At 41.2% G+C, this 256,779-nt stretch overlaps 1 protein-coding gene, 1 long non-coding RNA gene, 1 other non-coding gene and 1 pseudogene across 6 annotated transcripts; 3 read left to right on the top strand and 1 right to left on the bottom strand.

Annotated features, from left to right (window-relative positions):
* Nucleotides 1–30,300: 30,300 nt before the first annotated feature.
* Nucleotides 30,301–38,531, bottom strand: LOC114102560 (uncharacterized). 2 transcript variants are annotated; one of them, XR_011709240.1, is made up of 6 exons: nucleotides 38,471–38,531; nucleotides 37,828–38,002; nucleotides 37,511–37,578; nucleotides 35,444–35,707; nucleotides 34,591–34,744; nucleotides 30,301–30,499 (listed from the first exon to the last, which is right to left on the bottom strand). It is a non-coding gene; the product is annotated as an uncharacterized lncRNA (long non-coding RNA). The 2 variants fall into 2 exon arrangements; XR_003584529.2 differs by having other exon boundaries at nucleotides 38,422–38,521.
* Nucleotides 38,532–43,541: 5,010 nt separating this feature from the next.
* On the top strand, nucleotides 43,542–46,787 carry LOC114102524 (serine--tRNA ligase, cytoplasmic-like; annotated as a pseudogene).
* A 15,886-nt stretch (nucleotides 46,788–62,673) lies between these two features.
* Nucleotides 62,674–223,906, top strand: Lyst (lysosomal trafficking regulator). 3 transcript variants are annotated; one of them, XM_027947958.2, is made up of 53 exons: nucleotides 62,674–62,713; nucleotides 87,410–87,495; nucleotides 93,494–93,692; nucleotides 100,857–100,947; nucleotides 102,700–104,776; nucleotides 107,049–108,078; nucleotides 110,210–110,371; nucleotides 112,104–112,260; nucleotides 113,782–114,008; nucleotides 114,667–114,733; nucleotides 121,000–121,109; nucleotides 122,591–123,017; nucleotides 125,976–126,120; nucleotides 126,727–126,900; nucleotides 130,274–130,434; nucleotides 131,106–131,296; nucleotides 133,627–133,872; nucleotides 134,597–134,770; nucleotides 135,613–135,762; nucleotides 138,903–139,040; nucleotides 143,611–143,809; nucleotides 146,173–146,304; nucleotides 148,222–148,846; nucleotides 149,549–149,726; nucleotides 151,539–151,708; nucleotides 152,912–153,142; nucleotides 154,925–155,091; nucleotides 156,327–156,479; nucleotides 160,244–160,435; nucleotides 161,551–161,729; nucleotides 163,519–163,725; nucleotides 170,018–170,194; nucleotides 170,737–170,813; nucleotides 171,102–171,290; nucleotides 173,668–173,813; nucleotides 173,892–173,988; nucleotides 174,932–174,993; nucleotides 177,291–177,346; nucleotides 180,613–180,765; nucleotides 183,019–183,263; nucleotides 186,436–186,502; nucleotides 187,773–187,929; nucleotides 190,004–190,144; nucleotides 191,440–191,657; nucleotides 195,393–195,623; nucleotides 199,276–199,465; nucleotides 202,294–202,430; nucleotides 207,733–207,831; nucleotides 213,355–213,494; nucleotides 214,450–214,547; nucleotides 220,276–220,432; nucleotides 220,843–220,914; nucleotides 221,891–223,906. In XM_027947958.2, exons 3-53 carry the CDS (start codon nucleotides 93,501–93,503, stop codon nucleotides 222,027–222,029), a joined length of 11,400 nt encoding a protein of 3,799 aa, XP_027803759.2. In that variant the 5' UTR covers nucleotides 62,674–62,713; nucleotides 87,410–87,495; nucleotides 93,494–93,500; the 3' UTR covers nucleotides 222,030–223,906. The 3 variants fall into 3 exon arrangements, with proteins under 3 accessions (XP_027803759.2, XP_071475944.1, XP_071475943.1); XM_071619842.1 differs by lacking the exons at nucleotides 62,674–62,713; nucleotides 87,410–87,495; nucleotides 93,494–93,692 and adding an exon at nucleotides 99,041–100,316; XM_071619843.1 differs by lacking the exons at nucleotides 207,733–207,831; nucleotides 213,355–213,494; nucleotides 214,450–214,547; ... (1 more) ...; nucleotides 220,843–220,914; nucleotides 221,891–223,906 and adding an exon at nucleotides 204,536–205,889.
* Nucleotides 172,037–172,139, top strand: LOC114102583 (U6 spliceosomal RNA). The gene has a single exon (XR_003584535.1). It is a non-coding gene; the product is annotated as a U6 spliceosomal RNA (small nuclear RNA).
* Nucleotides 223,907–256,779: the final 32,873 nt, after the last annotated feature.

Here is a 256,779-nt window from a genome sequence, read left to right as displayed (position 1 = left end):
AGTCAGAGCTCTGCCATTGGGATCCCATGTCTGTATTCTTTTTGTGGCTCCCCACAATGATTCCAATGTGATTGAGGTTGAGAGCCATGGAAAAACATCTGGGAAACAGAAAGGCCTTCTGGTGTTTGAAGGGATTGTGCTGTGTCCATAGATCACATGGGGTGTGGGGTGGGAGGTGGTCACCATCTTAATAACACTGAGGTTTCCAATCCATAAACATGGAATGTCTCTCCGTTTATTTAGAAGGGCAAACCTTCTTGAGCACCTGTTACACTGATGCATTAACCTAAATCGAGGATCATCTGCATTTTACTGATGCTGAGTCTGAGCCCAGAGTCATCCAGAAACCTATGACGATGCCGTAGCTGGAGGCTGCAATTCCAGGCTGGTCTGTTTGACTCTCTTTGAGCTTCCTTCTGTTGGCTCTGCTCACTGAAGTAGCTGACAGCCCCCAGCCAGCTACACCTTAGTGGACTGATGGAAAATAACAACTCTGCTTTGAGGAAATAAGAAAATAGTTTATTCTGAGCCAAAAATGATGACCGTGGCCTGGGAACACAAATTCAAGTGACCCGAAGCAACACAGTTTCTTCCTGGAAGGAGTTACGTGAGGAGGTGGGTCATGAGCAGTGGACCAGAAAGAAGAGAGGGAATCTCTTCTGTGAGATTCAGATGTTATCACATTCTTAGCTTTTGGGTCTGTGGAGGCCAGAGATCTTTCAAGCTTACCACACACTCCAAGGGTTTTATCTAGTAGTCACAAGAATGCTGGATCTGATACAGGGGTTGATATTAAGTGGCTGTGAAGAGGGACTCAAGCTAGTGCAAGATGACTTGGGCTCTTGCTCTGTACCATTCCCCTCCACAGCCATCAGTCCTGGGCCAGCCTCAGCCTGCTGCCTCTTGAATGCACGAGCATCTTCTTTGGAGATCTTTAGTTCACAAGGGTGTTTCATGAGCACAAACACCTGCCTTCAAAAACAGCTGAGAAACTGAGTGAGACAAACGAAAAGGAGATGAGTTATCTGTAGTGACATGGAAACGTGTCCAAGACACAGAGATAAGCGAATAAGGAAATCACCAAACTTTGTACATCCTATGACCTGTGTATTTTTTTTACAACCGAGATACTTTTGTGTATGCATGTAGGGAAGTCCTGGAAGGAGACCCAAGAAATCCTGAGTAGTGTTTCTTTCTGAGGCGGGAAATGCTAGTGGAGGTGGGGTCAGTGAAAAGGACTATGACTTTTTTTTCCTTTTTAAAATTTTTAATTTTTTTTTTAATTTTTAAAATTTGTTTTAATTAATTGACTTTTGATCTTCTACTGTCCTGTCTTATCAGTGGAAGTTTCTACTATAAATAGGTGTTATCCTTGCAATGAAAAGAAAGTCTGTTTGAGAGAGTTGGGAAAGATCTCCCCTGTAGTGCTGATTGTAGAACCTTGAAAATGGGAAGTTGCCGCCTCCCCCTCCCAGCGTGGTGACCTGGTGACCATGGGGTGATGGGTCTCACCCTCCAGAGGGTGCGCCTTGCAAGGGAGCCACCCAGGCACACACACACCTGAGGGGACAAACCAGCACTTGCCCCTCCCCATGGTCCTCCCCCAGGCCGACCGTGAGCCCAGCCACAGCTGCTGCCCTGAGATTGGTTGCTGGTTGTGTCTGGGCGCCCAGGCCACTCATCCCCCTCCAGGGCTGCTGCGACCTTGCAGCAGTTCCTGTTTGGGGATTAAGGAACCCTGTGGGGTGACAAAGAGGAAGTTGCGGCTATGACAGGGAGAGTGGCGCAGGGAGGGCCTCTTGCCTTGGCCTCTGGGCACCATGCAAATGGCTCAGCAGGACAAGAACCGCCCTCTAGTGCCCCACGAGCCACAGGACAACCTGGTGGCCCCTTGGTTTCCGACCTGTGCTGTCCAGCTCAGGATCTGCTCTGGGTCCTTGCGTGGCTGTATGACGCCAGTTGCATTCGGAAGCAGTTCCTGCTTCCCCTGAGCAGGCCCCCCTCGCCCCAGCTCTGCTTTGCTTGCTCTGCGAAGCTGGCCTCAGCTCAGACTGGCCAGTCCCAGAGCCTCAGGGTTGGAACAACAGAAGCCCTTTGCCTGCGGGCTGAGGGACCCCACAGGGAATGGAAGAGGCCAGAAATGGCTGCCTTTTTAATATAGACCTTCCTATATGAAGTGACTGTTAAAAGTGTGCACGACGTATCTATTCTCACAGACCAAAAAAGGGACTGGGGGCTAAGCTCAGTGGTGTGGCACGTGCCTGGTATGCACAAGGACCCTGGTCCTCCCCAGCGAGCGCGCGCACGCGCGTGCACACACACACACACACACACACACACACACGAGCCTAAAACAAAATCAAATTTTTTTGTTTGCTTGTTTTTTTTTTTTGCAGGATGGGGGCGCATGGAGATAAAAATTCTGGATTGGTGGCTGAGGATGCAGAATTATGGTGGTCTAGGGGGCAGCTGGCCTAGCAGACGGCCACACTGATATATTAGTCTTCTTTGGCTGCCATAAGCAAGCATTACAAACTAGATGACTTAAATCACGAAACTTTGTTCTCTCACAGTCCTGGAAGTCTGGAACTAAGGGGTTGGCAGGGCTGGTTCCTTGTGAGGGTGTTATTTATTATTTATTTGGTACTGGGGATTGAACCTGGGGGTGCTTTACCACTGAGCTATGGCCCAGGCCTTTTTAAAATTATTGTTTTATTTTGAGACAGGATCTCACTAAATTGTTTAGGGTCTTGCCAAGTTGCTAAGGCTGGACTCCAACTTGCAATCCTCTTGCCTTAGCCTCCCGAGTCGCTGAGATTATAGGCAGGTGTCATTGCATCTGGCTTACTCTTTTAAAATAAGGACACCCGTCACATTGCAGTAGGGCCCACCCTAATGACCTCATTCTACCTTGGTTTCCTCTATAAAGACTGTCTCTCCTGACAAGGTCATATTCTGAGGGAACTGAGGGTTAGGACTTCCACATATTAATTCAGGGGACACAATTCAACTATAACACCAGAGCTTCCACCAGCCCCCGGAGATGTTCCTACAGTGAAGCAAAAGCCAAGTGGCCACACTCCTGGGAGGTGCAAGAAACAGGGACTCCCCAGTCACCTCAGGAGAGGGTGACCCGTGCCCAGGAGCACAAGCAGAGCTAAGGTTCAGACTCAGTGCTGGTGAGCTCAGAGAGCTCCTGGCTCTGCTGGGCTAATGCCGTCTCTCGTGGTTCAGTGGTCCCTGCCTCCCTTCCAGCTCCCCCTTGGGAGAACACACCTGGTTTCTGCCCTAAGACTGTCTTGCTTCCTCGGTTAGCCACTCACCGCTGTGCTGATCAGCAATGGCTGAGGTTGGGGATGAGTCAAGAGGAGAGGTATGTGACAGATGCAGCCCCCACCATGGTGGGGGCCATGGTGGGCAGCACATGGCAGCTGGACAATGGACAGCATGGTCAGTGTCCCTGAAAGTATATTTTCAAAAGCTTCTCCTAGTGGTGGCTCCTAGGGGGGCTGGTAGCTGGTTGGCTGCTGTAAATAATTTGTTTTGGAGGGATCCATTGAATGATGCGTCAGCTGGAACTGCTGAGTCAATTGGTCATGAAGCGGACAGGTATGAGTTGACTCTGGAGCAACACCTGCCCCCAAAGTCCTGGAACCGCCCACAGGATGGATGCAGGGATGGATGTGGGTCTTACAGAAGACCCCATCCCTGCCCCAGGCTAATGCAGGGGAGGCCAGCCTGCCAGAGCCCAGGCTGCCCCAACACAGCCGGAGTGGGGTCAGCAGTCCTGCCAGGGGCTGATTTGGGGACCCAGGTGTGGTGGCAGGACTGCTGCCAATGAGCACAATTGGCCACTATTTATAGGGCATCACTGAATGAAAAACAGGTCAGCAACTGAGTTAGCCATCCAGGGCAATGGGTGGCTGCAGGCCCCGGGGGACCCAGCCAGCACAGTGGGCCACATGCAGAACCAGCAGGCCCCCGAATCGTGGGATGATCCACAGGGTCTAAAAGAAAGTCCCTGATCCTTGAGAATTGTGTCCCCAAGGCTCAAGGAATTGGTGTCTGGCCCTAGATGAAAGAGGGTGGCCCTGATTGTCTTCCCAGAGGGCTAACTGACTGGCAGCTGTGGTGGCCCTAAGTAACAACAGGTGGGTATGCTCATCTGCCAATGAGACATGCCACCCAGGCAGGTCAATGGATGGAGCTGTAGGATGAATGACTTTATTTAGTGAATATAAATGCCACGGCTTTCCTCTTTCTCAGAGGCATTTGCGATGCAGCCAGATGTTAAGGGAAATGGTGTTCTGCATGATGGGGCTCTGCACTTGGAACACTCCATCCTGGGCTCTGCAAACAGGTCCCCTCTCTGTGGCTGGAAGGGAAAGTGGGAATTGAAAGGGAACAGCCCTGAACAACGCCGCCTGCCTCAGAGAGGACTTGGGGCGCTGGAGGCCATTGGGGGTGTTAGAGTCCATCTTTCAGCCTGCTCTTATCTGGGGTTTGTGATCATCCCAGGCACAGCTTGATATTTAGTGTTCTGAGTTCTTATGCTCTTTGCATACTGCTGCACTGGAGTGGTACAGCTGCAGAACAGCTCTTCTGCTTTGAGACGCATTTCTTTTTTTCTTTTTTTGGTATTGAAGATTGAACTCAGAGGCACTCGACCACTGAGCCCCATCCCCAGCCCTGTTTTGCATTTGCATTTTATTTAGAGACAGGGTCTCACTGAGTTGCTTAGCACCTTGCAGTTGCTGAGGCTGGTTTTGAACTCATGATCCTCCTGTCTCAGCCTTGAGAGCTGCTGGGATTACAGATGTGCGCCACTGTGCCCGGCTGACACATTTCATTTTTATACAACAGACATTGGCACTACAGGCTTAAATGAAAAAGACACCAACTACCGCCCCCAACCCCCAGGGCCAGGTATTTTTAGCTCACTGTTAAACAAGAGCTTCATAGGAGGAAGACCACCTTCTCAGGAACTGCAGCTTCAGCATGGCATAACTAATGCTTAGACTCCCCTTCCTTTACCACTCCATGACCCCCCTGGGGCTTCCACAGGACTGTCGAGCCTGCAGAACTGTTAAATACCCAATAAAATGTATTGTTAGCTTTGCAAAATACAAGAAGGCACCCACAGGCCACTGTGCTGAGCAGGAGGAGCCCCGCACATGTGGTTCCCCTGGATGGGTTTACAATTGCCACCTCGTGGAGAGCCTCGGCCAGCCTGGCACATGCCCCTCTGCAGTGAGCCCAGCACCGTGGGGAAGGCTGCTCATTCAGAGGGCTCCTGCTGATCCCGGGCTCTCCAACCCTGAGAAAAACCCATCATGGGACCATTTCACTCTGTGACAGAATTCCAGTGAGGAGGTTTGTGCTGCGCTGCGTTGGTGTCTACAGCAGTCTTTCTGGAATGGGGAGAGCAGGCAAGTCAACCCTGGCTTTTGGTCCTGAGCCTTTCTGAGTGCCAGCCTCCGGCTCTGTTCAGGGGCACCAACCCTGACAGCGGTTCCCCCAAACACTTGGCATGGAGCACAGTTTAGCCCTTAGCAGCCTGTGTCTGCACATGTGCACACACGTGTATGGTTTGGGGGTCTGTGCGGTGGGATGGGGAGCTGGAAAGGGGTGCTTTACAGAAAGCCAGCAGGTCTGGGGACACAAGGGAGAGTTGTAGCATGTAAGAAATGTGACCTTCCTCTGGCCTTACCCTGGGTTTGAGTCTGTGAAGAGGCCAAGCAGCTGCTTCATCTCACAGATGACGGTCGCCGTTTGGGCTCCAGGATTTGGGATGAATTCCTCCTAAATCCCTGCAGTGGCTGGCCCCCACGTGAGCAGCCCTTCCTCAAAGCCCTGGCACATGACTGCGCTGTGCTCACTGCCCCATCTTGAGTGACAGTTCCTGCAGCAGCAGCAGAGCCGAGGACCCTGGCTGCCCTCCAAGGGCCACAGCGGCGCGCTCAGCCCTGACTGCGCTCACCTGGGCTCTCCTCTTGCATCCTGAGGCCAGAGTTCTCATTTTTTCAAAGCTTAGAAAGGCATTTTTGAGACTCCTAGTTAATTTGGCTCATCTTTCATAGTGAGAGAACTGTTTGTGGGCTTGAGGGGGATGTGGCAATAGGTTATTTCAGGCCTTTCGAAAGGCTTGTTTTCCATCTGGATGGATGCGTTACCTAACAGGCTGTCCTTCACAGGAAGGGAGCAAAGTCTGTCTGGCACCGGCTTGACCGCCGGCTGCTCCTGGGACAGTGGATGATGCTTTGCTTCTGGGTGCAGCAGATTCAAAAGAGGGGGGCTGGGGCACCCGCAGACTGAGCTAGAGAAGGCCCAGGGGATGTGCTGTCAGGGGGGTGCCAGGGCCTCCCCAGGGCTCTGGGGCTGTGCAGTTTGCCCCAGTGGTTGCACCAGGCCCCCTGACAGGAGCACAGGGCCAGGGCAGGGACAGCCCAGGACCCACTTTATAGTTTCTCAGTAAATGTTTGTTGACTGAATGACTGATTGAAGGAATGAAAACCAATGCAACTTAAAGGAAGGCAAACATGTTCCCAACAGAAGAGAGGGACTGAAATGACAGAGAGAGGAGGCTACTGGCTTCCTTCTAGGAGCCTGCTGCGGTGGCCATAGGGCCTTTGAGGCTCTGTCACAGGAGAGGGGACTCCCCTTCTGCAGCTGCAGCCAGGCCCTTCTAGCCTTTGCCCTCAACGTGCCCTAGTGAGACACACCCCACCTCGGTGGGTGCAACGAATGGAAGCAAAGCTGCTGAGAATCCAGCGCTGCCATAGACTCAGAGAAACTGTGAACAGCCCCAGGCCGGGGGATCCCCAAATCCCACAGCTCCCTCCACTGTTCTGAATGGTGGGCATGATGGTTCAGGATGGAGCCCTGCCACGTCCACGTGGCCTTTGCCTCAGTCAAGGCACCGGTAGCTGAGCTCCGGTTCAGGGCTTACAGAGAAGTTGCTGCAACATTTCCCAAGGAAACAGAGGTGAGGATTTCGTTTCTGCTAAGATTGAGCAACTTCCTCGGGGCACTTGGCCCGGTCAGCTAAACATGCTTTCTTTCTTTTCTTTTTCGGTGCTGGGGATTAACTCAGGGATACTCAACCACTGAGCCACATCCCCAGCTCTATTTAGAGACAGGGTCTCCCTGAGTTGCTCAGCACCTCACCGCTGCTGAGGTTGGCTCTGAACCCACAATCCTCCTTTCTCAGTCTCCCAAGCCGCTGGGATTGCAGGCGTGTGCCACCACGCCAGGCCCAAATGTGCTTTCTTAACATAGGCTGGACCAACAGCACAAGGGACGTAACTACACGTCCAGCATAAATGTACAAAAGCACCTGTGGGAGGAAGCTGGCCTGAGCCGTTCACCCTGGTGGGGCTGTTTCTGTTGGTCTGGTTGTCCCTGTTAATAATTTAAGAATCTCTGAGAGGCTGAGGCCACTGTTCGTGGGCCATGCAGGCTAGGGACGGCTGAGCCTGCACTCTGGGTTTACCCCATGCAGTGCACCTCAAGTCCCAGAGGACATGCCCCAGGTCTTCGGGAACCACCTAAAAGTATTTAACCCACACAAAAGCTTTGAAGCCTCCTTTCCAAAGCTCCATCTCCTCTGCGGCCCCTGGGCCCCTGTCCATCCCCAGCCACGGCCCAGCTTTCCCGCGCCCAGCAGGCCTGGCAGGAAGGGCAGCCCTGAAGCCCAGCCAGTCTGCAGAGCTCTGGGGGAAACTTCCCCTTCACCAAGCCATCGCCTGAGGGCCCCAGGTGCGGGGGTCACCTTCCTCTGACCCTTAGTTAGTCATGTCTGCACTAGTGTGGGTGGGTGGGCTGCCAGAGCTGTTTTTAGACCCCTAGATCTAGGTCGTAAACATAGAGACCAAATTTACCGCCCTTTGCTTGACAGTGACTTCCAGACTTTTCTGCCCTTGAAAGCATAGCCACAGTCGAGGACAGTCTGCTGACCCCGTCTGCCTGTAAACAGGAGGCTTCTGTTCCCTCCTTGGGGCTGGTTGGAAAAGGAACTTGTGCAAATGGATCTGCCCCCACGGAACAGCACCAGGGCTCACGGGGGCCAGGCCAGCACCAGGTTGTTCTAGACAGTGATGCTGAGGGTGATCAGACCTGAGGAGCCTGGATAATGTGGAGATGAATTTTGCTTTGGGAATTTCATGTGCATGGCCATTTGGGCAATGGAATTTGTTTACACGATTCAGGAAAGAATAGAACTTGCAGAACCCCATAATGTGTTGTGGAGGTTTGTCTTCTCATGAAATGCCCATCCTGCTATTCATTAGGTTTGTGAGAAATTTCTCCCCTGTCTCAACCCTGATTTCACTTCTGTAGTCCTTCATTTCTCTGCAATTGCTCTCATTTACCTACACAGTGAGATTTAAGAGCTACTACATCTATGGGAATCCAGAAGATTCTGGATGATAATATGCTGATTTTACATAAAACACTGTCTTAAGCCCTTAGCAGGCTTTGCCTCATTTAACCCCCCAAAAAGCCTATAAAGTAAGTGCAGTTGTCACTCTCAGTCTTGGTTTGTTTTCTGTTGCTATAACAGAATACCTGAGAGTGGGTAACTTATAAAGAGCACAGGTTAATTTGACTCATGGTTCTGAAGACTATGAAGTCCAAGATGGAGTGGCTGCTTCTGGTGAATGCCATGTGCTGCTTCAGTGAATGATGGGAAGCAAAGGACATGCTGGCTTATCAGGAGGAGAGAATAATGCTCTCTAGATAACTAACCCAGTCCCAGGAGAGCACAGCTCAATTCATGAGGGTTCTATTCATGAGGCTCTGACCCTAGAACCTAAGGCCTTGAGGCCCCTCTGCAGTGCTGTGCCAGCAATCAGGTCTCAGCATGCATTTCAGAGGGACAACCCAAGTTCAAACTGTGGCAGCCTCGCTCACTGAAACTGAGGGAGGCGGCCGAGGCTACCAGCTTGCCCAAGTTCATGCGGCCAGTTTTGCGATGAGTGAAGGTGGGCCCAGGCGTGGCTCCTGCATCTGGTGTTGGTGCCCATGCTACAGTGAAGAGGGGCTCCGGGAGACAGCCTTCCTGGGTGGAATCCAGCCTGCGCCTCCCTGCAGTGAGATCGCGGTGAGAGTACCAGGGTTTCCACATCTGTAAAATGGGCGCCCGTGGTCAAGTGGCAATGACCTAACCTCACAGAACATTTGCAAGAGTAATTCTATAATTCACGAATGGTTGGTATCTCCACATTTGCTTTATCTCTATTTTTTCCTTTCTGACAATCTATAAATACCACCATTATTGTTATCTTTGCATTTGAGCATTAAGTTGCAGATGTTTTGATCCTTGACCTCTAACAAAGATATCTTCTATTGTAACCACAGTGTAAATCTATTCAGAAAATTTAGCATGAATACAATACTGTCATCTAACACACCATCCACACCCAGGTCTCAACAAGTGATCCAACAGTCCCACTATAAAGAAATTGCTTTCTCCTGCTCCTGGATCCAATCCAGAAACACATCGCTCTCAGTTGCCGGCTCACGCAAGTCTCCTTTAACCTGGGATGGCTCCTGGGTCTGCTGGATCTCACGTGGTGTTGCTTCTGAAGATGCCGATTGTAGGATGCCCCTCCCACAGGCCTGATTTGTCCCTCGTGATTAGGTTCAGATTAGGTGCCTAGGGCACCGATGCCATGGAACTGCCGTCCTCTCAGTGATCCCACTAAGAGGCACATGACACGTGTTCTAATCTCTGGGAGAGGCTTTGAGACTATAAATATCCATTCCTCTCAGACTCACACCCAGGGGATTCTAGAACAGAGTGGAAGGCCCCAGGCATGTGCACAGGTGCCCGCCTGCACCTGGAGGCTCCTCGCCCACCTCCTGTCCTTCCCCCTGCTGCCATGTCCTTCCCCTGCCGTCAGGACCCTGTGCTTCTGCCTGCCCAGCACAGAGGTTTGCAGAGCAGGATTCCACAAGTGCTTGTCAGACCAAAATAAATGAAAAGCCCAGATCTGAGGTCTTGTCCCCGGGTTGAGGGCAGCAACAGTGGTGCCTTTCACAAAGGCCTCCTCTACAGACCCCGAGTACAAAGGGGCCTTTCATCTGCCTGAGGGGGCTGAGGCTGACGGAGCCCTGAGTGGACGTGTATGTTAAAAGGAAGGAAGGAAAGGAGGGAAGACAGACCACGAGGGGGGTGGAGAGCCATGGGGTCGTGGGGTCTGTGGGGGGGGGGCAGGAGGAGGAGCACACCTCCCAAGCTAGCCACTCTCCTCCTCCTTGGGACACTATGGTTTGAACAAGCCCTCAAAGCCTCTGTGTTAGGAGCTGTCCCCAGTACAACAGTACTGAGAGGTGGGACCTTCCAGGGGAATCAGGTCAGCAGCTCGGCCTTCCAGAGTGGCTTGGAGTCAGTTTCTGGGAGGATGAATGGTCCCCCTTCCATACTCCCTGTCTATGTGTGGTCTGACCCTTCTGCCCTCCTGCCTCTGCCCAGCAGGAAGGCCCTTGCCAGGTGTGGTCCTTCCAACTTGGACTCCCAGCCTCCAGCACTGTGAGAAATTAGCCTCTGTTCTTTATAGCTCACGAGGTCTCAGGTCTCCTGTTACAGCAGCCTCCAGAGGACTAAGACGTGGTACCAAGGAGTAAAGGCCACCGAGGTTCCTCGTCAGAGCTGTGAGCAATGCCAAGCCTTCATTCATTCAGGACTGACAGGGGCCTACTGCAGGCTGGCGCTGTGGGAGAGCTGGGGTGGGAGCCATGAGCAGAAGAGCCGCTGTCACGGAGCATGCGTTAGTGATGGGAAGACAATGGGCACATGTGGCCTACTTCCGTGCTCGTGTGCACATATGGGGAGTGACAAGGGTCTGCTGTAGGGGAGGGCCAGGATGGGAACACTTTGCACAGTCAGAAACAATAAACTAGATTTACAAACAGGCTGGGAATGGATCTTAAAAACATTGTCAGCTGTAAGAAAGGCTGGATGTCATCTGTGGGACAAGCACATACAATCACGCCCTAGGTGCACACATGTGAGCACATGTGTGTGCATGTATGTCTCAGGGCATGTGCAGACTTGGCAGGAGGGAGGTGAGGAGACAGGCTGGAAAGGGATTAAGGGGCACCACAAGTAAGAGGCGCTCTGTTTGGAGGGACAGCACGGGGCTAGGAGCTGCGCTCTGTGGTTGGCCCAGGGTGGCTGCTGGGGTCCTCAGGTACAGGTGCTTGTGATTCTTCCAGAAAGAGTTTGAGCGAAACTGAGCAGTGGGCCAAAGTTCAGAGGAGGGGGTGAGAAGTGGGGGTTCTCACAGCACAGCAATGCACGGGACCGCTGGGAGGACGGCTTGGAGGTTGCTCTCGGAGGACAGTGCGTGCTTGCAGAGCTGAGCTTTTAAAGAAATGGAGCCCCTGTTCTTGCCTCCATTTACCTTTCCCCGGAGCCAGTTTATTACCCTTTAGATAGCCCTCGGCAAGCTTCTTGTGTGGGGCCTTGATGTCCTGGTTGCCAGGGTGACAGGGCGGTTGTGACAGTGATAAGAGAGGGTCCTAGTGGCCAGGTTATGAGACAGAATGACAACATGCTCTGGAAAGATGGGTTTTAATTAATTATTGCTGCGGGAGGTTTTGACATACCAGACCCCACTTTGTTGAAGCTTGTCTGCTTCGATTGGGCCCCCCAGGACTTTAATAGTTGCCTCAAGGGATTCTAATTCTCTACAGCTTGGGGAAGGTGGGACGGACCGATTCTTGTTCCCAGATGCTTGCCTCTTTCAGTAAGTTTTCCTGTGGTCTCCGTTTTGACTTCTGGAGCTTCCCCCTCCAGCCCACAGCTGATGGCACAGTCTGGTTCACATTCCAGCTCCATCACCTGCAGATCACTTGTGGGCGGGCTGCAGTATGGCTCTAACGTTCAGGTTTTCCATCTGTGAAATGGGAATAGTTACAGGATGTCACAGAGTGGTCATGAGAAATCTGTGAGCCAGTGCCTGCTGAGCCTTGTCATGGGGCCAGGACCACAGTGCACTCCTGGAAATTCTTAGGTATTAACATCCTTCTCCTTTGCTGCCTAAGAGGTTTGGCAAGCTAGCGGAGTCCCCGAATGTCTCCCTGTGTGCTCAGGACACTGAAGTCCAGCTACTGGCACCTGTGGCTTTCACTTTCTAAACACAGCAAGCTGGCCATCCACAGCCAGCTCCAGGATTGGCTGGCACAGGCCGGCTCAGACTCCAGCTGGGCCTCTTCTTATTCAAGAACAGGAGGAAACTGGACTCTGCTGATCTCTCCTCTGGGAAGCTCTTCCATTGCCTGTGTTTACTCTGCAGGGCACCTAAGTTCAGGACAGCTTCCTTTTTCTAGAAATTTGACATAAAATCTCATAAGTGATTGGGTCAAAGCAGGAGGAAGAGCGTGTGAGTTCACCTGAGCACATGTGTGTGGACATGTCTGTGTGTGCGTGTTCATGTTCTAGGTGGCCGCTGAGTCCACCTCCAGCTTTCGTCTTGTGTGCCCTTTATTCAACCCTCAGCCCAGACACGATTTGTGCCTCTGATGTTGGCGGACCACGCTGGCAGGAATTACGAGCACAGTTTTGAAACCTCTACTTTATCAGATGGCACCAGGTTTCAGTGTGACAATAATGACAGGACAAGCCAGAGTTTCTCTGGGACAAAGGGTGGAGCAGCTTTCTGTGGCTGAGTTTACAGAGCCACCAGAACTGCTCCACCCTGCATGGTGGGAATGAGGGGAGAAGGGCCCTGGGAGGAGCAGGCACACAGCTGTGAGCACCAGCCAGCCAAGGTCCTACCCTCAAAAGCACCAGGGACAAGGGTGACACTTGGGCTTCCCACGCAGGATGCCACATTGCAAGCCCCTTGCACTCGGTGACTGGCAGATTCCTCTTGTCCTCCCAGCAGCTGTCCCAGGGCCTGCCCAAAGAAGATGTTCAGTAAGTATTTATAAAACAGAATCAAGGACGGAGACAATAATTTAGGATAAAAAGTCCTCCCTGGATGTCACCACAGGAGCACTCTTGCTGGCTCTGCACTGTTCCTGCTCCCAGAAGGGCACCTGCAAAGATGCCCATGATTTGCTCTCTGCTCACTCTTCAGAGAAGCAACCCCAGACGGCTTTGGTCTGCCCAGCAGGCTCTGGGGGCGGAAGCGTGATCTGCCCAAGAGTAGAGTCCATCTCTCTCTTGCCACCTGGGGGGCCAGTCTCTCCTCAACCCCCCAACACTTGGAGAAACAAGAAACACAGGTTCCTTCCTGTGCTTGCTTCAGCCTTTGCGTCTGGTATCCGAATCGCAGCTGTGATGAGCAGTGAAGTTCTCAGGCAGACGCCGGTCGTGTGAACCCAGACTGCTGAGCCTCATGTCCCTGGTGAACACGTTAAACTGCACCTGAGGCTGACTCCTGTTTTCAGAATGTGCGTGTCTTTATTGTGAAGGAGAAGGCAAACTGTCAGTCCCTCTACTCACATTCACACATGCAACTCCTACGACAAGACCTGTGGGATTTCTCCTGACACTGAGCTGTTTGCCAGTGGACCCCAGCAGGGGTCTTCGAGTTCCATTTGATCCCGACACCATCCATTTGGAGATGGCGTCTGATCCCACGGGTTGAGGGCTTAGTCTCTGGGAACCTCAGCCACGGTGAGGTGCCAATCACAAGCAGTAGGCTGGCATCTGTACTTCTGACCAGCGGGCTATACATGGGTTCCCAGGACCTCTCTCCTCACCTTATTAATTTGCTAGGGCAGCTCACAGAACTCAGGGAAACACTGGTGCTCACCAGTGCTATGGTGTGGATAGAAATGCCCTTAGAGGCTTGTGTGTTGAAGGCTTGGCCCCTAGCCTCTAGCGCTAGTGGGAGGTGGGGCCCCTTTAAGAGGTGGGGCCTAATGGGAGGAAGTAGGTCACTGGGGGTATGCCCTTGTGGGGGGGGGATATTGGGACCTGAGCCCCTTCCTCAGTCTCTTTGCTTCCTGGCTGCCATGACATGTGCAGCTCTCTCTGTTACACATTCCTGCCATGATGCGCTGCCTTACCCCAGGCCCAAAGGCTCAGAGCCAAGCAACCATGGGCCAAACCCTCTGAAACCATGAGCTGAAACAAACCTTCTGTCTTTTTAAAGTGGCTTATCTCAGATATTTGTTGCTGTAATAGAAAGCTGACTGACACAACTGGCTTATTATAAAAGATAGGACAGGGGCTGGGGCTGGGGCTGGGGCTCAGCGGTAGAGTGCTTGCCCAGCATGTTGAGGCACTGGGTTCGATCTTCAGCATCACATAAAAATAAATAAAATAAAGGTATTGTGTCCAACTACTATATATATAAAAATTTTAAAAAATAACAGATGGGACAAAGGTTACAGATGAACAGCCAGATAGAAGAGAATTGAGGGACCTGTAGGGGGCCGTGCGGAGCTTCACGCCTTCTATGGACGCCACCTTCCCAGCACATGCACATGTTCAACAGCATGGAAGTCCACCAAGTATTATTGCTCCAGAGCTTTTATAGAAGTACAACCTTCAGTGCCCTGTCCTTCCGAGAGGCCAGTCAGTGGACTAAAATTTCCCATTTCCCAATTGCTTGGTCTTTCTGGTAACAAGTCTCACCCTAAGGCTATCGAGGGTCACCAACCTGGGTTATCTCAACAGCAAGAGCTCAGTGTGATCCACAGCAGAGGGAGCTTTTTTGAAACATGGCCTATTTCTAAGTCCATGTTCTTTCCACTGCTCCTTGACTGATTATCCTTTAAGGCTCTGGATCCAGCACACAGAGACCCAATCAATTTCAATTTCACCTTCTGATACCCAGCAAGGAGGACAGCAGTCTTTGCTCTTCTCTAAGTGAAGAAGAGCCTTCTCTAGGCTCACTGAGCATAGCAAAAGGCACCACTACCACTCAGGGAGTTCCTGGGGTGACAGTAATCACAATGCCTTTACCTGCATCACCTATCATCACCAGTATGTTGTCACACCTGGGTCATTTCTCAGAGCTTCCCCAACTTTCTTATCTAGGTTAGAACCAGAGAAGTCCCCTTTGTCTAAATGAACATGTCAACTTATCCTCTTAGATACAGACTTGCATACAGTGGTAGCTGTGCTAGTATTCCTTCTTTTTCTCCTTCAGCAAACCCATGTCAGTTCCTCTCATTCTGTATTCCAGCTCAGATCTGGAAGCACAGCCTCACCATGCAGGTGCACACACGTGTACACACACACATGCATGGCAGATCTCAGGGCTTGCTAGGAAGAATTTCTCTGGTGTCAATCAAAGAAGCCCGAAGGTCTCATTTTATTAGCAGTCAAGGTCGCTTAGAGAAGAGCAAAGACTGCTGTCCTCCTTGCTAGGATTCAGAAGGTGAAATTGAAATTGATTGGGTTTCTGTGTGCTGGATCCAGAGCCTTGAAGGATCATCAGTCAAGGAGCAGTGGAAAGAACATGGACTTAGAAATAGGCCATGTTTCAAAAAAGCTCCCTCTGCTGTATAGCTATGTGTCACAGAATAGCATTTGGGTCAATGGCAGACCACGTCTACTCTGGGGGGTCCCACAAGATTATAAAGGAGCTGAAAATTTCCTACTGCCTAATGGTTCGTAGTCATCCTAGAAGTCTGCACAATGTGTGTTGATGCTGGTATGAACTGACCTACTATGTGGCAGTTGTGTAAAAGTGCAGCACAGTTATGTAATTGATGATGTATTGATTTATGTGTTTATCATTCTTTCCTTCTTGTGGTAATTTTAGAGGTAATATTTTCTTGTACTTATAAAAAGCAAAACATGCGCCAGGTCACTCTGGCAGTAGACTCCTGCATCCTGTGTTTCCTGTGGCTCTTGATTGACTGAGGCCATGTTAGAGAGTGACCTCCAACAGCTGGGTTTGCGGGTGTGACCTCTCTCTGTAAGGTTCACACAATGAAACCACTTAAGCGTGTTTCTCACAGTGTATCCCTTCAACAAGTGACGCGTGGCTGTATTTCTTAGTAAAATCCCAGGCTCTTTGTACTTTAGTGGGAGGGGGGTCTAGCTGAAAGCTTAAAACTCTTGTTCCAGACCAAAGCACCTGAGTTTGAAGCCTGGCCCTGAGTTTTCTTTTGAGCGGCGACAGATGACCCCTGAGTGACCAGGTGTGGGTGTGTTCTGTGAAAGCTCTCGTGGGAGTGCCGAAATTTCTCTTAATACACCTTGGCCTCGATTACTTTGCTTACAAAATGAGACTAGTAATTGTACCTACCTATAGAATTGTAAGGGTCAAATGACTTCATCTGTATGAAGTTCCTAGAATAATGCCAGGGACCGTGGCAATCATCGGGTGAGGGGGGCATATAGCTAATATCATTTGCAAAGCGGGGCTCTGGTGCCCAGGTGATCAGGAAGTTGTAGGAAGATTAAAAGTGCTAACATTGAAATGTCTGGTGGCACCAGTGACCCAGAGGCAGGGCTTCCACTCTCCTCTTCTAAAGCTGGCATACCCGGGACATTCACTTATCATGAGCAGCAATAGAAGCTTTGAAAGGGGAAAAGGCAGGAAGCAGATGGTGTGGGCAAAGGGACCTTAGAGCAGGGGAAGTGGTGCTGCCGGCAGCAGCTGTGGCCCAGGAGGTCTCTGTCCTTGTCCTCTCTGCCTTCCCCAGTGGCCCGCCTCTTGGACTCATAGCTCAGAGAGTCAGGTGCCTCTGGTGGCTGGAGCAGATTCGCTGGGCTCTGTAGAGTGGCTCTATCAAGAACCTGGCCCTGGCTTGGATCCCACTGCTCTGGGCCACACCACCTTCCCCTGGAAGTGAGCAGAGCTCAGCAAAGTCCTTCTTAGAGTCCCCCGGTGGATACTGGTGGCTTTGCAGGCTACGTCTGGGTGTGTGTGTGTGGGGGGGTACTGAGTGCTGGAGCAGTGACAGATGACCCCTGAGTGTCCAGGTGTGGGTGTGTCCCGTGAAAGCTCAGGTAGGAGTGCTGAAATTTCAGGAAGCAGCATTTTTCTCTTGATTTTTTTCAACCAGTTGAGAGTGTGAGAATGATCCTTGGCTCACAGGCCGTGTGGAAACAGCATGGGGCTTGGTTTGGCCCACAGGCTGCCCATCCCTCGCAGACTCAGGCCCCAGGATCAACTCTGGAATGAGTAAATGTGTTTTTCTCATTATTTCTCTACATGCACAGACAACTTTCACATATTGTTAAAGTAAAATACGTATGATCCTAAGTATTCCTAATATTATGTTTATGTAAATCATTATCAGCACTGTATGTGAAGTACCCCTTTATTTAATACAAGGCAAAGACCTAGCTGACCTCTCTTTGTCCGTTTGTCCCAATGCCTAATTTACCTCTCCCAGGCAGCATCCGACTCATGTCGAAAATGAACTTTAAAGACACTCTCATCCTTATTTCACAGTCAGAATCCAACAGGATTATGTATGTAACTGGATTGTAGCTCTGTTGATGCAGGGCTTCAAGACAGTGTGGCCTTGGAAATCCTAGGTGGCTTCACACAGTGGAGGCTTTCAGCTGCTGATTTGAACTTGACAGGGACAAGGACTAGAAGGTACTAGTGACCCAGATGGCAGGCTTCTTCCTTACCTTCCAGCTCCTCTACATGTTTGAATGAAGGGGACATGAGGCAAATATAGGGGAAGGAGTGAGCTTGAGGCAGGCGCACCGGTGGCTTAGATCTGGGTCCCAAGGGCAGCCAGCAGATCATCTCTCCCGACATAGGTCACAACTTTCTCAGAAGTGGATTTGCAGCTTGCCTTTAATACATTATCTCCCCTGCCAAGTATTTACTAACTGAGGTTGTGCTCTTAGACATGGCAACTCTGATCAGTGTCCCTTGGTAACCATGGGGGACTGTGGTTCTAGGACCCTTGCAGGTACCCAAATCTTCAGATGCTCAAATCCCTTATAGATAACCTGTATACTCCTCCCTCACCTTCAATCATCTCTAGATTGCTTATAGTACCTAATAAAATGTGCATGCTGTATAAATCGCTGTTATACTGCATTGTTTATGGAATAATGACAGGAAAGCATTTATAGATGCAATTTTTTCTGAATGTTTTCAATCCCTGGTTGGTTGAGCAAGTGGATGCAGAAATCACAGTTGTGGAAGGCTGACTATTAACTGATATACACGCACACATGGTTTTATATATATATAAAAAACACGTAAACATGCACTCAAAAATACACATAACCTAAAGATTGATGTGCAGCTCCCTAACCTATACTTATGGGCTGCTAACTTCAACATTTCAAATAATCTTATTTTTTTCTCCGGAAGGAAAAAGAAGAGCAAACTTTTTGCTTAGATTCTTGGGTGTGATTGAAGATCATATTTCCCACCTGTCACCTATTTTCAGGCAGAAGTGTCACCCCATCAAGCATGAATCCATTTCCAAAGCTGTCACTCTTCTTGTTCTCACCTGTTGGCATCACTGTATGTGACAGAAATGAAATAGACTCCTGCAGACAGATGAGAGATTTGTGATTTCTGGCACCAAGAATGTACTGGAAACTAGAAAAGCCATCCCATATGGCTCCTCCTGCTCAGAGAACCACGTCCCCTGCACCTGTCCTGGGCTATTTATGAAATTTGTTGACACTGTACTTGCTCCCTTGTTTAAATTACAGAAGAGAGTCTCTGGGGTGGCTACGGAATTTGATATGGGAGACAGGGGAGGTAGGCACATCTCCATGATCTGGCTGTTGTTTGACATGAGCCTTGGGGACCTCTGCTCTGGCTCTTTTGGCCTGCTTTGTCTGGATCATGTTATACCATCTACAAAATCTTGGGATGTTTTTAGCTGCTAAAATTAAAGAACCTTAGCATCACATGGCTTCAGTAGCCTCTGCTCCATTTTCCTTCTCCTGAGCCTTCTTCTAGTGGGTGAACTACACAGGACACATGCTCAGAAGAACTCACGCTTGGCTTACTGTTCTGCTGTTGCTTCTTGAAATTCTAAATAATTCTTGAGCAAGGGAACCCACATTTTTATTTTGTACTGTGCCCCACTAATTATGCAGCCAGTCCTGCCAGAACGTGTAAGCTCCTTGCCACACAGAGAACATTTGTACAAATGTCTGACAATTATCTATGCCTCAGATCCTGCCCTTGCCCCTGCTGCCTGCTCTGCTTCAGGCACTAACTGGCTTCCAACCCTGGGCTTTCCCACCTGGTTCCAGCCTGACTTAGCCTGCCTTGCCCCTGAGGGTCTGGAGTCTAACTGACTCTCCTAGGTTCCCTTTCACACAGGACTACTCATGGCTCTTTATCAGACCCTCTTCTCTGTGCCCACAACGCTTCCGTGTGGCCAGCAGCCTGGGCTATCATTTCACAGTGACAAAAGTCTTCCTACACATTTGTCTCTGGCTTCTGCTTTCATGCTCCTCCCACTGCCAGCCTCCCAGTGCCCAGGGCCCCAGTTCTGTGGGCTTCTGCACGTGGATGTTTGTTTTTAAACACACTCTGGCTGCAACCAGCAGGTACTGGCCCACCAGACAGAACTGTGGCCCCCTCCAGCAATGCCCCAGGCTCCTGGATCCTCTTTCCTGGCGTTTGTCTATGCTAATTTCCAGACTCCTTGGTAGTACGACTTTTTGGTTTTGTTAGTAATGTGCATGTGTGTTTGTGTTATGGGCACATGTGTACGTGAGACAAAAAAAAAAAAATAAATAAATAAAGACAGGCACAATGCTCGCCAAGTGGTCCTTCTCATTCTTCCATCTTCGACATCTGTGGCTGCCCCACTATGCCTCCCAGTTGGCAATGACTACATTGGATGCCCCAGGCAGAGTCAGCTTTAGTGGTGGGTCCATCCTAGATGGCTCCTCCTGCAGCCTCTCTAGATGACCTGCCTCTTTGCTGCTCTTCCACAGTGCTGACTGGGGTCAAGTCTGCAAGGGTCCCTCCTCCTCGTGACTAGGCAGAAAGTCTGTTAGCCTAAGGACACCACGCATGCATGAGCCCACCTTTTTGTCCATACAAGCAGCCACTTTCCCTTATATGGACAGTGTGCAGGCTGTTTCTCCTGTGCTGCAGCAGAGCTGCTCTCAGGTGGCTGTTATTTTACCTACTGGTGACATCTATCTTGGGTAGAGCAGGCCAAGTACGTTGAACTGAGAGCTGATGATACTCAAGGATGTTGGCACTTGCAGTGGCACAGTCAACAGCCAGGGGTGGTGATGCTGAGGGCAACTAGCAGCCACAGTGGTGGGAAGCCATGAAGAGCTACCAGGACCTGCTGGCTTTAGCTTCGAGAGAGTTTTGCCATGCTGAGAGCTGCCAGCCACTAAAGCTCAGAGCTGCTAATGTGCAGGGAGCTGCACTTGCCTATTCATGGTTTCTATCCAGATCCAGCAAAAGGACCCTTCACTGGACCCCAGTCCAGTGATGGTACATGCCTGTGATCACAGCAACTTGGAAGGCTGAGGCAGGAGGATCACAAGTTCAAGGCCAACCTGGGCAACTTACTGAGACTCTGACTCAAAATTTTAAAAATAAAATAAAAAGGGCTGGGGATGTAGCTCAGTGATAGAGTAACTTCAATGTCTGAAAGGACATGCAAAAAACAAAACAAAGAAACATTTATCAATGCCTCAGATCCTGCCCTTGCACATGTAAGTGTGTGCCTATGTGTGTACACACATATTTACACAAGGGTCATTTTGCTCATACAAGAGTATTAGTTGTGAGGAGTAAGCCTCTGCATGGCCACATGCCTAAAACCTGCCTCTGATGTCAACTCTAGCTCGGTACCTTACAAGTTAAGTAACAGCACCTCCAGATTTCTTTGGGCTGGTTTTGAACACAAGCAGTCAGCTATCCAACCTGGCAGCCCTTCAGAATCTTGGAGAGCATTTTTTCCCAGTCTATTTCCTGTGCCAGCACACAGACCTACTGAAGCAATCTCTGAGAGAGGGACCCTGAAATCTGCACAAGTCAAAAGCTTCCTGCACTGAAACTGGTTTGGAAACCACTGCCTTAACATCAAGCCACCCCACCCCGGGGATATATAAACCTGATAAGTGTACCTTGCCACATCGGGGTCACCTTCCTGTGCTCTTCTTCCTGAGTGCACGTCTGTGCTCAAACTTCCCCTTTAAATAAGGACACTGGTCATATTGATTAGGAGCCACTCGATGACTGAATTTTAACTAGATTACCTCTGTAAAGACCTTTTCCCTAAATAAGATCATGTTCTGAGCTCCTGGAGGTTAGGAGACCAATATATCTTTTTGGGAACACAATTAAAACCATGGCAGCAAGTACTGGTTCTATGACCTTGAGCAAGTAAGTGAAGCTTGCAGAATCTCAATTTCTTCTACCATGAAATAGGGATTAAAAAAATACCTACTGGGGCTGGGGTTGTGGCTCAGCAGTAGAGCACTCACCAAGTACATGGGAGGCACTGGGTTCAATCCTTAGCATCACATAAAAATAAATAAATAAAATGAAAGTATTGTGTCCATCTACAACTAAAAAAAAAAAAAAAAAACTAAAATAAAAAATACCTCCTGTGCAAGTTTTTCTCTTAGTGATTATTATCAGATTAGATAAATCACGCAACAACAACGAGATTAGTTGCTACAAACTAGATTAAAAGAGGTGGAGCACTCTCCACCCCGTGTGTGGGGGAGTTGTGCGTAGTGTGTATGTGTGTGCACCATAAATTGTGACTGTCCAAATCATCAGTGTCAGAGCCTAAGGCAGACTGTTAACAGCAACCGTGACTGGATGCATATGATTCTGCTTGAATGCTGCCTTCAAGTTGCCATAAAATCCAGAACTGGCTGCTTTGGCTAGTGGTCAAGCTCATGACCTGTTTCCCCAGCTTGCCTGCTGAGAGAGTCCAAAGTACAGATTCTCACCACAGAGATCCAGGTTTGCTGGATCCAGGTGGGGACGAGGGTCTGCAGGTCATAAGCCCCTCAGGTGTTACTGGTTGAGTCTGGAAGAGCACGGTTCTGGTGGCAGAGGGATTGATTTCTCACCTTGGCCTCCCCTGCAGCTGACCAGCTGCTGTAAACCACTGAAAGGGGATGGGGAGGCTGTTTTCCCAGCTTAGCCCTTTGTGCTTGACTTTGAGTCTTGAGATCTCCAAGTCTTTTGCAGCCCTCAAGGGCCACCCCTTGTTTGTGAGCTCAGAATAGTCTGCATTGTAATCAGCTCTTCAACTACCTTGACATCTTTTTCTGCATCTTCCCACCAGCTGGAGAGCTAGGGCCTCTGCACTTAGTGAATGTCCAGCTGTGAGGACCTGCTGAGCAGCCAGAATAAGACATGCAGGAGACAGCTGTCCAGGAAGTGAGTGGGGACCAGCGCACCTTTCACCCTTCTGATAAGGAGAGTCACAAGACATGGTCCCAGCCTTGTCAGACTGACTGGGTGAACGCCTCTAGCTTGCTCTGCTCTGAGTTTGGGCCTCACAAGCTTCTTTCAGTTGTGGGGTCTGGCCAACCACCTTGGGGCATGTGGGATACCCAGGGGGAGAATATGACTCTTCTGAGCTGCAGATTCACTAGCCCACGTGGATGGACTTCCTTTTATAAGCTCTTAAGTATGCAAATTGAGTTTTTCTTAGAGCTTAGCAGGAAACACACACACACACACACACACCATGGATGGAGATTAGAGTCAGAAGCAGAAAAGACATGGTTGGCCACCCACTCTGGAGAATACATTTGGAAGGGTTTCTGGAAAGTCCTTTGCTGATGGGTCCCTTCTGGACAAGTCTAGACAAAGAGCTCAGGTAGAGCTGACCACTTAACAGGACGAGGTCAGAATGAGAACGGGGCTCTGCAGGGAACGTCTGAGGTCAGACCCACTCAGGCCGGGCTCTCTGTAGGACTGCTCTTGGCCTCTTGCCCAGACCTTCACCTCTGGGACCACCTGCTTGTGGTTTGATGTCTATTTTTAGCTCCCGCCAGCAGCCACATCCTCACTCTTCCGCTCCACAGATCTCTGGTTAAATCTGTGTCCTGCTCATGAGCATGCGGCAATAACGCTGACTGTTCCTAGACACGGAGTCCAGATGGCCAGTCACCGAAGAGTCTCAGAGGGGGACTATTGGAACAAAGGCAGAGCGAACCCCAACAGAAGCTTGCCGTGGTCAAGTGAGGGCCTTATGGTCACCTGTGTGCCCCATCTGACAGTTGAAATTAAATGAATCTTTTAACTTTCACTAAAAAATTTAAATATTATTTAAAATTAAGTAAAACCCCAAATAGTATTTATTTATTTATTGCATATTTATGTGCAGCTGGACCCACTCCCTGGCCTGCCGGGAATGGCCATTCTGGTGGAATCCTGCCTGCCATCCAGAGGAATCTGTGCCCGAGATGGCTGCTAAGCTGGAGCTGCCAGTCCCATCACATGGCCTCCAGCTCATGACTCTTCATCAGAGCATCAAGTGACTTGGTCACTGTGGCTGTGATGTTATTTGCAGAGCTCTGCCCCAGGAGGCCAGCTCTGAGCTTGGGCCTTTCCTTGGCTCCTTTCCAAAAATGTGACTGATTTCCTGTGCTGAGAGTCAAGACTGCTGATCCTAAGAGCCATTAGGAGAGTCCTGAACCTGTTCTCAGTACATGACGGGTGCTCCGCAGGAAGGGCCAACCCACAGGTGGCTCAAGTGCTGTGAGGAAAGGGCTGCGAGATAGGAGCCCAAAGTCCCCATTGGAATTCTGGCTTTGATATCTGAGTAGCTGTGTGACTATACAAGTTAGTTAATGTCTCTGGGCTTCCGTCGGTAAAACAAGATTCACAAAGAGGATGCCAATAGAGGAATGAGCTCAGTCAAGCCTCAAAGTTAGACAGAGTTGCATTCAGGTCCTAGCTCTGCCACCTACTGCCTTTGGCCATTGCCACCCTTCCAGAGCCTCTGTGGCTGGGAGAGATGGTATCTGCCTTCTGCCATTCTAGTGGAAATTAAGAGATGATTTATGCACTGTGCCTGGCCCATGGTTAGGCACGGAAGAAGTGTTTTTGCTGACAATAAAATAAAAATAAAACATAGTTTCTTTCTACTCCCATAGATTTTTGAAAGGATCAAATTAATATATGTGAAAATATATATGGTAAACTATAAAGTAATATAGAACATCTTTTTCATTATTGGAATCTGATTCTTTTTCCTCTCCAACAAATTTACTCTGTTTTCCTCCCCCAGGATTTGTTTTAACAATTTTTTGTAGTTGTAAATGGAAAGCACGCCTTTATTTTATTTTTTATGTGGTGCTAAGGATGGAATCCAGAGGCTCATATATGCTAGGCAAGCGCTCTGCCACTGATCCAGAGCACCAGCTGTATCCTCCCCCAAGTTTTTATTTAAAAATTTTCCACTTTGGAAAAAATAGGAAACATTATTCTATTATGTAAACACATCTGAACATGCTTTCCCGAGATGCAGCAATTATTAACACTGGCTTCGTGAGCTCCATCTCTCTGTATCTCTGTTTCTCTTTACTACCTCTCATCTCCTTCCCTGTAATGTGCCAAGCCATTGGAAAGTCAGACGTCACGACCATCCCTCTAAGTGCTTTCGTGAGTGGAGGATGGCCCAAGAGTCCTGGCAACACTCTTGCTGGTAAGATCTGCTCTGTCATTCTCTGTCAGCCTGTGCGGGATGCCACGTGGGATAGCTGTGAACTGGTGGCCTTATAGATCTGGAAGCCCAACATCCAGGTGTTAGGTGATGGGTTCCTGACGAGGCCTCTTCCTGGTGTGCAGGTGACCCGTCCTGCTGTGTCCTCACATGGTGGGGAGACAGCCAGTGGGAGAGGCTCCCGTGTCTCTTCCTCTTGTAAGAACGCAATCAGGGCCACCCTCGTGACCTCCTCTGGACCTCCCATAGGCTTCGTCTCCAAATGCCATCACCCGGGGAGGCAGGATTTGAATATGTGGCTTACAAGCCTTTGATTCCTGTCATCAAGGACCCTAACACTGATGCTACAATCTCTAAAGGACGGTCGGAATTCAGAACCACCCCCATTCACCCCCAAAGCCTTGCTTACAGGTACTGTTTCCAAAACAGGATCCTACATTTTGTTTAGTCATCAAGTCTCTATAGTCCTATTTAATCTGGAACTGTGTGGCCTGACTCCATCCATCTTTGGCTACTGAGCCCTTGGAATGTGACCAGTTCAAACTGATTGCATTAAAGACTGAGGGGAAAAAAATGAAAAAGAATGTAAGTGATCTTATTTATATGAATTCTTTATATTGGTTTCACAATATAAAGATAATATGTTGGAAGTATTGGGCTAAAATGCATTATTAAAATTAATTTCACCTGTCTCACAGCTTTGTGATTTTATTTCTTACATTATATCTCTACTAGACAGCACTGTTCTAGAATATTCTGTCCCGCCTTCGTGTATGTGTATATGTGTCTTTTGTAATACAGACATTTTTTAAAAGTCCAAGCCAATTATCTTATGGAGTGCCCCACAATCTGAATTTGTTTCTTTTTTACTGTATTCTGGTGAAATCTCTGACAATAATACAATCTACGTGATTGTTATGGTCGGAATGTGAAGTGTCCCCCAAAAGCTCACATGTGAGACAATGCAAGAAGTTTCAGAGGAGAAGTGATTGGGTTGTGAGAGCCTCAACCCAATCAGTGAATCAATCACCTGATAGGATTAACTGGTGGTGACGAAAGCAGGTGGGGTATGGCAGCAGAAGGTGGGCATTGGGGGCCTGGCATTGGGGTGCATATTTGTATCTGGTGAGTGGAGTTGCTCTTTCTGCTTCCTGATCATCACGTGAGGCACTTCCTCCTGCCACCTTCTTCTGATGTTCTGCCTCATCTGGACACTGGAGGAATAAAGCCAGCTGTCAGTGGACTGAGAACTCTGAAACCGTGAACCCTCAAATAAACTTCTCCTCCTCTAAAGTTGTTCCAGTTTGGTCTTTCAGTCACAGCAGGGAAAAAGCTGACTAAAACAGTGATGTTGGCCTTTTGCATGAGGAGGCTCATTGTGTGCTCATCCCACTGTTGGGGAGGCGAAGCATGCTCTCTGTGAAAGTGGCATCTGCTGGATTCCTCCTGAAGGCCCCTCTCCACCCTCGGGAATCCTGAGACCATGTGAATGAACATCCTGTGCCTACAGCCTTTCACCACATGGTCTTCTCATCTAGGGACAATCGTGCTTCTCTCAATTATAAGTTAGTGGTTACAAAAATCACAGGCACCTTAGTCTTTCATTTTAACTCAGCTGCATGACTCATTTCCTATATGGGTCTTTTGTGCTAAAACATGGTGAACAATTCGCCACTGCCTAGGTCTCATTATTTTACTAGTTGTGTAGCATTCCATTATATACAATTTAAAACCATACGTGGTTTACTTAATCCTTTTTGCTAGCTATTTAGGTTGATTCTAAATTTTTGCTATTAAAGTATTGATTCCATGAATGCCTGTGTACACTGTCCACCCCGTCATCTCTTGCTGAGATACATGCCTAGAAGTGACATTTCATTTCCAAGTACGTTTGGTTCAATTTGTGATACATGCACTCAGATTGCTCTCCAGAAATATCACCCAGTTCACACTCCTCGTGAGTCAGCCAGGACGCTTTCAGCTGCAAAGGAACAAAAATCCCAGCACAGCTGAGCTTGAATAATGAAGACATTCTCTCACACAAAAATCAGAACTCCAAGTGAAAGTTCAAATACTCTGTCTTCTCTTAGATTTTTATTTTACTTTTTTTTTAGCAAAACACCAACAGAGACCTACTAAGTAGACTTCCTGACTTGCTAGTGGATCATGACAGCAGTTTGAACAGCACATGTTTGAAATATTCAAATTCCTCTCTGGATCTGGGACAGGTGAACCAATGACATCCAGAAGAATGGATGTCATCATCATACTTCTGCGGAGTGGCAGGGTACTTTCCCCAGCCCTCCTCATTCTGGACGTCACTGGGCTTTCCAGTGTTTGCCAATCTAATAAGTCAGTAGGCCATCTCCCTCTCTAAAGTTCCCTCTGTATCCCGGTGAGATTACACAGGACAGCAGTGTGATCCAGCACAGAAGGCCCACCTGCATTCCTAATCTGGAGCCTCTACTTAGCAGCTGAATGACTTAGGTCAAGCTCCTGCACCTCTCTGAGCCTCTGGCTCCTCCTCTCTGGAATGAGCATAATATCTGTTGCACAGATTTGTTATGAAAATTAAAAGAGATCAGGTCATGGGGCACATTGTGCACAGAGCCCTGGGGCTCTAAGAGATCAGGAGAGAGGCTGATGTGTATGTGAGAGAAGCTTCCAGAAGCTTGATTAAAGAAAAGGAGGCGAATGAACTTTAAAACAGGAAATGCACCCAGCAGACACATGTTTACACCTGGTACCAGTGGGGAACACACACATACCCTTTCTCTGGGCTTGCACTGCTGGTGGGGTCTCCTTTGATGGGGACAGGCAGACAGAAGTGGTGGGAAAATATGAGGTTAAGGGAATAATTCTAAAAACTGGGCCCACTGTGCTGACCTTCACATGCTTTTTCTTTTAAAAAGCAACTTACCTGTGGCCCTGTCTGGTTTAAGCAAACTACCTGTTATCTACCAGAGAAATGCAGGTCTGAAATGATCCTGAAAAGAGGAACCCAAGTTACCCTGAAGGCAGACTTTTGTGCTCCTTACATGGATCACATCCCAGAATTCAGGGAGATAAGAATAACTTCCCCATCATGAAAACTATAAGAAGAGGTTCCAATTAGAACCAATCAGCATGAGCCAAAGTGACCTAGAGTTGCCATGGCAGTGGGGACTTGAAAGTCTGATGTCAGCCTACTGTCAGTTAAAAGCCAAGAGATGAACCTGGGCAGGACTCTCTGGAAACTTCCCTGGAACCCCCAATAAAACATGTTCACCATGTTTTAGCACAAAAGACTCAAATAGGAAATGAGTCATGCAAAGAGGCACATAGTCCTCTCCTGAGAGGACCCACTCTCTCCCTTCAGAGTGTCCCCTTGTCCCCTTTCCTATTCCTTCTAATAAACTCATGCCTGTTAGTCTGAGTGACATGTCTGAAATCTTTCTGACTTGATTGCAAGAATCAGAGTTGAAGGGGGTGGGGGTCTTTGTGCTGTCGCAGTTTCCTGGAAGGTCCATCCCTGGAACACCTTAGGTCCTCAAGAGGAGGTCCCTGTCTCCCACCTCTGGGAGCAGCCAGCATCTTGCCTGCTACCTTTCCCATGCTGCCTGCACAGGGAATGCCTGACTGGCTCACGGAAGCTGAAGCCATCCTGGGAGGTGCTGGAGGCACTCAGTGTAGGTTCCTGGGACCATCAGTTTCCCTCCGCACCCTGTGGTTTGTGTATGAATCTCACGGCCAATGTCTCCTGGAGTGGAGGAGGGAAGCCTAAGTATTTACGGCAAATAGAAAGTGGTTCAAGAATGAAGAGGAAGAAAAAGAAGTGTTCCGTCTTTTTACAAAAGAACAGACTCCGTGGAGAGAAAGTCTGCAGATTGTGATGGGCAAACTGCAAAGAGGTCCCAGGGTCTGAGTGTTCACAGCCAGCGCCAGGCTGCCAGGGTTGGCTGAGCTCTAAACGTGGTCTTGCTGTCCTGTGAATGTGGACAGAGTGATTTCAGTTGAAGGTAGCTAGCCCCTAATTAAAGAGGACACATAGCAAGAGCAGGTCAGTCGAAGAGGCACAAATGTCCCCAGAAGAGGTAAAAATTAGGTGACGTCAGAACCAACACCGTCTGTTTTTTGACAAATGAGGAGACTGTTTGAAATTGTGGGTGGACTTGCTTCAACATTGTAACAACAATGCTAACATTTATAGTGTCACTGTTCCCGTTGACTTCTTTTCCCTGACTTTATCCCAATAGAGCAACAGAAATCTATAAAAACAGTCTCCTGGAATGTATTTACTGTGCTGAGCACCTTACATGAAGTATTTCTTATAGTCCTCATATTAAGTCTATAAGATGGTTATAACCATCCTCACTTTAGAAACATGGAGCCAGATGCACAGAGAGGGTAAGTAACTTGCTCAAAAGCCCACAGCTAAGTAGTGGTTGCGGAATATGAATTCACGAGAGATACCTCTGTACAATATTGCTAGCCCATGAAATCTCACTATTATACAAATGAAATAAAAAAAATAGTTGATTTCTGAAATGCAGATGCACTCTATGGTGTTAACTCAAAGCCTGAAAATATCCCTGGGATTGGTACGTTGTAAGATAGTGGTGGTGCTAAAACTTCCAGGGAACTTGGAAAGACACAAGGATTGAGGGAAGGGTCACTTCAGCCTCATCGTGGGGAATAATCAAGTCCGTATGGACTCCAGTCCATGGCTGAGGCCCACTTCCAGGACTGGCTCATTAGACCACAGCAGTCAGTGTAATGACCCAGCCATCAGGACGGGTTTCTCCCTAAGGATACACACTGCTAGGACGGAATTCTATTAAGCCAGCCTGGACCTGGAGGGAGACTGTATTTCTGTCTTTCAAAACTGGACTAAAAGGGGCAGCAGCTGTAATATGGAGGCCTGCATTTCCCTCCTGCTGGGTGCTTGTGCCTCTAGCCCCTGTCCTGTCTCCTCAGGGAGCCCACTACAGTCCAGTTGAGCTCTCTAGACCTGCTCCCTGCCCCAGTGAGGTGCTGGGCGGGGCGAGCCCAGCTCCCCGCTCCAGGCACCAAGCCTTACCACGATTATTACAGTCTTGCCAGCTCTCAGTTTAACCAGCTCAGCCCTGGGTCCTTGGCTTCATTTGAGACACAAATCACAGAGAGGCAAGCCAGCAGTACTTGAACCAGGCTTTGTTGGGTTTATGCTCAAGCACACAGGTAGGGCCCCTCAGCTGCTCCCTCTGGACTTGAGGAGTAAAGCTTCTGTGGATGAAAACGATGGGTGTACCCTACCCCAGGATTTCTGCACACATAATTATCAGTTTTGTTTTGTTTTTCCCCCTCTGGGCACTGGGATTTGTACTTGTCCTGGAGATCTGCTGATGTTAGATTCCTGCCACTGGGCTCAAATGATGGCAGAGGTGACCCTGCCCCACCCCAGGAGGTCCCCTGCTGGTCAAGTCCAGGGTGGCAGGAAAGCTTAGGGGAGGACCAGCAGTCCCCCGGGTCTGTCCTTGGGGAAGCACACTTTGAAATCAGCTTGTGTTAAGCGGGGGCCTTGGTGGGGGAAACCAGGGCCCTCACTGCTCTGTTTCCGTTATTTCTCAGTTACTCAGAGGCCACAGAGGCGGAGAGTGCCAAATTAAGACAGCAAACAGAAAAAGGCAAGGACCCACCCATCAGCACACCAGCACTTTAAAAGAAAGCAGACGTGGAGGTCATTTCCGACTCTGGCATCCTGTATCATGATCATAAGAAACGTTTATTCAGATACAGCACACAAATTAGTTGATGACTTCCCTTGTTGCTATAAACTGTCAGGGCCAGAGACAGAGAGCCAAGAACAATGAAGTATCTTGCCACTAAATGAAACTGCTCCTGGTTCTAGTCATTGGTGCAGGGAGCCTCTTCACAACCCAAGTCCTGACCTATTTCTCAGCTTCTGAAAAGAAAGAAAATCTGATGAGCTCAATCCATGCCTAAAACTCAAGGGGGCTTCTCCCCGACCCTGAGCTAAACTCCAGCTCTTCCCTCCTGGTAAAGAGAGTCTTCACAATCTGTCCCCTGCCTGCCTCTTGGGTCTCAGCTTTTATTATGATGATTATTATTTTAAATTGGCAGATAGGATTGTACGCACAGCCCTCTACAGCAGGATGTCCCGCAGAGCGCTGTAGCTGTCAGCACCTGGGCTCCCAGGCCCCGTCTCAGCCAACAGCACCAACAGGCCAAGCCTGTGTCTGGTGGCCCTGCAACCCTCCCCTTGCCTCTCCACCCTGGTCTTCACGCTTCCTCTCAGCTAAGACGTCACTTCCTGCTTTTCCCCAGGCACATCATGGCCCCTGCAGTTACCCTCCTCCCCCAGCTGCCAACCCTCGAGAGCAAGCAAGCTCCACTGTCACTGCTCTAGTCTCAGAGCCCTGCCTGCCACGTTGTCTGGCACATCACAGACACTTGACAAATATTTATGGTTGAATGTTCTTCATGCTCATATGATTTTTGATGTTTTTTTTGCTGTTTAGAATATAGTTAACTGTTTTCTTTTAATACTCTCTACTGTGTACTGAAAATAACCAAGTGACTCATAGCTTCTCCGGCTCTAAGCTGACGCCTACTGATGCCATGCCTAGGGCAGGACCTCCCCACCTCCACCCACAGCACTCGCCTCAATCACACGGTGTAGGACCTGGATGCTGCATTGAGAAACTGGCTTCTACCCAACACCAGGGAGGGTCAGTGGACATTTGCTTAGGACCAGGGAGTGTGCAATTATAGCTCTGTCCCAAAATGGATGTTTCTGGGAGGTGGAGGATGAATTGGCGGAAAGAAAGCCTTGAGCTTGAGCTTAAGGGAAACTGGCTGGAGACCATGGCACTAATCAATGGACCAGGCTGCGGGGGTCTGTGCAGAGGAGGGCCAGAGTCCAACTGAGAGGCAGGACTTGGCAATCAAGCAGATGTCGGGGCAAAAGGAAGAGGATCAAGTAGATTTCAAACTCCTGGGTCTGGAAAACGGGAAGGCCGGTGAAGCCACCAGCAGAAATAGGGGTCATTAGAGGGATCACGGAAGTATCTCACTTTGTTTGGGGAGGAGTGTGTGTTGGATGTGCTTGCAGAGAATGGAGTTCTAAAGCTTAAATAGTCAAATAAAATTAGAGATAAATTTATTGAGTAATTACTCCATAGTAATCGATCACTTTACAAAATTTACTTCTTGAATGCTGATGACACCGATTCCACTATTCTCTCCTTTAGATGAGGGAACACAACAGAGTCACTTTTTTGGGTTCACCCAGTTGCTCCGAATGGCAGAGACAGAATTCCACCCACACTGTGGGACTTGGCGCCCTCAGTGTGTGGGAAAGAGAGCTTAGAGAGAGGGTTCAGAGCTCTCTGCAGACGTCAGAGGGGTCCACCCAGGATGTTTTTGGCAGCTCTGAGCTCAGACAAGGTTGTCCAGGGAGATGACATGCAGAGGCAAGAGCTGGCCACCAAGTACAGAAATGGAAGGCTGAGAGTGGGGAAGAAAAGGCCGAGGTAGAGAGGAAGCAGGGGTGGCCAGAGGGCAGGGGGTGGAGGAAAGGATTCTAGAAGGCAGAAATGTCCCTGAAGAGAGGTGAGGTCATGTGCTGTGTAGGGGTCAAGAGGAAGTCATTTAAGGCCATGTAATCGCCTATTATTTATTCTTCTTTGATGGTTGGGCTGATAATCAGTGTTCTTCTGAGTGCATGTGGGCATTTACGGTGCAGAAGGAAAGGCCCAGGAAGCAAGCTGTGCAACAACAGCAGCATCTGTAGAATGACACCAAGGACCAGCAGAGAGGGCTGGAGGGAGATTGGTGCTGCAGTCTCCTTGCCACAAAGAGGCAAAGTGACCAGCCAAGTATGATCCTGAGGCTGCTCAAATCCCACAGGGCACCATCAGCATAACGAGAGCCTCAGTGGGGTTCCATGTGGACACATGATCTGTGACAGCCTTAGCTCTGGCAACCTGAGACCCCTGGATCACTTGATCTGACATCAAGCTCTCTTTTCAGCTTCAGCACCAGATGGCAGGGAGGTGGCCATTCCCAGAACAAGTTAGAACTCTTTTTCATCCAACACCATTCAGATAAGACCTGGCTGCAAGGACGGAATTTAGAGGCAGATGGTTCTCTCTAGCTTGGTCAGCGATGAGGTGATCTTTTGGTTTGAGGCACAGAGGTTCTAAGCCCTGGGGAATTTGACTGGCCCCTTCAGAAGAGGAGAGATTCCTTTCCTTTTCCTTGGTTCAATAATTGATGAACTGGCATCCAAACTGCTTTGACTGAGTTCCTGTTGGAGGCTTAAATGGCCTCAAAGCGTCTGTGCTGGAGGAGGGGCAGGGCTCCCTGGCCATCAGCAGGGACCTGATAAGGGTTTGACTAAAAGGACAGGCCCTCCATCAGGGCATGGGACAGAGAGGTTGGAGGGGCAGAGCTCCAGCCCTTATTGTGCTTGTTGGCATGTAGGTTTTCTCAGACCTCGGATCTGGAAGGGACAGTACTGAGTCCTAGGAGCCGGGCCCAGGTGTCTCGACTTACAGTCCAGATCTCTTTCCACTCGAGCATTCAGAAAGCAATCGATCCCTCTGTCCTTGGATGTTTGTCCTATATCAGCATTCCAGCATCTAATGCTACTTACCATCCCCCAAAGCATATCTTTGTGCCTCAGGCAACACGGAAGTGAGAGGGATAGACAAGCTTTTATAAAGCCCTGAGCAGATGCCCAAGGAGTCTCTTCAGAGGGAATGTGAGCTTTGGGGAAAGGCCGCTCAGGCTTCGGGCCAGTTCACTCCTGGTTCTAACCCAGGCTCGATCACTGTGGCATTGGGCAAGTCATTGTTTGAACTCTGTTAGCTTCCCATTGCCAACCTCGCAGCTCACCACCAGACTCACTCTCACCGTTCTGGAAGAAGTCCACGGCTTGTCACCTGGGACGAGCCTCGTGAGGGGCTCTCCAGCAGAATTTCCTTCCTTTCCAGTTTTTAGAGGCCACCCACACTACTTGGCTGATGCCCCTCCCTCCTCTCATCTCCCCAGCCTAGGGCTTTTGCCATCTCCTCTCCCACACTGACCCTGACCTTCCCGATCCCCTTACACAATAGATGACATTAGTCCCTCCCAGACAACACGGAAAATCTCCTGTCTCAAGATTTTTAACTTAATCACATTGGCAAAGTCCCTTGGGCCATTATTCTGTCTTTCATGAGCTCCAGGAGGTTCACAGATAATTCTTAAAACAATAATTTCCATGTAACTGTGTTTAGATATCATTTCTCATAAGACTTCTTTGAAACCCCAAAACTAACTTAGAGCTTCCTCCTATGTGCTCCAGTAGCCTTCTGGGCTCCCCCCTATGTGAACCCTTCTGCCCACATTATAGTTATGAGAAACTGATGTGACTCCATTTTTGAGAAACCAGCCTCTACCTCAGAGCAAAGCCTGTCCAAGGAAGCGGGTGTGACACTTGTCCTTGGAAAAACCCACAGAGCACTCCTAAGCACATGCCCACCCTGCTGAGTTGTTTGTCTACAAATAACAAGAGAGATCTCCGGAGCCAGGTGTCCCTGACTCAAGTCAGGCTAGGTGAGGACCCATAGCAACCCCCTAGCAACCACCAATCAGCATGAGACAGGAAAAATACCTGGGATGCCAGATGACCCCCCAGTAGTTATAGTGGTTGATAACATGTTGGGAAACCATGTAGTTCAGCACGTACACCTCTCATGGTTTAAACCAATCATTTATAAGTGCGTCAACCCCTTGAACTAACCAATAATCCTTTCCAGATTCTTTCCTGCCACATGATGTGCTAATCATGTTTTAGAGTTGTTTTATGATTTTCCCGCGGTGTGTGATGATTTGCTAAGAGATGCTATGATGTATGTGAAGTCCCTGTCTTCCCCAAAGAGTGTATAAAGAGGTGCAAACCCTGGGCTTAGGGCCTCTCAGCCTCACCAGTTGCTGTGTGTGCAGAGGACCGAGCTAGCTCGCAATAAACGCCTCTTTGCTGCTTACATGGATCTTGTTCTCTGGCGGTCTTTTGGGGGTCCAGAACTCGAGCTTATCAGTTACTTGATCACAACTTTATCCTGAAGATTAGACTGTAAAACTCTGTGGAGGGGCTGGGGTTGTGGCAGCAGTAGAGCGCTTGACTAGCACGAGCGAGTCCCTGGGTTCGATCCACAGCACCACATAAAAAAATAAAATAAAGATATTGTGTCCATCTACAACTAAAATATAAAATATTTCAAAAAAAAACACCTCTGGGGAGCAGAGACTGTGTCCTGTTTATTTTTGTATCTCTTGACCCCCAACACAGAATCTGGTGCTTGCAGTTGCTTAATTAATATATGCTGTTATGAAGATCAAATGAGATCGTATAAAATACTCAGTGGTACCTGACTCAAATAGGTATTCAAGAGATGGTAGAGGGCTGGGGATACAACTCTATCGGTAGAGTGCTTGCCTCATATGCACAAAGCTCTGGGTTCAATCCTCAGCACCACAAAGAGAGAGGGGGGTGGAGAGAGAAGATCCTGTTGCTAACACCCATTATGTCCAAAAAAGGGGGAGATATCTGTGAAGGTAAATGTCTTCATCCCTTCATGGGAAACTATGAGACTGCACATCTTCTAACTTAGAAGCAAAAATCCTGTCGGCAGTCTAAGCTAATGCTGTGGTTCAACTTTTCTGTTTTTATGGTAACACAGTTTTGCCCAGAACCCACTACATATTTGCTGAAGAAAAGTTGCTGTAGGCCTTTTGGAAGCAAGAGGGACAGGAGAAAGTGCAAAGAAAAAAAAATCAATTACCTGTATTTCTCTTTCCCACCTGGACAGAATAGAGATGCAGCCCACGTCTGCCTTACCTTTAGAGGTAAGATCCAGCTTTTGGCTTCAATCACATTTCCTCTCAAGGGGTCATCACTGCTCTCTGCTACTAATGTTTATACCTGGTACAGTGAGGGAGGAGAGAAAGGCAGCAGGCCAGGAGGTTCTGGCAGCCTCCAGGTGCTGGATTCGTGGTATTTCTGAGCTTGCTTTCTGGCCTCATGCAACTCAACCATCTTGCAATTTCTATAAAATGCATGACTCATCTCAGAGATGCCAAGAAATTCAAAGACTCTGTGTTCCTGTCATTAAAGGAGAAGAGTTAAATACAAAAAAGCTGCTGCAGACATACCTATGAAACTATTACTAGATCAAAGCCAAGGCCTGAGCAAGCTTTGATTTCATTTCAAAGCCAGAAGCAGGGGACCTACTGTCACCCTGCCATTTGGATTGAGATTCAAACCCCTCCATGGTGGGGACTCTGATTCTGCTGTAGGTTCACACAGTAGGACTTGCACTAGTAACCTTGCCTTTCTTGCCAAGTAGCAGCATGGACTGACTGCATACACAGCCAGAGCCTGATTGCTGTATGTCTTGGGCCATTTTCTGTTGCTAATAACAAAACCCCACAGACTGGGTAAATTAAAAAGAAACAAGATTTATTTGGGATCCTAGTGCTGGTCCAATGTTGAGAGCTGACTCTGTTGATGACCTTTTTGCTTGCAGAGTCCCATGGTGGCACAGGGCATCAGCTGGTCTGAGACAAAGTGTGTGTGTGTGTGTGTATGTGTGTGTGTGTGTGTGTGTTTATGTGCAGCCTGGTATCTCCCCACCCTGCCTCTGAACAACATAGTTGGATTGTTTCTACCCTCTTAGGACCTAGTGATGGGGGCTACATCTCAACCTGAATTGCAGAGGGGTCAAACCACATTGGAACCAAAGCTGGAGTGAGGACGTGGTCCCTGCTGGAGGCTAGCTTCAAGCTGATTCCACATGGGCGCCCCACCCCTGCTGCAAGGGCTGAACCTTTACACCTCAGGGCTGGGCTGCTCCTCCGGAGCCACAACCTTGGTGGAAGAGATGAATGCTGGGCTGAACCTTCAGGGTCACCTTGGAGAGGGCACTTCCCAGAATACAAGTGAGCTGCCGTCATCTTTATGCACAATCTCCATAAGCCCCACCTTGATATGTGGGGTGACGTCTTCTAAGGTGGGGATGGGGGCAAAGCGTTGTGGATGGTGAGGGCAGGACAGAGAGAAAGCACCTATCAGGTTTCCAGGTGGAGCTGTGAAGATAGAGACTTGGCTTTGTGCTGGGCCCCACAGAGATGCGATGGGGTTGGAGTGGGCCCTGAAAATTTGCATCTTTGACAAGACCCCAGGTGATGCTGATGCTGCTGGTTGGGGACCACATTTTGACATCTGATCTAGATTTCTAGGGGCAGGTTGGGGCCAGATATAGAATTAGGAGACAATGGCATGGCTGTAATTTAGATCTAACATGTCCCACAAAAGCCCACGTGGCAAAGGCTTCCTGCCTAGCTTTGCACAATTAGGAAGTGGTGGAACCTGTACAAGGTGGGACTAGTAGGAGGTCTTCTGGGTCACTATGGCCTGTGCACAGCCACCTGTGTTTGTAAATGAAGTTGTAATTTCTATTTTAAAACAGGATACCTGGCTATACATTCATTTATACAATAATTCTTGAATATTTCATACATCCATTAACACGACAATGAAACATTGGCATTGCCTGAATGCTTTGTAACATGAAATAATTATCTGATTTTGGATATAACTTCAGAAAATGTAACAACACCCAAAATGTACAGAAATGCATAGCCAAGAAAGCAAGTCTTGGATCCATCCCCCAAAGCTACATATGAAGCTATATAGTAAAGTTATACAAAGATATTCTTTTATATGAGGTGTGTTGTAATATACTATTCAAACCCAGAAATCTTGGAGTCAGTGTGGGGAAGGCTCTTGGAGAACTGCTTTGCAGTTTTCTTAGAGCATCTGTGCACATGTCAGAGCCTCCTCGATATTCCCACAATTTGCTCCTCTTCTCACTAGCACCCACATCCTAAAATAAAGTACACTTACAGGCATGATGTGCACAGTGGAGTGATAATACCCTGGCGTCCTCAGCAATATTTATTCAGTTTTGAGCCCTTAAGAGGGAAACCAAAATTAATTCATGATAAAGCTAGAAATCTAGACTTGGTTAAAAAGTTATTTCTCTGTTTAATAATTTGTCAGATCCTAGCAAAGTTAATGAACAGTATTGTGGCTGCCTTTTGATCTTAAGACAAAGATGGGATAGTTTAAGGAGGTGCTTTGCCACTGACTCAGGAAGGACAAGTAGCTGCCCATCCCCCATGGCTCCCTGCACTTGTTTATGGCCTGGGTTAGTTATTCACCTGTGTATCAAGCCACCATCTCAAAGACAGGGAGCACTTCCTCCTGGGGCTCTCGTGAAGATGAAAGGATTCCACACAGGCAAGGAGCTTAGACTATGCTCAGCACACAGTGAGTGCTCCGCAGATGAGAGCCATTGTTGACTATTAGAGATTGGCCACCTGAGCCGAGGGAGGTCTGAAGATATCAGGAATAACACAAACAGGTAACTAGAAGGGTAACTCTCTCTGTCTCTCTCACCCTATCGAAGGACCCCATCCCTGGCCCAGCTCATTGCAGTCCATATATCCCCTGGGGCAGACTTACTCTCCATGGTTTCCTCTACCACTGCTAGGTCAGTGATCCTGACCTAGAGCTCCCGCCCTGACCTCAAGGCTAGCTTCTTCTGGGCTCCGATAAGCACCGCACATTCAACACACCCCAACCCTAACATCACCCCACTCCCCCAGCCTCACCCAGCCTGCTTGCCAGGAGTCTCCAGGCCATCCTCTCTCTCTTTCCAACCTGCCCCATGCTTACTCAGTAACCGGGTCCTTCCAGTTTTACCTCTCCAAGTGCCTCAACCTGTCTCTCCCCACCCCTCTGCCACCGTGGACCTGGGTCTTCCTGATGTCCAGCACCTCCCTGCTTAAAACTTCCAGTGACCTCTTGCTTCTGCAGCGTCCAAGCTTCTGAGCGTCTCTTCAGTACCCTCCCTGATCAGGCCCAGCCCCTCTCTCTGACTTGTTTTTCTGCACCTTCTGACTTGCACTTTTTCTAGCAACACTGAATTGCTGACTATCCCCTTGTCCACAAAAGGCTGCATTCTAGTTCTGTGTCTCGGCTGACACGGCCCCCTCTGCTTGCAATGCCTTTCTCCCCTTTATCTGGCTAACTCAGATGGAGGACATCGCCTCCAGGAAGTTTTCCCTGATCCTCCTCTCTCTCCAACTAGGTTTCACATCCTTCCCTGGTGGCTGTCTTGTCCTTGATGTGGCAGGCCTTTGCACTTGCTATTCCACATCCTTCCCTGGTGGCTATCTTGTCCTGATGTGGCAGGTCTTTGCACTTACTATATACGCCTCCCTCCCTAGACCATGAATTCCTTGCAGTCAGGAAATGCTGCTTCTTGTTCACTTGTGTTTCCTGTGTGACTGATATGGTGCCTGGCATGTCTTGGGCACTTACTAAATGAATACAGAATGAATAGACAGTGTGTCTCTTGGAGAAACTAGATGATAGAGACTAATGTGTGTCCCCAAGGTGGGAAAGGACATCCCTGGCAACATGGATTTCACTCCAGGGCTCAGAAGGTGAAACAGCCCACGGGGCTCAGGGATGGGGGAGAGGAGAGAGCAGAAATGGCCTGGGAGAAGCCTAGAGTCAGAGGACAGGTTATAGAGAATCTGTATCCCCTGCACCTCGACACTCTGCCTTGGGTTTTCACATGGCCAAAGCAGAGGGGAAATGAAAAGGCTATTTGCTCACTCAACAAACCCGCGTGAGCATCTACTCACGAGGCAGGTAGAGCCAGGTGTGGGAGGACACAGCAGTGAACAACAAAGTCCTGTCTCAGCTCTCTTTGGGCTAACCAGCTGGAGGGGAGACGGAAAACATGAGAGCAAGCACGGAAATCTCTCCTGACAAGTGGCAGTAAGAACCATGACGCAAGGAGCAGGATGCAGAGAGAGAAAATAGCAGGCGGGAAGGGAAGGTCTCTCCGAGGATGTGGTTTTGAGCTGAAGTTGAGCAGGACAGGAAGGAGAGGGAGGAGGAGCAGCCCAGGACACAGCATGGAGGGACCAGCACTTCCAGAAACTTAGGAGCCCGATTCAGACTCAAAACTGGTACTGGAGGCATCACAAAACCCAATTTCACAGCGTACTACAGAGGCCTAGCAACAAAACCAGCAGGCTGATGGCATCAAAACAGACACACCGACCATGGGATAGAAGACAGAGAAACAAACCCACACAGCTACAGTCATCTGATTCTGAACGAAGTGCTAAAAACACACGTTAGAGAAAAGCAGCCTCTTTTGCAAATGATGCTGGGAAAACTAGGCATCCATATGTAGAAGAAAGAAATGAGATCCCTGTCTCTCACCTGCATAAAACTCAATCCAAAAGGGATCAAAGACCTCAGTATAAGACCCCAAACTTTGAAACCACTAGAAGAAAAACTAGGGGAAACAATTTAAGATACAAGCACAGGCAACTGCTTCCTGAATAGGACCCTATGGCTCAGGAAATAATAGCAAGAACTGATAAATGGGACAGCATCCATTTCTGCACAGCAAAGGAAATAATTAACAGGGTGAAGAGAGAACCTATGGAGTAGAGAAAATCATTGCCTGTTACTCTTCCAACAGAAGATTAAAACCCAGAACATATAAAGAACACACACAAGGGCTGGGATTGTGGCTCAGTGGTGGAGAGCTGGCCTAGTACATGCAAGGCCCTGAGTTCAACCCTCAGCACCACATAAAAACAAATAAATAAAATAAAGGTATTGTGTCCATCTACAACTAAAAAAATAAATATTAAAGAAAGAACACACACAAAACAACCCAAAACCCCAACCCATTCCATAAATGAGCAAATGAAATGAAAAGACAAAGTGGCAAATAATTATATGAAAAAAATGTTCAACAATTTCAGGCATCAGGGAAATATAAATCAAAACAACAGTGGGCTTCTGTCTCATCCTGGTCAGAACAGAGAGCAAGAATACAATTAACAAGCTGGGCATGGTGGCACTCGTCTGTAATCCCAATGACTCAAGAGTCTGAGGCAGGAAGATCATAAATTGGAGACCAGCCTCAGCAACTTAGTGAGACCCTTTTCAACTCAGCAAGGCCCTATCTCAAACTAAAATGTAAAAAGGGCCAGGGATGTTGTTCAGTGGTGAAGTGCCCCTAGGTTCAATCCCTGGTATAAATAAATGAATGAATGAATGAATGAATAAATAAATATTGCTGGGGAGAACATAGGCAGGGAAGTGTTGAGAGCCACAGCCGAAGGGGCCCCAGCAAACTTTCAGACTGCCAGCTGATGATTGGCTCACAGCGGCCCCAGCAACATCTAGCTGATTGGCTCCTCTGCGGTGATGCTCATTGGGCTGTTTCCCTGCCCTTTCAGACCACGGAGCTGCTCACTGGGGGACTTTTTTGGCTCTGCCCATGCGACCCAGCCAATCGGCCTCAAGAGCAGGAGGATTGTGAGAGAGAGAGGCTTGTGGGAAGCCGGTGGTGGCAGTTGGGCTCTGAGGGTTTTTCCTGAGGAGCTGTTTTGTTTGGCGTGTGTGGTTCTAAAAATAAAGTTCGTTTCTTTTGACAAGTGGCTCCTGAATCGTGCCCAGCCAGACTGCGGCAGGGAAGGAACTCATACTCTTCACGGGAATGTAAATTAAAACAACTAGTATGGAAATCAATATGGAGGTTCCTCAAAAGACTAGGAATGGAACCACCATATGACTCAGCTGTACCACTCCTCAGTATTTATCCAAAAGAATTCTAGACAGGGTACTTCAGAGGTATCTGCATTCCCACATTTTTCATGGTATGATTCACAATAGCCAAGTTATGGAGTCAGCTTAAGTGCTCATCCATGGATGAATGGATAAAGAAAATGTGTCATTTATACACAGTGGCATTTTATTCCATCCTAAAGATGAAAGAAACTATGTCATTTGCAGGAAAATAGGTAGAACTAGAGATCATCATGTTAAGTGAAATAAGTCAGACTCAGGTATTTCAAATTTTTTTCTCATATATGGAAGTTAGAGGAAGAAAAAACAGACACCATTAAGATAGATCAAGGGAGAATATAGTGTAGGGGAAGGGGAGAGGGGAGTGGGGAGGTAGGGTGAGGAAAACCAATGGGTTTATATTGTATGTATGTGTGATATGCCTCAAAGAAAGCCCTGATGCTGTGTAATTAGTCTGTACCAATAAAAAATAAATCACATACTTAAAAACAAAACAAAAAACAGGCTTAGGTCAGGGACTAGGCTTAGATTCTGCTCCAAGTTCCACATCCAGGAAGAGTTTTATGGAGGGGAGCCATGTGGTGTGGTGCCCATAAGCTGCTGGGGTCAGGGTCAGGACAAGCCTGGGAAGGAGCTGGAGAAGAAAGGGGAACAGCCAGGGTTGTCTGGGGGTAGTGGTAAGCTGTTCAACCTTAGGAAATATTTTCATTTACCCCATTTTACAGCAGAGGAAATGTCATCAGAGCTGGAAGACCCACATCTGCCCCTTTCCTCAGTGGGAACTTAAACCTCTTTTGCTGCTTCCAAAGCTCCTAGGCTCCCATGGCAAAGATTAAAGAGGAAGATAATATCCTTTCATCTTTGGAGGGTGGGAATTCCCACCCTCTGCAAACGGGGAATCTTTCCAAAGGAAAACCCAGTGCCTTAGAGATGCATCTCCTCCCAGAGTCCCTAGTTTTAACTTCAGGAATTGTGAAAAATACATCATCTACCAAGCAAAGATGTTTAACCAAGTCTTGATTATTGGTGTTTGTAAAAGTGAAATAGGGCATTGGTAGAATAGACTTCAGTCCTTTGCAGTTAATACAGTGATGATAATCTGTCCGCATGGAAAGTTTCTGCACTATAATTTCTATAAAGTATTTATCCATATAGAAAAAATTCTAGAAGAATCTCTGCCAAAATATCAAGAGTGGCTACCTATGAAAAATGGCACATCTGGAGCTTTTTGTGGCTGCTTTTTTTTTTTTTTTTAAATCTATAGCATCTAATTTGTTAAATTCAAAATGTGAATTTTTTTAATTGGCGTATAACACAAATATGAAATGGGCACTCACCTGTTCATGACTTGATGAGTGATCGCAAATTGAACACACCCAGGAAACTAACAAATGGATCAAGAACCGGGACACTATCAGGCTTCTAAAAGCCTTCTTCATAGAATCATTTAGAACCTACTGTATTTTCTTACTTCCTTCACTAAAGACTATGTTTGCATGATTTTTTTTTAAATGGTTGCATTTAATTGTAGTGAATTGATCAATTGTTCTAAGAATGTTTATACCTTATCTTTTATAAACATGACTCCATGTGGAATCTGTGATGATCATTAGTAATCTGGTCACTTTACAGAGCACTATAATCCAGGACACTTCTTGGAAATTTCAAAAGAAATTAAGCAAGTTGGTAGAGAAAACACACCACCTCAAGTATTTCCTGAAGCCCTCGTACAAGTCTCCTTGTCTTACGGATGAGAGTCAAGAGAGGATGGAGTGTAAGAGCAGTGTCGAGAACTTAGTACCAACTCTCTTTCCCCACACCTGCTTCCCCTCTGGGGAGAGTCCTTTTCTGTTAACTTTAGAAAAAACACACAATGATTCACAAGATGAGACTCCATTCTGGTGGGTCTCAGCAGCCAAGAAGTGCAGGTTTCTTGTCTTGTAAATTTGAAGGACAAAATCCACAGACCAGGCAGACCAAGACATGTGAGCATAATGATAAAATTTATTGAAAAGCAGGAGCATAACTTTTGCAATGCAAGTGAGAATAAGGAAATTTCACCCTCAGAAAATCCTAGTCTAGGGGATGATATAGCACTTGGGTCACTCCCATCGGTTCAAACTTATGCTAGTTAGGGTTTGGAAACGCACTAATACTGTGGATCAACTCTGGAGTCCCGACTTCCACTCAACTCTGCCCGCATCCATTTCCTCAGGGCAGGTCAGAGGGGGAGGGGGAGGGGGAGGTCATGGATGTGGCTGCTGCACTGTGTGGAGCTGGCTTCTACAGCAGGCATGGGTACCAGGCCCAGGCCTGGCTGTGGCAGGGTGAGGTGGGTGCCTTGGCTGGCCTGGGCACTGGCTTGTGATGCCTGCATGGTGGGCTCCACATGGCTGCAGATCATGCCTGCCTCTACTGCTTTGACCTCTCCAGGTTGCCACTCCACACTCCACTAGTCTGAAGCTGCTTCTCGGCGGGGACCAGTGGGCCCCGGAGCCTTGTCATTCTGACCTGTGAATCTGTCACCACACAGAGGAGGTCAGGGGAGGTCAGGCTCTGCTTTTCCTGATCACCTTTCGGGGTGCCTCAAATGGAGGGTCTATTTTGCCCTTTCGAGAACAGTATTTGCCCATCAAACATCAGCAGACAGGCCTGTTTATTTTCCCAGAGACGTGGGGCAGACACTTCCTGTTCTCACCTGCCCTGCTTACTGGGCCAGCCGCGGGAACAGGTCAGACTTTTGCCCAGGTCCCAGGCCTTCCTTCCCTAATGGGCTTCTAGGCCTCCTCTCTGAGAGCCTCTGTATCTTTATACTCACAGTGACCTTTAAAAGACAACTTGGGGAAAGACAAACCTTTAAATAAATAGGTGAATATGGTCTTAGAGCTGTCACCCTTCTCGTGACCTTTGGACATTGAGAAATACTTTGGCCTTGGACAGCTCTGGACTGTCCTATGTCTCAAACTTGGTCCCAGGGGGTGGGGCTGAGATCTGGGAACACAACTTGAGTGCTGAGTAAATATAGAGCTTTCTGGGCTTCCGGTGGGAATTCCAGCACATAGAACATGTCGATTATCCTCCTTACAAAAGCTAGCTGAACCCAGGGACTCCTGCTCTGCCCTAGGCTATGACAGACTAGCCATAGGCAGAGGTCTTCATATGGTCATAGGCTCAGAGAACCCTGAAGCCAGCGGCTCATGGATAGGTGGATGATGCACAATTCATGGAGGGTCCAGTGAAAGGGGCAGTATGGAGGGCTCCAAGCACAGAGCAGAGGACAGGGATGTGCCAGCCAAAATGCAACCAGAAAACTCTGTGTCCAGCTCTGCCTGGGAGCAAGTGCACTACAGGGCTCAACTGCAAGTCCACTGCACTTACTGTCTGGAGCACCACTGGGACAGTGGTGGACAGAGGTGGACAGTGGTGGACAGTGGTGGACAGTGGCTGGAGTCTGCTTTCATTCTTGGACATTCAGTACGGATCAGTCACACTCCCCTCCCTGCACACATTCCTTTTGTAAAACTTCGGTATTAAAAGCGTTCACATTGTTGTGAAACTATCACCACTATCTGACTCTGGAGTTTTTCATCTTCCCAAGCAGAAACTCTGCCCCTAGAAGATTACAACTCCTGGTTCCCCATCCTCCACCCCTGGATATGACTGTTCTACTTTCTGTCTCTTGTCTTGACTGCCCTGGGTATCTCCCCTAAGTGGGATCATACAGTATTTGGCTTTGTGACTGACTTTGTGTTACTTCACTGGGTCTAAATGTCTTCAAGACGCATCCCTGTTGTAGTGCCTGCCAGAATTTCTTTCCTATTAAAGTTAATATTCCATCGTATGGTTTATCACATTTTGTTTACCTATTCACACATCAATGGACACTTGGATGCCTCCGCCTCTCAACTATTGTGAATAATGCTGGTAGAAACATTAGCATTCAAGAAGCTGTTTGAGACCTTGCTGTCAATTCTCTGGATTCTATAACCAGAAGTGTAATTACTGGCTCGTATGGTAATTTGGTTTCATTTTAAGGGTCCTTCCTTTTGTAGCAAAAAAAGGGTTCTGGGAGGTGAGACTAGGTGAAGAGAGATGGTAAGAATCAAGGGTCCTTAACGCAGGAGAAGCACTTCAAGGACCCGGAACAAGTAGACCAGCTGGTGAAGGTGGACCGAGACAATGCAGATTTGGGCAGACAACTTGAGTAAGCTGAAGAACTTATGTAGCAAGAGAGATAGAGAGAGAGAGAGAGAGAGAGAGAGAGAAGACAGCCAGAATGATGACTCTGTTTCAGAGAACATGTTGAATTTTCATGAACTCCCTGAAGACACTTTAGCTAGCCTGAAAGTCTTACAAATCAAAAAAGTCCGACTCCTCATCGACAAAATCATCAGAGAGAATGGGAACCTTGTGCACCCCTCTGTGCCCATCAGTAGTGACGAGAATACAGACATCAAAGTAGAGAGGTGTCGGGGTGATTGTGCCATCAGGAAGAAATACCCTCATGTGGACCTGGTGGTGATGGTAGATGGCTTTGAAGGAGGAAAGGGGGCCGTGGTGGCTGGGAGTTGAGCTACTTCCTGAAGGTCCTGGTTTTCCTGGACCAGGCACTCACCTAGTGTGTTCTCCATACGTTGGGAAGTCGGAGCCACACTCCTTTTTACACCCCCCTTTCTGGTGAGGGAGGAAGTCATGCAGGGGGTGGCACAGCTCAGCCAGTTTGACGAAGAACTTCATAAGGCAATGGGAAAGGTACCGAGAAGTCTATGACCGACGACTCCTATGATGAGAAATCCCTGATTACCACCTCAGAGAAGCCCATCGTGCTCTCCACCAGGGTGAGTGACTGGCCTGTCCACCTGCTTTCACCAGGAGGGGCTCCCATGGCTGTGACACCCGCAGGATCTTTTGAGTCCATCAGTTTGAGAAGACTGGATAGTTTGTGTACCTGCCACCCCATCGTAACAAGTCATGGAAGATGTCTGAAGAGATGATTGCCATGGCAGAAGAGGTCTACAGTCTCTGGGGGACTCCTTATGTGAATATCGTCTCAGAGTCTTGGAAACAAGCTGCCAGGAAGATGCTTGACCTGGAGCCTGTTTCCAGGCTCCAGAGCCTTCTAAGGGTTAGTCTCTTGTATTAATTAGATCATCAAGCTCACCAGCTCCAAATCAGATACAGGCTGACCAAGAAGATGATGGATAAGGTGAAGTTTGTCCACAGGCTCAACATTATGATGTGCGCCACCACCCATACCCTCTGCGCCATCCTGGAGAGCCACCAGACAGAGCAGGGCATTGTCATGCCAGAGAAATGGAAGGAGTTCATGCCTCCAGGACTCCTGAGAACTGATCCCTTTGGGAAGCCTGCACCCATTACCAGGAACCTTCAAAGAAGCAGAAGAAGCAACACCAGAAGACAGCAAAAAGAAAATGGCAGCAAGAGATGTCACCCTGGAAAGCTGCTGCAGAACCCGGAAGTCACTGATGCCTGAACACTCCTTCCTCCCAGCTCTCTGGGCTCCATTGCTGTCAGCTGGGACCTCAGAGCTTGTGCAGGAGCGGGGAGGCCAAGCATCCACTCATGGCGCAGTCCCAGCTGACTGCACAGCTACACGGCAAACTGTCTGCTATATACAGTGCAGGCACCCTGTCACCCTGTCCCCTCGCCTGGGCTCAGGGTCTATCACTGATGACTGGTAAAACTTGCTGCAGAGGGGGAGAAAGGAATCCTTAGACACTCTTTAGAACCTCAAGGTTGGCAGGGCCAAGATGGGAAACCTATTCTTGCATGGCTACCCTCTGGCACCTGCAGCCCCCTCTCTGTGCTGGCACCATGGGCTTTCCTCCCAGGGCTGGAGCACCCCACAGGGAAGTCTCTGGGTGCTGGTGCCATTGCTGTGGTCACACGGAAACCAGACTCCCACTGTCAGGTGGCAGCCCTCTGATCTTACTTGATCACTGCCATCTTTTTATCTTCTGGAGAAAGTTTCATGCTTTTTAAAAGTCTTTCCTCTTGTGGCAGTTTGAAGACTCCTTGTCCTGGGCACTCCTTCCCTGAATGAGAGTATTTCAGTATAGTTCTTAGACTGGGACCCAAGCTGCGTGAAGTGTCCCACGAAGTCCAAGCATCATGGCTGAGAGAGTCCTTCACCTCCTTTATTCCAGACAGTGCTAGCAGCCATTTGGGCCGGGGAGGGGACAGACAGGTATGAGTCAAGTCTCCATGACACAGCTGGACTTGGTAATGCTGGATAAGTGGACAGCGAGCAGCTTAGGAGTTCTCAGGAATAACCACTGTTGGCAGTGGCAGTGGCAGCCCCAAGTAAACCAAGGGTTTGTCCTAAGGTCAGACCAGTCAGCCCAGGTGGCTTTTATTTTTTGACAGGCAGCAGAACGATGGACGAAAAGCCTTCAATCTATGAACTATCCCTTCTTATCAAGCTTGCTTTTGACTGAAACCATGGATATTTCTTCCCACAGGTGTTGTCTCTATTCTTTACTCAACTATTGATGTTTTGGACTCAGTTGGAAGGCCTGCCATGTTTCTCTACTAAATGTCATGCTTTTAGAACCATCCAAGATTTTTTTAGAGCCAACTATAACAATCAGCTCATTTCAGGCAATGGGTGATAGTCACCCATTTATGTAGGCCCCACTATATTTTTTTAATCTTAAATTACCCTATTTTTGGAATCTGGATTCACTTTTATGATACCTTGTATCACAAAAATGATACTATGCATCAGAAGAATGTTTAAATGCTGGAAACCTGTAAAAGCATGCAGTCTTTCACATGCATCATTTGCATGGTATTTACAAACAAGGGCCACTGAGTTCATAATAGGGCCAATAAATATTTTCCTCCAAAAAGCCTTCAAGAAGGAAATATCGATTCAGTCCATTAGGCTGTGGCAGGTGACCTGACAGCGGGTGGAATTAAGTGAGGCAGGAAGCACCACCCAAGATGCAAATAACACTTAGAGGTGTGAAGTCACAGGGATTCAAACTGCTTCAGGGCTGTGTGTGTGTGCACATGTGTGTGTGTTATAACCTGAAACAGAGCTAACAAACATCTCAAAGTAAAAATGTTTCTTTTCACTCTCTTTCCTAGAGGCATACATTGACGGATTTTATTACCCACAACAGTCAGCCAGTTTTCATGTTGGAAAGACAAACAGTTCTCTTTCAGTTCCTTCGACTCCTAGCTCTCTGTTGGATGTGTGTCCCTGAGTTAAACTGGAGCTGGTGCAAGGATGATAAATACAGTCAAACCCACATTCGTCTCACTGACAGCACGTGGAGGAATCCACATACCCAGCTCAAATGGCAATAACTATTTATTGAAAATTATCTGTTGAGGGCCTAACACCTACATGGCATGCAGTATGCTAGAATACATTTAAAAGTATTATTGAGGAACTAATTAAAAAGACTCTGCCAGATGCTTTAGGGTTGAGCCAGGAGTGGAAATTGAGTACTGTACGTAATGTGGTTGTATCTATTATAAGCATCTACTTTAATAGCTCTTGTTCTAGTCTCCAATGTGATGGTATAATGTGAATCTTTTTAGATATAATCTGTATCCATAAAATAAAGTGATTAGTATCAATCTCTAGTGAAGTAGTACCATGGAAGTTCTGAGCAAATACAAATAATACATCATAGTCACTCAACAAATATTTATTGCACATCTATTATGTGGTCTTTATATGCATACATGTTACACACCCCCACAGACATTGGTCGAGTTAGCAGCTAAGAGGATGGACTCAGGAATCAAAGGCCATATGCCACCATTCAAAAGCAGAGCAACATGGGGAAGATCTTGGATTCCTTATTTGTGAAATTTGAAAAAAAAAAATCCACCTGGCAGAATTGTTGTGAGGATTAAATGTGAAAATGTTCATAAAGTACTAGCCCAGGATTTGGCATAATTTCTCAATAAAAAGTAGAAATGTATTGTTTTATACATGCATGTATGTATATAAGAATTTGTTAATAAAATACTAATACAGACATTCATACCATGCATGGGATTAAAAAGATGACAGTAATTTATAATTGACATTTTTAAAAGGTGAGGGAAGGGGGGACAGATGTCAGCACAAAGGGAAGGAAAAACAGCAACATTACAGGTTTGTTGAGTTTGTAAGCAGAGGCAAGTGGCCCTGCTGGGACTAGACTCAGGCCTCATTCTGGTGGCAGTTCAGTTCTCCTTCCCCCAAGGACTGCAGAATTATCAAGCAAGAGTAAGGATGATCCTCTCAGGGACAGACATAGGATAGGACAGCCCCCTCTGCATAAGTCAAGGAGCCATGACTCACAGGAGCCACCACCACGAAATCACTAACTGGAAATCCTTGCTGCAGCCGCACTGCAAAGGAATTGGACTTGATTTGCCAAATTCCCCATGTGATACAAGGTGGCCACCTGCCAATGAGCCAGAGGGAGAGAGGGCCATTTGCCTTCCTGGAAACAGATTTCTGAGCCCCATCACCTCGTGAAAAAGCAGTGTAAGGGTTTAGAGAACGCTGTCCCAGGGACTCTTGGCATCGAGGACAGCAGGTGTCCTGCCAGAGGGTTTGGTGCATTGGGATTTCGCAGCTGGGCCCTCCTGAGGTGGGCATTGTGCTCTTGAGGTTCATGAAGACACTGCCTTCACCACTGTGGCTTCCTCTGGTGACATCAGAGAGCACAGCAGCATTTTATTGTGACAGCTCAGGCTGCCTCCGTTTTCCATGCCCCTGTAATGCCAGGAGAATGATGCTACCCTAAGCCAGCTGAACAGAGGCCAGGATTTAACTGCAAACAAGAGACCCAGCTGGCTACCAGCGTGGAGGACACCAATTCCACTGCGGCTGAGTGGGAGGCTGTTGATGGGCCTCCAGTGGAGATGCCCACGGAGTGACCACCGAAGGCAAGGGTTCTTTGCTCAACTGAAGAACATAATCACCGAGCAGGTAGGATTGCCTGTTTCTGAGACTTCCTAGTGCCAGCAGAGAACATGGGCAGCCCAGGTGGCAGGCGAGGTGCTGTCTGAGAGCTTGGGTACCACGGGGAAAGGTGATTACTGATGGATTCCAGGTTGGTGCCCTTGGATGCTGGCTCCTGCAGACTCCTTGTTCGGAGGGGGCGGGCAGCTCTGCAGAGAAACCTGAGGGGAGGGTATCTGAGGAAGGAGAATAAGGGTCCAAGTAGGGTGAGCTGGAGACTTCATTGGAGAGATTTCAGTACCTATTCTTGGGCAAAGAAATTGAGATTTTTTTTTTTTTGTCTGATGCTTGATGTAGTTATAAGAACTCACTCAATAAAGGGATGCAGATGGGCTCATTGGGATATTAGGACACAAGGCACATCACACTGAGCATATCCAAATGCACTTTATTTCCCACCTTCTAACTCCTCACTGCTAGCCCTCCTGTAATCCTTTGGGCCCCATGGCATTCCTGACCTGAGGACTTCTCAAGACCATCTCTACCCCCTGGGCTGGCACAGATTGGAATGGAGAATTATGAAGGGCTAGTGAAGCCCATGAATGAGATCAGAGGGAGCCAGGACCATGCCCAATTGGGAGGGGTGGAGGATAATCTGGAAGTCAGGAGGTGAGCCATTACAGTAGAAGTGCTGAGGTTCAGGGGTTCTGAGCAATCATTCTGCAAGTGGGGCACCTGGAGACTGGGTCAGCTTAGCTGGTGGAGAGGGGACAGGAGTGAACACAAAGACAACTCCATTTGCTCTGAAGCCAAGACAGCAGCTGAGGGCTCTCTGCCATTCCATAAGCTTGCTCGCAAGGACTCTTGTGTCCTCTGAACACCCCTCTCCATCCCCACATCCCCTTGGCTTGGGCCCTTGTTATGTCCGTCAGGGCTGGTGCAGGAGTCCCCCTGCCACCGTCTGTGCCTCTAGTCCCTTTCCCTCTGACCCACTCTTCACTCCTCACCAGCATGATCTTTCCAAAATGCAAGCATGGTCATCTCTCCAGTTTCAAGGACTCCAGTGGCTTCTCAGTTCCTACAGAATAAAGCCCAAACTTCTAGCCTCCAAGATCTGCCCCTTGGCCACTACGGGGTCATTTGTGACTTGCCTGCTAGGATCCAGTGCTGGAGTATTGGTGGTTCCCTAACAGGCCCTTGGGGCAGGCTTCTTACTGCCCATGCTCTTCCCTCAGACCGTAATACTCAGTCTTCCCCATCTTCCCCATCTTCCCAAAGCCTCCTCTTCTGTGAAGCCTTCCCAAGTTCCCTCCACAGCAGGGTTCATTGTTCTGCCTCCTAATCTTGTGTGTGTGTTTAAATATGCATAACATAAAGGTTACTCTTTTAACCATTTTTAAGTGTACAACCTAGCAATATTAACTACTTTCACGTGGTTGTGTGACCGTCCCCAACATTCATCTCCAGAACTTTTTATTTTCCTCACTGAAACTATCCCCAGATGCTACCCGCTTACTCCCCTTGTCCCTCAGTCACTAGAATCACCCTGCTATTTTCCATCTCTGTGGCTGTGACTACTCTGAATGAGATTTCATCTACGGGGACTCTTACAGTACTTGTCCCTTTGTGACTGGCTTGTGTCACTCAGCACGGTATCTTCAAGGTTCATCTGTTAATAGCATGTGTCAGGACTTCCTCCCTTCTTAAGGCTGAATAATATCTCATTTATGGATGGGCCCCATCTTTCTTATCCACTCAACCATCAGCAGACACCTGGGTTGCTTCCATTCCTGGCTGTCGTGAATAGTGCTATTATGAACATGGGGGACAGGTGTCTCTTTGAGAGCCTGCTTTCTTTTCTGTTGGTATGCACCCAGACATGGAGTTGCTGGGCCATGTGGAAATTCTAACTCCTGTTCTCCATCCTCAAAGATAGTCATGTGTGTTGCGTGTACATCCTCATTGTGGTTCTGTAGCCTTGCACGAATTCCCTCCGAGGAATTTTGGATAACTAAAGCACAAAGAATGCTCAGCAGAGAATATTTGATTTTTCTCTGCAGTGAAAGTAGGTTTTCCACAGAAGTCGCAAACTGGTTGAAACCTGACGGTGCAAATAGCACTCGAAATCTAAAATTAGACTCTAAGAAGAAAATCTTGAGAAATACAGTTAGTGAGTTTCATAGTCACTACTTTGTTGTGAGCTGCTTGGGAATTTGGAGACAGGAAACCTCATTTGGGGCCCTGCCCTTACTTACAGTAAGTTTCTTAATTCTCTAGGCTGATTTCATCATCAGTAAAACACGAAATACCCATTTACATTCATGGTAACGAAGGAATCCAAATGAAAGCATTCTGGTAACCTCAAGAAAGGGAATCATCTGAAATGGCGGAAGGACTGGCACCCCGTGAGGTGCTTGGGGACACTTTTAGCTGAGCTGCAAGGCAGCAAACTGGACTCAAGGTTTTCTCTTAAAGGAAGCTACTTGGAATTCCTTGGGATGAAGTGTAATAACAATACTTGGTCATTACCATAGGGAAAAGAAAAACCCTGAGGAGGAAGCAGAAGTCCAGGGACCCATTAAAGCCATAAAGGAAGGTGCTGTGGAATTGGAAAACAACATCTGAGGGGTCAGTTTTCTAAAAATAAGGCACAGAAAATAAAAAAGTTGTTAGTAAAAATGGATAGCAAGTCCTGCGTGGAGTGTGTGCACCCTGGGCGGGCAGTCTTGGTTAACTTTTAGGATAAGTACTCTAATGTATTTTGCATGGTTCCTTCTGGCTCTGTGTATGCATTAGGTGTGGCAAAGACGTAGTTATAGTCACTATTATGATGTTGGTGACACTTTTACTGAGTAATAAATAAACATGGCTTTCTTGCCTTAAAAGAACTGACCAGTCAACTTATTTTTAGATCTTCCAACCTCCATGTTTGTCTCCCACGTGTTAAGATGCTGTGCTAATTGGGGCTCCACCAGGGAAGGCAGTGGGCAGCAGGCAAGACTACTGATTTTTTGTTTTCTTCACATACGGATAAAGTAATACCAAAGGGTATATATTCTCTCCCCTTCATTCCTCTGTCTTTACTCCCTGAACTGAGAAAGTGGTCAGCAAAAAGAAACATGTTTGGAAACAATTACAGAATTCAGGAGACGTCACCCATTGCTGGGAAATCTGAGACAGGGAAGGCTTATGCTATCCGGGGGTGGTGGTAGTTGAGTCTGAGAAAAACAAGACTGCAGTTTCTTCAGAAAAATTCAGAGCCATTTTCAGGACTGTCCGTTTATGGCTCTGTATTCCTCTGTTCTGGAGAGATCAGAAAGAGAAAAGCAATCAGGATGTAACCAGGGTGGTGTTTCTAACGAGAGGGGGAATGGTGAGTGTGATGGTGTGGAAGGGCTGAGTATGTACTTGGAGGGAAATGCTTTTTCCTTCTTCTTTTTCCCTTCAGACTATGTCTTCCACACTGTGTTCTCAGGCATCTGGTCGGGGAGTCAGTAAACACAGGTGGTGCCTGTGTGCCCCTGGGCTGTGCTGGAGGTGAATGCAGTCTGGCACTCGGCCACTCTTACCATGTATCCTCCTCTCTTTGCAAAACCAGTCCCCAGTGTCTAAGCAATTTGTCTTATTTTGGAGAGCTAGTGTGTGTCGGCCTTGATGTGTTCCTATTTCAGGAAAACCCCTCAGACCTGCAAAGGTCTATGTGTTGACTGTTCCCAGACCACTTCTCAGTATTAAAACACTGTTACAGGTGGATAGGACGCTCACCTAGGTGCTGCCTGCAATTCATGAGGACCTCAGTCCTCTGGACAGCCTGAGTCCGGGTGGTAGATGGCAAGGCCAGGGTTAAAAGCCAGGTTTCCAACAATTAGCAGAAGCACTGCTGCCAACAAGTGCTGCTCTGTATCCCATCAGGAAACAATTGCTCTCCTATTAGAACTAATGACCAGTCACAGCGGAATTGCAGAAATGGAGCTATAGGTTCTGCCGGAAACAAGCCAGGGGAGGTTATCCTGCAGGGTATGAGGTCCTGGGATGGAGCCTTGCAGTGCATTTCCTGGTCATCTATTGCTTTGATTTGGTGGCCTCAGATTCCTGGTTGATGCTTTGAATGTCTGGAGCTCGTGCAGTCTGAGCAGCAGAATGAAAACTACCATGATTTTCATTCCACTTTTGAGCATGTTTTTACCAGGGACAGCAGGTCTGCTGAGTCAATGGCCAGGGAGTGTGGGAGAGCAGAAATCAAATAGAACCCAGGAAAAGCCAGATCAAATAGCAGCTTGCACATGGGCCACAAAATCCAACGCCAGAGCCAGAGCTACTCTGTCACAAGCCCCTCCCTCCCTGTCTAGAGAGCTAGTGGAGTCTGCATTCAGCTGGAGGCTGAGGCCACCTGCTCCTGCACCTGCCTCTGGGAATCATTCTTGGAGCTTGCTGCTTGAAACACCCTACCTCACTAACCTGTGGGAAATGACATGTAATTGTTTTTAAATATGGATAAAAATCAGAAGCTTATGTTATTAAATAGGCCTACAAATTTTGGAGTGCCTTGCTTATTTAAGGCCTTTTGCAATCTGCAAGCATGATTTAATATATCTAAACAGAATCAACCATTTCCCTCAGTTAGATTGCTAGGATCTAGTGACACCCTGTTCCCTTGTCTTCTCTTGTTAACATTTTGGTGATTGGTTTTCCAACCTAATGTCTGCATTGGTTCCAGAATCACTGTGTATTTCAAACCTCCTTTCTGGGTAGGATCATTGCACTTCCAGAAGGATTATGCAGTTTGTTTTCAATAAGATGATATATTTAATGGTACAAAATCAGAATTTAAATAAAATCTGCCAAAGCATGAGAGGACACATAACCTTAGTTGGCCATGTGACTATAGGTCATAGAGATTCCTTTGGCTATTTGTGTACATCTGTATTGCTATATTCTTCATTTATTTAATTTTTTTTATTGAGCAGTTAGTCTCTGGGGCACTTGGGAGCCCAAAAAGTCAAAACATGGCACCTACAACTTAATAAATTCAAAGTGTATTTGAGAAGAGAAACAAATTTTGAAAACACACAATAGTGATGTTGTGGGAAGCTGGGGAGATTGGGAGGACACCATGAGGTTGTCTGCCACAGTTACAGGAGATGTTCTTTCCCTTTTAATTGATAAAGGAGAAAAAGCACATTTTAATTTAAATACTAACTTATAACACTGAAAGGGAAAGACGGTGCCTTTTGAACATTCAGTGTAAGTCTCATGTAAGTATGGGTTGAGATATGAAAGCAGTTGTGTGGAACAAGACTCCTGGCAGTGACAGCACACCCTGACTTAGGGTACCCTTTAATTCTTGAAAATTAAAGCAGACTCTCCATCAGCCCCTCTGGAGCGTGAGTAACACTGGTTATAGTTATGAAATGCCTAATCAGCATCCTACTAGTTGCCCCACAATAGGTCCGAGATCTCTGTCCCTTATCAGTTTGACCTATGCTTTGAGGTTTTTCAATAAGTGATTGACATTTTAAGCAAGATGGAACAAAACTTGGTTAGAAACGACCAGGATGACACCCGGGGCAAGGGCAGACAGGGGTCATCTTCACTACCCTCCTTCCAGACTTTGAACATTCTCCACCCTGCCTGGAACCTGGTCTTGACCCTTTCTCCACCACAAAGGGTGCTTCTTGCCAGTCTTTACATGCTGCTCCCTCTCCTAGAAAAGTGCTTCTGAATCTTGAATAACATAAACAACACAAATAACATAGGGATCTTGTTAAAATGCCCAGTCTAACTCAGTGAGTCTGGGGAGTGGCCTGACACTGTTTCTCACAAACTTCCAGGTAATGCTGCCACTGCTGGCCAAGGAGCAGCTGGGCCTGAACACCCTTCCTGCCTGTCCTGGCCAAACTGCCAGTGATTGGTGACTAGTGAATTCTTTTGGTGTTGTTGTTGTTGTTCGAATTAGTTATACATGACAAGAGAATGCATTTTGACACATCCTACATAAATGGAACATAACTTCTCATTCTTCTGATTGTACATGATGACACTCGTTGTGTAGTCACATATGCACATAGGGTAGTAATATCCAATTCATTCTTGACACATGGACTTTATACATCTAGGCACATGCACAGACACACACACAGCAATACAGCAACCATATCAACAATACCAACCAAGCAACAAACCTTAGGAGATGTTGACCTGCCCAAAGCCTTCTGAGTCTTTGGTGTCAAGTCTAGAGTCAGCCCTTCAAAGAAGACTTCTGTGACCTGAGATGAACTTGGATGTCCATCCATGGCACTGCAGAGAATCCTAAGCATGTCACTGCCATCCCCTTCTCTCCCATGGTGATTGCTTAAGCAAGTAAGCCTGTGTGGAGTCCCAGCAGACCTGGAATATCTTGCAACTACCTTTGGATCCCAATGCCTTGAATGTTGCAAGTACACAGGAGGTATTCAAATAATTAAAAGAAGGCCTAAAATAATGGATTGATCTTGCAAACTTACTAGTGGATTCTGTGTATTAGGAAAAGTTAGAGACATTTTTAAAATGGTCCCAAAGTGTGTCATACATAAACTGATAGAGAAAATGTAATTGAGCATCTTTTTTGTTGTTATTGTGTTTGGTACCGGGGATTGAACTCAGGGGCACTCAACCATTGAGCCACACATCCCCAGCCCTATTTTGTATCTTATTTAGCGACAGGGTCTCACTGCATTGCTTAGCACCTCACTTTTGCTGAGGCTGGCTTTGGTGATCCTCCTGCCTCAGCCTCCTGAGAAGCTGGGATTAAAGACATGCGCCACCAGGCTGGGCCATAGTGAGAATCTTTTGTGTAACAGTTTTTGAGTAGGCAAGGGAACACATACATCACCTGTTCCTTACCCTGAACCTCTTAGCCCTGCCTGATTCTTTCCAACTGCCACTTTTTTTTATTAGTTGTTCAAAACATTACAAAGCTCCTGACATATCATATTTCATACATTAGATTCAAGTGGGTTATGAACTCCCATTTTTACCCCGTATACAGATTGCAGAATCACACCGGTTATACATCCATGTTTTTACATACTGCCATACTAGTGTCTGTTGTATTCTGTTGCCCTTCCTATCCTCTACTATCCTCCTTCTCCTCCTCTCCCCTCCCATCTTCTCTCTCTACCCCATCTACTGTAATTCATTTCTCTCCCTTGTTTTTTTTTCCCTTTCCCCTCACTTCCTCTTATATGTAATTTTGTATAACAATGAGGGTCTCCTTCCATTTCCATGCAATTTCCCTACCAACTGCCACTTTGAACTAGTCAGGAGATATGCTGTTATATAACTCTGTGAAAACTTGGACTGTGTTTTCCTAGTTTCCTTCTGCATGAGCTACATGAGCTTTAGAGAATCCTGATGATCTGTGATCTGCTCTGATCACCTGGGCGTTGGCTTTATAAACAGGACTGGAGAGGAAACCTGCTTTTTTCATGGCAGTGTTTCTTCATTTCTCTTTACTTCTTAGCCTGACTACTGTGTATGACAGACTTCGTTTGCTCTTCCAAAATGAACAGTTCGTGTAGGTTATAACTGCAAGTTAATCAGAAACGTGTTGACCACAGGAATATATCAGGAATTAGGACAGACAAATATTTGCTATTCAAATAAGAAATGCCAAGTAAATACCTAGGCCAAGAATTAAGCTCAACAAAGGACCTACCTCCTTTTTATTCATGACAGTGATGGTGATAGTAATAACGTCAAGAATAACGATTGTGTGTGTGTACTGAAACATCTGTGGGCATGTGTGTAAATTACTAGTGATTCACTTTGCAATGAGATCACAGAACACTTTTTTTTTCACTTTTTTAATTATATATTTTTATTTGTTCTTAATAGAATACTTTTCATCTTCTACATCGTATGTATTTCTAATGTTTAAAATTATTACTATAGCACATATTTCCTATAAGCAGATAAGCAAGTCAGAAATTTAAAAATAAGCAGAAAAACAAGTCAGAAATTTAAAAAGAAAGAAATGCTTTTATGAGAATCTGTGACATGTTGCCCACAGCAGGTCTTTCCCACACGTGAAAAGAGAATACCGAGTCATTTCGCAGAAGTTTCTGCAGCAAAGTAGGAAATTCAGGCTGTTTTTTGACACCTCTAGCTGGTTGAAAAGGTCATCTCATACACTATTTTTTTTTTTTAATTTACAAATCTTTTAATGCAATGGCATGAGTTTTTGAGTACAGTATAGATGTTTGGGAGGATTTAAAATGCTATTGGTGATTTAGTAATGACGCAAAAGAAGCTTACTAAAATCCAGTCTGATAATGTTTACAAAAAGTTGCTATCAACTAAACGTTGCTATCAACTAAATGAAGACACGAATCATTAATTCACCACTTCAATAAAATTTTGAGGTACCTACTAAAATAGCATATAAAAAGATTTACATACATCCTAATAAAATAAAGCACTCTAAATTTTGGGGGGGCAGGTCCCAAGGATTGAACTCAGGGGCACTTGACCACTGAGCCACATCCCCAGTCTTTTTTTGTATTTTATTTAGAGACACAGTCTGAGTTGCTTAGCACTTTGCTAAGTTGCTGAGGCTGGCTTTGAACTCATGATCCTCCTGCCTTAGCCTTCCAAGCTGCTGGGATTACAGGCATGCACCACTGCTCCCAGCTATCTATAATTTTTTAAATGTAAAAATTCCTTGGTCTTTAGTTAAATGTATGATTTTAGCTATCTGTATAATTTTTTAAAATATTTTTTTAGTTGTCAATGGACCTTTATTTATTAATGTGCGGTGCTGAGAATAGAACCCAGTGCCTCACACATGCTAGGCAAGCGCTTTACCACTGAGCCATGACCCTAGGCCCTATCTGTACAATTTTGACCATGTGATTGTTACAGAAATTGCAGTCCTGTATTCTTTCTACCACTACCCAAATCTATTTCCCTTTCAGTACATGGAAGTAGGCATTTAAGCAGCAGAACTTTATCTCAAGATTATGATTAATTTTACTCTTTGAATATTTATTTTAATTGTAAACAAAATTTTCTAAATGAATCAAAGCATTCATCCAAATATTTACTGATTGACTACAAAATCTCAGGCACTGTTCTGGTGCTTGGGGTACAGCCTAAATAGAACTAAGATTGCTGCCTTGGGAATTCTACAGTCTAAATGGGGTTGACAATAAAAATTAGCATAATGAATAGGTAAATTATGTAATATGTTATAAACTGGTAGGTGCTATGAGAGAGATGGTGTTTAGAGTTTTAAGCTACAGGACACCAACTCAGTACCAGATCCCAAGTGATAGGTAGCCTATGTTTTTTAATAAAATTATTTTAGGGGAATTTTTCTTCTGAGGGAAATTCAAGTCCCAGGGCAGAGGCCTGTCCTGTCTATGTTCAAGGGCAGTCCTGAGTGTGGGCCTCCTTGAGAGAGAAAGTAAGAACACAGATAGCAAGGAGACAAGAGAGCTCTCCCCATGCCATCTGGAGAAAATGCACCTCATATGGAGGGACCAGGCAATGCAGAGGCCTAAAAGTGGGGACCTGTTTGGCATGTTTGTTAATAGCACAAAGCCCAGTGCATCTGCAGTGCCTAGAGAGTAGGAAGTGATGAGGGTGTGGGGGCCAGACACTTTGAGCTCTTGAAGATCATTGTGAGGACTTTGGTTTTTACCTACAGGAAATGGGGAGCAACTGCAGGTTTATGAGCAGAGATGTGACATGATCTGATTTACATATCTGTCCATGGAAAATTTTTAAGAAATTGTAGGGAATAATAAAATGTGAAACTGTGCATATTTACATTAACTGCACATTTTAAGCCTTGATATTACAAGATCATTTTAGAGTCAAATTATAGATAATGTACCTTTTTAAATTTTTTTTCCAGTATGTTATATATATGTAGGCGGACTTCCTTCTATATACTTATGACTTTTTCTTTATTTTCCTTCTTTTGCATATTCTCAATTACGCCTTTTTTTTGTGCTCATTTAAAACTTTTAACTAAGGGCATTTCCTTTTTGTCTTCTCCTTCTTGTTGCAGCATGGGGGATTGAACCCAAAATTTGTGCATGCTGGGCAAGTGACCTACCATCGAGCTATATCCTCAGCCCTTTTTACTTTTTGTCTTGCTAAGTTGCCCAGGATGGATTCAAACTTGCAATCCTCCTTCCTTAGCCTCCTAAATTGTTGGGATTACAAACATGTACTAACATGCCCAGCCTAAACTAAGTTTTATCTAATATGTATACTTAATATTCTAAGGTGCTCCTGAACAAAACCAGTACTGTAGTCATTTGGTTAAAATGCTTTATGACTCTGCTATACAGGGGAAAGAATAATCACAAATGATTTTACTTTGTATTTTTTACAAATAAAAACACTTCATGGGCCAAATGTCATTTTCATATAAAAATCTGTCTCACTCTCTTTTGCTTTAATAGAATTGTGATTCCAATCAAGAGAAACAGAAAGTTACTTGACACTTCTGTAACTTCTGTTCATTATTAAAAAGGTGTTTTAAGATTAGCTAATGAAAAGTTGATATATAAATGAGAGTAGATTCAGCCTTGGGTTAAATTGTGAAACAGGTCAAGTTTGGCTTCCTCTTCCTCTTTGAGTTTACAGGCACCAAAATATCTGCAGTGCCTGGTACAGTACCTAGCACACAGTAGGTTCTTTTATATATTTGTTAAATGAGTGCCCATTCCTTGGAGGTGTCCCTTTTATTAAATTGTTAAAGACTTTGTATGTTGTCCATTTTTGGAGTATTTGCACTTTAAAAGACTGCGGGCTGGGAAGTGGGTAACCTCTACCTAAAGATATGAACTGCTAATGGTTAAACATCAGAGTCACAGCGGAGATTTTTTTTTTAAAGTGGGGAAATTTCTGGAGAGCCCCTTTAAACCACATCAATGGACAACTATTTACTTTGCTTGTCACTGGGCCAGCTGTGAGCTGAGGAATTCAGAGTTGCCTTTGCTTTGTAGCCTTGATTTATTTCTATTTCCTGATTCCTGTGCAAAAAAAGTTATCAGAATTGTTGATTCTACAGCAATTTCTACCAATTTGTAGACTTTTTGCTTTCATATTGTATTATTCAGTAGAACTTGAAAACTACTGAATGATACAAACTGTATCTTTATAGTTCAAGCTCTTTTTCACCTCTGACATTCTCAAGGCTTGTAAACAGTGGCTGCAAGGTGAGGAGGGGTGTCCCTGAAATGGAGAACTGCCCATAGCAGCAGTCTGTCAAGTTCATGCTGAACCCTGCAGTCAGCAATGCAGCTGAAACATCCTGCATTTAACCTGTGGCTTCCATGCTCTGGAGAGACTCCATTAAGGCATATTCCGCTGATGGTTATCAAAACAAAACATAAGAGCTGGACAAAAATTAAAGTGGTGAAGACAAATGCATTGCAGTAGGGGAAGAGAGACCCCAGTATAGAACTGGGCTCCATTCTGAATACACCAGGAATAAGTGGGAACTTACAGGCAAGGAGCAAGGGGTCCATGGTCAGAAAATTGCTAAGAGGAGAGATCAAGTTGATGAATTCTAGTTGAACCAACCTAACAGGATTCTAGCTGTAGGCAGGCCAGCATGAACAAGGTGGAGATGAATAATTTTAATTAGATATCAATTAGATTCATGCTAAGCTGCCTTGGCAGGGCTATGTGCTACAGTTGGAGTTTACAAGGAAGAGCACACATGGATCAAGGAGAAGGTTCAAAAGCCTGACTAAAGTTTGGGAAGCAAAGAATCCCTGTCACAGGGTGCACATTGGTGCTGGAACACAAGGGCTGAATTGGCAAATACACTTCTGCTCTGAATTAATGCTACTGTGACTTTGCAAGCCTCCCTGCATTTCTTGAACAAAGCCTAAGGTAACCCCACTACACGGTTTTCCCGCCCCAGAAGAGGCTCGAGATCCCTCGTGGGTAACCCTGCCATCTGTCCGGGCCCCTTCCCCTATTCCCTCTAGACCTGCACCCACGAGCCAGGATAGCAGTCCGCTAGACCGAAAAACTGGACGCTGCGAAGGTGCCCAAAGCTGCCCTAGCCCAGCCGGCTCTCTTGTGTTCTGAAACAGCCGCCACTCAAGTGCGAGGAAGTGCGGCGCGGGCCACTGCCCCGCCCCGTAGCCAAGCAGCTAGCCCAGGAGCCCGGGAGCCCCGACAGCAGGCCACTCCCCGCGCCTCCAAGCCCCGTCCTCTTGGCCCACTCTCCTCCCTCCCATTGGCTCGGAGGTTCAGCGCGTCAGGCTGGCGACCCCGGCGTGCCCTCCCAGCGGGGGCGGGGCTCGGGGAGGGCGAGGCGGGACCGAGCGCGCAGACGCAGACGAGCGGGTCTGGCCCGGGAGGGCGGGGGAGGAAGGGGTGGTGTGCCCGGTTTCCTGGGTTACCTGCGGGGCGGGGGCGGGGGCGGGGAGTTTGCGGCGGCCAGGCGGCGGCGGCAGCGACTGGGGATTCTCCGGGTAAGGGAGCGCGCGCGGCGGCCCCGGAGCAGGTAAAGGCGGCCGCCGGGCGCCCGGCGCCGGCCACGCCGCGGAAGGCTGGGTCGGACCCCAGCTTGGTCTGGAGGGAAGGCGGCGCTCAGCCCAGGCGGGGGTCGCGGACGGGGTGCCGAGGACGCTGGGGACTCGGCCCGCGCGCCGGCCCGGGCTCCTGGGTCCCGGGATGCTCCTTGCTCGGGCCCCGGGACGTACCCGCAGCCCCGGACACTAACTTTACTTCCCGCAGGCTGGCGGCGGGCCGGCCTCTCGCCGGGCCGCGGCACCCCCGGGCGCGGACGCGCAGTAGTGCCGGGGGCTGACAGCTCCCGCGCGCCGCCCCGCCGCGCCCCGTCCCGCGGCCGGCCCACCTGTCAGTCCCCGAGCTCCTCAGTCCGCGCGTGCCTGACATCCGCTCCAGGCCACAGCCCTGGTCCGGGGCATCACCGGAGCCGTGGCCGAGCGCCGCTTCGCCCTGCCGGGCTGAGCTGTGAGGGAGACGACCCAGGGAGACTCGGTGCCCGAGTGCAGGCCGGCGGGGCAGCGGGGCGGAGGGCAGGAGCCGGAGCTAGGAAAAGCCGCCTCGGCCCCGGTCCTTACCGGGTTAAACAAAACAAAACATCCCCATATGCTCAGCAGACCGTGCACACACCCAATGACAGCGCCTGGTAGTTGATGGGGTTTGTTTTAAGCGGATAGAAAATTTTAAGGTGTTAAATCTTGTGTTGAATATGCTAGTGTTGAATTTGGGCCAGTGTTTCCTTGAAAATCGAATTCAGCTTGCCTTTTCTTTGGGGTTTGTTTAACCGATTGATAGGACAAACTGAATTGAGTTTTTCTTCCTGAATATTATTGGCTTTTCTGCTCTACTACTTTAAACTTCCACACCCAGAAACCTTATGCTAATAAAGATGTTGACTCTGAGCTTTCATTTTATAGATGTAGTTGATTAATATGGGCAGTCTTTTTTTTTTTTAATTTTTTATTGTTGGCTGTTCAAAACATTACATAGTTCTTGATATGGGCAGTCTTAAAGAGCTTTGCAAGTAGCTAGCAACTTGCTTTCTGGTAGCTGTTTGCTATCATCCATATCAATACTGCAAAGATGGGAGGATTTGGAGAAAAGAAGGCTTAAGGAAAAATGAGTTATTGTAATTTAATTTGCATTAAATACTTAAATAATATATAGTATGTATGTATTTAGTAAATATTGTTGAACAGTACAGTGTGCCAGACACTTTTCTAAATGGAGCTTACATTCTAGCCAGGGGACCTCAGATAATAAAGGAAGAGTATTTCTGTCAGTTGGTGTTAGGAACTATAGGGAAAAAGCAAGGAAGAGGAAAGACAGGAAACGGATTGGGTTGCAATTAGAGGTAGCAAGGAAAGGCCTCCTGGAGAAGATGACTTTTGAATTGGAAGAAAGTGAGAGGTAATTCTTGCCTTCTTTGGGGGAAATGGTGTGAAAACAGGGAAAGGCACTTGCAAAAGCCCTGAGGCAGGAGTGGATTTGTTTGTGATTAGAGGGAGCAAAACTAGGAGTCTTAGAATAATGCCAGAGAGGTTAGTCTTAGAATAATGCCAGAGAGGGATGGGAGATCACACTGAGTAAAGCCCGGTAGATTTTTTTTTTTTTTTTTTGTAAGGAGGGGAGTCATTCCTTGAATAAAAAAGTGTGCAATCATATTTACCCTTAAAAAGGGTCACTCTAGGGCAGGGTTGGGCAGAAGCAGGCTCAGGGATACCAGACCTGGGACTTGCCATAATCCAGGCCAAAGATGCTGGAGCTTGGATCAGAAGAGAATTAGTGGCAATGGGGAGAAGTTGTTAATTTCTGCATAAATTGAGGGTAGAATGTAAAGGACACTAGAATTTTTTCCTTAGAAAGTAGAAAAGTAGGGTAGATACATATTGAGATGAGGGCTACCAGATATGGAGAAAGTGAGTTTGAGGACAATACAATTAGACCCAAGTGGAGATTATTAGTAGTATACTCTAGTGACTTTGTATTACAGGAATTTTAATGTTACCTTGACTATTCTAAGGGCATAATATTTTTCACCCACAAATTGCCAGCTTTTATTTCATGCTCATTTTCTTTTTGGTTCTTTTGAAGCAACCTAGTCATTCTTTCCCTTAGTGTAGTTTTGTTTTTGTTTGCGTAAACTCAGGCCATGTGTTTTTAGTTTTAGTAGTAGAGAAAACCGTATAATCCAGAATTTTAGAGTACCCTTTTAATGTGTTGCTGTATTTAATCTGAATGCCTTCATTTGATTAATCTTTTTCTAGATTATCTTAAGATACATAGCTTAGGTTAAAAAAATTAAGCTCTAGAAATGTTATCAAATGTGGCTTCATTTTGCCATTTGTGAAATTAAGTGGAAATTATCTGGATTTAAAAAAATTTTAATGTATTTTTTTTGTTGTAGGTGGACACAGTACCTTTATTTTATTTTTATGTGGTGTTGAGGATTGAACCCTGTGCTTCATGCGTGCCAGGTGAGCTGCACTCTACCAATGAGCCACAGCTCCAGCCCCAATTACCTGGATTTTTAATACTTTACTAATAAATCAATAATATACAGAGATTATCCTAATTCTTTTGTTTCATTAAAGATGTCTATAATGGGACATTACATGTTAAATGGAGATTTTTTTAACATCAGATTACACAGTATTGGATCAGTAGAACTCAATTTGTAAAACTTAAGTAAAAATGTATAACTCCTGGAATTTAACGTCTGCCCCTTTCATGAAGAAGCAGAAAATAAGCTAGCATTTGGATTTTCAACCCAAGTATATCTTGAAAATATATAAAATGTGTCTGATTAGTAACTAGTTATAAGTTGGTCTTGGAGTCAAGGGGGATACTATGTTCTTTTTGATGTTACTTTCTTTTGCTACTGTTTCTCACCTGTGTTTGTCCTTGTACCTCTTAACTCCCCTGGTCTTGTTTTTAATAATTGAGAGAGGTCTGATAAACTTTGAATGCTTATCAAGTCTAACTGCTGGGAAAAAATAAAACACAACAAAGAAACCTAATATCATGGAAGAATAAGACTTAAAATAAATAATATTAATTAATCAAGAAAGGAATCAAATAATTTTCTATAATGCTAGTCATTATTTAATTCAAATGTGATTATTTGAAACTAAAACCCAAAATTGATGAGGAAATGAGAGCTTCTAGCTATTTTAAATAAGTGGAAGATACAGATGAACAGTAGAGTTCTATGCATACTTAGAAATGTTTATGAAACTGCCACTAACTTTTAAGAAATACACAGGTGCTCATAAAATGGATTATTACTTGGCAATTAAGGAAGGCTCTACAGATCATAATGCAACATGGATAAATCTTAAAATAATTATATTATATGGATAAAGACAGGCCAAAAAGGAAAGTACTATATACTCTGTGGTTCCGTCTATAAAATGCTAGAAAATTCAAACTGATCTTCAGTGATAGAGAACATATCAATGGTGACTTGGGTATGGGGTGAGGAGATGTGAGGCAGAAGGGAGGGGGACAGTAGTGCTCCAGGAAGCTTAATGGAGTGCTAGATATGCTCACTAATTTGATTATGATGACAGTTTCATGGGTATGCATGTATGTTGAACTTACCAAATGATATACTTTGAATATATTAATTTTGTTCTGTGCCAATGATACCTTAATAAAGTGGTATTTAAAAGTAGCTCAACCATGAAAAGACACAGAGGAATCTTAAATGATACCACTAAGTGAAAGAAGCCAACCTGAAAAGGCAGCATGCTTTATGATTTCAACTATATGACATTCTGGAAAAGCAAGACTCTGGAGACAGTGAAAGATCATTGGTTGCCAGGGGTTGAGGGGAGGGAAGAATAATGTGCAAAAAGAGTACAGAGGATTTTAGGGGAGTGAAACTGTCCTGTGAGATGTTAGAATAGTGGACATCTGCCACTGAATGCTTGCCAACTCTTGCTGCATATACGCAGGAAAAGTGACACTTAATGTAGACTGTGGACTTGGGATCAGAATGACCTCTCAGTGTAAGCTTATCAATTGTAACAAATCTACTTCTGTAGTGTGGGACTTCCAAAACCAGGGAGACCATGTGCAGGGACAGGTATATGGGAACTCTACTTTCCACTCAGCTGTGGACCTAAAACAGGTCTAAAAAATAGAGAAGATTTTTGTCAGAAAACTGAAGAATGGCAGATTTTACATTTAAAAATTGAGGAAGATGGAGTTGAAACCGAGAAATTATACATTGAAAATCTTGACAGTGACTGATTCCTAGAAAGATAATGGACAAGATTGCCACATGCTTCATAATTACAAAAGAAAACACTGATTTCTAAGACTTGGAATTCTTTTTTTTTTTTTTTTTTTTGGTACCAAGGGACACTCAACCACTGAGCCACATCCCCAGACCTATTTTGTATTTTATTTAGAGACAGGATCTCACTAAGCTGCTTAGCACCTCACTTTTGCTGAGGCTGGCTTTGAACTCGCTATCCTCCTGTCTCAGCCTCCCAAGCCGCTGGGATTATAGGCGTGTGCCATCGTGCCGGGTCTGGAATTCATTTTTAAAGAACAAATCATATTAAACTAACCTCAAGCTCAATTTGCCAAAGGTATAATATCTGATTCTTTGATTCTAGACTGGGTGAATAGTGATGCTGATTATTGTTAATTTTAAAATTACAGATGGAAGAGTGGGGTTGAAGATGTGAAGTTCATCAGTTTTCTTCAGTTTGGTGGAATTAACTTTTGTACTTCCTTTGTTGGAACCAATTAGATAGAATTAAAGTGGGTGGGGGGATTCTGAGCCAAATAAAAACATCTTCATTTAATAAGTACATTTTTAAAAATACTTTTGGTAATGGAGGACAATGGATGGAAGCTTGAACAGGGAGATGTGATTGGTGGAAATTTTTTTCCTAAGGATGGATAAGTCAGGGATACTTTCATGGGTTGAGGCAAGAGGATATTGAAGAGGAACAAAGTTGTAGTCAAACGAGAAGGAAAATAATTAACAAAACATAATCCCAAAGGAAATGGGAGGGATGGGACCCAGGGGAAAGGGTTGCTCTAGAGAACAGTGGTGCCCCTTCCTAGTTAAGAAGGCAAAGGAAGTAGGGAGTGGATGTAGATAGAGTCAAATGTCCAGGATGTGTCTCCTTTCTCTGTGAAACATGATTATCTCCTGAAACTGAGAAGGAAAACATGGGCTGAGGTATACTTTGGGGAAAAGAAAAGTTACTGTTGTGACTGGGAAGGGGACAGGTTTGAAATGACAAATGTACAAAGAGGCTGTTCAGAATGGTCGAGTTATTGCCTCCACCACTTACCTGCAACAGTGTAGAACCTGAACCTCAACGGGAGCGGAGGGGAAGGTGTGAAGGAGAACTTGGGTGGAGGGGCAGTAACAAGGTTGCCAATTGAAGGGCTGAACCCTGGGCATCCTACTGATTGGGGAAGAAAAAAGCCAAACCAAGCTGGAGCTGATAAATGTGGTGAATAAAGAGGGTAAAGAATCTCGGTGAGTAAGGAACAGGATTGATGGCAGTATTGGAGTACTAGAGATGAAAAACAGATGTGATGTGAGAGTCCTAATAAGATTCTAGACTTGGAGGTGTTTCAGGTGATAAGTGCCAAAGTACAACTTGGTGATGGTGGGTAGCCAAATTAATGGTGCTAATTACAACAGTTGTGCTGTCATAAAAAGCTGCAATTTATTGGACACTGTGTACTGGTCACTACACTAAATGTTTTTCATATGTTGTCAAACTTAGTTTCATGACAATTCTTTAGGACCATATTAGTATCAGTATTTTACATCTGAGGAAACTGGGTCTTGGTGAGATTAAGGAACTTTCTCCAAAGCACACAACAAGGAGGTACCTGAGTCTATCTCCAAAGCTCTTGTGGCCAGCTAATAAACCATGTTGGCCTTCTGCAAAGAAGGGATTATTGAGGAAGAGGAAGGTGAAGCACTTTAAGTCTACTGTGTTGGGATTAATTGTTCTTAAGGATCATGAAACCCCTGGAATATCAGTTCTTGTGGGGAAAGACATGACAAAATTCATAATAAACAGAGATGATTGACTCAAAGGTCATAGGTGCCAATTATAAATATAGCTCTACTATAATATTAATGTTGGATCAAATGGAGTACAATGATTTGTGAGTCACCTTGGAGACCAGGAGAATACTAACTTGTCTTCCTGACTTGGGATCTGGGTGGTATAGTGGTTTATTAAGAAGCAGTAAGGTGATCTTCCTGTGTGAAGGTAGAGGCTATAGGGAAGCTTCTTAGCAACAGGGTGAGGGTTCTGAGGGGTAGAGAGTAACAAAATTGGAGGCAGGATGACTCACCTAGTTGTACTTGAAAAATCAGAAAGAATGGATGGGTACATAGAGAAATCATGTAATTTATTGGCCAAACAGGTGCTATTTTGTGAATGAAAGAGTGTCACTAATAGTTGCTCTGGGAGAGCAGGTGTAAACCAGGACTGTCCTGGGCAAATAGAAATGTTTGGTTGTAGTAATGGTCAGTATCCAGAGAGAGAGAGTACATTGGAAAGGGGCTGTAGATGTTGAGAATGAATAATTGAACCTAAGCTAGAAAGGCATGTATTGCAGCATACTAGCTTAAGATGATCTTCTCTACCACCATGATATTGTCCTGAAATGGTCTGGGTACATCTTTATAAATATCTGGGGATTTCGAGAAATTTCTTAGTTTCATCTGGAGTTGAACATTTGGAAGTGCATCTTGAAACAATAGGAGTGGTAGAGATAGTCAATGGAGAACGCAAAGAAAGAGAATATAGGTGAGGGAGAGAATTGGGAGCCCAGTCCAGCCAGGAAGACAGAGGAAGTGGTCCGAGGAAAACCAAGAAAAGCAGATAAATGTGTATGCACATGGGTTTTGTCATCTCACAAGTCAGGAGAGGAGAGAGTTAAGAAATGGATGGTTAATCATCTCATGCTTCATGTTCCTCAGAGAGGTCAAATCAGATAAGTACTGGAACGTGTCTATTGGAACGAATTTGGCAATCAAAAGGTTATTGTTGATCTTGGCCTGAGTAGTTTCAGTAGAGAAGTGTGGGCAAAAGCCAGGCCACAGTGCGTGGAGGGGTGAGGTGAATTGAGAAGACAGTTCCTTTACGGACTGCCCTTGAGTAATTTTGAAAGAGGAGGTATCAGCAGGATTTTTTTTTTTTTTCTTTTAAAAGGTTGATAGTAAAGAAGCCAGTGGAGATGAAGGGTTAAAAACTAGGAAGGAGCTGGGAATAAAACCAGTAATGTCTAGCCAGTAAATCTGTTATTAAAGAATGAAAGATCAAGATACATTTTAAATTAAGTAAGATAGACTATATAATAGCTAAAATTTATCAAAAACTAGAACCAGCAGGCAGTGTTTTGAAGAAACAGATTCCCAATTGGAAGGGAATATTGGAAAATTTATGTATAGAGTGTGGACCACCTCTAGGGCTCTATTTTTCTGCACTGTTTTTTCATATAGGCTAGTCATAGCCCACCGGCAAGATTATTGTTGCAATAGATTTGTGATTTTCTAGCTAAGTATAATTAAATATTTTGTTATAACATTTGATTTTTTGCTGGATTCAGCATTTAGTAATTTCTGTTTATTTGGCATTAGTGAAGTTAAATCTGTATGCTGTGTCAGTATTATGAACTTTTTCCCCCGATGGTACTGAGGATTAAATCCAGACTTTTATTTTGAGACAAGATCTCACTAATTATTGAGGCTGATATCAAACTTGCAATCAACCTGCCTCAGTCTCTGAAGTAGCTGAGGTCATAGGCATGCTCCACAGTACCCGGCTAAGTATTATAAACTTTTAAAAAGCAATATGGTATACAATTTTTTTCCCGTTCTCCTCTCCTTAAAATTCATCTGGCCAAAATGTAACTTGCCATAATTTTTATTATTTCTGTAGTTCACTTGTCTTTATCCCTTGGACAGAAGAATAACAATTGCAATTTCATAAATATCATTTCGACAGCATAATTATTACACTGAGCTTGGATGAGTGTGAAATTAAAACAGTGATGAGAACGATTTCCTCATTTATCATACGAATGTGGCCTGTTTGAAAGGGCAACATCTATCAGTTCAGAAAATGCATTCATTGTTATTGCTTCTGGTTGTTCATTCATTGAAGTGCAAAATTCAGTGTATTCTGGCCAATGGCAAAAGGAAGTTTTACTGGTGTAACTTGAAGAACAGCTGCTTATCTTCACAGCTCTTATCCTGCTTTTGATATTTACTTGTCTAGACTTTATTAAACTTCACTGCATTTTGACTTAGAGTTTGTTAAAGATTAAAACCCTTTGCCATTTTCTGAATTTGCTCTTAGTGATGTGTCTGAGGACAGTAATGGTGATAATTATTCTTGAATTATTTTCTTTTTATACTTTTAGAGAATATTTCTAATGTCGTTGGTTCCTCATTACTAAAATATATTTATTTTCCCAATATCTTATTTAAAAAAGTAGACTACCAGTTTTGACAAAACCTAGTTATGTACACCTTAAGGAAATGTTTAAAGTATGTCGTCATGATCTTGAATAGATCTTCATGCTTACTACAGTTTCTGAATGTTGTACTGTCATGAAAGTTCACAACCCAAAGAGACATTGGAAGATCATCTAGTTTTTGTTTTTTAAAATTATATATAAGAACAATGGAGGGTCAGAAAGGTTAAGCAACTTGTGTGACATCCTAAAGAGTTTGAGGTAAAACAAAACCAGAAAATCTCTTGATTGTTTTTAGTCTGGTACTTTTTCTACTGTACTACTAATTTCTTAATCATTTTAATCATTCTAATAAAGTAATTCTATAGCCAATGATGCCTGTGCACCATAGAACCCCAGATCCAATGTAGGATCCCTTATGATTCTACCTTGTGTTCTTATGTGTGTCTTCATCTAGATCACAGTGTCAGCGACTACTGTGATGATGCTCACTGTGGTGGGGGGAAGACGAGGGTTGGATTTTAAATGGCTTTACTCAGAAAATGTCATTGATGTCCCTGTCTTTTCTCTGCTCTCCAGAGCCTGTGCTCTTATCCCCTGTCTATTGATCTTCCTGGACAACGAGGAGGCAGTGGGTACCACAGCTGGATCTCAGTTTCACCTTGTTCTTGCCTTTCTCCCTATGAAATGTTTTATAACAATAAATACTTTTCCATGATTGACTACATCAGCTACTTTTTTCTTTCTTTAAAAGGAAACTTATGTATTGTTTCTATGTGATCACAGAAGAATGGGAGAAAACTAGAGTTGTCTATCCTTGCAGATTATACTGAAAGTTATGTGTCTGTGTTCGGTATTTCTAAAACCTACTTTGCAGAGTTTTTCACTGTTAGTAAAATATATCTGAAAAATAATTCATCCTTATAGTGTTGCTATATAAATGATTTTGATTGTTTTCATTTCATGTTTAGGATAAGACTCCATACTGTTCTTTAGAGGGTATGGAAATGTATCATGTCTATAGTAGATTTTAAAGAACTTTAAAACCATATCTATGAATAATAATCTTTAGCATAGTATGAATAAACATCCAAAAATTTATTGTTGAAGGTTTTTTTAATATAAACAATTGTGATAAGGTGTTTAGATGTTTGTGTAGCACTTTACTTCATTAATACCTTCAGTACTTGCTGTGGAATGCAGAAAGTCTTTTGTGAATGTGCCTATTTATTTCTCAGAGTCTTAGTTGGGGGAAGATTTCCTAAAGATACTTGAACAGTAAAATGTTTCCTAATGAATTTAGTATTAAATAAATTGTTTGTTGAATTCTTACTGTTTGTGGCCCTAATTTTTTTAAAGTAAAATAAGACCTTATTTCCATAGCAAAAGCAACATGATTAAAATAGTGGAATAGTGTAGAGGATACCCTATGGGGAATTGTAGGGTAATGCAGTGTGTTAAGATGTGGTAGAAGATTTGGAGAGACTTGATGGTGGCACATATTGCATACTCTGATTTTAAGGAATTGAGATCTTATTCCCTACAAATTGGAATGTTATTCGTAATCTCCAGAAATCTGAATTACTTTTTTAGCAATTGTAAGATTTGATTAGATGGAAAACAGAACATAGGTAGGGTGACCAATTAGGAAGTTGTTGGTATTGCAAGTGAAAAGAGGAGGCGAGGGCCTAAGAATGCGTAAGCATAGTTAGAGGAGAAGGGCCGGTTTCAAGGTAATGCTGATAATATCTAATAATTACTAATTTTTCTCCAGTCTCCCAGGCACTGTTATGCATTCTGCATGAGTTCTCTCATTGAATTTTAACATTTATGACAAATGCAGGTATTCTGGGGAACCCAGTTGTACAAATAAGAAACTGAGGCTTAGAAAGAGGAAGTCAAGTACCCAAGAACATAAAGTAGTTGATGCAGACATGAACCAGCAAGGTGTCAAGAGGGAGAATTGTCTAGGCCCCAGATGAAGTGCTATCCTGGTTTCTCATCTGAGTGGGTAAAGGCTATAAACTGAAATAGAAGTGAGGAAGGAAGAGTCAATATATAGCATACCAAGAGATTGCTCTAGACTGAATCCTGCTCTGAGACTAAGTAACTCAACGACCTTGGGCAATTGCCTAACCTTTCTGTGCTTCAGTTTCTCAAATGTGAAACAAAAAATAATAGCATTTATGAGATTATTAGAGGATTAAACCAACTATGTATATATAGTGCTTTCAGCAGCACCAGGTGTGTATGCAGTCACTGTGGCTGTTAATTAGATCCTCACCATCATTGTCATTCTGTTAAAATCCAAAGGTCTGCCTTGAGGATGGATGAGCTAGTTAGCATGAAACTTCTATATATTTCTTGCAACTAGGGTGGAAAGCCAGAGGAGGTGTTCTGTGTGGATGGGCCTTCATGATTCCTTTTAGTGAAGACTCACTAAAACTGCAGTATCTCAGAATTTCTGCCTTTTTGTGGTACTCAGGGTCAACACAAGCTTTCTGAGGTATCTATCTGGTTGCCTGCTTTGTTTTAGGGAAAATGAACCACTTGTTGAAGGGCTTCAGTTTGGTAGATGCTGGTGTGTCTTCCTCTGAATTTCTGTTAAAATTCTGTCTTGCTACCCTGTGCCTGGATTTCCTTTATTTCGTGGCCAGCTTTGTCATACAAGGAGCCAGAGTGGCCTCTTCTTTCCAGACTTTCAAGGCAGCTGGACTGGATAGCTGGGCTTGCGGAAAGGGGAATGGGTACAGGTAGTATTGTTTATTGACTCCCTAAAATATGAAAAAAAAAAATGGTAGGGACTTTTATGAGGGTCACCCTCTCCTGAAATACTTTTAATACATTTAATTTTTAGTGTTCTTTATTTGAACAGTCCACAGTTCTACAGACATTGAAAGTATTTCATTAAACACATTGGAAAAAGGGAAAATATATTCCACTATTTTTGAGAAGCTTACTTAGGTAAGAAATAATTGTTTTGCTTATAATAAACTAATGTCAGCTTAAATAGCTGTCTTTAGAAAGTAATATCTGGAAAAGAGATCACAGCTGAAAGTGTCACTTTTGCCAGCTATTAAGAGGTTGCAGTATTTACTGAGCTACTGTTGAGCCAAAAGATAAAATTGACTCTATGCCTTTATGAAAATATCTGATTTTAAATTATTCATGTTCATTCCTTTATTCATGTCACTTGTGACATGGTGTAAATGATGTTACTTCTAATTTTTGTTTTTTGATTGTTAGTGATGTGTTGTAAAGAACATAAGAGATCTTTGGGAAGGTTGCTCCCTAAGTTTATTATCAATATATATTGAACTCCAGAGAGATGAGATTTAGCATATTTAAGTCCATATCAACCTCCTTTATTTTTAAGAAGACTGATTCAATTGTGGCTTATTCTGATTCAACAGAATTTATTGAGCACTTATTATTCTGTACAGTATTTTGTTTAATTCTCCAAATAACCCTGTAATTTGTAACAGTTTCCATCTTTTTGGCATATAGTATTTCTGAAAAATATTATATCCAGTGGTAATTTTTGAATACTATTGCAATTAAGGAACTGGGAAAACATATGATATTATTTTTAAAAGGAAGTTTAAAAGAATTTTTGTCATTTGGTGAGATTAAGACTTGAGTCTTTGGGCATTACCTTTTGATGAGGAAAAATTATACTTTCTTGTTCATTATTATAAAATTTTTCTTGTCTTTTTCTTATTTTCTGTGGAAGCCACAAGGCAGGGTAAAGTGGAAAATACAAGTACTCCCTTGCTCTTATTTTCATTACTGCCTTGGAGACTGAATCATAAAGCTGATGACTGAATCATGAATCCACTGTTCTGAGGGAAGGTTGTTGCAGTGACCCTTTCCTTCCTCCAGGTGGCACTCTCACAGCATGTTCAGCTAGCATTAGCTTTAAATAGAACCATGGAATTGGCCAGTCATGTTATTGGTGTTATATAACCACCTAGGAGCCACACAGGAACCCTGTGGCTAAACAGTTTATGGAAGAGGAAGCCAAACTTCACACAGCTCTGCGTAACTGGCTGGGAAGGGCCGGATTCCCATCTGCTGCCTCTGGGTCCTTTACTGCTGTCCGATGCTGGTTATGTGCATATTTGTTCAGAAGAGATTCTTAAACTAATGAAGACAGAACGAATAAGCAGATTAATATATATTTGTTGAAATATTTAATAAATAATAAACATTGATTGAATTAATGAATATGTGAAAAATGAAGCTGTAAAAGCCCTTTCCCTTGACACTGGTATTCTTCAGGAGAAAGCTCAGTGACCTAGGGATCACTTCTTGCCTATTGTTTAGCTTGAGGTTTTTATGTTTGATGTTTCGGTGGATAGTAGATTATGGAAATTAATCACAGAACCAGAACAGAGCTAAGTCTTCAAAGTCAACTATCCAGATGTCTGGAGGAAGTTTCACTCAAAAGCAAAGACATTGGTGATGATTTTATTGACAATTTCATTTCTAGAAAGTAAAGGAAATGGTCAGCAGACCTGATACTCTGAACCTAACTTTGACCGACAGTGAGGACTTAATCAGACAAGGGAACATAATGGGAATCCTGAAAGGCCATGCCATTCATTCAGTGAGTGAGTTGAATTGCATGCTTTCTGTTTGCCAGGTGCTGTTCTAGATGCTGGGGATCTGGTAGTAAACACAACAGACAAAATCCCTGTCATTTTGGAGCTTTCATTTTAAGAGCTTGTGAAGATGTCCAAACACCTAGCCTTGTGGTTACCTACCTTTCATTTCACTGTAGATACCTACCTGCACAGTTCCACTCAGGATGTAATTATCATCTGGAACTGCTTGTATCTAAAACCCCAACACCCTTCATTTGCATGTTGTCTCTCCTTCATCTCACAGAGATCCAGACTTTCTGGATTACCTGTAGTTTCTCCTTGTCTATCAACATTTGCCTGATCTTGTGTTTGACCATGGGGACTGTTCTGACACCCATCCCTTTGTTCCCTTTCATCCTGCTTCTGCTTCCTCCCCTAGTCTGCCACCTTTGTTGGTAGGCCCAGGCTGCTGAATCCTGCTGAATAACTTAAAGTATCTGAGAAAACTGATACCATCAGAAACTCATGGTTTTCAGCCTCTGGTGAGCATTCATGCTGTCAGGCAATCATAGAGTCTTTACCAAACAATTAAAAATAATATGTGGAAGAAAGGGAGAAGTCGAATGGCCAGATGAACTGATTTTAAAATAGTACATGCAGACCAAAGAATGAAGGATATGAAACCAAAATATGTTTGTACAAAACATAAGAAAGGAATACAATCCTAGTCAGATAATAAGTTTTGAAAAAAGGCTTACCTTTATATTTTATATATAGAGAATGAAAATGACAAATAAATAGTATATTCTTATTAACAAACTGACCCTTTAATCAGATATAGAGCCTGAACTCTCAGCTTCTGTTTTCTGTCTTTGACACAAGAGAGTGATCCACACCCAGGCTAATAAAGGCAGAAGTAAGAAAAACAGGTTCACATCTTATGGTCAGATTCTGAGAAGATTTGCTAATGTCTTTGCTGAACTGGTAATCCTTGAGTCCTGGTGCATGTGAAAACTTTTAGAAGTCTGTGGAGGAATAAAGTCCTCAAATTAAAAGGAATGTAAATTCTGTAGATTCTAGTGTATTGATGATGCCTCCACAAAAGACTCGAGAGAGCATTGAAAAGATTTGCAAGTATATACAGAAGGAAAAGATGAGCAGTACAGGTTATGTGGGTATTAGACAACGAGTTCACCCAGGTAGTCCTGTTTCTAGTTTTGACTGGAGTGCTACCCGTACAGGCAGGAGTCTGCTGCAACTGTAGTAGGTACAGATTTCCATGGGGTATTTGACAGTCATTCTATCATTCTGTCCTTGGAGACACACAGGAGAATTAGATCATGGTATGGGCACAGTTATTGAACAGTGAAATTCAGTCTTAGCTTGAACTCATTGCCAGTCCAGTGGGAAATCTCTCACGGGCTGCTGTTTTTGACCCTGTTATACCCATCAGTTTAACACCTCCTCCCCACTTCTCTCTCTCAGCTCGTGACCTTGCTGTTGATTTCACAAAGAAAACTGGAAGTTCCTGCAAAGAACTTCTTGGTCTTCCCACTGTTAAATATACTCTCCTTGCTACATCTGTACCCATGTATGACATCCTTCTTATTCAGTTAGGTGGACTGTCCCTTCACTTAAATATTGGGTTTTCTTAACTTTGCCTTCATTGTCCTACAATTATCTTTCCTTCTAGTTTTTTATATTTCATTTCTCTGTTGAAACAACAGGCTATAACTCGGCTTATAATCATGCTCTTGAATCAGTTTTTAAGCAAAAATCCCCTGCCCTCTACCCTCCCTCAAGTTGCCACCCATTTCTTTGCATACTTTATGGCACAACTTCCCAAAAGGGTTGTCTTTGTCTTTATTTCCCGCTCCCCAGAAACCATTCTTTGACAAGATTGTCAGGATTTCCGTTTTCCCATTTTCATCTTCCATAGTGTCTCAGCAATATTTTTTATTCTTGCTCACATCTTCCTGTTCCAAACTTTCTTTATCTGGTTTTCTGGAAGACAGCACTCTCCTGGTTTTTTTTTCCCGGTCTCTCTTGTTGTTACTTCTCTTTCTCCTGTGCTGGATGGTCCTCTTCTCCCTGACTCAGTCTTGCTCAGCCCAGGCAGGACTCAGTTCTAGAACCAACACTCATCTTCAAGGTTCCTACCGTTCATTACAGCATCAGTAGCCACAAAATTCTAGCACAAGAATACTGTCTGCCATGTTAGATGTAGAACAGGCCCATCATCTCAGCAAGTTCTCTTGTATTCTTAAGGAGAAGGGTTTCCAGGAGAACACTGCTTTACTCTTTTCGTATCTTCTGTTCCTGAAAAGTAGGACAGAGTGACTTTTCTCACTCTTTCAAGTCCCTTTTGACTTTTCTTTTTAAATCTTGCATTCAATATCCAGTGCATTAAGCATGCATCTCAGCACCTTAAAACACACATTTCTCAAATACTCATAGAACCCATTTTCTTATTCCACTTAGGGTTTTGCTTAAGTTTCTCCTCTTCAGATCTTCTGAAGCAGCATTCCTCCTACCACTCACTCTGTACCTTACTTTGTTTCACCTTTTCCATAGCACTTAGCACTGCCTGACATTACAATATGTGATGGTGGGTTTTTTTTTTTTCTTCCTATCTCTACCCCACTAGAATCCATGAGGATAGGGTTTTTTGTTTTTGTTCTGTACCTAGTGCCTGAAATAATACCTGGCATATAGTAGGTAATCACTAAATATTGCTTGAATTAAATGATTTTTTTTATGGTACTGAGTATTGATCCCAGGTCCTTTTCCATGGTAGGCAAGCATGCCACCACTGAGCTGTATCTCCAGCCCTAAATGACACATTGAAGAATTATCTGATGATATAAAACTAGACGTTGTAACTAATACATTAAGTCAGGGTTTTTTTTTTTTTTATTGTTTTATCTGTTCGTATTTTACTAATCATAATATGAAAGAAAGCAAAACTTATCATTTTTCTGAGGTCATTTATATGATTATAGGCATTTGTTACTATATCCTTCATTTATGGTAAATGTTAAGAATATAACCATTATAGGAATATTGTTGGGGCAAGTTGTATTAGAAGTGGAAAATTATAGTAATAATGTTTAATTTAAAATTTGGCATTATAACTGTAAAAGGCAAAAAGTTATAAAACAGGGTCTTGGCCTTAAGGAGCTTATGACCTAGTAGTCAGAAAGTTGTATAGATAAGTAACTACAGGGTATCTGTGTCGTTTGGAGACAGGCAAATAGATTTAATGTCCTAAGGACAGCTTTAGTCTATTAAAAATATATGCTTCCCAACTTCCTTAGTATAATATCAGGTGATAAAAACAAGAATGCAGTTGTATGTAAGGAGTGATGGCAGAGCCAAGGAGGCTGTTGCCAACTGCTGGCAGTTAGAATTATGGTCTTGGAAAAAATGAGAAATCCAGGGATGCCCAGGCTGGGCTTTACAAAACAGAGATAGGTAAGCCAGGCCAGTTTAAGAGCAGTAGCAAAACTCTTCAACGTTGCCTAGAATATGTCTCTCAATAAGAGAGAAAGTCAGTTCTAGATGGCTATCAGCTTTCCTTTCTAATGGCCACACTGAGGTGGAATCGTTTTAGCATTGCAAGATATATGGCTCTACCTTGTAATAGTCCAGCTGAGAGGGTGTTAGTAGTCAGAGCAATTAAGGGACTACCATTTTTAGACTCATAATTTGATAATTTCCTCCCCCATGATTTTAGAGTTTATTCCTGATTCAATTAGCTCAGGAAGCAGTGGGAGCAGGCATGGGAAGGGTATTGACTCCATTCCAGAGCTGTCCCATCTGGGCAGTGGAGTGAGAGGCCTGTGCTTTGGTGTCTGTGCTGACGTGGGCTGCACCCACTAGGAAAAGGTGTTTTTCCTAATTCACATTAAAGCCCTGTGCATTCTAACATAGCTCTGTTCCATTTCCTGCCTGCTTCCTTCTCATTTGCCTAGAACAGTGTGTGGTACAGGAGCTCAAGACAGTGCTCCAGAGTTGAGCATTTTAAAACAATTTACAATCACTCTTACCAAAAAAAGAAAAAAAAAAAAAAACCCTTGTGATTTAAAATAAACCTGCACAACTATAATAAGTAAACGTTTTTCATATTTCTTCCTAGTAAAAATTATAGAGAAGGGGAGAACAGGCAACCAAAAAGAAGCATCTTTTCGCTATTCCAGAAGTAGGAATTTTTCTTTAGTAGTCCAAAAGTAGTTTTTTCTGTACTGTACATGACAAATTAATCCATTTAAGGAATTCAAGGATATGAAATTTGGTGGCAATTAATGTTTGTTTGGTTTTAGTTTTTGGAGTTCTCTTATGTCCTCAAACACCTTTCACCCTGAGAAAGAATAATACTGTGGCTATCCATAGGAACATTGAGATGAAGGGGCGAAGACATCTTTCTCAGTAGTATGAAGGTGATAGTCCAGTGTCTTCTAGGTTGTGTGTCAAGAAGACGGCGACTCGTCTGATTATCCTTTATAATCAACTTGTGACTTGCCTGGAGGCTGCAAGGAGTTGGAAGAAGAAGAGGTAGTGAGAGCTATGGTTAAGTTCCTAGCACTGTGTTCTAGGACTCTCTCTTTCAAGATTCAGTACTTGAAGTTAGTTAGGCATTTCTTCCCCCCCCCACCCCACCCCCCACTGGGTGCACTCTTGAAATTATAAAAAATTCATTGACTATTTTATTTTATTTTATTTTTTTTAATTTTTTATTGTTGGCTGTTCAAAACATTACATAGTTCTTGATATATCATATTTCACAATTTGATTCAAGTGGGTTATGAGCTCCCATTTTTACCCCATATACAGATTGCAGAATCACATCAGTTACACATCCATTGATTTACATATTGCCATACTAGTGTCTGTTGTATTCTGCTGTCTTTCCTATCCTCTACTATCCCCCCTCCCCTCCCCTCCCCTCCCCTCTTCTCTCTCTGCCCCCTCTACTGACATTCGTTTGTCCCCCTTGTATTATTTTTCCCCTTCCCCTCACTTCCTCTTGTATGTACTTTTGTATAACTCTGAGGGTCTCCTTCCATTTCCATGCATTTTCCCTTCTCTCTCCCTTTCCCTCCCACCTCTCATCCCTGTTTAATGTTAATCTTCTTCTCGTGCTTTTCGACCCTACTCTGTTCTTAGTTACTCTCCTTATATCAAAGAAGACATTTGGCATTTGTTTTTTAGGGATTGGCTAGCTTCACTTAGCATAATCTGCTCTAATGCCATCCATTTCCCTGTAAATTCTATGATTTTGTCATTTTTTAATGCAGAGTAATACTCCATTGTGTATAAATGCCACATTTTTTTTATCCATTCATCCATTGAAGGGCATCTAGGTTGGTTCCACAGTCTAGCTATTGTGAATTGTGCTGCTATGAACATCGATGTAGCAGTGTCCCTGTAGCATGCTCTTTTTAGGTCTTTAGGGAATAGACCGAGAAGGGGAATAGCTGGGTCAAATGGTGGCTCCATTCCCAGCTTTCCAAGAAATCTCCATACTGCTTTCCAAATTGGCTGCACCAATTTGCAGTCCCACCAGCAATGTACAAGTGTACCCTTTTCCCCACATCCTCGCCAGCACTTGTTGTTGTTTGACTTCATAATGGCTGCCAATCTAACTGGAGTGAGATGGTATCTTAGGGTGGTTTTGATTTGCATTTCTCTGACTGCTAGAGATGGTGAGCATTTTTTCATGTACTTGTTGATTGACTGTATGTCCTCCTCTGAGAAGTGTCTGTTCAGGTCCTTGGCCCATTTGTTGATTGGGTTGTTTGTTCTCTTATTGTCTAATTTTTTGAGCTCTTTGTATACTCTGGATATTAGGGCTCTCTCTGAAGTGTGAGGAGTAAAGATTTGTTCCCAGGATGTAGGCTCTCTATTTACCTCTCTTATTGTATCTTTTGCTGAGAAAAAACTTTTTAGTTTGAGTAAGTCCCATTTGTTGATTCTAGTTATTAACTTTTGTGCTATGGGTGTCCTATTGAGGAATTTGGAGCCCGACCCCACCGACTGTAGATCGTAGCCAACTTTTTCTTCTATCAGACGGCGCGTCTCTGATTTGATATCAAGCTCCTTGATCCATTTTGAATTAACTTTTGTGCATGGCGAGAGAAAGGGATTCAGTTTCATTTTGTTGCATATGGATTTCCAGTTTTCCCAGCACCATTTGTTGAAGATGCTATCCTTCCTCCATTGCATGCTTTTAGCCCCTTTATCAAATATAAGATAGTTGTAGTTTTGTGGATTGGTTTCTGTGTCCTCTATTCTGTACCATTGGTCCACCAGCCTGTTTTGGTACCAGTACCATGCTGTTTTTGTTACTATTGCTCTGTAATATAGTTTGAAGTCTGGTATCGCTATACCGCCTGATTCACACTTCCTGCTTAGCATTGTTTTTGCTATTCTGGGTCTTTTATTTTTCCATATGAATTTCATGATTGCTTTCTCTATTTCTACAAGAAATGCCGTTGGGATTTTGATTGGCATTTCATTAAACCTATAGAGAACTTTTGGTAATATCGCCATTTTGATGATGTTAGTTCTGCCTATCCATGAACAGGGTATATTTTTCCATCTTCTAAGATCTTCTTCTATTTCTCTCTTTAGGGTTCTGTAGTTTTCATTGTATAAGTCTTTCACCTCTTTTGTTAGGTTGATTCCCAAGTATTTTATTTTTTTTGAAGATATTGTGAATGGAGTGGTTGTCCTCATTTCCATTTCAGAGGATTTGTCGCTGATATACAGGAATGCCTTTGATTTATGCGTGTTGATTTTATATCCTGCCACTTTGCTGAATTCATTTATTAGCTCTAATAGTTTCTTTGTAGACCCTTTTGGGTCTGCTAGGTATAGAATCATGTCATCTGCAAATAGTGATAATTTAAGTTCTTCTTTTCCTATTTTGATGCCTTTAATTTCTTTCGTCTGTCTAATTGCTCTGGCCAGTGTTTCGAGAACTATGTTGAACAGAAGTGGTGAGAGAGGGCATCCCTGTCTTGTTCCAGATTTTAGAGGGAATTCCTTCAATTTTTCTCCATTCAGAATGATGCTAGCCTGAGGCTTAGCATAGATTGCTTTTACAATATTGAGGTATGTTCCTGTTATCCCTAGTTTTTCTAGAGTTTTGAACATAAAGGGATGCTGTACTTTGTCGAATGCTTTTTCCGCATCTATCGAGATGATCATATGGTTCTTATTTTTAAGTCTATTGATGTGGTGAATAACATTTATTGATTTCCTTATATTGAACCAGCCTTGCATCCCAGGGATGAATCCTACTTGATCATGGTGCACAATTTTTTTGATATGTTTTTGTATCCGAGTGGCCAGAATTTTATTGAGGATTTTTGCATCTAGGTTCATTAGAGATATTGGTCTGTAGTTTTCTTTCTTTGAAGTGTCTTTGTCTGGTTTAGGTATCAGGGTGATGTTGGCCTCGTAGAATGAATTTGGAAGTTCTCCCTCTTTTTCTATTTCCCGAAGTAGCTTGAAAAGTATTGGTATTAGTTCCTCTTTAAAGGTTTTGTAAAACTCTGCTGTATACCCATCCGGTCCTGGGCTTTTCTTAGTTGGTAGTCTTTTGATGGTTTCTTCTATTTCCTCAATTGATATTGGTCTGTTTAGGTTGTCTATATCCTCCTGACTCAATCTGGGCAGATCATATGACTTAAGAAATTTATCTATGCCTTCACTATCTTCTAATTTATTGGAGTATAAGGATTCAAAATAATTTTTGATTATCTTCTGTATTTCTGAAGTGTCTGTTGTGATATTGCCTCTTTCATCCCGTATGTTAGTGATTTGAGTTCTCTCTCTTCTTCTCTTCGCTAGCATGGCTAAGGGTCTGTCGATTTTGTTTATTTTTTCAAAGAACCAACTTTTAGTTTTGTCAATTTTTTCAATTGTTTCTTTTGTTTCGATTTCATTGATTTCAGCTCTGATTTTAATTATTTCTTGCCTTCTACTTCTTTTGCTGTTGTTTTGCTCTTCTTTTTCTAGGATTTTGAGATGAAGTATGAGATCATTTATTTGTTGGTTTTTTCTTTTTTTAAGGAATGAACTCCAAGCAATGAATTTTCCTCTTAGAACTGCTTTCAATGTGTCCCATAGATTCCGATATGTTGTGTCTGTGTTTTCATTAATCTCTAAGAATTTTTTAATTTCCTCCTTGATGTCTTCTATAACCCATTGATCATTCAGTAACCTATTGTTCATTCTCCAAGTGATATATTCTTTTTCCTTCCTTCGTTTATCGTTGATTTTCAGTTCCATTCCATTATGATCAGATAGGATGCATGGTATTATCTCTACTCCTTTGTATTGTCTAAGAGTTTCCCTGTGACATAATATATGATCTATTTTTGAGAAGGATCCATGTGCTGCTGAGAAAAAAGTGTAACTGCTTGATGTTGGGTGGTATATTCTATATATGTCAATTAAGTCTAGGTTATTAATTGTGTTATTGAGTTCTATAGTTTCCTTATTCAACTTTTGTTTGGAAGATCTGTCCAGTGGTGATAGAGGTGTGTTGAAGTCTCCCATGATTATTGTATGGTGGTCTATTAGACTCTTGAACTTGAGAAGAGTTTGTTTGATGAACATAGCTGCACCATTGTTTGGGGCATATATATTTATGATTGTTATGTCTTGTTGGTGTATGGTTCCCTTGAGCAGTATGTAGTGTCCCTCTTTATCCCTTTTGATTAACTTGGGCTTAAAATCTATTTTATTTGATATGAGTATGGATACTCCTGCTTGTTTCCGAAGTCCATATGAGTGATATGATTTTTCCCAACCTTTCACCTTCAGCCTATGTATGTCTTTTCCTATCAAATGCGTCTCCTGTAGGCAGCATATTGTTGGGTCTTGTTTTGTGATCCATTCTACTAGCCTGTGTCTCTTGATTGGTGAGTTTAAGCCATTAACATTTAGGGTTATTATTGAGATATGGGTTGTTCTTCCAGCCATATTTGTTTATTTATGTTACTAAACATGGTTTGTTTTCCACTTTGATTATTTTCCCCCCTTTAGTGTCCTACCTCCCACTGTTGGTTTTCATTGTTATTTTCCATTTCCTCTTCCTGTAATGTTTTGCCAAGGATGTTTTGAAGAGATGGTTTTCTAGCTGCAAATTCTTTTAACTTTTGTTTATCGTGGAAGGTTTTAATTTCATCTTCCATCCTGAAGCTTAATTTCGCTGGAAACACAATTCTTGGTTGGAACCCATTTTCTTTCAGTGTTTGAAATATGTTATTCCAGGATCTTCTAGCTTTCAGAGTCTGTGTTGAAAGATCAGCTGTTATCCTGATTGGCTTACCCCTAAATGTGATCTGCTTCCTTTCTCTTGTAGCTTTTAAAATTCTCTCCTTATTCTGTATGTTGGGCATCTTCATTATAATGTGTCTAGGTGTGGGTCTCTTATGATTTTGCACATTCGGCGTCCTCTAGGCTTCTAGGATTTGGGGTTCTGTCTCATTCTTCAAGTCTGGGAAGTTTTCGCGTATTATTTCATTGAATAGATTGCTCATTCCTTTGGTTTGAAACTCTGTTCCTTCCTGTATCCCAATGACTCTTAAATTTGGTCTCTTGATGTTATCCCATATTTCTTGGATGTTCTGCTCATGGTTTCTTAACAGTCTTGCTGAGCTGTCTATGTTCTTTTCAAGTTGAAATACTTTATCTTCATTGTCTGATGTTCTGTCTTCTAAGTGTTCTACTCTGCTGGTAGTATTCTCAATTGAGTTTTTAAGTTGGCTTATTGCTTCCTGCATTTCTAGGATTTCTGTTTGTTTGTTTTTTATAACCTCTATTTCCCTGTATAGTTGATCTTTTGCTTCTTGGATTTGTTTATGTAATTCATTGTTGAAGTGATCTTTCATTGTCTGATTTTGCTGTCTGATGTCTTCCTTGAGACTCTAGATCATCTGAAGCATGTATATCCTGAATTCTTTATCTGACATTCCATCAGCTGCAGCTATTACCTCTTCTAAAGTTGAGTTGACCTGCAATGCTTGTGGTCCTTTCTTTCCTTGTCTCTTCATACTGTTCGCGTTCCTTTCTTCTTGGTGAAACTGTTGTGCTATTGAATTTTCCCCCTATATATTTATATTGGTCTTGTATAGTTGCAAAGTCTCCCTCGCAGGCGCGGGCGGCGGCTCTGCCCCTCCGCCAATTGGGGCAATGTGCCTACCACGCCGGCAGGCCGCTGGGCCTGCTCTGCCAGTCGGTAGCAGGTCCGCCGTCCTTGCAGGCGCGGGCGGCGGCTCTGTCCCTCTGCGGGCCGCTAGGCTTGTTCTGTCGGTGGTCGCAGTTCTGCCTACTTTGCAGGCGCAGGCAGCGGCACTGCCCCTCTGCAGGCCTCTGGGGCTGTACTGCCAGTGGGTCGCAGGTCCGCCTACTTTGCAAGCGTGGGGGGGGGGCGGCTCTACCCTTCCTCAGGCCACTGGGCCTGTTCTGTCTCTCGGTTGCAGGTCTGACCTGTTCTGATGGTGGTCTCAGTTCCGACTACCTTGCAGGCGCGGGGGGGAGGGGGCGGCTCTGCCTCTCAGCAGGCCGCTGCTCCTCTTCTGCCGGTGGGTCGCAGGCCCGCCTACCTTGCAGGAGTGATTGGAAGCTCTGTCCCGCCGCGGGCCACTGGGCCTTTTCTGTCGGTGGTCACCCTTCCCCTACCTGGCAGGCGAGGGGGTTGGGGGGCGGCTCTGCCCCTCAGCAGGCCGCTGGGCCTGCTCTGTGTTTGGTCCCAGTTCCCTCTACTATGCCGGCGCAGGGGGAGGGGGCGGCTCAGCCTCTCAGCAGGCGGCTGCTCCTCTTTTGCCGGTGGGTCGCAGGCCCGCCTACCTTGCAGGAGTGATTGGAAGCTCTGTCCCGCCGCGGGCCACTGGGCCTTTTCTGTCGGTGGTCGCCCTTCCCCTACCTGGCAGGCGAGGGGGGTGGGGGGCGGCTCTGCCCCTCAGCAGGCCGCTGGGCCTGCTCTGTGTTTGGTCCCAGTTCCCTCTACTATGCCGGCGCAGGGGGAGGGGGCGGCTCAGCCTCTCAGCAGGCGGCTGCTCCTCTTCTGCCGGTGGGTCGCAGGCCCGCCTACCTTGCAGGAGTGATTGGAAGCTCTGTCCCGCCGCGGGCCACTGGGCCTTTTCTGTCGGTGGTCGCCCTTCCCCTACCTGGCAGGCGAGGGGGGTGGGGGGCGGCTCTGCCCCTCAGCAGGCTGCTGGGCCTGCTCTGTGTTTGGTCCCAGTTCCCTCTACTATGCCGGCGCAGGGGGAGGGGGCGGCTCAGCCTCTCAGCAGGCGGCTGCTCCTCTTCTGCCGGTGGGTCGCAGGCCCGCCTACCTTGCAGGAGTGATTGGAAGCTCTGTCCCGCCGCGGGCCACTGGGCCTTTTCTGTCGGTGGTCACCCTTCCCCTACCTGGCAGGCGAGGGGGGTGGGGGGCGGCTCTGCCCCTCAGCCTCATTGACTATTTTAAACAACATATATAAAGAGGAGCCATTAGTTTTTTTATGTGAGAACTTTATTTGTTAAAATTATTTCTAATTTTCTATTGCCAATAATATGTTTGTCCTATTTTTTCCCCCATAGGTGAAGCTTTATTCTAAGACTATTTCATCTAGTTTGTGAAGTCAAATTACATTGACTCTAAATGTTAACAAAGTGTTAAAAGACTGGTAAGTAATAAAATAAATATTAGCAGTCAGAAAGACTTGATTCAATCTAAATCTTTGAAATTATGTACTTACATGAATATTAATGAAACCCAAAGTAAAAGCAGCTAAACTTGCCCTTCGTGGAAATGGAGGTATAAATTGTAGTTTTCGTACTGTGGCATGTTATAGGTTGGTGTAAAGGAAGAACATAATGTTGAGAGGGAAAGCCAAAGTACAGACACATATAGTACATATAGGACTTTTTGTATACACTTGTTAAATGGTAAAAGCAATACCGAATACTTTCATAGCTGTAAACATGCAAGAAATATAAAAACATGCCATGCAGTGATAAACACTAGCTATAGGGAGGTAGAAGTGTGGGCGCACTTTCCCGTACTAGATTTGACTCTTTTACACACACACACATCCACACCCACACCCACACACACACACAAATTGGTGCGTGCACACACATACCTGAATTTGATGTAATGCTTGATAGATGTGGATGTTGCCTATATCTTCATGTACATATTCTTTGTACTTTTATGAGTATTTGAAATATTAGAAAAAGTTCAAAGAAAATGCAGTGTTTAACTTTTCAGTTGGTGTTCAGAATAGCTGACTGGCTTTCAGTTAAATTTAGCATGGCTTTTAGGAAGAAACGAATATTCATGTGCAAAGTAGAAGTGCCCCTGTCCACCTGCCAGTGTTCTGTTAGTGCTAGCTGACATAGTCAGACTCAAGGGAAAGTTTGTAAATACATTGCTTAGAAGAATTCAGAATTTTTGTAATTTGTAGATAATAGGGATTTATTGTGACAGTGTGGTGACTATAGTTAATGATGGTACATAATCTGGAACAATGTAAAGAGGGTGGATATCAGTGTTCTCACAACATGAAGTAGTACATTTGTTAATTAGCTAGTTTTAACCATTTCTTAGTGTGTATATACTTCAAAATATGCTGTATATGCTAAGTATGATTTTATTTGTCAAATTAAAAAGTAAAATAATAGAGAAAAGGGTAAAAATGTCTTGTGTAAAGTTTTTCAAAATGTCTAAATAAGAGGGAGAGAGAAGATGGTGGATTAGAGGAAGGACACACTTCTTAGCACCAGACCTTGGGTGTGGAAGGACTGCATGTCAGTGAAGTGGTTATGGAGGGAGCTCACTGGAACTTAATACTGGACAGCCAAAGAAACCAGAGAGACCCAGAAAGTCAGAAACTTCAAACCTAATGGAAAAACTAATACGTTAGGGATGTACCAGCTTGGCTGCTGAGGAGCATGGGGAGCACAGGGAGAGAGGGAAGCGCAGCAGAAGAAGTGGACCTGGAGTGGAGTAGAGAGAGGGGCCCATCTTAATGGACCCAGAGTTGGTGGGGGAATCACCTGGCCCACATGCTGATAGTCTGGCAGGAGCCAGGGTGGCTGGCATGGGAACCATTTATAAGCACCGTGCAGTAGTGAGCACAGACAGGAGATCAGGAACTCATAAAAGAAGTTGCCAGCATCCCTAGCAGTTGCCTGTTATGATCCCCAGAGTGTGCCTGAGCCAGACTGACTGAAACAGGTGCAAATCATTGTGCCTGGAACATCCAAGCTCCAGATATCAAAGAAAGAGAGTGCTCCCTTTGTTGCTGGTGCCCCATGAGAGCTATTGGGAAGACACCTGTAGTGGCACTCCAGGGAAGACGCATGGTAACTCACATTCATCACAGTGAAGGTGAAACCTGTGGAGGGTTAGTCCCAATGCCCTAAAAGTGTATTTTACTAGAGGGCCTAATGATCCAGACACCCAGCAGAGCAGGCATCTTCACAGCAATTTAGGGAGCAAATCTCAGATCCCCACCAACAGAGTTCCAAAGTTCAGCCAGGACTAAACCCCAACTATTGGAACTTCCAATTTAAACTCTGTAGCACCCCACTGTAGGAATACAGAGTTCATCAGCACTCCCTAGTCTGTCCCACTCTACACAGGGAGACAGGAAGCTGAGAGATGCTACAACCAGCTTTGCTTCCTAGTCTTTATAGCTGGAAGCTAGGTGAAGAACACAAATACATTGGACTTGCCATCCCCCAGCCTGTGACCCCAGAGTCAGAACCCAAAGATAAATATAAAGAATGGAAATCCATCTCTGCCAATAGTTTTGACCACTTTAATAGAAATAAGCCCTTTATTTATCATTAAGATTTTTCTTCTTTTTTTCTTATCTTTTTTCCAAATTCCCATTTTTTTACTTTTTAAAAAGTTTTCACTTTAAATTTTTTTTCAAATATCATTTCATTGTATTTTATTATTTTTTAATTTTTTCCATTCTGTGAGATTTTGTGTGTATATATTTGTATAGGGGGGTAAGTGTGTTCTTACTGCACATAGGTTTGAAAATATATATATGGAATTTTACTTTAATTGCTTTCTTCTGCACCTGTTTATCATTAAACCTTGATTTGACTTAGGTGAGGTATAATTATATGTGGATTTGAGTTGTTTTTATCTTACATTTGCTTATTTGTTTATGACTTGATTTTTTTGTCCCTCTTATTTCCCCTTTGTCTCTTCCCCCACTAATAGCCAAAATTTCCTTTTCCTTTCTATTTTTTATTCATTTAGTTAATAGTTTATTTCTTTTTCTTCATAGCCAACCTCTGCTATCTCCTGCCTCTCCTTTGTTCACTTTTCAAAATATGTCATACTTTCTCTTGCCTTTCTACCATATTTTCACTTAAGAAGCTATAATCCCACTATTAGAATTATATAATTTGTTGTAATTCCTACCCCATTCACATTGTGATGATTAATATAATTGATGACAGTAGACACCTGTTATTTAATGCCTGATCTAGTTCACAATTTTTTTTTTATTGTTAAATGCAGACCCCACGATTCCTGAATAGGTGACAATTAGTGTTACAGGTGTCAATATAGACACTGGTATTTATCTTAAAGCTGTATACCTGTTGCTAACATTAGTGCTATTCCGAGTTCTTCATTTTCTCTAGGAGGGGCTGGAAAGTGGGACACTTAAGTTTACAGAGTAGAAGCCCTACTGCCAAGCAATACTCACAACTTAGACAAGTGACAGCAAGTCTCACCCCACACACAATCTAGCCTCACCTAATCCTCACCAATACTTCAACATGTGGAATTGGGGATACAAAAACCCCAAACCAACAACCAGTCCTCAAAGAGAAATAACCAGAGAGGGACCTGAGGTCCTACTCTTGGACATCTTCTCATACATCAAAAACAGAGAAATCCCAGAATAAAAAAGATAGCTACACACAAAAGGCCATGCACATAAAAGAGGAAGGGGAATCCATCTCAATTCTGTACAAGTCTAAGACTTCTGAAAACATCAGGAAACAGGCAAACAAATCTCCCCCCAAATTCACAGTCCCCCAACAGAGGATTCCACAGATATGGAAGTGAGTGAAATTCCAGAAAAAAGATTATTAAAAACTGATTATTAAAATGTTTAATTAAAAGAAGATCTAAAGAATGAGTTAATAGAGCAATTACAAAAAAAAGAAAAAAAAAGAGCAAATACATGATATGAAAGACCATTTCAATTAAGAAATAGAGATATTGAAAAGAAACCAATTCCAACTCTTGGAAATGAAAGACACAATAAATTCAATTTTAAATTCACTTGAAAGCATCACCAACCAATTAGATTGTGTCGAAAATAGAACTTCAGGCCTTGAAGACTGGATATATGAATTTGAATAATCAGTATGCAATAAAGGAAATGAAAAGACCATGATCAAAATATGTAAGAAGTCTGAGACAGCATCAAGAGAACAAACCTGAGAGTCATTGTGATCGAAGAGAATGTGGAGATAGAGGCTAAAGTTATTAAGGATGTTTTCAATGATATGGGAACAGAAAACTTTCCTCATATCAAATGAGATAGACATCTGTATATAGGATGCATATAGGACCCCAAATAGACAAGATCAGAACAGAACCTCTCCAAGACATAGCATAATCAAAATACCTAAATAGAAAATAAGGAAAAAATACTAGAAGCTACAAGAGGAAAACATCAGGTCACATGTGGAGGCAAGCCAATAAGGCTTACTTCTTACTCTCAACTCAGGTCCAGGAATTAATGTCATGTATATAATGGAGATTATTGCTGCATTTTTGAATAATGACTGATCTTATTTTATACTTTCATTTTTTCTACTGTTCAGTAATATTAAAAATAATAAGCTGGGCACATGCCTATAATTCCAGTTTTTGGGGAGGCTGAGATAGGAGGATCACAAATTTGGGGCTAGCCTCGGCAATTTAGGCCCTGTCTCAAAAATAGGCCCTGGGAATGTAGCTCAATGATAAAGTACCCCTGGTTTCAATCCCTAGTAGAAAATAAAAATTAAAAAATAATAAAAAATACTCAATTTATACATATATACAAATTTTATTTGTTATTATAATAATACTTAAATTCAGGTGGGAATCCAAGAATTAAACTATCAGGCCCTAACACAAGCAGAAATCAAGGTAGTATAGGAATTTCTCCAGCCTCTCCCTTTAGTGTTTATCTGCTTTTCTTTGTATCTTGTTGGTTCATTGTTATCCATTTGGCTTCTTGTGAGCCTCAGCTACCACAGGCTTATCTCTATGTGACCATTCAGCACATCAACTATACTCTTTAATTCAAATTCCTAAAAGAGAGAGAACCCAATTTGCCCAATCCCTTTGCAGGCAACACTATACAACTAGGTCTTGGAGCAAACATCTATATTGACTGCTCCCAGTCAGGTGTGCTTCAGTTGGTGAGGGCCCAGGGCTTTGTCCTGCCTTCTGATAGTTGGTATAGTCACACGGCCCACTGCCTTCTCGTCCAGACTGTTAGAGAAGTCTTAAGCCCCAAACGCCGCATGCATGTCATATCATTTAACATCTCTAGGTTAAACATTTTTAAAGGTTACCAGATGTCTTAAAATTACTTTTAACCTTAATATAAAACTTTACTTACTTATTTGTTTTTGTTTACTAGGGATTGAACCCAGGAGCACTTTACTGAGCTACATCCCCAGCCCTTTTTATTTTTTATTTTGAGACAGGATCTCACTAAGTTGCTAAGGTTAGCCTGGAACTTGTAATCCTCCTGCCTTAGCCTCCAAAGTTGCTGGGATTACATGCATGGGCCATGGGTGCCTGGCAAGATAGAACTATCTTGAAACTCTTTAGATATATTGTTGCTTGTGATTTTCCTTTCTGAAAATTTGTACACGTTCTCTATATATGTTTTCCCCTTCTTGTATCTATTTTACTTTATTGTTTTCCTTCATCTTAAAATGCCACATTGCTATACATTTGATTTTAATACTTACTAAGAAGTGAATTGGCATAACTTCAGTTACTGGAATTCTTTGACTTTACTCATCTTATGGAATATCTCCCCCATCCCTTCTTCCAGCATTATTAACTGAATTCTAGGGTTTCGGGAGGGTGGGCCAGTGATTGTGGGCTCTATTAATGAAAAAATCAGTTTATATTTTTAACAGGTGTGTCTGTCTGTTTTAAAACATGTAAAGCAAGAAAAATTTTGCATAAGTAATGGTTTTATTTTTATTCTGTTTAAGAGAGAGTCAGAACCCACCTTGACCGCCACTCCTCACTAGTGTCTACTCTCCAGGTGTTGTCACTTAACCCCTTCTTGGCTATGCTCAGGCATTACAAACCTGGGATTAGTGAAGGAGTACTTGAGATCAGAACCATGCCTGAGAATATTATAGATTAGGACCAATGCCCAGAAATTTTAAGCAAAATTCTGTTAAAAACAACAGAACAGGTCTGGGGTTGTGGCTCAGTGGTAGAGTGCTTGCCTAGCATGTGTGGGGCACTGGGTTTGATTCTCAGCACCACGTAAAACAAATATAATAAAGATATTGTGTCCATCTGCACCTAAAAAATATTTTTTAAAAAACAACAAAATACATAATTTTAAAAGTAAATTTGTAGTCATTTTTCTAACCTTTTTTGTAATGTTTATTTTTTAGCTTGGTCATGAGCACAGACAGTAACTCATTGGCACGTGAATTTCTGACCGATGTCAACCGGCTTTGTAATGCAGTGGTTCAGAGGACAGAGGCCAGGGAGGAAGAGGAGGAAGAGACACACATGGCAACCCTTGGGCAGTACCTTGTCCATGGGCGAGGATTTCTGTTACTTACCAAGCTAAATTCTCTCATTGATCAGGTAACATTTTTCATCAGTATAACACAGTTGATTACAACTTGGTAACTTTTGGGTTATGTAGTTTCTGAGAGTCTCTTTTGAGATAAAATACTCTTATGTCTCTCCAACAGAAAAAAAAAATGGCCCCAATTATGTACACATTGTTTATTTGGATACTTTTCAAAACATCTGAAATATCTTAAAAGTTTCAAATGGCCTTTCTTCTAATGTGGTTTCATATATATGCTTTTTATCCTAATAGCAGTGAGATTACCATAATTGTGGGTAGGCATACAAGATTACAGTTCAGAAACATATGAATTCACATTTTCAATAGAGATAAAATATGTTTTTGAAAAGTTAAATATGGATTATACTTTGGGAACTTGCTAATTCGGGAGTGAAATCAGTGAATCCTTTTGTGTTAACCACTAATTACTGAGTCCTATAGTTTATTCCTCTAGTTTTTCATACATTGGTATTTTTGCTTGAAATAGGGCCATATGTTTTTGCTGTTTCCTTATTACAGAATTAACAGAGTTTCAAAGCTAGTTGGGGTTAGAAAGCAGTCTTCATCTAACCTTTTGTAGATGAGAGAACAAATGCAAAGGCACTAAGCAACTCACAGTTAACTGAAGTCAAATATGATGGAAAGAAAACTCTGCAGTATGCTTTCAGGAACCAATTAATATAGTCATATAATATTTCAGTTACCTTGGATTTAAAAGATAATAAGGTTTCTGTAGCATCAATATGACATTTTTAAATACATTGAATGTTACGGACTTTACACATGCACTTAACTATCACTAAAAATTTCTTTGCTCTGAATGCATTTTACTAATAAATATGTTTAAAAATGTCATATGTACCTAAGTTTGTTTTACCATTCTCCTGTTGTTTAACCATTTGAGTTGTATGCATTTATGAATTTAGTTGTATGCTATTATGAATACACCTGCTGTGAATATTCTTGTAAAAGTCTTTATGTGGGTATGTTTTCATTTCTCATGGGCAACTATCTAGGCATGCAATTGCTGGGTCAAAGAGTAGGTGTTTGCTTAACTTAAACTGTCAAATTATATTCAGAGTAGTTGGACCATTTTTTATTCTCACAAGCAATATATGAGAATTCAGTTGTTCTAAAGCCTCTCTAATATTTGATATTGCCAGTTTTCTTAGTATTAGCTATTCTTAAATTAATATAAATTAGTAATCTTCTTGTGGTTTTAATTTTCATTTCTCTGACAACTGATGATATTGAACACTTTTTATGTACTTATTGGGCATGTATATATAACGTGTCATCCCTTACCCATGGGTGATACATTATAAGAGCCCCTGTGATACCAGAAATCATGGATAGTACCAAACTTTCTCTACACTTTTTTTTTCCTCTAAGTAAATACTTATGGTAAGGTGTAATTTATAATTATACACAGTAAGATATTAATAGCAATAACAATGAAATAGAGCAGTTGTGACAACATACTATGGTATTAATAATTGGCAAGTTATTTATTTCTGGAATTAAACTGTGGTTGCCTGTGGGTAACCAAAAGTGCAGAACTAAAGTCATGGGAAAGCGCAGACTGTTGTATGTTGTATCTTCTTTTATGAATGTCCAAGCTTTGTGACGTTTAAAAATATATATTTATGTTTTAGTTTTAGGTGGACACAATATCTTTATTTTATTTTTATGTGGTGCTAAGGATCAAACTCAGTGCCTCATGCATGCTAGGCGAGCGCTCTACCACTGAGCCACAACCCCAGTCCTGCTTTGTGCCATTTTTTAAGGTCTGAATATTTGATTATCATCCAGTCATAGTTCTTTGTGTATTCTGGAGACAAGTCTTTGTTGAGTTCCAAGTATTTTTTGTGGCCTTGTCATTTCTTTTCTTTTTTCTTTTTTTTTAAAATATTTATTATTATTTTTAGTTGTAGTTGGACACAATACCTTTATTTTTTATTTATTTATTTTTATGTGGTGCTGAGGATTGAACCCAGGGCCTTGCACGTGCTAGGCGAGTGCTCTATCCCTGGGCCACAACCTCAGCCCTGTGACCTTGTCATTTCTTTCTTTTTTTTTTTTTTTGAGAGAGAGAGAATTTTTTTAATATTTATTTTTTAGTTTTCAGCAGACACAACATCTTTGTTTGTATGTGGTGCTGAGGATCGAACCTGGGCCACACGCGTGCCAGGTGACTGCGCCACCGCTTGAGCCACATCCCCAGCCCTCATTTCTTAACAGTGTCTTTGGAAAAGATTATTTTTTCTTTCATACTGATTTTGTTGTGTGTCCTAAGAAATCTTTGTCTTGCAACCCCAAAGTTGCAAGATATTCTTCTAGTTTTCTATTTTTTTTTTCCTAAAAGCTTTTTGGTTATTGCTTTTGCCTTTAGGTTTGTGATACAATTTGAGTTAATATTTGTGTGTAGTGAGAGTTGTGGGGTTGTGGTTCTTTCCTCCTCCTTCCCTCATACAGTTACCCAGTTGTTCCAGCATCGTTTCTTCTTATCGGCCTGCTCTTTCCGCAGTGGATAACTTTGGTGCCTTTGTTGAAAACCATTTGACCATATGTGTATGATCTCACCCTGGACTTTCTTTTCTGTCTTACTGGTCTGTCATCTCTTCTTTCCCCAATACCATACTATCTTGATTACTGCAGCTTTTATAAAAGAAGTCTGGAAATTATGTAGTGAAGGTCGCCAGTTTTATTCTTGTTTTTCAAGAATGTTTTCTCTTCTGTGTTCTTCAAAATTCCATACAAATTTTAGCCATCTTTTTACTTCTACAAAAATGCACACCCTTATTTCACTTGGGTGTGATGTTGAGTTCATAAATCACTTTGGAAGGAACTGACAAAACATTGTTGTCAGTTTGCCAGTCCTTAAACATGGCATAAATCTCTGTTTAGTTGGGTCTTCAAACTTTTCAGCAATATTTTATGTTTTTTTTAATGTTTACTTTTTAGTTGTAGTTGGACACAATAGCTTTATTTTATTTATTTATTTTTATGTGGTGTTGAGGATTGAACCCAGGGCCTCAAATGTGCTAGGCAAGTGCTTTCCACTGAGCCACAACCCCAACTATTTTATGGTTTTTTGATGTAGAAATCTTGCACATTTCTTGGTTAAATCTACTCAAAATATTTTATTCTTTTTTGATGCTATCATAAATGACATTTAAACTTATAATTTTTCTATTGTTTGCTTGTAGAAATACAGCTGCTTTTTGTATATTGACCTTTGCTAAATTCACTTATTAAGTCATGAAAATTTGCTGTAGTTTCCTCAGGGTTTTCTATGTAAACAATCTCATCTGTGATTAATGATAGTTTCACTTCTTTCCCAATTTTATTTTCTTGCCTTTAGTGCTGGCTTCTAGAACAAAGGCAGGTGGAAGAGGTGAAAGTGAACATCCTGGCCTTGTGTCTGACTACAGGGAAAGCATGCACTATTTTACCATTGAATGTGATGTGGGTTTTTGGTGTTTCTTAGATACCTTTGATCGGAATGGGGGATCTCTTCCAACATAAAAATTGTTTCCATGTAATATTTGATAATAATGGTTTCTGATTTCTTCTGTACTCTGATTATAAATATATAGCTGCATTCTTACACAGTAGATAGAAAATAACAATGATCTATTGCCAATAGTATTTAAAATTTGGACCAGTATACATAACCATGTGGTATAAATAGTACTGTTTAAAATTTCAGAGTTATATATTTAAACTGTATGAACATTTGATAAAATTGTTGGTTATTTTGCTGAGTAAAGTATGAAGTTTCACTGACAGATGTTATATGTTGATGAATAAAATTTAATTTAGACATTTTAATAGGTTTCTTTGATTATCAGCTATATTCTGTGTAAAGTTCTTTAGTCTTATTATATTTTGGAGTATCATCACATTTATCTATAGTACTTCATAATTGGCCTATCTGTAGTAATATGGAAAATACATATGACAGGAAGACACCAGGCTTTGAAGAGCGTGTTGACACAGTGTGCTCACTGGTTCACTCAGCAGACCACTTGGCACCCACTGTGGGCCAGCGGAGATGAAAACATGCAGCGGGCTTTTCCAGGAACACTTAGCTTTTGAAGAGACAGGCAGATGGAGGAGTGTTGACCAAAGGTGGGAAGTACAGAGGAGTCTTCAGCAAGTGCTTCTGAGAGATGGCTTCCCAGGAGGGGGCCTGAGGACATCAGGGCTGGAGAAAGAAGAGCACATGCAGTGAACCACAAGGGACTCGGAGCTGACAGCTCAGGCAGGGCTCACCCTGGAGTGGCCCCCTGGGCTCCTGTGAGGTCAGCTGGGCATACTTCTGGATTTTCAGTCAGTCAGCAGATGAAGGAGGGCTGTTGGATGGGGCTCGTGGCCAGGCTGCTGCAGTTCTCATCTCTCAGTGGGCTCAGCTTCTTTACATGTGGCGGGAGCATTCCAAGAGAGTGAGGGGGAAGCTGCAGGAAGCCACATTTTATCACTTTGGTTGCCTTATGTGGGTCAAAGCAAATCATGAGGCCAGCTCTGATTTAAGGGATGCAGAAATAGACTCCATCACTTGACAGGAGGAACTTCAATTAAGCTGGGGCCATGTTTCATATACCATCATCTCCTCTCTGGCCAAAATTAGAAGGTCATATTTCTGTAGGTTGGACAGCCCAGAGATGACGGGGAATGGATCAGTGTATGGCATATGGGGACACTTCCACTTGGTATGCCCCATTCTCCTAGTTACCATGACTATTATGTATCCATTGGATGTTGAGATATAAAACTAGAGGTGATCTGAAATAGAGGCCTGCAAGTTCTAGTTTTCTAGGGTGCCCACAAATAATAGAAAAAGATTTGATAACTTCCAAAAGGACAGAATTAAATATGATTTTTTTTGGAACCAGAAAGGATAAATAAACCTGGGAATATACCATATCTAAAAAAGTAATAGGTCCAGTGGATTAGGGAGCACTGCTCTGATGATGAATAGGGTTAAAAATGATGGCAATTGAGTGTGAAACGAGAGTTGTTTCCTTGCTATTGTACCAGGCTGCCTGATGGTCTAGGGGTCCTCCTCAGGGGTGTAATTCCAGCAGAGGGCACAAAAACCAAAAATCTGCTCTTGCTGCAATATCATCCCTTTGAAAGGCTCGTGGTTTCTGAAAACTACTCCACTTGGTGAAGTGAGGCCAACAGGCATGCAGTTTTGAGGAGAGGAGCGGTCGTCTTGGGATGCTGGGGAAGGAGAAGCTTCACAGAGTAGATGCTGCCAAGGCTGTACCTCAAAGGTGGCCTGAGTACCCGAGCCGTGGGAAGGAGCCAGGGTGCTCGAACCTCGTGTAGTGCAGAGGTGAGCAGGCAGAAGTGTCTGCTCACACAGCAGTAGTGAGGTGCCAGCTTGCTGTTGTGGAGCAGGAGCCGAATTCCACAGAGCTGCTTCACACATCTTTGAGGTTTCTGCAAGTTCCCTTAGAATGCTGTTGGTTCATCTATTGAAGATAAAAAGCAGATGAGGAGGACTCTACAGGAACGGTGGGCTAAACAGGGGTTTACTGCTTCTAAAGTCATTTACATTTCGCCCCTGCCTTTGACTGTGTGATGGGACTTCCCCGCTAGTCACTCCATTAAAGCTGCAATTGTTAAGGTCACCAGGGACCCTGCTTTTGCTAAATGCTCTTCAGCCACACAGTTCAAAAATAACAGCTTTTGACCCTGCTAACTCTCCTCTCTTTTCCTGAACTGCTCTCTTCTTTGGTTCCTCAGGCTCCACTTCTCTTTTGCCAGGCTTCTTGTGTGTAGGTTTCTCTCTGGTGCTGACTTTAAAAGCCTCCAGAGCTCAGTCCTCCTCAGGCTCCTCTTGTGTTTCTGCACACTCTTCCTGGGAAGCCTCACTATTGTACCAGGCTACCCGATGGTCTAGGGGTCCTCCTCAGGGGTGCAATTCCACCCAGGACTCGCGGGTGTTTTTATTCAGATCTTTTCTTAAGTTCTAGGAATACATAGCCTTTGTCTACTGAAATGCATTTGGATATTCCACAGGCATCTCAGACTAAACAAGTTTAAAAAGTGAATCCATCATCTCTACCCCAACCTAATATCCCTCATAAATTTCCTGTTTTGGTGATTCATTATCAGCCATTATGAAGAGTCTTTTTAGATCTTTTATCCTCCCTCCCTTATGGCTCATAGAAAGTCAACTGCAAGTCATTTTAGGCCTACCTTACACTTTCTCAAATATTATCTCCTTTACCATTTGTGTTGTCAGAATACTTCAGATGGTCATCATCTCTTTCATTAGACATTGTGTCTGTGCCTCTAATATTAACTGCCTCCCCTTACCAAATCCGATTGTATCACCCTGACCCCCTCCCAACAGGTTGGTGTGAGAAATAACTTCTAACTTGATTGGTCATTAAATCTTTGACCACCTGCGGCCCAGGGGGCCCAGGTCTCGTAGTTCCAGTCCTACGTCAATATTTCTAATAAAGTGTGCTACTTTTCCTGAATTCCTAAACTGATTACCTGTACCACATCTGGGGACTTACTCATACTACATGCCTTCTGTTGTTCTTGTTTGTATGTATTTTATGGACCAAATGAGGGGACCTTCTCCAGGGCTTGGACCATTTACTCCAGAAAGGGTAAGACAGTAAGTCCTGTAGATATAGTGTGCAGTCAATAAATATGTATCAGATTACCTTCACTAATAAATCCTTTTCTCTTTATATATATTATTTATTAATAGCATCATTTTGTTGTTTAAATTTTTTTGAGTTTTACATTTAACTGCATGAAGACTTAAAAATTTCTAGTAACTTCTTCTTATTATTTTGCTAATTAATAGGGCTTAATTTTTCATTTTCACCTAACAAATCTGTTTTGTCATAGGTAGGTGAGGAATTCATGCAAGATGCATGGTAGTAATAAAAGCTATTTTTGGAAATAATAGCAAGAATGTGCTAAATACCAGCAAATACTCTCACATTCTTCTGTCATTGGAAAGGATTATAAATGGAAAAGAATCACAGTTTTAATTAGACTTACGATAGGTTAATTTGATTCCTTGCTTCTCAAATACAACTCTTCAATAAAAAGTGGTTTTGAGTTCCTTTTAAGACAGATATTAGGAAGAAAAGTATCTTATGCCCTTAGAACACAAAGGATTCTTTTGTTTCTGACAGGCGTTGACGTGCAGAGAAGAACTCCTGACTCTGCTTCTGTCGCTGCTGCCCCTTGTGTGGAAGATACCTGTTCAGGAGCAGCAGGCAGCAGGTATGGTCCCCTCAGCCTGTCACCGGCATCATCCATAGTCCCCTGGGGAAAATAATCCCACTGAGAAGCTGCTTCTGCCTGAATGGTTGGTGCAGCTTCAGATTCTGCATATGTTAATTATGATTTATATATACTTAATATGAAAAATCTTTAGCAAGCACATTTTTAATTTTTTCCAGTAATATAAAAACCATGGTGCTTCTTAGGGGATTACTCAGGGTAATGATGATTAGAAAATATATGAAGAAGCAGAGCACTTATCTGAGAGAGTAAACCCAGATATGCCACATCAGAAAAATGGATAGTGGAAAGTGTGAAGAAAGAAATTAAAGTTTCTTTGCTTAAAGATTGCTGTTACCAGTTCTCTAGAAATGACTTGTTTGCTTTAGTTTATCTAACGTTGTTTCTAAAGGATAAGTTTGAAATAATATTTTGTTTCAAAAACCATGTAGAATTATTACACTTAAGGCCAAGAGACATTTTTATTTTCTGATTTTGAAAAATAAGTCTGTGTATATATAAAAACATATGTATATATGTGTATATATATAATATATATGAATATATATTTAATATATATGTATATATGTAAAGTTTATATATATTTGTATATTCATGTAAATACATGAAACTTTAAATATTTCACTGGAAGGATTAGCAATATTCCCCCTTGACCATTTCTAGGAAATATGAATTGTGAAATGCTTGAGAATCAGGTTAAAAGAAAAAAATTCTCCTGTACTATATTTTAATGCCTTGTGTTTTTAGGAAATTTCTCATATGGGTCTCTTTTATGAGGTTATCTAAGGTCTTGTAATATTGTTGATTTACTCTATGCTCTTATTTTCTTCTGAATTTTTAGAATTCAAAAATTCTTAGTCACATAAGAAATCTGATTGGTGTCTTTTTAGGGAGATTTTCTTCATTGCCTATATTTTTTGCTTCAATGGAATTGGTCAGACTGCTTTTAATTTTTCCTCTCATTTGTTTGTTTCCCTCTACTAAGTAAAGCATAGTTCTTTAATTTACAATTTTTATTCACTCTAAATTGCAACTGTATTTTTCATGTAGATTTTGATACATATTGCAAAGGGAAAGATCAATTTAATCATCTTTTTAGTAAGGAAGATTCATTCATTTCTCCAAGAAGTAGCCATTGAGTGCTGACCACAGGGCAAGCCCTAGGCTAGTAGGGACTGAGGATCAAACACTGATATCCATACCTTGTGCTTAGTTCAGTTCATGAGGCCCTTGAGAAATATTTTTAATTCAGAACTCTTAACTTCAGTCTTGGTGAACATTTGGTATATACTATATGATTTTGAATTAATTTTGGAAAAATTTAAAGTTCTTAAAGGCTGTAAACTACTGCTTTTGTGAGAACATAATATATCCCTGTGTCTTCATTGTGACATTACTGGAGGAAGTTTGTAAAGTGGTTGAACAGCAGCACTAACTACGTTGCAGTTAAAATGAAATATATGATTTTAAATACTAATTCTATTCTCCTTTATTGGTTTCCAAATCAGTCGGTATCCTTTGAACTAATGCCACCTCGTATTTAGAATGAGAAGGATAAATATAGGAAGAAGTAACTCAGAGAGAGCGTAACTGAGAGAAACAGCCTGTAGCAAAATCATGTGAGGCTGGACTCTTACAGTGGGTGGTGGTAAATGAGAGTGTCACTGCCTGAACAAATTGAGTGTAACAACATGCTGAGGTGTTCTAAATCTTCTTTCTTCATTTCATTAGATTTTAATTTGCCATTGTCATCTGATATAATCCTGACCAAAGAAAAGAACTCAAGTTCACATAGATCTACTCAGGAAAAATTATGTTTAGAAGGAAGTGCCCCATCTGGTCAGGTTTCTACAAAAGTAAATGCTTTTCGAAAAAGCAGACGACAGCGTAAAAGTACCCATCGCTATTCTATAAGAGATGCTCGAAAAACACAGCTCTCCACCTCTGACTCAGAAGGCAACTCAGATGAGAAAAGCACAGCAGTGAGTAAGCACAGAAGGCTCCATGCACTGCAGCGTTTCGTAACCCAGTCTCCTGAAGACCACCTCTCACCTAGACTAAGCTCCTTTGTAACCAAAGAGCAGGTGTCTCCTGATACCATGGCTTTGAGAAACTCCACAGAGACTACTCCGAGGCAGGAGTCAAGCACTGACATTTTAAGTGAACCAGCTGCCTTGTCTATTCTCAGTAACATGAATAATTCTCCATTTGACTTATGTCATGTTCTGTTGTCCTTATTGGAAAAAGTTTGTAAATTTGACATTACTTTGAATCATAATTCTGCCCTTGCAGCCAGTGTAGTGCCGACACTGACTGAATTCCTAGCAGGCTTTGGGGACTGCTGTAATCTAAGTGACAAGCTGGAGAATGAAGTGGTTTCTGTAAGTTGGACCGAAGAACCCGTGGCTTTAGTTCAGAGGATGCTCTTTCGAACAGTGTTGCATCTCATGTCAGTAGATATTAGTGCTGCAGAGGTCATGCCGGAAAGTCTTAGAAAAAATTTAACTGAATTGCTTAGGGCAGCTTTAAAAATTAGAACTTGCTTAGAAAAGCAGCCTGATCCTTTTGCACCAAGACAAAAGAAAACACTACAGGAGGTCCAGGAGGGCTTTATGTTTTCCCAGTTTCGTCATAGAGCCCTTCTTTTACCTGAGCTTCTGGAAGGAGTTCTACGGATCCTGATCTGTTGTCTTCAAAGTTCAGCTTCAAATCCCTTCTACTTCAGTCAAGCCATGGATCTGGTTCAAGAATTCATTCAGCACCAAGGATTTAATCTATTTGAAACAGCAGTTCTTCAAATGGAATGGCTAGTTTCAAGAGATGGAGTTCCTCCAGAGGCCTCACAACATCTGACAGCCCTAATAAATAGTGTGATGAAAATCATGAGCACTGTGAAAAAAGTAAAATCAGAGCAACTTCATCACTCAATGTGTACGAGAAAAAGGCACAGACGCTGTGAGTATTCTCACTTTATGCATCACCACCGAGATCTCTCCGGACTTCTGGTTTCAGCTTTTAAAAACCAGCTTTCCAGAAACCCCTTTGAAGAGACTGCGGATGGAGATGTTCATTATCCCGAGCGGTGCTGCTGTATTGCAGTGTGTGCTCATCAGTGCTTGCGCTTGCTGCAGCAGGCTTCTTTGGGCAGCACCTGTGTCCAGATTCTATCAGGCATTCATAGTGTTGGAATATGCTGCTGTATGGATCCCAAATCTGTAATCATCCCTTTGCTGCATGCTTTTAAATTGCCAGCACTGAAAAATTTTCAGCAGCATATATTGAATATCCTTAACAAACTTATTTTGGATCAGTTGGGAGGTGCAGAGATACCACAGAAAATTAAAAAAGCAGCGTGCAACATTTGTACTGTGGACTCTGACCAGCTGGCCAAGTTAGAAGAGACACTGCAGGGCAGCTTGTATGCTACCGAACCTGCCTCGGGTGCACCCAGTCCTTCCTACAGATTTCAGGGGATCCTGCCCAGCAGTGGATCTGAAGACTTGCTGTGGAAGTGGGATGCATTAGAGGCTTATCAGAAATTTGTTTTTGAAGATGACGGATTACATAGTATACAGATTGCAAATCACATTTGTAACTTAATCCAGAAAGGCAATGTAGTTATTCAGTGGAAGTTGTACAATTACCTGTTTAATCCTGTGCTGCAAAGAGGAGTTGAACTAGCACATCACTGTCAACATCTCAACATTACTTCTGCTCGAACTCATATGTGCAACCACCTGAAACGGTGTCTGCCGCAGGAAGTGCTTCAGGTTTATTTAAAAACTCTGCCTATCCTGCTTAAATCCAGGTTTGTGTATGTATATATATGCTGCTATTTTTTCTTATGGATGCTTTTGAATGTGTGATAAAGCGTATGCATTGGCACTTCTAATTCTCATATCTCCAGAGCCTTATCAGCAGCCTAAACCATATTTACTGTTGTCTGAGTTTATTAACGAAAAAACTTTAGTCTAATTTTAGTTTTTAACAAAAAAAACTCCCACCTCTTGCCATAGTTTAAACTGTTTATTTATTTATTTTGACTGGGAATAGTGATAAAGAAGAGGATAGTCATTGAATTTAAGGTCTCAATGGAAAAAAGGTAAAGTTTTAGATATATTTCTGAGGAAGAAAAACAGATGCAACATAAATATCTAAGAGCAAGGGCCAAGTTTAATTGTATTTATAGATGGAATATTATTAGCCATTAAAAATGCTTCTATAAGGGGCACATGTGTGAGGCACTGGGTTCCATCCCCAGTTCCACATAAAAATAAATAAAATAAAGGTATTGTGAGCTGGGCACAGTGTGCATGCCTGTAAACCCAGCGGCTCTGAGGCTGAGGCAGGAAGATCACGAGTTCAAAGCCAGCCTCAGCAAAAGCGAGGAGCTAAGCAACTCAGTGAGATCCTGTCTCTAAATAAAATACAAAAATAGCACTGGGGATGTGGCTTAGTGGTGGATTGCCCCTGAGTTCAATCCATGGTACCCCCCACCCCCGCAAAAATGAAAATATTGTATCCATCTACACCAAAAAATATATTTTTTAAATGCTTACAAAGATTATGCTGGGACAAGAGAAAATGCTTATAATATGCAAAATTTCAGGGGTTGGGGTTGTAGCTCAGCAGTAGAGCGCTCGCCTAGCATGTGCGAGGCGCTGGGATCCATCCTCAGCACCACATAAAAATAAATAAAATAAAGGCATTTTGTCCAACTACAATTAAAAAAATTTTTTTTAAATATACAAAATTTCAAACAATATTCACTTATTTACAACTGTATAAAATATGTACATATATGAGATGATAATTGTATATTGAAGAAGTGGCATTAGAGGATTATTATTTTTAAATATCATATTTGGATTTATTACCTAAGCAATGAATATAGAAAAAAATAAGAAAAATACAGAAAAACAAATGAAGGAAATTACAATTACTTGTAAACCCACCAGTGATTTTCCAGATTTTGTGATTGCCAAGTCTAGTACATTTAAAAATAATTTTATAAATAAAGCTTGCTTCTGGTAGGTATATTAATTAGCCTTTCAAGTTAATACTTATAGCATTCTTAAAAACTTGTAGTAAAATAAATATAACCTATCATTACTGTTTTCACATGTGGCATTTTGGGGTTCATCTTAACTACTTTAATACTGATATTAAATCATTTCCCTACAATTATTTTTAAAATTTTTGACCCTTTTTTTTTTTTACTTTGTTTAAATACAACTGACTTCGATTGAAAATTTTGCAACTCTTTTGTGGGCAACCTGGATCTTTGTAAAATAAGGTCTGAGAGTCACTGAACTGATTTACATTACATATTACTAGAATGATTCCAGTGACCTAGACACAGATCTCACTTGGGAAAGAGATAAATCTCCCCTCCCTCCATACTTTGTAAATTTTTTTGCTGTGCTGGAGATGGAACCCTGGTCCTTGCATATTGGTAGGCAAGTCCTCTAGGGCTGAGCTGCATCCTAGCCCCCTGAAAACCTTCTGTAGTATTCAGTATTTGTCTGTTCTGATCAACTGGCCAAATTAGAGACAACTGCAGAGAAACTCATGTGAATCTTCATCTGAGAGAAAAGCCTTCTGAAGAAAATTTCAGCTCTGTGTTTTGATTCTTTACCTTTTTGAATTAAAGATGTAAGACAAATGAAAAGTCCTCAATGAACCCTTAGGCAGAGGAACAAATGAACAAACTCCAGATGCTTGTCTGCTCTTAGGGCATCTGTGTCTGGATGATGGTGATTGGAGAGAATTTATATAGATTTTTGCCATTTGGAGAAAAATATTCTTCCCTGATTTGCTTCATTTAATTTGGGTTGTACATAATCCTTTTTCAATACTTTCAGAGCCATACATGCAGTATTTAAAGAAGGATTTGAGAGTAATTCTAAAGTAGCTTGAGGTTCTGGCCACTATCTAACTAAGAACTTTATGAGATAATTAATAAATCAAGTTAGGTAGTATTAAGTATATAATGCGCAGCAATGCGATATTTAAGCAGCTTATGTACCTATTTATAAATAATGTTCATATATATATTTTTTCCCCCATTTCTCTCACAGGGTAATAAGAGATTTGTTTTTAAGATGTAATGGAATAAATCAAATAATTGAATTAAATTACTTAGATGGTATTCGAAGTCATTCCCTAAGAGCATTTGAAACTCTGATAATCAGCCTAGGGGAACAACAGAAAGATGTTTCAACCCCAGGTATCGATGGATCACACACTGAAGAGAAGGAGCCCTTGTCCTCAAATACAGGGGCCCCTTTTCATGACCATCAGGCTTATTCAGATTCTCCTCAAAGCCTCAGCAAATTCTATGCTGGTCTCAAAGAAGCTTATCCAAAGAAATGGAATACTGTTCACCAAGATGTTCATATCAACACCATAAACCTCTTCCTCTGTGAGGCATTTTTATGTGTAAGTAAAGAAGCAGAGTTGGATAGGGAGTCGGCCAATGAGTCAGAAGATACTTCTGGCTATGACAGTACAGCCAGTGAGCCTTTAAGTCATGCGCTGCCATGTTTGTCTCTTGAGAGCCTCGTCTTGCCTTCTCCTGAGCATATGCACCAAGCAGCAGACGTGTGGTCCATGTGTCGTTGGATTTACATGTTGAGCTCAGTCTTCCAGAAACAGTTTCATAGGCTTGGTGGTTTCCGAGTGTGCCATAAGTTAATATTTATGATAATACAGAAAATATTCAGAAATCATGAAGACAAGCAAGGGGAAAGGCAGGGAAATATAAATGTAATTGAAAACCAAGACTTGGTCAGAACTTCTCAACAGGAGAAAGCAAGGAAGGAAGATTTGTCATCTCTGACTACAACAAAGGACCACACACCACCTGATCGGGGTAGTCTGAAAAACAATGCTGACAGTGTAGGTGAATTAGAATCACAGTGTATTTCTTCCATAAACATGGAGCCTATTTCATCTACTGAAGCTACTCCTGAGGAAGCAAAGGTGTTTAGGAGGCGAGAAAGTGAGACCGCACTTCAGAGCATACGACTTTTGGAAGCCATTCTGGCCATTTGTCTTCATAGTGCTAGAACCAGTCAACAAAAGATAGAATTGGAGTTACCTAATCAGGTAATACTTTGCTTTTAGTCTAGCCCTGTGTGTGTGTGTGTGTGTGTGTGTGTGTGTGTGTGTGTAAAAGTTCTGACTTAATACTATTATCATTTTATTTTTACAAAGCTTTTACATTTTGAGAAATTCCTGTGTGTCTAGCACAGTTCAGTTCCAGGTATCATGGAAGGCACAAAGAACCATGTGCCCTAGCCTTTGCCCTAAAGAGCCTTATAGTTTAGTTTGTAATGCAAAACCCCATGTGAAGCAGCTCACATATTTAGCTTCACATGAGTAATTATGCATATTGTGTTTCGGAATTCACAATCTTGGTGTGACTCCGTTGGGTTCCCTGCCTAGATCCCCTCTCCTTGGTTTATGCTCTTTTGTCGTCCTCATCATGTCTGTCATTACTCATGTTTCTTGTGTTGGACTGAGAATGTTGAGGCACCCATGTGATGTGGGCTGCTTCCTTCCTCTGAAGATCATCTTGGCTGATAGAGTGCTGTGCCCAGGCAAAGGGTGCTTACTGCCAGTGGCTGATGGATGTGGCTCTGGGGGTGAGGACAATCTCTGTGGTACACTTGAGGCTTCAGAGCTTTCTATGGAATGAGCGAGATTTTTCCTGAAACCACATTCTTTGTCTGCATTCTTCTGACCTCTTCTGCATCTGTCACATCCTGACAGATATCTCCGAGAGCACCCCTCACCAAAAAGAAATTCATGATCTCAGGCCCTGCTACTAAGAAACTTGGGAATGTGGAAGATCTGATTTCCTTACTAACTGGTCCCTTCTTGTTATTTCAGCCAATGAGTCCCCTTACTCTAGTTTCAGCCTCTGTGTAGCCTCCTGTCTAAAACATCTTAATGCTTCTATATTGTTCTCAGTTAAAAGCCCACTCCTAGCATAGCCTGCAAAACCCTCCACAGTCTGCTCTACTTCTTTGTGTAGCCTCACATTCTGCTGCTCCTCACCGTGCTGCAGTCAGCCATACCAAGCTGATCTTTGCCATTGCTTCTGGGGTTGTGTGCATGTTCTTGTGCTTGGCATAATCTTTCTTCTTCTGTTCCAGTGCCTGCTGTTTCCTGCTTGTTCTCTGACCCTCCCATACAATTCCTCTGGGGTACTTGGTCACTCAGGCACCTTCTCAGTTTTCTGTTCTGAGAGCATTTTGTTCATAGTTCTGGTAGAGTTATCGTCATACTCCTATGTACCTGTTTCTCGTGGTGGATGGTAATTCCTTAAACAAGTTGGTTTCTTTTCCATCTTCATGGTCTCATCACCTATTTTAGAGATACAAGCAAGCACCAAGAGCTTCCTTCATGAGCAGAAGGAAAGGACTGAGAGAAGAGAATTAGAACTTCTTAGAATCTTAAGGAATCTCTGAGAATAAGTGATAAGTGTTTTAGACAGCTTTTTTTGCTGCTTTGACCAAAATACCTGACAAGAACAATTAGAGGAGGAAGAGTTTATTTGGGGACTCAGGGTTTCAGAGGTCTTAGTCCATAGATGGTTAACTCCATTCCTTGAGGCTCAAGGTGAGACAGAACATCATGGTGGAACAGTGTGGGAGTGGAAAACAGCTGGGAACCTGGCAGCAGGAAGCAGAGAGAGCAAAAGAGAGAGAGCTCTACTCAACAAGGTCAAAATATACACCCCAAAGGCACACCCCAGGGACTTACCTCTCCAGCCACACCCTACCTTCCCTCAGTTACCACCCAGTTAATCCCTACTGAGGATTAATGCAATAATTAGGCTAAGGCTGTCCTAACCCATCTTCTCACTCTGAACTTTCTTATATTGTCTCACATATGAGCTTTTAGGGGACACCTCATATCTAAACCACAACAATAGAAAATTTGTAAACTCCAACGATGGTTAATTGAAACTATGAAGTTTCAGGAAATAATCTTTGTGATGCAATTCATTTATGGTAATTGAAGCTTAAAAACAAGTAATATATTTAATAAATAAAAATGTTATTAACTTTCCCATAGAATGTTGGGATAAGAGGTCAAAATTTATATAGTCAATTTATTTCATATCAACTGTAAATAAATGGGATTTCTGTTTGTTAAGAAATTATTTATTTTGTCACTGTTTGTTAAAAACATGTTATTGATATTCCTGGTCTCTCTTATTCTACCTTAGAACTTGTCTGTGGAAAATATATTGTTTGAAATGAGGGATCATCTTTCCCAGTCAAAAGTGACTGAGACAGAATTGGCAAAGCCTTTGTTTGATGCCCTGCTTAGAGTTGCCCTGGGGAATCATTTAGCAGATTTTGAACATCCTGATGCTGTGACAGAGAAGGTATGAACCTATATGGTTGTGTTATTGGGTATGACTAGCAGAGGCAGGCATATGAGATGGGACTAGGAGGTTAGTGAATGTGGTTCTTAGAACATAGGGACCCAGAGAGAGAAGGGAAATTGCTTGGAAATGGAAGGAGACCCTCAGGGTTATACAGTGGAGGGGGTAGAGAGAGAGGAGGGGAGGGGAGGGGAGAGGTGGGGAGGGGGGGTGGTGGAGGATGGGAAAGGCAGCGGAGCACAACAGACACTAGTATGGCAATATGTAAATCAATGGATGTGTAACTGATGTGATTCTGCAATCTGTGTATGGGGTGAAGGTGGGATTTCATAACCCACTTGAATCAAAGTGTGGAATATGATATGTCAAGAAATTTGTAATGTTTTGAACAACCAACAATAAAAAATTAAAAAAAAAAAAAAAGAACATAGGGACCCAGATTTAGTCAGGTGAGTTCCATGGGGGTAGTGTTTCATCAGTACCTTACCTCAAAACACAGAAGAGCAATAGGACATGCTTTTCTTTAATCTAATCTGGAAATTTACTTAGAATTACTCCAAGTAAGACAAATATATGATTTGATTTGATAAGTCTTACATATAACTGAGTTTATTAAGTGGTAATTTAGGAATGGTGAGATTCAGCTATCTAATCTGGTCCTATATTGATGCAGTTAATATTTCCAGAACTCTACTCATTTTAATTTTAAATCATTCAATATGAAAATGACTAGTACTTTCATAGAAAATAGCAATCATAGTATTTTAGTGGTTGGTGTTAACATTTTTTTTTCTAAAGTAACTTTTAATTTTTTCCCTTTAACTTTTTGATATACAGTTGACTCATTTCTTCTTTCATCTTTCTTTTATGTTTGTTTCATTATCACTAACCTTTATATAACTTCTCTTTGGCCTGCTGCTAGTCAATAGATAGATGTGATGTTTAATAATCTTTTACTGAAATATATTACTGCTTTCCGTAACTCTGTATCTATATATCTATATCTTTATTTTTATTTGTTTAATTTTATTGAGCCTAGGGCCTCACGCATGCAAGGCAAGCATTCTACCACTGAGCTACAACCCCAGCCCATGCCTGCTATAACTCTAAAATGTCAACATACTTTGTGCTACTTTTTATTATTGTTGCAATAAAATACTCTGAACTTTTTAAAGTGAACATGTTTCTTAAGTGAAGATATTGATAGCATTTTCATAAGAAAATGTCTTATCACAGATGTTACAACAGGAAATTAATACTGGGACTCTTGATTTTTGAGATGCTTATATGTAGACATTTACATTCAGAAATCATCTTCACTCCCTTTGAAAAATTGTCATATCTTCTATGGTTAACTAATTTATGAAGTATTATTTGTAAAAATTCTTTGAAAAAATTTCCAATAGCAAATAAGTAATATATAAACATTAAATAGTGCAAAGTATAATTCCACCTCCTAATGATCTTTAGTCATTCTTTATTGTATAACTAGAATGAAATTTCCAAGTAGGTTTATTTTTCAGGGAAATCAAGATGACCCATCTGTTAGAAACCACTTTAAATGAAGTGTTAACTTGTCTGAAAGGTACTAGAAAGTTTGGCTTAGTGAATTTCATAATTCATAATGGTTACTAGTTAGTAAGATTTTTTTTCTCAAAAAGTAATAAATATCCTGTTGCTAGAAATGAGGGAATATTACAACTGTTGCCTTTGAATTATACTGATCTTCTAGAGTCATCAGTCTGAGGAAGAGTTGTCTTCCCAACCTGGAGATTTTTCAGAAGAAGCTGAAGGTCCTCAGTGTTGTAGTTTTAAACTTCTGGTTGAAGAAGAAGGTTATGAGGCGGATAGTGAAAGCAATCCTGAGGATGGCGAAACCCGGAATGACGGTACAAATGTTGTGGATGTGCTTGTGATTGGATCTGAAAGTGGTTCAGAGTGATGCTTACTTTAGAACTCTGTATTGCCTTACAATTTAAAATGTATCACGTTAACAAATCTGGCATTCATATATGCAATTTAAAACATGAAATGGATCTTGTTATCACAAACATTGACTGAGAGCCTAAGAACATATGTGTATTTTCCCGGTTTCATATTCATTCCACTGGGAAATATAGACAATAATTATCAGAAATAAACAACATAAGCAGTATAAAACCAGGTGATGTGATAGTGGTTGAGTGATTAGGGACACCCTTTCTGAAGAGGTGATATTTACAATTGAGTTCTAAATAAAGAAAACCAGCCAAATACTGGCAGTTTATTATAAAGAATAAATAACAAAAGGAATGCAGACATCATTCTGTGACATCCAAGAATTCAGTATAGATTTCTTCTTAGTTTTCTGCAGTCCACTTTTGCCCTTGGGATGGAACTACATTGCATATGATCCTTTGTCTCTGGGCTTAAAACTTGAGTGGAATGGGAAAGATGGGTTGATTTGAGCCAAAAGATTTCTAGGAAAGCTCTGTCTTTTCCTATACTGGCCTTATGAATGTCTCAGTACTGTTAGTCTTCACTAAATTTAAAGTTGTTTATCTTCCTCAGAGTTAATTTTCTTTTTCACAGAAAATGAATGGGAATAATCATTAATATTTTGGTTAAAGGATATAAGGAACCCATGGTTGATGCTTTTTGAAAAGATATCAATTTAATGATGGTTTTATCATAATATAGGTATGATTTTGTAATAGTATAGGTATGATTTTGTAATAGTAGATGTCTTCCCTTTTGTGTTTGCTAACTAGATCTCAACTTCAAGAATTCTGGTCCAGGTAGAAATTTATAAATTTCTTCATTATATGAACATTTTTTGAAGATCACAGCAGTCTCTTTTTAAGATCTGTCTCCCAAAATGTCATATTCAGTAAGAAAGACTCTTTTTCACACATATGGAGAAGACAAAGTTTAAAATTCATCCACCCACACCAGGCACAGTGCATACCTGTAATTCTAGCTAGTTGGGAGGCTGAGGCAGAAGAATTGCAAGTTTGAGCCTAGAAATCAAGAGCCGAATCTACTATTTTCGTAGTAATATGGGCAAGTGAATTAAACTACCCTGTGATCTAGGTATTTTGGGGGCAAAAAGTTTGGAATAGTAATTTTTCTCCAGTTGTGTTGGAGGAGTATATTTAATCTTTATCACATATGTATAAAAATTGCTGTTGGTAATATTTGTAGTTTTATTGGATATCAAAATTACTTTTAAGATTACTCATTAAACTTCAAACTATCCACAAGACTTGATTCAATACTTGAATCAAAAGTAATATTAGAGGAAAAGATTTTATGAGCATCTTCTTATAAATAGCACTTTTGCCACTAGGTCTTCTAAATGGAAATAAGGTTTAAAGTATTTATTCAGTGTTTTAGAGTATAAACATAGTCTTTCCTGTTTCCCTTTGCAGGGGTAGATTTAAAACCTGAAGCAGAAGGTTTCAGTGCATCAGTCAGTCCAAATGACTTGATTGAAAAGCTCACTAAAGGGGAAATAATATATCCTGAGATTTGCATGCTGGAATTAAATTTGCTTTCTGCTAGCAAAGCTAAACTTGATGTGCTTGCTCATGTATTTGAGAGTTTTTTGAAAATTATCCAGCAGAAAGAAAAGAACATTTTTCTACTCATGCAACAGGTAAATATGTTTTAAGTTTGATTGCTACCTATCACTGATATCCCAATCCCCCATATCTTTACTTATAACCCAACTCATCTGAAAATTAGTTGAGATGATCACTTATCTTTTATAATACCTGTGGTTTTTAAATTTTTTTTGTAGTTGTAGATTGACAGCATGCCTTTATTTTGTTTGTTTGTTTTTATGTGGTGCTAAGGATGGAACCCAGTGCCTCACATGTGCTAGGCAAGCGCTCTACCGCTGAGCTACAGCCCCAACCCCTAATACTTGTGTTTTGACCTTGAATGTCTTGTCTAACATTCTAAAATCTTCTGATTCTATATTTCTCTAAAGTAGCATACAAAGTTAATATTGTCATTGGCTGACCAGTAATGAATCCCTTTTATCTTTCTGAAAATTGATAACTTTTTTAAAAATTGCATTTAATTGTAAAGTATGTTCATTGCTTTAAAATATTTTTAAAAATCAAGATAGTATGGAAAATAAATGCATAATTAATCCTACCTAGAGCATTTTTCCAGTCATTTAAATGCGTGCACACGCCCACACACACACTCACAAGATTCCTATTAAATAATTTATTACTTTGTTGAAGTTTTTCTGTTTCCATTTGGTAAAACATTTAATTTCTTATGTTTCATTTTATAATCTTCAGGGAACTGTGAAAAATCTTTTAGGAGGGTTCTTGAGTATTTTAACACAAGCTGATTCTGATTTTCAAGGTGAGTTAAAACTGTTTTTAAAAAATAGCTTTGAAATTGTTTTGTTCTTGTGTGAAGAGTTGATCATCACAGCATCCATTGGCATTATGCCCTGATTTCAAAAGTACCTTTATATACATCATCCCATTTGTCCCTCTGTCTTCCTCAATTAAATAGACATACTTAATGTATAGGGATGAAAATCTAGATTTGGAAGGATTAAGTAAATTGTTGGGTAGTGTTGCGGGGATGGTAATCTGGCACAAATGTTCTGCTACTCCCTTATCTCATATTGTCTATTCTCTAATTAGTGCTATCTCAGACATTTGAAAAACTAATAATGATATATAATATGATGCTTAGCCACAATAAACCTAAATTTTAGTTGGAGTATAAAAGCTAATATAAAACAATAATTTGGGTTTGCACAATGTTTCCTTCTGACTAAATTCAGATTATACAGTTTTGGCAGAAATACTTGGCAGTAATGTTGAGTCCTTCTGAGGGCATTATATCAAGGGGTTCATGGTGTCTATAGCTTATTACTAGTGACATTAACTTTAATCACTGTAGATGCTGTCTGCCAGGTTTCTCCATTGTATAGTTACTATTTTTCCCTTACAATTAATAAATATCTTTTGGGGTTGTAGCTTAAAATATGTAAATATCCTATTTTTCCTCATACCTTAACCCACAAATTTTAGCATCTATTGATAATCATTCATAGAAACAGCTAAGACTGGGTGTTGGCCAAATAGTGATTTTCTATTCCTGTCATTCTTTCTACATTTATTAGTTGGGATTATACTGTAAAGAAGAGTTTTATTTTTCTCCTCCATTTACTTATGTCGTGTATGGGTGTATTATTATACTCTGTATTGCACTCCTCTCTGTCAGAGTCCCCTGCTACCATCTAACATTAGTATGGTGTCTGTTACAATTAATGAAGCTATGTTGATATGTTATTAACTATGTTAGTTTATTCAGATTTCCTAAGTTTTTGCCTAATATCGTTTTCCTGTTCAGAGATCTTACCCAGGATATGCCATATTACAATTAATTGTCAAATCTCCTTGCTTTGTTGTTTTGGTGTCAAATCTAGGAAGATCCAATCCGAGGTCATAAAGATTTAATACTTATTAAAATAATTTTCTTCTTTCTGTATTCTCTGCTTTTTGTTTTCTTGCATTCTAATTGTAATCTTGAGTCTTTTGGATGTACCCTACATGTGTCTTGTCTTTTCTCTCATAGTATCCACTTCTCTCTTTTTTTGCTATATTTTGGAAGATATTTTTCAATTCTGTTTCAATCTTTTATTCAGTTTTTAATTTGGGCAACTATCTATTTTATATTTTTAAATTTTTTTTAGTTGTAGATGGACAGGATACCTTTATTTATTTATCTTTATGTGGTACTGAGAATCAAACTTAGGGCCTCAAACATGCTAGGCAGCGCTGTTATCACTGAGCCACAACACCAGTCCTCTATTTAATATTTAAGCGCTCTTTTTGTTTGATCATTTTCTGGCTATTTCTTTTTCATATGAGGATAGAATATCTTATATATATGTATATCTGGATATTAACATTTTAAGATGATTTCTTAAAACCCCTAAATTACTATTTTTCCTTCTAGAATCAGTTTATTGATTATTCACTTTTTACATCTTGGGATTATTCTTTTAGATTTCTGATTCCGAAATATTTTGTGAACCTGTTTTGCCTATTTATATTTAAAAAATTGTTGGGGATTTCCTCTAGTGTTGTAAAATTATTTGTCTTCCTTTTTGGCCTCTTCTCTGCATGGATGTCTGTTGAAGAGTTCTGGGTGGATGTCCTAAGGAGGAGATGCCCTAAGGAGGAGAGCTTTACTTTGGGGAGCCATTAGGGCCACAGTTACCCCACGGGGCACTTTGCGTACATCATGAAAATGGGTCCACTGCACACAGAGCTTGGCCTGTGAGGAGCATCTTTCTTCATCCAGGCAGGACAGCTTCACCAGAGTGCGCAGCCTGGTGAGCTGGTTAGGCAATTTGACCAGTATGCTCAGTAGCCATGATGTTGACATTCCACTGCACTTCTGAGCTTTCACTTGGTGATCCATTTCATTTCTTTAGAAAAGAATCCTTAGGTTTTTAGCCTAAAACTGAGAACCGAGCTATCTGCTCTCTGTAATCAGAAATAGGAAGAAAGGTGAAGGTCACCAAGAGACATTTCATTCATTTCTGTGTTTTCAGCAGCATTCTCTCTTTTTTTTTAATAATTTTTATTGTTGGTTGTTCAAAACATTACATAGTTCTTGATATATCATATTTCACATTTTGATTCAAGTGGGTTATGAAATCCCATTTTTACCCCGTATACAGATTGCAGAATCACATCGGTTACACATCCACTGATTTACATATTGCCATACTAGTGTCTGTTGTGTTCTGCTGCCTTTCCTATCCTCTACTATCCCCCCTCCCCTCCCCTCCCCTCCCCTCCCTTCTTCTCTGTCTACCCCATCTACTGTAATTCATTTCTCCCCACCCTTTTTCCCCTTTCCCCTCACTTCCTCTTGTATGTAATTTTGTATAACCCTGAGGGTCTCCTTCCATTTCCATGCAATTTCCCTTCTCTCTCCCTTTCCCTCCCACCTCTCATCCCTGTTTAATGTTAATCTTCTTCTCATGCTCTTCTTCCCTACTCTGTTCTTAGTTACTCTCCTTATATCAAAGAAGACATTTGGCATTTGTTTTTTAGGGATTGGCTAGCTTCACTTAGCATAATCTTCTCTAATGCCATCCATTTCCCTGCAAATTCTATGATTTTGTCATTTTTTAATGCAGAGTAATACTCCATTGTGTATAAATGCCACATTTTTTTAATCCATTCGTCTGTTGAAGGGCATCTAGGTTGGTTCCACAGTCTTGCTATTGTGAATTGTGCTGCTATGAACATCGATGTAGCAGTGTCCCTGTAGCATGCTCTTTTTAGGTCTTTAGGGAATAGACCAAGAAGGGCAATAGCTGGGTCAAATGGTGGTTCCATTCCCAGCTTTCCAAGAAATCTCCATACTGCTTTCCAAATTGGCCGCACCAATTTGCAGTCCCACCAGCAATGTACAAGAGTACCCTTTTCCCCACATCCTTGCCAGCACTTGTTGTTGTTTGACTTCATAATGGCTGCCAATCTTACTGGAGTGAGATGGTATCTTAGGGTGGTTTTGATTTGCATTTCTCTGACTGCTAGAGATGGTGAGCATTTTTTCATGTACTTGTTGATTGATTGTATGTCCTCCTCTGAGAAGTGTCTGTTCAGGTCCTTGGCCCATTTGTTGATTGGGTTATTTGTTTTCTTACTGTTTAAGTTTTGGAGTTCTTTGTATACTCTGGATATTAGGGCTCTATCAGAAGTGTGAGGAGTAAAGATTTGTTCCCAGGATTTAGGCTCCCTATTTACCTCTCTTATTGTTTCTTTTGCTGAGAAAAAACTTTTTAGTTTGAGTAAGTCCCATTTGTTGATTCTAGTTATTAACTCTTGTGTTATGGGTGTCCTATTGAGGAATTTGGAGCCCGACCCCACAGTATGTAGATCGTAGCCAACTTTTTCTTCTATCAGACGCCGTGTCTCTGATTTGATATCAAGCTCCTTGATCCATTTTGAGTTAACTTTTGTGCATGGCGAGAGAAAGGGATTCAGTTTCATTTTGTTGCATATGGATTTCCAATTTTCCCAGCACCATTTGTTGAAGATGCTATCCTTCCTCCATTGCATGCTTTTAGCCCCTTTATCAAATATAAGATAGTTGTAATATTGTGGATTGGTTTCTGTGTCCTCTATTCTGTACCATTGGTCCACCCGCCTGTTTTGGTACCAGTACTATGCTGTTTTTGTTACTATTGCTGTGTAGTATAGTTTGAAGTCTGGTATCGCTATACCACCTGATTCACACTTCCTGCTTAGAGTTGTTTTTGCTATTCTGGGTCTTTTATTTTTCCATATGAATTTCATGATTGCTTTCTCTATTTCTACAAGAAATGCCGTTGGGATTTTGATTGGCATTGCATTAAACCTATAGAGAACTTTTGGTAATATCGCCATTTTGATGATGTTAGTTCTGCCTATCCATGAACAGGGTATATTTTTCCATCTTCTAAGATCTTCTTCTATTTCTCTCTTTAGGGTTCTGTAGTTTTCATTGTATAAGTCTTTCACCTCTTTTGTTAGGTTGATTCCCAAGTATTTTATTTTTTTTGAGGATATTGTGAATGGAGTGGTTGTCCTCATTTCCATTTCAGAGGATTTGTCGCTGATATACAGGAATGCCTTTGATTTATGCGTGTTGATTTTATATCCTGCCACTTTGCTGAATTCATTTATTAGCTCTAATAGTTTCTTTGTAGACCCTTTTGGGTCTGCTAGGTATAGAATCATGTCACCTGCAAATAGTGATAATTTAAGTTCTTCTTTTCCTATTTTTATGCCTTTAATTTCTTTCGTCTGTCTAATTGCTCTGGCCAGTGTTTCGAGAACTATGTTGAACAGAAGTGGTGAGAGAGGGCATCCCTGTCTTGTTCCAGATTTTAGAGGGAATGCCTTCAATTTTTCTCCGTTCAGAATGATGCTAGCCTGAGGCTTAGCATAGATAGCTTTTACAATATTGAGGTATGTTCCTGTTATCCCTAGTTTTTCTAGAGTTTTGAACATAAAGGGATGCTGTACTTTGTCGAATGCTTTTTCTGCATCTATCAAGATGATCATATGGTTAAAAATCCTCAATAAAATTCTGGCGAATCGGATACAAAAACATATAAAAAAAATTGTGCACCATGATCAAGTAGGACTCATCCCTGGAATGCAAAGCTGGTTCAATATACGGAAATCAATAAATGTTATTCACCACATCAGTAGACTTAAAGATAAGAACCATATGATCATTTCAGCAGCATTCTCATTCCCTCTCCTGACTTTAGACCAACAGATGAACCCTGGGCTGCTCTAAGTCCCTTTGTAATTCAAAAGAAGTAGGATACAGCTTTCTCTTTTATCCCTTTACTTCTTCTGGGCATGGTGGTGCAAGTTTGTAATCCCAGTGACTTGAGAGGTAGAGGCCAGGAGGATCACAAGTTCAAGGCCAGCCTCAGCAATGTAGTGAGGCCCTAAGCAACTTAATGAGACCCTGTCTCAAAATAAAAAATAAAAAGGGCTGGTGATGTGGCTCAGTGGTTAAGCACCCCTGGGTTCAATACCAAGTACCAAAAAAAAAAAAAAAAAAAAAGTTTTTGGCTTTTTTTCACCTGACATGTCCCCAATGCACACAACCATCCTCGCTGCTTTTAGTTTTCTTTTTGTTGTTATAGATTTCTTCCTTTTGGTAACTTTATACTTTAGTGCTTTGAGTTTTCAGTGGTTTTACAGAAGTAATCCTCATTTGAAGTGGAAAAAAAAAATCTAACATTTTATTCTGCTCATAATTACTTTCCTACTCTAAAATCCTTATAGGGTTCATGTTACTTGGAGCGTAAAGTCTACTCTAATTTGTGGTGTCATTGCAAATTGTCTTCCCAGGTGTGCCCTCTGTGACACTGTTGCATCAGCTCACTGCCTTTATAGACTGGGTGGCTTAAACCTAGCTTCAGTTCTCTGATCTTCAGGTCTTTCAAAACTACCATTCTTTTAAGATACACCTCAGGTTTTATATCAGTCTTATTTTTGTCATTTCTGAGGTGGTAATAATAATTGATTCATATGTTTTTGGTTTTGGTAAGGATCAGCTGAGATAATGCATGTAAAAATAACCATTGAACACTAAAATGTGCTCTATAAAGACTAAGAAGATATTTTACTCTAAAGAATTCTATGAATTTAGTGCCACTGTTTGTATTTTATGCTAAACTCCTTAGTAAAATAAACTATTTAAACTAGTTTGTGATATTTAAGTATTTGTATAATTTTTACTATTTTTACTTAATTCTGTCATTTAATTTTCCATGTAAATAATATACTATAATATTAATTATAGTAATAGCTATAACTTAAAAATTTCAAAATGAGAAGGTAACAGACCATTTTATGGTAAGGGGAATGTCAACATATCTAACAGATACTCTATTGATTTAAAGAATGCCTTCAGTTTACTTATAGCTAGCCAATCTTTTAAGAAAAGTGTTTTGTTGGTTGAGTTGCATTTAGTTACCTTGCTATTTGTTCAGCAAATTTTGTGATTACTAAATTGTTCATAATCCATGCAAGATGCTTATTTGTTTTCTTTAATTAAATGTGTACTGGCTGTTTTATGTTTAGCATGCCAGAGAGTACTGGTGGATCTCCTGGTGTCTTTGATGAGCACAAGAACATGTTCAGAAGAACTAACCCTTCTTTTGAGGATATTTCTGGAGAAATCTCCTTGTACAGTAAATATGCTATGATTTTTACATTTTTCACTAATATTAATAGAATGTATTTAGTTGGAAATCACTAAGCTCTTTCTTTTGATGTGGCAATTGTTATATAGTCAATTTCATGGTGTCATGTATGAAGTACCCAATTATTTTATTGTTTGCATATATTTTAACCAAGTCAATATTCACTTTGATTTTGACTAACCAAATTATAGTCCCTTTAACATACTTTGTCCCTAACCTTTGTGCTTGAAAAATGCTAATTTTAATTACTAAAACAATTTAATTGTAATTACAACTATCTTTGAGATCATTCTTTTCTAAAAACAAGATTATCCACTTCTCAGTTATCTTCCTTATTTTCTTTTCCAGTAGGATAGCCCAGTGGCTTTTAGTTGCTGGGAAACCTGTGTGTGTGTGTGTGTGTGTGTGTGTGTGTGTGTGTGTGGGTGTGGGTGTGTGATGCTGGGGATGAAACCCAGAGCCTCTCGCATGCTAGGCAAGCACTGTACCACTGACCACATCCTGAGCCAAGGTGAACCCATTTTTATGATGAAATCTCGACTAGAAATGTTTGTAAATAAAACAGAAAACATTGAGGCTGCTTTGTGTAAAGCAAGATTGGGATCCTATCCCTTGCCAAACTCACCCCCACTTCACCTTCTGCACCAGTCCTGTGGCCTCCAAGGAACTATGGAGAGCTGGCTGTGTATTTATGGAAGGCTTGTAGTACTTGCAAGCTCACTCCCTGATACCAATCAGCATCAGATGTCCTTTTATGTGTGACTTGGGCATGCCACTAGGCCAATCTCATCTACTTTTTTACCTCTTTCTCTTCTTAATTATTCTTCTTCCCTTTAATTAAGTGTTCATTTCCTCTCTCTTAATATTTCAGATCAACCAAAAAACATGTAATTATGAATCAATCTTAAAACCTTATTTCAGTTTGCCAAACACACATGAAAGAAAATTTATTTGACTAGGAAAAAAGCATGTGAAATAAATTAGAAAGTAATTGAGCATTCAGTTTTATGAAGTCAGTCACGTTGTAGTATCATTCAGAAATCTGGAGAATTTTTAAGGTCTTTGATTACATCACTCATTTTAAAGTAATTGAGAAGAACCACAGTGTACAGGAAAATGAATGCTTTTTTTTTTTTTTTTTTAAGAAATTACTGATATAATCATCATATTTAGCCTTTTAGCCTATAATGCTTAAAACCAACTCATAAATATTAGGTTGTACCATAAAAATATCTAAATTTAAACTAAATTAACCACAAGAGATTACAACTTTTAAGAATAAAGTATGTTTGATATTTCATTTTAACTATACAAAAATAAAAATTTTAAAGATATGCTAGATAAGAAGGTATTGAAATAGAAATACTGATGTATGTGGTTTTGTTTATATTTTCACTAATAACCTGAATTTCAAAATAATTATGTACTTGGTTACATGATTATAAAGTTTCATTCGTTTTTTTCTCTAGGAAATTCTTCTTCTGGGTCTTCTGAAAATTGTGGAAAGTGATGTTACTATGAGCCCGTCACAGTATCTGACCTTTCCATTGCTGCATACCCCAAGCTTAAGCAATGGGGTCTCACCACCAAAGTGTCCCGGGATCCTAAACAGCAAGGCCATAGGCTTACTGCGAAGAGCACGAGTTTCACGGTCCAAGAAAGAGGTTGACAGAGGAAATTTCCCCCATCGGCTGCTTTCCTCTTGGCACATAGCCCCAATCCACTTGCCATTGCTGGGGCAGAACTGCTGGCCACACCTGTCAGAAGGTTTCAGTATCTCATTGTGGTTTAATGTGGAGTGTATCCATGAATCTGAGAGTGCCACAGAGGAAGGAAAGAAGATAAAGAAAAGAAACAAATCCTTGATTGTACAAGACAGCAGTTTTGATGGAGCAGGTATGATGACATGATTATCATTTGTACACCAAGGTTTTTCAGAGGCCAATTTTAGTCAAGAGTTAAGATATACAGTAGTGTTCTAACTTGTTCTTAATGTTCTTCACCTTAGAGGGCCTGATTTACCAAAGTCTGAGTTCCAGATAGCCTTGAAATTTGGTTCCTTCTGTACTTTTTGTCCTGGGGATAGGGGGACAGGTGGGATGCTGATGGGGTCATCAGCCCCATTCCCTGCCTCTTTTTGGGTCCTGTTTCTGGATAGGGTAGCTCCTGATGTTAGGATAGGAAAAGCTGCAGCCCTAGAGCCACTTTTGTCTGGCATCTGGTTCCAGCCCCTATCAGGCAGCCCTAGTCCACTTTCTTTCCCTTTGTTTCAAGTTTTCCTTCTGGTGTCATGCCTGACCTCAGTGGCCTTCTCTTAGTTCCTGTCACAGGAGTTTACATGAATCATTCATTCCCCAAAGTAAGAATATGATTCATTTCAGCCCTTTCTATAACTGAGGAATTGTTATGGTGCCTTGTAACTGTATCTTCTTTCTCGTATAATCAGGGCAAAAATTGTGGCTCAGCGGCAGAGTGCTTGCCTAGCATGTGTGAGGTTTGATTCTCAGCCTCGTCACCACATATAAATAAACAAAATAAAGGTCCATTGACAACTAAAAAATATTTTTTTTAAAAAAGCAGTGTTTGGTGGAGGGAAATAAAGTAAGTAGGATAATTCTTAAGGCCCATGGAATTAATATAATAATAAATATAATAATTGAATGACACAGAAGTTGAGGATTTTATATGTACATGTATATGTATTTTATATGTATAGACATCACTAACTATTCATCCTAGAAGTCTTACCCACCCCTTGAAGACTCTATTTTAGAACATAAGCCCCCACCCAGTGTCTGGTCTCCACTGATCTGTACATGGAAAGGAAAATTCCTAATGACACAGTCAAGATTGAAGCAGTGGCAAGTACCATCTAATTTCCACCATTGGAATCCACTTTTCATAAATGTTTTCCATGTTACTAACAGCATAGCAGTTGTATGCTTTTCTGGGTTAGCCTTAGAGGCTAAACTTTAAAATAAAAAACTCGTCAAATAATTTGTTTCAGGTAGTTGTAGTATCTTCTGTGGACGAAGTGTGCCTCCTGAGAGTGATAGCACTGAAAGGGTACTGCCTGTCACAGCATTGTTGCTGCTGCCACCACTGCTGCTACTGATGTTTAACATGCCTTGTGCCCTTTTGGTTTGTGTGCCGCTTTGCCCAGCTCTCCCTGTGTTCATTTTTAACCCTGACTGCAAGTCAGTAAGGAGAGCGCTCACACTCTCCATACCTGTAGCTGAGGCTAAGCAACATGATCAAGTCACATAGCTGGAAAGTGGTGGAATGGGACCAGGCCAATCTGTGTTTAATTCTCAAACTTAAACATCACTGCTCTGCTGAAAGCAGATTGCTTTCTAATGTTGTAGTGGGGCATTCCCAATGTGAGCAAGGTCTTAATAAAATGAATAATTGTACACAACTGAAAAAAGTAAAGATCCAAAAAATTTTTGAGTTTAAATTTAAAAGATATGGGGCTGGGGCTGGGGCTGGGGTTCAGCGGTGGAGCGCTCGCCTCACCCGTGTGAGACCCTGGGTTTGATCCTCAGCAACACATAAAAATAAATAAGTGAAATAAAGGTATTGTGTTCAACTATAACTAAAAAATAAATTTAAAAAAATTTAAAGATGTATTAGGAAACATTTTAGAAAGGTTATTGTGCATAAATACTAAAAAAATCTAAAAATAGCAGACATATATAAAAATTTTTGAAGAGAAATGAAAAACATATTGCAGTGATATCACCTATTCTGACATTGAACTGTATACATTTGAGGAGGTTATTTAACCTCTCAATTCTGTCACCCCCAATGTAGGGATAATAATATTCATCTCCTAAGATTTTTATGAGCATTAGGTCAAGAAATATTTGCTATATTCCTGCTCCCTAATTCCTAGGTACACACTGGTATTTGTTTTGTTCGTTTATTTGTTCAGGTTCAGATTTTAGATAGAAATGTTTTTTAAATGTTAAAACAGATATGAGTTCTCTATATCTATCATATTTTGGGCACTGATCCTCAAAATAACTATTGACTAACTCTTCCTCTTTAGGACTGTTGTCACTATGCTCAGAAGAGTATTCTTAAAAATTGGTGGTAATTATACCTGTTGACAATTAATATTTATGCAGTTTAACAATAATTAGTAATGTTCATATTCTGTAGAAGTCTAATAAGCCTTTGGATGTGCATTTTGGTAGATCTTAACGTAGCTTTACATGAAGTCACAGGCATCATAGTAATAAGTAGTTCATCATATATATTCACGTAGTGCAGGGTTCAAGTGGTGAGAGAGAGAAGTTGGAATCAATAACCAGATAGTGCTTAGCTGTAAGCACTTACCTCTTTGACTTAAAGAAACTATAATGTAGAGTTTCAGAATCTCTTAGCAGTTACATTCAAAGATCACTCACCAGGGAATCTAATATTATTTTCAAACAATATAATTTTTTTAAAGGAGTTTTAATATGATCAATTTTTATGACAGTTGTGGAGTGAATTTGGTAGTGTGAGTATGTGACAATGTTGTGTGCTCTCTGGACCAGGGTCAATGTTAAGTGCCCAGTCCAACGATAAAGGCAGCTTGGTAGAGATGGTAGTAAGTCACTGAGGTGGCAGCCCAGCAGTCATGCTCACGACTGCTCTCAGTCATCATAGACTTTAAAACGTAGTAACTTGTAAAGCGCTCGATAACTGTTGGTGTGTATTATGCTCTTTTGGAGTTAATATCTAAACTTTGGAAATATTGTTGTTTGGAACATGTGAAGTTCCGACATTTCAGGTAAATATTCTGCTACAAATGAACCACCATACATCATATTCTTTACTGACCATTCTAACATGTTTTTCTCATAGAGAGCGAAAAACCAGAAGGTGCAGAGTATACAAATCCCGGTGAAAGACTCATCGAAGAAGGCTGCATCCATTTAATTTCCCTGGGATCCAAAGCGTTGATGATCCAAGTGTGGGCTGATGCGCACAATGGCACTTTTATCTTTCGGTATCGATTATCCTTAACCCCTAATGAATAGATGTGCAGTTAAATAATTTAGATATTTAATATGAGAGCCAATAATGTGAAATAAGACCCAAAACCAAACAAACCAATTCGTTACTTCAGAATATGTATTTTATAATGTTAGAAAGGTTTCTAGGTATCTTGTATGCATTAGTTCTTCACTTTTTCAGTCAAGTGAATCTACTCTCAAAGTAGATTAGACCTCCAATATGTTCAGACATTTGGACATTTATTAAAATAAATGTGAACCAAATATTACATTGTCATTTCTAACAAAGACAATGACTATGTACATAGAAATAATATTTGTTTACAAACTGATTTCTGGAAATTATTGCCCTAAATTAACATCAGCCAATGACCCTAACCTATCTTAGCTCACGAATTGAGGTAATAATATAATAAAATAACTGATATTTTTGGTTGTAAGACAAAGACCTACTGACTTTTCAAGTTATTTTATTTAAAAATATAACTGATTTTTAACCTCACTTAAATATTTAGAATTGTAGTTCTTATGCATGTATTAAATAATGACAGAATTTTCATGTTTTTCAGCCAATATGTTTTCTTCCCTTTTTTCTGTAGTGTATGCATGGATTCAAATGATGATATGAAAGCTGTTTTACTAGCACAGGTTGAATCACAGGAAAATATTTTCCTCCCAAGCAAATGGCAGCATTTAGTACTCACCTACCTCCAGCAGCCTCAAGGGAAAAAGAATGTACATGGGAAAATCTCCACATGGGTCTCTGGACAGAGGTATGAAGCGTTTTTTAAGAATACATATTAATCTCAGTTATAATTTCAATTAGTCTATTATAACTCTAGAAAGAGTTCCGAAAACTGAAGGTAAAATTTACTATATATTAACATAAAAATTGTATTAGAGTTGTTTTTTTCTATTTATCCCTTTCATACAAAATAAATCTGCCATAGAATTAACTATTAAGGCTTAACACAGTGGGTCTGCTGTATGCATGGGTTCTGCACCTACAGATTCAACCAACCTCAGACTAAAAATATTCAAGAAAAAGTTGTGTTTATAGTGAATATATACAGGGTCTTTTTCTTATTATTCTCTACACAATTCAGTATAACAGTTATTTACAAAGCATCTATGTTGTATTAGCTTTGATAAATAATCTAGAAACGACTTAAAGTATACAGGAGGATATGGGTTATATGCAAATATGCCATTTTGTATGAGAGACTTGAGAATCCTCAGATTTTGATCTGCAGAGGTCCTGGGATGGGGGGCAGCCCCCTATGGATACTGATGGATGATTGTATTTGTGTTTGGGTAGAATGCAGAAAACCTGGACATTTAGATATTTATGTACAATAAATATTAGATCAAAGAATAAACTATAATTTTAATCCTCAAACCCATGTTGTAAAAAAATTCACAAGGAATTATTTAAACAAATTGGCTAATAAAGCTTATACCTAAGTTAAATTAGGCTCCTAAAAGAAATTACAATGAATAGAGAAAAATGTAAATGAAATTATAATGACTGTAAGAAAAACGGCTGGAAGAGACTAAATTAAATAATGAAGGGACATGGTAAAGATATTTGAGAGGGTATACTGACTACCAAGCTGCCAAGTCTAGAGCTGAGCCCACAGACCATTCTACAGTGTGTCCTTTAGCTAGGTGCTTACACACATCTTCTAATGCCCAGAGCAGGCTAGACCACAGAAATAGCATGCATCTTTAGCACAAATCAACCTGTTCATCCATTCATCACATTTATTGAGCAATTGCTGTGTGCCTGCCATTGCTATAGGAGGCTGCAGGAATTGATTGCTTTTAGCTGTCAGGCTTCAATGATGGAGGAAGGCAGGGAGAAGGGGCTTATGAATGGCTCAGGGGTAGCTGGTCCACAGTGCCTGCCATAGGGAAGAACAGGTTTGGCAGTTAAATTAAGAATTCAGCCTTGTTTTATTCAGTTAAGAAAATAACTAATTAAAGCCTAATGTCCATATTCCAAATAAATGCTGTCTGGAAAGTTCTCAGTCTTCACACCTGCCTAACCCTGAAATGGTAGCTGTAGCAATCAGTAAACTTGTTTGCAGAACATTGAGTCAGATTAGTTGGAGTTGGAGGTGGGGCTGTGAGTGGATGCCTCTTTCCCCTCTTGGACTCTCTTATTTCTGGAACTCCTGACAAGGGCCAGCCATTGTATTAAGCACTTTACATAGAGTGTCATTCTCCCCAAACACTATGAAGTTGGTGTATTTACTCTGTTTTACCTGAGTCAACTGAAACCCAGAACAGGGTAAGGTAGCTGTCCAAAGTCATTGCATAGGCAAGGAGCAGAGCTGAGATTCGAACCCAAGCCCTGACCCTAACTGGAGCCCATGCTTTCAAGCCCTGTATTGTAAAGCTCTGCAGCCATTTTCTGAATCAGGTCACCTGACTGATATGAAAACTAAGTAAAATAGACACATTTAGAGTGAGAGATTAGGTTGTCATCACAGACAGTTCTGAAATTAGTATGATCACTTGATTCACATATCATTTTCTTTGTCCTCCCTTTTATTTCTACATTCCTTTGAAGACATTTTTTGTCATTTGGTACAAGTTAATGACTTAATTAGCAGAGCAGTGAGCATGTGAACAAGGACAAAAATATTCTCATGTTCAGTGCTTTTGTCACTTTCTGAGCTATAGATTAAAATTCAGCAAAGTAGCAGGATACAAAGAATAACTTCTTAGTAATAACTTCTTAAAAATGACTTATTAATATTTCATATAAGTTGTGATTTGATGAACAACACATAAATATGGTAGAAATATATGGCATAATAGATAGTTATTGAATTTCTTTTGCATTCATCTTGCAGTAGGTTTTCATTCACCCTTAAAAATTATATTATCATACTGTCACCAGGTGGCAGTAGTGTTTTAGTTACAGTCATTTTTTTGTACCAAGGATTGTCTAGTCTCAGCCTATTAAAATAGTCAATTTTGTTTGTGAAATATGAAACATGAAAACAAAAGGAAAATTTTAAATAAATATACACAAGGTTGAATTTCTTAAAAGGACCTAACCATGTTAGTTTATTCTAAGTCTTCATCTTATTCACAAATTTTATCTAGACTTTGTCTTAATAGTTTACCTTCATTATCTTAATATGAATTTAAGACATGCCTAAAGTAGGGGTAGAGTTTGACACTCATCAATTTCACTAGATGAAGAAGTCCTCCTAGCTTCCCTGCCTGTCTATGAGGAAAGTCTTGCTTTTCCTGTCCTTCATAAGCATCCCTGTAACCTTTATCCGTGGAGAAAAAAGACTAGTCCAAAGTTCTATAATCCTAAGCATTTAAAAAAAAAAATGTGGATAGCCTTGGCATTTCAGTGGTGAGACAGAGCAAAGTTTGGTGAAGTGACATTCTATTTCTGCTTAGTCTTCCAGTCCTTTTAGAGGATATGAAATTTTAGGAATTGTTTACCAAAATAGTAGTCTTCTTGGTAAAATTAGGAGAGGGATGGTTGGTTTGTTTCTGTAAACCAGGAAGGCACATATGCAGAAGTCCAACAATGACAAAAACTTGGAGTGAATGGCTGGCTGGTCACACTCCCGTGACCTATTGTAGACTCTTCAGTCACCTTTCCTTTGTCTGCCTTTCTGTGGCATGTGGATGGGCAGCACTTCTGACCCAAAGCAGAACCAGCATCCTCTCTTCCCATCACCAACCATGTATACTGAGCCAAGAAGCAGTATTCAAGAATGTCCCATCGAAAGGGGAAAATAATACAAGGGGGAGAAATGAATGACAGTAGAGGGGGTAGAGAGAGAAGAGGGGAGGGGAGGGGAGGGGAGGGGGGATAGTAGAGGATAGGAAAGGCAGCAGAATACAACAGACACTAGTATGGCAATATGTAAATCAATGGATGTGTAACTGATGTGATTCTGCAATTTGTATACGGGGTAAAAATGGGAGTTCATAACCCACTTGAATCAAAGTGTGAAATATGATATATCAAGAACTATGTAATGTTTTGAACAACCAACAATAAAAAAATTTAAAAAAAAAAAGAATGTCCCATCACTAAACAGTCATACTTTAAAATGCTTAGTTCTAGTACTCCCTGAAATCACTGACTTGACTTTGTTTTCAATGCAGGAAGCCTGATGTCACTTTGGACTTTATGCTTCCAAGAAAAACAAGTTTGTCATCAGATAGCAATAAAACATTTTGCATGATTGGCCATGGCTTATCATCTCAAGAAGAGGTTTTGCAGTTGTCTGGAAAATGGGACCTGGGAAATTTGCTCCTCTTCAATGGTATATTTTCCCCTTGGAAGCATTTCCAAAATTTTCTTTCATTTAACAAATGTTAAACTAAGTACATTAATCCAGCTAAAATATAGATCTCTGTTCCTTCACCTGTGTTTAATAAGTAGTATATTCCCAAGATCCTATGATTTACTTTTGAAGAACTTAAACCTTTTCTAATGTGGATCTATCTTACGACTGAAATACACATTAAGTGCATCTCTCTCTATCCCACTCCAAACATTAAATCAGCATCATTTTACAGTCCTGAAAAATGTAGTATCAGGACTAGTAAATGTAGAATGGTTGTCTCTTTTATTTATAATTTTAGTGTGTCCTGTCAATACTAAATTTTCGGGGAGGGAGGAGATACAATTTAAAAAATATGTCATTAAACCTGGCATATAGTAGTATTCAGATAGTGCTTATTGAAATATGGGAAAGAATAAAGACATCAATTCAAGTTTATTTTAAAATGGAATTTACCAAGATATAGTTTCCATTTATTAAAAACAACAAGCAAAACAAAACCAAAAGCTTGTTTTCTGATTGAAGGAGCATATAGATAGATGTAGTGAATAGTTGATGGAATCTGGCAAAAAGAACTCTGGCCCTCTTGTCCTCCGTGACAGATTCTGCTTCAGTTTCTAAGTAACTGACTGTATTTCTCTGCTACTCAGGAGCGAAGATTGGTTCACAAGAAGCCTTTTATTTATACGCCTGTGGACCCAATTATACATCCATAATGCCGTGTAAATACGGCAAGCCCGTGAATGACTGCTCCAAGTATATTAATAAAGAAATTTTGCGATGTGAACAAATCAGAGAACTTTTTATGAATAAAAAAGATGTGGATGTTGGTCTCCTAATTGTAAGTTTAATTTTAGAAATTTAAACTTTAGAGTAAACTTTATATAGGTATATTTATTGAAATATATACTTCCCATGCATTAGATTTCTAATTTTTCATTTTGTACCTTAATATTTTCTTACAGTATTTCTTACAATATTTTATTTTTTTCCTGAAAAAAATACTCAAAACACTTTGTCACTCTGTCATAATTTCAGGTTTTAAATTTATATCTATTTTTCCTTGGAATTATATTTCTGTAATAATTTTATCAGTTTATACCTAGTAAAAATTCAGGAAAAATGTTTGTGATACAGTGAAAATATAAGCCTTATATACTTTTTATAATATTGCTCATTATATTTCCTTTTCATTCTTAAAAAATAAATACTAATGTTCATTTATAATATTAGTTTTAATTACATGTATCAGGTTTTTGATAACTGATTTTTTAATATTAGTAGAAACTAACAATATTGCCTTCAAAGTATTGCTAATATGATACTCTTGTTTTTTTTTTTTTACATTATTCTAATGTTTTGTTCTACCAGTATACAGTTTAGGGCTACTGGTGGGGATTTTGCATTAATAACAACTAGAAAATAGATTTCTTAGTCTTAGAAGAGCTACTAAAAACTGTTACATCTGGCCATGAAACTGTTCCTCCTCTTGTTGTCTTATTGTGTGGGGTTTTGGTTTTTTTTCTTTTCTTTTCTTTTCTTGGAATGGGGGGTTGCTTTTGTTCTTGTGGTGCTAAGAATCAAACCCAGGGTCTTGTGCACTCCAGGCAAGGGCCATGCCACTGAGCTGCCTCCCTGGCCCTTCCTCTTGTTTCTTGTGAGAAGAACAATTGTAGACAGAGAGATTTCTTACTTGACGCAGACTACTATTTGGGAATGTATTTATTTATTGTTGAGATGTATGTTTCAAATAAAAAAATTATATGTAGCTCAGTGGCAGAGTGCTTGCCTACTATTGGGAGGCCTTGGGTTCATGCCACAGCCCTCTCCTCCACAAATAATTCTATTTTAAAGCTATAACATGTGACTAAAGGGCAAATTATAGTACAGATGTTTTGTAAAACACATATACATCTTAAATGCTGTCAAATATATATCTGTGGCAAAATAGAAACAATGGATAACTATGGAGTGTATCAGAAGTTCTGACATTAGGCATGTAATCTCTTATCTCTAAGGAATACTTTTACATGGTGTGTGCAGAGTGGGCCTGAGTAGGTTTTGGCTGTCAACTATTATCATGTGGGGGCCAGAGATGCTAACCGGTCTAAGTACCAAGGTCCACTCACTGAGAAGACTCACTGAAGTTTATCAGAATACCTGGATAAGAGCTTCTGATGGAGTGTGTCTGTGGTGTGGCCAGGAGCATGCCTTTTTGGTAAACTCCTGGGTGACCCTGCTGTTGCTGCTGGTTGGGGTCATGATTTGAGATCCTCTGCTTTAGGGAAAGTGAGGGACTCACACAAGTATTTGTTCAAGTAATAATTTTATCTCAACCATGTACAACAGACTGTGTAGGTGCTTTAGCTGGTTTACAGATATACTTGTTGGTGTATCTGATGAAATGATACTTAAATTGCCATGAATCATACATGACTAAAGCCCAGGATTCCCTCTGCTTGTATGAGAAGACACCAAGTGTACATGATTTCCCTGGGCCTGGGCTGCGCAGCTGCTGCCACTGAGACTACCTCAAAGTTCATTCTGCATTTAAAACTTACGTTACTTTTTAAAGTAGTTCGAAAAAACTTGGCAGGGAGCTAGAAACTATTCAAAACTACCCTATGCATGGGAGAAATATTGAAAGTTCTACTTAATTTTATTTAGTTGTGCTAATAGACTGGAATTCTATTCTAACACAAAAATGTAGTTTAGAGCTACTTTTAAATTAATTATAGGCCCATGAGCAAATCTAAAGCCAAAATTTCAAATGATTTGACCAGGGTCTCCATATTCCTAAGTGCTTAGGGCAGTGCTTTGTTTATAATATAATGAGTGTGGTCTAAGACTTAGCTGTTGTTAGTAGTGATGGTAAGCTTATTCTAAGCTGACCAAAGCTGGAATCCTTCTCAGTCTCAATGTGTTTATATTTTCAGTCACAACTCAGTGACAGTGATTTCCCTTTGGGAAGCACCCTTGCTTCTCATGTTCATCTTTATTCAGTATAGTAGCCATTAAAAAAGCAAAACAAAACAAACAAACAAAAAAAAAACCACACACAAAGATAAAGACTACCTGGGTGTCTTTCCACTTTGAAATATTTATTTGCCAGCTGATGACTTAACCTTTTAAACTTTGTTTTGTTATTAAAGGAAAATATTTGTGTTTCAGGAAAGTCTTTCCATTGTTTATACAACTTATTGTCCTGCTCAGTATACCATCTATGAGCCAGTGATCAGACTAAAAGGTCAGGTGAAAACCCAGCTCTCTCAAAGACCCTTCAGTTCAAAAGAAGTCCAGAGCATCTTGCTAGACTCTCCTCAACTAAAAAACCTCAAGCCTACTGAGTGTAAAACGATTCAAGGCATTCTGCACGAGGTTGGCGGAGCTGGTATCTTTGTTTTTCTCTTTGCTAGGGTAAGACTCACTATTTTTGTTTTGTCTAAAAAGAATCTACTTCTTTATTATTAATTAAGAGTTCCTTATGAATTACAAAAAAAAGCTACACCTAACCATACTAAGATAAAAATCTCATATTAAGGATGACATAAAACTTTCTGCAACAGATGGTTAAGGTTTCTTCTAATTTATGAAGATTTTAGAAGTTTTCTGTTATCCACAAATGTAATTAGAACAATCAAATATTAAATTATGAGATTTTTAAATTGCCTTTGGAAAAGAATGCATACTACAGTAATGGTGTAAAAAATTTTTTTTGGTACTAGGGATTGAATCCAGGGGCACTTAACCACTGAGCCACATCCCCAACCCTTTTTATATTTTATTTAGAGACAGGGTCTTGATAAGTTGCTGAGGCTGGCTTTGAACTTGCGATCCTGTTGCCTCAGCCTCCCGAACCACTGAGATTACAGGCATGCACCACTGAACCTGGCAAGAAATGTAATTTTAAAAATTAGATTTGTGAAAAGTTATCCCTTAAATCTTCCCAATGCATAGAGAAAAAACTCCAAAGGTCAACAAATAAGTGAAAAAAATTTTTTTAGTTTATTTGGGTTGGGAGTTTTTTTTTAAAAGAGAAGAAATACCAAAAAATTGATATGAAAGAATGTAGGTAATCACATGTGTTAAATTTTTAGTCTCAACAGATTAGGAGAAAAATATATTCATCTCTTGTTTTTAGGTTGTTGAACTTAGTGACTGTGAAGAAACTCAGGCATTGGCACTGCGAGTCCTGCTCTCCTTAGTTAAATTCAACCAACAGAGAGCTCATGAATTAGAAAATTGTAATGGGCTTTCTATGATTCATCAGGTGTTGATCAAACAGAAATGCATTGTTGGCTTTCACATCTTGAAGGTATGACTTCTTAAAGTCAATTCCCATAGTTTCTATGAGTGATTCTTACCCTTCATTAGAGTCTTCCAGTAAGAATCTTGGGTTTCAGTGATTCCCTAAAAAAATGAAGGAAACTCATTATTGTATATTTAAGCAAACTTATGTACTCTTTTGGTTCTTTCCATCATTCAAGTAATTACATTTTTCATTTTATAAAGCATTTTAGACAAGTAAGAAAAAACTCAAAGAATTTTAGACTTGGCTGGACTGTAGATGTCTTCAGTCTGGCTCCTCATGCTGTGGACTGATAAAGTGGTCTCCATCCCACAGTTTTGGAAGAGATCACAGTTCATAGGAACCAGAGATGTACGTTTGCATCAGGCAGTGCTGCTGTAATTAGTTTTAAAGTTATAAATGCCTATGTCATTGTATATTTAAGCACCCATCTAGCTAAAAGCTGGATGGTAACATTGTGAAAGTATTTCTCTGTGGGTAATGGTATTAAGGCAGAAGTTGATTTCTATGTCCTTGCTCCCAGCCCCACCTCTTTAAACTGTCAAGATCTATACATTTCTGACATAAATCCTTACTACTAAGAACAGATTGTTTCCACTTAAAAAATAAAAATAAGATGTGGATGGTTTTTGTGTTTGAAACTGAGTAATTGCTTACAAACAGTTGGAAGTTCAGGATTTTCTGTTTATTTGAGTTGCAACACAGAACAAAGACACTTTATGAAATGGTGAATTAGTAACTAATATTCCTTTTAATGTTAAGACTGCAGATTGAAAACTTAATGTTTCTGTTGATTGTTTGTCTAACCACTCATTAATGCATCTCATATTGGTACTGGTTTTCCATAGACCCTTCTTGAAGGTTGCTGTGGGGAAGATGTTATCCATATCAATGAGAATGGAGAGTTCAAGTTGGATATAGAGTCTCATGCTATAATCCAAGATGTTAAACTTTTAGAGGAGCTACTGCTTGACTGGAAGATATGGAATAAAGCAGAGGCATGTAAAAATATATACATCTTTTTCATTTTTTATTGTGATTTTATAACATCAAATTTACTTTTTAAACCATCTAAGTGTACAGTTCAGTGGTATCAAGCATATTCACAGAGTTGTGCAGCCATTACCACTGTCTTTCTCCATGATCCTTTCCATCTTGTAAAGCCACAGCTCTGCACCTGTTAAACAATAACCCCCCATTTCCCCTTCCACAGCCCTGCAGCCATCATTGTATTTGCTGCCTCTGTGGACTCAACTACTCCAAACAGCTCATCTAAGTGGAATCATATAGTGTTTGTCTTTTATAATTTGCTCACTTCACTTAGTGCAATGTCCTCATAGGTTCATCCAGATGTCATAGGTTTAAATTTCCTCCTTTTAGGTAGAATAATATTCTATTGTATGTGTCTATCAAATTTCACTTTTCCATTCTCCATCCAGGGATATTTGCCTTGCTTCCAGATCTCAGCTATTATGAATATAGATAGATGTGTATACCCTCTAATATTCACCTAATCATTCTTCTAAACCACAGAATGAATTTACTACTTCAGTGTAATATTCATTGTAAGTGGAAATCTGGGATTATTTCCCATGCTGAGTTTTGAACAGCCATGGTAATACTAAGTTGGAGGGTCAGGATCAGAACTTGGGCTGGCTCAGAATACTACAATCAGGCAGGAGTACATGGTACATTTAGATCCCCTTCGGGACCTACATTTAGCATAAACTCCAAAAGAGGGGATTCTAAGAGTCTGGGGAACCAGGTCCAGGGGACAGAAATGGAGGTCCTTTTGAGCAGAGGAGTCACACTGGCTAGGATGCACGGTCTGGATCATGCCAAGGGCAAGACTTTGTCAGAAGCATGAAATAACGTAGAAAGACAGTAGGTCTAGGTGCAGCATCTCAACACCTGGAGTGCATGGGCTGGTTTTCACAGGACTCATCCAGGGAATAGGTATAGGGCTGTTTCCTTTCTGCCTTGGCTTTCAGCAGTTGTGGTGGTATAGGGTCAGACAGGCTGCTCACTTCTAATATGAACTGTGCATATAGAGTGTGGCAGGGTTCTAGAAGTTACTGGTGATTTTATCTATCTATCTATCTATTTATTTATTTATTTTTGTAGTTGTATATGGAAAGCATACCTTTATTTTATTTGTTTATTTTTATGCAGTGCTAAGGATCAAACCCAGTGCCTCCCACATGCTAGGCAAGTGCTCTGCCGTTGAACTATGGCCTCAACCCCACTGGTGATTTTTAAAAAACAATAGATTGTCTGTGATTAGTTGAAATATAACAATATTATCAGCAAATGTAATTATTTGAAGAGCTATTCTAAGTATATACCTTTAGAATTTTAAAAAATTTGATTATTCCCACTGGATATGGTTGTACATGCCTGTAGTCCCAGTTACTTGGGATTGCAGGTTCAAGGCTAGACTCCACAACTTAGCAAGACTCTGTCAAAATAAAAAATAAAAAGGCCTCTGAGTGTACCTCAGTGATAGAGCACCCCGAGTTCAGTTTCCAGTACTAGAGAGAGAGAGAAAGAGAGATTATTCCCAAATTTGACTACAGTCTTCACAACAGTAATGAGTTATGAAGCCAAAAAAAAAAAAAAATCTTTTCTAATCTATCATTAATAAAAATGAATTAGCTCAAATTTCTAGAAAAGAATTATTTTTCTACTCATCCTATAGAAAATTTTTATAAAATCGTTGTTATATGAAGAGGAAGTCAGCCACAAACTTAAAAGTATTAAAAAGTAGTGCCAAGCAACTAACTCAACTACTGCTGTTTTTCTGTATGTTGTGATACTGATGATATTTGTCAGTTTTTGTTCACTTTGTAATTTGTCATGATTTCTCATTCTGAATAAAGATTTATTTTAAGATCTGAAAAATAGAAGATATATATGTTTCATGTTGCAGAGAAGGTAAACACATAAAGGGATAGCATAAAAATTAGTAAAAAAAATTAGATGAAAGTCTGTATAAGTATATAATAAAGAATATGCTCAACTGGAGATTGGAATATCTATCCTAACTAAATTTAGACAGTTTATGTAGTATTTCAGAAGACCATGAAAATATGGGGTTGTTTGATTTTAAATTTTTTTATCACATTCAAAAGTGATAAAATATACATACACTTTGATGGATTTGAAATAAGGATTTCCTTCCTAAGTAGTTGTTTTTTAACAAAATCTGGTTTTCATGTTGGCCGTTTAGTAGCAGGGGCACTGTTTCATTTTGGTACTCTTTGTCAGACCCAAGTCAAGTTTTCATACGGGAGCTGCCTTTCTTCTAGATGTCTGTGTTTGGATCTCGGTTCCGTTTTCTGAAGAGAGCGGCCTTGCTTAGAGTAGTAGAGTTAAGTCTGTCAGTTCCTTGGCTTTTCTGTTGTTCATCACTGTCAGATAATGACAGGAGAAATAATAAGACCTGCGACCCAGGCCAGTTATTGTTACCTTTTGTTGATAGCATTATTGAAAGAACAATTAGAGGAATAAGATGAGGTAAAGATAATCTTTCAATTATTATCAGTGAGATCCTTTTTTCATGCTATTCTGGATAATTTTATTGATTCAATGCAGGAGGAACATTTTAAGGCACCTTCAGAGGATACAAACTACTCTTTGAAGATGCACAATTTTTTAATAGCTCAGAGAATTCTATTATGTGGACTTAACGTGAGTTAATCCCAAAATATACATATTTCACATTTTCCAAGATGCAAATTACTGTTGAATTTTCTGTTTTAAATAACACCACTTTTTGAATAAGTTATTTGGAAACAACTTTCCATCTTGTAAAGCCATATTGGTAATGTTTGTTTCTTTAATCGGAATAAATAATTCAAGATAATTTACCTTTTGAAAATATTAAAGCCATGAAAAGGGTAATGTACTAAAGCACTTAATACAATATTGTGTTCATCATAGGAATTTAGAAATGACCTGTTGACTACAAAGAAAAATAGTAGGGAAATAAATTTTTAAGATTAACTTTTTTCAGGCGAATTTAATTTTGGGCATTAAATGTATGCACAGTGTTAGTTTGTTATTTTGGTAGTTTTCTCAAAAGCCTGTGGCAGTTTCTGAACATCTGTGTGCTAACTGTGTGTGTTTGCTCCCTCAGCCTGGCGTGTGGGAGACTCTGCTCGCAGCTCTGGAAGCCCTCATCCGCGCAGAGCACCAGCAGCAGTGGTTTAACACGCAGCAGTTGCTGAAAGCCCGGGCGGTGCACCACTTCCTGCTAATGTGTCAGGTTCTGCAGGTACCCTCCTCTGCCTTGGCTCAGTGGCTCTCTGCCCTTGTTTCTCTCTAATAACTCAACTCTGAGCATCAAATCTTTGTGGGATTTTTTTTTTCTCTTTTCTTTTTATTTATCTCTAGGTTCTTCTTTCAACTTTTGCCTCTTGATCTCACATTGTCATCTTTCCTAACTCAAATGACAAAAGAACAGCAACTACTAAGCTTCTGAGGGTTTTCTTTTTGTATTGGAATAGAATGGTAACTTTACAGTCTCTCAAACTGTAGAAATAGCTGATGAATCTTATTCTAGTATTCCTTAAATAGCAACTTATAACTATGTATTGTTTTAATAAGCATTGTTTGCTGAAGACCTGCTTTATATACTAGAATTAGCCTTGTGTCTAATAATGCAGAGAAAGTAAACTAATAACAGAGATAGCATATGTAAAAAAAAAATAGGTCAAAGACTGTATAAATATGCAATAAAGAATATGCTCCATGGAGACTGGAAGATCTATATTAACTAAATATTGGACATATATATTGAACTAACATTTAATGAACTAAATATTGAAAATATATCCACTGTGTTAAAAAGTCATACTAACTTCCTGAGTTACATTGTAGTGTCTGTGCTATGGCCTGGTTTCCAGTCAAATTCCTTTCTTTGCTTTTACAGATGCCCTTTTACCTGGTTAGTTGGTATATTGGGCTATTTTCCAATTTTTTTACTGTCTGAGGCCTCTGTTAGAAGTTAGACAAATGCAGACGTTCATGGGATTAGTGATTTTTCACGTTGGTAATGCCTGTGCTTCAGTGGCTCTGGGGCTTCTTGTTGTGGATAAGTGACATTCACCCTCTGTGACATCCTTACAAAGCTCTTGCCATCTGTTGGCCACATACCTCCTCTTATGCCACTGAACCCGGATTTCATTCCCTTTACACAAGAGAGGCTTCTCCCCATTTGAGGCACATGATATTCCCATTGCCGCAGAGGTATTGATTCCATTCTTGTCGTCTGGCCAACTCCTGCTTATTCTTCATGCTTCAACTTAAACCTTGCTTCCCGAGAGAAACCTGTCCTGCTCTTTCCATCTTTCCATTGTGTATACCAATGTGTAAGTTTACGTTGTTTATAAGATTATAGTTTATTTCCCTCTGTAGCCCTCGTGACGGCAGGGATATGTTTTTTGTTGATCACTCCATAAGCCTAATACCTGGCACACAAAGTACCTAATAACTCTTTGTTAAATGGACAAATTCTGAAAAAGAGGCAAGAGCCCTTCTATGGGGGGCCATACTGAGTGACCACACCTTCCCGTCCTGATGCACCAGGGGATCTGAAAGATCACTGTAGTCTGGTGTGGTAGTGCCATGACTCGTGACTCCGTCTTTTCCCCACTCGGATAGCAAGGCCAGTCTTCTGAGTGGGCATACCCCTGGGGTTGAGCTACACTCACCTGTTCCTTTGTAATCCTACCCCTTTGCCCTGTTTGGGATATAATGTTCCATGGAAATGCCCTATGTGTATCCCCTTCTCTTGCTCTGCCTTTGGGTGTGGGCTTCCTAGATGTCAGTCAGCCTGCTGACAGCAGACATCACAAAGCTAGACTCAGTCCCTGAAACCTGACTCCTTGCCTCATTTGAATGGCTTCTCCTCAGTAAGAGGGTTTAGCACGCGCCCTCTCTCTCTCTCTTTCCTTGAACCCCTAAAGTCCAGAGGAGCTGCCATAAGACCCAAAGAAAAAGGTATCTCTGCCTCTGTGTGGTTATTTCGTGCAGTCTAGTTCCCCTGGAGTGATCCTAAGTGTGTTAGTTGTGGAATGCGACACCCTTCAATGCCTTTCTTGGCCCCCGTGGAAATTAGATTATTGTCTTCAGAAATACAAGACAGTGGAATGGGGGTGTGTCTCAGTGATAGTGCATTTGCCTACACCCTAGGCTCTGGGTTGTTTCCCCAACACTAAACATAAAACCAAAAACAATACAGTACAGTGATCTCTCAGGACCCTTGCTTACTGAATGTTTTATGCATCCTTTATATATAAATTTTCTTCTAAATCTATTTCTGTTTATATCCATTTTGAAATTATTAGCCAATTTGCAATGAATTTAAATGAAAATTTGAGATTCTTATTCATATTTTAACTTAGAGGCTTCAATCTATATATTTTTATTTCCATATTATTTATAAAAATGATAGAAAAATCAAGGAACCAATTCCTTTTCCTGAGAAGTATATATTTCTTTACCCCCTTCATTCAAAGAACCTGTTTATCAAATTAATAGCTGTTTATGAAGCATAGCTTTACATTGGGTATTATGGAAAGTATTTAAAGAAATGAAGTTAGTCTTTGTCTTTAAGGAGTCTGAACCCCTGTGGTGTTTCAGGAAGATTAGCAAATCGGTAGAGCATTGGATATGAGGTAGTTTGATCAGTTTGAGAACAGTGTGGAGAGCCTGATCTAAGGCACTAAGGGTGGGAGTGTAAAAGTAGGGAGCAAATATGAAAGAGGTTAATGAATACGACTTGCTTCTGATAAAATGGGAGCTTCAGGAGTCACACGTGACATAAAATTTCAACCTGGGATAATAAAAGACATTATAAAAAAAAATGGTGGTGACTGCGAAGCAGTGGGAATAGATGGGGGGCACCATGGGATGGATGGCTGAGGTGAGAGATAGTAGGATGCTGAGGTGATGGGCACCTTGGGATGGATGGCTGAGGTGAGAGATCATAGGAGGCTTAGATGGATGCTTCTTCGGAAGCATCCATCCTCAGGATGTGAAACCAGAAAAATCAGCTGTAGGAAGAGGTGTAGAAAGGGTAGCTGAAGAGGAAGAGAAGAATCAGGAAACTCAGAAAAGCAAAAGCCATGGGCAAGAGGAGGGAAGAACATACACATAAGGTGGAGCCCAGTGATGGAGAAAGTTCAGAGAAATGTTGGCCGAAATGGGCTATGACCTTGAACATTCTTAATGCCTTGTAAGATATCAGTACTGTGGAGAAGACAAGAATCAGATTTCAGGGACTTCAGACAGTATGTGAGGTGGATCATGGGAGCAGTAAGAGCAAGCTATTATTTAAGTCTAGCAGCAAGAGCAAAGAGAAAAACAGAATTACAAAAGATTGGTTTAAGGGATTTAAAAAAAATGAAATAGAATACCAGACTATTTTTGAGTAAGTGGAGCAAGCAAGTTTGAAGAAACATGTGCTGGAATGGCTTAGGAAAGAACAGCTGATAATGCAACCAGGAGAGTTGGGGAGGTTCAAGAGGTGCTATTGAGAAGAAAGGCAGATGGTGTGGCAGAAATAACTTTGAACTGGAAGTCAAGAGATGTATGTTCCTTAGTCTGGCCACTCTACAGTTGGGAGATACTGACACAGGAGTTTTGTGTTTGTTTTTGGAGACTCAGTGTTCTCTCACATCTGTAGTAGTCAGACTAAATTAAAATTAAAATCTGCCTTTTAAATACTCTGATTCAGTAGTGCTTAAGAGTCGAAGAGGAATAGATGTAGAGACATGTATTTGGACATAGGGAGAAGGAAGATGAAGAAGTTTACCTCCCAAACTCTTGACCCATAAGCCTATTGCTACCCATTGGGAAAGTGGAATTGGCGGACATAAACAAGTTGTATCAGTCTCTACTTTAGTAATTACTTGACATTCTATCAAGTCTCATTATTCCAAGCAGTAGATGATGCCGTAAGGGGTCAGAAGCCTGAGTTTAAGTTATAGTTGCGCTATTTGTATATTTTCTGTAGCACTTAAGCTAGTCACGTAACTTCTTTTTTAGCCTCTCATTCTAGAAATAAGCCATTTTAGAGCCATTGTGAGAAAGAGCTGTGTAAATCAATGTATGATATACAGTGTAACTGGCTTTATGTACACGTTTTCCCTATGGATTTCATAGAAGCAGTATAATAGAAGAGGAAGTCATAGTCATAGTCAGAGCAATAGTCACAGTAATGATGGTAGTACTAATATAGTTCTGTGCACACAAAAATTTCATATTTTAGAGCATTTTGGATTTTCAGATTATGGATGTTCAACTGTAAAGCGTGTGCAAGTTTACAACAACAACACAAAAACCTTTAAGATGTGAAGCATGTCTGACCTCACTTGGATGTGTGAGTTTACTATGTGCAAGGCATTGTTCCAAGAGTCCGTGTGTTTGTTCCTTTTAAGAACTCTGTGAAGTAGCATTAGCGTTCTTCCCATATTATCGACAGAGAAGTGGAAGCGTGCAGGTGTTGAAAAGCACACCTGAGATAACGCTGCCAGGGAATGAAGGAGCCGGAATGTAAGCCTAGGTGTTGAGCTATGGAGTCCATGCCCACAAGCACAGTGATGTGACTTTCCTCAGTCTATTAAGATACGTGGGATAAATTGCTATTGGCTTTAATGAGCTTTTAATAACAAGATTACTGGACTTGAAAAATAGCAACTCAACATAATGGTAAATAAGGTCTGATTAGAGTAGTAAACCAGCCGAATTCTAGCTTAAAAAAGAATATCATATTTAAATGAAAAATGTTTTTTAACTGTTCTCTTTAAATCTAAAGAGAGTTTGATTTTTATTTTTTTCAGGAACACAAAGAGGGGCAGCTTACATCCATGCCCCGAGAGGTTTGTAGATCATTTGTGAAAATTATTGCAGAAGTCCTTGGATCTCCTCCAGATTTGGAATTATTGACAATTATCTTCAATTTCCTTTTAGCAGTTCACCCTCCTACTAATACTTACGTTTGTCACAACCCCACAAACTTCTACTTCTCTTTGCATATAGGTAGGTATGACATTTTTGTTCGATCTTCTGTCCCACTGGCCCACTTGATCCACATTTGTTTGATATTTGTTGAATGGCCTGTCTGAGCTAGACTTACTGGGATAGAAACAGGACACGGGGTTCTGGAATGAACCAGACATGGTCTGTGCCTTCAGGGAGCCTGAGTACCTAGGAGAAAGGAAACACACACTTAGATGACAGTGTATATTAGAAACAAAAGTAAAGCTAATGAGACTTCAAAAGAGAAAGAGTTTAATTAGACCATTATATACAGAGAGTATTTAACAGATTACACAATTATCTGTTGTGGGCATTGAAGAATTTAGGTAGAATTTGATAAGTAGATTGGAGAATTAGCACTTCAAGCAAAGAGAATAACTTGAAGAGAGGAAAATAGAGAAAATAGAGAGTAATAAATTTTTCCTAAGTATGTATATAGGATCTATAAAGGATAAATGAGAAATAATACCATATTAAGGCATTTATGTATTTATTTTCCCTAAGGTCATGTTAAATGAGTCCTTTAATGAAAGGCTAGAGATTTTGAACTTGTATTCTAGTTAGAGATCATTGAAAAAGTTTTTTTTTTTTTTTTAATTTTGCTTTGCTCATTTACTTGTTTGTTTTTGAACACAGATGTGATGTAAGCAAATTATTGTAGGATTCAGGAGTAGGAAACTAGGAACAGTAAGTCCAATTAAGTAATCTGTAGGTATATTAAATAACAGAATGTAGGCATAGTAGCAGTAGAACTGGAAAAGAGGGATAAAAGGAGAACTGAGAAGGTTAGGATGGGATGAATGGGGTGCTAGGGTAGAAGATAATGGCTTTGGTTTTGTAAAGCATGTTGCATTTGAGGTGCTCTGTAAGAATCATGTAGCAGGCAACTAGAAAGGAGGGTTATAGCATGGGGGAGGTTACAATGAGCTCCCTGTGCCAAAGTGAGTTTCAGTTTAGAATAGATGAGATCACTGTAGAGCAATGTAGAAAGAGAAGGAAAGAGGGAGCCAAGGATAAGACACTGGAAATATCACTATTTAGAGGTTACAACAGGAAAGAGGAATCAGTATAAGAGAAGATGGAATAATAAGTTTTTAAAGAACTAGGGCAGAGCAGTGCTGTAAGAAAGCAAGCAGAAGTGAACCTATGAAAAACCTAGGTGGTAGTTTAGAATGGAAAACCAGCTATACAACAGCCTTTTAAAGAAGTCTAATAAATGAATAAATGAGCAACACTAAAAGACCAAATGAAATTAGGTAGCATGACTTTGTATTAAGTTCAGCATATTAGAGGGTAAGTACTGTGCAGAATCCTGGGAGCAGGATAATTGCAAAGTCAAGTAAAATACGTTTCCTTCCCCTCCAAGACCTGAGGCCTAGTAGAGGGGAGAGAGGTGGGCGAGAGGTGGAAGCAGGTAATTGTACCACACCATGTGGAAAGCACAGTGATGTGGAAGTCAGCGTTTTGGTTTTCTGATAGCAGAGAGCCTGTTGAGGGCTGAGGGGACAGAGGTTTCCTGGAGGAGGTGATACCTGCTCTGAGTCTTAAAGGTAGGTAGGAGTCCAAGGGAAGGTCCGTTAGGCAGAGGAAATGGCTTGGGCAGGAGCTGTGAGAAGTTGGTCCAGCTGAAATGGAAGAAGCCAGCCTGGTAAGAGGCCTGGGGACAGATCATGGAGGTGCTTGTGGACAATAAGCTTGGAAAGGAGGCAACAGAAAGCCAGCGGGAGGTTTTAAGCAGAAACTGACATTTTGGATAGAAAATTCTGATGGCCGTGAAGATTTGAAAATGACAAGATGTCATCAGGATGTGATTTAGAAATCCGTGACAGCAATCCAGATAAGAGATGATGCAGCACTCTGGTAGGGAGGGAACAAGTTGAGGGAACCAGAAATAACGTCAGAATCGCCTGGTGACTGACTTGGCACAGAGGAAGCAAAACTAGTGGCCCAAGTGGCTTCAGGCTCCCCATGGGGAATGAACTGGTGCTGTTGTCAAACTAACCAGAGCACAGAACTGCAAGGGTGGCTTTAGGCAGAAAGATGGTCCAGTTCAGACTTGTTGCATTTGTGGTGCACTGAAGAAATCAAGCACTTGAATTTAAAGTATGAAGCTCAGAAGACAGATTGAGCCTGAAGGAAAAAAGCAAAGTGAATGTGGCCAGCAACAATAATAACAAAATTTGTAATGATAAGTCACACAGTGTAAGTCCTCACAGGTCAGGTATACACTAGGATAAAGTATACCACATTTTTCTCTTTGAACATCTATTTGAAATTTGTATTTAATTATTTGCTTTTAAGGTTATGTTCTTATTTACCCCTTTTTAATATTTTGCTATCTCAATTTTATTTTTTAATCGTAGATGGTAAGATCTTTCAGGAGAAAATGCAGTCAATCATGTACCTGAGGCATTCTAACAGTGGAGGGAGATCCCTTGCTAGCCCTGGATTTGTGGTAATAAGCCCATCTGGTTTTACTGCTTCACCACCTGAAGGTAAAAATAGCAATAATGAAAGTATACCCCTACATATTTTAGTTCTAGACTAAAATAAATGGAATATTAAACTTAAGCATGATGTATTTAAAGAACCCATTTTTACTACTTTCTGGTATCTATAATTCACAATATAATAAGAGCTATCTAACACAAGTTCCCTAGAGAACAGATTGAGTGGCTGAGGCTCATACTTTCTGACATTATCTGTCCTCTGTTATCACAGTCATTTATCTTTCATTAAACCATTGATTTATTTTCCTATTTTCTTCAAAACCCTGGTTTCTTTGTTTTACTCTCTCCTTCCTACCTGAGCATGTCTTTCTAGACAGCTTCATTGGTAGATGGATGGCCATCCAGTACTCCAGCCTCACACTCTTGTCCCGTCCGTCATGGACATGATCATCAACAAGGCCTCCAAGCACACCTGAGACAGGGTTCCACTGTTTATTCTACATTTATGATCAATTTCTCAATCATGTGCATCACTCTGCAACATTTTCAAATGCAATCACGTCTCCATCTTTCCAGGTCTTTTGAGCAGACTCTTTGGCAGCTTTAGCCCCTAGCCAATAGAGAAACAGAATCCTCTGGGAATTCACAGGAAAATGACAGAGAGGATGCACCCAACCTTTCTAATCCACTCTCTGATCATAACATCCTGTCTTTCTAATTTTCTTAGGGTTAATTTTTCAGATTTTGAGATGAGGTCTCACTACACTGCCTGTAATAATGTTGAACTTAGAATCCTCCTGCTTCAGCCTCCCGAATAGCTGAATCACCATGCCCAGCTTTTCTGGTTTCTTTACCACACTCCCAAGGTTTTTTTGCCTCTGCTTTCCCTATCCAGCCAAGATCCCATTAGCCTATAACTTCGGCAGTTTTCTTGACATCATCTTTAGTTTCCTTGTCCCTTGGCCTGCTGGTTTTCTTTTTTAAAAATATTTATTTATTTTTTTAGTTATAGTTGGACACAATATCTTTATTTATTTATTTATTTTTATATGGTGCTGAGGATTGAACCCAGGGCCTTGCACGTGCTAGGTGTGCACTGTACCACTGAGCCCCAGCCCCAGCCCTGTTGGTTTTCCTAACCTGAAAATCCCCAACCTGGCCTCAGTCTGACTAACCTCACACTGCTGAAGACTGTACCAGGGCTTTTAATGTTTCCCTATCATTTTTCTGTTTGTTCAGAATCACTTCCTTCTTGTATTTATATAGTAAGTGTATTCAAGTCTTTATGTCAACAGTACTTTTCAGTCTTCCAAATTACTCTTTTTTTAAAAAACATTAGTTGCAGATGGACATGATACCTTTATTTATTTATTTATTTTTATGGCTGTTTAATAACAATAAAATTGCCATTTATTGAGCACTTAGTATATGCCAGGCACTATGCTATAGGTCTTTCTTAATCCTGAAAGCAACCTGCAAAGTAGATATTCTGAACTCTCGTTTTGTGTTTACAAAAACACTGCTCATATGGTACAATTGAGTGATCTAACTGAGGCCACTGAACTAACAGAACTGACATTTTAATCTGGTTATCTCTAGTTGCAAAGCATCGGGTCTTTTCACCATATCCATGTGTCTGCTGGCCTGAATAAATTGTTTCACTTCATTCATTTAATTTCAGCAGAACCACTAATCCTAATGACTTTAAATCATGTGGTCAATATTGCATTTTGTTAAAGAAACAGGAAAAGGCATATGTTCTTGAAAGATTTTAATAAAATGTGGTTAAAAGAAAAATAGTTCTGGCGCTTAAGCATTTTAAGCAGTTGCTGGGAAATTAACCTAAATAGATTCTTTAACAATAGGTAGGTGGGCCTTCACCATGACTGAGACTTATAGTGCACAGAGAAGTGGTCCCTCTTAGCAGCTTTTTAAGTAGTATTTTTCTGTTGCTTTTCCTAGGAGATAGTTCCTCCACTGTTATTCCACAGCCGATGGCTGCCCACTTGCTGCGTTCCAGAAGCCTGCCATCATTTCCTACCTGTCCACAAGTGCAGCCACTAAAACTGACTGGAAGTTTGGGTTGTAGTATTGACAAGTTACGAAACATTGTAGATATGTATGTTGCTGCCCAGCCAGAGACACAGAACCCTTTAGGGGAGTTCAATGTGCTGAAAACAGGCAAAGAGGATGCACTCATCAGTAGCTGCGAGTCTGCCAAAACTGTCTGTGAAGTGGATGCTGCTTTCACAGCCCACAACTTTGCCAGTGTTGTCCCAAAAGGAACACTGGGATCTCCTGTGGTCAGAGTAGATCACAAAGACCTAGGAGCAGAACCCCGGTCAGATGATGAAAGCCCTGGGGATGAGTCCTGCCCACGCCGACCAGACAACCTGAAGGGACTGGCCTCATTCCAGCAAAGCCACAGCACCATTGCAAGTCTTGGGCTAGCTTTTCCTTCACAGAATGGATCTGCAGCTGTGGGCCGGTGGCCAAGTCTTGTTGACAGGAACACTGAGGACTGGGAAAACTTTGCCTTTTCTCTTGGTTACGAGCCAAACTATAACTGTGCTGCAAGTGCTCACAGGTACTCACATAGTTTTTATGCATCCCTCCCTCTTTAAATATTCTTTGAAGAATCTCTACACTCTAGAAATGTCTTCGTTACACCACTTCTGATATTACATTATGTTGATACCAAACGGAAAGTGCCTTTCTCCTCATTTTAATATTAGGTAGTATTGAGTTCCACATTCAACCAAAGGCTTAAATAGCTCTCAAAGAAAAATATCTCTTGTGGCTTATTTTATTTCTTGGAATTATTAGAGAAAACCCCTTAGTTCATGGAAACAATCAGATTGATTCTTATTCCTACTGGCATCTCAAGTAGTACTGCCCAGTGGGATCTTCTGTGATGATGTAAATGTCTTCTCTGTGGTGGAGAGTACCACAGATGCCACTTGAAACATGCCTGTTGAAACGTGGCCAGTGCCACTGAGAACTGAATTTTAAATTGAATTTAAAATAAATAGCAAAAATGGCAATCACTCCAGTACTAAGCATCATAAACACAGAATAGAATAGTGTTTAGTGTACTATATTCCTAAAAATGCCAGTGATAAAATGTGATGGCAAGTGTGTTAATCACAGTTAAATTTGGAAACATTTCCTAATCCTTATGAGATTTGTTTTACATTTTAAAATTACCACTCAGCACAGTTCTTAGGGTAATCATCATGTGGTGTTACCCTTACCCTGTGTTAGTGAGACTTTTTGGTCTCTGTTTTAGTGTAACTGAAGACTGTTTAGAACCTGTCTGCTGTGGACTGTATGAACTCTTAAGTGGCGTTCTTCTCATCCTGCCTGATGTGATGCTTGAGGATGTGATGGACAAGATCATTCAAGCAGATACACTTTTAGTCCTCGTTAACCACCCTTCACCAGCTATACAACAAGGAGTTATTAAAGTAAGCGCAAACACTACATGAATGCTGTTTTAATTCAGAAACTAAACATATGTATAATTTAAAAACTTGAATATTTATGTAAAATAGACTTGAAGCTTTATTTTATATTTAGGAATAATGAACTAAATATGGTTTTTTATTATTTATATTTTGTGTGTATTATCCAGTTTCAAGTTACCCATATATTTATTTATTCCAATGTTTTTTAAATCTACCAATAAATTCATGTATCTAAACATTTAGTAAATCTATGTCACAAAAATTCACAAGGTAAGTTTGGTTCACTGAGATCTCGCCTGCACAGACAGAGCATCAGAGTTTAGACCTGAGGTGTCAGCTCAGATGTCATCTTCTCAAAAGAACTTCCCTGATCACCTTATCAAAATTACTTCCTTCTAGCACTACTCTTTATTTTTTCCATCAAAGCATCCTGTTTATGTCTTATAATTATCTTTCACTTATTCTGTGGACTTATGTTTTAATCTCTCACATGAAAATAAACTCTGTTCATATCTCGTGTCTGGTATATAAGAGTTGTCCAAAATAGATTGTCAAATGAATAAATGTTTGATATGAATGGCTTTGAGTAGAAAGCAACCAAGCGCTGGAATGGTCTTTTAAAGATCCTCATTCTCTTTAGTTTGTTTGGATGTAAAGATTGTATAACCACTTGCAGTTCCACCTAGTATTCATTGTGCTTCCATTTCACACGCAGAGCACTGAGCTGGTTGCTCTGTGGGGTACAGAGGGGAGTAACATGAGCCCCTGCATTCAAGGAATTTGTGGTCCTGTGAAGAAGAGGGTCACATACCCAACCACGTAAAAGGCAAGGGACCGTGATGCGTGCTGCAGTGGCGGCACTGATAAAGAAGAATGCGAGCAGAGGGGGAGCAGATAATTCTGATGGAGACACAGGGAAGGATTCATGGGGGGAAACAACTGGATAGTATGCTGTCAACTTAGGAAACTTTTTAAATAAGGCAATAAAAATAGATGTTTGGGGAATGGTAGTCTGTCACCACTGTGAGGGAGGGACTGAAAAATAGGGAGAGGTGGACATGCTCCCTTCACAGGCTAGCATAGTAATCAGGGGAGAGACCACCAGTCCCACAGGCTCACCTGGAAGTCCAGGGGAATTCAGGAGTTTCCAGCCTGGAGTAATGAAGTCAAAGGACCAACAGATTTGAGAGACTTACTAGAGTGGAAGAGAGAAAGGTGCCTTCATAATTTCAGGTGGGGAGAAAAGCCCAAAGTGAGTTCACCTTGAAATCTATGGAATGGAGCTAAGATCCATCTAAGTTCAGAACCATGAGAGGAGTGGTTCTGGAAAGTAATTAAGTTGTATACACGTTGTCTTTAAAACAGGAAGGGTGGAAAATCAGGCCTGTGTTCAGGATAAATAACCTGTCAAGTAGTCTAGAAATAGAGCTCTAAGCAAATAGATATAGATTTACAGGGAGAGCCTCGTGCACTGATTTTATTTCCTTCAGAATTAAGCACATGTATTCATTCCACTTAAACTCCACCAAGGCTGCCAGTCTGCTAGGTGTCCCTGCTCTGCTGAAAAGGCTGGTTTTCCATCATAGCAGTGTTAAAAAGTCTCTTGAGAGAGAGACACCCCTAGCGTTCCACAGTCAGAGACAAAGTTCCTCTTACTATAGAGGGGGTCTTTCATTGAGCTTTCTGTGTTCTATATTTCTGAATAACTTAGACAATAACTTATAAATACAAGTATGATTGTATTTATACTGACTTGTATGTATTATATCACATTTAACATATGATCTAAATTGTCATGAATTTTTTCTTTAGCTCTTACATGCATATTTTAATAGAGCATCTAAGGAACAAAAAGATAAATTTCTGAAGAATCGTGGCTTTTCCTTGTTAGCCAACCAGTTATATCTGCATCGAGGGACTCAGGAATTGTTAGAATGCTTCATTGAAATGTTCTTTGGTCGACATATTGGCCTTGATGAAGAGTAAGTGGGTTCTTCCACCGTAATTGTTTCTTTTTTTAATCTTAACTGTCAAATTTAGTAAGTACACTGTTAAAATCATTTGTCAACTTTAGAAAAAAATCTAGTCATTTTCCAGGTAAATCAATTTATTATTTGCATATGATATCCTTTCCAATATTACTTCTTCCTTTGTATTTTATTCACTAGCTAAAAATTAGAAACAAAGAAGTGCTGTATCAAATGAAAGAAAGTGATAAAGTAAGACTTGGCTTGTAGTACTAACATGAGAAAGTTACCTGAAAAGAGAGTTTGCTCACATGTTCTCAACCACGGGTTATAGGAGTCAGAGCAGGACCTCCTCCCCCCCCTCAGAGCCTCAGGTCTTCTGGAAGAAGAGAGAGACCCTCACTTGAAATCCCTGCATGTCCTGATTTCTGAGATTTGGCCCTGGAGTAGTGCTGAAGGATTAGCAAATAAGTACAAAGTAAAAGAATATTTTTCACCCAAAATTTTCACAGAAAAATTATTTTTTGTTATTTCTGTTTATGATAAAGAGAAATGTTTGTCTCCTTATTGCAGTAGACAGATTCAGATCCTGAGGAATTTACTTATTTATTGAGATTTCAATAGCACTTTTCATTTGCATATAGCTTTTAGTTTTTTCAAAGCGATTCTGCATTATCTCCTTTGATTCTTGAAAAGAAAGTAGGGCAGATATCATCACACATATTTGACAGGTGAGGTGCTTAAATAATTTTGCTGCATCACAAAGGAAAATAGTTTTGGGACAAGAACTTAAGATTCATTCATTCCTTTGTGCTGAACCTCTTCTTACTAGCTCACTGTCTTTCAAATACTATGTAAAATAACAATAATAATCCTGTATGCTTGTTATGTAGCAGGAATGCCTTGGACATAAGTGGCACGTGAATGGATTAAAGTCAGTTACAGATATAAAATGGTATACATTTTTTTTTAATGCTTACATATTCATCTTGGGATGAACTTCTGGCAACAGCTTTTATCTTATTATTGAAGAGGGTCTATAATCTTTAAAAAGGTTAAGGATCCTTATTTCCCAAATTTATTTTCTTATAGCTTCAAATTGGGTTAACAAAATGACCCAAATTTATAGTATCAAATCAGGCTAACATAATGGCCCATTTTTTTCTTTTTTTGTGACTATTGCTTCTAACATGTTCTTAATTTTATTTTTTATAATAGATTTGACCTGGAAGACGTAAAGAACATGGGACTTTTTCAGAAGTGGTCTGTCATTCCTATTCTGGGACTAATAGAGACCTCTCTGTATGACAACATACTCTTGCATAATGGTCTTTTACTTCTTCTCCAAATTTTAAATTCTTGTTCTAAGGTAGCAGACATGTTGTTGGATAATGGTCTGCTCTATGTGTTATGTAACACAGTAGCAGCTTTGAATGGATTAGAAAAAAGGTAAGTTTTAAATTGTTACTCAAATTTACACCTGATAAGTCCTTTAGAAAAAGAAACTTTAGGGCTGGGGATGTGGCTCAAGCGGTAGTGTGCTCGCCTGGCATGCGTGCGGCCCGGGTTCGATCCTCAGCACCACATACAAACAGAGATGTTGTGCCCGCCGAAAACTAAAAAATAAATATTAAAAAAAATTCTCTCTCTCTCTCTCTGTCTCTCATTCTCTCTTTAAAAAAAATTAAAAAGAAAAAGAAACTTTAGTAAGAGCTAACTTTAAAGTGTAACTTTTCATAATGCTTTCAAAGTTCTTTGCTACAAAAATTTTGAAATTAAATTAGCTTGGAGAGGGCATAATTTCCAGCAAAGTTTAGTTATGAAGAGGGTATTTGCCCCCAAATAGATTTGCTAAGCTTCCATCATAGGATTATAAAAATTGTTATCCTCATCAGGAATAGGAAATTGAGGATGAGAGAGATACAGTAGCTCATTGAATATCACACAGCCAGTAAACAAGAGAGAACTTGAGGACTGAATCTGTCTCACTTCAAAAGTCTGTTTTGAACTCACCATGCTATCTTACTATTAGCATACTCTATCACTGTCCCTGAATAAATTAATTCATAATAGTCATATTCTATCACTATTATCATAAATTAATTTCTAGTAGTCAAAAGTACATTGACAAAAGGCTTCCACCAATTGATTAACAGCTTTAAAAATATGTTGAGATTAGATTTTTATTCAGATTTTATATCTTTGATGTCTCCATTTATGATGCACAGCATACCATTTTTACTAGCATAATGATAAGATACAAATCTTTAGAAGCACCATCTTATTGCATATTAAAGCATTAAATGTTATCTGTATTCTTTCAGAGAAAAGATAGTATATCTTTAGTGATTCTCTAGGCCAGAGACGACTTCTACTCTACTCAGTTCAACTTTCATTGGACACTTACTATATTTAGGCTCTATATACTTGGCATATGAGAAATAAAAAGAAATACCAAGTATTATTTCCTCAAAATGCTTAGTCTTACTTTCAGTACAATTTGTGAAATTGATAAATTGGGAAGGGTACCTGCAGCTTGTTCTAAAAGTAGTTTTTGCTTCTATTCTGTAAAAAGATGAATTGTGCTTGTTGATAGTCCCCATGTGCTGCTCTATATGCAGTTACCATGTCTAACCCTTGCTTGATTTGGAAAAAAAAAATGAATGGAGGGAAGTATAGAGGTCTAACAACATACACCAAAGTAGGTTATCAAGGCTGAAATTGAGGGACAGAAGTAACTGATTCATATTTAGTATATATTTAGAAGTGAATAATACACATTCAAACCTATTATCTCTTTTGATCCTTAAAATAACTATAGTTTACACAAGTAAGGTTCAGAAGGCTAATTGATCTTCTCAGGCTCACCTTCTTTGGGGAGCCTTTCTTTGTGGTTTTGCTCATACCCTCATACCCTTCCCCCTCAGTGCGGACTAGGAACTTGCTTCTGCATTCCCACGGTATCTTGTGTTAACCTCTGTTGTTGCATTTACCACCATTTACTGTTGATAATGATCTCTTTACCTGTCTGGTAAAGATTATAGTTTTGACAGAAGTCAAAGTGTATCTTCTCATTTTTGTTCCTAGTATACAATGTGCTGCCTGCCATAGAATGAATATGAATAAATATTGAATAAATGCATGCTGGTAGAATGGGAATTGAAACCAGTTCTCGTGGTCTTAAATTATTGGTTCTTACAATGTCCTGCATTGTGTTTTGGTCATCTTCAGCCTTCCTGTGAATGAATACAGATTGCTTGCCTGTGACATACAGCAACTTTTCATAGCAGTGACGATTCACGCATGCAGTTCCTCGGGCTCACAGTATTTTAGAGTTATTGAAGACCTTATTGTACTCCTTGGATATCTTCAAAATAGCAAAAACAAGAGGACACAAAGTAAGATTTATGGATTTTTATGGATCTGAGAGGAAGCTAAACAATTTTTGGGCCTAATTTCTTTTCTCTTGGTAACTCTTTTTTTCTAAAGGCTTAACCGTAACTTTGTGATGATATTGATTGGCTTTAAAAGGCAGCATTTTGGAGTGGTAAAGACAGTGATGCCTTGACTAGTAGCAGGCAGCACATCATAGGAAACTGCCAGCAGCTACTGATTTTTCTTGCCAAGTAGAATTGAAATTCTATGTGGAATAGTCATGCCCTATAGTTTTCTTTAATGGCAAATATTAAAGTGAAGGTATAACTTGGAAATGTGAGAATTGTGGGTTGAACATTTGCTGTAGGTACCAAAAAAAAAAAAGTGTTCTTTGAAGCAATTATGTAAAATGATATAAATTCATGTATTACTTTTTTCCTTTAAAATTTCATAGAGTCCATTTGGATATTTGCTTTAAAATTGCTTTTAAACATAGTTTTAAAATGCTGAATTTGAGAACCCACATTGAGAGAAATGAAAAGTTGTGCTGCAGTTGTGTACAATGAATCAAAATGCATTTTGCTGTCATATATTCCTAATTAAAATTAAAAAGAACAAACTGTACTGCTTTATTGAAATGAGACCTTAATGCTATGAAATTAACAATGTTTATCACTCTAAATATGAATTATTATCTTTTCAGAATTTTTTTTGCAAAATAATTGTGTAAAAACAATAGTACTGATATTTTAAAAGAGGAATATTCACTTGTAAATGTTACTGTTTTTTATGTAAAATCTATAATTACCTTTCTGAGTATATTTTCTTAATGAATGAATAGTAAAATTAAATTTGCAAATCATATGGTATTGTAAAGAATATTAGAAGTGTTTGAAAATAAGCTTGACAGTGGCATAAATACTGCACTGTCAAACTGAAATCTTCCTAATACAACTGTAGTTTAAGAAACCTCTTCATAGCCGACTCCTGTCTATAATTGCATGTGCTCAAGAAAATCCTTTAGTACAATAAAATATCACTGTCACAAATTTTAAAAAAAATTAAATTAAAAACATTTTAGTTTAAAAAATTTTAATTAATATCTAATAAAATGTTGTTTAGATATGGATATTATGTATTATTTGGGATATTATTATTCAGATGGTAGATAACTAAACAATATTGGATATATGAAATATGTAAAAATTTAAAAAGTCAACTCTTAGCTAGATAACATTCTAGTCTCTTCTGTTTTTAGATATGGCTATTGCTCTGCAGCTTAGAGTCCTCCAGGCGGCCATGGAGTTCATAAGGAGCACTGCGAATCATGACTCTGAAAGCCTTCCTGATTCAGTCCACTTACCTTCTGCCCCCCATCATGTTGTGTTTCAGAAGCGGAGGAGCATTGCTGGTGAGTATTAAAGTAACATTTTAATAATTATGAATTGAAAGTAGATTGATTTTCCTATATTTTCGTATCTTAAATATTTCTCAGGTTAAAAAGTTGAACTATAAAATTTGAGAAAATTTTCCTCCCAAAGGAAACTATTCCACTACTTTATTTTCAGTTCTTGATCAGTTATTTCTTAAGCCATCTACCATGTCAAGCACTAGGTTAAATTTTGGAGTTACAATAATTAAAAAACATATTCTGCCCCTGAAGAGATTATCAAACAACATGGAAGTGCAGAGGACTGTAATAGAGCATAGTAGGGAGACTGGATTTACTTCAGGTCTCTGTGGAAGTGAAATTTCAGTATATTCATAGAGGATAAGAAAGGAGTTAGCAGGTAGAGTCAAGGAAAAGTGTTATAGGTAGAATGAGAGGCATAGGCAACAGGTCCAAGGTTGGGGAAGAGCTCAACTTGTTCAGAAAACTGAAAGAAAGCCCTCTAGCTGGAATGTGGCCCTGGAGGAGAGTGTTGCCAGGTGAGGCTGTCCAGGATGGTGTGGGCCAATTCATGGATAACCATATGGATCGTTTCAGAGAGTTGGGAATTTTTTCCTAATGGGAAGTTGTCAAGGTTTTAAGTCAGTGGGCATGATCTAATCAGACGTTCATTTTGTAAGTGTGACTCTGAGCCTAGCATGGTGGCACACACCTGTAATCTCTACTGCTTGGGAGGCTGAGGCAGGAGGATTTCGAGTTCCAAGGCAGCCTGGGACACTTAGTGACTCTCTCAAAATAAAAAATGAAAAGGGGTGGGGGTGTAGCTCAGTGGTATAGCACTCTGGATTCAATTTCTAGTACTGTAGGAGGAAAAAAAAATGCCTCCAGCTTCTATAGAATGTGAATTAAAGGAGAGCAAAAGAGGTAGTGGAGAGTCAAGGAGGGGTTGGTGCAGTAATCAGGCAGGCGATGGCCTCTGGCATGTACTCAGTTAGAATGCACATGGCATCAGAACCATCTGTAAATTAGCACATGTTATCCAATAATCCATATTGATGTTAAAAGACCTCCTTAGGTTTTCCACAAAGTCTGCTATTCCCTTTATACAAACATAATACGGAAAGATAACTAAAACCACAAACAGGATACGAGCACATACATGTATGTGTACATCATTTGTTTACACAAACACTCAAGTATCTCCAAACAGAGCACTATTGTTTTTCTTAAAGTTAATTACCTTTACAGACTTAATGACTTTTAATACCAAATCTTTCTTCTATTCACACTAATTCACTTATTTGTGTTTAATGCTATGCAGAATTTTAAAGTCCTAAAAACCTCACCCATATAGAAAAATTTGTAAACATATGTCTTACAGTAATTTAACTTTTTCTAAATAAAACTTCCATAGATGGAACTTCTGAAACATTCATATAACTAAACTCTCTGCCCTTATTATTTATTACCTGAGCTGGCCGACCTTTGTACCTCTTTTTTGTCCCAGGTAGATTGTTTCCTGTCCCAGGTCTAGTAGTATACTGCACAGGTTCCTACATGCCAGTAGATGCCTTGCAAACACCTCCCTTTGCAGGACCCCATCCTGCAAACAGCACTGAGTTCCCTTCTCTTCAGGGAACAGAGTCCCAATTCCTTGGCCTCTGTGTCTCTTCTTGGCATGGATATATATATGGGAGAGAGATGTAATTTTGCCTAAATGGCATCATGCTGTGTGCCTACTATTTACAAACTGATTTCTATTTTAATTAATATATTATAGACATCTTTCCATATCAATAAATATTTTAATGAATTCATGATAATCTCTTGAATTGATGTATCATGATATTCTTCCTTTTTATCAGTAAACAAAGTTTTGTAACTTGTTTGTTTTTGCCATTATAAACAGGACAGTAAAGTACATTCTTTTAAAAGTGTCCTCTCTGCTTCCTTGCATATCAATATCAAAAAACTTTACATGTCATCTGAATGCATGAAGTTAGTCAGCATTGGGAAATTATTTATATATTAATTATATACATTATATATATGTATCTAAATTGTCATTCATACAGACAGTAGATATTTTTGTATTATTAATATAATTCACATACAAATGAATTTCCTTTTTGTTTTTAGCCAATAAAAATACCAGCCATTAACAATTTTTTATTCTTTATAAAGAATGAGGCAGGTATTGTGTTTCACATCCATTATTTAATTTAATCCAGCAAATAACACTCTTTTTTTTTTTTTTTCAAATAACACTCTTGATCCATTCATTCAATCATCAAATAATTACTGAGTACCAACCATGTACCAGCTACTATTTTACCTGTCCTCTTGGAACTTGAATTAGAATAAGCAATAAGCATATAAATAAATACATTGAATATACTGTGAGATAATGATAAATATCTATCTGTGAGGTAAATTCTATTATCTTTCTAATCCACATCTTACATATGAGGAAATTGAGGCTTAGAAAGAAATTTACTTAAGGCCACACCAACTCCATGTGGCTCGATGCAGGAGTGCTGACATGCTTCCCACTTTCCCAGCATGCAGTGCTGGACAGGACAGCATTCCTTCTTTCTGTTCCCTGCCCTCCCTCTGGATGGCAACTGTCAATCACCAGTGGGAAAGTGGTCAGAGACATAGACATCAGGGAAGAATCTGCCTGAACTAAGGACTCTGCCTGACAGTGTTATCATTGAATGCAACCAGCATACAACCAGGATACTTATTCTTTTTGTTTGTTTCTTGTGGTTTCTTTTTGTTTTGTTTGCCCCAAAGGTGACTCTACCCACCAAAATGTGCAATGTAAAATAACTGTAAAATTTTTAAATGTCTCGCAGGATAAGTCATCAAAATCTATTATAATTTACTCATACATAAGTCATTTTTATAGAAGTTATTTATGGAAATTGACATATTTTCATGATTAAAACAAAGGTTCAATTCCAATGAAGGGTTCCATTATTCCTCACCTGCCAAGACGTCATTTTGGTTCCTATGGTCAACTTCCGATGCCCTTCTCCTTCAGCCCATTAAATCAAGACTCCTCCCCCATGTTTTCTCCTGGATGCACTACAGGTGTGGTACCTTCCAGAGCAGGTGCAGTAATGGTGCAAGAGCACCACTCCAGTCTGTCCAATCTGACAAAGAATTTCTCAGGAAATATTCATGTAGCACTGAATTCCAAATGATGCATCTGCCCCAAATCATTCTAATAGCAAATCACTGGGCTTGCATTCACCCTTCTGATCTCTTCACTTTTATTGGCTAATTTCTACTTTGTCATCATATATAATTTTCAAAACTACTTTTTAAAATCCAACAACAGTAATTATCCAGAAATAGTAACATTCTTACTAAACATGACATACTTTAAAACTCTGTTGATGATTTTGAAACACAGGGAAGTGAAACAGTATTTGAAAATTATTTTACCAAAACATTCTGAACCACTTATGCCCATCTAAAACTTTGAATATTTCAGAAGACTCAAACATTCAAAAATGATATTCTTCCTGTTAAACTATATCATGGGCTTTGACCTGATTATTTTGGACTTCAGAACCAGAAGTACTGTTGCACTTCTTGGAAAAGGGGAAAATATCACTTTCTTTTAATTTTTTTCTCTTTCTTTCCCTTGTATAAATTTATTTTATGATAAATAAGTCTGTCTTTTTGTGGTCTAATAACCAAAAAGTTGTATTAAAAGTAGATTTCTTGATTGTTGTTAACACTGGCTTTGCACATTTTCATTTATATACTTGAAGGTCCTAGAAAATATCCCCTGGCTCAGACAGAATCTCTTCTGACAAAAATGCGCTCAGTGGCCAGCGACGAGCTCCACACCATGATGCAGAGAAGAATGAGCCAGGAGAGCCCTAGCCAGGCCACTGAGGCAGAGCTCGCCCAGAGGCTGCAGAGGCTCACTGTCCTAGCAGTCAACAGGATTATTTACCAAGGTAGGACGGCAGAATTGGCTTGTCCTTCCTCAGACAGCGAATGTAAAGAAAAGTACCTTCAGAGGGCACCCATTAGGTTTCAAATTTTTAAACTGCATTTTTTTTCTGTTCTTAACGTCTACATTATTAAAGGAATTTCTTACCTGGAATGGATAGTCTGGAATAAAAGGATGATTTTTAATATGTTAAATGGAATCCTAGATTGACTGTTGATTTTAGAGTAATTTGGTACTTCTAATATTTTAACTTTTCTTTTAAGGTAATTATAGATTCACATTAAGTTGTTAAGAAATAATAGGGAGATCCTGTGTACCTTTTACTTTGTTTTCCCCCAGTGAATCTTGCAAAACTATAGTACAATGTCACTATCAGGACAGTGACAGGAGTTTGAGACCAGCCTGAGCAACACAGCAAGACCATATCTCAAAAAAGGAATGTTATATAGATAGAAGTGTGTAGTAGGTAGCAGATTGATTGAGGCATCATTGATAATGTATATGTAAGCCAGTGCATCACATTTACACTTTAAATACCCACCATACACAATGTCTGTTTCTCAATCATGCCCCAATAAAGCTGGGAAAAAAAAATTTAGGTAACCTCAGAAAGGCAGGGAAAAGAAAAGAATGATTGTTAATCACTAGAAAAGCAGAAAACCCAAGGGGGATATTTTATCTTAACTTTTGTAATTTACATTTGGGGTAACAGTTCCCAGGCTATACTCCAAAACTGAACCAGGATTATCACAGTAATTGGATTGTACATACAGTGAAACAGTTCTGCAGATCTAGCTAATGCAAATTATTATGAGGTCTTTATGTTTGATTTGTACAAGAGTCTTACGGTTCTAATAATTTTGCAGTTTAACTCATCTTTACTAGTAAGTTAAATCTTTTATTTATGATTTCGTGACTTAATGTATTTTTAAATCTGCATTATTTTAGGTGAATTCTTCCTCTACTATACTGTATATACTGTCTTGAATACCCCCCCCCACATTTATATTGTGATAATTGAATTAGTAATTGCATAAAATATTTTTACAAGCATAATTATCACTTATAATGGAAGTATTGTGATTTGACTAATAGTTTTTGTTTTTTTTTAATTCAAAGAGTTTAATTTAGACATTATTGACATTTTAAGAACTCCAGAAAATGCAACTCAAAACAAGACCTCAATTTCCCAGACTGAAATTTCTGAGGAAAATATGCATCATGAACAGCCTTCTGTTTTCAACCCATTTCAAAGAGAGATGTTCACCTACCTGGTTGAGGGATTCAAGGTATCTATTGTAAGTATATCACTTGGGAAATGTTCATTCACACAAAAGGAATAGAGGTTTTATGTTTATGTACTACATTTCCAAAATCTATTTCTTTGTGCTCTTTCAGAGAGTCTTCTGAAACTCCAACAACTTAAAATTTTAATAATCAAATAATATATATTGCTGATTTCCCCATTCCAAAATGACTCACCTCATGCAACCTTGGTTTCTAGATCTGTACCCTGAAAGCCTTTTTCTAATCTTGTAGTCTAGGAAGATCAGTATCAGAAAAGAGGAACTCTTTGATGATTACTCTGAGATATTAATCAACAGCCTGTTTTGTTTTTTTTCCTGTAGATGGGCACAATACCTTTATTTTATTTGTTTATTTTTAATATGGTGCTGAGGATTGAACCCAGTGCCTCACACATGGTAGGCAGGCGCTCTGCCACTGAGCCATAGTTTCAGCCCATATCAGCCGGTTTTTAAAGGACTTTACTTACAGCCATACTCTTGAGTTTCTGAATTTTGAAATTTAGATCTTGGAGTAAACACATACAACACCTTAAGAATGATTTAGAGAATACTGGCTGCATCAGGCTCCATTTATTCTTATCACACCTGGGCTTCCATGGTCAGTTCATGCCATAGATAACTAACACTGATCCAGTTCTAGCAGAACTCATAAATCATGATTTTGACACTCTCTAAATCTAAATTTTATGTTTTAGTGTCCAGCTCTGAACAGCAAAACAAACTGCAGACTCACATAGAATTAAGTCACTCACACAGGGCTCTTAGGACTTAGAGTAATTGGAAAGTCATTTTCCAAACTCAGAATCAATTCCAATTTTGAACTCAAGGCAAGTGATTTAACCAGAAGTTGGCTAACTTCAGTGGTTGAAACAACTGAGGTAGTCATTTGTTAGGGAAAATTGATGGTCAGCTTATATACTTTCTTAATTTGTGAATGTTATGCTAAATGTTGTGGTACTAATTCTTTATTATGAATCCTTTCCTTTATTGTAAAGTGAAAGTGGGTGTATCTGCCATTGCTCTTTGATAATTTTGTTTTTGGTTTAATTTTTAATTTACAATACTAAGCCCTTGGTAATTGTTTAAATGGCATAAAACTTTAGCTTTTTCATCCATCTTTCTCTTTTTTTTTTAATTGATAATATGTGTGTAACATAAAATTTACCATTTTAACCACTTTAAAGAGCACAAACTTGTGGCATTAAGTAATTCATGTTTTTGTGCACCACTATCTCTAGAACTTTTTCATTATCCCAAACTACAACTGTTCCTATTAAACGATAACTCCCATTACCCAGTCCCACCCACCCCCAATAACCACTTTCAGTTTCTAAGAATTTGACTGTTCTAGATGCCTCATATAAGTGAAATCACATGATATCTGTCCATTTGTATGCAGCTTATTTTATTTAGCATACTGTTTTCAGGGTTCACCCATGTTGAAATATGTGTGGGCACTTGACTGCTGTTTAAAATTGGATAATATCCCATTGTATGTATAGACTGCATTTTGTTCATACATGCATCCATTAATGGATATTTGGATTGTTTCCACTTCTTGGCAATTTTGAATAATGCTACTATACATGTCATTGCATCTCCATCTCTCTTAAACTCCCACCTGTATGGGTACAAATATGTCTAACTTTGAATATTGTTTTAATTCTAGAATTTTTTAAAATCTAGAATGAAACGTGCTCTATCATCTTTAGGGCTATATGAAGTTTGTATATTATCACTTAAGAAGTCTGATTCTAATTCATTCCTATTTTGATTTAAGGGTTCAAGTAAAGTCAATGGTTCTAAGCAACAGTGGATTAAAATTCTATCATCTTGTAAGGAAACCTTCCGAATGCAGCTTGGAAGACTACTTGTGCATATTTTATCACCAGCCCACACTGCACAAGAAAGAAAGCAGATATTTGAAATAGTTCATGAACCAAATCATCAGGAAATACTTCGAGACTGTCTCAGCCCATCCCTGCAAGTAAGTATCTCAGCATTTGATAAAAGTAAGCAAGTAAAGTTTTCAAAACAAGAACTGAAATTAAACTGTATTTTTATGATTAATGTCATGAATATAATATTCTTACCAAGCTATTAACCTGAGGTCTTTTGTTAGATTGTTTTATGCGGGTTGATTTGGTTTCTCTGTTTATTTCCCAATCTTTTTTCAGTGCTGAAATTAGGAAGTTCTGAGTCTGAGTTCTTATAAGATCCTTTGTAATTTATTATCATATCTTGGAGTGTTTTTTTAAATAACTGGAAGCCTTTTTAAAAGCATTTTATTATCTATGAAACACTTATACTGAGTATCTCAAGTAAGAGTACATACAGCATATTTCAAAAAATGTCCAGTCAGTTATGATGAAAAAAATTTGGAATGATCAAAAGCAGTTAAAAGAACATTTAGAATATAAATAATGTCACCTTAAGAGTTATCAGTGGAGCCAGGCATAGTGGTGCATGCCTGTAATCCCAGTCATTCGGGAAACCAAGGCAGGAGGATCGAAAATTCAAAGCCAACCTCAGCAGTTTACCAAGGCCCTAAGCAACTTAGTGAGACCCTAAATCAAAAAACAAATAAATACAAATGGCTGGGGATGTGACTCAGTGATTAAGTGTTCTGGGGTTCAATTCCTAGTATAAGTAAAAGCAATCAATGAAGAGTTTAAATGGTACATTGAACCTTTTGGAGGTCTGCTAAATAGTTTCTTATAAAATTAAATATATGCATAACTCTTGACCCTGCTATGCAATTTTCAGATATTTACCCAAAAGAAACTAAAATGTATGTCCATAAAAAGACTTATACAAAAATATCCACGTCAGCCTTTTTCATAAAATCCTGGCAATAACCTAAATATGTACAAGAGGTAGATGTATAAGCAATGTGTGGTGTGTTTGTACAGCAGACTGCTGTGCAACAGTAAAGACGAACAGACTACGGATAGCCCTGCCCTCGTGGATGAATCTCAACACAGCTGAGTTGGTGAGGGGACAGCCAAGCACAAGTGACTACACAGTCTGTGGTCATTCATTTCAAGTCCAGGAACAGGAGAAACTAAGTATGGTGATAGGCTTCAGGAAAGCAGTGTCTGTGGAAGTGGTGGTGGGGAAAGGAATTGCCTGGAAGGGGTCATGAGGGAGATTTTGAGGGTGATAAAAGTAAGACTCCAATAGCTTGTTTTAGGCAGTGGTTACATAGAGCAGAGGAGAGAGAATGGGCAGGGGAGGGGGAAAGGAGGAAAAGGTGGGTCGTGAGTTGCAATCAGATTCCACGCATGTGTGAATTTGTCAGGATGAACCCAACTACTATGTATGACTGTAAAACTCTAATTAAAAAAAAAACCTCCTAGAAATAAGTATTTAGTATCTATTTGTAGATTTTGTCAATAGTTGTTCCTCAGTAAAAAAGTTAATTGATGACATATTTAAAAAGAACAGGCATCCCTTTAATACCTAGAAAACTGAAATACATCATATAGAGTTGAGACTTTCCTGGGATACCCTCAGGCACTCTTTCCAGCTGAGAGTCTCGAGTGCAAGAGGGCGCTGATTATCTTCCTTTTCCTGTTCCCTTCTGTGGAAATTTTGAGGTGGTGTTTTTTTCTTTCCTTTTACTTAGCAATGTTTCTATCCATCAAAAATCAACCCTGGGGGCTGAGGCTGTAGCTCAGTGGCAAAGCGCTTGCCTTGCATATGTGAGGCACTGGGTTTGATCCTCAGCACCACATAAAAATAAAAAAAGATATTGTGTGTGCATCTACAATTAAAAAAATATTTTTTAAAAAATCAACCCTGGTGTTAGCAACCCTCTTTTCCCCATCAATCGCCTCCTCCTAGTCCATGTGTCAGTGACATTACTGTTGGACTCAGCTTGTTGACTTCCTTCTAAATCCATTTTGTCGCCAGGGCCAGTCACCTACTTGCTGTGTCTCTCAGATGCATCCCTTTCTCTGTGGTCTGTCTTCCCAGTCTAGCTCAGACTTTGCCGATTTCCTTGCTTTCTGTAATAACCTTCTTGCCACCTCCACACCAAATTACTGTACCTGATTTTAAAAAGCGTCTTATGGGAGTTTTCAAACATATCTATAACCTGGGAGAATCAGGAAAGGGTCCCATAGGACATTACCCAGCTACGATTTTTCTTTGTAATATTTTGAAGCAAATCTCAGATATCTAATCATTTCACCTAGAAATACCTCAGTTTGTATCTATAACTGGTAAAGACCTTTTTTACCTGCCACTCTCAGCAATATCAATAGTAATTTATTATTACCACTTAATACCCAATCAGTATTGAAATTTTCCCAATTTTTTCTATTTTTTTAAATAATTAATTTGCTTGATTCTGGATACAAGCAGTGCCCACATATTGCATTTGTTTGGTGTTTTAAATATTTTTAATCTACATCAATTCTCTTCCATCATTGTATTTTTCAGGGTCTCTTATTCTGTAGAGTTTCTCACATTGCAGATTTTACCCAGTGACCATACCCTGTGGCTCTGGATCACAGGCTGGGCTGGATCCCCGTGTTCTTGGGTTGCTCTCATATCAGTGCAGGGGGCACAGATTGCTCTGATTGCTCTGCTTTGCCTGATCCCTCCAGTCTGTAGTGTACCATCCATCTTTAACCTAAATAGCATACCAGTCATGAATGATAATTGCCAAATTCTGCTTCTCCCCTAGGAGTTAGAAAATAGTCATTTCCGTGAGTTTCTCATTCCTTTACTATCTATTTGTTAAAATTTGTCATAGAGAAAAACTTTCCCTTGTCAATTATTTGACTACCTTAAAATATTCAGTGAAGGAAAGGCAGAATAAATGTTTGTTTTTACTTTTTTTTTTTTTTTAATAGTGCTGGGGGTGTAAACCCGGCAAACATTCTACCGTTGAGTTACTCCCCCAGCCTGTGTTTCTTTTCCTATTTATTAAATTTTAAAGTAATGAGTTGATTCCCTTGTACCCTCTAACTTTTATATTGTTTCAATTTGAGGGATCTTTATGGACTCAAGTAGTTTAAAATAAATTTTATGTGTTTTAATCTATTAAAGTTATTATTATTTGATATTCAAACTAATGCTGCAGAGATTGAAGTTTTTGTGTCCTTTTAACATGGCCTTTTCCACTTTTTACAATTTAATAAGATGGACTTCCCTGATTTCTGGCACAGAAAGATGTCCCAAGTCTCCTGTAGATTTTCTTTCTCACAACCTGAACCACACTCCCCAAGAAATCCCTGTTCTTCTTCTCAAGATCACAGTATTTAGGGACTACAATTCTAGGTACTAAGTGCATTCATTTCCTCTAGGTTTTTATTTCTTCTCAGTCACTTTAGTGGACAAAGCTAGGAAATAGGTTTTTTTTTTTTTTTTTTTTTAGAAACAGATATCATGAGTTCATCTGATAACTTTTTCCTTTTTGTGGATTTTATATTTGTAGTTCTTTTTATTAATGATGACAATCCAGATGACATTAACATAATTACTTGCTTTGTTTTTCTGTATATATAATATTTTCAAAATAAGATCATCACTAACAGTTATAATTAGTGATGGTAACTAATGTTACCACTAATAACAATCCCACTAGATGTAACCTAAGATTCCTTTGTGGTTCTCTTTGTTCTTAGGTTACTATTAGAAGTATATGTTGAAAATGAAGTATTATAAAATAACTTAAAATAGTTTATTTGGTTAATGCCATCAACTTTAACCAACTAGTTAGGTTCTTTTTATTTTCTATTTTTACAGATTCCATTGGGTTTTTGTTTAATTTTTAAATTTAAATTTTTTTTTAATTTGTTTAATTTTCCCAAAGCAGATTGTGAAACAGCATATTCAGAGAGCTTCTGGCTTTTTACCTGTGCCCTCCCCTCCTCCTTCTCCCTGTAGGTAGTGTGTTCATTTATTTTATTTCTGTTAAAGGTATAACCAAGTCTGTCCACAACCGCACACATACCTCTGTCGGTATCACCCCCTCTACTCAGCCTACAGGAAGGTAGTAAGCAGAAAAGCCTCTTCTGCCCTTACTTGCTTTACTTAAGAGTGTGTCCGCAGGTTGTTATGTGGTGGTGTGCAGAGATTTCACCTGCATACAAGATAGCATCCATTTGTAGTCTGCTTGGGTCTTAAAGCCCCATGTCTGCTACAGCAGATCAGTTTGTAGTCTCCACTCCTTCTAGGTAGTACTGTCACTTCTCTTGTTGCTTCTTCACATCCTGTGCAACCTACTGCCATGCTGCTTTATGCACAGTGCCCTCTCCTGTGTCCATGAGCCCCTTCCCCTATTCATCCCTAGACCCAGCTCACTCCATAGCACCTTCAAAACCATCCTCCCTTTGTATAGTCCATTTAGAACTCTTCCTTCTGAGAACCTTCATTGAAAATTTTTATTTTATGCCCTTTGGCGTTTTATTATTTTGTAGGGATACATGTTTAATAGAGTCAGTTCCTTTTTGTTTTTGAGCTTAAGTCTTGCTACTGTTGCTTAAGTCTCAAGCTCATAGTTTCAAGACATTCTCCTACCCCAAGCCTCCCAAGAAATCTGTTTTGTGAGGGCTAATTAAAAAAGAAAAATGTTTGCATCTACCCCCAGTAACACCTTTTATAGTCCCAGAAACTATAATCAATGAACCAATTGATCAGAGGATGTTAAAATGAGATATTAGGAACAACTTAGTGTTAAAGAAAATCATGTGTTTCTTTGCATATTCAGAATGAATAAAAACATTTCTGATAGTCTTTCAAGATAACTTTAGAATGCCACCAAATACTAAACTGAAATATTTTACAAGTTATATCAGGAATGCTACTTTTAAGACATGTATGAAAATATTCCAGTCATTTACCATTTTTCTTTATTTGCCAACTCTTCAAGCTTTTACTCACACAGCATCTGTTCCTTTTCCTCTTTTGGTCAGGTGACAGCTGTCTTGTGACTAATGCAACTAAATGTTGCATTAAAATGAGTTTGATATTTTCACCATTGCATGTGTTCATCTTAGCTTTGGGGAAATTACGTGATGTGATTCCATGTTAATTTAAATATTACCCAAAATGTAATCATTTCCAGATCCATCTGTTGACATTTAATACTGTTCTCAGTTTAAAATGTCGTAAAACCAAGTGCAGTGGTATTGGTATCAATGCAAAATTTTAAAGTAAAATGGACATGTTTAAATTGTTCACAAAATTAATATATTGTATACACATTACCATCTGATAACATGGAAGGGTCACTTTATTTTATTTATTTTTGTTGTTGTGTTTTTAAATTTTTTTATTAATATATGACAGTGGAATGCATTACAATCCTTATTACACATATAGAGCACAATTTTTCATTCCTCTGGTTGTATAAAAAGTATATTCATACCAATTCATGTCTTCATACATGTACTTTGAAAAGCACGAGCCCAAGTTGGGTTTCAGTTTGGACTGCATAGGACAATTGTCTACCTTATGTAATGCTCTAATTCTGGTTGAGGGGCTGCTTGTAGAAGACTGACCCAAACCACTCCCCTGAACATGCGTGTGGAACTCGGTGCTCAGATCTTGCTGGCTCCAGAGCTTTCCACCTCTTGCTCTCTCTGAGAGCAGTGAATAGATGAGCCAAGATAGGCTTTGTTTTGGAAATTTCACCAACTTCTCTTCTACTGAGCAAAAATCAAAAGAAAATGAATGGATAAGCATATTTCTTTAACATTTATGGTTTTTAAAAAAAGTTTCCCTTCTTTCTCTGAGAAAAACTAAGAAGTCTTTTTCTGTATCCCCAGCTATATTCCCATATCTTGTATTCCTTTAACAAATCCTCTCCAAAATTCTGTCCCCCAAAGTTAGCTAGCTAGTGTGCTACTTTTTAACCTCTTAAAACGGAAAATGTCAAATATACAGAGATAGAGTAGTATAATGAACACCATGTCACCATCACCTGGATTTAACATTCATTAGTATTTTTATTGTTTTATAGTCATGTCTTCTTTTTCTAAGTTATTTTAAAGTAAAATATGAAAATCATGGCATTTTCTACATTTTTTGTTTAAAGGCATTTTGTTCTGCAATAATAACATCATTACACCTAAAAAAATGTCATCAAATATCCAGTGCCTAATTAAATTTTTTTCATTTGTCCCTGGAGATGTCTTTTGTACCTGATATATTCAGATCAGATTCAAACAAATCAGTCTAGCAATTTAATTTAATTTACTATTAAATAATTTATTTGGAAGAAATAAAAATTCCTTATTACTAAAAAAAATATTATTTTTTTAAAGCATGGAGCCAAGTTAGTTTTGTATTTGTCAGAGTTGATACATAATCACCAAGACGAGCTGACTGAAGAGGAACTAGACACAGCAGAACTACTGATGAATACTTTAAAATTATGTGGTCACAAGTGCATCCCTCCCAGCACACCATCAAAACCAGACCTTATTAAAATGATCAAAGAGGTGAGTCAGTGGAACCATGATTGTTCCCATTACCATTGAGTATGATTTTGAAAAATGTTTTAATTGTAGAGTATCACTGATGGTAAACTTTAAGTGATTTTTTTTTAACATATGGTGCTTTTTCACTTTGAGAGAAAAAAAGTTGGTATCTTAAGGAGTTTTTTATTCTCTGTACAGTCATCCTTGTCCATTGTCAGTAGCCTTCAGTGAAGGGAAAATTCTTATGGTGACAAGCAAGTTGATCTATACCTTGAGTTATGGGTTCTTCAGTGAAAAGGCAAAATAGGGGAGCAGGTGGCATTGTTATTCCATCCAGTTTAGAAGTGAACTCTTCTACCCTCACTTCTATAACCCAAATCATACAGTAATAAAGGATAGTGCTAGCATTACTTAGGTGCCTTATATATTTTAAATATTCTGGTCTGAAGATACTTTTTCTTGGGTAACTGATTTTAAAATTAGTTTCTTGGCCTCCATACCATAACATTGGCACATGACAAGAAAGAAATTTTATGTAATATATTATCATACAAATCTTTTAGGAACAAAAGAAATATGAAACTGAAGAAGGCGTGAACAAAGCTTCCTGGCAGAAAACAGTTAATAATAATCAGCAAAGGTAAGATTTTATGTGTTCCCAAGTCATATCCTGTGGCAATCCTTAGGTCTCATGTATACTTTTAGCTTTTCTGATTTGGTTTGGTTTTTGGTTTTCTGAGATTTTGGGAGGTGGGGCAGTGTTTGTGGTGCTGAGATCAAACGCAGGGCAAGGTGCATACCAGGCAAGAACTCTACCACTGAGCTATACTCCCAACCCTCGAGTAATCTTTCAGTTTAAAAGTACTGTGTTTTGATAAATATTTAATATTCCATATTCACTGAACTTATGGACAATCTTATTATTTAGTCTCTTTCAGCGTCTCGATTCAAAATCAAAGGATATATCTAAAATAGCTGCAGATATCACACAGGCAGTGTCTCTTTCCCAGGGAATTGAGAGGAAAAAGGTGATCCAGCACATCCGAGGAATGTACAAAGTTGACCTGAGTGCCAGCAGACACTGGCAGGAGCTCATTCAGCAGCTGACACATGATAGGTGAGCAGGAGAGGTGGCTTAAAGTTGTTTACCTGTGGGTTCTGTAAGTGGGTATTAAACACTGTTTTCACTCAGGAATTCACATTCACAAAATTGTTTCAATAGCTTAAACATTTTTTGTTTAATCACAAGTGTTTTCTTTTTTTATTTTGAAGAATAATCATAAGAGTTTTTTTTTTTTAATTCTTGGAGAAAAAATGTAAGGGGGGCATTAGCTCTTTCAGACAGTAAAATTTACTTTAATTTTAAAATACGGTCTTTGCAAATGAATAGGAAAATCACTGAAGTAGGATAATTGAAAAAAATGATCTTTGTCTAACTAAGACTTGTTTAATGTGATTTAGAAGATGCATTATGAGTACTGAAAAGAGGGAAATTTAAGTATTATTTTTTAAATTATTTAAGAAAATTGATTTGTATGACTTAGGGTACTAAAATACACTATTACATGCTGAGATAAATTAAAGGTAGATGAAAGAATTAAATTCAAAAAGTTTATAATGAGGAAGAAAATAGAGTATCAACTCTGAAGAGTAGGTAACTTTCTAAGCTCTAATGCAACAGAAGAAACTGAAAAGAAATTATTGATTTTGAACTTTAATTTCTTTCTAGTGTAGTTAAAGATGAAAAAGCATTGAAGTCTATTTTTAGCAAGTTTGTCAAGGAGTTAATATTTCTATTGTTTAGAAACCTTATGCATATTTAAAAGGAAAATATCATAATCCTTAATTTCAAAAAAAGCAAAAGCACAAACAGCACGTGTACTAAAATTGGAACAATACAGAGAAGGTTGGCATGGCCTCTGCACAGCAGGATGACATGCAGATCTCTGAAGCACTGCATATTTAAAAAAAAAAGATATGAACATACTCCTCATGTGAAACAAATAGAGCTAATAAGCAAATAGGAAAGCATTCAGTATTGCTGGAGGCTAATTTGATTTTTTTAAGCTTTCAGATACCCCATTTTACTTTTTACATTAAAAATATTTTTTCAGGGGCTAGTATTCACAGCAAGATAGTAACTGAGAATATTAATTATCCTTGGGCAGAGGTCTGGTGGCATTGTACACTGTGACAATTTATGTCAGAACCCCACATTCTTTTTGTTTTGTTTTGTTTTGTTTTTGTGCTGGGAATTGAACCCAGAGACTCTAAACCACTGAACCTCATCCCCAGTCCTTTTATTTTGTATTTTGAGACAGGGTCTCACTGAGTTGCTTAGGGCTCGATAAGTTGCTGAAGCTGGCTTTGAACTTGCAATCCTTCTGCCTCAACCCCCTGAACCCTTGGGATTATAGGCATGTGCTACCATACCCAGCTTCCCCACAAACATTTCTAACTCTAAAAATGTTTCAGTGATTCTATCATAAGGAAAATATTCAATATACATCAGACAATAAACATAAAGGTTTCCATCTCTGTATCAGTCACACTAGTGAATTGATTGAAAAGAATGTAAATGAAGAGTACTAGAAACTTGGTTAAATACATCATGATGCGTCCACTCAGCGTGATATTCAGCAGACACTTGAAAAGATGATAATGAAGGTTACGCTGTGTTCAGTGAAAGAAGGCAGGACATAGAAATATATATGTCATGGTTTTAACTGCAAATTAAAAACATGCATGTTTAAAAATGAAAGAATCTAAAGTTTAGGGTAGTAGGATTAAGAGTGATTTTTCTCTTATTTATTTATTTTTTTAATATTTATTTTTTAGTTGTAGTTGGACATAACATTTTTATTTTATTTATTTGTTTGTTTGTTTTTTATATGGTGCTGAGGCTCAAACCCAGGGCCTCACATGTGCTAGGCTCTACCGCTGAGTCACAACCCCAGCCCTCTTATTTATTTCTAAAAATATATTTAATATTTAATATTCTTGTCAGCTAAAATATAAATTGATTTTAAAACATTTTGTAAGTGATACATATCACAAAAAAGCTAATTTTTTATATTAGGTAATAGACACAATGGGAAATGTAAAAAGTTAATTTGGAAAAAAGTTTTTTTCATTAGTTAACCATATAAAATCTAATGTATTATATTATGTTGCTAAAGTTTTCATAGTAGGGGTGATATGTCCTTTATAAAAATTGAGTAGACACAAGAAACTAGAAGCAGAGCTTGCTCCAGAAGGGTGCTCAGAAACTGGAACTCAGGAGCAGAAGGATACACATTTTTTATATTATCCTTTTGTTCTATGTATATGCAATCCCTAGCCTGTTTTTTTTTTAATTTAATAGATCCATTGCGATTTTTATTTACTCAATTTCTATCATGATTTTTAAGGCTGTTAGAAATAGACTATGTAAAATAGACTTCAATGACTTTAATTGGGTGGCCAATTAAAATGTTCCTTTTTTTCACTTTCAGAGCTGTCTGGTATGACCCCATCTACTATCCAACCTCATGGCAGTTGGATCCCACAGAAGGGCCAAACCGAGAGAGGAGACGTTTGCAGAGATGTTACTTAACTATTCCAAATAAGTATCTACTGAGAGATAGACAAAAATCAGAAGGTAATAGTGGCTTCTTCCTCAGCACATTAATAAGGCAGATAACTGGTCATTAGATAATATGTATGTCTTCCCCAATAGATGTGGCCAAACCACCACTCTCTTACCTGTTTGAAGACAAAACTCATTCCTCTTTCTCTTCTACTGTCAAAGACAAAGCTGCAAGTGAATCTATAAGGTAAATTTGAATCCACAGACATTCACTTTCTTGTGAATGTATGGTTTTTTGTAGCATTGCTGTAGTATTCATTTTATATAATGCTGTGGTTTTAAGAAAAGTCCTAAACAAGAGAGGCTCAAAACAGGACATGGTTGGATAGCCAAATTCCAAATGGCATTACTGATAGCACAGTCTATTACATCTCAGTTGTCATACTGTGTCTGACCTTTGTTAGCATACTTATATTTTTGTAGTTGACTTTTTTTTATAGCTCTTTATAGAGTAGATAGAGCTGCTGGTGATCTCATCAACAGGCAATATATTGTAGCAATTAAAGATTCAAATTCCAGAACCAATTCTTCCTAGTGATCTGATCTTGGGCAAGTTACTTATTAGCCTTTCTCCCTCAGTTTCCTTACCTATTAAAGAAGGGAAATAATCATACTCAAATTTTCATAGCATTTAGTGTTATGTTTGTCAGTATATATTAACTATTGATAGTATTATCACTACAGTTGCTGGGATTGCTATTATTTTCATGCCCAGTTTATATATAAAAAACTAAGCCTCAAAAAAATAAGTGACTTGACAAAAGAATAGAGAACTTAGTTCTGACTCCACGATCCCCTAGTATACTAGGTTTTCTTTATGTATTGAAGTATCAGTGGTATCAAACAATATCTATTTATTTACTGAAGATCTGAGACATTGAAGTCTATTTTACATAGCCAAACCCTTATATTGTATATACAGGGATTATAAGCATTTCTAAAGGATTCAGTCTTTTCCTCCTCCACTGGAATGTTAAGAAATGGCATAGTATTGTCCCGTGGGTTTTGACAAGATACCTCATGCTATTGAAACACTAGTTCACTTTGCTGAAATCTTCCACTAGATAAAACTTACACTCTAAAAGTGGTCAAAACATTTAATCACAGTGATTTTAAATATGTTTTGCCAGAGTAAATCGAAGGTGTATCAGCGTTGCACCATCTAGAGAGACAGCTGGTGAATTGTTGTTAGGTAAGTCAATTTTGAAGAATTTTATACACAATTTATCCTTAGATAATTTGAAGTGTTTTGACACATTTACATTATATCAGATAAATTTTCTCTAATACCACATGGCTATGACATTATATAGACAATAGTTTCCCATCATCTGCAGGAGATACATCTTAGACCCTGAGTGTGTGCCTAAAACCATAGAGCATACTAAACCCAGTGTATCCTTTTTTTTTTCCCCTATATACTTTTTTTCCCTATATACCTGTGATAAAACTTTGTGAATTAGGCACATTAAAGATTAACAACAGTAACTAATAATAAAATAGAGCAATGATAATAATATTTAATAATAAAAGTTACATGAATAACTCAAAATAACTCAGAATATTTTATTGTACTTTCGTTTTTTCACCTGAAAGGAAACACTTGTGGCTTCTCTTTGGCACATCTGAATTTCCAGCATCACCATTCTTTTGCTTAGGGGCCACTATGAAGCTGAATAAGTGTTATTTGAATGCACTATAACACCACAAGTGTCGATCTGATAACTGGGATGGCTACTAAGTGACTAATGGACAGGTAGCATATATAGCATGGCTGCACCGGACAGAGGGCAGATTCATGTTTCAGGCAAAATGGAGCAGGACAAGGTTTTATCATGCTGCTCAGAATAACATGTAATTTAAAATTTATGACTTAATGACTTATTTCTGGAATTTTCCACTTAATATTTTTGGACCATGGTTTACTGTGGGTAATGGCAACCATCAAAAGCAAAACCACTGATAAGGAGAGACTACTATAAAGCTTATGACTTATAAATTATAAGAAATTACATCTTGCCCAGGCACAGCAGCACATACACTCAGGATGCTAAGGTAGTAGGTAGGGTCACAAGTATAGGCCAGGCTGGGTAACTTAGTGAGGTCCTGTTTCAAAATAAAAAATCCAAAGGCTGGGGGTGTGCCTCAGTGGTAGAGCACCTCTGGGCTCAACCCCCAGAACTAGAAAGAAAGAAGGAGGGGAGGAAGGGAAGAAGGTAGAGGGAGGGAGATGACATTTGGTTTCTGAAAACACATAATTAAAATTTTAATTTTAATTAATCTGATATCTTTATATGTGCACATTTTTAATCTAATCATTCCTTTTACAATATACCAATTTAGACTTTTAAAATAAAAATATATTGGTATACTTATATTTCTACTATTTTAACAGATACACTTATACATAAGACATATATATTATATACCTTGATATTTTTCATAATTTATATTCTTTCTTGTGCTTCCGAGAGAAAGGCCAAGATTGTTAGCTCATAAATACTTTTATAGTTAAATTTGATGGGGATTTTTTTTCCCTCAAGAAATGAAGAAATAGTTATAAATACTTGGTCTCTATTCCTTTAAAGAGCCCGTATGTATGCTGTCAGCCAGCTGTGCTCAAAGCTGGTCCTAAATCAGCAGCAGCAGGAGCATCACATGGGAACTTACTAGAAATGCATTCTTGGTCCCCAGCCCAGAACTCCTGAATCGGAAACTCTGTGGAGGGTGGAGTCTGTGTTTGGATGAGTTCTCTGTGACTCTAATGCACACTCAAATTTGAAAAAGCTGCAACCTCCATGGTCCAAGATGGAGCTCTGAGCTCGATGGGACTGAGCCCCACCATCCCATGGATGGAGATACCATCCTTCTCAGAGCCAGCTATGCCACTGCTGCATGGGCTCCCAGTACTCAAGGGTGACCAGCGTGCTGGCAGCAGAGCCCCAGGGAAGTTCCTAACATTTTAAAACATGGTATGTGTTAGCAACAGGCAGCCTAGGAAGCAGAAAAAAATGGGAGCTATTTTGCTCTATTGAATGTTTCAATCGTTAAAACAACTAAGGATTATTATTAATCCTCTTTTGCTAGAAAATTTGGTTTACCCCTTGACTTCAATTAGTGTGTGACAAAACAAAGCAAATCAATGTGCTTGTAATATAAAAAGTATAATTATAATAATAAATAGCCAATATTTATGTAGTGTTAAGTGCCAGACATTTCTGATAAGCATTTTTATATATTTTAATTTAATTTTCACAATAATTCTATAAATTACAGCCTCCTCCCCAACATACACATCTTTTTGTTAATAGACACATTGAGGTTAAGTAACTTGCCCAAGATCTTATGGATACCATTTAAAAATATTTACTGAGTGCTGGGAACTATGTCTAGATGTAGAGTTCAAAGTCAAGCCCAAGGACTCCAGAAGTACTGCTTTAATCATATCTGATAACAGTGTGTGTACGTTTGTAAACTCTTACTCTGCAGGTAAATGTGGAATGTATTTTGTGGAAGATAATGCTTCTGATACAGTTGAAAGTTCGGTGAGTAGAGGCTTAAGTTACTTTTCACTTACATTAAGCCTAAACAAATTTCAAAAATATATAATCCATTATGAGAGAGCAGGCAGAACTATTACGGCTTATCCATTGTCACTCCGTGTGTAGATTAATCTGAATGACAAACATTTTTAAAAGATAATTTTAAAAAGAAGATTGTGCCATCTCCTCTGTCTCTCATCAGTTACTATTATGTGTCATATTCTAAAGTGCTCCTCTTACTTCAGCTTATGTCCATTCTGTCTCAGCAGTGTCCTTGGTTAGCCACAAGTAGCTACTCCCCACCACTCCCAATTTACTATGAAGTACCTTTGCCTTCAAAAAGAAAGAAAAATTTTGTGTAATTGAATAACTTAAGTCATCCTGATATTCACGTAGCTTATTCTTCTAGAAATACTGATCTTAATTAGAAAATAAATAAAAGAACTCTTAAGCCAGGCACGGTGGCACACGCTTGTAATCTCAGCAGCTCGGGAGGCCGAGGCAGGAGGATTATGAGTTCAAAGACAGCTCAGTGAAAAGCAAGGAGCTAAGCAGCTCAGTGAGACCCTGCCTCTAAATAAAATACAAAAAAAGGGCTGGGGATGTGGCACAGTGCTTAAGTGCCCAGAAGTTCCCAATACCAAAGAAAAAAAAAAGAACTCTTAATTCATATTTTCCTATAGTAAGTCTTTTTAATCCATTTGAATTACTTTGTATACCATTAAAATATTTTTTGAGATTCCTATAATAAGAGAAATAAGAGTTTTTGTTTTAGAAAAATCCTAAAGCCTTGAATTTCTAAGGCTATTAAATAAGATTACATATGGTTTAATGATGACTATATTTTTAATGTAATTAATTCATGAAAACATCAAATTTGATTATAAAACCAATAATGTGAAAAAGTCAAGAAAATATTTAATGTAGTCCCCCAAATTGAGAGGCACTCTTTCCTGATTTATATAGAAATTAACTCAGGGTTTGTCCCAGTTAGTAAAAGTATACTTATTTTTCAAGTTGTATCTTTTTATCAACCAAATAATTTAATAGTTGATATATGAGATCACATTTTCCTGTGTCCAGAAATGACATTTTCCTTCTTTTAAAGACTTCTAAAAAATGCCTTTGCCTTTTGATAGCTTGAAGGACCTTTCCTTCTTCTGTGCTTTTATAGTATTATTTCATCCTATATGACATTTACTATCTTGCATTTAAGCATTTGTACAGTTTGATTTCACGCAGAGCACTTAACAAGTACCTTGCACAAGAATGTTTAGTTGTGTGTGTTGAATTGAATTGACATTGAAGCTAAACAAAGAGGAATTTTATTTAAATTTGAGAATATTATGCTTTCATTAATTTTTTTTATTTTATTTATAATGTATTGACTCTATTCTAAAAATTATTTGGGACCCAGGGAAAACACAGAATATAGCAATTCAAATTTTAAAAATTTAAACATGCTTTTGAAAATAGAGAACTTGGTGTAAAATATTAATTGCAATTGAATTCTAAATTTCACTCTGAGTTTCCTGTTGGCCAACACAAAAGGAGTAGACAAACGTAGTTTTCCAAAAGTGAAAATTAATAGGGGGAAAACTAGGAGGCACTTTATTTGAGGATATAAAGTCTTATACTTTAATTACAAACATTTTTTGTGATTTCTCTATTACAAGCATTGAGTAACAATTCATGTATTCAGTTTTAATTTATAAACTATTATACTCACATTGTTTCAGTTTTTCTTGGTTTTATACTTTGGAAGGAGACAGTAATGGTATGATGTGTAGGACCCATGGCCCCACCTCTAATTCCAGAATGTGGGGGATTGTCTGAGCAGGCTAGGATTAGGGCCTTCCAGGGGTCACTTTTTCAGTCTCCCCCAGGCAAGTGGGAAGGGTCCCTGGCTCTGGTGGGTGTTGATCTGCGAGAGTGCCACACTAGTCACAGCAGTGTTCCTCCAGAGACCCTGGTTTGCCTTTGTAGGATTGCTCTGAGCACGGGAGCTGCGTCTCACAGCTTGGAGGTCTCCAGGCCACTCAGACAGGCTACTTGACTCAGACCCATGTGTGGGCATGGCGTCTGAATTCTCAGAAGCCTCCTTCTGTTCTCCACACAGCTCAGACCAAGGAGGGACACTTCCTGGTATTCTTTATTGATAGGCACACTGGTTTCGTCTGTACTTTTGCTGGGAATGTGTCTGGTCATGGATTTTAGCTTTCTGAAAGAGTCTCTGTTCAACACTCTGATTCCAGAAAACACAGGCCTCATCTTTTGTATGTTATAGATGTTCATTCATTTCATTTCTGGAACCAGGATTTGTGCATACATGTGTATACCTGCAAACACACACATAACCAGGCAGCCAAAGTGTGACTTCTGCTCTTTTTTTTCCCCCTCTGGGGATTTCACTTGCCTTCTTTTCTTTTAGGCTCAGCTATGCATTTAAAAGATTTGCTTAGCAAAAAAAGTTAACCTGAAAAGACTACATAGTTATGGTTCTAACTATATGACATTCTCCAAAAAGTGAAACAGGGAAGAGCTCAGTGGTAGCCAGTGTTAGGTGGGATGAATAGATCAAGCCAGAAGGGTTTTAGGGCAGTGAAACTGTTCTGAATGTTTCTTTAATGGTGAATTGTTCTCAATATCTCACTTTACATTTGCCAATTACAAGAATGTATACCAAGGATGAAGCCTCATATAAACTGAAGACTTCAGGTAAAAATAAGAATCAATACTAGTTCATTAATTATAATGAGTATTCCACATGCAATGTAAGATATTAATAGCTGAAAAACTGAGTGCAAGCAGCTGTGGTGTTAGGGGAGGGGGCACATGGGAACTCACTTGCTCAGTTTTTTTTTTTTTTTTTTTTTTTTTTTTTAAAAGTTTAAAACTGACCTAGGGCTGGGGATGTGGCTCAAGCGGTAGCACGTTCGCCTGGCATGCGTGCGGCCCGGGTTCGATCCTCAGCACCACATACAGACAAAGATGTTGTGTCCGCCGATAACTAAAAAATAAAAAAAAATATTAAAATTCTCTCTCTCTCTCTCTCTTTAAAAAAAAAAAAACTGACCTAAAAAGAAGTCTTAAATTTTTTTTATTCCTAAGTTTTATCTAGCATTTATAGTGGGAGAGTATTCATCTTATCTTTCATTTTGCCACAAAAGAAGGATTTTTTATTTCATGTTGATATTTTTAAATTTTTTTAATTAAAATTCTGATTTATATTTCATGTAAAGCAAACACTTCTATTTCTTTTGTCTTAGAGCCTGCAGGGAGAGTTGGAACCAGCATCATTTTCCTGGACATATGAGGAAATTAAAGAAGTTCACAAGCGTTGGTGGCAACTGAGAGATAATGCTGTAGAAATCTTTTTAACAAATGGCAGGACACTTCTGCTAGCATTCGATAACACCAAGGTAAATCCAACTTTATAAATAGATTTATACTGTTTAAGTGATCCCAAGACCAATATCTCTATTCTTAATGATTATGTGAAAGTTTATTTTATTTAACCTTCAGCTCACTGTTCTGAAAGCCCCCTATTTTTTTTTTTTTTTGTCTTATTTCTTAGTCCTAGTTAAAGTAAACCCTTGGTTGTATGAGCATTCTTTTTGACCTCCAAAATTGCATTAAATTTGGATTCCCCAAAATGACTGAAAGAAGTACTTCAGCTTTCTTAGTGCTGCAGTTGTCCATCTTGGATAAGCCTTCTCTTGACCCACGTCCTTCAGCTACTGTTTCTCTGCTTTCCTTATAGAGAACCCCCTGGGGCACTTGGGGCACCTGTCCTCCAGTCCTCCCTTGCAGAAATGCTGTAGTCGCTTCCTTCTCTCCACTATGGTCAGGGCCACTAGGGCCGACATGCTGCTAAACCCTATGCTTGTTTTTCCTGGTCCTCATCTTACTGGGCTGTCCGCAGTGATTGATGCAGGTAATTGGTCTGTTCTTCTTAATGAAAACCTTCTCTGGGCTTCTGGGCCACCACTTCCTCTTGATTCTTCTTTTCCTTCACCAGCCATTTCTACTCAGTCTTATTTGAAGATCCTTCCTGGAGTGTCTCAGGACTCATTCTTCAGGCCTCTTCTCTTTTCCTCCAATCTATGGCTTTAAAATGCCCTCTGCATCCTAATGATCTACAACTTATTCTCAGTACCTTAGTACCTTACAACTTTATCTTCAACACATAAGTGACACACTCACATGTTAACTCCCAGCTTGGCCTCTCCATATGGAAGTTACTGATTGGCATCTTAAATGAAACATGTAGCAAAATGAACCTCTAAAGTCCCTGCTCCACCACTACCTCCTAGCTTTCCCCATCTGAATATTTGGCAACCATCTCTGTGACATCCAGGCCAAAATCCTTGAGATTATCCTAGGCTTACAGTTCTTTCATCTCCATGTCTATTCTTAATACATCCAGAATTTTCTTCCTCTGGTACCATCCTGGTCTAAGCCTCTATCTTCTCTGCCTCTTAACTGGTCTCCCCATTTCCATACACACTCCACTCTAGACTGCTCTTGACACAACAGCTGGAGTGTGTTGGGTCATGCTGTTGTTCTTCTCTAAACCCTCCAGTTACTTCCCATGTCACTCAGCCCTTACAGTAGCCTAAAGAAGCCCTGAATAATGTGTACTTTGTTACCTCTCTGACCTCATCTTCCACCATTCTCTCCCTCACCTCTCTGTTCCATCCATGGTGACTTGGCAAGCTTTAGATTTTTTTATTTGTTTTAGTTGTTGATGGACCTTTATTTTATTCATTTATTTATATGTGGTGCTAAGACTCCAACCCACTGCCTCACACATGTGAGGCAAGTGCTCTGCCACTAGGCCCCAGCCCAGCCCAAGCTTCAGATTTAAGCTACAAGTTTGGGTTATTAAACTCTGGTTCTGCCTGTTCCAAAACTACAGCCACAGCTTCTCATTGTTGTCACTTTCTTTTAGTTCTATCTCTCACTCTCCCGCCTTGTGGCTCTTCTTCCTATGCCTGAGCATTTACCATGAGTATTTTGCATGTTGTCAGCAAAACCTTGGTTTTCTGGGTTTTTTCCTCCCATGCATTACAAACTATCATTTAACTGGTTTAGAAGAATCATAATACTCTTTTACTGTGACAGAACTTTTGTGAATCTCTACAAAAAAGAGTTCATATTTGTTTTCATTCAGTACTGGAAATCCCATTTACCTAAGATATTCCACTTGATTTTTAAGAGAGAAGTATTTTCACTCCACATTACAGATATAACTCAGCACCAAGTCTAAGCAGAATCACAGACTCTAAACTGGCTCAAGAATCCAGTGCAGAGCCTTGCCCTTCCTAATACACCATGTCATGTTTATCCAAAAGGAAACTCTTTTTTCTTATTGACATTTCAGTATCTTTATGTAGGGCACTTTCCTGCACAGGTTTTCCTTAGAAGTTATTAACAGATAATTATTAGGAGATTTTTCTAGCAGCAAAGCATAATGGCTAAGAGCCCTGCCTCTGGAGGAAGACCTACTCTGAATCTCAGTGTTCCACCAGTTCATTTTATTGAAGAAAACTTTTTTTCTTGGAGGACTTGGGATTGGTAGCATGTTTTTAATGTCATGGTTCTTTGTGGGGAAAGGGTGTCAATAGCCTAAACAATATCTGGGTCTTTTTTTTTTAATCCTTCCCTTTTAGGTTCGCGATGATGTGTACCACAGTATACTCACAAATAACCTACCAAACCTTCTGGAATATGGCAACATTACTGCTCTGACAAACCTGTGGTATACTGGACAAATTACCAATTTTGAATATTTGACTCACTTAAACAAACATGCTGGCCGATCCTTCAATGATCTCATGCAGTACCCAGTGTTCCCATTTATACTTGCTGACTATATTAGTGAGACCCTGGACCTCAGTGACCCCTCTATCTATAGGTGAGTAAAAGTATCATCCCCTTTTGATTTCATCCAAACATGGTATTTATGTCACTAAGATTTTTTTTTATTAAAAAAATTCAAACAGGCACAAATATAAAATGGCTATATAATAAAACCCCATATTCTTATCACCCCAATTCAACAATTATGAGTTACAAAATCTTTATAATCTAGGGATGGCAAAATGGTGATTTCCTATTCTCTCATTTCTCATAAATTAGAAGAAAATGTACAAGATAAACCTATGATATTTTGTTGTGCCAGAGAATTAAAAAAACTAATATTGTATTGTCAAAGGGCACAGAAGCAAACTGAAGTGGCTCTCATTATCAAAGATAGGACAGTCTAAGAATCAGAAAGAATGACTGCAAGCAATTAAAATTCATTGAGCAGACACTAGTATGGCAGTATGTATAAACGTGGATGTATAACCAATGTGATCCTGCAATATGTACACGTGGTAAAAATAAGAATTCATACCCCACGTGAATCAAATGTATGCAATATGGTATGTCAAGATTATTGTAATGTTTTGAGCAACCAATAAAAAAAAAATACATTGAAATGAAAACATAGGTTAAGTTTCTAACTACCCAGATTAAGTATCTTTAGCTGAAATGCTAGAGTCTAGAAGTGTTTGACATCTTTAGGATTTGCATAGCCTTTACCAGTTGAGCATCCCTAATCCAAAAATCTGAAATGCTCCAAATCTGATTTTTTAGTATGATGCTTAAAATGTCTTAAATTTTAGAGCATTTCAGATTCCAGATCTTCGTATTAGGAATATTTAATTTTATTATATCTTTTATATCTTTTAAAAGGAAAACAAGACAAAACAAAATAAACCTCATTGGTCCATTGGTGATTAATAGAGCATCAATTTCTTAGTTTGAAATTTGAAAATTAAAGGACAAGAATTCAGCATTTTTCTGCTTTTCCTAAATGAACTGTATTTTATAGTAACCAAAATAGGCCTAGTTCATGAGAGAATACTTTGTTTATTTAGCTTGAAATTTTTTTCTCTTGTGTAATTTAAGGAAAATTTTATTCCAAATATTTCACTTGGTATATTAACCTATCTTAATTATAACTGCCAGAAAAAAGGGGGAGGGCCTGACTCAGGCAGTTCTCAAGAAATTGGGTTCATTTTAACACATTGTCAATTTTAAAAAGAGCAAATGGCGTTTTTATACACTGCAGTGACATTTAAACATTTTATACATTTCTGGTATGAAGAAATATGCTCTTTCTAAAAGGCAGTTTGACAATATCTATCCAGAGAACTCTTAAAATGTGCATATTCTGTATAGCAATTTAACTTCTAGGAATTTTTTCTTAGAAAATACTGAAGGATGGGGGCTCTACCACAAAGAGTCCCACTAGCCATAGGTTTCATGAACCTAGGAACCACGTTTGCCTGGATCATTGCATTTTTTGGCATCTGGTTCTGCTTGCAAAGATTTAGCCACAAGTATAGTCCTCAGATCATTTTTTTCAAAGTAGCTAAAATTTAGAAAGAAAACTAAATGCCCAACACTAGGTTTAATTTGATTGTTACATGTTATAGCTATTAAAATAATGCCATAGCCAGTCATAATGGCACACACATGTAATCCCAGTGACCCAGGATGCTGAGGCAGGAAGATTGCAAGTTGGAGGCCAGACTTAGCAACTTAGCAAGGCCCTAAGCAACTTAGTGAGACTGTGTCTCAAAATTCAGAAGGGCTAGGATGTTAGCTTGGAGTTCCCCAGGGTTCCCCAATACTATATATATATATAAAATATTATATTATCAGCATTGAATTTTTTTACTTTAAAAAGCAGTAAATATGTATATAGATCAATAAAAAAAATCTGAGCAAGTATATATGAAAATAATTACCTGTAAGTAGTAGTATTGCAACTGATTTTTAGTTTATTCTGTTTACTCAATGATAATTTCTGATTTGTCAGTCACAACAATTAATATAAATTACATACCAGGATCTTTTTTTTAAAAAACCTTTATTCTATTTATTCATTTGTATGTGATGCTGAGGATCAAACCCAGGCCTCACATGTGCTAGGCAAGCACTCTACTGCTGAGCTATATATAGCCCCAGCCCCACATGCCAGGATCTTAAACAAGATTTTCTCTGATTTTGGGATGTGAAATCATATCTATTCTATAAAACTGTTCTTACTTTTGACCAAGTTTTTTAATAGAAAAGCCTTAACAGAATTAACATTTAATATTTCTAAGTTTCATATCCCTAGGAAATAATAACTTATCCAAAAAAAAAAATGGCTGTTTCTGTATCTCGTAAGCAGAACTGGTTTGACCTACTGAACTTGAGGTTTGTCTTGCTGCTGACCTCGTTACAGTACCAGATGATGAAACCCCAGTTATCCCATCCCTGTGTCAGACCAGATGGCCCCCAGCCAGAACAGCCTGTCCCTCCTCATCAGAGTTGTTTCTCTGACTGTTTCAAGGGCCACACAGGATGCCACTGGATTCTAAAGCATGGAAAAGTGAGGACATGGTCCTGGCATTTTCTCGCTTCCAAGAATGGCAGCATATGGTATCCAGCCAGGGGGAACACCCACACTGCACAGTCACATGTGTGCACGCATACCCTCACTGTGCTCAGTGCATCCCTCAACTCCTGATTAGATTGCATGATATTTATTGCAGTACTCATTCCAAATCTCAACTTGGTAATTTTAAGCATATATCATATATTCAATTTTTACTAACTAGGCTCATAATTACATAGCCTCCCCTCATGATCATAATTTCTGTCCAAACATCCCTTTACTCTATTCTGCCTGACTCATGTAGAGTCTGGAAAATGGAACAAGAACTTTCAGGGATTGACAAAACCAGCTGCCATGGGCAGCAACAGTTATGACTTGGGGAGGCTGAGGAAGGAGGGGGAGTAGCTCTTCTTGTTGAGGTTACACATGAGTTAGGAATTCTAATACATTACAGACTTGATGAAGAATTCTCTTAGTTGTTTAAACAGCCATAGTTTTAAGTGGTGACTGTTGGTTGCAAAGCAACACGTGTAAGCATAAAATAAGGGCCAAGCATTTTGTGGATCCCTTGTTTACTCCCAGAATGAAACACAGCTTAGTCCTGGCAGTATTGAGTTGTTTCAGACTTTTCCCATTATCCTTTTCTTTGTAGAAATCTCTCTAAGCCTATAGCTGTGCAGTACAAAGAAAAAGAAGATCGCTATGTGGACACATACAAGGTAGCTTTAGCTTCTGTTCTTACTATGATAAATGAAAAATGGAGTTTTGTTTATAGACTTGTGATTACCTAATTTTAAATTTATAGTATTGCTTTTTCTTTTCATTTCCTTGTACTTTAATTGACAACTAGAAATCATTATATGAAATTAATTTTCTGAGAACTCAAGAGAATTAAGAAAAAGAATACCTTTATTTTGGCATAAATTGAAAGCTAATAATCCATTGTTATTCAAATACATAATTGTATTTCTTATAAAAATCATAAAGCTTTCCAGGGACCTGTTATTTATATCCCCCAGTGTAATTTACATATCAATATTAAAGTATTGATTGTATATAATAAACCTTATTAGTAATTAAAAAGTATGCATTGGTTTATCAAAACAGAAATTTACCAGATTTTCAATTTTAAAAGTAAAAATGAATTAATTACCTTTTTCTGTGATATTAGTATTATTGGAATTCTGTTGGAAATGCAAAAAGCTCACTTGCCACAATTATGTTCTTCACAACAGTGTCAAGATAAAAGCAGCTAAAACAGTTTTCTCATATTCACGCATTATTTTATATCACAGTTCCCAAAACATTCCTCTAAGAACCTGTGACTGTCACAGTTTGATTTTGCACTTGAAAGTGGGGCTATCTATAGGAGTCTGAAAGGGACTCAAAGATCCAGTACACCTGGCTTTGTGGAGCCAGGCAGAACCGAGGGGAGATGTACACAGTGATGTGAACAGATGTTTGATTGAACTTCCTCCTTCATGATGGGAATACAGGAGTCATAAAAGATCACCATGTTCTTTTCCACCTCTGTGTAACACACACTGCAGAGCAGCCATGCAGTATTATAGTAACTATAATAATGGGTGATGTCTGCATTTCTATTGCGTTTCCCCTTCTGGAGAAACATTCTCTATGGACAAGGTGAAATGCTATTCAAATGCAGGCCTCTCTAGAGATGGGAGCAGCTCCTGTTCCTTGGGTGCTTGATCCACTTAGATGTTGGGAGCTGGTGTGCTGGAGGGAGGATGCAGGGCAGGTGGGTTTTCTGAGTAATTACGAGCACATAGGTACGATGCCGGGTGAGCTCAGGTGGTCAGGCTCACAGGGCTCAGGACAGACTCCTAGACTCTCTAGGCGGTTGAAGTCTCTGGTCAGGAGAGAAGAGCATGAAAGGGGTGGCAGGGAAGGATGAAAGGGGAAGCAGCACTTTCCCAGTATTGCCTGGAGCACATGATCATTAGTCTTCTGGGGCTTTGTTGCTTTCAGTATCTGGAGGAAGAGTACCGCAAAGGAGCCAGGGACGATGACCCCATGCCCCCAGTGCAGCCCTACCACTACGGCTCCCACTACTCCAACAGTGGCACTGTGCTCCACTTCCTGGTCAGGATGCCGCCTTTCACCAAAATGTTCTTAGCTTATCAAGGTAAGGATGTGTTTTATAACTGCACAGAAAGTCTGTTGGGTCATCAGAACAAATAAATCTTTTGTTTTTTCTGACTTCTTGAGAACTTATTGAGACTAATGACACCACAGGAATTCTATTTATTCCTTCACCAAAATCTTCCTCAAAAGAGCTGTAGTACATGAAATCATCTTGCTATTGTCTCAATTTTTAGTTTCAATTTAAACATGTCTGCTTAAAAACCTGCAGTTCACTTTTTAAAAATTGAGATGTATTTTACAAACCATAAAATGTTCCCTAATTTTATAGTGTATGCAGTTCATTTTTAAAGATTTTTCAATATTATTTTAAATCACCAGCAAATGCCATAATTTCATTCTTCTTTGTAGCTGAATAAAACTCCACTGTGTATATATACCACATTTTGTTTATCCATTCATCTGTTACTAGGCACCTGAGCTGGGTTTATAGCAGTTACACTGCTATACACTTTATTAATATGCCCATATACTATGGTATGCTGATTTCAGCACTTTAGGATAAATACCAAGGAATGGCATAGCTGGATCATATGGTGGTTCATTCCTAGTCTTTTGAGGAAACTCCATACTGCTTTCCAAAGTAGCTGTACTAATTTGCAGTCCCATCAACAATGTATGGGTACCTTCTTTCCCACATTCTTGCCGGCATTTATTATTATTTGTGTTCTTGATGATTGCCATTCTAACTGGAGTGAAATGAAATCTCAATGTAATTTTGATTTTCATTTCTCTAATTTCTAGGAATATTGAACATTTTTTCCATGTATTTGTTGGCCATCCAAAAGCTTTATATTAATTCAGTGTAATTCCCATAAAAATACCAATGACATTCTTCACAGAACTGGAGAAAAAAAAAAACAGTCCTAAAATTAATTTGGTAGAATAAAAGACCCAGAATAGCCAAAGCAATCTTAAGCAACAAAAATGATGCCAGAAGCATCTCAATACCAAATCTCAAATTATTACTTTGGAGCTCTAGTAACAAAAACAGCATGGTATTGGCATCAAAGCAGACAGGAAGACAAAGGGAATAGAATAGAAGACAAGAGACAAATTCACATAGATACAGTCATCTGATAATTGACAAAGGTACCAAAAACATATGTTAGAGGAAAGACAGCCTTTTAAATAAATGGTGCTAGGAAAGCTGGATGTCCATATGTAGAAGAATAGAACTATATCCCTATCTTTCACCCTGCACAAAAGTCAACTCAAAGTGAATCAAAGACCTTAGAATTAGGACAGAAACTCTATAACTGCTAGAAGAAAACATAGGCTCAACACTCCAACATATCAGTGCAGGCATAAAACACAAGAAATGAAACCAAGAATCAGTATTTGAGGTGGCATCAATTTAAAAAGCTTCTGCATAGCAAAGAAACAAGAGCATGAAGAGAGAACCCATAAAATGGAAGATCTTTATCAGCTGTTCCTCCAACAGGGCATTAATATCCAGAATATATAAAGAACTCAAAAGGCTGAACACCAAAAACAAAATAACTCAGGGCTGGGGAAATAGCTCAGTTGGTAGAGTGCCTGCCTCTCATGCACTCTACCTGGGTTCAATCCCCTGCATTGCAAAAAGTAAAATAAAAAATAACACAATTAATGAATGAGCAAAAGAACTAAACACTTCTCAAAAGAGAAATATAAATGGACAACAAATATGTTGAAAAATGTTCAAAATCCCTTGTTTTCCTTCTTTATAATTCATTCACTCAGTAAAGAAATTATTGTGTATCCATTATGTACTAGTGTGAGTGACAACCAGGCTCCTGCTTTTATGGAACTTTTATTATACTTGGGTAAATGATAGTAATCAATTAAGCAGCAAATGATATAAACTTATTAGTTATGTACATTATGAAAAATAATGGAACTGGTCTCAAATTATATATGGAAATACTTATTTTCAAGGATATAAATTCTCTCTTAAACTATGAACAAACAAAATGAACATTATTTTGATCTTTTTGAAGTAGCAAAAGTTATGACAGGCTTCAAATGAAATTAAGTCTCTGTGTCTCAACTATATTATTTGTATTTCTTTGTAGATCAAAGTTTTGACATTCCAGACAGAACTTTTCATTCTACAAATACAACTTGGCGCCTCTCATCTTTTGAATCCATGACTGATGTGAAGGAGCTTATCCCAGAGTTTTTCTATCTTCCTGAGTTCTTAGTCAACCGTGAAGGTACAGAGGCAAATCATTTCTTTTTTTAAAAAATATTTTAGTTATATACGGACACAATATCTTTATTTTGTTTATTTATCTTCATGTGATGCTGAGGATTAAACCCAGAGCCTCACATGTGTGAGGCAAGCGCTCTGTCACTGAGCCACAGCTCCAGCCCCCAGCAGCAAATCACTCCTAACTTGTACTTCTGAGAGAGTGTGATAATGTTTTCATTCCCCCATAATGAAAATAGCTGTACACTGATCTCCTGGAGCTCTGCAGGTGCCAGGGATAGGACCTCCAAAACTGGCCCTGGGCTGCTCCAAGAATGCCTGGGAGCCCTCAGACAGCCCCCATCTCACTCCATGGTAATTTTATGTAAGCCCTCAGTTTATACCTCACATTGTATCATTTCAAAACTGGTGAAAAAAGATCTTTCTACTGTATTCATCTACAATCAAGAAGTAGACAACACTTCGATTGTATAGGGATCTTACTCAGTTTTCAAAAGGTCCTTTTTAATTTTTGTCTGTTATGTTGTTTAGCTTTTCTGTCCATAAAATGTAGCACAAAAACATTTTTATTCAAAGGTATTTCTTTTAGGACGATTTTTTTTTTTTAAATAAACACTTCCAAGGATTTTTTTGGGCTAATAGACTGAGACAGACAGAGATGATCTCATTCATGTAACAAAAGGATCTTGGTATTCCACGTGCTTGTATCACTTTGTTGGGACAGCAATGCATTGTAGAAATGAAATCAGAACAGATACCTATGAAATTAATAGGCACTCTCAGTTTATTCTAGGATTGCATGTGCTTTATATTGGTTGGGTTTTTCAAAGTACAGTATACTATTTACTAAATATTCTTAAATAATTATAATTCATTAAATAAATTCATTTAAATGTTAATACAAAAATCCCAAAAATGCTTATTTAAAGCTTTAGTTTGTTTTTAATCAAGTTTACAATTGACCAGATGTTTAAGAACTTATCTCATTTGAAGATTTGATTAATGGGAATTTGGAATTTGTGGGCAGTGGTTTTCTACTTTTTCTTCATCTAATATGTGGGTATAAAGTGGTACATGGATCAAGTTGAAAGATCTTAAATTTAATCCGGACAGCATTTATGCACACAGCCCTCTCCGTAAATCAGAAAGTGAGCGAGCAGTCGTGTTTCTTACTGCAAAGGTCAGAGCTTCTAGCTTGGGAGTACTCATCCGCTGAGGCCAAGACTCTTGAGACCTGCTTTGTGCGTTGAGTGAAGCATGCTTTGGGAAGTAAACATTGATATTAATCTTCTCGTTTAGGTTTTGATTTTGGTGTGCGTCAGAATGGTGAACGGGTTAATCACGTCAACCTTCCCCCATGGGCACGTAACGATCCTCGCCTTTTTATCCTCATCCACCGGCAGGCTCTAGAGTCTGACCATGTGTCCCAAAACATCTGTCACTGGATTGACTTGGTGTTCGGGTACAAGCAGAAGGGAAAGGCTTCTGTTCAAGCCATCAATGTTTTCCATCCTGCTGTAAGTGACTCTTACAATAATCTGCGCATATGTAAGAGAGAACCTAAATATTTTAGTTATCTGGTAGGCTGTTTCTTTAAAATACCCAACTTATCAAACATAATTGGCAATTATACTGATTTGTTATTATTTTTACCCAAGATTTCTGAGGTTTTATATTTCAACTTTTAAGAAATATCTTAGGTGCATGTTAAAGGTTCCTCCAAACCACCCCCAGGTTCAGTAATTTACTAGGTGGACTTAAGGACTTATCATGCAAATCAGGCTTGTTATGGGGAAGGGTACAATGCAAAATCAGCAAAGGGAAGAGGAACATGGGGCACAGTCTGGGGGAAGCCAGCACGAACCTCCTCCAGTCTCCTCCTGGCGAAGCACAAGAACACACTTCCTCCAGCAACAGGTTGTGATACACGTGAAGTATTGTCTGCCAGGATGCTTGTCAGAGACTGAGCACCAGAGTCTTTCGGGGCTGGTCACACAGAGGCACCATCTGCTTTGCACATGCTGGAGCTCCAGACTCCCAGAGGACAGCAGGTGTTCAGCATGCACAGCGTTGTGCAGTGTAGGCACAGTGGTGGGAAGGCTCTGACTGCCAGGTTCCCAGACACCAGCCACGGGCCGCCTGGCAAGCACATCTTTCCAAGGAGAGCAGTCAGCTTGTCATGTCAACTCTTTTCTGGCACACTCTCCTACGCACATGCTCTGTTTGAAAACAACATCATTTTTCCTCATTACAGAAACACTGCATGTGCCTTGGTAGGAAAATTACAACATGCAGACTGGCAAAAGGAAGAAATTTATAAATAAGGTTTGATGTCACCATCCCAAGAGAAATATGAAAACCATCTTCCAGACTTTTTTCTGTACATTATTCCAGTAGTATAATAATATGAGTATAGTTGGGTACCCTTTTTCTCTCCTGAACAATCAGTCTTAAATTACTTAGATCACTAGATATCATTTCATGTGATTTTTAATGGCTACTTACTACTCCAAAGTATGACTGTGATTTATTTTACCAGTATGCTGTTGGATATTTAGTTAGAAACTGTTTAATATCCTTGAGGTTATTTCTGTGATTTCCTAGAAGTATAATTGTAACACTTTCACGTGTATTTTTTATGTTGTTGGATAGACTAACCTTTTATGTTGAAACTCTTATCTACTCAAGAAACATTTTCTCTTGCTAGCTTTGGGGTGCAGAGGTATTGAGGGTAGATGAGGTTAGGAGGAGAGGTGGGGTAGATAGGTGTACCCTGCTGTGGAAGAGGGGTTCTTCTGAGGCCTGTTTAAGGAAATGTCTCCAGAAGCAGAATGTTTAAAAAGCAATTGATGATGAGAACAATATTTGCTGATGCTGCCTAGGGGTCACTCAGTACAAGTACAGAGATTAACTGTTAATTCACTGCATGTGATGTTTAACCTCATGACTTCCCTAACTTTAAAATCAGCAGGTTGAAGTTGACTGATCTTGGACTTCCCCTCCAACTGTAATTTTCTCTATAGGTTGTGACAAATTTATAAGTGTTTTATAACAAATGTAGCTAAAATGCACAAACAACTCTATACCTATGCTTATTTATGCCAGAGATTCATTCTAAAAAGTAGTCTAAAAATAAAATTCTCTTTAGTCCCTTTTGCTCTGTAATTATTTGGGGCACTTCTAAGGTTATATAAAATGAAATTCCTTAAGAGATTTATTGTCTGGAAAAGAGAGTAAGACAGGTTTATTGACTATTCCAATAGAAGATATATGCTTTGGGAAAGTTTATTTTGAAAAAGGAGATAATAATTTTATACAAAATAGTAGTAGAGGAGGAAAAAGACCTTTTCCTTCTACCCATCACTGACTGAGGCTTCTGGAATAAAAAGGTAACAAGAGAAAGGCATTCAGATTTATCTCATTTGAAGTTTATGTGCCATAAGAATGTTAAGAAAATGAAGACCCCAAAAGTGATTAAACCCGGTGTTTTTATGCTGAGTTTAATGGAAAGGGAAGTATGGTGTAGGATAAGATAAAAGAAGTCTGAGCCTCATGCAAGAATCGAGGGGAAATCGGGAGGCCTACTGGCTCCGTCCTCTCTGTGTGTTTTCTACCCTGACTGTGGAGTTCAGGATGCTCTTCCATTTGGAGAGGGAGGGCACCTCTCACAGGAGGGTCTTCTGACCTGCTTCAAGGCAAGGTCAAAAAACCCTTTCTAGGTTTCATGATCAGCTGCAGGGAAGATCAGAGAGTCCTTTCTCTGGCTTAAAACATTCAGTGTGCCTAGCTGCTGTGTTTTGGAATAACATGTCCTGAATCCCACTGAGTATAAAATGAAGGGTTCAGATATAGTTTTTGAGCTTCATTCATATTTGATCCTAAAATACGACTGACTTTTACAGCAGTTAGGAACTTTTGCACCTTTTCAATTATTCTTAAATAAAATCACATTAAAAGTACCTGGAAAAAACCTATCTGAAGGCTGAAGCTGCAAGGAAGTTTCCACCTGACTAGGAGGTTTTTCACTAATTCATTGGGTCTTCAGTATTTGTAAAAGGATAATGTTTATACTGTTTTTCTAGGGGCTGAATAACATTCAGCTCATGGGGTGATGTAGTGGTTAAGTGCATAGTCTGAATTCAGAATTGAGTTCAGATCCCCACTCTGACTCTACCACTTGTGGGACCACTTGGGCAGATGGCTTAACCTCTCTGTACCTAAATGTGTACTTTTATAAAGTGTGAATCACAATAACAACCTCTTATGGGAGGAATCAAATTCATATTAGGATAATGGCTACCATACAATTAAATACAAATAAATGTTGACTTTTCCAAAAGACATATAGAAACACCTTTTACCTTCCTTAATTCATCATTCATAATTATTCAGGGTTCTCTTAGAAACTTATAGCACCAAATGTAAAGAAGCAGTATTGTAAAATAAATTTGAAAGGAGCTCATCAGATTTTTTGAGTACATACAGTCAGGCAGCCCTGTGAATGGCTCTAGTTCAACAGGCATTTGCAATGACTATTGGTCCCTGATGCTGGGGGTAGAGAGTGAGGGCAGTAAAGATGAAGATTGTTTAACTTGAAGTGTTTTGGCATTTTATTTTGGTGCTTATAGAAATGCTGTTACCCAGATATGTAAATTAAAGTCATCTGTGACTGGCTTAATGCCAAAAGCTAGACTGTCCACGTGGGTATGCACAACATGAGACAGGTCTGTGGCCAGCTGCCAGCTTTGGATGTGAAGGAGTGAATACATAGCACCTCCACCTGACCTCAAAGTGTGGCCACCCAAGAAACACAAAATAGCACCCCTTCCGTCAACAGGCTTGGAGCTTTCATTGCTACTCACCAGGGGCCACTTGCAATTTTCATTGTATTTTAACTTCAGTTATTCCTTTTATTATATATTACTTTGGACAGCAACTTCTTTAGTAGTTTCATATTATACATGAAATCTTGTACGATATTCTCAGGCATTAAATTTAAATTGTTTTATTAACAAACCTAGTTAGCATCAAATAAGATACATTGTTTTTAATTCACTCATTTAGAGACATTGATTATTCCTATTCTGATCTCAGACCATTAATAGGTAGCTAACCTGATTAAATCATTTGCATTTGAAATAGAGAGGAGCAAGCCATTGTCTAAAGAATAAAACCAATGTGGTTTCCCTTTGTCACCAAGCCAAGTCTTGCTCATCGGATGTCTTATGCTCTTTTGCTCTTTCACCCTGCAGACGTATTTTGGAATGGATGTCTCTGCAGTTGAAGATCCAGTTCAGAGACGAGCCCTAGAGACCATGATAAAAACCTATGGGCAGACCCCTCGTCAGCTGTTCCACACAGCCCATGCCAATAGACCTGGAGCCAAACTCAACATTGAAGGAGAACTTCCAGCTGCTGTGGGGCTGTTAGTACAGTTTGCTTTCAGGGAGACCCGGGAGCAGGTCAAAGAAATTACCTGTCCGGTATGTCACTCATATTTTAGTAGAATTCAGCAAAACCTGATGGGACTCCTATGGTTCTATGCCCTCATGTGGGCTCTGGAGGCCCAGAAATGAATAGGCGTGGTCTTGGGTGTGAACAGCCCTGCAAGAAGGCTCAGGCAGCTAAAGCAGTATCCTATGTGTGGTAAATGCTGTGCCACTGAGAGAAAAAGAGTGCCTTCAAGCTCAGAGGGAAAGAATTGGTCATGTCAGACTATGGCCTCCCTTGGGGAAGACAAAGAAGGGTTATTACGAGGGAAACCCTCCCAGGGTGCGACACATAGGAAGAGGAGAGGAGCCCTCAAGACTGGCGTACAGTGACACATGAGGATGCCTGTGGAACACACAATCTGGGCCTGGTTGTCATCTTAAGCCATAAGCTTAAGGGCTGGCATGGGGCTCAGTGGTAGAACCCCGCCTAGCTCGCCCTCAGTCTTGAGTTCAAGCTTCAGCACCACCACAACAAAAAAGAGCACTGGCCAGAGGTGTGACTGTTTTGGTTTACACTTGCTGGGGAACTTTACAAATTTCTTGGGCCTCCCAAATTGTAATGATAAAAAGTATAGCCTCTGATAATAGGAAGTAGATATAATTTTTCTTTGAAATAGAAAAATCAAGCAAGCCTTAATCTTCAATTAAGTTATTCATATAAAAGCAGTAGAAGAGGTTAGAACGTGAACTGTAGAGTGCTGCAAGAGTTTGCAGGAGGCCAGTGGAAGTAAGACAGTCGGGGAAGGGACCTTAGAGAGGGATTAGCAGTGGCTCTCAGCTACAGGCAGCTGTGCCCATTTTCAGAGAAAAAGATTTCCACAAACCTTGTTTTGACAGTTTTATATAATAATATGGCTCAAATATATCTGCATACTAGAAATAAACTCTTTATGCTCATATATGTCAAATGTGCATGTTAAATGCAAACAAACTCATTAAACTATTAAGATTCAATTATAAATCATTAATATGTTGGGCATTCTTGTTTTGCTAAAACCAAATCACAGTGTTGTTTTTCATGTTAAAAAGGCATATTTTTATTTTGTGTTTTTGAAGCTTTACAAATCATTACCATAGTTGCTATTTTTAACAATAATCCATTGCTTTTTCTTGTCAAAATAATTTAACAATAGGTATCTTAAAATTATAAATGCCACCTAATTTACTACTGTACTTATTGTTAATGAGCCATCTTAAGTTGACCTACATATGGAAATTTGGCAGTGTGTCTAATGGCAGTGGGATGTGTTACCAACTTGCCTCGTTGCCACCTCAGGACCTTCATGCTGTCTGTCCTCCCCCCGGAAGGACCAATCCCAGATGGATCCAGGTTGGCCCTCACTGCACTCAGGTCTCTGCCCCAGCATTCCTGTTTTTCCAACCCTAGTATCTAAAACATCAGCTCTGTCATTCTGCCTCCCCTTCTTGTTTTGCTCCATGGCACACACTGTCTGTATCTATTGACTCTCTGTCCCCCACAGCCCTACTTGATGGAAACTCCATGGAAAAGGACTTTGTCTTGCTCATTACAGTATTTTCAGCTCCTAGGATGGTGCCTGACAGACAGTCATTATTTTTCAAAATAATGTCTTCTCAGTTGCAAGTTCTTTAGAGTTTGGCTTGTCCGTACTTCTGGCTGACATGTCATGCATTTAGGCCACTACTTCTCTATATTTGAAGCATTGTGAAAGCTTCCTCAGGGTCTCTCCTTGGCCCTCAGGTGGTGTCTGCATAGAGTTCAGACCTAAGCCACCAGCTCTGAAACCCAGTCCTTGGACTTACGGGGATCAGCCAGATGACCTGTCACTTCTGTGGATTTCAGTTCATTGTGATAGTTAAAAACAACCAGAGCTAGATGAGAAGCATTTCAGTAAAGTGTTCTTCCTTCTTGCTGACTCTGACATAAAGCAGTTGCCATGTATCTTTGCATGTAATTGAAAAACAAAAGTTTAAACTCTGCGATTCACAAGAAAGGATTCTTGAGGCAAGGAGTTATGAGTGATAAAGCATAACTAGAACTTAGCACCACTTTTTCTCAGTTTCAGCATGCATAGGCTAAAGACTTAGAAAAGAGAGCTTAGTTGGTTGCAGTGGCACACACCTGTAATCCCAGCGATTTAGAAGATTGAGACAGGAGGATTGCAAGTTCAAGGCCAACATCAGCAACTTAGCAAGACTCTGTCTCAAAATAAAAAATAAGAAGGACTGGGGATATAGCTTAGTGATAGAGCACTTGCTACTACTATGCATGAGGCCATGGGTTTGGTCCCCAACACCAAAAAAAAAGAAAAAAGAGAGGTTCTCAGAATACCTGATGTTGACCTCCCAGTCCTAGTGTGAGCATTTCTGAAGCTCCTCAGCTTTCCCAGGGATGTTCACTGTTTCCAGACCACTGGATGCCACTTAAAACTATATATTAAGCTGGGCGTGGTAGCCTGTGTCTGTTGTCCCAGTTATTGAGAGGCGGAGAAGGGAAGGAGTTGGAGACCTGCCTAGGCAACACAGTGAGACCCGATCTCAAAACAAACACTCTGCCCCAGTAATGGCCCAACAGAAGAAGCAGAACTCTGACTGCTGTGCCTTTTTTAAAGAAGAGAGTCTGTAGGTCAGTGATGCCTGATTTTTCATTCATTTGGAAAATAACATAAATAAATTTATTTATTGAAGATATTTATAGGTATTGTGTATGTGTGTGTGTGTGTGTGTAAATCACTGAAACTTGCTTAGTATGTTATTTCTATTAGATTTACATTTGAAAAGTTGAAAGCAAAACAACTAAACTTGTAAATGTTTAAAAAAAATAAAAAAACCATTGAAAAATAAAAGATTAATAGAGTCTAAAACAATAAAAGAAAAGACCATGGAAAGAGCAGAATTTTTGGGAGAGATACTAAAAGGTCCTGGTTCTTCCCTTTTTGTTTTTCCTCTCAACTCTGGTTTTCACTAAAAATAGAGGAAGTATTTCAGTCACTATTCACGCGCAGGCACTAGTGTTCCCCCTCAACATCTTCCCTATACCCTTCCTTTCTTTGAGCCCACCTCTTCTGCTCTGGGGTAACTCTGATTCTCTAGAACTTCTTAGCACTTTCTGGAGGACTGGGTGCTCTAGTCCCTTCCATGTGCTGTGCTGATAAGCCCTTCCATTCAGTCACAAGCATCCACTGAGGGACTGATCCCAGGCACATGGAGAAGTCCATGGTGGCCCCTGTCTTCCAGGAGCTCACAGTTGAGTGAGCTTGTCTGTGCCACATGTGGTCTTAATTTGTAGCTTTCATATGTACTTTTGGCTTATCTTCCACATTACAGTCCCCTATAGGCATCCACTTCAGCTTAGGTATTTCAGCTAACCTGAAAGAAATATGCCTTAGTAAACTTTTTTTTCTCCTCTGCTCAAATTTCAAGGGATTTTGAATTTTTAGCCAGAAATTTTCATGCAGGCTGGGCTAGAGCCACAGAATAAAAATCAAATAAGGAACGTGTTCTTACATGCTAAACATAGGGAAGTAAAAATATGTAAAATACTTCTTGTCCTCAAAGAACTTATGATCAGATTGTTTTCCTTGTTTAGGATTTAAATTAGAAGTAATTTCTGTATTTACTATATTTAAAAAAAAATCACACTTTTCGTTTTCCTTGGTTGTAGAGCCCTTTGTCATGGATTAAAGGCTTAAAGTGGGGAGAGTATGTGGGCTCCCCCAGCGCTCCTGTGCCTGTGGTCTGCTTCAGCCAGCCCCATGGAGAACGGTTCGGTTCTCTCCAGGCTCTGCCCACCAGAGCAATCTGTGGTTTGTCCCGAAATTTCTGTCTTCTGATGACTTACAGCAAGGAACAAGGTAAAATAAAACAATGAAAATCATTCTGGGGACATCTTTCGTTAGAATGTTTCCAGCTCACCTATGCTGCTGTTTTGTGTGACTTCTAAAGTTTTCTCCGTCCTTGGTGGAAAACTCTGCTTGTGTATGTAGTTACTTAATGTAACATATGAAAAACATGAAAATTAAATGCAGTCCCATTTAAAATGAAAGGAGGAGTTGGAAAGAGATGAAGATAGATGGTCATGCTCACAGGATGAAAGTGTTACCAATTTGATAGAAATGTTCACTTTAGGCCTCTTAAACCCCACAGTAGACAGATGTATTTAAAAGACAAATCTCAAACCTCAGAAGATGGAGCCACAAGTTTAAACCACAAGCAAAATAAAACAAAGGAATTAGGAGAGCCATGGAAGTAGGCTTTGAGACATGAATGCATGAAAATCAGGGCTTTTCTGATTCCCCAGTGCCAACTTAGTGACAGTGACACATGAAGAGTGCTGTGTAGCAGGACCCATTTGTGTGTCAAATGTCACCTAGATAGGGAGGAAGTAGGACATTCTCCACTAAGCAGTCCCTCAATCCTTCCATATTGACTGTTTCATTAGATGCAAAAAATATTCCCCACCTATGAGGCCGAGGCGTGAGCTCTGAAATGACTGAGGACAGTGACTCATGACGGGCTGTATACAGACTTACCTGGAAGCCAGCCTGTGACCCAATGCCCTTGGCAGGTAGCACTGTTAGCATTTAACCTTACCTTCCATGCACAGTGCTCCTCGGGGAAGTCCTGCTCGCAACCTTCCCCAGCATCATGTACAAGGGTGCCAGCACCCAGGCCGAACAGGCCACCTGAAGAAGTTACGTGTGCCTAATGGTCCATGGTTCTTTCAGGCTCACTCTTATTCTTTCACAGAATGAAGGATAGTTCTCATAGTTGCTGGGAATAGGGAGCATGCATACCATTTCATCTCAGTTTAGCAAGTTAGGACAAGTTCAGTCTACTTAATTGAAATGCCTGGGATGTCAGTGGTTTATTCTCACTAGTGTATTATAAATAATTATGAGGCAATGTAATTAATCACTGCTAATAAGGTTTAAAATACTAAGATGTGTAAATTATTTACCTTTAAAGAAATTAGAGTGCACCGGGGTTTATCTCTATTAGTATTATCACTTAGCATTATTGGATATAGATGTTTCCCATATAATTCTCAACCTATCTTATTTATGCCACTGTAGTCCCAAGCTCTCAGTGTGTTTCCTCAATAGCTGTGTTCACTCAAATTACACTTGACTTCCCCACACACTATATTTTGGATTTGTTAGCACCTTGATGTGTGCAGAGAAGTGCGTCCAGCTAAGAGCTCTGGAAGCACAGAGCCCAGAGTTTGTGCCCAGCTTTGCTAATTACTCAGTATTTTTCACATCCTGGCTTTTAGCCTATAAAATGGGGGAAGTAAAATTTCTTCTGTCCCAGAGTAATTTACTGTGAAGATTCAAAGAAATAATGCACAGGAATGATTAGCACAGGGCATGGCTCATCCTAAGTGTTTAGTAAGTGGCCATCAGACACTGGATACCCTGGGCCAAGGACTCTCGGTGTCATTGCATGAACCTGACACATAACAGTCCACATAGACATTCCAGAGGCCATTTACTGAGAGGGACTGCAGCCTGCAAGTGAAAGTTAGGGGGCCTAATCACAGCTGGACACACTCAGCACTGACATGAAAAAGCTCTGAGATTTTGCTTAGTTATACGTGTAACCAATGGCAGCTAACTGAGATGGTTTTAATGATCTTAAGCCAGTTTCTTGAAAACTGTGCCTCAGAATTGTCTGAAGTGCTTTTTCCACAGCTCTGGCTTGGGTCCCCCTCGGGCACCCTGCATCAGCATTGGAATTTCTGGGTCTAAGCCTACAGGTGCTGAAAAAACAGTTTCCTTGGAAAGTCTTTTTAAGATTCGCTGCTGTGTTAGGTGAAATTTGTTTTCTAAAGAGAGAAAACTTGTCAATGAGAAACTTGGTTACTTGGGCACCTGCCACAGGCTGGGCGTTCTAGTAGATAATGAGAGGACACAAGTCTTAGGATAGGGCGCTCCTTTCTCTAGCAGCTCATATTCAGAGGAGCTGAATATAAGTATATCCCAATTCCTTTGTTGTGAAACTGATGCCTATATTTGGTTACTAAACCTACAAAACAAAAAGAAATCTGTGAATTGTATTTTCGATGTATTGTTGATTCATTCAAGAACTGTTTGTGCTGTCCACATGCTAGGAGTCCTGCGGAAGACTAGAGTGCATGGAGCACTTCTCTCTTCCTGAAATCCCTCAAACTAGTTTTAAAGCACTGTAGGTTTCAAGGACAGTCCCATGTACAGCATTCATGCTGTGTTTACCATTATAGCAACAAACTGTGAATTACAAACAGTACTGAGAAAAGAGGTCACAATTTCTAGATCTTTTGCCAAAAGCGCTCAATACTATGTTGTTAAAGTAGAAGAGAAGAGAAGCCCCTAAAATGAAGGGCTGCCGTGTTTCATGCTGCAGCTGACAGGGTCACATCCCCTCCCTGGATAGAAGGGTCTTTTCTCCTAGCAAAGTTCTCCTTCTAACATTAAAAGCTTTTATACTGACCTTTCCACACTGGCATTTAGAAAGTTATTTAAGTAGTTTGCCTTTGTTGTTGTTTTTTTAGGAATGGTGTCTCAGAACATGAATCAAGTGCAATTGATAATCATTGTGTTTTATAAAAACTTCTTTAGCCTTTAACCTGCTTTTTGGGGGGGCTGTCACATAACTACTGAGAAGTGACAGTTTGATACTTTTCTTTCTCCTCTCCCTGGAGGTGTGAGAAGCATGAACAGTACTGACATTCAGTGGTCGGCCATCCTGAGCTGGGGGTATGCTGACAATATCTTAAGGTTGAAGAGTAAGCAAAGTGAGCCGCCAGTGAACTTCATTCAGAGCTCACAGCAGTACCAGGTAAACCATTCTGTGGAACACTTTATAGTGATTAAATACCATGCTTTCCAAAGGAGCCAGAGCACAGCAGCTTGTTTAAATATCCTTAAGTAGTGTTGTTGAGGAATTGGTGTCTGCCCTGTTCTTTGAACTGTACCCACTATTGTTCTCCATCCACTTCCTTGTTGAGAGGGTTATCATAATGGCCTGTGAGCAGAACTGGCACTGCTTTCTTCCCTGTTCACTTGCCTTTGTCACTAGGTCATTTACTTTAACCATAGCGCCATCTTGGTCACCTGACTTTTCCTAAGTGGACTGGGCACTCAGCATGGTGAAGTAGCAGAATACTGGGCCTCAGGCCCTGTGATCTGCTCTGGATTCCTGGCTTTCTTATTTTTTAACCATGTAGTCTTTGGCATATGACTCAGCCTTTCCAAGCTGGGGTGTCTTTCTTCTTCTTTAAAACTGGGAGAGTAGTACTCATGCTACCCTTAAAGAGCAGTTATGAAAACATTTCCAACATTTGAAGTTTGTCAACTGTAACTGTCGTGTAGACGCGTAGCACTGCTGCAGCTGCCGTAGGCTCTGACTGAGCGCACAGTCTCCCTTCTCTGTCTGTGGGAAGTTCTCCTACCGTTCTCTCATCCATCCTCTAGGCAACAAGACTGTTCCTATGCCCTAGGATGTCCTGCATTCCCTGAGCTCTTTAGGGACAGGGTGAGCTACTGTGGGGAAGTTTCTGGTGGTGGAGCAAGGGGAGCAGAGACTGGTTGGCATAAGCTGAGAGGATGTCACCCTTTGCTTTCTGGTTTTCCAGTAAGCTGACAAGCAAAGAGGAAAGGAACCGTGAAAAACGGCCTACTCAGATTTTAATAAGAATTCTTTTTAGTTTTGAAACATATCAGCTACATTTATCAAAGCATTTGATGCAGACAGAGATATATGTCTGAATACAAGCAATTTATCACCATAAATCATCACAGAGCTGGCATGAAAATGAGCTGGCACTGGAAACACAGAATCTACTGAGGAGTAAGCATGCGTGTCTCACTGACTCCTTTTTGGAACTGTTATGGATGGGGGTGAAGAGCGAAACACAGGCACAGTGGGAGTCAGATGTGTTTTGCATTAACATGATTAGATTATGACCAGGTGCATCTCCCTGCTGACAACAGTTATCTGGATTTACAATCTAGACTTTCCAGGGAGAAGGTGAAGAAGAGCAAATGAAATCTTCAAATCTTCATCACCATTAACTGAATGCTAAAGCAAAGACACTTACCATGATTTTTCAGTCAAAATCTTTATGCCTTCTATTACTAGGAATTCCTTCTACTTGTTTAAGAGTTGGCTATTACTGATTAACTCATTAGGTAGACTTAATATGAAGAAAGGACAAAGAAGCAATGACCTTAAGCTTTTCAATTCACTGATATATCTTATTCAGTACAAAGACAAGTGTTTATCAAACTGTTTTTGCAAGGTTGTTTTAAATATAGATCTTGTTTTTATATTTTTTCCAGCTTTATTGAAGTGTAATTGATAAATAAAACCTATTTATGTTTAAGGTACACAACGTGATGTTTTGATACACTTTATGAAGTGATTACCACAATTAATTTATGTGTAAGATGGGAACATTTTAAGATGTACTGAACTAATTCCAAGTACGTAATGAAGTCCTGCTCACTGCAGACCCCATGGCGCACACCACGCCTCCAGAGCTCTGTCATCCTGGACAGCCAAGCCTCTGTCCCCTTCAGCCAGGGTGACCGTCTTCCCACCCCAGCCCTGGCGACTGTACTTCTACTCTCTGCTGCCACAAGCTCAACTCTTTTAGAATCCACAACATCTTGTAGTATTTGTCTTTCTGTGTTCCGTGTGTGTGTGTGTGTGTGATATTATATAATGGTATATATATCATATAATATATATTATTTGTGTCATGTAAAATTTGGTAAACAAACACCATAAAAGATGAGCAAATACTCTCCTAAGTCTTTTTAACAAAAAGGGATGGTCCAGATTCTTGTTGTAAAATATTGCATGATCAAGTATTTCCAGTGAATTGACAAACGGGTCAGGAGACCACACTTCATTTTATCTTTAGAGTATGTTGTTTGCAGACTCAACTCAAAGTGGAACAAGGACCTAGGAATTAGTCCAGAGACCCTGCACCTAATAGAAGAAAAATAGGCCCAATTCTTCATGTTGGATTAGGCCCTGAATTCCTTAACAAGACTCCTAAAGCACAAGAAATAAAATCAAGAATCAATAAAGGATGGATTCAAACTGAAAAGCTTCTTCTCAGCAAAAGAAACAGTGAGGTGAATAGAGCCTACAGAATGGGAGCAAATTCTTACCATACACACATCAGAAAGAGCATGTTCCAGGATATATAAAGAACTCAAAAAACTAACACCAAAAAAACAAATCACCCAATCAATAAATGGGCCAAGGAACTGAACAGACACTTCTCACAAGATGATATATGATCAATCACAAATATATGAAAAAATGTTCAACGTCTCTAGTAATTAGAGAAATGCAAATCAAAACTACTCTAAGATTTCATCTCACTCCAGTCAGAATGGCAGCTATTAAGAATACAAACAATAAGAACAGTTGACAAGGATGTAGGGAGAAAGGAACACTCATTCATTGTTGGTGGGACTGCAAATTGGTGTAGCCAATATGGAAATCATATTCCTTGTAAAACTTGGAATGGAACCACCATTTGACCCAGCTATCCCACTACTTGGTTTATACCCAAAGGACTTAAAAACAGCATACTACAGGGGCACAGCCACATCAATGTCTATAGCAGCACAATTCATAATAGCTAAATTGTGGAACCAACCTAGATGCCCTTCAATAGATGAATGGATAAAGAAACTGGTATACATATACAATGGAATATTACTCAGCATTAAAAGAGAATAAAGTCATGGCATTTGCATGTAAATGGATTGAGTTGGAGAATATCATGCTAAGTGAAGCAAGCCAATCCCAAAAACCCAAAGGCCAAGAGACTGGGATTGTGGCTCAGCGGTAGAGTGCTCACCTAGCACATATGAGGCGCTGGGTTTGATCGTCAACACCACATAAAAATAATAAAATATTAATAATAATAAAATAAAGGTATTGTGTTCAACTACAACCAAAAATATATACATATCAAAAAAAAAATAAAGGCCGAATGTTTTCTCTGATATTTGGATGCTAATCCATGGGGATGGCGGGGGTGGGAGGAATGGAGGAACTTTAGATAGGGCAAAGGGAAGGGAGGGAAGGAAAGGCAGTGGAATGAGATGGACGTGATTACCCTAAGTAGATGTATGAAGACACGAATGGTGTGACTCTACTTTGTGTACAAACAGAGACATGAAAAATTGTGCTCTATATGTGTACTATGAATTGAAATGCATTCTCCTGTCATGTATAACAAATTAGAATAAATAAATTTTTTAAAAAAATAGATATGCTGTTTGCTCATTTGTTCTTCAGTTTGAAAAATTCATCTAGAATACCACCATATGGAGACTCACTCTGAGATCTGACTTAGGTGATCACTCTCATCACTGCCGAGAATCTAGGGCGTTGCTGGCACCTTGCCCTCATCTTGTGATTAGTCTCCTAACTGTAAGAGGCTTCTTTCTCTTTCACTTTCCTTCTCTTTGTTGTTACTGGTAGAAAATGAAAAATTCTGATTTCTTAGCTTTTCAGTGAAAGCCAAAAGCAGACTCCAGAAATGGTGTGTCCACCTTCCTTTGTGCCTTCTTGAAAGATCACTCTGTACTTTGAACAATGCAGTAAGGAAACCAAAAGATGGCACAGTTCATTTCCCTCATTGTGTTATCCTTCTAGGAGATCACTCCATCATCTCTAATTTTGTTCTTATGTTTTTAGCATAGTTAGGAATAACTGATGAGTAGTGACAAAATGATTCCTAGAACAATGGAATACCAAAATGTTTCAAGATTTAGGAAAAATAAGATCACAGTCCTTTTAGGTTTAGAAAAGACTTCAGTGGATCAGTATGGTAATTGTAAGAGAATGAGTTTTCTTATATACATTTATAATACATGTTTTATTCTCTATGTGTGTGCATATATATATGACATATCTCACACACACACACACACACACACACACACACACATATGATTTATGTTTGTTTGTTTAACTAAGGATTAAACCCAGATGTGTGCTACCACTGGGCTGCATTTCCAACCCTTTTTATTTTTATTTTGAAACAAGGTCCCAATAAAGTTGCCCAGGCTGGCCTCTAACTTGTGATCCTCCTGCCTCAGTGTCCTAAATATCTGAGATGATGGGCTTGCACCACCACACCCAGCTATTCTCTATATTTTTTAAAGTAAATTTCTTTGAAAGAATAAAATTTATTAGGTAGCAGTACTTACAAATAGTTACAACTAGTGAAGAAAGAAACTCAAAAAATAAAAGTGGATCCAATGGATCCATAATTTATTATGAGTAAAGAAGAATCATGATCAAAGAAAGTAATTTTCTAATGTAGCAGAGACTTAAACATTTTTGTAGGTCCAAGAATAGATGGTTTGAAGATATAAGGACCAGTGTTCTGTTGTGGGTCTAGACAGGGATTGGAGGTCAGAAGAGGAATAGGCAGTAGGTAGCTGATGACCTCCATCTTCTTAGTGAAGTGGGGAGGGACTATGGGCTGCAGCAGAGGTGCCCTGGGGGCAGAGCATTTGCAGTCAGAGGCTGTGGATAGGGCAGTGGGTGTCAGCTGGGGCCCACAGGAGGCCTGTCCAGCCACGTGGGGAACCCAGCTGAGCTTGAATGGTACCTTCTCAGCTGGGACTGAAGAATTTTGCACCAAAAGAGTGACCCCAGCTTCTCTGCTTCATGATTATGTTTACTTCTTCTCCTACTCAAGGGCCTTTAGGACTGGCAGAAGCGAAGCCTTTGTTGAATATACTTTGTTCTCCACCAGAAAAGAAGAGGGGAGAGCTGTGTGAAAGTGAAAGCTGACCACTGTGAGACTCACACATGCACTCACGTTCAAACTGGGGTCTGACCTCTCCTAGACCATTTAGCTGAGCTGCTGGGGAACAGATGACCTCAGGGGCCTTGTAATACCTTTTGATCTGGAAACAATTTTTAAATGTTTGGTTTAAAGTTACAGAAAGTGCTATTATATCTGGCACCTGCCCCATCTTCTCAAGTAAAACATTTACCTGGAATTTTGTGATTGTGTAATTTTTAAAATAGCTGTGAGAAATAGAAGTACTTCTCACAATTTGAAGATGTTACATTCTTTGATTTGTCCTTTTTGAAGGTGACTAGTTGTGCTTGGGTACCTGACGGTTGCCAGCTCTTCACTGGGAGCAAGTGCGGTGTGATCACGGCCTACACGAACAGATTCACCAGTAGCACGGTAGGTCCTGGGCCCTCCTGTCAGGGCAGGAAAGTGGCTTTCATTTTCCCACACCAGTTCTTAAAATGTGAAAAGTCACATATCTAAATCTTTAGATTTAGGTTTATAATGATTTTCAGGGGGGAAGACGGCCAGTGTCTCATTGGGGAGTTCTTCTGCCAGAGGAATCCAAGCCCCCCTAAATAGCCACCCTAAATCTTAATATCTCAAATAATTAACAAATAACAAAACACAAACACTCAGAGGTACATTATGAAGACAAACAACAATAAGTATTGGCGAGGATGTGGGGAAAAAGGCACGCTCATATACTGCTGGTAGGACTGCAAGTTGGTGCAGCCCATATGGAAAGCAGTATGAGATTCCTTGGAAAACTGGGAATGGAACCACCATTTGACCCAGCTATCCCTTTCCTCAGTCTATACCCAAAGGACCAAAGGACTTAACTACAGGATACAGCCACATCAATTTTTATAGCGGCACAATTCACAATAGCTAAACTGTGGAACCAATCTAGATTCCCTTCAGTAGATAAATAGATTAAAAAATGTGGCATATATACCAATGGAATATTACTCAGCAATAAAAGAGAATAAAATCATGGCATTTGTAGGTAAATGGATGGAGTTGGAGAAGATAATGCTAAGTGAAGTTAGTCAATCCCAAAAAACCAAATACCAAATGTTTTCTTCGATACAGGAGGCTGATTCATAGTGGAGCGGGAGCATAGGGAGCGGAAGCATGGGAGGAATAGACAAACTCTAGATAGGGCAGAGAGGTGGGAGTGGAATGGAGGGGGCATGGGATTAGATATTATGGTGGATTGTAATAGACATTATTATCCAGAGTACATGTATGAAGACATGAATGGGTGTGAATATACTTTGTATACAACCAGAGATATAAAAAATTTTGCTCTATATGTGTAATAAGAATTGTAATGCATTCCGCTGTCATAAATAAATTTTAAAAATTAATTTTAAAAACGGCAAGGGTAAGGTTTCATGGGCAGAGCCTTGCAGTCAGCAGGTTGATTGACATCTTGGCAGGTCACACCCATCTCAGGCACTGTGTGGGATCTTAGGCAGAGCTTGAGAGGGAAGAGGGAAGCTCACCTGGGCAGTCAGTACCTATAGGGAGTGCCACAGGGAGTTCCCAGTGCCAGACTTATCCCCTCAGGAGGTTACTGTGCGCAACATGGTCCACACACAACCCACAGATGGCTGGTGACAATGATCATGAAAAAATTTGGAAATAATTGTATAGGCTCTTGCTCTTTAGTTTCAAAGACAAATAGCATTTTGAGTTATGATCTGTTTTGTGTCTAGGGTTTGTCATGACATTGGAAGCTTGCCTGCCTTCTCAGTGCCCACCTGAATGCTTAGGAAGGGTGATCACATTTGAAAGTTTAGAAACCCTAGTGTTAAGCATTCCCATTCTCTCTGGATAAATTTTTATTACTTAATGGAAGAAACATGTTTTAAGCCCTTCACTGAACTTCCAAGATACGTAGCTGCTCTTAAGTGACTCCCACTAATTACACTTTTCTCAGTTATATTATAAAATATATTTTGCTGGGTGAAACCTGTAAAGTAGTATAGAGTGACTTCCAGGTTCTTCTTACTTTATCTGTGCTTGTTCCATTTTAATCCCTTGTTTCTTTGCCGTGATCCCCTGGGGTATAAAGGTAATAATATTGCTTCTGTCTCGGAACCTAAGGAGCCATTAAAATGTTCTCAGCTGGAGTGATAGACCCAGTTGGCCTCTTAGGGAGACCTGAGTAGAGTCTGCAAGGGGTATCCCTTCCAGGGTGAGAGACCAGGACACAGTGGTGCAGGCAGCATGTGAGGGGATAGACAGCAGAGTTCGTGCTCCAAGACAGGAGAGGAGCCATCCAGTGGCAGGGAGCCTGACTTGGGCTGGGTCTTGAAGGGTGATTTCCTACATGGAGAGAAGAGGAGATAACATTTTGGCACATGAACCAGCTCCCACAGTGGCATGGAGTCAAGGCCTGGTGATTTGGAGGGTGGCAAATAGTTTTCTGTATGGAGTATAACATGTAAGGAAGGCATGGCTAAACAGGGCAGAAGTGAGCTGAGCCAGGGGTCAGGGTCCTGTGTGACAGGAACAGATGCTAAGGAACCTGAGCAGAGGAAGGCCATAACTTGTGGAATGTCTGCTTCGTCTCGCTTTTACTCCCAAAAGGTCTAAAATGGCTTTCACCCTGTGCATCTTGAATATCTACAGCAGCCAGCACCTTTAGCCTCTGAGCTCACCCTCCTGTTTGTGTTTCCTGCAAATCTACTCCAAAATCTGCCACAGGGGCAGAGGTGTGCTGTGCACTCAAGTCACTGTATAGCTGGGTACCTTTTTAAAAACTGGCTTTATCCTTTGCTCTTTATCTCCACTTGCTTTTGTCAACGCTTTGAACAGCCTTGCTCTTGGTTTTCCTTATTTCTGTATTTTTTTAAATATTTATTTATTTATTTATTTTTAGTTTTAAGTGGACACAATATCTTTATTTTACATTTATGTGGTGCTGAGGATCGAACCCAGTGCCTCGAGCATGCTAGGCTCTACCACTGAGCCACAACCCCAGCCAGCACAAGATCAGTAACTCTTGCAGTCAGTTTAAAGCACAGTTTATACAATTACCAGATACACTCCATGGGCCCTGTGTTGTATTTGCCCCATGACTGTCATTCATGTCACAGAGTGAAAAGTGGAGAAGAGCTCAGTAAGTTTGTACTTTTAGGTTCCTTCTGACATTTTTTTTTACAAAAATGAATGAGAATAATATTGTTATAAAACTTGAGGAAAATACTGGCCCTAGAGGCCAAACTTGCAGCTTGTCAAGTAGAACACTAACCTCCTTCAGTTTTGAATTTGAGGCAGCTAATTAATCTGTACTCAGAGTAGTTGTTCTCTTTAAAAATGGGGTTGTGGCTCAGTGGTAGCGAGCTTGCCTAGCATGTGTGAGGCCCTGGGTTTGATTCTCAGCACCTCAAGTAAATGAATAAAATAAATAAAGGCCCATTGACAACTAAAAAATATTTTTTCTGAGATACTGAAGAAAAATAAAGTAGATATGAGAAAAAAAAATTATAGAAATAAAATAATTAAAATAATAGCTTATATTTACTTAATGCTTACTTGGTATCAGCTCTTTACATATTCCAACATGTTGAATCTTCTTTCCAGTCCTTGGATGAAGTTTTCTTTATCATCCCATTTTCAGATGAGATTCCTGAAACACAGAGTTGATGTCTTGTAACTTCACCAAGGTGTCACAGCCAGTTCATTGTAATGACCAGGTCAACAGCAGGTTACAGAACTGATGAACTGGAGGACAGATCTGAAAAAGTTACACAGAATGTAACACAGAGAAAGAGAAAAGATGAGAGAAGAAGGAGTAGAGAGGTGAGAATGAGCAGGTCCAGAGGTGGCAGGTAGTTACAGAAAGAGAGACTAGAGAAAGGCAGAATTAGAGGAGGTGTGACTGAAAAGCTTCCAGAATTAAAACTCAAATTTTGATTGCTGAATCACAGTAGTTCACATGGATGAATAAAAAATGAGTCAATCCTGTCTTCTCCAGAGGTAATACATATATATGTATATTAATAGACATATACTTAAGGATATATATCATATATATGTAATTACCCATGCTGGCCTTGAACTTGTGATATTCCTGCCTCAGCCTCCCATATATAATATATATGTATATACATTATATGAAAGACTAATACACACATACATATATTAATGTATACTTAATATGTATCTCTATTATGTTTATATTATCAATATACTTATATATACATATATGTATATTAATATATTTATAATATATGCATGTATGTATTAGCCTTAAAAGTATCAAGGAGTGGGCATGTTTGCACACACCTGCAATCCCAGCTGCGTGGGAAGCTGAGGCAGGAGGATCTCAAGTTTGAGGCCAGCCGGTACAACTGACACCCTGTCTCAACATGAAAAACAAAGGACTGGGGCTGGGGCTCAGTGGAAGAGCACTTGCCTAGCATGTGTCAGGCACTGGGTTCGATCCCCAGTACCACATAAAAATAAATGAATAAAATAAAGGTTCATCAACATCTAAAAAAAATATTTTAAAAAAAATGAAAAACAAAAAGGATTGAGATCCAGGTGCAGTGGCACACACCTGTGATCCCAGTGGCTTGGGAGGCTGAGGCAGGAGGATCGTGAGTTTAAGGCCAGCCTCAGCAACTTATCGAGACCCTAAGCAACTAAGTGAGACTCTGGATTTGATCCCCAGCACAGCACGGGGATTAAATCCATAAAACATAAAAAGGGTTGGAGATGTGGCTCAGTGGTTAAGCACCCCTGGGTTTAATCTCCAGAACCAAAAAAAAAAAAAAGAAGAAGAAGAAGAAGAAAATTTAAGACAGCTGTAACTTCTGACAAGGGAGAGGAAGTAGGATATAAAACAGGACATAAACTATATGTATAATGTTTAATGCTTTCTTTAAAAAAATAAACTGATAATATAAAATATTTAGTTGGTTTAACTGGGTGGTCAGTATATAGGTCTTTATTACACTTGCTCTTCTTAAGTTTCTATGATCTTTGAAGGGAAAATACTGAAATGTTTGTGATAATGAGCATCCTGATAAGGAAAACGAGAGCCAAAGCCCATGGACACCCAGTCTATGTAGGCCAGGCTCACCCTCGGGCATCAGCGTGCTCTCTTGGGCCTAGGAAATCGGGCCTTAGCTCCTAACGAGGAGCAGGGCATGAGAGCCCATAGCCACAGGTAGCATCATAAAAATTGGTCCAGCACCTTTGAAAATTGTACTGCCAAGAATTATAATTTTACATAGTCATAAAATTCTAGAATTTTCCCTGAAGAAAAAGTTCATAAAGCTTTTAAACATGAAGAATTTTATGGTACTATCTATAATTTGAAAAATTGGAAACAATTTTAAGCCTATAAATGAAGGACACTCAAGTAAACTGAGTTATACTAACCATATAGAGTATTATATCACTTTAAAATTGTTACAAAAACAGTATCAAAACTAGAAAATACTTATAGGGGCCTGGGGATGGAGCTCAGTTGTTAGAGTGCTTACCTTGCATGCATAAGAACCTGGGTTCAATCCCCAGCACCACCAAAAAAAAAAAATTATCTTCCAGTTATTTTGAAGAAAATACTTATAGGAAAATGTGTAAAAGAAAAAATAAATAATTTTTTTATGTAGCAATATTATAACTATAAAAATATATGTTCCTTTGAAAAAAGACTAGAGAAGAATTGACAAAAATGAAAAGCATACAAGTTGATGAAATCCACCAATGTAAAAAGTCAAAATTTTTTATTAGTTTTATCCTTTAAAACAGGTTGAACTGAATAGGGTTGAAAAATTGATCACATGAGAGAAAAATTGATCACGTAAGAAGGCTGTTTGAATCACTTGGCTTCCTTATTTTTGAGTAACTATACGAGGATATTCTGTGCTGATTTTTATACTTTCTGAATTTCAGCCATCAGAGATAGAAATGGAGACTCAGATACACCTTTATGGGCACACGGAAGAGGTGACCAGCTTGTGTGTTTGCAAACCGTACAGCATCATGATAAGCGTGAGCAGAGACGGAACCTGCATCCTGTGGGACTTGAACAGGTATGGGGGGTGTCCAACTCACACGTGGGGGGTATTGGACTCACTTGTGGGGAGGTGGGACTCACATGGAGTGACTCACACATGGGGGGATAGAACTCACACGTGAGGGGTGTGGGACTCACATGTGGTGGGGGGTGTTCGACTCACACATGGCTTTTTTTTCCCCCGTACTGTGCTGGGGATCAAATCCAGGTTACACATATGCTAGGCAAGCACTCTACTACTAAGCTACAGCCCCAGCCCCAAAGACAGCTGTTTTTAATATTGTAGTTCTTACTGTATGAGTAAAATAGTACCATTACATTATAATTTTAAGAATGAAACACATGCCTAAAAATAAGATTACCTTTATAATCTATTAAAATCAAAAGATCAGGTAAGAAAATATGTATGTCTTAATGTAGACACATACTAAGGAAGTCTTGCCAACGACCCATGCTGACGAGATGAGCTGGCCAAAACGTTAAACCAAGAAATCACTCAACACAGACATAAGTTCTGCAGATCAAGGGTGGGACTGCTCTGCGACCTTAAAGGTCAGCCTCCACGCTAGACAGTATGCTGGAAAAGAGAGTGTACACCCAGAATCTCTTTACTTTTATAGGGGGACTCACAAAGAAGTTGATAGAGTGTTCTTCACCACATAGGCAGGGGGCAAGGCTTCAGGGTAGAGTCTTGCTTCATGCTGTCTTGTGGTCAGCAGATTGATGGACATCTTGGCGAGTCACACCCATCTCAGGTGCTGTGTGGGATCACAGGCAGTGCTAACGGGAAGGCGCACTTGCATGGTGCAGCCCAGTCAGCGTGCGATGCCAGGCCTGTCCCCTCACTTGGCTACTATGTGCATAGTTCACACACACAGCCCATGGACGGCTCATGACAGAAAAGAATTATACAAATAAGAGAATAGTTCTATTTAGTGATCATATGCAAATTCATGTCTTTTGTTTTTCAGACTGTGCTATGTACAAAGTCTGGCAGGACATAAAAGCCCTGTCACAGCTGTCTCTGCCAGTGAAACCTCAGGTGACATTGCTACTGTGTGTGATTCAGGTAAGCTTGGCCCAAGCCACAGCATAGGGCCGCCACTCTATCAGGGCATCCACCAGCTGGTTACTTTCCAGGAGGAGCGTCTCTCAGGTCCCTCCCTACCTGGCCTGAGCACTGTGGACATTGCATGTATTTGCGTTAAAATACAATCAGGTCTGAGACTGAGATCCTTGATACAGGCATCAACTTGTGCAGAAATTAATATTGTCATAATTTAGCTGTTTCCCTGATATATGAAAAATTGCATTTGAGCACACATAACCAAATTATTTTGCATAATTATTGGAATTTTCTTGGTTTTTGTTTTTCTTTGCTATTTTTGCTTCTGCTTTTTAGCTATTGACTTTGTTACCTTCCTCCTATTAGTAAGCACAGTAAACTGAGTTTGAAGACATAATTGGCTTTTATTAGTCCTCGTGACCTGGCAGCACCCTACCTATGAAATAGAAAGACACTGCGGTGAGCTGAGTAGGAGCCTGCTATGCTGGCAGAAGTCTGGAGCACACAGAGAGGATTTCTTTACTATGCCAGCTCTGGCAGTCCAACCCCTTATGATTGGTTGCTTCAAATCTGTTTTTTGGAAAACTAGCCCACTTCCAAGTTCAGTTTGATTATGTGGCACCTGGCCCCAGTGACTCCGTTTGGTTTATTCTGGGGCGCAGTGGCCTCCCATACCTTTACTCCTGATAAATGAAGAGCATCGGCAGGTGACAAGCCTTAAGTGAAGGCATTCCTGAGAGAGGGCAGTAGTATAGGATAGTAAGTGGAGCCATGATCTGCCTTAATATGCAAAAATACATCTCCTGGCTGAAGTCAGGATTTTTTCATGTGTGTATGTTTTTAAAATAGTGCATCTAGCTACAAAGAACAATAAGAAAATGTATGATTTCCTGCTTGGATTTCTGCTTTTAAGGAATTTTTTTTTAAGAGAGAGACAGAGAGGAGAGCGAGAGAGAGAGAGAGAATTTTTTAATATTTATTTTTCAGTTTTCCATGGACACACACGTTTATTTTATTTTTATGTGGTGCTGAGGATCGAACCCAGTGCCCCACGCATGCCAGGCGAGCGTGTTACCACTTGAGCCACATCCCCAGCCCTTAAGGAATTTTTTAATTGAAAGGATCCTTTGAACAACCATTTGCTTCTTTCTGTCCACTCAGCCTAGAGTATCTTTGACACGTCTGTAGTGAGTGGTCCTCTATCCTTTGTTTATATTTTTATATTGTTTGATTTTTTATGACACCAAATATATGATGTCTTTCCAAACACCAACTATTTCTTCAATTCTCTACCACTACCTGGGTGAACAACAATACAGCTCATTCTCTCACCACTGGAAGTGAGCAGTTTAGGAGTTGCCATGACCACTTGCTCTCAGATTTAATGACTCCCTAGAGCAACTCAGAAATCAGTACAACCCTGCATAGGTTGAGTATCCCTTGTCCAAAATGCCTGGGACCTGGGTGTTTTATTATGGAATATTTACATATATATGCTGAGATATTTTAGGTGTGCGGCTCAGTTATAAATATTAAATTCACTTGTGTTTTTGTCTGCCTTGCACACACAGCCTGAAGATAATTTCATACAGTATTTTTCACTTGCATCCTGTCTGTGACCCACCACATGAGGTCAGCTGTGGGATTTCCTACCTGTGGTTGTTGTCAGCACTCAAAAGCTTTCCGTCTTCAGAGCCTTTCTGATTCTGGGTGCTGGGCCTGCACTTACTACTGTAGTTCACCATGAAGGGTAGAAATGAGCAACCAGAAGAGCCTGTGGGCTGAGGTCCCGAGGGTTCTGAGCATGGCAGCACTGTCCTTCTGGAGCCTGGCTATGGAGCTGGGGCACACACTGCCTGGCCCACAGTGTGTTCTCCTAACCACAGCACCCCCGACCTTGCCATAGGGGTTTGATGGAGACCCCACTAACAGACTGTTGGTGACTGAACCGTCTCAGCCCCACCTCCCTCCCCCCTGCATGTGGGGGTGGGTCTGAAAGTCCCTGCCCTCCAATCCTGGTGACCAGCCCCTTGAGTAATCTCCTTCTTGTAGCAAAAGACAGTGCATCTGAAGGGATTCTAGAGTTCTGTGCCAGGAACCAGGGACAAAAGCCAAATGTTTATTTTTTATTATGCCACAGATGTCTCTTAGGATTTGATGTTGCTGTTGTTGTTTTTACAAAACATTCATTCATTTTTACATTCAGGAGCTATAATGTCATCAGTCATGATGAAAGATTTCAGGTGTTCACGTAGTTTTTGCCATTCTCAGCTCCATCATAAAATCATGTCATGAAAACATTTTTATTTCCTAATGATCACAGCCAGGGGGAAAACCTTACTTAGAGCTGACCTAGGTAATATCAGTGTGAGCAGATGATTCATAAGTTGGCTAATTGTTCTTCCTGGGTTTGTACATTAGCAGCTTTCACAGTGTCACATCCAGAGGTACACTGGGCAGTAAATAATGATATTTATATGAAGTCCTCTTCTTTCTTGTTTTAGCAAGGTTTGAAAGTTAGGGCTTACCCATAGGGAGCCAGATTTTTTAAAGCTAATTACTTCCCTGCTGCCAGCAGTGATTCATATCTGTGATATTATATCAGCTAGTCAGCTGGGAATTAGAAACAAAATTACTTTGCTGCAGTTGCTAACTCACAGTAGGATATCCAAGGGTCCCTAGATAGCGAACAGGGTACAGAGTAATAGGCACAATTTTTTTCCAAATTGAACAAAAAACCCTTCTCAACTTCTCTAAGCCTTCTTGAAACACATATAAAAGAAGTCATAAAGAGCACTGGTGCCAGGTGTGGTGGCACACAGGTGTAATCCCAGTGGCTCAGAAGGCTGAGGCAGGAGGATCACAAGTTCAAAGCCAGCCTCAGCAAATTAGCAGGGCCTTAAGCAACCTTATGAGACCTTGTCTCAAAATAAAAAGTAAAAAGGGCTGGGATGTGGCTCAGTGGTATATTGTCCCGGGTAAATTCCCAGTACAAAAGCAAACAAAACACTTTCTAAAAGAGAGGCCAAACTCATATGTAGTGACCCAGACGAGACTAGCCCAAGAAGGGAAAAAAGTTATCAGATTTAACCTACCAGAGATCTTGATCCTTTAGTGGATACCATCCAAGTAACTTTATTTGTTTTAAATGTTTATTTTTTAGTTGTAGTTGGACACAATACCTTTATTTCACTCATTTATTTTTATGTGGTGCTGAGATTCGAACCCAGGGTCTTGCACATGCGAGGCGAGTGCTCTACCACTGAGCCACAACCCCAGCCCCACCCAAGTAACTTTAAAATTAAAATTAAAAATAAATAAATATAGGGGCTGGGGATGTGGCTCAAGCGGTAGCGTGCTCACCTGGCATGCGTGCGGCCCGGGTTGGATCCTCAGCACCACATACAAACAAAGATGTTGTGTCTGCCGAAAACTAAAAATAAACATTAATAAATAAATAAATATAAATTTGCTTGTATGTACTTATATATGTGTAGTGTGTGTGTATGTGCATGAAATCTTCTCTAAAGTTACTTTGGCAGTTTTATTCCTCCTGATCATAATTCCTCAGTTCTTACTATGGGATATAGTTTTCATAGTGATAAGATGTGAAATTAAATAAATTATGAAACTCAGATTATTTCTGTGTTTTTTTATTAAACCATTTTATCACTGGACCAAGTACGTGCCTTTGGACAAGGTGGGCCCTGCCCAGTCCTCTGTCAGAGTGGCACTATGAAGTAGAGTATTGCTGTTCTCGATGTTCTTTTAGCCTCTGTGACAGCAGGTAGGGAGAATAACATGTTCCTCAGGAATGCTCAAGTTTCTGACTTTTTAGTTGATGTGTTACATTATAATGAAGCTAGGTGCCATGGGGTGCACCTATAATCCCAGCATCCACGTGGTGGCGAGGGTGGGGGTGGTAAGGCAAGACAATTGAGACTAGCCTAGACAACTTTGCAAGACCCTATCTCAGAATTAAAAATAAAAGGGCTGAGGATGCATGTAGCGCAGTGGCAGAGCACTTGCGTAGCATTCATAAGACCCTGGGTTCCATCCCCAGAACAGCCAGAATTATACAAACATGTACACACACACATATATATACATCTCGATGACTTTTTAAAGAAACTTTTTTTTAAAACCTTTATTTATTTTTATGTGGTACAGAGGATCAAACCCAGGGCCCCGTACCTGCTAGGTGAGTGCTTTACCACTGAGCCACACCCCAGCCCACCAATGACTTTCTTAAGCCTTCTAACCTAATACTCACCTGTTTACTTCATCTTAGGGAAAAAAAAAACAAAAAAACTTTCAGCAGATATTAACTCCTGAGGAAAGGGTAAACGCAGCCTGCCCGTGGACGGGTGACTATCCACCATTCTGTTCTCTAACATACTGAGTCCCTGTGTCTTGATGCTGCTCAGATAGCATCTCCTAATCAGTGTTGTGCAGTGACCCTGGGGCTATGGGCGCAGAGTAGATTTAACACAGAATTGCATCTCAGCCCTTCTGAATATACAGTGGCATTAACTAGATCAGCAGTGTGTGCATCTACCGCCATCAACCCAAACAGGAAGCATGGCCACGCAGCAGTGGCCATGCCCACCCAGCCCCTAGTAACCTTTCCTTTACTTCCTGTCCTGAACTGGCCTGTTTTAGAGACTCTTCAGGTCCTGTGCACGTGAATCACACAGTGTTAACCTATTGTTCTTATCTCCCTTAGCATAATGCTTTCAGGATTCATCCATGTTGAATCCCCCATCAAAACTAACTCCCTTTTTTATGGTAAATAACATGCCACACAGTAGTCTGCACACATGCACACACACACATGCACAGACTTATTTATCCACTAGTTTTTGAGGGCATTTGAGTTGTTTCCACCTTGTGGCTGTTTTGAATAATGCCACACCATGGGCATTTTGATCTGTGATATTGAAGGCCTGTAAATCAATAAACATTTACAATATTTGTTTCTTTGTATTAAATATGAAGTATTTTCATTGCCTTAATAAAGGAGAGAAATATGTTCTCTACTTCTGTGTTAGCCCTAATAAAAAAGTGAAATGGAAGGTACAAGACAGTGCCATCTGAATGTCCCACCCCCAGGCTTTCTTCATCAGTGTGAGAACATTTCCCCAAAGGAAGCTGCTCTCAGCCCGAGGCCCCAACCACCACTTATTTCTCCAGCGGGGCAGCGATTATGGCCTCTTCCAGCCCCAGGAAAACTAGAAAATAGCTGGTTACTCTGTGGTCTTTGAAAAGAAGGATTTAGTTCAGTAAGGCGTGGATAAGTAAGATTCCGCATGAGATATTCTAAAGAGTAGATTTTCTTTTTTGTAAGAATTTTAGCTCAGGTAATTTTTACTGCAACTTTTTTTTTCCTTTTTGAAAGTCACATAAGTCACTTCTGATAGATGGTGTCACAGAATATTTCCATCTCTTTTTGGAGACCGCCTGGCGTTCCCAGGGCTGCAAGTGCTCAGCTTGGGCAGTTTGCACTGAAATGCTGCAGTTGCTCAGGGATCCGTGGTTTGCTCACTGTGCAGCTCTGCACTGTGGACTGCCTGCCCACCTGCCCACCAACCCTGGTCTCCAGGTAGCATGCAGGCCTGTACCATGCTGCCCCAGGCTGCCAAGGAGTGTGGCCTCAGGGCCACCCTGGGTACTCAGTAGGCCTGGGCTCTGACTCCCACCTTCTAGTGACTGGGACGATTTAATGTTGTAGCTGGTGGAGGCAGTGACCTCAGGCTCTGGACAGTGAATGGGGACCTCGTTGGACACGTGCACTGCAGAGAGATCATATGCTCCGTGGCCTTCTCCAACCAACCTGAGGGGATATCCATCAATGTCATTGCTGGGGGACTAGAAAATGGAATTGTGAGGTAAGAAGAGTGTGGACTCGGACTTTTTTATTTGTTTTCATTCGTAAGGATACAGCAACTTTAGAAATATAGTTCTTAATAATATCTAGGCGTATTATAATTTTAGATTGAGAATCACCTTTAGGTACAAGTTCTTTGGTTATTTCCCATTTCTAAATAATAAAGGTAGCTTTAGTACAATTTTGATATTTTTTGTTAACTGTTAAAAGATTAACAGCATGAAAGTACACAAAGTTAAAAGTCTTTTATTCCCACACCCACCACTGAAAACTTCCTGGAAGTCATGCTGTTAGTGGATAGTTACATTTCCTTCCAGGTGACTTGTAACAGAGAAACAGATGTGCAGGTGTCTGGAGGGTGTGTGGAGGGCATTTTAGTTGGCTTTACTGCATGATGACTTTTCCCTCTAGGCTGTGGAGCACATGGGACCTAAAGCCCGTGAGAGAAATCACATTTCCCAAATCAAATAAGCCTATTGTGAGGTAAGATCTCCCACTCTGTTCCCTGTGATTTGTGATGGTGTTTTTGTTAGATCTTAGAGTATGCCAACATAAAGAAAGGGGTGCTTCAAGGCTTTGTGAAGGGCAGCCATTCCTCACACAGGGCTGTCAGGAACCCAGAGCAAGAACCACACTCCCTGCCATGGGAGCTTACGGCCTGAGGGTCCACTGGAAAGTCAGGCCTGGCAGTGTGCCTGGTGGGCCGTGGAAGGTGAGAAACTGTACTTTCTTACTTCCTTATTTGCAAAGTCCACAGTGGCGATGGCTTGCTGCAGGGGTACATTTGACAAGATTGACAAACAACCAGTTTGTCACATATGTGACTTTTATAAACTCATGTGGGAGCTGGAGTGGTGGCCCAGTGGTAGAGCACTTGCCTAGCATGTATGAGGCACTGGGTTCGATTCTCAGCACTGCATATAAATAAATGAATAAAATAAAGGTCCATCAACATCTAAAACAATATTTAAAAAAAAACACTTGGAAGTGAAGCCATTCACATTCTACTTTATTAAATTAATTTTCACTGTACTAAATTTAAAGTTTAATGAACCTAAATTACTTATTAATGTTAGATTTTTTTTACTCTTTTGTCTATCAGGGAAATAAAATATATTGTTAAAACAATCACTTAATTTTTAAGGGAAAACTATACTGCTGTTATGTTTTTAAGGTTTTCCACACCCAAGTTTGTGCTGTGTAGGTGGTAGAGCAGGACCAGGCAGGAAAGAGAAGGGAGGCAAAGCAAGGACCAACTCGGCCAAGCTCCTGGCCCCGCTGAAAGGGAGCTTCTCACACTTGTCCACAGAGTGACTGTGTTAGATCTCTGCAGACCCCTGGGTTGTGGGCACACTTGATTTGTCCCTGCTCCACTGAAGAGATCTAACTTCTATATCATGGCCACTACACCTCAACAATGTCAAGAAATATAACGTACCAATGGGGTTTGCTTTTACAGCCTTACGTTTTCTTGTGATGGCCACCACTTGTACACAGCGAACAGTGATGGGACGGTGATCGCCTGGTGTCGGAAGGACCAGCAGCGCATGAAGCAGCCCATGTTCTATTCCTTCCTCAGCAGCTATGCTGCCGGGTGAACAGAGGGAGCTGTGCGTTCTCCAGAGCACCTCAACTCCAGGGGGATGGTCGGCTTCACCAGGGCAGGAAGGAGGCTGAGCCCGCAGAAATAGATGACTAGGCACACCCTTCAAATAACCACACACCTGTTCATCTGCACAGAATCCCAAAGCCTCCCTGGGCCCTGAGAGGCAAGTCCCGTCCTCATCGAGGGATGCTGCGGGAGCTGCGTGATGCGTACCAGCCAGCCGGGCGAGGGCTTGCGTGGTACATTAAATCATGTTCTCAAAGTGTTTTCCTACCAGGTATTCTGAAGAAAAAAATCAGGGTCTCCCTTCAAAAGGGCCAATAGAATTTCAATTGGCTAGCTGGTTATTTATATAAGATACTCTAAAAATTATATTTGAAAAGTTTTCTGCCTTGATATACCCTCACCCCCGACACACCCCAAAAACTGGAAAGAGAAAAAGATAATATATTTCAGGACTCAATAATTGCTTTCTTTGAAAAGCAGGTAATTCAGTAGGTGCCTCTGCACCAAGCATTCTGTGGACTATTGGAATACTAAGAGGAAACTCCTAATGAATCTCAACTTCAGACAGTTTTTGCTGGTTGCCACCTCAGCTCAAGGGAGAAACAGAATTTTTCGAAAGCCATGAACAAAAATATGGTCATCTTCAATTTCAGACATGTCCTGTTTCTTCATGAAATTTTTACTTAAAACCCATAACACTAGATATTGAACATCCTTAGCTGAATCACTGAGGATCAAACACAATGGTGAATCTTTTAACATCTGCCGTTAGCAGTGCCATTTACAGAGCTTTGAAACCCGCCCCATGTGCAGGGAAGCCTCTGCTATGCAGGTGAGCACAGGCATCATGCAGCTGGGGTGAAGCAGCTCACCCAATCTGCAGCTTGGACCGTCTTCCCCAGAACAGAACCACAGAAGTAAAGGAGACAGGTTGCTGTCCTTTAAACAGAAGCAGAGTGATTCTTTAGGAAGCCATTTTCACTGCGTTGCTAATAACCTCTGCCACCTGAAAATTCTAGGAACAGGAGAAAACTGTTCCACAGCAGACTTACACAACATGAAGATGCAGTGCTAAACATTTTGGAGTAGTTCATCTCTGCCATGCAGTGACAGCTATATTTTACTTGCGGTGCTGCTTTAGTGGCTTCAAAAACTGCAAAATAGGCTCAAAAATATGTTACCATGGGATAAAAATGTATATTCCTGCCTGAGAATAACTTGCAGATTTGTTTCAGAAATTTAGTTCACATGATGTTTACAGAACTGCTTTTGTAACTTCCAGACTTTCTAAAATATTCTGCTTAAAAACCATAAAACACAATTCCAGAGTCTCTGCTGGGAGCTAGGCACAGGGCAAGGCCCGTGGCCCTGTGCACTTTCAACCTCAAACTTAGCGGCTACATTGAGGTCATGGTTTGCACAAGCCAGGTGTCCATTCTGAGGTCCACGTGAGTGCAGAGATGAGACTATTCCTATTCACATTGAAGTGATTTGCTTTGTTTAAAAAAAAAATTGCAGCTATTGTCTAGCTTCCATTTTTTTTTTTACTGAGAACTTTAAATTACTCTCCTATTAGAATAGGGTTGCTACTTGGTCTTTTGTTTTTAGTGCTGGATTTCATCATTTATCTAAAAAGTCAATATTCAAAATAACTGGTCTTGTTAAGAGTGCAATATTCTATTTTTATGTAAAAATAAAAATTAATTGGGGGGATTATTTATTCAGCATGGAACCTAATATGTATATGTTGGAAACACTTCCTAATGTGCATGTTGTAGCAAACATTCCTGTAAATTATCACAAGCTCTGTTATCTTTGTATATACTGCCACTTCAATTTGGGAATAAATTTCATAAAAATAGATTTAAATACCTATCCTTTATAGGACTTACGACTAGATCTCAAATCAATGGCTTTTTGTGGGGGGGAAGGGGTGGAGCAGGTACCGGAGATTGAACTCAGGGGGACTCAGCCACTAAGCCACATCCCCAGAACTATCTTTATTTTATTTAGAGACATGGTCTCCCTGAGTTGCTTAGTACCTAGCTTTTTACTGAGGCTGGCTTTGAACTCAGGATCCTCCTGCCTCAGCCTCTGGAGCCACTGGGATTACAGGCGTGCACCACTACGCCCATCTCAAATCAGTGGCTTTTTAGGTTCTCTCTGCAGTTCCATAAATTTCTTTGAGTACAAGAAGATACAGACAACTTTTAGGCTTGCGCGCGCGCACATACACACACACACACACAAACCACGAGAGAAAGAAAGGAGAGAGACAACTTTCATTTCTTAATTGTGTGGGATTTTTTTGTTTTGTTTTGTTTTACTAAATGTTATCTTTCAAGCTTTCCTACCCTTAAATGAGACATCAGTCCCAAGACAGGCTGTTCATTTCAATGGAAAGAACATCTGTCCTGTCCCCGTGATAATATCTACCCTGAGCCCCTGCCACATGCCAGGCACTGTTCTAAGTGCAGAGGATTTGGGTTGCAGTGTCCCTGCCATCTTGGAAGTTGCAGGTTAGTGGAGAAACCAGCAGCAGTGACGTAAGCAGCACACAATGTATGCAGTTAAAACCATGGTAGGTGCTAAGGGTGTAGAGTCAAGAGTACCCAAAATGCAACAGGAAGAACTCAGCTCAGTTGGAGGTGATCTAGAACTCCTTGAAAGATTGAAGGTTTTGGTGCTACCTAATGGATAAATATAAATCTAGGTGAAAATGGGGCAGACAGGTCCAGTATAGTACATGTATGAAGACTGGGGTCACCCAGCAGGTCCCAGCCAGGAAAGGGAGGTGCATCCGCCTGGATTCCTGCCTTTGTGGGTAAGGAGGGCTCTAGCACCAGCAGGCCACGGCCAGGCCGTCTGCTTCTCCTTGCATCTGTGGTGTGTTCCAGCTTCTCAAGCTGGCTCCTAGTGTCCAGTCCCCAAGAGAACTCTGCACAGTGCAAGCCTGGCCTCCCACAGCCAGTCTGCCTGCAAGTCTCAGTTTACACTTCAGGGTGCTGATGGGGAAGGAGGAACAGGATTCCTCAGCCCTGCATTCCTGGCCATCTGCCCCCTACTACTTCAGATAAGGTGTTAATGTCCCTGAACAGGAAAGAAGAGCCAGAGGCCAGTGCTTGGGAAGGTGAGTAGGGAGCAAAGAAATGCAAGGAGCATCTGACATTATCTTATCAACGTTGAAAAGAGGTTGGGGATTGAAACCATGCAAGTGCCTGCTCTGTCCTCTTCAGTGTTCTTTTACTGCTGACCACCCTTCAACTAACTGTCCCCAGTTGGTTCCATGTTGGGGACATAAATATCCTAATAGTTCCCAAACTCCCACTTCTTGAACAGCTGTATTCTCTTTTCAGTGAACTTTCATAACCAGGGCAACACTCCACCCTCTCTGAAGTCAAAACACTTCAAGTCTAACAGCATCAAACTGTCCTCCAGAAAGACCAGCTGAAGAGGGCTAGCAGTTGTAGGGTAGATGGGGGAGGAAACAGAAGAACTGCCATTTAAAAGGACTTAAGCCGGGCATGTTGGTGCACGCCTGTAATCCCTGCAGCTTGGGAGGCTGAGGCAGGAGGATTGCTAGTTAGCACCTCAGCAAAAGTGAGGTGCTAAGCAACCCAGCAAGACCCTTTTTCTAAATAAAATACAAAATTAGGGCTGGGGATGCCTTGACAATGACTGGCCCAGACAGGATGAACTGGGTTTAAAAGAGCTGGCTGGAACGTTAAGCTAAGAAAGCAGTAAAAAAAAAATCACACAATGCAGAGAGTAGTTTTTAACCGGAGGGAAGGACGGCTCTGCAACCTTAAGGGTCAGCTTCCACGCTGGAAAGAACACTGGAAAAGAGTGTGAGCTCACGTTTCCTTTATTTTATAGCGGGGACATCAGAGGGGGAGAAGGTTTCAAGGGTGGAGTCTTGCTTCCTCATGTGTGGTCAGCAGACTGACATATTAGCAAGTCACACCAACCTCAGGTGCTGTGTGGGATCTTAGCAGAGCTACAGGGGGAGGCGCACCTGCGTCATGCGATCAATCCCTAACAGGGAGTGTGCAGAGCTGGGCTTGTCCCCTCAAGAGGCTACTATGCGCAACACAATCCACAAACAGCCCACAGTCAGCTTGTGACAGGGATGTGGCTCAGTGGCCGAGTGCCCACCCCTGAGTTCAATTCCTAGTACCAAAGAAGAAGAAGAGGAAGAAGAAGAAGAAGACTCCTCCAGATTGATGTCAAGGGAAGTAACCACATCTGAAACCCAGTTCAGGGGGCACCGTGATGTGCAGCACTCATCAGCTCTCTCCCCAGTTACGTCCAATTCAAACTCAATAGTTATAAAGGCACCTACCTTTGCTAGTACAAAATATATACACTTAAATGTCCCTAGTAGGTTGAACTGGGGAAGAATATTGGGTGTCATAGGACATGAACAGAGAAGTCTATTCTGCCACTTTGGGGACACTGGGTTGCAACTCAGCTATTGGAGAGAAGTTAGATGCTGCAGTGTGTCCTGTGAGGCCCACATGCCTAGAAGATGGCTTGACACTGGACCACGGTATCCCTGCTCCAGGGCTGGCTCCCTTCTTCCCTCAAGAACAAAGTCGGTGTGACATGGGTCTTCAGAGGATTCTGTGGCAAAATGGCTCATCCCCAACATGAATTGAGCTGGTCTCACCAAAACTTTTCAAGACTCCTAACAACCAGCCATTCTCTCATTCTCAGATTTTAATCTTGTTCAAATCGCTTCTTAAATCTTTGGAATCCAGATCCAAGAATTTTTAAAATGTTTTCTGAGATACAATAAAAATCAAGCTATAATTTTCATAGTCATTGAATGACCCAAGTACAAATGATCGATCAGCTAGTGACATCGTGCAGCTTCCACACATCATCTTCTGCTTAGTGGTGTATCTTGGACAACCGAAGCAAATCTTCTCATGCTGCTCCTACCTGAGTAAGAATTAGACATTCCAGAACCACCTGGAGAACCGCAGGGCGGGAGGGAATGCTCCCCCGAGCCCCGCAGGGCTGGCAGCGCGGGTTGCCCCTGTGCGGGGTGGACACTCGGAGCCGCCCCTGCCCACCACAGGCCCGGCTGGTGGTCTCTCCTGCTGCCGCTGCGCTCTGCATTTTAGTCTCTTTCAGTTATTACAACCAGTTATTCTGGATACATGGCGCAGGGCGAATCCTTCTATGAATATAGATGAATCTTGAAAACAACCAAGAGTCATCAGAGCTAAATCTGGGAAGTATTTGGTCACGTGTTGGTCAGAAGTGTGTTTACCAGATAGTCCTTTAAAAGTCGTGAGGCTCTGCATGGAATTCCAAAAGAGCCATTTAAATTTTCAGGAAGGCTGGAAGGGGGCGGATCCTATCCACCCTAGGCGAGTAGGGACGCAGAGCAGGTGGAGGGTGGGGCGCGTCAGGTCCCAGGGCGTGAGAAAACTGACCCCAAGAGGGCTGCACGTCGCAGATGGCCTTTGGCGTCCAGATGACCTCCTCTGGAGCGGGAGGCCCGCCCAGCCTCGCTGACTCCCTGCTTCAGCAGACCACTGTTGTCCCAGTTTGTCACAGGATGACCCTTACCCGGCAGTAAGGCCGGGGTAAGAGGGGGTTGTCGGGGGCCTGGCAGAGCCGGGGAACCTTCCCACGTGGACCTGCGTGAGGCCATCTGTGAAGTCTTCTCTGTGCGTGGATCACGCCACCCCTTAGAGGCTCGGTGCCCGGGGCTGCTGCTGGAGGGCGCTGGGGACCTGCCTGTCGGTGCAGCTGGGCTGGAGGGCCTCAGGGTGGGGCGCGGTCTCGGAGGGCGGAGGGACCCTGGCCTCTTCCCTCTCCTCTTTGGCCTCCTGGCCACTGCCGGACAGTCCCTCTGCCGTCGGCTCCCTGCCTTGGCCACCTGGCACCCACACACACACACACGCGGAGGCCAGGCAGCGGGCTGCCCAGCCTGGGACTGGCACCTCCAATACTGCAAGCCGGGGTCAACTTTCTCAGCTCCCAATGGCAGGTTCTAAGGACGCTGCCTTTCCCGCTGCTCTGGGCGCAGGACACCAGCAGTGGAGCGGGGCCACTCAGGAAGGCGGGTGACCCTCAGGGTGTCCTAGATACCCGCAAGTTTAGTTGCATGGGACAAAGAACGAGAAGGGGAACATTGCCGTGGAGACAGCAGTAGTGGTGCTGGCCCACCACAGAGGGGAGGGAAGACAGGGACACCATGGACAAGTCTGTCCCCAAAGCAGCCCAAGCCTAGGGGTCGCTGAGGCGCAGCCGCCTGGTGGTTGAGGAGGTGGTCCTGGGGAGGCCAGGCTGTGGCCGCGGCTGCCGGCTTCTGAGAAACTGAGGCAACACAAAGACACACCCGCCCCTGTCCCCCCCCACCAGCCCTGATTCTTGCAACCAAATCAGAAAGATTTCAGACATGTCCCTCGGAGTAGCAGGCGGGAGTTTAGAAGGAATAAGAAATGGGACATTCTCAAGTGAGAAAGTGTGTCCTCTGAGAGATGAGAAGGACAATGTTCCCCTCCTGCCCTTCAGTTTTATTCGGCATCCCAGAAAAGTTTCCAGAGAGTCCCACCTAGGTCCACGTCTGGACTTTTGACTGACAGCAGATGACAGACTTTCATGTCCTTGCTGCCATAGCAACTCCAGGTCACCTTGAAACATGCTGACTGGTTCTAACTGGAACCTGTTCTGTAGTTTCTTTTTCTTTTTCTTTTTGGTACTGGGCATTGAACTCAGGTGCACTCAGCCACTGAGCCACATCCCCAACCCTATTCTCAGTCTCACTGAGCTGCTTAGCACCATTGCTGAGGCTGGTTTTGAACTTACAGTCCTCCTGCCTCAGCCTCCTGTGCTGTGGGATTACAGGCGTGCACCACCACGGCCGGCTGCTTCTGCAGTTTCTTCACCCTTCCTTCTTACAGGTTTTGTGATTAGGAGGAGCTACCCTTATCTTCCAGAATCTGGTCTATGAAATGGGTCACAAAGTCTCTCCCTTCAAAGTAACCTGGGTTCCTCTTATCAACATTATTTCCTGCCTGCATTTCCTTACAGATAACAGGTAGTTAGCTGAGGAATGTCATGTGTCCTGTCCACTTAGGCCAGATAGCGCTGCAGGCAAATGCTCTTTGGCAAACAAAGCATGTGGGGCCCATTTTATCTGTCTGTCCCCTAACACTGTCCCAGCAAGCCCCTTCCCTGTGGCCTAAGGTGTACATAGCAGAACAGGAATGGAACAGGCACAGAGAAGACTGTACCCAGGGGGATTCAAATCAGAAATATGGAGGGGAGCCCAACTCACTCTCCCTCCAGTCTGGTGGCTCACGTGACCAGCAGAGGTGGGTCAGGAATCTGAAGCAGGTGTAGACTGGGAAGGCTGTGTTGGTGGGCCGCAGAGGGGATGGAGGATTGGCTCCCCTGATCAACCTTCTGGAACCCCCTGCCCCAGTAGAATCCCTGGGAGGATCCCGAGATCCAGACTCCAGCAGGGGTCAGCAACTGCCAGGCCCTAGGGTGTGCTGGCCCAGTCTCCCCAGGCAGACACCACCCAGCAAGTCCTGAGGCCTAATTAGACCTAAGCCCACCCACAGAACTCCCTTCAGAAAACTCTGCAGCAGGCCCACCGGGGAGTGCAGGGAGATGGTCTGTGCAGTCAGAACTCCAAAGGACAGACCTCCCTCTCCATCCCACCTACACTGGTGAGAAGGGAGGCTGAGAGCATCTCCACCAGCCTCAGTCCTAGGCCACTCCAGCTGGCAGCTCCACAAGCAATGCAAGAGAAGGAAGGGGTTTACAACCACACACACACACACACCTCCCTCTCTCAGTACATACATAGCTCAAGAAGAAATGGAAAGAGACAGCTGGGCATAGACAGTGACCATCCACTCCTGGTGACCATCCACTCTTGCCGGGTTTTGCTTGAGACTAAAACACTCAGGGTCACTCCAGGGGAACTGGGCTGACTGGGCTTCATGAAATAACCACACAAGAGACAGAAATACCTTTTTCTTTGGGGTTGCTGTGATGGTTCCTCTGACCTTAAGGGTCCACAGAAAGAGAGAGTGAGAGAGAGAGAGCCTGCATGTACTGAGCCCTTTTATTGAGGAGAAACCATTCAAATGAGGCAAGGGGTCAGGTTTCAGGGGGCTGAGTCTAGCTTCTTGATGTCTGCTGTCAGCAGGTTGACTGACATCTAGGAAGGCCACACCCAAGGGCACAATAAGATAAGGGGACACACAAAGGGCGTTTCCATGGAACATTCTATCCCAAACTGGTCAAGGGGTTATATCACAAAGGAACTTATGAGTATAGCTCCACCCATGCACGAAGACACCATCCCTCCAACCCAAGAAGGGCAGGGCAATCTGGCATGACTGCTACCAGATGCCTCAATCACCCAGTCAGGGAATGACTCAGTCACGTGCAAGGTTGGTCTCCCACACACTCTCATCCACTATTCTGACCACCTTGGTGGACACAATTCTTTCATTTCTCTTAAGAATCTTTTATTCTTTTGTCGTGTGTGTGTGTGTGTGTGTGTGTGTGTATTCTTGCTATGCTGATTGATTTGTGGACATGTATACATACGTACATTTCTTTTTTCCTCATTATTAGCATTTTTACGATAGCTCTTTTCCTTGTCTTATGAGGCTGAGGGTTTTAGTTTTTTTTTTTTAATTTTGGTTTTGTTTCTCTTTCTCTCCTTCCTTCTTCAGCTAACAACCAAATTCTCCTGTTCTTTCTCTCCCCGCCCCCTTTGTGTTTCCTCTTTTTTCTTCTCTTTCTTTATAACCATCACTTGCTGCGTCTCTTCTGTGTTCTCTGGGTTCACATTTTGAACATAAACTCTCTTCTACCTCCTACCACATTTTCTTTTCTTTTAATGAATTGTATTTTTACCATTTTTAGAACTATTTGGTTTGTATAACTGCTGCCCCCACCATTCACGCTGTTGCAGTGATTGATGCTAGGGATGGTGTAGTTGACACCTGCTGTTCACTTTAATGCCAGACCTCCGTTCACAGTTATTTATCATTTTAGCTGCTGGCAACTGCTGACTCACCATTCCTGTTTCTGTGGTGATCAGTGTTGTTGATGTCAGTAGCACCAGGTGTTTATTTAATGCTGTATACAGTTTGCATTTGTTGTTGCCATTGTTTGTTTCTCCCTTTTCTGTGGGGGGCTGGGAACCTACAGGAACAGCACAACTTCCAAGAGTGGTGCCCCAGCTCCACCCACAGTAACCCCAGGAAACTCCAGCTCTGTTGTTCTGCAAAGAACACAGACTAACTACCAGACCCCAAGTAGGGACAGTTAGGGGTGGGCCCTGAGGTCCACTCACAGACCCCCACTCCTACAGCACCAGCAGGGAGAATTAACACAAAGCCTCTGAACACCACACCCACAAGGGGACTCCATCTGGATCACTCTGGGACAAGAGAAGACTTGTCCTTGGCAAGAGAAGACCCTGGTCTAAAAAGGCCCACACCTAGGAGTGGAAGAGAAATTCCTCCCAATAGAAGACAAAACCCAACACGGGAATACAAGAAATAGGAGGAACAAGTTGACACAACACCCCCAAAGCTCATAATTCACCAGCAATTGAGGATATTGAAGTGGGTGAAATATTAGATAAAGAATTCAAAATGTTCTGTTTGGAAATGTGGGGAAGCTTCTTCATGCTCTATAGATATGAACAGTGGACACCCAGAAGGATGTCCAACCTCCAAAGCAGCAGCTAATGATATATCTTGGAGAATGTCATACAGAAAATGAAATAAAATCCAGGGATCCAATGAGAATGTGGGTACAGAATAATGTACAAGAAAAAGCCCAAAAGACTGGTGAGTTTTGATGCTCAACAAGACATGGGAATTCATTTGTACTTGGGTATCAGCCATTAATGTCTCTCATTGGTGTATAGATTTTGATTTAGCACAATTATTAATATAACCATACACATATGATTTTATTTTATTTCATTTTCCAAGCCAGATTGCATTTAGGTATCTATTAATCTTTGCATAAAATTTTTTGTTTAATTGTAAGACTTTTAATTTAATTTTATCATACTACGAAATCTGAAATAAAATTTGCTTCCATAAACCACACTTTTAATTAAAGTCTTGTTAAAAATGCAGGTTTCTAGAGCCCTATAGAGGTGTGATTAAATAAATAATAGTAATAAGCCAAGATTCTATGTCACAAAAAAGAAAAACAAATTCAAAGGAATGATTATAAAAATAATGAGCCGGTTGCAGTGGCACATGCCTATAATCTCAGTGACTCAGGAGGCTGAGGCAGGAGGATTCAAATTTGAAACCGGCCTTAACAATTTAATGAGGCCCTAAGCAACTTAGCAAGACATTATCTCAAAATAAAACATAAAAATAGCTGGGGATGTGGCTCAGTGGTTAAGTGCCCCTGGGTTCAATTCCTGGTACAAAAAAAAAAAAAATTGATCAATAAATTTCAAGAAATACAGAAAAACATCTGAATGAATTTTAAAAGTCAGTACAAGATATAAATGAGGAATTCAAAAAGGAGACAGAGATATTGAAAAAGAACCAAACAGAAATATTAGAAATTAAAGACACAATAAATCAAATAAATTGTTCAGTTGAAAGTATCTCTAAAAGAGTACATCATGCTGAAGACAGAATCTCAGCTGGGAAGCAGAGTGTCCTGACCTTGAACAGTCAGATAGTATTAAAGAAAATGAGTAACTATGGTCAGAATATGCAAGAACCCTGGGACGACATTAAGACACCAAATTAAGAATCATTGGAATTGAAGAGGGGCTATGAGATGCAATTTAATGGAATGGATGACCTCTTCAGGAAAATGATAACAAAAGAACTTTCCAAACTTTGAGAATGAGATGGACATCCAAATACAGGAATATAAGAACATCAAATAGACAATATTAAAAAAAAACCCTCTCCACAACATATTATAATTAAAATGCCTTACATACAGAACAATGATAGAATTTTTAAAATCTCAAGATAAAAGCATCAGGTCACATTTAGAAGCAAACCAATCAGAATTACTTCCAATTTCTTAGCACAAACTCTAAAATCCAGGAGGGCTTATAATGTTGTATTCTAAGTACCGAAAGAAAATAATGTCACTCAGTATTTATCCTAAAAATTAAAATCGTCATACAATAGCAATATAGGGATACTTGTGTATAGCAACACAATTCACAATAGTCAAACTAGTAAGGTTTAGGTGTCCATCATTGGATGAATGGATAAAGAAAGTGTGGCATATGTACACAATGGAATTTTATTCAGCCACAAAGAAAAATGAAATTATATCATTTGCAGGAAAATAGATAAATTTGAGAACATTATGTTAAGCAAAATAAGTCAAACTCAGAAAGTCAAGGGTCTTATGTTTTCTCTCATCTGGAAGCTTGAGAATAAAAAAGGAAAAGAATGTTGGGGTAGGAAGGGTCTCATGAAAATCAAAGGGAGGAGACAGACCAGGGGGAAGAAGGAAAGGAGGAAATACTGGGGAATGAATTTAACTAAACTGTACTGTTATATTGTTTGCACATATGAATATGTAACAACAAATCTCACCATTATGTATACCTATGATGCACCAATAAAAAATGTGGGGGAAAAAGAAAATAATTCTCAACCAAAATTGCTATATCTAGCAAAGCTATTCTTTAAAATCAAAAAATAAATAAAAGCCTTCCAAGATTATCAGAAATTACAAGAATTCATGACTACAAAGCTGGCATTACAGAAAATACTTACATACTTCACATAGAAGAAATGAAAAACAAACCCCAGAGCTCACGAATGAACAAATATCCTTGAAAAAGTAGTTAAGCAAATGAGAAACAGACAAAATTAAACATTAGAAATAAATCAAAATGACAGGAATTAATAAATGTCTCTCTATAATAACAATGAATGTAAATGGTCTCAACTTTCCAATTGAAAGAGATAAGCTGGCAGAATGAGTTGAAAAACAAGACCAGGGCTGGGGTTGTGGCTCACCTAGCATGTGTGAGACACTGGGTTTGATCCTCAGCACCACATAAAAATAAATTAAAAGTAAAGGTATTGTGTGTCCATCTACAACTAACTAAATAAATAAATTTTAAAAAGAAAGAAAAAGAAAAACAAGACCCAACTACTTGTTGTTTGCAAGAGACCTTATAGGCAAAGACAGTCACAGGTTGAAAGTAAAAGGATGAAAATTGATATACCCATGCAAATGGCACCAAAAAACAAGCAGAAGTAGCTATTCTCATAACCAACAAAGAAGACTTCAAAAGAAAGTTAATCAGAAGAGACAAAGAAAAAGCCAACAAGAAAATATAATGATATAAATATTTATGCCCCAAACATTGGTGCACCTAATTATATAGATGAGACATTACTTGAATAAAAGTCTCAGGTATACCCCAGTACAATAATAATGGGTTATTTCAACATACCACTCTTACCAGTAGGTAGATTGTCCAGGCATAAACTCAGTAAAGACTCTTTGGACCTGAAAAGTTTTCTAAATCAAATGGCCTTAACAGACATCTAAGGAATATTTCATCTAACAACAGCTGAATACACTTTGTTTTCAGAGACTCAAGGAGCCTTTTCTGAAAATAGACCATATTTAAGTCACAAAGCAATTCTTACCAAATACACACACACAAAAAAATGAGTTATAATTCTTTGCATCTTATCAGACCATAATGGAATGAAGTTAGAACTCAACACCAAAAAGCCCTACATAAAATAAATAAATACATAGAGATTGAACAATACACTTCTGAATGATGAATGAGCAATATCAGAAATCAGGAGAGAAATTTGAAAATTCTTAGAACCAAACAAGAATAATAATACAACATACCAGAATGTCTGGGATAATCTGAAGACAGTACTAAGAGGAAAGTTAATAGCTATGAGTGCCTACATAAGAAAATTTAAAGGATTCCAAATAAACAACCTAATGATGCATCTGAAGATACCTAAAAAATAAGAACAAACCAATTACAAAACCAATAAAAGGAAGTAAATATTTAATATCAGAGTGGAAGCTGGCACAATAGTGCATGCCTATAAGCCCAGCAGCTTGGGAGGCTAAGGCAGGAAGATAATGAGTTCAAAGCCAGCTCAGCAAAAGCGAGGTACTAAGCAACTCAGTGAGACCCTGTCTCTAAATAAAATGTAAAATAGGGCTGGGGATGTGGCTTAGTTGTCAAGTGCCCCTGAGTTCAATCTCTGGTGCCCCCCCCCAGAAAAAATCAGAGTTGAAATCAATGAAATTAAGAATTAGAAAAACAATAACAACACACCTTTGAAATAAAGAGGATTCTTAAAAAGATAAACAAGATTGATAAAACTTTAGTCAAACTTAAGAAAAAGAGAGAAGACCCAAATCAATAAAATTAGAGATTAAAAAAAGGAGAAATCACCATAGACATAACAGAAATCCAGATGATCATTAGGAACTATTTTGAAAATGTATACTCTAATAAATTGGAAAACCTAGAAGAAATGGATACATTTCTAGACACATAACACCTGCCCAAATTGAATCAAGAGGACATATAAAACCTATACAGAACAACTAGCAATGATATACAAGCAGTAAAAAACAACAACAACAAACTTCCAAGAAAGAAAAACCCAGCACCAGATGAATTCTCAGCTGAATTCTACCAATGTTTATAGAAGAATTAATGCCAATACTCCTCAAATTAGTCTTTGAAATAGAAAGGGATGAAACACTTCCAACTACATTCTATGAAGCCAGTATCACACTCTCATATCAAAACTAGATAAGAACACATCAAAGAGAACTACAGACCAATGTCCCTGAAGAACTTAGATGCAAAAATCCTTAATAAAATGTTAACAAATCATATTCAACAACATATTAAGACTTTACACCATGACCAAGTTTGTTTTATTTTACAAGAATGGTTTAACATACACATAAATGTTATTCATCACACATATAGAATTAAAATCACTTAGTCATCTCAATAGATGCAGAGAAAACCTCTGGCAAAATCTAGCACCCATTCATTATTAGAATACTGAAGAAACTAGGGTTAGAAGGAACCCATCACAATATCATAAAGGCTCATACGAAAAACCCAAAGCCAACCTCCTGGTGAATGGGGAAAAAACTGAAAGCATTTCTTTTAAAATATAGAATGAAACAGGCTGTCCACTCTAACCACTGCTATTCAATACAATACTAGAAGTTCTAGCCAGAGCAATTAGTCAAGAAAAGGAAACAAAAGGGACAAAAGTAGGAAAGGAGGAAGTCAAATTATCATATTTTTTTTTTTTGCAAATGATATCATCCTATACTTAGGAGACCCAAAAAGTTCTGCCAGAAAATAGTTAGAGCTAATAAACAAATTTAGCAAAGTAGCAGGTTACAAAATCAATATAAACATCAATAGGTTTACCATATACTAATAATGAATCTGTTAAGAAAGAAATCAGGAAAACAGTCCATTCACAAATAGCCTCTAAATAAATAAATAAATAAATAGTCTAATCAAGGGGGTAAGACTCTATGAATAAAACTATAGAACACTGAAGAGGACACAAGATGGAAAAACTTCCCGTGTTCATGGATAGACAAAATTAATATTGTTAAAATAGCCATACTATGAAAAGCAACACACAGATTCAATGTAATCCCCATCAAAATACCAATGACATTCTTTACAGGACTAGAAAAAACAGCTCTAAAATTCATTTGGAAGAATAAAAGACCCAGAATAGCCAAAGCAATTCTGAGACAAAAAAGCAATGCTGGAGATATTATAATACCTGTCTCCAGATTATGCTACAGAGCTCTAGTAACAAAAACTCCATGGTACTGGCATAAAAACAGACACATAAGGGGAAAGAAGGAAAGTAGAATGAATCAGACATAACTTTCCTATGTTCATATATGAATATGTGACCAGTGTAACTCTACATCATGTACAACCACCAAAATGGGAAGTTATACACCATGTCACAAAATACATTCTACTGTCATGTATAACTAAAAAGAACAAATTAAAAACTTTTTAAAAAAGACACCTAGATCTATGGTACAGAATAGAAAACATAGAGACAAACCCACACAGATATAGTCAATTAATTCTGGAACAAAGGTACCAAAAACATATTGGAGAAAAGACAGTCTTTTAAACAAATGGTGCTCAGAAAACTGGTTATCCACATGAAGAATGAGAATAGACCCTTACCTCTCACTCTGCACAAAAGCCAAATAACAACAACAAACTTCCAACAAAGACCAAGAAATTATACTAGAAACTATGCAACAAAATGAAGGCTCAACAATCCAGTTTTTAGGCAGAGGCAATGACTTTTTCAATAGGACCCCTAAAGCTTAGGAAATAATGCCAAAAATTAATAAATGGGATGGCCTCAAATTTAAAAACTCTGCACAGCAAAATAAATAATGATGAAAGTGAAGAGATAACCTACAGAATAGGAGAAAATCTCTGCTAGCTACTGTGACAGAGGATTATTATCTAGAATATACAAAGAGTTAAAAAAAACTTCACACACACACACACACACACCAAATTAATAAACAGGCAAATGAACAAAATAGACCCGTCTCAAGGGAAGAAATACAAATGGCCAACAAATATATGAAAAATATTCAGCATCATAGCAATTAAGGAAATTTCCTTTAGGTAGGAAATTTAGATAGGTACATATGCATTGTATTTCATCTCACTCCAGTCAGAATGGCAGTCATGAAGAATACAAACAACAATAAATGCTGGAAAAGGTGTGAAGAAAAAGGAACACTTCTCAGGATTGTAAATTAGTACAATGGAAATCAGTATGGAGGCTCCCCAAAAGACTAGGCATGGAACCACCATATAACCCAGCTGTACCACTCCTTGGTATTTATCCTAAAGAATTAAAGTCATCATAATATAGCAACCATGCATGCACACCCATGTTTATAGCAACACAATTCACAAGAGCCAAACTATGGAACCAGTGTAGGTGTCCATCAATGGATGAATGGATTAAAAAAAATGTGGCATACATATACAATGGAGTTTTACTCAGCCATAAATAAGAATGAAATTATGTCATTTGCAGAAAATGGATGAACTTGAGAACATTATGTTAAGCAAATAAGCCAAACTCAGGAAGTCAAGGATCATATGTTTTCTCTCATATTTGGAAGCCAGAGAGGAAAAAAGGAAAAAAAAAAGGAGGGATGGGTGTAGAGAGATTAGTAGAAAGGAGAGGAATCAGACCAAGACAGTGAGGAGGGAAGGGAAACAAGAAATACTAGGGAATTATATTAGCCAACCTATATTATCATATTGTGTGCTTGTACAAATATGTAACAAAGCCCACCATAATGGACAACACAATGCACCAAAAATATGGGAAAATAAATATATGATGAATGAATTAATACAATATTAGGACAGCTTGGCAAAAACATGTTATTCAAAAAAAAGTCCTAAAAAATAAAGGCAAAATATTTATTTAGATAAATAAAAGCCAAGACATTTCATTAACAGCAATAGAAAACAAACAGCAAGACAGTAGATTTCAACTCAACCACATGGTAACTACACAAGAAGTAAATGACCTAAACACTCTAATTAAAAGGCTCAGAGACGGCGGGACACCACCGAGAAGCGACCAGCAAGCAGGGAGAAACATTGCTGCGGATTCTGGGGAATCCTGCCGGCTGAGCCCCCACTGAGCCCCCAGCTGAGTTTGGGATTTCAGACGGGGAAGGAAGCGGTACAGTTCTATCCCCCACAACGGAAACTCCACCAAGGAAACCAGCGGCCACCATCTTGGAGAGCTGAAGTAACCACTGCCACTCTCCGACAGATTGCAACAATAAAACAGGTGTGTGTTATTCAGCTCAGCTCCCATACAGCGGGGAATTCGCATAAAATCTCTCCTAGGCTTTCCGGGGGAGGGATTTTCAGAGCAAGCCTGCATAAAGACGCAGGGAAAACTAGAGACACCTGACCTTCAACTCCCCCTCCCATTAGCGGCGAAAAACGAAACCTGTCTAGCCAGCGCTGGGGGAGGGGCAAGCAGAAACAATCAAAACAATAGAGTGCCAGGGTTCCCAATAGACACCCTCCACACCCAACAAACGGCAGGCCCAGAGTACAGTTTGAACTGCCGAGAGGCATCACTCAGGGGAAATCTGGTCTAGCAGGAGAAACCAGGACTAGCAGGAGAAACCAGGGGACTAGAGGCCAGGCCCTCGCAACTGGGCGGCTGGAGACCGCACACCCGCCGGCGACAGTCCACCCGCTGCCCGCGTGACTGGGCAGCTGGAGAACACCCGCCCGCCGGCGACAGCCAGCCCGCTGCCCGCGTGACTGGGCGGCTGGAGACCGCCCGCCCGCCAGCGACAGCCCACCCGCAGAGAGCAGAAACACAGCAATCAAATAGAGCTGGAAAGTAACGTGAACATCATGAAAAAACAAGGGAAAAAAGGAGTACAAACAATGCAGGACAACTTAATTCTACAGGAGGACCTAGAAGCATCAGAAACAGGGATAGGGAAAGAACTCAAGGCATACCTAACTCAGATGGAAAGGAATATTAGAGAAGACATGAGGCAGCAAGTCCAAGCAATAAAAGTATATTTTGAAAATGAATTAAACAAACAAATTCAAATGGCAAAGAACGAGCTTTACCAGGAGATAGAGATCTTAAAAAAAAAATCAAACAGTAATCCTAGAAATGCAGGAAACTATAAACCAAATTAAAAACTCAAACAAGAATATTACAAATAGACTAGATCAAGTAGAAGTCAGAACATCAGATAATGAAGACAAAGTTTATCAACTTGAAAAGAATATAGTCAACACAGAAAAGATGCTTAAATCCCACGATTTCAAGAGATATGGGATGTTATAAAAAAACCAAATTTGAGAGTCATCGGGATAGAAGAAGGCATAGAGATTCAAACCAAAGGAATAGACAACATATTAAATGAAATAATTCTAGAAAACTTCCCAGAGATGAAAGATGGAATGGATTGCCAAATCCTGGAAGCCTACAGGACCCCAAACATTCAAAACCGTAATAGACCAACTCCAAGACATATAATTATGAAGACAGACAACATACAGAACAAGGAGAGAATATTAAAAGCTACGAGAGAAAGGAGGCAGATTACATTCAGGGGTAAACCAATTAGGTTAACGACTGATTTTTCATCACAGAATTTGAAAGCGAGAAGATCCTGGAACAATGTATTTCAAAAGCTGAAAAATAATGGATTCCAACCAAGAATACTGTATCCAGCAAAATTAAGCTTCAGATTTGACAATGAAATTAAAATCTTTCACGATAAACAAAAGCTAAAAGAATTCGCAGCCAGAAAACCAGCACTGCAAAGCATTTTGAGCAAAATACTACAAGAAGAGGAATTGAAAAATAGTGCCCAAAACTAACAGCGGGAGGTATCTCAGTAAAGGGGGAGGAAAATAACCAAAAAGTAAAAACTAGCCAAACTAAAATAAATAAATAAACATGACTGGAAGTACAAATCATATTTCAATTGTAACCTTAAATGTTAATGGCCTAAACTCACCAATCAAGAGACATAGGCTAGTAACCTGGATCAAAAAAACAAATCCAACAATATGCTGCCTTCAGGAGACTCATATGATAGGAAAAGACATACACAGGCTGAAGGTAAAAGGTTGGGAAAAATCATACCACTCACATGGCCCTCGGAAGCAAGCAGGAGTGGCCATACTCAACTTCAAACCTAAGTTAATCAAAAGGGATAAAGAAGGACACTATATACTGTTAAAAGGAACCATCCACCAACAAGACATAACAATTATCAATTTGTATGTACCAAACAATGGAGCTGCAACGTTCATAAAACAAACTCTCCTCAAGTTCAAGAGTCAAATAGACCACAACACAATAATTATGGGTGACTTCAACACACCGCTCTCGCCATTAGACAGATCCTCTAGACAAAAGCTGAATAAAGAAACTATAGAACTCAATAGCACAATCAATAACCTAGACTTAACCGACATATATAGAATATATCAACCATCATCAAGTGGATACACGTTCTTCTCAGCAGCACATGGATCCTACTCAAAGATAGACCATATATTATGCCATAGGGCAACTCTTAGTAAATATAAAGGCGTGGAGATAATACCATGCACCATATCTGATCATAATGGAATGAAACTGGAAATCAATGATAAAAGAAGGAAGGAAAAATCCTGTATCACATGGAAAATGAACAATATGCTACTGAATGATCAATGGGTTACAGAAGACATAAAGGAGGAGATAAAAAAATTCTTAGAGACAAATGACAATACAGACACAACATACCGGAATCTATGGGACACAATGAAAGCAGTTTTAAGAGGGAAATTCATTTCTTGGAGTTCTTTCCTCAAAAAAAGAAAAAAAACAACAAATAAATGAACTCACACTACACCTCAAAAACCTAGAAAAGGAAGACCAAAACAACAGCAAATGTAGTAGAAGACAAGAAATAATTAAAATTAGAGCAGAAATCAACGAAATTGAAACAAAAAAAAAAACCATTGAAAAAATTGATAAAACTAAAAGTTGTTTCTTTGAAAAAATAAATAAGATCGACAGGCCCTTAGCCATGCTAACGAAGAGAAGAAGAGAGAGAACTCAAATTACTAACATACGGGATGAAAAAGGCAATATCACAACAGACACCACAGAAATACAGAAGCTAATTAGAAAGTATTTTGAAACCCTATATTCCAATAAAATAGAAGATAGTGAAGATATCGATAAATTTCTTAAGTCATACGATCTGCCCAGATTGAGTCAGGAAGACACACACAATTTAAACAGACCAATAACAAAGGAAGAAATAGAAGAAGCCATCAAAAGACTACCAACCAAAAAAAGCCCTGGACCAGATGGGTATACAGCGGAGTTCTACAAAACCTTCAAAGAAGAATTAATACCAATACTTTTCAAGCTATTTCAAGAAATAGAAAAAGAAGGAGCTCTTCCAAATTCATTCTATGAGGCCAACATCACCCTGATCCCGAAACCAGACAAAGACACTTTAAAGAAAGAAAACTACAGACCAATATCTCTAATGAACTTGGATGCAAAAATTCTCAATAAAATCCTGGCAAATCGAATACAAAAGCATATCAAAAAAATTGTGCACCATGATCAAGTAGGATTCATCCCTGGGATGCAAGACTGGTTCAATATATGGAAATCAATAAATGCTATTCACCACATCAATAGACTTAAAGACAAGAACCATATGATCATCTCAATAGATGCAGAAAAAGCATTCGACAAAGTACAGCATCCCTTTATGTTCAAAACACTAGAAAAACTAGGGATAACAGGAACTTACCTCAACATTGTAAAAGCTATATATGCTAAACCTCAGGCTAGCATCATCCTAAATGGAGAAAAACTGAAGGCATTCCCTCTAAAATCTGGAACAAGACAGGGATGCCCTCTATCACCACTTCTATTCAATTTAGTTCTTGAAATACTAGCCAGAGCAATTAGACAGATAAAAGAAATTAAAGGCATAAAAATAGGAAAAGAAGAACTTAAATTATCGCTATTTGCGGATGACATGATAATATATTTAACAGACCCAAAAGGGTCTACAAAGAAACTGCTAGAGTTAATAAATGAATTCAGCAAAGTGGCAGGATATAAAATCAACACACATAAATCAAAGGCATTCCTGTATATCAGCAACAAAACTTATGAAATGGAAATGAGGAAAACCACTCCATTCACAATATCCTCAAAGAAAATAAGATACTTGGGAATCAACCTAACAAAAGAGGTGAAAGATTTATATAATGAAAACTACAGAACCCTAAAGAGAGAGATAGAAGAAGATCTTAGAAGATGGAAAAATGTACCCTGTTCATGGATAGGCAGAACTAACATCATCAAAATGGCGATATTACCCAAAGTTCTCTACAGGTTTAATGCAATGCCAATCAAAATCCCAACGGCATTTCTTGTAGAAATAGATAAAGCAATCATGAAATTCATATGGAAAAACAAAAGACCCAGAATAGCAAAAGCAATTCTAAGCAGGAAGTGTGAATCTGGAGGTATAGCGATACCAGAGTTCAAACTGTACTACAAAGCAATAGTAACAAAAACAGCATGGTACTGGTACCAAAACAGGCAGGTGGACCAATGGTACAGAATAGAGGACACAGAAACCAATCCACAATATTACAACTTTCTTATATTTGATAAAGGGGCTAAAAACATGCAATGGAGGAAGGATAGCATCTTCAACAAATGGTGCTGGGAAAATTGGAAATCCATATGCAACAAAATGAAACTGAATCCCTTTCTCTCGCCATGCACAAAAGTTAACTCAAAATGGATCAAGGAGCTAGATATCAAATCAGAGACACTGCGTCTGATAGAAGAAAAAGTTGGCTACGATCTACATACTGTGGGGTCGGGCTCCAAATTCCTTAATAGGACGCCCATAGCCCAAGAGTTAATAACAAGAATAAACAAATGGGACTTACTTAAACTAAAAAGTTTTTTCTCAACAAGAGAAACAATAAGAGAGGTAAATAGAGAGCCTACATCCTGGGAACAAATTTTTACCCCTCACACTTCAGATAGAGCCCTAATATCCAGAATATACAAAGAACTCAAAAAATTAAACAATAAGATAACAAATAACCCAATCAACAAATGGGCCAAGGACCTGAACAGACACTTCACAGAGGAGGACATACAATCAATCAACAAGTACATGAAAAAATGCTCACCATCTCTAGCAGTCAGAGAAATGCAAATCAAAACCACCCTAAGATACCATCTCACTCCAGTAAGATTGGCAGCCATTATGAAGTCAAACAACAATAAGTGTTGGCGAGGATGTGGGGAAAAGGGTACACTTGTACACTGCTGGTGGGACTGCAAATTGGTGAGGCCAATTTGGAAAGCAGTATGGAGATTCCTGGGAAAGCTGGGAATGGATCCTCCATTTGACCCAGCTATTGCCCTTCTCGGACTATTCCCTGAGGATCTTAAAAGAGCGTACTATAGGGATACTGCCACATCAATGATCATAGCGGCACAATTCACAATAGCTAGACTGTGGAACCAACCTAGATGCCCTTCAATAGATGAATGAACAACCAATAAAAAAAAAAGGCTCATATGCCAGGCGGACTTTAAAAAGCAATATCCAACTGTCTTTAAAACAGAAAATCTCACTTTAAACATAAAGGTTCAGATAGATTTTATCTTTTTTTAGTTGTCAACGGACCTTTATTATTTATTTACTTACCTGCTTGGTTGAGAATTGAACCCAGTGCCTCACACAACCCAGGCACCTGCCCTACCACTGAGCCAAACCCCTGCCCAAGGTTCAGATAGATTTTTTAAATAAAAGAATAAGAAACAGCGCTTGCCTCAAACGCGTGAGACCCTGGGTTCGATCCTCAGGACCACATAAAAATAAAAATAAAAAGATATTGTGTCCATCTACAACTAAAAATAAATAAAAATAAAGATATTGTGTCCATCTACAACTAAAAATAAATAAAAATAAAGATATTGTGTCCATCTACAACTAAAAATATATTTTAAAAGAATAGAAACATATATCATGCCAAAACTATGATGATAAATTGCAGTGGCTTTATTGATATCAAAGATACCTTGGAAACAAGGACTGTTAGCAGGGATGAGGGACGGGTGCCCAGCCCTCTCCAAGGATACCCAGAGAAGGGCAGAATCCCCAGAGGGCCTCGGAGACTGATTCCTGCCGTCTGAGTGGGCCCTGAGAGTCCTTATCTCTGACGAGGGTGGGGTGGGAGAGGAGGTGTCCCCGTTGCTCCTGTTGGGACCCCTGGTGGAAACGCTGGCTTCCACTGACCGTTCAGTTTCTTCTTCCTCACAAATTCATAATTCTACCTGGAATACTAAGGACGTACCACTGAGATAGGAGTTGCAGGACAGAGTTTTGGGTGACAATAATGAGCCCCCCCCCCAATGAAACCTAATAATGTGCCCAATTTTGGATCTTTTGGGCTTTCAATACGGTGTCTATAATCTTCCTTTAAACAGCAGGTCTGCGCTACAGGCCCTGCTACCGTCGTCCCTTCACCCAGGCGAGCCCGAGCCTAAGCGGGCCTTGGCGCTCTGGGGAAGCGGCGTGAGCTGCGGGCTGCCCAGGGCCTCTCTGGCTTCCGAGCTGGCATCAGCTCGCCCTCCGAGACGGTGCGCATTTGTCCCAGGTAAGTGTCACCTCGACGGGACCCGCGGCACGGAGAGCGGTGCCCCTTGTGGCTTACGGCCAGGCTCGGTGGCTGGTGGCGGCTGAGAGGACACTTCAGCTTTTCAAGAAGTGTCCCAACCGTCAGTCGTGACCGTTTTCACAGAGTGAATATATTTCAGCCTCCTTTTCCACAAGTCTTGCCAACGCCGCCCGAAACGCGTCCGCAGCTTCGCGTGCCGAGCGCTTTCCGTTATCGCCGCGAGGTGGGCACTGGGCAGCGAGGCCATTCTTCCCTCCAGCAGCAGGTCCCCGGTAACCAAGCGCTTCTCAGCGCCTGTCATGAAACAGCCCCAAGGGTGAGGCGGGCGAGCGCGGCCGGCGGCACCTGGGGCCGCAAGAACTCCCTGCGGCGGCCGCGGTGGGCTCTGCGCGAGCGTGGGAACCGGACTCACGATCGGGACGCGGCCGCCAGTCCTCCCGGTTACCTGGCGACGCCGGCATCCCCTGCCCGGTTGGCGCCGGCCGGGCCGTGCGCACTTGCCGGCTGTTCGGCCTCCGTGCGCGCTGCCCACCCAGGGGTGCGGCTCCTGCGCGCTCCAGGTAAAACGTGGCTGGCCGCGCCCGGACTCGCCCCGGACCCGCGGTCCCCGCTGCGCGCGCTCCAGGCGGGAGGGCTCCAGTCGGGGTCGCGGACCCGGGCGCGCGGAGCCCGGTGCGGGAGCCCCGGTGACGCACCAGTGACGTCGGCAGCGGCAGGCGGGATTTCCCGGCCCCTCCCGGGAGCTGGACGAGACCCCGCCACGGAGTGGGCGCGGCCAGAGCCGAGCACAGGAGGCAAGGGCCAGGGTCGCCGCTGGGCATCAGGAGCCTGGCGCGGACGCGCGCTGCAGACCGAGGAGCCTGCACCCGCGACTCCCGAGCCCCGCCCCAGCCGCGCGGTCTCTCCTCGGCCCCGCGATGCCACTCGGCCTGGCCGCCCCCCTCGAGCGCCGCGCCGGAGCCCCCGCCTGCGCGTGAGCGGCGCCCTCGGCCTGAGCCCGCTGCGGTAAGTGGCGCCCGCGGCTGGCCGGGCCCCCGGGCAGCAGGGGAGGGCGCGGGGCCGCGTCGGGGCAGCTTCAGCCCTCGGCCGGCGAGCTCGGGGCGAGCCAGGAACCGGAGGGAAACTCGGGCGGGAAAGTGTCCGAACTGGAGAAACGGTTCCGGCGCCTGGGTCGCCCTGAAGCTCCCAACGGCGGCACGCGACACAAAGACCTGTGGTTCTCGTCCGCTCGCCCGGGCCCAACGGGCGCAAGTCTGCGACCGCGGGGCTCCCCGCAGCGCGACCCTTCCGCCGAGCTCTGGGCAGGTCCACACAGCCCGCTCTGAGCGCCAGGGCTTGCAGAGGTCCGGCGCGGGCGGAGGCTCCCGGGACCCCTTTAACATACGTGGGTCGTGGAGCGTTTGCTGATCCTTCGATAGGGACGTCCTCGGTGCAGAGGACCTTAGAGGAAGAAGGTCATTTTGTTGGGGGCAGTGGCGAGTGTCTGTGGAAGCCCTCTTGATTCCCCCGCGCAGAACACCGACCTCGGGAGGCTGCAGACCCCGGTTCTCTCCTCTATGGCGTCTGTCCCCGCGGCTGGTGCTGAAATGTGCTGCGCTCCTAGCGCGCGCACCCAACAGCGTTGGGGAAGCTTTGGTTTAATTTTTTAATCGCTTCGAAAATAATAAGGGTAGGAGACAGAGGTATGATTGGGAAGGAATCCTTAATTTAGACGGTTCTGCTTCTTTTCGTGTATTTTAAGCTAAGGGTGTTAGAAAACCCCCAAAAGGGTAACTTTGATCAAGTGATAACATGCATCTTGGCCACCGGGTCTGGTATCCTCTTGGCCAGCTCCCATGGCTGCGGGTTCTTTTCGTTTTCTGTTGCCTCCCAAATCTGTACAAGGCTGGCATAGAGCAGCCAGAGCCGAGTATGAAGGCCTTCTGAGCTGTGCCTATGTTCCCGTTTTAACATGCCAGTCCTGTTTTCTGCTCAAGAGCAAGGTGTGATGGTTCCCACGTTGGCACAGGGAAATTAAGTGGCAAATGCCTCACAGCCATAGTGAGGGCGCCTGGGCGCAGTGGCTGGCTTCTCCATTCCTAGTGCAACAACCCCTTTTCCTGATGGGTGCCTGCAGCAGAGAAAGGGAGACAGGCCACCATCTGATCTGACTCTGTTCCCTGTGAGAAGGCTACTGTGCAAACAGCTGGGTGATAAAGCCTTTTCAATCCTTAAAATCAAGACAAGGCACCTGTAAGCTATTTGTTCTTTTTGTGAGGTTGGCTTAGCCCTCGGTCATGGTAAGAGATGGCCACTGCACTGGATAGACAGGAGGTGTTGATGTAAACCAAAGTCTGTTTTAGTGAGGGCACTGTGGGGTTATTTGGTTCAAATAACTGCAAGGGGCTTCCTGTTTGCTCCTCCACCATCCTCAGTTCCAGTCCTTATTCTCCTTTAAATGAAATTGCCCAGAGGAAGGCTGTGGAAGATGTCTGGCTGAGAAGCAGCAGCAGAATGGTCATTCCCAGCAGTCCTGTGATTGGCCAGGCAGCTGCCTTGCACATGCCTATGCTGATCCTGTGGAGGAACCAGAAAAGAGCTTTCCCATGCTCATGTCACAGGTTTAAAAGCAAAAGGGACAGCCCCCAAGGCCCCATCTCAGTGCATCCTTCCAAATGGTGGAACAGTAGGTGGGAATGTGGACCCTTGTCCCTGGGGAAGTATACATTCATGGCTGACTCAGGAGGACAGGACACTTGGGACTGAGGGGTGATTGTGTGCCACCCCCCACACACACACACACAACTGGCACTTGGGCAAGGGGCCACCAAAGAGCAGAGAGAACTCGAAAGTCTACACCAACAATCTTTGTTTTATTTATTGCCACATCTCATTATCATTTTTTTCTTAGTTTGTAGAGTAAAGCATGCCTAATAATGTGTATCAGAAGATTGTCCTTTTCTTTATGGAATTTTTGAAGCATTGTCTTCCAAATGTTACCTGTTTTTTACTCTCAGAACAATTTTATGAGCTTCTATTTTTGCTGATTTCCTTTTTTTAATATTTATTTTTTAGTTGTAGTTGGACACAATACCTTTATATATTTATTTTTATGTGGTGCTGAGGATTGAATTCAGGGCCTCGCACATGCTAGGTGAGCGCTCTACTGCTGAGCCACCACCCCAGCCCGCTGATTTCCTTTTTAATCTGGCATTTGTATTCACTGTAGACAAACTCAGGCATGGTAACTTTAATTATCCTATACAAAGGTTATCTGTTCAGCATTTAACTATATAAATACTAAGAAATATGCCATCAGCAGTAGCTAGAACAGGATATTTTGACTGAAAGTCAGAGAAACTAAATGAGTATCAGAAAAGGCAAATGAGGAGGTGAAGCACAGGATGCTGCCCCTCAAAGGCATCAATTAGCTGGTTAAAAGCCTAAAAAATAAGCCAGGGACCTGAAATAACTGACCAGAGTGAACGCACAAGTGACATTCCCACTCCGGTGGGAATTAGTGCAGAGAAAACAGTGGGCACCAAAGAGATGCATGTACTAAGCCAGGGGAGCCTCTGGGGTCTCTGGCTGCCAGGAGCTTCGGCTGGGTCAGAGGCCAGTGTCAGCGGGTCTCCCGCAGGTGGGGGAGTTGTGTTGAAGCCAGGACATGGGCATGAAAGGGCCCTGGGTGCCCCAGAAGTGAGAACATGTAAGTGGCGGTGGAGAAGCTGTTCGTCCTAGTGTCTGCAGGCAGATCCATGAAGGCCTGACCCAGGAGAGCAGGCAGGGGTGGGAGCCCAGGTGAGCGGCAGCAGGGCCTGTCATTGCCTTGGGCTGGATGTAACTGACAGGTGATCTCGCTTGAGCCTCACGTGGTACCTGCAAGGTTTCAGTTTTGCAAAAACCACAACAGTGATGTTCTTGGGTGTCCTCTCTGTCCAAGAGTGTTAGCAGGGTATCGGATGGGTGACAGGGATTTTGACCAACAAAGGAAAGCATGATGTAAAATGATGAGCAAAAATGATTGAGACAGAGGATGAGGGCGAGGGCGAGGGAGTGAGTGGGCAGAACCCACCCTGGGAGGGGACCTGGGCTCCTTTCCAAGGTCATTTCTGATTGACTGGGTTGGCCCTCTGTAGTGGGTCAGGTATTTATGAGGCTGTGCAAGGTCCCCCAGAGATGGAAGAAATGCTCTAAGTACCTCTGCTCAGTGCTGAGCAGCAGCTATGGCCCGAGCTGGCACTGGCTGCCCAGTCGCCTCTCTTGCTTCTCCTGGGGCTCCTCCTGCTGAAGGCACTCCTGTCTGATTTGAAGTTGTGGGCCTTGCCTTCCACCCTCCCCATGGTCATCAGGGGAAACTCTTATACAAGCACCTCCACAGTTATATCAAAAGGTGCTAACATTGAGAAACGGGTGTTCCCCAAACCCTGCCACCAGGCCAACCTCATTCACTTTTGGTGTTCAATATGTAATATTGAGGGGTTTCTACCATAACAGGGCCCAGTGTGGAGGTCCAGTTAGGCTTGTAAGATGGGCAGAGAAGAGCACAGGGGAGCACAGCTGGCCTGGCAGCTGAGGTAGTGCCTCTAGCTGGCCCTACATAGCTGAATAGGACTTTCCAAGCTTTCCTGGTAGAAGGCCCAGCGTGGTGACCTGGGCTTTAGGGTCTGGAAGTTCAGGGCAGAGGGCAAGAAGGCCCACGGGAGCCAAGGTATGGAGGCTATTGAATGTTGAATGACATAGACGGGTGTTCTGAGGGAGTGGGGATCCAGGGCAGTTGTCACAAGTGGGAATAGCCTTGCCCTCCAGCTGGGCCTGCTGTGTGGTCAGGGAGGCTCTGGTGCAGCATCCCCAGGATGCTCTGGCCCCGGCTCTGCCAGCCCTCTGTCTAATCAGAAGAGGAGGGCCAGGTGGGCATTGGTGTCTGGGGACCCTAGGGTCTCCAGTTGGGCTGAGGGGTGACATGATCTGGTTTTGTAAATGGAGCTGGGCAGGTGGAGAGAAGTCATACGTCTTGCCACGTGAGGACGTGGCTTTCAGGGGCTCGCAGGTCTGTTGCTGAGCAGAGGTCTGGCTGCACAAACTGGAGGATGGAGTTGGTGGTACCCAGGTAAAGCTGTGTGGTGCACAGGATTGCCTAGGGAGCCCCAAGGCCTGGTGAACCATGTAGGAGCCCCACATTTCAAAGGATAGATGTGAAGTTTGGGGCAGACCAATACCCTTCTATGAAATGCATGCTGTTTCTAAGACAGGCGCTCTCAGGGTGGATGCCCTCAGGAGAGACCCCTGGGCCCTACCTCCAGCTGCCCATCCCACAGCAACTGAGACGCAGCAGCACACCCACCAGGCCTCTCTCCTGAATGACTCATTCTGCCTGTGGTCAAGCAGAGGCAGCTCTGCCTCTTGTTCATGGTTCCTTTGTCCGCTGTTGCTGCTGGATGTGGTCTGCTGCTGCTGGCACCAGCCTCTCATTCTGTGTCTACACAGGGAGCTAATTTGTTAGCCTTTGGAGCATGAGCATCTTTAGCGGAGGAAGAGTTTTCAGTTTCTGTTTCACTCAAACCTCTTCATTACCTTTTCCCACCTGCACAATCTGGGGACCCCAAGGAGGATAGCTGGATCCTGCTTCCAAGTAACCATGGTAACATGCCTGGGCCACCTGCTGAGCAGCCCAGGACCCAGGCCTGAGCTCGGCCTCCCTGGGCCTCATCCTACCCATGGTGTCTTAGAGGGGCCTCTGTGGGAAGTGGTGACGGCTCTGGGTCTGGCTATACTCCCTAAGCCCAAGGGTGCAGCCATGGACACAGGCAGGCCACCAGGGTAAGCCAAATCCCACCCTCAGGGTTTACCTTTAGTGAGGACTCACCAATAAGAAGTCAGGAAAGCAGATGTAACTTAACAAACGAGCGTCTCAAGACAGCACTGAGTGCCTACGAGAAAACGAGTTAAGGGCCAGGATGCCAGGGAAAGGTGTTGTGCAGGTAAATGGGCCGCTCCTGGCAGGACATGTGTGATCTGAGAGCAGGGGGACTCCCTAGTGAGCCAGAGAAATGCAAGTGTGGGGCCCATAGGCAGCTGTGTGTCCCTCATCCCCACCCCTAATGAGAGGAGGCTACCGTAATCAAGAGGAGCACTGGGTAATGTGACAGGCTGGAGGAAGAGATGGAGGTTCTTAGAGCAGAATAGCAAATACAGGAGGTAGATCTTTCTGGCTCTGAAATGGACCTCTTGGTGGCTGATGGTTCTCTGGAAGCCTCACACTGTGGCTCAGGGGCCCAGTGACTCCTGACCAGCTAGACCCCAGGTGGCAGTGAGAGAGGGGAGAGACCAGGCTTGAAGGGGAGTTTGACCTGCCCTGGAGCCTCCAGAGGGTGTCCCCAGAGGCTGGATCCAAGATGCTAAGGCATGAAGAGGCCATCCTTAACTCCATCCTGCTGGGGCTCAGATGGGGCTGAGGACACAATGGGTAAGAGCCGTCCCACACATTCCCCTTGCTGGGTGCATCTGAGTTTGTCAAGGATCTGGTTGCTTGTTGGTTTTGACCCACCAAGTTTAGAACTACCTACTTGAAGCTCAGGCTATCTGTGACATCCATCTCTAAGCCTGGCTGTGCAAACTTCAGGCAGTGTTTTAAATACAGCTTCTCAGTCCTCCCCTTGGGCTTTCTGGCTCACAGGTCTGGGCTGGGGCCGAGGAACCCCTTTGACTTTTACAGCCACCAGGATTGGGAAGCATTGAAGCAGAAGACTTCTGTGGGCCCTTCTTCCTGGCATCTGGTCACCACTGTCCTGCCTGAGCACGCCCAGGGTTCCGTTTCCTATGCCAGCTGCTCCGGCCCTCACGCGGCTCTGGGCAGTGACGGCCAGTGAACACAAGGCAGCCGCCACCCTGCGGGAGCCCAGGTCTCCTCTCCAGTCAGAATCATGGGTCTGTCTTCCCCCACCTTGGAGGAGAGAGTGCCTCCTCCTCAGGGCCCTGGCTGTCCCATCCTGCTAGAATCCTCTCCCGAGTCAGGAGCCCAGGGAGAGGTCACCCTGCCTTTCTCTGCTGTCTTTCTAGTGCCTCTGGGATCCTCCCTTCCCCAAAGCCTTGTGTTCCCCAAACAGCTGTCCTGGAGTAGACCCAAAGCCTCTGTGTCCACAGCCTGTTCCCAAGGACCTCAGGGCCCATGCTGGAGGAGTCAAAGGTCCTGTTGGCTCCTCCCTGTCCTCCTCCTTCCCCTTGAGACAATGGTGTGTCTGCTGGCCAAAGGAGGGCCAGGGATCAGGAACAGGGGTGCTTCCTGTCCGCAGCCAGCCGGCCAGGATCCCCCTCCTCAGCTCATGTGATCAGTGAAACCAGGAGCCCTCAGGGTCCCCAGTGAAGAAGAAAGGAGCGTGGGATCTGTCACCTGGATGCCTCCTGGTAGGGTGGTGACACCAGATTCCCAACCACCAACTGGCTGGTTAAGGGAGGTGAAGTCACCCCCATCTTCCGCCTTCAGCTTCCTTAGAGTCTGAGAGGCCTCTGAACCAGGTGGCTCTGGGACCCCGGGAGGCCAAAGCCAGACTGCTGCTTGGCAGGCCATGGCCTGGGGCTGATTAGGAAGCGTGGACTCCAGCGTGTTACTGAGTCAGCCACAGGTTTCATCACTGCTCACAGGTATTGAAAGTAAAGGGTCACCTTAAAGGGAGGCTGCGTTTTTAAAAATTAATTCTAACTTATGTTTAAGCCTTCGTGGCCTGAGACCCCTGGAAGCAAGGTCTGCAGAGCCTTCTGTTTCTGGTTCCAAGATCCAGAAGTGATGCCAAGGGGTGGTGGGTTTTCTAAATATTTTGTGAGGTTTTCACCACTGCCCTGGTTCTGCACCCACACACAGGACTTCAGAGCAGGGCAGCCTCTCAGCAGCAACTTCCCCCAAAGGCCAGGAGCTCCTCAGAGGAGGTGGTTCTGAGGCTGGCCCACCCTCCCCCGGAGCAGCCTCACCACTGCGCTGGCCTGAGCCCTCCCCTGGCCCCAGCCTCATTTTATCTGCTTCTCAGGTTTAGATACTGGTCTTTTTATCCTGCCTTGATGCTGTGAAGACTGCCTGAGCAGAACCATGGGGACACTTGGCTAACTTTGTGTAGCCTGGTCCTGGTTGGACTTGCAATCCCAGGGGCTCCTCCACTGGCACCTGTTGACTGTGGGCTGAGAGGAGAAGCGGCTCCTGGCAGGCTGCCTCTCTCCTGTGCCCACTCCTGGCTCAGAAGGAACTATGTCACTCAGGCACTATGCAAGGCGCAGAGGTCAGATCCTCCTAAGTCTGTGGCTTTGGCTGCTGGGAGGAGGTAGGATTCAGCCCTGCCTGCCATTTGCCACCACTACTCAGGGACAAGCCACTACCAACAACCACGTCACAGGATCTGCAGCAGGCTGTCAACACAGTGAAGAAAAACATTGTGAGGCTCCCTGTCTTTCCTGGAAAATATCCAGATTATTTTCAGACTTATTTAACGTGTTCCTTTTTTTTTTTTCCACTGCTGGTAAAATATTCTCTTCCCTGCGTGAAATAATTGAGCAACACCGACAAGTCTACCTGCAAGGTGTGAGTAACCACCTCAGGGAGCACTATGTAACAAGTGATCCCGGTGTCAGTGGGTGACAGCTTTCCATGTCAGTGCTTCCTAACTCATTGAAAGCAGTTGCCTTTGAGTAGTCATTTGGTCTTGCAAATTGTTTGAATCCAGTGTGAAAATGACATTACTGGGTTTTTTTCCTTTTTCCTTTCAGGATCAAGCCATTAAGTTGTTATCTAATCTAAAAAAAAAACAAACAAAAAACGGCAGGTGACAATATCTAGTAGCCCCTGAATTTGCCACCCTGTGTCATTGGTCCTGTTCCCACAGGAAGTATTTTCTTGATTCTAATTATTTGGGGGCAAGAGGATGACAGACTGTTACAAAATGAAAGATGGAAATGCAGAGAGGCAGATAACGCACTCCAGGTCTCACTAGTAATTAGAAATAGAGATAGGATTGGAAGCAAGTCTCCTGGCTCCTCATCCATTTTTTTGTATATAAAAATTTATTTTTCTAATTGCTCAAGCTGCATCTCCAGAGCCAGCATCCCACTTGTCCCTATGTCACCAAGGGGAGAGTTCTTTTACTCAGTTCTGGCAACTCCTCTTGCAGCCAAGATGTACATGTGGCTGAGCCTTGTCCTCCATCCTGTTCCATTCCATCTGGGACATGAATCATCTCCATAGAGTGTATTCATGCTGTATATGCTACCCTCCTGTTAATGTTTTTGTCAGCTTTTTCACTGCTCTTACTGAAAGACCTGACAAGAACAATTTTAGAGGAGGGAAAGTTTATTTGGAGCTCATGGTTTCAGAGGTCTCAGTCCATGGTTGGCTGGCTCCAATGCTCCATGCCCAAGTGAGGCAGAACATCAAGGCAGAAGAGGAAGGCAGCTCAGGACATGAATAATCAGGAAACAAAGAGACTAAGCTTCGATCAGCAGGGACAAAATATAAACCCCACAAGCACACCCCCAGCAACCTATCTCCTCCAGCCACACCCCACCTGCCTGCAGTCACCACCCAGTTAATCCAGTCAAGTGGATTAATGCACCGATTGGGTTAAGCCTCTTATAACCTGATCACTTCACCTGGAAGCTTCCTTGCATTGTCTCACACAGAGCTTTTGGGGGACACCTCACATCTAAATCGCAACAGTAAGTCACTTGGTAGCTGTCTCATCAGATGAATCATTGAGTATCACCGTGCTGTGTTCAAGTACAAACACACTAAACTTCATCACGGGTACGTATGTCCATTGAGGTTCCGTGCACACAATGTACAGTGAGGGTTCTGCTGCCCATGGTTTCAGGCATCCACTGGGGCTTGGAACATCCCCTAGCTAAGAAGGGGCCACAGGGTGTGAGCAGAGAGCGGGTCGTGGGTTGGCAATGGCAGACGACAGCAGTTCAGCCTGCTGAGGGTGTGAAGAGAAGACTTGCAAGGCACGCTGTGATTGGGTGAAGTGGAATCCTCGTTAAGGTCAGCTTGTGGCTTCTGATTGGTTCAGCTGAAGTTGTCTCTTGCTGTCGACAGGGAGTTGGGTTTGCTTGGTCACCCGTGGTGCAGGAACTGCTGGCTTTGGCTTACCAAGTCATTCTCTACCAGCGGTGACATCATTTGCACTCCTCTTGCACAGAAAGTGTCCCTTGAGTCTGTGGATGTGCCCATAGGTCATTCTGAGCCAAGCACGCCCTCACCCCCCTGGTGATCACTGGGGTGGGCTGGCCATCACACAGCCCTGTTAGGACAGCAGACCCCACTCCAGGAGCCTTTGGTTGCCATCCCAGGTTGTGCTGACTAGCACTTTACAACCAGGTGCTCTCATGACCGTCACAGGGACACAATCGATCCCTGGCTTCAGTTGCTGGTCCTGGAGAGGACACTGAGCGCTGAACCAGCAGCCATGTTGGTCTGGACCAACAGTCAGGTAGCCGAGCCCGGGCAGCTGCTCCCAGCAGTGAGGGTTCAGTATTGTGCAGCCTTGGTGCGCCTATCTGGTGGCTGTGTGGCACGGATGATTTGACGACCTTTCTGAACAGTCTCATGAGGGAATTCATAAAGATCACCAGCCTCTTTCATGAATGTGCATTTGGTTTTGTGGAGGCCAGAACACACAGCGGAGCACCATCGGCATTAACAGATAAATCCCAGGAAAGCATATGGCAGCATGCACATATGAATGCAAATGTTTTAAAACAGGAACGACTACTGTATGCATTATTTAGAGATACATACATATGTTTGAAAGGAAGACAGACATATGGGACTCATCCACCAAATTCAGGCTAGTGACAGCGGGCCAGGCGCACGGTTAGGGAGAGGTACCCGGGGACCTCAGGCGTTTCATTCTGTTTCATAGTCCAGGTGGTGGATAAATCAATGTGTCAGCTTCTCTACAAAGTGTATGTGAGTCCCAGACATTCCTTAACAAGAGGTAGGTTGGAATTGCCCAATTCACTTGCTCAGGAGAATATGGAAGAAATAATAGTCAAGATGAGTAGATCACAGGGATGCTCCTGAAAATCTCAGTGCACGGCCTGTGCTGCTGCTCTGTGCATAGTGAAGCCTGACGTCCAGGGGTTGTTTCCCAACTCACAGCTGCCCAGACAGCAGATCATGGCTCCACCAGGAGCCGTAGGAAGAGAACCCAGTGACCAGTGGCCAGAGAGGTCCACACGGGGAAGTGGACATGTAGAAGGGCCAGTTCATGCAGCAGCTACCAACTGCCCCATCCTAAGAAAACTTTGTATCTGTCCCCCAGCGGCAGAAACTGGCCAGAGCTTTGCAGGAGAGGGGGTTTAGGGTCGTAGGGAAGTTCATGGGCTCAACATGGCTGCAAGAGCTTTGAGTGAAAGCCGGCTCAGGCTTCTGGAGACGGGGACTGGGGACCAT

This window comes from Marmota flaviventris, chromosome 12 (genome assembly GCF_047511675.1).
Source record: "Marmota flaviventris isolate mMarFla1 chromosome 12, mMarFla1.hap1, whole genome shotgun sequence".
Taxonomy (NCBI): domain Eukaryota; kingdom Metazoa; phylum Chordata; class Mammalia; order Rodentia; family Sciuridae; genus Marmota; species Marmota flaviventris.
The sequence above is the reverse complement of the archived record's forward strand: the minus strand, read 5'-3'. Positions and strand labels throughout refer to the sequence as shown.

What these genes read in the sequence shown, in the direction of transcription:
- Lyst (XM_027947958.2), top strand. Translation starts at nt 93,501, where the DNA reads ATGAGCACAGACAGTAACTCATTGGCACGTGAATTTCTGACCGATGTC. An exon ending in AAATTTGCTCCTCTTCAATG is followed by an intron (nt 130,435 to 131,105) that starts GTATATTTTCCC and finishes TCTGCTACTCAG; the next exon opens with GAGCGAAGATTGGTTCACAA. An exon ending in TGGATGTTGGTCTCCTAATT is followed by an intron (nt 131,297 to 133,626) that starts GTAAGTTTAATT and finishes TTTGTGTTTCAG; the next exon opens with GAAAGTCTTTCCATTGTTTA.